The sequence below is a fragment of the Catharus ustulatus genome, chromosome 24 (genome assembly GCF_009819885.2).
Source record: "Catharus ustulatus isolate bCatUst1 chromosome 24, bCatUst1.pri.v2, whole genome shotgun sequence".
Classification (NCBI taxonomy): domain Eukaryota; kingdom Metazoa; phylum Chordata; class Aves; order Passeriformes; family Turdidae; genus Catharus; species Catharus ustulatus.
In genome coordinates this window covers 2,877,262-3,160,892 of record NC_046244.1, presented here as the reverse complement: position 1 = coordinate 3,160,892, position 283,631 = coordinate 2,877,262, and the positions used below count along the sequence as shown (strand labels likewise).

Genomic DNA, 283,631 nt, shown 5'->3' with positions numbered 1-283,631 from the left:
CAGCATATAGAAAGACAGTGTGAAATCACAGAACCACTGGGACACATTTCAAATGGAAAATGTGAACACAAGGGAAGAAGGAAATCAAGAAGCGCAAAAATTCATCCAGATCTGACAGCAGTACTTCACCTAACAAAAACCAGATCAGCTTGGCAAGAGGTTTTCCTATTTTAAAGGAGGTTTCAGTTTTATTCTGTGATTGTGATAGATTGTCTATGATCAAGAACCCTGCACTGATGTAAAAGATGGTATTGACACCACAGTCACACAGCCTTTCCATTGTGGAACTGCTCCTCTGTGTTCCCAGGCTGGTACTGTGTATATCTGAGGGGAGTCTTTAAGTTAAAAACACAGCACTGTGAGTCCACATGGCTTTCAGACGCGCCTCAAGCACAGCTTTAATTTCCAGCTCATTTTTCTTTCAAAAGTTCTTGCAGTTTAGCAACCTCATTTGTACAAACAGCCTTCCAGGGCTGGTGGGAACTTGGCTGCAAAGGCTCTATGAACACAATCCTGCCTATAAACACAGGTGTAACAGGAGCTGTGAGCATTCAGACACTGCCTGAGCCTCTCCAGTTAGTGATCCAGGTAACATGGTTCTGCAAAGATGGAGCTTTGTCATGTAAGTGATGTGTATAGAGAGTGTGTCAACTTGTCCTGGAGGGAAATGTGCTTTTCACTGCTGGTTTTTCCTTCAAGCCACCACCAGTCAGAAAAAATTTGGTTTCTATGACTCTTATTGAGAATAGGAGTAAATCTACACAAAGTACAGTCCAAAAGCAAGTACAAACCCAGACATCTAAACCAACAAATGGAAGTCAAAACTGGCTGAGTTACCACTGAAATACATTCCACAGAATCATAAAAAGTCCTAAGCTAGAACACATCCTTAAGGATCATCCAAGCCCAACTCCTGGCCCTGCACAGGACCACCTGAAGAATCCCACTGTGGACCAGACAGCCTGACTGCCTTCTTGCTCTCATAAACTGGAATAAAACACAGTTAAAAGTGTCATGAAAATGGATTTAAAAAAGTTGTTGTGTTAGTTGGTTTTTTCAGTTTACAGTTTGTTGTGTCTGTGTAGGAAACAACTGCCAAAAATGCAAAATTAATTCTGAAGATGATGCAATTTCACAGAATTAACAGGGCTGATTATGGAATGTTTCAGGGTGCTGATTTAGGACTTCTGAGGGGAAACATGGCCAGGATTCACTTTGGGACAACTTCAGACTGATAATTAGAGAGAACTGCTGGGATGTGACAAATCCTTGTCACCCTCACAAAGGTATGAACTGAGTGTCCTTTGGTACCTGCAGCATTTCAAACACTTTGGATAATCAGCCCTGTATGAAAGTGTAGTTTAGGGAGTCTTAATAACAGAGATGGACTTTGTAAATAAAAGTTCATGTTGGTTTTGTAAAGGTAACACTTTGGGAAAAGACCTCTTGCCAAGAAAGAGTGCAGTGGTTGGTGTAAAACAATCAGATGAAATTCTGGAATATTCCTTGGTTTTTTCCTTTTCAGAGTAGAACTGCAATTAAAAGGGACAATACCTCTAAAGTTCTAATTCTCTCACACATAGTATGTGTTGTATTTAAAGCTATTTGACTTTCTGGTTGAATTAGTGAATTTTAAAATAACTTGCATATAGTTTTAATTTACTATGTGCAAGATGCACTAACTACAGTTTTACTATAAATCTACTTTTACTTTTCGTTTTTGTAGGTTTGTACAATGCAGCATCTACTAGTTTCCACTGCTTCAAGGTAAATCTAAAGCAGTAAACAAGTAAAATAGTTCATACTTTAATGAAGAGTAGGTTAGGAAAATGTTATATATTTAGAACTGTCTTTTAACTCCCAATCCAAATTTAGTAGCAACTCTGTACATAGGTCAAAATCATAATTAATAAAAAAATGATCACTTCAAACACTTCCATTCAAGCTGGAAATAGATACATGAAATAAATGTTCACAAGATTATTCTGTTCCCCCGGCTTCAAAGGACCTGCAAATGTTTTACATTAATCATGAATTTTCTTTTTAATCTAAACAAGTTAACTGTGTAATACTGATGAGTTTTCTACTTTAAATGTCTGTGGTGCTTTAAGCATAAAGAGACTGAACTCAGGAATCAGAAAACCAAATATACTTTGATGGAGTTCATATCCTTTCATTTTCAACACTGTTCCTTGTTTCCATACCAGAAAGTTGTTATATTTGTTCCCAGTCCAGACACTGAGTCATTCCTGTTTAAGCCAGACACTGGGTTTTCTGGGTAATTTCTCTCTCCCCTCCAGAGCTGCTGGACTGAGAGGAAAATTGTAATGCCAGGTGCCTCCCCAAGCTGCATTTCTAGAGGTATTACTGTAAAAACACACCAAGGTGCTAAACACTGCCAGCAGGCCATGGAAATGCTCTGGTTGTTTCAGACAAAGGTCAGTTAGGGAGCACTCACTGATTCTGACAGTATGTACAGACAGCTCCCAGTCAGGATGCTTCATCTTCTCTTCAAAACCCTCTCTCCTGACACTTTGTGATTATGCAGTGACAGTCATATGGCTTATTTCATATGAGGTAACTTAGCAGTTAAGGGTAAAGACTGTGCAAGTTTCTCCTCTCAATTTTATTTCCTTCTTTTTTTACTTAAAACTTCTGTGGAACTTTTAACAGAGCTGAAATTCAAGCATTTAGGTATTTTTCATATTTTTTATTTAAAAACCCTAGGTGTGATATAGCTGTTGAAATGGGGGCACCAGGAACTCAGCTCCCTTCTTTTGGCCAACAAAAAAACCCTGAACACTCTGTTACCACATGGCCACTTTGAATGCCTGCTTTCAAAAATACCTGTTTGATTCCAGAGAAGAAAAGTGAGTTCATTTTTTAAAGGGATTCAGCATGCAAACTCACCTCTCTCACATATGGGTGCTTAGATTCAAAGGTCCATTGAGGTGGTGTTTTAGTAACTAGAGATGTGAAGAAGTCTGAGAATGTTTTTAAGTGCAATTGTCCCTTAATTCCAGTGCCTACCTCTAGATGGCTTCCCAGGATAGTGCATCTGGCTCCAGACCCGAGTGAACCTGAGGACTGGATTCATTTTGGTGAATCCTAGTGATACCTGCAGCTATAAACCCCAATTTCTTTCCAGCCCAGCTGTGAAGACAACACTTTGAGGTGTGATATTCTTGAGATCTTTTGGTATCTTCAAAGCTTTGCATTTTAGGTTATTTCTGATTGCTGCCACAGCTCCTGGCTGGGCATGGATGTGCAGTTACAGCCTCCTCAGAAAAGCTTAATCTGTGCAACTGAAATCACAATTTATCTGTCTAATGCTTGACAGTGCACACAGCCAGGGACCTGGGGATCCTGCTGTAATACACTCTGCCCTTCCCCCTATTACAACAGAGTCTGAAATCCTTTGGAGACCTTCTGGGTATGCCCTTACCACTGGACAAAAAAGTCTTGGAAAAAAACACCCTTTTTTGAAGAGTGAGTCTCCCTGTGTCATTCAGAGCCTGCCTTTTTCACTGCCCATGCTAAACCCCCAGATTTCAGTAATGCAAGCATCTTCCAGCATGGAAAATCCATGAGGTGTTATGCTATGCAGAAGAACACTGGTAACAGATATTGATGACTATCAGCCTAGGCTGGGTTCAGCTGGCAATCCAGGGCTGCAAGCAGCATTGCCCTCCACACACCAGCTGATGTTGGGCAAGCAGCTCCCTGCCAAAGCTCTGTGTGGCAGAGATGGCTCCCTTGAGCTCAGCCTTAGCCCTGACTCCTCCTGGCCCTGCTTTTCCCCGGACTCAGGTCAGACCAGGGCACCTCTCTGGTGCATGCAGGTGAGACAGGAGGCAGGGGATGCCTGGCTTGGTGACAGAGCACTTGGCTTCTGCAGTGAGCCCAGAGTGGCACCAGCCCAGCACAGCATGCACTGAGCCCAAGGCAGCATAAGAAAGCCCAGGGCAACATGGAGCTAGCCCAGCATGGCACAAAGCTAGCCCAGCATACCACAGCTCCTACCCACATGGCAGGAGCCCATGCAACAAGTCCAGCATGGCAGGAGCCCAGCATACCCACGGCAAGCCCAGGGTGCCCACCGTTTGCCCCCCATGCCTGCAGGTGGCCCAGGGTACCGGCAGGATGCCCACAGCATGCCCACAGTCCCCCCAAGGTGCCCACAGCAAGCCCAGGGTCTCTGCAGCTGGCCCAGGGTGCCCCCAGGTGGCCCAAGGTCTCTGCAGCTGGCCCAGGCTCTCTGTAGCTGGCCCAGGCTCTGTGCAGCTGGCCCAGGGTGCCCACAGCAAGTCCAGGGTGCCTGCAGGTGGCCCAGGCTCCCCACAGCTGGGCCAGGCCCTCTGTAGCTGGTCCAGGGTCACTCTCTGCAGCCTGCCCAGGCTCTGTGCAGCTGGCCCGGGGTGCCCATAGGTGGCCCAAGGTCTCTGTAGCTGGCCCAGGCTCTCTGTCTGTAGCTGGCCCAGGCTCCCTGCAGCTGGCCCGGGGTGCCCGCAGGTGGCCCAGGGTCGGTCTCTGCAGCTGGCCCGGGCTCTCTGTAGCTGGCCCAGGGTCTCTCTCTGCAGATAGCCCAGGCTCCATGCAGCTGGCCCGGGGTGCCCGCAGGTGGCCCAGGCTGTCTGTAGCTAGCCCAGGCTCTCTGTAGCTAGCCCAGATGCCCGCAGGTGGCCCAGGCTGTCTGTAGCTAGCCCGAGCTCTCTGTAGCTAGCCCAGGTGCCCGCAGGTGGCCCAGGCTCTGTCTCTGTAGCTGACCCAGGGTCTCTCTCTGCAGCTAGCCCAGATGCCCGCAGGTGGCCCAGGCTGTCTGCAGCTAGCCCAGGCTCTCTGTAGCTAGCTCGGGTACCTGCAGGTGGCCCAGGCTCTCTGTAGCTGGGCCAGAGTCTCTCTCTGTAGCTAGCCCGGGCTCTCTGTAGCTAGCCCGGGTACCTGCAGGTGGCCCAGGCTCTGTCTCTGTAGCTGACCCAGGGTCTCTCTCTGCAGCTAGCCCAGGTGCCCGCAGGTGGCCCGGGGTCTCTGTAGCTGGCCCAGACTCTCTCTCTGTAGCTGGCCCAGGGTCTCTCTCTGTAGCTAGCCCGGGGTGCCCGCAGGTGGCCCAGGCTCTCTGTGGCTAGCCCAGGCTCCGTGCAGCTGGCCCGGGGTGCCCGCAGGTGGCCCAGGCTGTCTGTAGCTAGCCCGAGCTCTCTGCAGCTAGCCCAGGGTACCCGCAGGTGGCCCGGGGTCTCTGTAGCTAGCCCGGGGTCTCTGTAGCTAGCCCGAGCTCTCTGTAGCTAGCCCGGGTGCCCGCAGGTGGCCCAGGCTGTCTGTAGCTGGCCCAGACTCTCTCTCTGTAGCTAGCCCAGGGTCTCTCTCTGTAGCTAGCCCGAGCTCTCTGTAGCTAGCCCAGGTGCCCGCAGGTGGCCCAGGCTGTCTGTAGCTGGCCCAGGCTCTCTGTAGCTAGCCCGGGTACCCGCAGGTGGCCCAGGCTCTCTGTAGCTAGCCCGAGCTCTCTGTAGCTAGCCCAGGTGCCCGCAGGTGGCCCAGGCTGTCTGTAGCTGGCCCAGGCTCTCTGTAGCTAGCCCGGGTACCCGCAGGTGGCCCAGGCTCTCTGTAGCTGGCCCAGGGTCTCTCTCTGTAGCTAGCCCGGGTACCCGCAGGTGGCCCTGTGGCCGCGCTCCCCGCCCAGCCCAGCCCGGCCCGGCCCGGCCCGGCCCAGCCGCAGTCGGTGTCTCGGTGGCGCGGCGGGGCCGGCGGGGGAGGGCAGAGCCGCAGCCACTCCCAGGAACAGTAGTGAAATCGCCCCGACACTTGAACTGTCAATCAGGATTAATGGGGTATAAAACCTCCCCAGCGCCGCGGCCCTGAGCGGCAGAGACGGCAATAGGCAGGAGTGAGTGCGAGCCGGAGCTGGAGCAGTGCACGGCGTAATTCCTGCTCTGTGATCACACACTCCAAGTGAAAAAACCGGGAGAGGGGGCACAGAGAGGCAGTGACCGGCTCAACCTCTGCAAGCGGCTCGGGACAGAACGTCTATAGATATTTATAGATACTAAAACAAAAACAACCTCACCCTGAATTGAGCCTTTCTTAAAAAGAAGGTCCTGGCAATTCTGTCTTATTTAAGCAATTTCCTGAGTCTAAGAATAGAAATGAGCTGCCTGGAAGGCACTGCAGGCTGAAATTTGGAGGCATAGGCTGCTTTATTTTATTTTTCTAAATGTGAAAGCCTTTCGTTTGGATACTGGATTTTTATGTGGGTCTTTGCAGCGGAGGGATGTATGGTTACTTTTAATTCTACTTTTTTTTTTTCTGCTAATTAAAAAAAAAAAGCCTTCCAGTTAAAAAGCAAGGAAGCTGATTTACCTGCGTGTGAGAATCCCAGAGGACACCGATCAAGAAGCAGGGGAGTGACTTGGTCTTCTGCACTACTTTACTCCTACCCCCATTTTTTTTTTAGGGGGAGAGAAGGATTTTTCCAGTCCAAGAACCTCGTGCCCCCAAGTTTTGGAAGGGGGCTGAAGACTTGTCACCCATCTGGGGGTGCATGAAGGGCGTTGTTTTCCTTTCTCTGTCACCTTGGTTCGGTGGAGGTTTGGAAGAGAAGTTTCGGTGGGAGAAGAGGATGGTGTGGAAGTGGCTGGGCGCCCTGCTGCTGTTCCCGGTGCAGATGCTGTACCTGGTGGTGAAAGCCGCCGTGTGCCTGGTGCTGCCGCCCCGAATGCGGGACCTGTCCCGGGACAGCGTGCTGGTGACCGGCGGGGGCCGCGGCATCGGCCGCCACCTGGCCCGGGAGTTCGCCAGGAGAGGAGCCAGGAAGGTGAGCGGGGAGGGGAGGGGAGCGCCCACCTGCTGCTCTGCCCTGTTCCCCAGCTCCGGTGGGACTGGGGCATCCCTTGGAGAAGGTGAGAGGGGCTCTCCTTTTGCAGAGCTGAGCCATTGCATCAATTACATTTCACGAGTTCCTCCTTCCCTGCATCCTGCCTTTGCCCGTCCCACCCGTGAAAGCGCGATTGTGTAAATTCCCCCTCGTGAATCCCCCTGTGCTGACAAAGGAGAGGTTCCCACCTCAGCCCAGGTTTCCTGAGGCAGGAGAAGGAGACCTGAACAATTGCTATGCATGGAGCCAGTGCTCACTGCCATTGCTGTGTCCTGGGCTGCTTCCTGGCATTGCTGGGCACGGGGATCATGTACAGTGAGCCCCATCTATCAGGTGACATCCAGGTGTGTCACCCCAGAGGAGAGGGACAGGTGGCTCTGGGACAGGAGAAGTGTTCCCTTTCACCCTGCTGGGTTTCCACTCGCAGAATTAATTTCTTGTGCTTCCTGAAGTCTCTTGTATTTTATTTTTGGACAGCCCAGAGCTGTTCAAAGGGAAGATGAATGAGAACCTGGCTAGAAGAGCACAGTTTGAGTGGAAGCTGTAGGGTTATTTTCACATTTCCTTTAGGAGAGGGGCTGAGAGTGGCACAGCAGCCCAGAAGTGCCAGTGTAGCTGCTGGGTCCATTCTCTTGCTCAGGAACTGGTGGTTTACCTTGAAACCTTGTGGTTTTGTAAGTGCAGGTATGTCCCTGTGTGTGAATCAGTCAGGGATACAGAAACACACATCCCTGAAATGAGTCTTGGGATGGAAAGTTTCATCTCTCCTTTTATTGGTAATTAAGGGGGGACTGGTGAAATTAGACAGCTGCGCAAATACCTCTGTGTCAGAGGATGAATGAAAGTAAATAGAGAAGAAAGAAGAGGAAAAATACAGAATGAGAGGCTATTTAAAGAAAAAAAAATTGGATTTAGTTCAGGATAGTGTTCTGTCACTTCCTTACACATGCATTACAGTTTTCTCTGTGTGGTACAGAGCTATTCTGGCATGTAACTCCGAGGTGTAAAATATGTCAGCATTGAACTTTAATGTTTGTCTGTGTTTGTGTTTAAACATCATGTTGAGATTTACACATTCTGGGAGTCAGAGCAAACAAGTTGACTGACCTTTGGACCCAAGAAATTTGCTGAAAGTGTATTTATATTATCTGTTGGAATACCACGCCTCATTATTTATTTATTTAGAGTGGCTGGTTGCTATGCTGAGCTCTGGCATTAAAGTGCTACCATTTCTAGAGCACATTTAAGAGCTGTTTTGCTGCAGTTGAGCTGGGAGCTGAACAATGGCCCTGGGGAAGCAGGGGACAGGGGCCAAAAGGAGACAGGGCTGTTGGAGAGAGAGCTGAAGATGGAATTACTGTAAACAGACACACACTGTATTCTATCTGTATGTCCTATCTACAAAATCTCTGTGTATTGTACAAGGAAAAATACATGAGAATAATTACTGGGAACCTTTGTCTCCTATGATGTTCTGAAATGCTCTGTGCTGCTAGTTATTGGTTAGAACTTTGGGATGTTTTGGCTTTGGGGATGTTTCCATGTGTCATCAAGGTAGTTAAGCCTTTGCATTGATTCAATTTTAATTAGGTTTCCTTTTCAATTGTATCATGGTGTCCAGTCAGTCATATATGGCACTCAGCAAGTTCTGATCCCCTGGCAGTGGCGCTGCCTGTCAGCCTGTGGTGAGAACACCAAAGTTGGCTTATTCTCCTTAGCAGTTTTAATGCCAATTTTACCTACATGTGGCAGTTTCCATTCTCTTTGCTATGAGATTTCATTTCTTTCCTGCTTCTGTGTTCAAACATAAATTTGTAGATTTTATGCAGTCCACAACCTTCTGCTTGGCACTCCTCTTCAATTTTACGCTTTGCCTTTGACAATCAAATAGAAATGAAAAAGGCTTGCAGTATCTAGCAAGTCATCTTTTGATAAGGCTTGTGAAAATTGACTGGTTTTCTCTTTTTACACAGTTAACTGTCTTATATTAATATGCAAAGCTTATGCAAAGATCTGCTGGAGGGTGTGCAGTGTGTCCTGGGCAGGGTTTAGTTCTGCAGGAGGGTGTGCAGTGTGTCCTGAGCAGGGTTTAGGTTCTGCAGGAGGGTGTGCAGTGTGTCCTGACCATGTTCAGGTTCTGCAGGAGAGTGTGCAGTGTGTCCTGAGCAGGTTCAAGTTCTACAGGAGGGTGTGCAGTGTGTCCTGAGCAGGCTCAGGTTCTGCAGGAGGGTGTGCAGTGTGTCCTGAGCAGGTTCAAGTTCTACAGGAGGGTGTGCAGTGTGTCCTGAGCAGTTTCAGGTTTTACAGGAGGGTGTGCAGTGTGTCCTGAGCAGGCTCAGGTTCTGCAGGAGGGTGTGCAGTGTGTCCTGAGCAGGGTTTAGTTCTGCAGGAGGGTGTGCAGTGTGTCCTGAGCAGGCTCAGGTTCTGCAGGAGGGTGTGCAGTGTGTCCTGAGCAGGGTTTAGGTTCTGCAGGAGGGTGTGCAGTGTGTCCTGAGCAGGTTCAGGTTTTACAGGAGGGTGTGCAGTGTGTCCTGAGCAGGCTCAGGTTCTGCAGGAGGGTGTGCAGTGTGTCCTGAGCAGGGTTTAGTTCTGCAGGAGGGTGTGCAGTGTGTCCTGACCATGTTCAGGTTCTGCAGGAGGGTGTGCAGTGTGTCCTGAGCAGGCTCAGGTTTTACAGGAGGGTGTGCAGTGTGTCCTGAGCAGGCTCAGGTTTTACAGGAGGGTGTGCAGTGTGTCCTGAGCAGGTTCAGGATGTGCAGGAGGGTGTGCAGTGTGTCCTGAGCAGGTTCAGGTTTTACAGGAGGGTGTGCAGTGTGTCCTGAGCAGGGTGTAGATTTTACAGGAGGGTGTGCAGTGTGTCCTGGGCAGGTTCAGGTTTTACAGGAGGGTGTGCAGTGTGTCCTGAGCAGGTTCAGGTTTTGCAGGAGGGTGTGCAGTGTGTCCTGAGCAGGGTGTAGATTTTACAGAAGGGTGTGCAGTGTGTCCTGGGCAGGTTCAGGTTCTGCAGGAGGGTGTGCAGTGTGTCCTGAGCAGGTTCTGCTGGAGGGTGTGCAGCGTGTCCTGAGCAGGCTCAGGTTCTGCAGGAGGGTGTGCAGTGTGTCCTGAGCAGGGTTTAGTTCTGCTGGAGGGTGTGCAGTGTGTCCTGAGCAGGTTCAGGTTTTACAGGAGGGTGTGCAGTGTGTCCTGAGCAGGTTCAGGTTCTGCAGGAGGGTGTGCAGTGTGTCCTGAGCAGGTTCAGGTTCTGCAGGAGGGTGTGCAGTGTGTCCTGAGCGGGTTCAGGTTTTGCAGGAGGGTGTGCAGTGTGTCCTGGGCAGGGTGTAGATTTTACAGGAGGATATGCAGTGTGTCCTGAGCAGTTTCAGGTTTTACAGGAGGGTGTGCAGTGTGTCCTGAGCAGGTTCAGGTTCTGCAGGAGGGTGTGCAGTGTGTCCTGAGCAGGGGCTCCCAGCGCTTGCTCACGCAGACATAGTGGCGGGCTTTTGGAGGTAGGCGGCGATATATAACCATATTTTTGAGATTAGAATCTTCAGAAAGATAAGTTAGTTGGGACTGTGAGGATATGAAACTCCTCTGGTAATTAACTGGATGGGATTTCATCTTGCACTCACTTTCAGAGACTGGTTTTGTTGCTCACAAGTGAGATGTATCAGAGCCGTTCTCAAGCAGGGTAGCAAATGTATTTCACAAGATTATGCATTGTCACATCTGCAAGTCTTCTACTGTAAAATTTCATCTTGAATTTAAAGCTATGAAGATGGCAAGAAATAAATTCCAAAAGGGTTTATGCAAATGGAAATGTCTTGTGCTTGATTGATGAGCATGGAGACTAAAATTCTCAATCTAATGGAATGGAAGTCACTTGGGCCTGATTTGTAAATCCATCCTGATTCCCATTCTTTACTGCCATTGTGCCTCAAATGTGACTCAGATGAATGTCTAGGAGACATTTCCTTCTCAAGTGGTGTTTCTTTTCTCACAGTTGTTCATTGGCCTCTCCAAAGAAGTGGTCAATAAGGGCACAAAGCAGTGCCAGTTCTATCTGCAGTTTCACAAGTCTATGTTCTGTTTCTTTTCAATTAAGACTGCCAGCAGTTTTTAGGCAATGAGAGACTTCACTCATCAGATCATTCCTGTTCAGGTGTACACTGAGAGGTCCATACTCCATTTGTAATTTCAAGTAGTTGTCAAGAACTACTTGGTCCTGGGAGGCCCTGTGTATTGAAATGCTTCCTGGAGCACTTCTGGAAAAGCCAAGAGCATGTAAATGAGCTGTGTGCAGGGATGAAGTGGTTACAGATGATCCAGGACATGTTAGTGTTATTATGAGGGATGAACAGCACTGACTTTTCTCCGGAAGTGCTCAAGTGTTGTAATCCAACTTCCCAGAGATGTGTCCAGATTCATAAGTGCTGCCTGAGAAGCTACTTTGCTGTGGCTGAATTGCTGGAGAAATTAACTTTCTGCTTTCAGTCCTTTCTTGGCTGCTGGCAAAATTCAAAATCCTCACTGTTGCTTGCTTTAACTCTTGGGAATTTGACTGTACCTTAAAAGTACTTGGTCAGTGGAGCATCACCTCTGCCTCAGTCTCACATGCTGGTAGTTCTGTCAAGGCTTGTAGCTGTTGGTACTTTGGTGAGCCAAAATGGCAGAGAATGTCTGTGTTAATGAAATGAGAGAAGGAGAGACTTTTATGAGTTTATGATTTAATGCCTATGAAATAAAAATCCACTTCCAAAGCCTAATAGTGTTTTGCAAAGACTGTACTGTACAATCCAGTTAATATTGGGAGGACTGGCCCCTTTGAACAGTATTTCTTGTGTTGGAGAGCAGCCCTCTGCAGATGTGAGCAGTCAGGGAGCAGAGGGGCTGAATGGGTTCATTCACTGCTCAGTAGAGTGGGAAACTGTGCCTGTTTTCCTCAAAGCCATTTGCTTTTCCTACAGAAGTTTCATTATAGTGCCTTTGCCAGAAAGTTGTCAGCCCTGGTTTTGATGGTCTCTAGTGAAGAAGTTTTGATTCCTATGTCTTTTGTATGTCTTGCTCTTTGTTAGATTATTTTTAGAAAACATTTATCTCTAAAAATTTTTCATTTTAATTTATTTGTTCACAGATTATCTAATTTGAGGTGTGATTGAACAGGAAAGGGATGCTTGGTTCTTAGGCATTCTGTGTTGTTAAATGTCAACAAAACCTAATAAAAGTAACTGAAAAGGATGTTAATGATAGGACAGGAACAGATTCCCCAACTCTAGTATTTAATTTAGTATTCTTGTTTATCTGGCAATGACTTTGGTAGAGTTTCTTGGGTCTTTCCAAAAAACCTCAACAACCCTGAAACCTCAACTGTTCTTTCCATCAGTGTTTTCACAGCATTTTTCTAAGTCAGATTTCAGAAATCTGCATTTTGGAAGATTTCTTGTTGTTTGGTTGTGCTGTCCTCTTTCAGTTCAGTTGGGATGAGAGGAAGTAGCACCAAGGGAGGGATGGATGAGAGCTGTGCGAGCCCACACTGCTGCTGGAACCTGGAGTTTCCCTCAGTGCTTCACTTTCTCCAACAGAACTGAAAACCTCAGAAGAATTACAAGTGCTTGAGAACCTTGTATAACTGGAGGGGTTTAGCTGCATGAGATTTGAGGTTATTTTGTGTTGAGGCTGAGAGTGCTGGAAAGAGGTTATGTAAAAAAATGGTGTCAGGTCTTAGAATTTAGCCTTGTATTCCCAGTAAGGGGAAATTTGGCAAGTTTTGAGATGAGTTTATCAATGGCACGCTCCTCCCACACAAAGTGAATATTTCACTTTGGTCTACATGAGTCACATTGACATATTATTTCGCAGATTTCACTGAACTCTCTAAGTTGGAAGGGACCCCATAAGGATCATCAAGTCCAACTCTTAAGTGAATGGCCTATATATTATTGTCCTGCTTTGTATGAATTAGTATGTGTGAACCTTCTAAAAGCTTCTTTGTAACCACACCAATGCCATATGATAAAGGAGTAACTGCACTGTGACTGGAGCTGGATATTAAATTAATACCAATCCCCTGAAGTGAGGGCAAAAGACAGCCACTGCTGCTGTTTCAGAGCTGTGACACTTTTTTGAAATGCAGGACAAAAGCTGTGAGTGTCTCCCTTGGACTCAGTAAGAGTTCTTATTCCAAAATGTCCTAAAACATCGGTCACTCTCAAACATTCATCTCTGGTTGCACTTTCAGAGCCTGTAGAAGTGTCTTGCTGAGCTGCATTGGGGATTATCTCCTGCCTGGCATCAAATTCCTGGTGCTTGGCAATGGGAATATGCCCCAGATGTGCTGTGGCATTCCTAACCTGAAACCTTTCTTTTGGAATGTACCGAGGTGTATCATCCCTGACCCTGTGCTGGGGGAGTGGGGAAGGGAAGGCATGAGAGCCCTGCAGCAGCCCCAGCAAACCCTGCTTCTGTTAGCTTGAAAATCCACTGTGCTGGGCCAGTTGTCAAGGAGACACTTTTGTTCTGCAAGTAATAACTGATTTCTGACACATCCATTCCTCGTCAGTTCAGAACATGACTAGACCTGATCTGGCCACCCCAGAGAACATTAGTCCTGATGGAAGGGAAAGAGCTGGTTTTAAATGACACACTTTCAGAGCTGAGAGGACCCAGTTTTCCTCAGAATCTGATTAATCACATGTACTTCTTTTTAACAGGAATCATGACCTAACATAATGAAATCAGAAAGCCTTTAAAATTAGGTTTATAAAAGAAATGGACACAGTTCTGATGTAGATTGCCCAGTGCAATATCCCAGTGTGGTGCACATTTAAGGTTGCCTCGTTTTAAGAGTCAGTGTGAAATATATATACATACATATTTAGATTTCAGTGCTAAGAAACTGTTGCCAGGTGAGCATCTGTCCCCAGTCAATGCTTTTCCTGCCCTGTGGTGGTACCACAATGGCATACAGCCCATGTGTCTAATGGATTTCTGTGCAGTCATTTTGAAATGCAAAGAAGCAAGTGACCATTTGGAAAAGGCAATCTGGCATTGTGTGGAAAGGACAAGGTAATCTGAAAGGAAAATGCACATTTTCTATGCTGCAGATATTTTAGTGTAAAGAGAATATTTACCTGTAGTGCAAATACAAGGTTGTAGGTGATTAATCTCTGTTGTGTGTGTGGTTGGAAAAAAACCACCATAGGAATGCAGCAGCTTCAGGGATATGTTAAATGATGGTTACTTTAATCTTCCTTAATTTTAAGCACTTAATCTTACAGTGAACTATTAGAGCATGTCACAACTTATCAGCAACCAGAAGTACATGAGAAGAGCTGGGGAGTGAATGTTTTTCTGTGTCATGCAAAATAATACATTAATTTGAAACACTTGGTAAACTATGAGAGCATAGATCTGATTGGGTGGCTTTATGGTCTCCAGAAAGGCTTTATTTCTCCAAAGATTGCATCCTGACAGCAGCTTTATTTAATGGCTTCCTGTTGGCAGCTCCCTACTTTGTTGATTGGATTTGAGGATGGGCAGAAGAGCCCTTGTTTGGAGTCCCAGGCTGTGATGGCATGAAGCCTGTGCTGGGTGCTGGTGCCAAGGGCAGCAGTTGGAATAACATGCTGAATAAGTGTCTTTGCCTGGCAGGCACCACCAGAATTTATCAGCTCTCAGATCTTTGGTGTCTGTGAAGCAGCTTGGGCTGGAGCTGTTTAAACTTATAATTTGGAACATACCTGTCTTTTGTTGCTGGGTATGTTGTAAGGAGAATAAATAATGTTAACAAGAAGTGGAACTTGCAGAGTTACAGTCTTGTCATCTGCCATCAAGATACAGTGATGTCATGAGAAAATATTGTCCCAGTGAGACCATGCTGTGTTGGCACACCAAGATCCAGCACTTTTTAACATGCTGAAGGTCTGGCATCAGGGCAGTTAAATGAGGCTTCCCACTAAACACAAGGACTGTGCCAATGCTGTAAAAAAATCTTTAGGTTTTAAAGATGAGATTCTATATTAATGTCATTGCAGTGCCTCAAAACTGACTTCACACCAAAAACTGCATAGCATAAAGATGTTGAATGTGCTCTGTAAGAACAACAGCAAAAGATGATGCTGGCCTCAGGGTTGGCAGGGATAAAATAAATAAATGTGACAGTGGAGATAAAAACCAAAAGGTGACAATGAGTACTAACACAGAACTCTGCTGATTAAAGCCAGAGACTGCAGCACCACTCCTTGAGCCAGTTTAAAGTTTTGGGGGAGGCATCACAGCAATGGAAGCCTTGAAAAGCAGCAGTAAAGAGTTTTGAAGAACTCTTAGAGAGGTTCAAGAAGTGTGGTAGAAAACTGGTTGTTTTAAAAATTAATGCTGGGAGGTAAAGGGAGGTAATGCTGCAGTAGAAGACCTGATGCTAAATGAAAGTGATGGGAGTATGGGTAAAGTGAGAGTGAATACCTTAAAAGTGAAAACAGAGGCTCAGCTCTGGCAGGCTGGAGGAGGCAGTGGAATTCCAAATGAGCTGACCTGGTCCAAGCAGTAGATGAGGTGTTTGATCTCGAGCAGGGGGTTGGACCAGAGGACATCCAGAGGTCCAGAGCCTCAACCATAGTCTGATTCCATGATTCTCAGTGTTATTTGTACCACAGGAAGGAAAAAGGTGGATTTTGTGAACTTCAGGGCTGACAGGAAGGTTTTGGGCTATGATGTTTCATGCCACTTAACTGAAGTGATTCATCCCTATTTTATTTGCATCGTTTCCTCACCTACAGTGACTTGTAAAAGTGCTGCTGTGTATTTATGTTGCATTTATGTCATGGCTCTGGCACAGGCTAGGAGAGTCTCAGATTTGTAGAACTGTTTCCATCTGAAGTACTGTAGGTAGTTTCTACTGCATTATAAAAGAATCAAACATGCTGTTGAGCTAATGCCTAATTTAATTAGCCAGGCACAGCAATTTGCTTTAAGAGTGACCATAATCTGTGCACACAGTCCTAAGCATTTGACTGAAACATTTTAAAGGAATCAAAGATTTTATTATTCTTAAGGCTGCTGTGGAAATCTGCTTCATTAGAGTGATGCTATGCAGTGGATAGTGAAATTACGAAGGAGGAACTTAGAAAACTCTGAATAGACTCTGAATTCCATTTCTCAAAGAGATCAGCAACATTCAAAGTTGGCATATCAAGAACTATCTGGTTCTGCATCTGGTTTTGCATCAAACTGCCAGAGCAAAGACCAGGAACTTGGCCTGACAGTAACCTGAGAGGAATGAAAGTATTAAGACAATTAAAAAAAAAAAAGACAAATAGATGATAATGATGAAGTTCACAGAAGCAGCCAATTAATTCTACAAGAGTGATGGGGAGAAGAAAGAAAGGTAACAGTTCTCTTGATTTCCTTCCCATAAAAGTGGACAAGGTTCTGGAAACTCAATATCTTTCCTTCTGGGCAGTTTGAAAATGCCAGCTAATGATTACTGAGTATTTGAGTTTCAGTTCTAACTTCGAGCATTTGTTTTAAAATCCACTAACAAATGCTAGTTAGTGTTTAGTGTTCACTTTCACTTTGATCCCTGTCCCAAACTGAAGGTACAAATCTGACACAACTGCTGCTTCAAGGTTTCCTGCAGGAACTGAAAAGAAAATCTGTCCAAGGCAGAGAACAAGAGCCTCAGAGCTGACCACCGGGAGAGAACAAGCTCTGGCGTTTTTAAACCCTTATCAGGAATATAAAACAGAAATTATTAGATTTTTTTTTTTTTTAGCTGGGCCCAGACTCTGTTCTTCAAAGCATCCTGTCAACATCCTGAAGAGTCAAACAAGTCAGACCCAGGCACTGCCAGATCCATTGGCTGATAACACTGACGCCAGCAGAAAAGGGTCAAATACATGTTGTTTGACCTTTATCCCAGTGGGGATTAAATTGATTCTAATTAATAGACTTGGGAATAGATGGGTACCTTGGCAGAGTTTGTAATTAATTTAAATTGTTCATCCCATTAGCTTAGCCATAAACTATGCATAATTACAATGGGATTTTGTGGACAGCCACCCTTATGTTGCCACCTTCTTAATTACAATTTATTGACTGCAGTGCTGCAGAGCTTATTTGTTTTGGTTAACATAGGGATTTCTGTTGTCTACACTGCCTGAGCAAATGTGTCAGTGCTCCATTTATGGCAGTAAAATCATGTTTGAAAGCACAAATGCAGCTCTGCTGGATCAATTGTGCTTTAGGTGTGTGCCTGGGAGGTAAACCTGGAGTACACTTAACTAACATAAAATTACAGATATTTTGAGGTGGTATAAAAACCATGCCTGGAAAGACTCTGTGATTATCCTGTAGCATGACACAGTTTTAGCTGCAGATTAGAAAGAGTCTGTAGAAAGTCTGTGGCAGTTGGTGTGACCTGGTTTATAATATATTTCTTCCCTTATCTCAGTGAAAGAGCCATTTAAAATAAGTGCAGATGGAGCTCAAACTTGACTTCTCCTTGAGTCACCTTCCCTTCTCTTGGGCAGCACAGGTATTTCCATGGGTGCTCTGTCATTTTGGTAGGTCCTCTTTCCCACTAAGTCCTGGGCTAGAATCCTGCTGTTGAAACTTCTGTGAGTGCTGGCCTGTATCAGAAAGTCAAACTTCAGGCACTGGAGATCTTATTTCAGTGTTTCTTAGAGGCTTCACTAAGGAGCAAATATCTCCTTGATGACCAGTCCTATATTTAGGAGTGGAGTCACCACTCCAACAACCCTGATCTTTTCTGTGCTTATAATTTGGGTTTGTTCTATTTGCCCTTTGAATCACCAGCTACCCCTAAGATTTTCTCTGTGCCTGAGGAGCTGACAAATTTGCACTATTTTACCTGGAAACAGAAATTCTTAGATAATCTTTTTACTGGACTGCAAGAAAAAAACTCCAATATACCAGGCCTAAATTATGGGAGTGAGGAGTGGGGCTGTAAGGACACTGAGCAGTTCATTTTTCCATGCTCTCCAACAGAATGGATCAGCAGTAGCAGTGGGCAGTCAGGTGCTTTCTGCATGAACATTGAATTAGTGTTTGTCTGTCTTGGAGCTGTCATTTCAGTCTCCTTGCTGGCAGCAAACACAGACAGCTTGTCTCTGATCAGCACTTCCCTGGGCAAAGCTTGGTGGAGAGGGAATGGAAAATCCTGACCTCCCCTTTCTGCAACCTCAAATTCCCTGTACCCAGCTCCTAAAAAACCTTCCCAGTGAGGACAAGCTCAGCCTTAAGGTCATGCTTCCAAGTGGGATATTAAAGACATCCAGCTGGTACAAGTGCTTCTTTCCCAAATGGTAATAGTTCAGGGCTGGCTCTGGCCACGCTGAGCTGTCAAGAATTATGTCAGAATATTTCCAAGGCCCATGGGAAATGCAGGAGTTCTGCCTCACTGAATCAAGCTGTTTGATTTGGGGTTTGGGATGTGCTGGTTGTGCAATGTTTCTGCTGCTTGTTACTGGCTTGTAATCCAGCCCCTTGGAGACCACTGTGTTTGTATTTGATGTGCTTGTGGAAGTAGGTTTGTCTCTTCAAAAGCAGAGTCTCCAGCCATCAAAAGGGCTTCCAGGGTTTATTTCCCTGGATGATGATGTGCAAGTGTGGCAGATTGTTGTGTGACACCTTTTCTGATGGAAGAGGGGGATGTGTGTGTGCACATGTGTGGGAAAGGATCTGGAGCTGTGCGTGTCCTTCAGAGCAGGGTTCAGCAGTGGGTCAGCCAGCTCCTCCTGACATCACTGCACTTGTTTACAGCTCTCAGCTCTCCTGGTGCCTTTGACCACTCACACTGTCTCATCTGAGTCCAGCATTTGTGCAAAACCAGAAATTTAGAAGAGCATCGTACATCTATAAAGGGATTTTAGTTTCTCTTCCTCACTGACTTGAAAGGCACAGTAAGAGACAGAAAATTCTAAACCACTGAAAAGAAATTGTTAATAAAATTAATTATATAAAATTATAAACTACACATTTTCAGGTTGAAATTGTAAATGCCCTAAATAATCAGAATGCTGGTTATAAACTGAAAAGGGATCCATCTCAGAGGGAGCTGATGTATTTGGGATGGAGTTAGAATGGTTTCTTTAGCCACTGGAATCAATAAAAACATTAAAACACTTTTGGTTTGCATTTGAGTCTCAGATTTAGGCCGAGTGGTGTTACTTGTTTCAGGATCCAGGTTTCCAAGTGCAGTTCCAGCTGCCAGTCCATCCCAGCTCTCCCAGTGCTGCAGGTGGGCATTGCTGTCCTTCAGGCCATTACTTCAGTTGGGTTTGTCACTTCGATTTCAGTGGCAGCAAAAAGTGAATATGAGTCAACCAAAAATAGGCCTGTTTTTTCAGGGCTAAATTTCACACACTTTCTTGGAGCAGTTTCCAGATCCCCAATGCTCTGAAGCTACTGGCAAGGAGGGAACCCTTCAGTCACAGAACACACTGAGAATTACTGTGCCTCAATATTCTGTTCCTGCCCCTCAGCTGAATCTCAGTGACTGACCAGATTGCTTTATATAGTTCATTTTATTGGAAAGTCAGGTTTTTCTCCTGTTCTATAATAATGGATTTTATGTTCACATAAAAGTGAATTAACTTCATTTTGCATTGCAGTGGCCTGAGAAGCATGCAGTCACATCCAAAGGATAGTAACTCCAGGCTGTAGGTTGGGAGTGTGCTAAAGCTGGGTTTGTGAGTGCCTGACCAGCCCCTCTTGTTTAAATAACTGCCATCGTGGCAGGATCTGAATTTGAATTGCTTTGATCATTTCTGGGTAAAAGTAATGAACATGTATATAAACTTTTGTTTCTACATTTAGATATCATTTTATTTAACCAGAGCTGTGCTGTTTTTCACATTTTTTGAAAGCAGGGTAGCTACTTTATCTTAACAGTGTATTGAAAAAAAATTGTATAATCAATGAAAGAGCCTTTTTAAACCATGCAGTACCCCTGGGTGGGGGGTTGTGCTCTGGGAGCTTACAGTCCTGATTTCCATCCTCCTTCTTTGACTTAATAGACTGAGAGAGTTAAATATGTCCTGAAAACTGCCATTTGTACAACTCATGAATAGATTTTAGAGATTCTGCCCTGTTGCATAGCAACAGCCACCATTAAAAAATAACATTTTGGAGAGCACATGAAAAGATAGGCAACCAGTTAAGCATTTCAATATTGAAGCTTTCTTCTAAGCAGTGCTCTTTATTTCTTCAACTAAAATTCTTACAAGAAAGGCACCGTTTGACAGCTTTTATATGGCTGGAAAATGGTAGCAGTTCTCTTTTTCTGGAGGCAGAGAAAGGGGAGCTTGTCTGGAGCAGTTGCTGGTGTTCAGTTTATACACAAATTTAAGGCAGGCTATTTTAAATCCAATACTTCTGCAGTAGCCTCACGGGAGAAGTTATTTTTTCAGTCAAGAGTTGCATCCTATTATGCACATGGATGATCTGGAGCATATTGTAGCCCTTTCTGGAGGGCAGTTCGTAATGACAGCACTGGGAACATTATTCACCCTTAGATTTCCATGGCTGTTTTTCTTGTAAACCTCCCAGCTTAACATATTTAAACCCTTCCCTAGTTTTTCTTTCCAATGATGTTTTGAGTGTAGCATATAATTGATAAATCCATATTTTTCATTTTTGTAGAGCTTGTGGAAATATTTTTTTTTATTCCCCAAAATAAGTGAAGTGCTGGTGAATTGCTCATCCTGATTTAGCTTAGAGCAAAACTGAAGGTGTTCTGAATTAAAGCTGACAATTCTTTAAGCTGGTGATGCAGCATAACTAATGCTTTTATAATCCATGCAGGGTCTAGCCTAGGAGTCAGTGCTGTCCTGGGGGGATGCAGTGGCCAGCCCTCTCCACTGGAAGTTAAAACCACCCAGCATTTCAAGGTTATGCTGCTCTGCTACAGAATTCATCTCAGAAATAGAAAAGCAAACTCTGCAGAAGAATCCACTTCAACTGGCACCCAGTTTGTAGCTCTTTAATTCTTCTTTTACATAGATACATATTGTCAGGTTTTTCTGTTTTGTTAGTTGAGAAGTAGCAGACTTTTCAGTTAATTGTGGATGAAGAGGCAATTTGTGGGCAGTGTTGCCCAGTCAGGTGAAATAATATTGTATTGGAGCCACTTTTTAATTCCACATTCCAGTCCTTTTCTCTTAACATTATCTTGTAATCTAACTTTTGGATTTTTTTTAGCTTTCCAAGAACAGTTAGTTCAGATATAACTTTGCATTCTAGTAAATATTTAACTCTCTTACATGAACACTTAACCTACCACAGGCACTTTACCTGCAGAGTTAGGTGCAAAAATAATAATGCAGCATTTTGGAAGGAAAATGTGCACACAATAACCTTCAGTGATGCTGAAATGTCCTGTTGGACCATTGTAGTAATTTCTTTTTCCCCTTTGAAATGCTATTTACTGACTTTTTATCCCTTCATCTGCTCTGCTGGGCTTGCAGGACAAAAGGCTTTCTGCACCTGCATATTTCCCCTCCCCACAATTTCCTGAGATCTCTGTGGACATTTTTATAGGAATCTGGATTATAGGGATGCCATGCCAAGCAAACGGAGGCGGCAGCAGCACACTAGTTATTTTTGCAGGGTGGAGCATTATATTTCTATTGGTGGATGTCTCCAAAGCCTTACCTCAAATACAGAACTTTCCTAAGCCCTCCCCACCCCCAGGATTTTAGTTTCTTTGTGTGCTTTGGATCCCCGGAGCAGGGCTGCTTCTCACACATGGTGTGGCAAGACATTCACCATTAAAAATCTCCTTTTTATTTTTTTTTTTTCCCCCCCCCACAGATGCTTCCAGGGACCTTCCAGGGTGACAGCTTGTGGCCACTTGGTGCTTTGTGTTGGAACGTGCACTCGGTTTGACCCTGTCCCAGCGTTAATGGGATTGTAAAGGCTGACTCCTGCCTGACCTCTCCTTGCAAACAACCCTCACCCTTGCCCTTCCTCCTCTGCTCCCAGCAGAGCTGGAAGAGTTGCTCCCAAGGCAGTCTGGAGTCGCAGTTCGTGCTGCAGACGAAAGCAATTGGAAAAAAAAAAAATCCCTGGAAAAAAAAAAAACCTAAAAGTCATCAGGGGGCCACCTGTCCTTACATAGTCCTGAGTGTGAGAACAGTGGGCATTTGTTCCCTTCTTTAGGGGAGCTGCTCTTAAATGCCTGTGTGCACACAGAAAATCACACATTTTCTTTCCAAGCAAGGCCTCTGTTGAGCAGCAGGCAGGTGTTGACATACTCCTCTGTGATTTTTTTTTTTAGGTGCTGTTGGGTTTCTTTCAGAGGGAAAAAAAGGATGACTGGGATACAACTGGAACTGACTGTTGTTTAGGTGAATAAGGTTAATCCCACTGAGTGCTAAGCCAACATATAGATTTATAAAAGTTCTGACTCTAGACTAAAAGGATTGGAATTCACTTCTATTCTCCTTCTGAAGTCCCTTTAGCCCTAACTTTTAATCTCATTACTATATGTTACTCCTGGACTTAAACCAGTTTATAATAAAGTCTGTGGTTTGTGTTTACTAGGGTGGCAGGATTAAATTTAAATTCAATTCTTACAGGCTTTACAACTGCTAAATAGTAATCTAGAAAAGCTTGTGTGTAAAATAGATACATAGGCTGCAAGTAAGCCTTTCTGAGACCTGTCCCTTGCAGCTGTGGGAACTGAGAGAAATTTGCCACTGGCCTGTTTTGTTTGCTTACCTTTATAGAAGTGTCACTAAGGGGCTGGGTTAAGTATTTTGACCTACTTCAGGCATCACAAGGTTCTTTTTTTTCTCCTTTCTAAAGCCAAGATTGGCTTTTCACACTGCAGGGCCACACCTTTCCCTCTTGCAGAAATCAGCCTTTAGCTGCCTCTCCCATGAAGAGCTCCTGAAAGAACTTGTCTGCCTCTGCCTGGGGCCAAGAAAGGGGAAGGGGTGGAGAACCCTCCTGCCATTGACAGGCAAAAGATGTGGAGGGTTTGGGCTGTGGGGTTTAGCTTCCCTTTCTCACGGTATGCAAAACTCTGCCAGGATTATGGGACACACTGGAATGCGTTTTTTCGGAGGACAGGCTGTGAGTTAGTACTACCAGGCTTTGTAAATATAGGGGGATAAGACTGGCATACTTCAGTGGATTATCTACACTTTGTACTTCCTAAAAGTATGCAGGAGCTCTGAGTGTTGGGAGCAGAAAGGCTTTCTGTGTTTGAACAAAGGTCTGTGCAATTACAGATACCAGCTCACACAGAGCAACTTTTGTTCCACTGGGCTAGGAAGGAGGTTGAAAGGGGGAATGAAATGTGTTGAGCTACCAACTACTTCCTATCTGCCCTGATCTGGGGCTGGGAGCTGTGTTTGGTTTGTGGAGGCAGCAATAATGAGATCAGGCAGGAAGGGCATTGGTGTCTCTCTGCAGCACTTGAATCTTTCAGTGTCTTCAGATTGTATCAGAGAATTGCTTCATGAATCGTAAAATGGAGAAGCTTTCAGGATGGAAGGTGTATCTGCTAATCACAGCCCAGCTTGTCTCTAAAGACCAAGAGTGAACATTTCTTTACTCAAATACAACCCAGATAACCCAAGGGAGTGTCTGGAAGTAGCAGATGTTTGGTCTCAAAAGGGCAGTGGAGGCAGGACACCTCTCCAGTACTGCTCCAGCTCACTGGAGGCACAAATTCTAGCACAGCGGGTTTGCTGAAGATACAGTGCCAAAATCATTGACAGTGCAAAAGGACAACATGCCTTTGCTGCTGTCCTTGAATTGTGCTAGCAATAAAATTGGACTGAACAAGTTAAGTAGCCTTGTAAAGGATGCAAACTTAGCTCTTTGTGTCCTGCAGCAGTAATATCCCTCAGTCTCTGGAGGCATTGATCACATGTTTGTATTGTGGTTGATAGCAGCTTCAGCCCAGACCAGTTTAGACAGATTAGTGCCTTTATCTGATTTTGTGGTGGTCAGAAGCATAACTTTTCTTGTGTTATGGTTAAAGTCAGGCTCTGGCCCTGCAGTCAGGGTTGGGGCTCTTGGCACAGAGCCAGTGTAAGTCCCTGTTAGACAGCCTTGCCTTGGTCCAACAGCAGCAAAACCCTTCCCTCTGCTGCCCTCCGACCCTGGGGCAGGCTCATTAGCAGATTAAATTCAGAGTTAAACGAGCCCTCTGGGAGCAGAGGATGCAGTGCCTGCCCCTCCAGCTGAAAGGATTTTCCAGAGGTCAGATAAGGAGTTCTGTGACTCCAGATCGACAGATAAGGTTTGTTTTGCAAAAAAATCCATGAATAAATCCTGGGAAAATCTTCACCAAGCGTGATGTCACAGCCCTTGCCTACTTTGAAGTTCATCAAGGGGAGGAGGGCACACAGAGTTCCTCCATCACCATAAATCTCCTTTTCCCTGTGTCCAGGGGTGGGATCCTGCCCCTGGCAGCCTGCAGTGTCAGGGATGGCTTTCCCATTCCACCTGCCTGCAGCCAGCCCGGGGTCACACCGAGGTAAGGTGGGCAGGATTATTGGGGGGATTATCCACCTCCCCCAGCCCCTGCCCTCTGCAATTTTCTGGTCAGCAGCTCTGTGAGAGGAGAGTGTGTCTGGTGCAGCAGGGACAGGCAGGCAGAGAAGGACTGCAGGAGATGAAGCAGGGGAAGAAATAAGGGCTGGATTCTATCCAGGATGGAAAACTGTCTGTCCAAGAATTTATCCAAAATGCGAATTAAATATTCCTCTGTCCACCACTAAGTTATGGTGAATGGGTGGCTGTGCAGCATCCTGACAGGCTGGGAAATGATGAACACGGTGCCTCTCCTTATTCCTTCTCTCTCTGTCCAGACAGGAACTTCTGTGTCTGTTGGAATCATTCTCAGCTTCCATTTGGGACACACTTACTGCCAATTTAGACTATACACTTAGAAAGGAAAGAGGAGACAGACCAGACTCTGAGCCCCATGTCTGCATTTGAAAAATCATGCTTCCTAATAAAATTTCTGAAACTGCAGGTCTGGACTCCTCATGAGTGCAGAGCCCTGGAATCCCAGCTGGAGCAGGATGAAGTGATGCCTTTCTTGATGTTTACTGAGCAGAGAATAATCTTCCTGTATCCCAAGGGAAGTGAAGAGCCGAGTGTTTGGGTAACTGGGGCTCACAGGGCAGCAGCAAACAGCCCCAGGCCCACATCAGGTCAGCAGGGAGCAGAAGGGTTTGTTCAGGAGCACTGAGAAATGGATGGTCATCCCCACTGGCACATTGTGCAGGAGGGCAGGGAGCTGAGGAGTTTGTACAAAATCTCAGGAGGCAGCAGGAGAGTAAGGACCCAGAAAAACATCAGAAAAGTGCTGTGTTACCTCTACAGAAAGGCTGAACCAACCCCCTGAAGATGTTCAGGAGCAACAGAAGCCTCGACTGTGAGACAAACGCAGCAACTCCAGCCTTGTCTGCTGTAAGATCTGATGTCCTGGGAGGCTGGGGGGAGCCTGTGCCAATTCAGTCTGGCCAGATGTAAGAGAGAAATTGAAAGTCTCATATGATCTCATAGGAGCAGTCAAGCTTGAATTTGGACCAAGAGCACATTGTATTGAGTTCTGAGTTTTATCCATCTGTAAAAAGTAGCAGAAATGACGGCAGGAGCCCTCACTTCCCACTGGGTCATCAGGGACCTCTCACAAAAGAATGGTCTTTTATTTACTGCCTTTCTCTTGCACAGGCTGAAGCCTTCACCTGAGTGTGGACAGTATCAAAGACACAAAAGCTTCTTATGGAAAGAAGTCAGTGCTGAAATTAATGTTGTCACAGGATAAGCAGCAAATTCTGTCTTCCCCAGCTGGCCCCAGTGGGGTCACCTTGCAAGACCTGCCTCTGTAGGATATTAAAGATCCCAACAAAACTGTTGGGGCATAAAAAAATATTCAATCCAAGAGTTGCATCACAGACAGATGTTCCTTTGACAGGTCATCCTTTGCTTAACTGTTGTTCCATGAATATTTCCTGACGTTCAGTGCACCAGTGGCAGCTCCTGGGAATAGGAGCTGTGTGGATGTTTGAAACAGATTGAAGTGAAGAGTGAGGGATCTACTTTTATTTAGCAATAGCAGTGTGAAGCACTGGAGTATTAGATATGTGAGGGCAGTTTCCTGCCTTACACTCTCCTTGTCTGACACCTTATTTCTCTTTCTCTCCTCTTCCTGTCCTACCTTCCACTGCTCTTCAACAAGTCACTTAATTTTCTAGTGTGTGCATTGACTCATCCGACCCTGCAAAAAGGGTGAAGTTCACCCGGATGCAAAACTCTGTGGGCATCAAACTCGATGTTTGCAGTTGACATTTGGTGGTGGTTTTTTCCTCCCCTTTCCATGTGGGTTGTGAAAGGGAGAGCAAGTGTGCATGTGCTCACAGCTGAACAGTATTTTGTAAATACTTCCTGAGAGCTTGTGAAATTTCTCACATGTTCTTGATTTCCCTTCAGTTCTGCAGTGTACACATGAAAAATAATCTTTGGTCTAGCCCTGGGATCAGAAGTGAGTAAATAGCCATCAGTTTTGCAGGCTTTGAGGAGATGCCAAGCCCTGATGGCCAAGGGTGATACGCTGAGACTTTGCAAGCCAGACCAGTGCACAAGCTGCAATTTCAGCCATATGCTTCCCTACAGTTTTTAAGTGTGATCACAGCTTTTTCCTTGAAAATTACTTCCCCTGAGATAAGATTTCCCATGAAATGGCTCTGGCATATTTATACATGCTCTGAAGTTTCTGGTTAACCAGATTCATTAGTGCTCTGGAGAATTTGAGGATATAAATCTTATCAGTCTGGGTGTGTTTGTGTTCACAGATGTGCCAATGACATGGAAATGGGATTAATTGTAAATGTAACTCGTTTAGGAAATGGTTGGGGATTTGGGTACTTCTGCATTTTAGCCTTGCTCTGGCACACTGAAGAGCTCTTTGACCCTGCCAGAGATTAGTTTTAGTACCAGTTATGAGATAAGCTTAGCTAGTCCTTAAAAATAATCATGTTAAAGCTCCCTGCCAGAGATTTGTTGTGGGGAAGAATAATGCACACCTATTTTTTTTCCTGTTTCTCTTGCTGTTATTAAGTTAGTTGCAGGGATTGAGCTATAAGCAGTGATGCAATTCAGATCTTTTTCTTTCTGTTCTTTCAACTTCCAGAAAACTCAAAGATTCTTTAATCTTTGAAGTTTAAATACCGGTCAGATTCTTACAAACTCAATACACAGTGTGAGAAGGAACTATAATCCTGGATCACATGTGCTTGGAAATAGCACCATAATTTTGCATTTTCAATGTAGCAACTATTTCTTCTTTCTCTTGTGGATCTTGCTCTTAGAGTCACAGAGCAGTCAGCTGATTGCAGTAACATGCTCCATTCAGTAATTTATTTTTTGCAGAACGACAGTGACTCACCATTTATAACATGATGAGTGCTGAAAAGACTTAGTTGAAGAGCAAAAGCAATAGATCAATTCATTCATAGATGTCTTAGGTAACAGAGATGAAATTATATTCCTTCCAGTAGCCTTAAAAGAAAGAGAAAATCAGGTTGTGTACTCAGAAGAAATATTGTGGTTAAATCTGTTTAGCTGCAGATTAATGTTTGAAGAAGAGTGCTGGAAGCCCCATCTCAAACTTGATGTTTTTGCCTCACTAGAAAGAATTGTGCTGGACAAAGCCCCATGATGAAAGTTAATGAACCTGCTAACTTTTCAAGTTATTTCTATTTCTGACCTCACTGATGGTGTAGAAATGCAGCTAGGGCTGGCTGGTTATATCTCATTGTAAATCCAATCCATGCTCCATTATTTGAATGTTTGTTTCATGAATATTCAGAAATTTCTTTGTACAATAAGCAGTGTTTAATTTTTACCATGTTAAAAGGGACTGGCAAGCGAAATCATGCAGATAGGAGCTGCAAAATAAATTAATGCTTGGAATTTCTCACTTCAGAAGTCTGGAGTAGGATGAACTCTTTTTTGAAATGCACCTGAGACACCAACCTGCAAATCAGCATTGCAAGTAATTACTAGGCTGAAAAAAATACATTTTACTGCAGAGCAGGTTTTATCTTCAAATGTAAAACAAGTAGAGAACACACCAGGTACTCAGGAAGGTCTGTGATTTTAGGATTAATCTGTCATTCTGTACATGTGTATAGCAGAAACAGGGAGAGATCTGAAATGACAACATTCCATTTACCGGTCACGTTAGGCTTAAGATCTGATTTTTTTGTTTTAGCTTGTGTTGCTTGTAAAGAATCTGTAAACAGAGGATCAGCAGTGGGACACAGCATCCCACAGGATACTCCCCATGTAACAGAAAGTGACTGCTTGTCTTAAAGGAAGCAAAACAACAGCCCTGGCAATGAAAACACACCAGAGATTCCCATCACGCTGTCGAAGGCAGGAGCATGTTTTAATTATCCCAGATATGAAACAGAAGCAGTTCCACTCTAACAAAAGTTTCTTGCTGCAGATCATCCTGTGGGGTCGGACTGAGAAGTGCCTGAAGGAGACCACGGAGGAGATCAGGATGATGGGGACAGAGTGCCACTACTTCATCTGCGACGTGGGCAACCGCGAGGAGGTGTACCGGCAAGCCAAGGCCGTGCGCGAAAAGGTCGGGAGAACTCGTGGAGGGGTGAAGGAGCTGGGGGCTCCCTCTGCACGAGGGGCTCAGGAGGGACCTGCTGGCTCTGCACCCTGACTGGAGGGAGCAGCCAGCAGGGTCAGGCTCTGCTCCCAGGGAACAGGAGGAGGAGAGGGAACAGCCTCAAACTGCTCCAGGGGAGGTTCAGATTGGATATTGGTGACAACATTTTCATCACAACAGGCTGTACATGGCACATGGCACTACACATCCCTGTAAGTGCTCAGAAACCACGTGGATGTGACACCTGGGGCCATGGGTTAGGGCTGAACACACACCTGGGCTGATGGTTAACTTGATGATCTCAAGGGTCTTTCGCAACATTAACGATTCTGTGATTCTGTGAATCAGTATTAGATGAGAAAAAAAATATATTGGGAAAAAAAAGGTTACCATGCAGATAAGATTGTACAAAGTCCAGCTACCTCTGTGAGGTGATCCAGAGGATTACAAGGCCCACAGACAAGAATGTCAAAAACTATGAAAATAATAATTATTTGGGCAACAATTGGCTATTCGGCTCTAATAGAAATGACCAATTTGTGAGGAGAGATACCTTTTGTCACAAGTAATTTGCTTTTTTGTGCAGGTGGGTGACATCACCATCCTGGTGAACAATGCTGCTGTGGTGCATGGGAAGAGCCTGATGGACAGCGACGACGATGCCCTGCTCAAATCCCAGCACATAAACACCCTGGGACAGTTCTGGGTGAGATAAGCTCTTGTGTCCCATGGAGTTACTTGGGAAGGAGAGTGACAGGTTACAGCCAGTAGCTCTTTCTAAGGGATGCTTGGTAAAACCAGTCTGTTTTGAAAACAAGAGAGAAAAAACAATGTGAGGGGCAAAGACCAAAGAGGAAAGAGGTCAAAAATAAACTTAATTTTTTCAGTAGTACTCAGTATGTGATGCTCTTTATTCCCATTCTGTGATTTCCAGTAAAACATTTGATGTCTTTGTCAAAGCCTGAGCCACAGAGGAGTTTCCTGTGTGGTGATGTGAAGGGAACATCAGAGGAGCGTGGGACTATAGGGAAGGGAACTGTGGAACTCAGTCCATTTTGAATCAGACAATAGTAATAGAAAAGAGCTTCTTGTAATTTCATCACTTATTGAAGACTTTATCCCATAAAAGTTCTTAAGCATAGAAGGCACTCTGTTCATGGCCTTTATCTGGGAATACTGCTTATATATGTTTTAGGAAGGAGTTTTGTTGTGTTTCCACACAAACTTTGCCCACTTAGAACCTCAGAAAATGGCAAACCAACAAGGTCCTCTGCTACTCCTTTCCTGACATAATGAACTGGACACTTGGGCTTGTTGTGTCTGTATCACCTTATTTTTTTCAGTCAGTGCTGTTTTTGTTATATGACTGCTGAGCAAATTCTTTTTTTTCTTTTCTTAACTCTCTTATTCTTCAGACCACCAAAGCATTCCTGCCAAGGATGCTGGAGCTGCAGAATGGGCACATTGTTTGCCTGAACTCTGTCCTGGCCCTGTCAGCCATCCCTGGTGCCATTGACTACTGCACCTCCAAAGCCTCATCCTTTGCTTTCATGGAGAGCCTGACCCTGGGGCTGCTGGACTGTCCTGGAGTGAATGCCACCACAGTCCTGCCCTTCCACACCAGCACAGAGATGTTCCAGGGCATGAGAATCAGGTCAGTCCAGGGGAACTAGAATAAAGCATCTCATTTTAAATGAATCATCAGAATACACTCCTAATTAATGCTTCATTTAGTTAAGAGAATTTGATGTCTCATTTGGCGGCCTGGGAACAGAGGGTCACTTTAGGCCACCTGGGACTCATCAGGCTGGTTCCCTCAGTGTGCTGGGATATTCCTGCAGCCTGTGCTGGGGGACACACTGCTGCAGAGAGAACTGGAAGCTGTTTTCCCCTGCATGTGTTCAAGCCATACCAGAGAGGGAGGGGAAGCAATCTACAGTTGAGGTCATGCAGAAGGACCAACCTACAAATTACTTGAGAATTAACAGTACAAGTTCCTTCTTTATTCACTGGAATCCTTTCCCACTGAAAGGGATGACAGCCACTTACTGAAGTGAGACTATCAGCACCTTCCTTTTACCCCTGTCCAAGAGAACAAGTAATGACTGTCCAAATTAATCTTTTACAATGGGTAAAATAACCTGTTCATACAGATTGTGCTCTCTTGGTCAAGAAAATCTGCAGTGTCAAGCTATTGTAGGAGCTGGGAAGAGCCTTATGTTTGGAATGGAAAGCAGTGGAGGAAAATATTTGTCTTTCTCCTGTCAAGGATTTGAATCAGAGGAACAGAAAGTAAAAGGAAAAAACATCACTGAAAAGACAGCATTTGGTATTGGTTTGCATTCAAATTAAGAGAAGCCCTGAATCAGGGCTCTGATTACTCTCTGCCACTTCTTCCTGAGGGCACCAGCATGTATATTCTTAACTGTTTAGCTAACCCAGTAGTGCTGGTTGGAACTGGGATTCTGCTTTTGGGCTTTTTGGCTGGAACTGGAATTTTCTGCCTCTTAGAGACATAGCTGGTCTTGGACATGTTTGAAGGGCAGCAATAACTCAGAGTAACAGGACTGGACAGTGACACCTTACAGAAGGAGCTTGGTTCATATGTAATTATTTTATTTTTTAATTTCTTTCTTCAGGTTCCCTAGTCTTTTTCCTCCTCTCAAGCCAGAGACAGTGGCAAGGAGGACAGTAGAAGCTGTTCAGATGAATCAAGCCTTCCTGCTCCTTCCATGGACAATGCATGTTCTTGTTATCCTAAAAAGGTGAGTGTTCCTTGCCCAGCAGCAGCCTGGCCATGTAGGGAAGGTTGGCTCTGTGTCTGTTCCCTGAGGCCAAGCTCAGGCTGGCTGGAACTGCTTATTCCCTTCCCTTCAAAGACAGTCATGGAAGCAAAAGGGAGGAACTTTGAGATTCCCTTTGGAGATGTTTTCTGCTTGTATAACCCCCTATGAAACCAGTTTCCTTCCCAAAATTTGGGTTCCTGAGGTGTAAACTGGACTTTTGTCTATGGAATTTCATAATAATTAACTTACACAGGTAGCTGATGGGGATTTATTAAGTCAGTTGTTGGACTCCAGGCTTTTTATTGTGCAGGATTTCAGAACCATAAGGCTTGGACATCCCACCTGCATTTAGAAAGCATTGCTGTTTTACATCAGTGGAACTGTTAAATCAATATTTCTGTGTATGATCAGGATTGAAATTTTAAGGTCCCTAAGGAAAAAAATCATAACTTCATATCCTGGAACAGGCACAGGGAAAGGACATTCACTGTTGTGTTTCCATGATAGTCTGCACTAAAGCCTGTGGAAAAGCTGCTGCAGTCAGGAACTGAAACAAGGCAATGAGACTTCTGTGGAAAATAATTTTAGTATTGCATTTCAAACAAGCAAAAATAAATCACAATAAATGCTTTGCTCTGAATGTAAAATTTGGGGTAGAAGTTCCCACAAATTCTCTTGGCAAGAAAAAGGGCTGTTCTGTTTTATTGTAAGGATCCATAGGTTGTTTTCCATTACAGTAGCTGTCAGGAGATCAGGTCTCTATCCATACCTTAGGATAAGGAGGCCCCATGCACAACCAGATGGGAGATCAACCAGAGAATTCAGGTTAAATTTCTGTATATCAGAGTACAGTATTAAGAAGGAATAAATCATGACTGTATCTTTCAAGTTACAGCTTTTACAGACTGTTTTGGATAAATATTTCTGTAGAGAAAGGGTGGATGGAGCTTTCTCCCTGTAGCCTCCTCACAGCAGGAAATTGATGCCAGTTTTATCTGTGTCTCTCACTAGCTGATTTTTGAACATTTGTATATTTATGTACATAAATGCATATTTATATATCTCTCATTAGAACAGGGGTTTGTCTCATCTGCTCATTTTCTTTCTGCTTCTACACCAGCATTCTCCCCCAGGCAGCACTTGAAGAAATCCACAAATTTTCTGGGAGCTACACCTGCATGAACACTTTCAAAGGACGAACATAGACCTGATGGCACAAGGACTGTTCTGCAGTGAACCCAGCACAAGCAGGAAAATCCTCCAGGACTGAATCAGCAAGTCTTGGCTTTCAGCCTGTTCATGTGACTTGTGCTGCTCTGAGGCAACACATTTCTTGCAGGTCATATCCATAGTAACATGATCTTTGCACAGGATTGACTGAGTGGACTGTGGACCCTTGGAAAGAAAACCAGAAAGTGTGAAATGTTTCTATGGTGTTTAATTCTTTAGAGTTCAATTGTTAAATCTACTCATAGTTTTAAGAGATGATTTTTGTTTCTGAAGTGTCTGTGGGCTGTTGCAGTGGAGAGGCAGCACATCCCACCCCAAACACACTTTGTGCCCTCTCTGCAGAGGACCTGCCATTGGTTTCATTTCAGCTTTTTGAATGGGGAACTTCAAAATTACTTTGAAGAACTAAAAGATGTGGACATTTTATGGATGCTTCCTTCTCTTTCTTCACTTCTCATCCCATGATGAAGCTGTTCCCAGCACACACTGGGGAAGGAGAAAACCACTAATGTTTTCTTTGCTAAAGGCCACCCAGGACTTCTCCTTCTGGGCCCAAAAAATCTGTTGTACTTCCCCTGTGGAGGCTGGACAGGAGGGCTCAGGCAGCAGTGCTGAGAGTAAATAGTGGAAGATTCTTTCTGTCACTGAACTCATGTGTGAAATTGTCATTCTGATTTTTTTTTTTTTTTGTTCATTTATGATAAAATATAAATATATTTTTAGCGTTAATCCCAGATTGCCACACATGTAGGCAGCAGCACATTGGGGATGAACTAAATCTAGAACTAAAACTAGAGCCTGCTTGTACAAACATACATTCATAATCCATGCAGAGGAAAATCCATTGTATCAATCTGCACAGTGAAGTGGAATAAGCTCTAAGAGACAGCGCTGTCATGCTCATGAGATGTGAAATTTGGGAGCACATTTAGCAAAGACCTGATTTAATGCATTTCAAATCCATCTGGGAATAAATCCATTGTGCTTTAGGGACATTGAGTTAGGCACTGTTCAGCCAAAAGTGATAAATATGCTTGTACTGAGGTGCCAGAAGCAGCTAGACATTATTTATTTTTGTAATGAAATATTCTCTTTGACAGCCTAGGAAGGGCAACACTGCATTCCTGTACAAAATGCAGTGAGCAGCACATTGGAGCACCACTAACAGAGGAATTAATGGAATTGCAATGCAGGAAGTAGCAAGTCTAACTGGAGACACCTGAATGAAGTGCCTCAAGGATGGATGTGTGATTAAAGGAAGGAATTTAGGGCTCTTGACTCAAATTTTGAGCTTTTGCATAGATGTCCTGTGTGGCTTGGGGCAAAATGCATCATCTGAAGAGCACCCTGATGTGCAAAGCAAATATTTCCAGTGTTCCCCTACCTCAGAATTGCAAGTCTGACTACCTAAATGTCTGTCAAGAGGTCACAAATTCAAATGCAGCATGTTCTAGAAAGGAAAAGCAGCATTCATTCATAGACCAAGAGGTTCTATACAAAAATTTAGATAAGGAGAAAACCCACAAGTCAGAATACATAATGTCCTAAAAGACATCTGAGGTACAGCAGAAAATTTGAGAGCTGTGTTTAAAACACACCTTTGGTTCTGCCATGCAGAGGTGCAAGGTGTGAATGTTAAAGCCAGGTCTGACATTACTGCAAATGCAGTAAGTGATTTCATGGATTACATGGCAAGTAAATGTGAGGGATTTCTCCCCTCTGGAGCTCTCCAAGAAGGAGATGCTGCCAGAGGTGCCACTGTTGAAGTCCCTGTGCCTGGGTGAGTGTTTGGAGTCTCTGCCTGAGTCAGTGCAGAGCTGTAACCTGGAGCACTGTGACACCTCTGAATGTGTTCCCTAAAATGCTGTTTTCCTTGGATTTCCTGGGTGTCTGGGGTTCTCTGGAGAGGATGAAAAGAAACTTCAATCTCTCTGATTTTGACACCTACCCTAATAGATGCTTCCAGCTTTATTTTTGTCAGTTTTTTTGAGAAGCCCATCTCAGTGAAAAGTCAGGTGCCATGAGGGGAGAACCATTCCAGGATCTGCCTGGAATGCTGAAGGTACCAGGTGTATCAGGAGAGGTTTGGGAGAGGAAGGTATGGTGATAGCAGCTTCCCTGTGTGCTCTCTGATCCATTCCAGTTCCTCACTAATCCCAGCTGGGTGTGCCAGGCTTGTAGCTGCAGGAGCAAACAACCGTGGTGAAAGAGCAGTGTTGCCTTAAATTAAACCTCTGTGCTGGGATTCTGTTTATTGGTAACTTCCTAGTGCAGATGTGAGGAAATAACACACTCTGGAATCGCCATTCATCCCCAAATCCTGTCCCTTAAATAGCTCTGCTCTTTCCCTGCACCACACAAAAGATGTTCCCTATCTCCAGAGCTGTCTTACACACTAAGTGCTGTTGATTCCTTTCTGATGAATATAAACAAGTCAGAGCGTGGCTGAGACTCATCACCTCTCTCCTCCTGCACACACAGAGCTCCTTCCCTCTTTCCCCAGGCCCAGAGTGGACAGCAGGTCAAATAGCAGTCACAGTGGGGGAGAGGCTTGCAGCAAAAGAAAATAATGAGGAAAGCATTGACTTTGCTTTTCAGATAGCCAGGAAGATTTGGGTGAGAGTTTCTTCCCTAGTGAGTGTTGTGAGACAATGTGGTCTCCATCCAGCAGGCAACTGCAAACGTGGATGGAGACACTGAAGACTTTTTTTAATAGAAAGGCTCCTCTGGAATCCTGCTGAGGTCTGCTGGGACCTTCCCACAGAAGGGGAGTGTTGGGTAATCCTGAAGTGCTGCAAATGTGGACAAGCTTTGCTGAAGCCCAAGGCCTTCTCTGAGGAATTTCCGCCCTTTGACTTATTTTAATTTTGATTTTCCCTGCTCTCTTTGCTGCCTCCTGCTCTCCACTGCACATTTTTTTTCCCTTCTGTTTTCCTGTGTCATCACTGCACTTTTCTGTGCCACCATCTTGAAGCCAGATGTCATCCAAGAGTCTGGAGTGAATTGAGATGAGATTGGGGTATCCATTTATTATCCTGCTGCAGGAATCCAGGAGCAGGTCACAGGAGTTTTACTTGCTCCAAACTCTGAAGAAGTAAAAGACTCCTCACTATCACTCTTATACAGGAGATTGCTGCTGGTTTAAAATTTGAATGATAGAGAAACATGAGCTGGTTTGGGACATGTTCCCCTGACAAAAGGCCAGATTTAAATGGGAGGATTTTTCAGTTCAAGCTGGCTCCAAGGGCTGCTGTTTATATGAAGTGATTTCCAGAATTAGCAAGGACAGGGAGAGGAGGAGCCTCTTGTATCTGATCCCTCATGTTCAATATTTCATTTTGCAGTTTTTGATGAGAAAAAATTGCACCCTCAGGTACCCTTGGTGAACTTTAAAAAGGTTCTTCCAGCCATGTCCCTGCCAATTTTCATATTTTCAGCTGCATGACAAAAAGGAGTGGGCCCTGAAAGTGGGAGCTGTACCCTCCCCACTCACCCATTGTTCTGTTGAGGTTAAAAAGCAATAGAGTCTGTCCCTCAAGTTCTTCTAGAACTGCACAGAAAGTGCCTGGGCAAGTGTTTCTGATGTTTGCAGAGAAACTTGTTGTACTTTTATGTAATGTGTTAATTAGTGTGGGTGGGTATGATCAGATCTAGTCTTGCAAGCCTTTCCGACAACTCCCTGAACACTCCCACCTTCAGATATTAACAGATAGCGCTTGCAAAAGCTCCTGAAAAGCCAGGAGCAGACTTGGTGCAGGCAGAGCATAAGTGGGTGCATGTGTTCAAAGAGAACACATCTGCTTGTGGCAGACATGAACGTGGCCTAGTGCCTTCCTCGAGCTCAAATGCAACTGTTGGGAAAAGAATAAGGGTGATCTTTGGATCATCTCTTTTGTTTTTATTTCTTCACATGGCTTTAATAAATTTAATCTAGGTGACAGCCACATTTTTGACAGCACTGGTTCCTAAGTTTGGGGTAAGGCAGGATTATATCAAATGCTGTATTTTAAATTTTTTTACCAACCATGAGCCCTGAGAATGAGAATATTCTGCACTGTTTGCAGCTCTCACCTCCCCAGCACTGAGATCCTGGTATGTTTGGAGTCTGAGCAAACCTGTCAGTCACCAGCAGCAGTTCCATTCTCTGGGGAGCAGAATCCTCTTTGACCTAATGCTTTTCTGAAGGAGATGCTGAGCCATGAGTAGTGGCAGCCACAGGTTCAGGGACTTAGAGAAAGACAAAAGGAAAACAGAAACTTCACCTGCTCCCTGCAGCTCATTCCCTTCTATCCTGTGTTTCCTGTGGGAAGTTGGCAATTCAGACACTTCTTTCCCCTTTTCCACCTCAGCACCTTCCTTCAGTACCTTGAGGGAGCTGAAGCTGCAGCACAAACTCCCTGTGTGTGCTCCAGGGAGCTGCATCAAAGGTAAGGAGGGGGAGCAGCCAGGGCTGTGCTGGGGGCTGAGCTGCCCCAGCTGCAGGCACAGCTGGAGGACACAGCACACCCCTGCTTGTCCCCTGCACCATGGAAGGCAGCCAGTCCCTGCCCTTTCCTGTCATCTTTGCTTTCAGCACACCCTCTTTGTTCCTGTAACAGATCTGTGAGCAGACACACACACTGACACAGCCTGCCTGGACTAAAGGCACAAACCTCTGAGACAATTTATATCTGCACACCTTCCCAAAGAGTCCTTACTAGTTCCTTATGCTCACCTTTGCTATGGGTGTTATCACATATTAGCACAGAAAAAAAAAAAGGCAAATGTGTGATGGTTTTTTTATGCAGCAAATAATGACTTTTTTTTCTGGGTAAAACTAGAATAATTCCTCCTTAAATGAGGGAAGAAAACACTGTAATTGGAGAGTGACTGAAAACTATATGAGAATACAAAATAGAAGATAAGATGCAATCTTAGGGGGAGTGTGATGGCCCTAAACAGACAGAGGCAAGATGCCACCTTACATCCCTGAAGTTATATAATAACAGAGGCGTGTGATTTCCAGCCAAATGCAAAGTCTATAAAAGAAGCCCGTTGTTGCTCCTGCTCATTCCAGTGGGTCACCATGCCCTAAAAAGCAGGCAATTCATTTTGTAGCTTGCTGGCTTGGAAACTCCAATGTGCTGGTAACTAACAGCTGACTCTTGTTGGTTTTTGTTTGGCTTTTTTTGGGGGGGTTTTTTTGTTGTTGTTTTTTGGGTTTGTTTTTTTTTTTTTTTTTGAGGGAGGAAAAGCAGCCCAAACATGCAAAAACAAGGGGCAGTTTGACTCCCTACTCACTTTTTCCAGCTGCAAGGGCCATCCATCATGCCAGGTATTACAAGGACAAGTGGTTCTCTGGCTTGTGTCAGTATTCATCCTGACCTGGTGCTACTAGGTAGATGTGGTTCTATTTCCTATTTTTTTTCTTAAGCAAAAGCATTTTTTAAACACAATTTTCTTTATCTTAGTTGCCTCTATTGTACAGGCTGTTCACAGACGGGCATCCTAGACATGAAGTTTCCCTATCTATGTTAATCAAATGGTGATGAAAAGAATACAGAAGTGAAGAGTTCCCATTGGGAATCTTCCTTCCCCAAGCCATGTGGAGCCAAGGAGAGGAGCACTGTTGGGAGATCAATGCCTTCAATCAACCCATCTCACAAGCCTGCTGGCTAAAATGGCCCTAAAATGTCTAAAAAATGGCCCTGGCTTCCAAAATTGTCTTCCTGCATGTCCCTGGGGTATTTGGCACTGAGTTTGGTTTCCTGAGCAGGTGACTGTCACAGTGCACTACTACAGAAAGGCTGCACATACAAACTCTGGTTCCACAGGACAATCTTGAAAAATCCAGATTAAAGCAGGAGGTGACAGCAGGTAAGCAGGACAAACCCAGCACGGAGGGAGGGCTCTGCTTGTCCATAGGTACCAGGGAGCTTCAGGGCACAGCTCCCACCTCCTGCCCCAGATCTGCCCTGACTGGACCCTTGCACCCCCATGTGCAAACCCTGTACATGAACTGGGACCTCCTTAATTTTCTAGCATCAGACACTGTGGGGTGCAGCCACCAGCTGCCCTTGGGCATCACTGCTGATCTGATCAGAGTTCCCAAACCCTGGGCTGGCACATGGCAGCGTTAACTTCAGCCACAAGATAAGGAGACAATTCCCTGCTATCTCTTCCAGAAGGACTGAAGTAAGTGCAGAGTGAGAGGGTTTCTGGGGTGTTTTGGCAGTGTCAGTACTGCTGTCATGTGGAATAAGGAAAAAGGGCTCATGTCAGAGGAATGTTAACAGAAGATAGGAATGGCAATAATGGAAAACAAGTGATATCCAAACATGTAATTGCTGTTCCCAGAGCCTGCTGATTCCCTGTAGTCACAGGAAGTCAGTTCACTGCAGTCTTGCACCTCCTTCAACTCTGCCTACCACAAGTAGCAGCAGAGGTGACAAGCTCATGATCTCTGCTCTCTTCAACTGTTAATTCTAGCAAAATAGATGCTAAAAAAAATAATTCTATCCATCAGAGAACAAAGCAATTCTTTGGGTCAGCCATAAAGAATGGAGGAGTCTCTCAGGTACCAGAAAAAGGAGCCACAGCAGCTCCTGCCTGATTCCCTGAGGTCTTGGGCCACATCTCCCCTTGTTAATGTAATAAATGGGGAGGAATATGTTTGACTCAATTCAGCCATGGCATTAAACAGAAATCACAGATTAAACAGATCAGCCTGGCTGATCTTCCCAGCAATAAAATACCTTGTGTTCTTCCCTGAAGTCCCATCAGAGCTGCAAATTCATGGAGAGCACTTGTGGAGCCAGGCAATCTTTTACTCCTGTTCTAAGGACTGTGCAAAAGCCAGTGGAGAGAGACACGAGCAAGCACTACCATGTGTGCGTTGGTGGCTCAATAGCCTGGAACTTTCAATATTCTGATATTTTTGACTATTCACTAGAAGCAATCTGACATGTTTCTCAACTCTCTGCTATAGCCAAAAAGCCTTCTTCACCCACATCAACTCTTACAGTATTTTTGAACCTTAAACCACATTCAGTTTCTCTGTTGTCTTGTTGTTTTAGCTGAGGTTTAACAAACATGTTAATCAAATTATCAAATACAGCCTTGAATTTCTTTAGAAGTGATTTGATGCTGATGTAGAAAAATAATTCAAAAACCCCAGTGCTGATGTCCTGTAGCAAAAGGTTCTACATATGTTAAAAAGCACATAAATAATTCACAAACAACTCAATTTAATTGTGCAATAGAATGCTGTGCTTCTGCCATCCCAAGGATACAGCATTGAGCCTCCTGACCTCATTCTGTTTTACACATGCAGAGTCAAAGAATCTTTATTCCAGTTTTAAAAATAAATTACAGAATTATAAATTTTCTTATGTAAAAATTACTTCTTGGCTTTGAATTCAGACAAGTACACACAGCTCTGATCCCACATCAATTATGAAAATAATGTTAATTCTTTCAAGTTCTGAAGCCCAGGATTTAGGAGCAGTTGTACTTTCTGGCTGGAGATGTCACATTTCCTGTGATGCAATGTAGGAGGTAGAGTTGCAATCTTCAGTATTTCCTTTTCAAATCCTCTTCCCATTGCCAGTCAGAGTTGCCAGAGGCTCCTAAAGGCACAGAGCAGAGGAAGTTCTATTCCATCTTTCCCTGACCTGAGTTCACTGGAGAAGAGCTGCTTTTGAATGAGCCACAGGAGCCATGCTGAGTTTATTTTAGCTGGGTTTATATTAGGTCTGATTTCTGCTGATCCCTTCATTTTTCATCATTTCATGTCTCTTCCAGTTGTTCCCATTAGAGAGGGCTGTGTCTGGAGAGTTCCTGAGCCAGAATGCTGTGCCTGCAATTGTTCATCTCTGCTCCAGCCCCTCACCTGAGCCTTGTGCACACCTTCTCAGACATTAACTCTGCAAACCTCCCTGAATATCTTCAGATTTGTTCCTTTGAAGCAGGAAGTGTAGCTAAACCCCAGAGAGCTGTTAGTTCTGTTCATAACTGCACATTCTGTTGAACACCTACACGATCCGAATTTGAACTGGGAAGGACTGGGAGGGAGTGGGTGGCCAGAACCTCCCTTCATGGTTGAGGGGGAATCATAAGGTAAAAATCATCTCTTGAAAAATAGAAACACAGTGCAAGCCCTAATACCCAGCACTGCTGTTTGATTCCTTCTGATAATTTACCACACACAAATAATAAAATAGATTATTTTGGTGATTGAAATAAAATAATAAAATAGATTATTTTGGTGATTAAAAATAAAATAAAAGACAAAATAAAAGATAAAAAGATAAAATAAAAGACACTTCAGGGTGTCTTTTTGCAGTCTGACATACACATCCTTTAAGGCTGGGTGAGCAACTTGTGCTCCAGTTATCTTTATTAGAGCCAGCAGCACTGCTTTACATGGGCTGTAAAATCAGCCTGTTTGCTTTCAATAGATCGTTTTTACATCGATTTCTTTCAGATTTTCATTTATCAAATATTTTATGCACATGATGGTTCTTGGCCAGTGATTTCCTTGCAAGCTCTTCACCGTAACTCCCGCTTTGAGCGCTTGCCATTCATTAATGCACAGTTTTCCTGTGGAACTGGCCATCCCAATCACATGGTGGCTTTGCTTTCTCCTGGCTGGATGCCTTCCAATCCCACAGAAAGCTTTCTAGGGGCTCCAGGATGTCTGGTGATGACTGTGAGATGGCTTCTGGCAGCAGTGTTAATGCGAATGCATATTTGAGTGTGTTCTCATGACATATTTCCAATCCTGTGATCAAAAACGTGCCTATAGACATTTTCAAGGGAAAAAACCCAAACTTGGGATACTGTCAAAAGTGCATTTGCCTTTACTTGCAGCAGAAAATTTGGTTTTGTTTCTTTCACTGGATTTGCCTCTCAGCCTCAGATCATCAGGGGGAAAATAATCACACTGGAAATCCTGCAAAGAGTTCATTAAAATAAGAGTGACCTCCCAACATCAGGGCATGGCATATTCCCACATGAGGGCAATGGCATGATGGTGTTTTGGGATTTGTGTTGCTGCATAGTCACCCTTGGTTCATTTAACAAAATAAAGTGGACTAGAGCTGAGCTGCAACCGGGGTTTGGGAAGTAAGGAAATGCAGGACAAGCACTGCACGTTGTTTGAGTCTCACCTGGGCCAGCTTGGCCCTGCCAGAGCATTTCCATTTGTTACAGACATTGGAAAATGGCACAGCCTCACCTGGTGCCTCACAATGAGATAATTGATGATTGTACTGCTGGCACAACCCTTAGGGTCACCCAAAGACCCTCTGGGGACAGCAGGAGTTTCTGACCTGGCTGGGGCTGCCAAAATCCGGGTCAGAAGTTCTAACAAAATGCAGTATTTGTTCATGATCTGTTGCTTAATTATTTCACTCTGTATAGACAAACCCCAGTGGCAAATCTCTAATTGGATTTTCACACTTGCCCTTGAATCATTGGATTAGATTGCTGCTTCCTCTTAATGCCATAATTACAACATTTCCATGCCTTAAACCAAAACAAGGCTTGGAAAGCAAGCCCTGTGGCTGCTGCAGCCCAGGGATGTTCTGGGAGAAGGGGGAAGGTATCTGCTGTGCTGAATTGGCCTAAAAATCACACGGAGGCTCTGAGGGTTTAATCACAGAAATGTTTGCTCAGTGGCACTCACAATGGGTTTTTTTCTTGGAACTTTGAGCAAACGTAGCCTTTGTTTGCATTTTTCTGTGGGATTTGTTTACTGTTCATTTGTGCTGCACATGCTGTGAGAAATTAAGCCATTATGTCCTTTTTTTCCTTTCTCCTGCTTTCATTCCTCTCTCCCCCCCCCTTCAAAATCCTTACAATTCCTTTCATTACTTGGTGTTAACAGGACAAAAGAAATAAATACTTGAAAGAAGATACAAGCTGTGTTTCTGTTTGACTTTGGAGCTGCTGTGGTAACCAAATACCAGTCTGCAAGGTCAGAAAAAGAAAGGAAGGAATAAGAAAACTGCCCAAAAGCTCAGACCATGGGGCTCATTGGCTTTTGACCAGCAATTTCCAGCCACATGCCCCGAGAGCTGAGCAGTCACTCTGTAAATCTCTGAGTGTTTCATATAGTTTCCTTGTCATGTGGCCATTAAGTTTTATAACCTTTATATTTCAAGGGAAACAATGAACGTGAATTCCTTCGAAATGCCCTAATAGATCCCACATGTGAGCAATCCTTCATATTTTGGTTGCCCTGTAGGTGCTGAAGCCACCCGTGGATGGTTGGTGTTGGCCCTGGGCCGTGGATGTGCCTGGCCAAGGGATCCCTCCTGCTGCTGGGTGCTGTCCTCTCACCAGTGCTGAGGTCACTGTCCAGCCACACCAGCACCAGGGTCCAGCTGGGAGAGCCCTGGGGGCTGCTCAGAGCCTGCAGGACATCCCTGGGGGAAAGGAAATAATGGGGAAAGGAAAATAGAAAGGAAAGGAGAAAGGAAAAGAAAGACGGAAAGGTCACCAGTCCTGGATCCAGCATTGATCAATCTACTGGGATGTCATTCTTGGTTTCAGCATGGACCCAGCTGCATCAGTCCAGCTGATGGGATGTCCAGGATGCTGGGGGCACTGCCCAGACTCTGGGGGTGCTTTTTTATGGACAGGGTTTCCCACTGTCAGGATTGTTGTCTCAGTTTCTATGCAGATCAAGTGTCACAGGTGTTCTTCCAGACCTTTCTGGGAATGGGTTGGAGGCTTTGTGGGTCTCTGCTGATCTTGATCCCCCTTATAGTCCCTGCCCACTCCCAGCCTCATTCCTGCCCTTGTGCTGTGCTTGTCTCCAGGAGTATGAACAAGGATGTTTGTCCCAGGAAAGTGCTGCCTTACATCCTCATGGGCCCTTCTCAGCCACGTTTTGTTCTTTCTCACAGCGTGTTATCAACAACAATCCCTGTTTGTTATTTCCAGCAGCCCTTGGTTGGCTCTGCAGCCACCCTGCTCTCACTGTTTGACACACACACACACATTTATCTCCTGGGATTCTGCAGCCCAGCGTGGGTGGGGCTCCAGTGGAATCTTTCACAGCTGTGGGAAGGGATGGGACATGCAGAAACCTCAGAACCCCAAGCACTCCTTACCAGCTCATCAAAGGCTCTCAGGGTCACAGCTTTCCCTGTCCTTGGCTTTAATTTGGAATCATTTAGACGATTCTGGATTGGAAGGGACCCCCCAGGGGGTCCAGCTCTGGAATGGGCTGTACAGGGCTTGAAGCCACAACTTTGGTGTTATCAGCACCAAGCTCAGCCAACTGGGCTGAGCACATTTCACTCCTTTGTTTGAAGCATCATTCCTGGATCTCCCAGTGTTGACTCTGACCCTGGAGTCCGGGGCTGTGTCTGAGCTGAGCCTGTTCCCCAGCAGGCACTGAACTGTGCCCCGAGCCTGGAGGGGAGCTTTGTGTCTGTGAGGGGCTGGCCGCAGTCATGGGGGGCAAAAATCTTCCCCAGGAGCCAGCTAGAGCTGAAGGATCTGCCTGAGAGGCTGAAGGGGGAATTTCTGATTGTTGCCCTCTTACATTTTCATGATGTGGGATGGTTTTTAGGAGCAGGGGATGGAGGTATTGGAGTTTGCACGTTTGTGGTGCTTTTTGTCTTGGTTTTGTCTGAGTTTTTTTTCCCACAAACAGAAGCCTCTAAGTTGGATACATGGAGAAGAGGACATAGATTTCCTTTGAAGCTTGACCTGTTAATTGCTCTCCTGTATTTTTAAAGTGGAAGTTTTCTCTCTCAGTGTTTTCACAAGCTCTTTTCTGTTATGAACAAACTCTGGGGTTTGGGGCTGAATTATTAAAATGGCTGCATCAACTATGTGCAGTCTGTTTTTTTAATTAGGTGATTGTTAAGCTGCACCTGTAAACAATTTGAGCTTCACTGCATTCAGCTTACCTTTAATTATGCAGGTATGGCATCTTTTGAAGTACTTTTGCTTTTCTGTGCAGTGCCTGGAAGGAGCAAACAGGGATCTGTGGCACTGAGCTCTGTGATTGACTTTCTCTCTCACCAGTTGAAACAATCCTGTTCCTTTTTACCCAGCCATGACTAATTCCACCACTTTTGAAGAGGCATTGAAATCCATAACAAAGTTTGCACAAAGGATTCCTTGTATGGAAATTAAATGTTGTTAGTTATTTTATAGATTAATTATTTGAAGCTGTGGTGAGTACCTGTGCTGGCCCTACTGTTGAGGAATACAGGTACCACGAGAATTATGAGTTATGCCACGTGGGCTGAGGGGTTTTTGTGTATCCTCAGTTTATTTATGTAGCAGTTTGAAATTTCATGTCCTCCTGACAACCTTACTTGGCTCTTCTCAGCAATTTTCATGCCTTGAAAAAATGGAGCATTAGATGGGGAGGGTGGTGCTGGATCATGTGCTTTGGCAGGGCCTGGGGGTTTTTATTTCAAAGTACTCTTTGTAAACTGGTATTTTGCTACTTTGGTGTGGGAGTGGTGAAGTTTGGAATGGATGGTGTCACTAAATTAGTGACCACATCAGAACTAGGCCAGTGTTCACTGCTTCCAGAAAAACGAAGCCATGTGTCAAAGGCGAGGTCATCTGCTGACCCTGAGAAACAAATTTAATATTGTTCTTAGACCACAAGGAATTTCCACTTATTATAAAGCTGTCAGACTGTTTCTGCCCTCCCTGTCAGTGGGACAGGAACTCTGTGTGTGCAGGCACACTGTAATGGAGCTTTGGGCACTCTGATGATACAAATTGTGAAAATAAAAAATTGTCTGTGAGAGTCTCTGCTGGACCTGAGGCAGCTCAGGTGTGTCAAAGCCATGGCACAGTTTGAGGTTCTTTGTCAGGTCAAAAATGATGAAGTTAAGATTTACAGGATACATTAACTGGATTGGATTCTGCTCCATTCTCAGAATGTTGTGCACACCCTAAGTCACCTCTCAGGGGCAGGGGGTGAGAGCAGGGTGCCAGCAGGTGGGAATGGAAGTGTGGATTCTGGGCAGGTTCAACACCCAAGGGAGCAGCAGCTGCTCGGTGCAGCAGGGACAGCTCAGCAGGTTTGGTTTGTGCCCTGCTCTGAAGCTGTGCCCAGTTCATTGAGAAGCCCATCAAACACACTTTGTGCTGTGTGAAGAGTGTTGGGAACAGTCCTGAGCACAGCAGGAAAACAAGGAGAGCCTGCCAGAAACGCGTGTTCCAGGCAGCTTTTGTGCAGTTTGCATCACCAGCACCGAGCTCTGACGTGAGGAACCCAGAGGTGCTGGGAGAGTGTTCCCAGAGCAGTGCCCTGCACAGCAGGGGCAGTCTCAGGGGTTCTTGTCACCCATTTTTTGGGCACAGGGGCAGGATGGGCAGGGAGCTGTAGATTACCAGGGGAAGGGAAACTGCTCAGCAGCTTCTGAGCAAGCCTTGGCTGTGTTCTGCAGGGTGAGCAGCTTATGGATGTATAAAGGTCTGTGGATCAGGGAATCCTGTTCTCAAAGAGCAGCAATAGTGCATCTTGATACCCTCTAGCTTTTCCTTCACTGAATTTATGGGATTTGGGGTGAGAAAAGCTCTTTAGGCTCTCCCTGCTCATGTTCTGTGTCACTGCAGCTACTGCTCTCTGCTTTGAAAAACTTAAATTTGTCTGTCAGGTTCCTTTTGAGGCTCTTGAGCTGCAGAAATGAGGTGATGGACACGCTGGGTTAACTGGTATTCCAGAGGCTATGGATGTGGGAACTGTGTCCAGTCCTCTGGCAGGGGCTGCTGGGGAGATCAGGGATCCATCATGAGCTGCTTTAGGAAGTGCTGCATCCTCAGAAGGGTGAGAGGGTGCAGAGGGGGGGATGTGCAGGAGGGGGGTGTATAGAGGGGGGGTGTGCAGCAGTGGGAGTGCCATCCAGCCTTGGGAAGGCTGATAAACTGGAACACCGTGTCAGGCAATGTTGCTGACTCCAGGGCTTTTGTGTTTGCTCTTGTTGAAGTTTAGAGCATAAATAATGATTATCTGTGCAGTGCTCGGGCTCTGCTCTGTGCTTGGCCCTGTGTCCCAGCCCCCGCTCCCCTCGGCAGGGTCAGGAGAAGGGAATTAGAGGCGGTGTCTTTGGCTGACATGAACCCACTGGGGAGGGATGAGAGGAAGGGGGTCTTGGGGGCTGGGTTCAGAGCAAGGTTAGCCAAATATCGGATAAATTAAGCAAGAGAAACAGACAGCTCAGCTTGCAGTGAACTTTTCACCCAGCTAACCTGTTCCTCACCCTGCCTTGCACAGGTGGAGTGCGACTGGAGCACAACCCTTGCTCTCCCTGCCTCCCTTCTTGCTGTGGCAAGGCATGGCCAAGGGGAGAGCAGGAACTGTTCTGCATCCAAGAAATATCATAGCTCTAATTTCTGTTATAAGAAGCCTGAAGTGAACACCACTAATTGCAGAGGGGTTAGTCCAGATTTGCTGCAGGGTGAATGAGGACTGATAATTACTGGTCATAGAGGATTGGGAAGAAATTGCATGCTGGAGAGGGCAAGGAACAAATGTGAGTGTCTAAACAGTGATGATTAGAGATTCTTTGTGGGAAAACACAAGACTGGTGGGAATTCTGGTGTTTATTTCTCTGACTTTTCTTCTGCATTTGCAATGCAAGTAAATACAAATAATTGCTGACAGATGTTGTAAAAACATAGCATTATGCTAACCATTAAGGTTAATTTTTTTAGGTTAATAATAGATACTGATAACTCAACATGGTGTACTTGGCTCAGACTCACATTACCTTGTTGAAATGGGCTGTGCTCCAGATGCACGTGCTGGACTTCTTCTCTTGACCCTTCCCTAAATCCCCAGGGTCTCCACTCCCTCCTCCCCAGAAAGCTCCTAAGAAAATGAAGTTCCTGGGTTGCTCCATCATAATCAGGGCATTGGTGAGGCCTGAAGTTTTTGATCTTCTCTCTTAGACCATATCTCTGGTTTGTGGTGTGACAGGTCTGTTGGAGAGCCATACCTTGGATTGCTTCAATCCTGTGTTGAAAACCACTGTGCTGAAATTGTGACTGTAGGGTTCTCTAACCTTCCCTTTCCCTTTTCTCTCATCATAGGTAAGGAAGGTCTGGAACCAATAGCAGCTCTCTCATGGACAGTATTTCCAGGAGCCAAGTCCTATATTTTTCTCTGTGTGCCTGAATTCCATAGAAGTCCAAAAAGTAAAAAAAAAAACCAAAACTGTTGTAGAACCCTCTTAAGAAACTCTTACTGGCACTGCACTTCTGGATGCTAGATGCTGGGAGCTGTCTGTCTAAAAAGGGAAGAGCAACCTGGAGATAATCCCTGATTTCAGGAAGCTGAGAGCCTTCCTGGAGCAGTGAATCATTTCAGCTTTGCCTCCTGCTCTGCTCCACACACAGGGATGGTTTCCACCCCCATTTTGGATCGAGGAAGTTCTTGGAACTCCCTGTAAATGCCTGTTCACACCCAGCTCCTCAGCCACTGCCAGGTTTAGGTGACTGGCTGCAAAGGAGCACTGACAGCATCCAGTTTTGCCCACAGGTGAGAAGCAAACATGGACTGGGTGATGAAGGTGTTTTATGTTGGCAGAAAATAGCCATGGTTCTGCAGTTTGGGCAAAGGGAGTGTGTTATGGGGAAGGTGTGGAGAAAGGGATGAGGACTGTGAGGTGGTTACTGTTGAGTTCCTGAGCCTGCTGATGCTACTGGTTGTTGATCAAAGAGTTTTTCTTCTCCTGCTGTTGTTTAAGAGGATTAAAAGAGCTGAGGTGTGCACAAGGCAGCACCAGCTCTGCTGCCCCTTACCCTGCAAGGATGGGAGATCTTGGGTGGGTTTGGTGAATGAACCCAAGAACAGATTCTGTTCAAACTCACTCTGCTGTTTGCCTGGTTTGGGCTGTGGTGTTGTTGTTCTGGTTTGGTTTTGTTCCCTCAGGGTGGTTCTGGCTGGCTGACTTTACAACCTGTTGCTTCAAATACAAATTCTACCCTCGGGGAGAGGGTAGGGACAAGGTCAGTGGTCATCAGATAAGTGAGACTACTCCTTCTCCAGCAGTTCAGGCAGATTCATCAGAGCTCTAAGTGACATCATCATCTTGCCAAAGACAAATTTGTCTGTCTGATCTTGTCAGAGTGGATAATCTCCACAAACTTGCTTTCTTTTTGATGCATTGATGAAATTTCCACAAACTTGCTCTCTTTTTGATGCATTGATGAAATTTCCCAGACTTGTTTGGCCAATCATACTGTGGCTCCAAACCCCTGCCACGGCAAGTTGGTGCCTTCTACTGTATTTTTTACTGCCCCTTGAGTGACATCATTGAAATGACGAGTCTCTGAGATGATTCATACCAAAAAAGATCTAATAATTGTTACCAGTTATTCAGATCAGTGTTACTGATTTCCCGCATCCTCCCACTGGTCCCTTGAGCTCCCCCACCCACTCTTTTCTCCTAATATTTCCCAGCCTTTCTGGCTGCAGGCTCAGTATGCCCTCTTCTGTGGTGAGGTGTAAGTGTCTGGCTCTCCCCAGAGGAACATGTGGGGCTTGGTGCTGCAGTTTGCATGGGCAGGTCCGAGCTGGGGTGGAACTGGGAGGTAGAGGCAGCACTGGCAGCTCCAGGGAAGCTCCCCAGGGTGTTTGTGGCACACCCCTGGTCCCTGTGCTGTGCTGGCAGGCTCTGGGGTGCCCAGTTCTGAGTGCTGGATCTGCAGGGTTGGGGTCAGCACCGAGCTGGGATCTCTGGAGCAGTTTGCACAGCACCAACTCCACACTCTGCCAACCTCCCACCAGGAGCAGCCTCCTGTGCTGCCACTGCTGTAACAGCTGCGGGCTGGGGTTGTCTCTTCTCTCACAAATTAAGTTCCTCAACTCATGAGGCTCATTTCTGCGACACTGAGAGTTGAAATCTGCATCCTGCAGTGATTTGTGTGGTCCATACAAACAGCTGCCATTGAGAGTAGTGAATTTCTCAAGCAGCTCCTCAGTCTGATCTCTTTTCTTCATCATTTTTGGATCATGGTGCATTTTTCCTTGATTTTCGAGTCTCTTCAACAACTGTATTCTCATTTTCTTACCTTCTTTGCTCAGTCTTTCTCTAGTGATTTCTTCTATTGGCAGGAACACATTTACTTCTGCCCAGAGTGAGATGGAGCTAGAGCCCAGGGATGGAAAAGGGTTCTAGGTACCCACAACGAAATATTTGATGACACATTGATATTATGGCAGCTGAACTGCTAAAGTTGATTTTGGATATTTTTTTGATTGTGTTACTGTTTTGTGCAAGGCCTTAAAGAAACTGTGGAAATACAGATCTACAGAACTGTCCTAAGCCTTTCTTTCTTACTAGCCCCAGGGTTAATTTGGTTTGATTGTTGGTTATTGGGGTGTAGGAGACTCATTAGTTTGAAGTTTGTGCTGTCAAAAATTCTTATACAGGAAGTAAAGAGCCCCTTGTGTTGTGGATCTCATTTGTTCACTCTGGCTGGGAGGGGCTGGGATGACAAGAACCAAAATTTAGTGTTCTCCCCAGTATTTGAGGGAAGTTCTTTACTTTGTAGATAGTGACAAGGAAAAGGAAGGGATATTGAGGAAACAGGACACAGAGATGAGGTCTCAGTTAATAGAGGACCTAGACTCCAGTATTTTAATGGAAAAAAACCCTTTGTTTGAGATTTTCCTATAGAGGAGATATGAGGATATTGAATGTTTAGAATATTAAAGGAGGGTATCTATAATATAATCCAGGTTTCACACAGGATTCTTGGATATTCCAGTGAATTTATGGGCTATATTGGTACAAATAAGTAAAATACTGACAAGGCCTGTGGCTTGTTGGTCTGTGAAGTTCAGGGAGTTTTCTTCAGGAGGGACCCTGGGCTGTTCAGGGAGAGGAGCCCTGTGCCCCAAGTGCTGGCTCAGCACAAGGAGCTCCCCCAAAGAGCAGCACAGAGCCCTTGCTGCTGTCGGGGTGGATTTGGTGGATTTGATGGATTTATAGATTTATGGATTTCTGGATTTCTGGCTGTTCCTGTGCCTTGGCACCGCAGCCCCTCCTGCGGCAGCACAGGCCGGGCAGGGCAAGCAAAGCTCGGCCTAACCTTTGCTGTGTTATTTATTATCACTTCACAGCCCCCTGCAAAATGAACTTTGGGAACTCGTGGGCCGATGGTGAGGGCGAGCACTGGGAAAAGGCCGGGAATCAGCAAATCCATTGTGTTGCGCTGACAGAAAGATAGTGTTACAACACACTTCAGCTGCCAGCTTGCTGCAGTCACTCAATCCATCACGGTGGGCCGGGGGATCACAAGCCAGTGAAACTCAGCCTGGCGTGTTATTTTAGTCTTACAAGGACTGTGAGATAAACGGGGCATGAACCGGCCCCCTGGCAGGGGGTCGACCCCCGGCGCCCTCATTAAAGTGCCAATCAAAAAGAGTAATGGGAGGGGGAATGGAAAACTGGCTCCTCGGGCCGGCAACTCGCGCAGGCCAAGGGAAATATTTCTGTTCTGAACAGGAGCCAGGCCAACAGAAATGCTCCTGCTCCTCTTGGAGCTGCAGGGCTGTGTGCTGGGAACCTGCGGGATCAGGGGGAAAGGTGTGGGGTGGGTGTGTGTGGGTGTGTTTTGGTGGGTGTTTGTGTGTGTTTGTGTGGGTGTGGGTGCTCAGGGCCTGGGATGGGGCCTGTGCTCCCTCAGTGATGATTTCTGTCAGAAATGGTGCCTGGTTCAGGGTTTATGTGGGAAAGGGGCACTGGAACTGCTCAGAGCCTCAGGAGCTGGGTCTGCCAGGGGGTGAGTGCAGTCCTGTGGGGTTACTGAGGTGTGGATGTGCAGTCCTGTGGGATTATTGAGGTGTGGATATGCAGTCCTGTGCCCTGTGGGGTTACTGAGGTCAGTGTGCAGTCCTGTAGGGTTATTGAGATGTGCGTGTGCAGTCCTGTGCCCTGTGGGGTTATTTCCACTGGAACCCACAGCAAATGGACACTGGATAATCTTGCAGTGAATACACACATAAGGCTGAGGCACACAGCAGTGCTGGGCTGTCACTGATGCTGCTGCTCAGACTCCTGACAATGGTGCTGGTTTTTGAGACTGGGAGAGCTTCCTGCACTGCTCTGGGAATTCCTGGATGGGCTGAGATGTGTTCTGGGTGATGTATAAATAAATACATCTTCTTCTGCATGCTGATTTCCCTCTCAAAGGAGAGGGAAAAAGGTGTCTGTGGAAAGAAAGGTCAGTGAAGTTGTACATGTAATGTGGATTTTTATTGTTAGAAATCAGGAAGCTGAAAGTGGGGGAGTTGCCTCTTAAACCTGCTTATAAATGTCAGCTCTGGTGTGATCTCACTGTGGTTATGACCTTGGCAGCTGTTTATTTTTGCTCACAAGGTTTTATCAGCAGCACAGAATTTCTCCAGGTAGATGCTGCTCTGGTTTAAAATATATATTTTTTTTATGGACAGGATCAGCAACTGGGATTAGAGTTTGTGAAGCAAAATGTATGGATAGTAACATCAAGGAATGACAACTGCCACAAAACAAGGAGGTCCCAGGTGAAGGTGGCATTGTCTGCTGAGGCTGGTACAGATTAGAGGCACCCACTGGAGGGAGGGAGGAAGGAAATGTATCCAGGTGTGGAGCCCCAGCACAGGACAGACCTGGAGCAGGTCCAGAGGAGGCCACAGAGATGCTCCAAAGGCTGGAGCTCCTCTGGAGCCAGGCTGGAAGAGCTGGAGGTTGCCAGCCTGGAGTGGAGAAGGCTCCAGGGACACCTTAGAGCCCCCTCCACTATTTCAAGGGGCCTTACTAGAAAGATGGGGACAAACTTCTTAGCAGGGCCTGCAGCTGCAGAAAAGAAAGTGGTCTGATAGTGAAGGAGAGGAGACTCAGACCAGATATAAGGAATAAAATTTTCCAGTGAAGGTGAAGCACAGACTCAGGATAGATGTCCCATGCATGGAAACATCCAAGCCAAATAATTCCATGACTATAAATAGCATGATTGGAGTCAGCTTTGTACTGAGCCAGGTCAGAAATAATGATTACACCCATTTAAACACAAAATTCTGGAACATTTGCCTGTCTGAACTGGGGGCACAAGGATGCTGTCTCTGGATAATCCTGTGAAGGATTGTGCAAGCACTTTTATACCACAAATAAAGATGTGTTCTGGCATAGAAGGTAGCACTGAATGGAATCTTCAGATTTCTGGGATGTTTACCTCAAATATTGTTTCCTCAATACTTTGAGATTCAAAGAAATCCAGAAGAAGGATGAATGGAAGAATTGCCCCTTGGCAGAGGGGAGACAGCAGTGGTGATGCTCCTGCTGTGGAGGGGAGGTCTGGCCATGCAAATACTGGGTTACTTGTAAAAATGATTTTATTTTTTCCCTCCAGTTAACCCTGCAGGCAGGCACAGGTTTTTGCTCCATCATTATTTTGATAGCTGCTGGTTTGTAGGGCTGGATGTCAGTTGTTTGCCAAAGGCCTTGGAGCAGCAGTCCTTGGGAATGGTGACTCACCCTCCTGGGGCACAGCAAATGTTTGCTTTTGTGGTTTCTGGAGGGCTGAGGGGTAGCTGGTATGATGGATTTCTCCTTTATTTATTAGAATTCCTCTACAGCTGCAGCATGCAGGGGACTTTTCTGCTGGCATTTTCAGAACCCATTGTTTTGCAGCTCCCATCCACAGCCCTTGTCCTCTGGGTGACCCAGCCATTTATCCAAAATGGAAATGCACATGGAAGCTGTTTACTTGGCCCATGGCCTTTCAGTGCTTTGAGTCAGCCCAGAGCAGGCTGAGGGTTCCTCCTGCCCACATTTTGTGCTGGGCACAGGGTCAGGCAGTGCAGAGTCAGCTACAGAGAAGAAAACCCAAAAATCCAAAGTAGCCAAGCCTGTGTGACACTGGGTTGTGTATAAATTGTTATGTATAAATTAAATATTACTGGCACAGGTGGGAGGCCCTGGCACAGGCTGCCCACAGAAGCTGTGGCTGCCTCATCCTTGGAAATGTCCAAGGCCAGGCTGGACACGGCTTGGAGCAGCCTGGGACAGTGGAAGGTGTCCCTGCCATGGCAGGGGGAGGACTGGATGTTTTTAAAGTCCCTTCCACACAAACCAGTCTGGGATTCTGGGACTCTCTGTTCATCATGAGTGTCCCCAGGCCTTGAGCACAGCTGACCCTTCTGAGGGAACTACAGTTTGCATCCACAGCATTTGTATTGCTGGCCAAAAATGTGCTGTGGTTCCACTGAGCAAAACAATATGACTGTTTTTTCCCCAGTGTTTGTCAGTGGTTAATGAGTAACCTTTTCTTTCTGGCAGGAATCCTTGTCAGATTCTGCCCTCTCCTGCACCCGAGGCAAGAGCAGGGCTGGTCACAGACCCAGCTGGGGCTGAGCTTGTCTCACATTCCTCCACTCCACAGAATCTGCTGCTGGAGACCCTGAAAACTCCATGATTGGGTCAAACTGCTCCCAGTCCTGTTAACAAAACATTTTCTGGGCCAGGGATGGTTCTTGCAGAGGAAGGCAGATGGGTTTGTGCTGCCCTGAGCCCTCTGTCAGAGCTGTCAGACCATTTGGGAGGGCACCAGCAGCTGTAAGAAATGGGCTGCAAGAAAGTCAAACCTGTAATGCAAGGGGAGTTTGGAAGTGCTTTGTCCCAGTCCTGCATTTGATAAAATTAAGCAACATAATGTGGAGTAAGAGTGTGTTGTCAAGCTGGAATGCTGCAGCAATCCAGACCAGAGTCTGAAGCTCTGGGCACATTTTATTATGTTATTATCTGATTTTATTTTTATTATTTTATTTTTGTAATTTTTTTTAAACTTTATTTAATTTCAGAAAAATAAGGTTTTTCTTTCTTTGCAACAAGCCTGCCTTTAGGAGGGTGGAATAGAGGAGTTTGGAACACAGCCTTTGCTTTTCAAGAGAATTTTGAAGTATATGTACATTTGGGGGTGGGTGCATATATTAAAAGAAGTAGTACAGAAGCATACACATGCACAGTGTGACTGTCAGAAGAAAACTTGTGTAAGTGGATTTTGAGCAGCTCTTGACTTAATTAAAATGTGTTTTGATTTTGCTTTGTTGTTGTTTGGTTTTTTTAATATTTGTGCAACAACCTGTAATGTAAAGAGAGTATATTCACTGAAAGCTGCTTTTTCAGCATGAGGTGCCAGAGGGGAAGTCACTGTGAGCAGGAAATCAAGGCAGGTTCCTCTGAGGAGGAAAACACTGCAAGGGTTAAGAGGATTTGTCAGCCCAGTGGGTTGTGCACTGGAGGAAGCAGGTTCCTACTGAACAGTGCTTTAGAGAGAAAAAGAAGTTTAAAATATATATATATGGTTGGGCTAAGATGTTACCAAGTATTTTACTGAAGAGAAAATAGATAAATGCTGAAAAGCATCATGCAGTCTAGGAAATGAGATAGTGAAGAGATCAAAAGGTCCCTGTCACTGGGAAATGTCTGGTTAGAGCTCTGGTTTGAGATGGGGCCCATTTAGCCACTTAGCTTCTCCCCACAAAAATGTAAACACTGCACTGCTTTGGAGAGCAGCCTTTGGGACTGGGCTGCTCAGATGGATCATCCCAGGGAGTTTCTGGGACTGTCAGGAGCAGAGGGAGGGGAGGGTGCTCTTCATGTTTGCCCCATGCTCCCATCACAGTGTGGGAGCTGCTGGGAGCAGCATCATTCATGATCCAGCAATGGGGGCAAGGAAAAGGGATTTCCACTGTGAAATGCCACAGATGCACAGGGACACACAGAACCTCCCACCTGCTTTCAGAGTCTGAAAGTTTCTTTTTTCCAGTTAGAAAGTGAGGACATTTCCTGTCTCAGGAGTGGGCAGACAAGTGATGCCTCTGTCCTGGAGTCAGCCTTGGGGACAGGGGCAGTTTGGGGGGTGCTCCCAGCAGGGACAGTGTGGACACAGCCCCTGGGTTTATTCACTTTTGCAGGAGCACTGGAGTGAAACCATGGGCCAGGGAGGAGAGGACAGGAGGAGAGTGCAGGACAATAAAGGGGAGGGCAGGGAAAGGGGGAGAAGGAAAGGTGGAAAGGATGGGAAAAGGGAGGACAGGAAAGATGTGACAAGTTGTGCCAAGGGCATGAGAGGACTGGGAAAACAGGCAAGGAAAGGGGAGGAGAGCAGAGAAGGACATGGAAAGGTGTCATTTCCATGTGTCATTTCCATGCTGTGTGGGGTCTCTTCACCAGTTAGAGACAATTCTTCCTGCCTGAGGTGTTGTTTCATCTACTCTTTAACACACCCTGAAGCTGGACAGGTTTTTTCACACAGTTCAGGGCACTCCAAGGGTGTTCAATGACTGCTCTGGTGTTTGTACATCCTCTCCTCATGGATGGTTACAGGTACTCCATCCACCCCCTGCAAATGCTCAACACAGCAGTGAACTACTCCTTGTTTTCCCTCCCCACCTTTCATTCTAACCTGCAGCACCAAAATATTCTCATGTGTCTTCATGAAAGGACTTTACCTTCAAATTACCTTTTAAAGCTCTACTTACACTGAATCAAAAGGTTTCTAAAGCCAGGTTACTCAGCAGTTACAGGAGAGCTGTGTCTTCATTCCCAAAGCTGGCACCTCCAGGGAGTAAATGTGACACTGAGGGTTCCAGTTCCTGTGGGTTAAGGTGTTCAAGAGCACTCCTTCCTCCCTCTTCTGTGGGTTACAGTTAATGAGACAAATACTCAAGTGGTATACAACATCAGGGGAAAAAAATAAACTTGTTATTTTTATTATTTAGAAGTTTACTTCTAAAGTCCAACCAGCTGACCTCCTCTCCCCCTGCCCTTCCTCCACCTGAGGGAAGGAAAAATCTGAAGTTCAAGGTTCAATTTCCAAGGCTGCTCACTTCAACTACTTCAAAACCAAGTCAGAAAAGGGGCCCTGAGATGTAGACTGTGAATGTCAAACTGAACCCTCCCTGTATTATTTACCAAAATGCAATTTTTTTGTTCAAAAGGAGGCTGACATTTCAGTGCAAGACTGGGTCTCCTGTATTTACCTGAGTTAAGAAAAAACCAACAAAAATCCCAACCAATGCCCCTTAATCACAGCATTAATGCACCCTATTCATGGTGTTAAAGCTCCAAACCACAGAACACTTGTGCTCCAACAGCTGAAATTAATTCTTAATTTTATTTTTAAAGGTTTATCTACATTCCTGCACTGTGAAAATCAGTTTTTTCAAGGGAAAAAAAAGATAGAGAGAGAGAAGGGCTTGTGTCAGGTAGTGCAGTACGACTCAGTAGAGCTCCTTTAATTTCTTTACACAGTAAACAGACTCATATTTATACCCAACCCACTGCCTGTCATATTTACATGGACACTTGTACATATATACATGTTAGCAAAATACAGGGCTTCTCCCAGCCCCAAAGCTGTGTCAGCTACACCTCTGTTATACAATTAGTGCTTAAAAAAGAAAAGCCACCTCTTTTTTTTTTCTCTAAATACTAAAATTATATTTTTTTCCTTCTCTAGTCACACAATTCTGGCTCCAGCCTGGTACTTGCAGCTCTTTTCTGGCAGTGAGGAAGTGGATTTTCAAGAGTCCAGCTCGAGTTGCTCTTGATTTTCACTAAGTCTCAGCATCAGCTGCTGCTCATAATAAAGGCTCTTTGCATAGTTGATTTCTTGGGCCAGCTTTACTGCCAGAGCTTCTGATTTCACTTTCACCTGCAGAAATAAAGGGGATTTTTCTTAATGTGCTAGCTAAAACATAATAGATTTTAGATGTGAGGTAAGGGACAGAAAGGTTTCAGTGGGGTTTCCTGCTCAGGACTGAGGCTGGAGCAAGGAAGAAGCACCAGGCACACACAGATATTCAAGGGTGAGAGCAGGAACCCTGTGCCATATCTGAGCTTATTTCCTTTGCCTTCCCTTCCACCTTTTACCTGGCTGGTCTGTTTGGAATGTGAACTGGCTGGGTCTGGGCTGAGCTTGTAACTAGGCCTGTAGAACAGCCCCTGAGCAACTTCTGTAATGGCACAAAATAGAAACACTGCTTCCAGTGTTAGAGACCTCACAGTAAAAAAACACTCCATGTAGGAGAAGATGAGACAGACAGCAAAGTACACAAGTTCCATTCATGTGGTAAAGTTAAAAGCCTTTCACAGGTAAATACATGTTTCTTTCTGTTACTTTTCTGCCTGCAAGAATATTTCAGGGTTTTCCTTTCTTCAGCTTTCTCAGGAGTTTAAGGAGCCACTTCTCCAGTCCCTGTAAAACCTGGGCAGTGGCTGTTTTCAGTGCTGACAGAACAGAGCCTGTGACTAAAACCCTTTGGTGACAAGGGGAGCACAAGGTGCAAGGGGAGCCAAAGCCTGGGACTAAAACACTTGGTGATCAGGGGAGCACAGGGTGCAAGGGGAGCCAAATCTGTGACTAAAACCCTTTGGTGATGATGGGAGCACAAGGTGCAAGGGGAGCCAAATCTGTGACTAAAACCTTTGGTGAGAAGGGGAGCACAAGGGGCAAGGGGAGCCAAAATAACCCTTTGGTGATGAGGGGAGCACAAGGTGCAAAGGGAGCCAAAGCAACCATTTGGTGATCAGGGGAGTACAGGGTGCAAGGGGAGCCAAATCTGGGACTAAAACCCTTTGGTGATTGGGGGAGCACAAGGTGCAAGGGGAGCCAAATCTGTGACTAAAACCCTTTGGTGACAAGGGGAGCACAGGGTGCAAGGGGAGCCAAATCTGTGACTAAAACCCTTTGGTGACAAGGGGAGCACAGGATGCAAGGGGAGCCAAATCTGTGACTAAAACCCTTTGGTGACAAGGGGAGCCAAATCTGTGACTAAAACCCTTTGGTGATGATGGGAGCACAAGGTGCAAGGGGAGCCAAATCTGTGACTAAAACTCTTTGGTGACAAGGGGAGCACAGGGTGCAAGGGGAGCCAAAGCCCAAAGCCTGTCACTAAAACCCTTGGTGATGAGGGGAGTACAGGGTGCAAGAGGAGCCAAATTTGTACTAAAACCCTTTGGTGATTGGGGGAGCACAGGGTGCAAAGGGAGCCAAAGCAACCCTTTGGTGACAAGGGGAGCACAGGGTGCAAGCGGAGCCAGCTCCTCACCATGGGCCGCTGCTGGGACGGGCCTGGCATGGCCACACCACTGCTGGTGTTCACAGCCTTCTTGGTGAGCTGGATGTACATGTTCCCGTGGTCCTTGGACACCAGGCAGTGGTACAGGTCATCATACCTGACCTCCAGGAATATGGAATCCCTGTCCATGCAGTCCCCACTCTTGAGGAAATACACAGCCTTGGAGGAGATGAGCACACAGTACCTGTCGATGTTCTCCACGGCGATGAAACTGCAACAAAGGAGAAAATGTTATTGGCTTAAAGCTAAAACCAGCAAATTAACCAGTGTCTTCACCTGCCCTTTAGAGTCCATCAGAAAATGTAGTAGTGCAGCATGTACAATTCATCTGTATTTAATTTAAACTGTTTAGAAATGGAGCTGATGAAGGACACTCTTACCTAGTTATAAAAAGGTCATGCTGTAAATCAAATATTAGTGCTGCCTGCCTGGCCACCAGCTTTTTTACAGGGACACATAAAAATGTCCTTTGACAAGGACTTAGGAACAGTAATTTCCTTGCTCTGGAGCACTGCAAGTCCTAATGCTGAAGCTTAATTGCTACTAACTTCAGTTGCAGAGCTGGTACATGAAAGGTTTGCAGACATTTATGACAAGAACTATCCTGTAACCCTCCTGTGCTTCCCTGCTCCCCACACCTCCCTGCCTTCCAAACCAAAAACAAGTTGAACCTGCTGCCAGGATCAGTAGCAGAAAAGAGAAATTAGCTGTTTAACAAGGGGTGAGAGGTTAAGCAGCAAGCAGGTTTCCCCAGGGAGATTAGGCTGAGTGATGAATAGGAAGAGGGAGAGAAGAGTGAGTTAGGAATATTGAGAGTTATGATGGCTGGAAAGGCTGGTGTGTAAAAGAATAACTGTAAGGTGCAAAAGTGAAATGGAAGCTGAACACACAAATGCTTCTCTCCCACTTCTGATTTACTACTGAAATGAACCTCATTATGGGGCTTTTTAAATGCTGAAAAATTCAGCAACTTGAATGTGGAATTATAGCTGAGTAAAGTAATAACAGTAGTGCTAAATAGAGTAAAAAAGCTCTGCCAACAGTCCCCAGGGCTGACAAGCATCTGTAAAGGAGGATTCTGCTGCTTCAGGCAGGTTCCCAATTGCTGCCCTCTGAGCCTCTGCTCACACAAACCTGCCTGCTGCCCTCACACCCTGCAGAATCCTCCACTGGCTTAGAAATCAGTGACCTGTGTCACTAACTCGTGTTTCTGGTAAACAGAAAAGTTCCCCATCTCCAAATGCATCCTTGGCTCTATCAGTTAAACATCACTGTGCACAAGCTGCTCTGATCTGCAGCCAAATAAACCCAGAGCTATAAAAGGTATGTTAATAGCCAAAAATATGGCAAGAGGTCAGGCCATGGTTTCTTTTTGTGGTATAAAAGGATAACTCCAGTAATTCTGTATTCCCAGTCCTCTCAAGGATTCTGCTCTGCACTGAACTTGCCTTTCCCTCTGTGCTGTGTCCCTGCCCTTGCTCCCCTCACACTGGCAAAGGTGCACACACCAACTCCAACCCCCACTGCCATGTCAGTGCTGAACAGGGCACAACCAGCCTCACTGAAAAGGGCCTGGAACAAGCTTTGCCCAGCTCTGACCTTGGATGAAGCTCCAGGAAGGAATGAAAAAACTGTTCCATTAAATAAAACAAACTGGATTTCAGCTTAGGGGAACCCAGGTGAAAGACAACATTAACAGAGTTCTGGAAATCAGCAGCTGCCCTGCAGTTTTCCACTGGAGTTCAAACACTTCAGGGTAAGGTTCTGCCTTTGAAATTAGTTAACTAGGATGGAAAGGACATTTTTTATGAAGTGTCACAGAAAACTTAATTTAAACGCAGAGCAGCAGTACAGCTGCAGAAGAACAGCCTGGTGCCCTGGACAGGCACATCAAACAGCAATGTTTGAGGGAGGCCCCAGACCCAGCAGGGCCAGGATGCCACCAAGGGCACCAGGACATCCAGGGGCACTGAGAGCTGCTCTCAGCTTCAGGGGAAGCACCTGGGCAATGACCAAGGGTTGCATTTGCTCTGTAAGAACAACCATGATGCATGAACTTCTCCTTACAGGACTTTCACTGGTGGCATGTATATATTCTGAGCAATGGAAGCAGAGGTCAGTGAGTTAATGGAGAAGCCCAGAAACATTAGCTAATTTGTAGTTCAGGCTCTACATTTTGTTCTAAGTTTGAGTCATGCATCATTACCTTTGCTCTTGCCAACTGTTATTTTCTTCTCAGTGTCTAGTTCTTAAAATGGGTATTTTTAACCTTTTCAGACACTACTGCAAGACGCAACTTTTTTTTTTAAACCCATACATCCACACTATTAAAAATATCTCAAATTAATAACATGAAAAATTAAATGAAACATGATCCAGTAGAACAAAGTAGAAGCAACCAGATCTCTGGAGAATTTGTGGGGTTTTTAACAACATCAGGAAGTAATTACACAATATTTTCCAGAAGTGAAACAGCGAGCCTAACTGGAAAAAAATGTGGAAACATTTAGTTAGAACAGTAGAGCAAGGTATTAAATCCCCTTTTATGGATTTAACTCTGAAGGAAAATATGCAAATAATCAGGTCTTCAAATGTGTTTCTGATTATGATACTAGGATAAAAGTCAGAGGCATAATTTTGTACTTATTTTCCATGACAAGAAACACTGTGTTCCTGCTGAATGATGTTCCTGATGGTGAGAGTCACAGTGAATGAACACCATGGCTCGATGACAAAGGCCACTGCTCTGCTATGGGCTACACTGCTGATTTTCTTTGGTCACAAATTGCTCTTTCCAGTCTCCCTGCCTAAGAGCCATCCTGAATAGGCACAAAGATCCTGAAAGGAGAAGGAAACAGGATACCCCAAATGTGAACTCCCAGGGCCACAAGTGGCAGATTGCAATCTCCCCCTCAGGCAGAACCTGCAGTGGCACATGGAGCCTGCCCAGTGGCACTGGTGACACCAAGTGACCCTGCTGAACCTGCACCTCCCTCTGCCAGCTCCACCAGCAGCAGTTCTGACCCTGCCTTGGCTGATGCTCTGGTGGGTGACAGACACAGCATCTGTCACACCCTCCCCTGACACAGCTGATCAGTAACTGTGGTGGAGATGGAGCACGTGATGAATTCTGTCCTTAGACCCCAACCCAGCAAACTGATATTCCCCCTGGAGAATCACAGAATTATTTGGGTTGGAAAAGCGCTCTGAGATCATCAAATCCAATGATTTGGCACTGCCCAGGCCAACACTAATCCATGTCCCCAAGTGCCACATCCACATGGCTTTTCAATCCCTCCACAGATGGTGACTGCACCACTGTCCTGGGAAGCTATGCTAGGGCTTTTGTGACTCTGCATGAATGAATTTACCCCAATATCCAACCTGAACCTCCCCTGGTGCAACTTCAGGCCATTTCCTCTCATCCTGTCCCTAGTTCCTGTCCCCTGTTCTGTGGGAGCAGAGCCTGACTGGCTGCACCCTCCTGTCAGGGAGCTGTGGAGAGCCACAAGGTTGCTCATGAGCCTCCTTTCCTCCAGGCTGATCTCCCCCAGCTCTCTCAGACACTCCTGGTGCTCCAGTCCCTCCCCAGCTCTGTTCCCTTCCCTGGACACACTGCAGCCCCTCAAAGGGCCCAGGACTGAACACGTGTCTGTGTGTGAAGCAGTTTTAGACATGAAGACATGATGGCAGCAAGCAGAGCAGAAGCAGCCAGAGTAGCTGTGTACTCACAACTCATCCTGGATGTTGTCAGTGAGTTTGAAGAGCTGCTCCTGGCCCTCTGCTTGGCTCTCCAGGTAGCGGGGCAGGAGCCCCTGGGGTCCCCTGCAGCACCGGGGCTTCCGCACGCGCTGTGCCTGGGTCCTGCAGCAGAGAACACAGAGATCACCTGGGGCAGCCTCCCTCCCCCTGGCACCTCTCTGCACACACAGCTCCAGCCATTCTGGAGTATAAAGCCTTCCAAAATCCCAGGTCTTCACAAACACAGCCTGGAGATCCTGGAAGACTTGGATCTGGAAGATGTGGTGTCTACTCACACATTTCTATGAGACACAGAACCATTTTGTCTAAAACGAAGAGGCAATTAGCTCAATTAGTAGGAAGAATTGACCTAAGCAGCATATACTCTCTGAACATTCAGGGATGTATGTATCAGCAGTTTGACTGATTTGACCATTTCTTCTCACTGCTCTAAAGAAAATAAGAGTACAAAAACCTAGAGAGGGCTCTCACCAATGGACAGTGCCAGGAGACTGCAAATTCCATGGTTATGGAAATAGGAATATGCAGTTAAATTAAGACAGAAGAAAACTCCTCATTAATTAGAGTCCCCACAGCAGGGTTTAACATACTTTACCTTTCTGTGTGTGTATTAAAAATGACAATAAGAAGGACACACACTTGTGGGCTGACAGCCATCAGAGGTTGATATTGGCCACAGAACTGCAGGCTTGGTTCCTCCCTTAGCAGAATTTTGTTAAAAAATAATACTCTGAATTCCTTCAAGTTCCTGGAACGCCCTGCCCCTGAAGAATTGTGTTACAGGCTGCTGAGCCCTGCTTCACTGCCTGTCCCTTCCCAGCAGCATCACTCTGGGGCTGCTCTGTGGTATTTCACAGCTCTTCCAGGCTACTGCTGTTACAAATTTCCCAGCCAAATGCACCATTTTGGATTAGTGCTCTCCCTTCCCATCCTGACTCTTTGTAAAACCCTGCACAAGGAGCTCCAGCCTTTCTGATCCAGGGATAGGAGGAAGGTCCCAAGGAGTGCTACCTTTGCTTTTGTAGCTTCCCACCACCAGGAGAGAGCACTCACCTTCTGGGGTCCATGATCTGCAGATGTTTTCTCTGGAGCCTCATTCCCTTGTGACCTTTCCCCCTGTCCCATACCTAAAGCCTGGGCACCCTTTAAAGATTTGTTTTCCTTCAAGTTTTTGACCACCCTTAATGCAGTGGTTAGAGCTGTGCTATTAAAGTACTGCAGCTCTGGAGCAAGTCACCTCTCCTGCCCCTTAATTCCTTAGATAGAAGCAGGATTCACCTGCACCAGGTACAGCATTCTTGTCTTTCTAAACCTACAAATGGATGAACAACACATGCCTGTTTTTACCTACTAGAATCTTACAAAGCAGTAAACAAAAGTGTTTGCCTCCATGAATGCAAAACGTTGAGACAAAAGTTCCAAAGAAATTAAAGAATTCCAACCAGTATAATTCACATCTTGCTGCTTGCCCTACTTAGTAACTTCTGAAAGAGAAAAATGGCAAAAGATCACTAATCAAAGAAGCCCCTGTTGGCTTTTAAATCTCTCTATGGCACCTACTGACAAGTTCAAAGAGTGGCTGTCTGCAGCCTTAGGTGGGTTTTAATTAACAGTGGCCAAGCAATAATGTTCTGCTGAGACATTTCCCATCCTGCATTCAGGGAGGGTGGATAATTGGGACTGTGCTTCACTGTGCAGTGGGTTTTACATGAACCATCCTTCAGACACACATCCCCTGTGCCAGCCTGTCTCATATGCTGTAGTTCCTGGAGAAGAGGGGTCTGAAGCACTACAAGCAAGACTACACTACTCTAATGGGGTAGAACTTTTAATCCCACAGCCACTGGAACTACAGGGAACACTGGTTTCTAATGTTTGGCTCAAAACAGGCCAGAGGAAAAGTACCAGTGCTCCAAAGGCACTGAGCACCACAATGGATTTCTGAAGGTTTGGTGAGTTCTGAGCCAAGGTTTTACGTTTTGGTTTTGTTTTTAAATGGAAGAAGCATTTCAGAGTACAAGAGCATTGCTCACAGTGCCCTCCAAGCTCAGATACTGATCCTGGTGGTAACAGATCATTCCCTTCTTGGTGACAAGGCCAGCAGTTCTCCAACCCAGAGCTGCTGCTGCTGGGCCTGAACTGCATAGATTCAGTCCATCACCCCCTTGGCAAACTGCTCTGTTTGGTCTGCACAGCTAATAACATTCCACACCACTTGATTTTTTTAATCTAAAAATTTGTTCTACTGTCTCAAGTTACGTTCTGTAAATAATAAGCAACGCTGGTGAAATCCCAAAAGCTGCAGATTTGTCAAGCAGAGCGGGCGGCAGTGCCCACATCTGGCTTCCATTAGCCAGGCACTCAGCAGATCTGCTGATTCCTTTTTAATAAGCACACAAAAGCAATACAAGGCAGGAATGCCCTCACGTCTGCCCAGCACAGCAGGGAATGGTGCTGCTGGATAGAGGCACAAAGGGCTGGGAGAGGGTGTTGGGAGGTTGAGATGAGCACTGCAGCCCTGCCCTGCTCCCAGCTGGGAACTGCAGCTCCCACTGGAACCAGGGCACTGCCTTTACTGGGTGGCATTTGCTGAGCAGTTCACAGAACCCTTGGGATTCAGCTGGCCATTTTTAATCTTTGTAATCAAAGACATCACCAGCTTGATGAAGGAAGTGGTCAGGTATTAGTGGGGATAATTATTGACCAACTCAGGTTGAGAAAACTCTCCAAGAGACACCACATGTTTTCCAGAATCACCTGTCCTTGTTCCTTCACTCCATGTTCACACCCATCAGGTACCACCCCACCAGATTCCCACCATCAGCTCTGGAGATGTCATTCCTGCAGTGGTTTTGAGAACAACAACTGCTACTTATCTTGATAGTCTCTTGGACCTCAAAAATTTCCCTGGAGTGTACCCTGAAAACATTTTAAAAATGTAAAAAAAATAATCCAGAAGGCCTCAAACTTTGCATATCAAAAGATGTTGGTCTGCTAAAACAAACCATCCCTATTCTAAAATGATTTAGAAATTTTTTACAAATTTACATCTTTCAGTTTCCTCAGTATCACACCCAGAATAATTATTCATCATGATACAACTTTAGGAAATGTAGCAACTTCTGAGAAAAACCAACAAGGACAAAACTCCATGACCAACAGTAACCACTGGATTTAATTTAAAATGTGTATCTGGGGGATTTCTCATCTGGGTAAGAGAACAGCACTGACAAGCACAGAATCAAAAACCCAGCCTGAGCATGCACACCCCAAATCCTGCACAAACAACAGCTCCAAGTGCAAGGAGATGGAATTCTGGCACCTGGGACCAATACAGAACCAGGCTCCAGTATGGACCAGGCTTCTCACAAACTGGACCTGCCCCACCTGCCTGCCAGCCAAGCCCATGGCCACACCCTGGGCTGCTCCTGGCCATGGGCTCCCTCCCCAGGGATCCCCCAAAACTCTTTAGGAATCATTTCCTTTAGCCAGACCCAGCTCTTGCTGCCAAAACTTCAACTGTCACCAGTCTCACCAGCTCATTATCCCAGCCCAGTTAAGCAGTAACTTGCTGGCTCTGGTACAGCTAAATTTCAGGGTTTCCATTGTAAAGTTGGGGTTTTTTTCAGGTTTGCATAAAATTTAGTGACAAAAGCCTGCTCTGGGCTGTAGCTTGGCATACTGACTTTCAGCCTGGCAATAATTTTTATCCCCTTGAAATAATTGTAAAACAATATTATTTCAAACCTAGGAAAATGGCAGGTAATGTAAAACACAATTCAAAAGTTGCTAGTGTTTTCAAGAAATAATAAAATCAAACTATTACTGGCTCTGGAAAAAGTCTGCTTCCTAAATACAAGGGAGTGCTTTGTCTGAGGAGGCTTCAGTGCATTTCAGACATTTAAAGTGACATGATCTGATAAGTTAAGGGAGGAATAACCTTTATTTTCTAGCATAAAATACACAACTAAAATACCTGGTCCACTTGCTCGAGTTCCAGACCTACTTGGGACCTGCAGCCTCCCATGAGGATCACCATCCCACACACATGATTTCATGAAATGCAGAATGAGGATGGTGGACACTGAGCAAAGCACACTTGGGAGTGCCAGAACCAATGAAATGCTGAACAATGTATGCCTCACAAATTGAGCTGAAAACAGCCATAGCTTGGGAACACACGGATAACAAATGAAAACAAATGTGTGCCACTTGTAATGGGGTCTGTAGTGCACATCACACCTCTGCACAGCACTAACAATCCACTATTTCCATGATTCTTTCCTCACTGATGCACTTAACTTTGTTTTATCTGCTGAACCCATGTGAGGAGCAGGAATATTCCCTGAATTTAAGCAGAAGAGGAGAGACAGCAGGATTTTGATGTGCCAGTTCTCAGTGCCTGGGAATATTTAATGCCTTGGGGCTAATTTCAGGAAACATGTGGCAATTTAGATTCCCTGTTCAAGGGCTCAGTGCAGTTGCCTCCCACCCTGTGCTGGACTTTGGGGTGCAGGTCACTGATCCCAGAGATCCAGCAAAGCTCTGCCATGGGATTCGTTTGCTGGCTCCAACACAGATGCTGTTAAGGTGTGTTAAAATGCACACATGGTACAGTCAGTTGAGTGCTGGATTTGGCATCAGAATGTCTCAGTTAGATGCAAGAATGTGTAAAATCACGAGCCAGACAGCTCCCTGCTGACTGCAGATCTGAGGAAGCTCATATGCGCCGTTTATCCCAGCAAATGCATGGAATATATTGTGCTTGTTAAACATGTTCCCAAAATGCTAGTTTCAGGCAGAAACATGCAAATAAATGGTGCCTAGGGTTAAAACCTCCCACTTACAGTCAAGTCCCTCCTCTTTGGAGGGATCTCCCAGCTCAGATGCTGCAGACCTTTAGCTGACCCGACGTGCCTTTAGGAGAGTACAGCATGCTCAAGGAGCAACTGTTTATCGTGGAACTTGTTCCTGCCAGTTTCCTGGAGATAGAGCTTTTCTCCCCCTTCCCTTTCCTTTTGTACAACAGATCAAAATAAAATTTAGAGTTATTCCCTGGGTTTGCAATTTTACATAACCTCATCAGGTTCCAAGTTCAAAAGGAATTGAGAAGAGATTAATTAAGACACAACTTAATTATGACATGCATATTACAAATCCAGCAGCAAATCTGGACAAGGTGTATGAGCTTGCACTGCAGACAGAGCACTGACCCCAGCTGCAATCAGGGCATCAACTTCTGGCACTTGCCCCACTCCTGCCTGTAACAGCTGTGCAGCAAAACTCACACTTTCTCAAGCACTTTGGTAACATCAAGCTTAAGAAGTTGACAAAACATAACACTGCCATCCCAGCTTCCAATTCCCCCCAGACTCTTCCTATACTGATTACAGGGATGAATGCAGCTGTCACCTTAAAGAGTTTCTTGTTGAACCAATGTGTTGAAAAATGCTCCCATTCCCCTTCTGAGTGGATGTAAAAGATGGTTCTCAGCAGGGATTTCCTGCAAACACCTGTCTGAGAACAGGAGCTGAACATGCCTTAGTGAAACTAAAGTGCCCAGAACTGTAACACTGCTCAGCCTCAGGGCACTGTGTGAGGGTTTGAAATATTAAATACTGCTGCTGCCAGCAGGGCCTGTAGCAGATGGAGCCTTGCTCTTATGTCTGTGCCCATGGAATCCCAGACTGGTCTGGGCTGGAAGGGCCCTGAAAGCTCATCCTGTTCCACCCCCTGCCATGGGCAGGGACCTTCCCAGGCTGCTCCAAGTGCAGTCCAAGCTGGCCTTGGACACTGCCAAGGATGGGGAGTCACGTTTATAATGGTCCTGTCAGTGCTGGGCAAGCAATATCCAGTTGTAGCAAATGCAAAAAAGGTCCCTTCAAGTGTAAAATACTTCAATCTAACAGAAATGCTTCCACATTGTATTCCTGCCCTTCTGGGAAAGCAAATCTACTTGGGGAAACAAAAAACAAAACAAAACAGGGGCCTGCCCAGCACTGGGGTAGTGACTCTGGCTGTGCATGAGGGACTGTGTCAATCAACTTTAATGACTGCAAGCTTCTTCTCTTTCTGACCCTCTTTTTATATTTTTCAGTTACTACAACTAAGGCTGCAGCAGGCACAGCAAAGTGCTCTAGCACAAACCTCACCCAACAAAAAGCTACTCACGAGGTTTGTTTTGATTTTTAAAGTTTGCAGTTGCAAGAACAGTTCAGATCAACTGGCTGTACTTACAAAACTGATAAAGAGCATTCCACATGTTAACAGCAACATTAGGTGAAAAAATTATCTATAAAAATACCAGCCACATGCTAAATGAGGTGACATCAAGGCAATAAATAGCTCCATCTGTATGAAAGAGTTTGCAGAACAACCCAGAAGATGTCTCTGAACAAAAAAGTAACTATGGATGTGAAGTAGTGCTGAAATAAAAGTGGGCTGGTTTTTTTTTTTTTCAGTTAAAAAAAAAAAGATCAGTTTTACATATTTTTCCACGATCACTTTATAAATCTGCTGCACATTAGAAATCAGACACACATGTACGTTTTCCAAGTACAGAAAGTCGAAGGTTTACATTTTAATAGCAAAGTGCCTATTTGTGAATGGCAGCAGTGTATATTACAGGCAGTGTGAGAGGGTTAAACAGGACAGCCTCGACTCTTTATAAACTTTTGCCCTCTGGATATGTACTCATTGGCTGCTGTACAAGACTCGAGCTGTATTACACGCCTTAACGATATGGTTCAACTGTCGGTCAGGCTCGGGGCTGGCGCTGCGCCAGACCGCAATCAATGGGACACAAACCTCCCCCTTTCAGATCATCACGAAGGCTCATATTATCTCCTTTTTGTCGTGCTGGTTAAATTTATGGAGCAGAACCCCGAAGCTGCATTCCTTGGCCTGGGCCGGCCCACGCGGGCCTCCCTTTGTTTGGTACTGTAAGGAGCGTGCTTTGGAGGATTGCGGGGTTGTTAGTTCAGGCACTGACTGTTTGCTCATGACTGAAATGAAAAGAGTTCAGGGGAAGGGCAAAAGGACAGCACAAGTGTAAAACCCCATCCCAGCAGGCCCTGGGCTCCCATCTATCGTTCTGGGCTGGGACTGAACACAAAATCTCCCGTTAGTGACAAAGGGGAAAGTCAGTGCACTCACAGGTAAACAGCCTGGCTGCACCTGAGCAGCACCTCCAGCTCTCCTGCTTGCAGGCAAGCCTGTAATTGCTACATAAATCTGAACCTTGACTAAGCTGTCTTAAAACACTGCTTAAAAGTGGTATTAATTGTAAAGAAATGCTGGATCTCTTTGTTTGAAAATAAAACCTGTCAGTGCAAACGGCCACACAGTTTAGTATTTCCACCATTTTAAACACAGAGTAACCTCAGAGAACCTGATATTTATGATGTAGCAAGAAATTCTATTAGGACAAAATTACTGGACATACAGTAGGGAGAGAAGATTTTTATTTTGTCTAAAATGGGCATTTTCTACATCTTTATACTTAGCCTGAGGATGAAAAAAAACCTTCTCTGGGTATGCACAGACACTCTCTTCTCAAAGCTTTATTCCTGTTGTAAATAAAGGGCACTTCTTGATCCCACTCCTCACACCATTCTCATTCCAAATATAAAACAGAGCACTGTAATTGCTACCAAGAAAAAAATAACTCTATCCTAGCTGAAACCAGGACAAGGTCACAAACTAAGGATGTAAGAAACCCCTAATGTGCTCTCAAGGCAAAAGCACCAGGAGTGAAAGCAAATGGAAACACTATTCCAAACCTGCACAAGAGAATACATGCATGGAAAACCCCAAGGACTCCCAGTGGTTGTTCAGGAAATAGAAGGTGCCTGTGGATTCATTCTTCAGCACACAAAATATCCAGACTTCATCCCTGTGGCACCAGCACAGCCATCTCAGACCAGCAGCCACCACACTGCTGAGCAGCTCCTGCCACTGTGCCTTAGAAATAAATAAGTACAAAAACAAACCCTACACTCCTATTGCACTACACCAGTTTCATCTTTCCTGCTATTTTAATGGAGTGAAAATCCTGGAAAAAGGGGCAGAAGAGATGATGCAAACTCACAGAATGTGTATGAGACGTTTCTCAGTGACACTGGCCACAGCCTGTCCCGGTGCATTCCAGCAGGCAGGGCTGGCCTGAATAAAGCCTTTGTTCCTTCCTGGTGGGCAGACGCTCCCAACTCATCCCACCTCCATCTGAGCAGGCAGATTTGTGAATTGGAGCTGCAAATACTTTATGGCCCAATCTTCCATTACTTTTTAGTTGGTTCTGCTGATGGTAATGCATGAATACAATTTTTTTTTCTTTTCTATTCTAGGAGGCACCAATGCAGACTAATTAAATCTGCAGCTATCTGGAATTGTTTCCACCCAAGGCAAGTGTTACACAGAATACACCAAGACAGTGATAGACTTGAGCAGAGATGATGTGATCTAAAAAATCACACTAATGCCAGGAAACGTTCAAAACACTAAGAAGTGTTCCTTTTACTTTTCAGCCTTTGTGTCCTAATAGAAGATGTTTAGAACATGCAAGCTCTAGAAATACAAGTATTTCCAGAAGACATAAAACTTTCTCCCTGTCTAGCTGCATTCCTTTGAGTTAACAGCTAAATACTGTGAAGTGGGCACACAGAATAAATTCCACTTTGTGAAGCAAATATTTCATGTGACACAAAGTTTAAGTAGTAGAATAAATCTGAGGCAAATACAACAAAGGATTTGTCTGCTCTTTGCAGAAGGAAGTTCATAATTGCTTCTATTTCTGATGGACTACGTCAGGCCAACATTATAGTGTCTTGGATTTAACTGGTTTGGAATACAACACATGTCTGTGTACCCCAAGAAACTTTCCCATGGCCTCCAGAAATGTTGCACTGAAAACAGAGCAGTTCTGTACCCATGATGTCCATTTTCAGCCAGCTCTCCTTTCATACCTGACCAGAACAATACCACACAATGCATTTCCCTCATTAACTCACCCCTTTTCCACACCAGTTACTGCACACAGTAACATCAAGCTGTATCTGAACCTAGATTTCTGCACTGAACCCAGCCCAGGCAGCAGTTTAGCAGGAGCTGGGCATGGCTCACTGGATGCAGCACTTTCACCAGGGACGGAAATGTACCTCCCTTACTTGTAACATCATGGCACTGGTAAATACCTGGGGGTTGTGGAGGCCACCACACTGGGAACTCTGCATTCACTCATCCTTTTGAAATTGCATTAATTTCACGATTATAAGCTGCATGTCTGGGTGTCAGCAACTGTCTTGGGTTACAATACAGGATATGATCAAAAGGTATCTGTTCTATCACCATCTGTTGAGGGTGGGGGCAGTGATCCTGATCTCCCTGGGAGATATTCTGCTAATGGGCATCCATTGAAACCAGGCAGGGCATTGTTCTTTATCTTTTCACAACCCATCCTTCCTCCAGCCAGTCATTTTCTGCTCATGGCCATTGAGTCCCACTGTGGCACTGATAAAATTACTGCATCCCATTGGGAGTTGCTCCAGCCAGGGGGAAGAGCCCAACATTTCTTACCAAGATAAAAACAGAGGTTTTGGGACACTAAGGGAGCCCCTTTCTCCACTGGACTCCAGAGGAAAACCGGATTTCTGCACATCACCACTGGAGCTCCGGAGGGAAACTGCACCTTGTACAGGAGCACTGCTCCAACTGAGCCACATCTGTCACTGCAGGAGGATGCAGCCACCATGGGATGGGACTGCTGCCAACACCCTGCCTGATGGGGTGTCAGGCTGTACTCTGACTGTGTCAGGGTTTGGGGTTTGTTCTTTGTAGTGCTGTATTTCTATTTTAATTTCCCTAGTAAAGAACTGTTATTCCTAATTCCCATATCTTTGCCTGAGAGCCCCTTGATTTCAAAATTATAATAATTTGGAGGGAGGGGGTTTCCATTCTCCATTTCAAAGAGAAGCTCCTGCCTTTCTCAGCAGACACCTGTCCTCCAAACTAAAACAGCAACTTTTCATTCTTTGTCCATATATAAACCACACCTGATTATAAGCCGCACTTTGGGTTCGGACCAAAATTTTAGTCAAAATGGTGCGGCTTATAATCGTAAAATTACTGTACTTATTGCTACTAATGAATGGACACCCAAAGAAAAAGACAATTTCACATTTTATGCTCAGGTAACTCCTCAGCATTGCTCATTGCAATGTTTTCCATTTTCACTGTCCATCCTCCCCTTACAACACTCCTTTCCAGTGCCTCTGTCCCTTGACCAGAGTCTAAAAGGATCCAGGGTACCTTTCTGCCCTCAAATGTCAAGTTAAACACTAATGTTTTAGTGGGAAATCCTTGTTACTCACAGAACAGATGCTGGGATTTAGAGTGACAGCCAATCCCCCACAAAGGCTCCCTGTTTCATGCCAACAGACATGTCACCACTGGAGAACCCAGTGCCTGAGCCATTTTCTTAAGCCAGGTTTTTGTTCCCTTTAATACATTCTGTCATGGCAAAGCAAAAAGGCTTAAACACAAAAGGTTGCACATGTCTTAACTAAAGCTTTAGCCCTCCTTGTTGGAATTTAAACCTTCTACAGCTTCTTCCTTAAATGCAGGGTGCATAAAACCCCAGAAGGACAATATCAGGGAGCAGAACAGCCTCAGCAACTTAAACCCTTGGGCTTGAAAAAATGTCTTTTTACAAACAGGTAAGGGGGTTGGTTCTTTTGGGGGTTTCCTGTCTCAGACCCTGCTACTCCAAGTTTAGCTCATAAGCCCCAGAGACTAATCAAGGTAGCATATGTAAAATGTAAGACCTGTATGATTAAACACTGCCTAATGCAAGCCCATAATTGCTTCTTTTTTCCAAAAAAACTCTTATTATATAAAAATATTCCTATAGGCAGATGTGAAAGGAATCACATCTATATAATATTAATGTAGGATTCTGTTGCTTCTCTAGGTCCAAACACCATGGGTTTTACTCCATTCCTTCCAAATAGTTAAACTGAGTTAAGTTCACAAAAGGGTACAATGACAACCAACTGCAGACAACTGAGTATTCTAAACATAAATGGTATTTAGCAGCACTGATCCTAGGAGCAGCCTCCTGGAAACATTATTCAGACACACAGTGGGTATTTGCAGTAATGAACAAAAATGTGTTAGGAGTTTAAACACCAATCCCACTCAACCCTCTAAAAAGGAAAGGGAGATGTGTCAGTGCATTTTGGATTCTCCAGATCATCTCGACTTTTGCTGGGCACAAACAGTGGACAATGTATTGTTCTAGAAACTGTGACATGAGACTCTAGGGTTATTGAGTCTATAATAAAATGTGGTTAAACAAAATCAATGTTTTAAAGCTTCATCTTGTTTTTACTGCATCCTGTGGGTTACAAAAGAAACCCAATGAAAACTAACTACATGCATCATTTCTCCAGTCATGCATAGCAAATCCTTCTTTATTGTGAAGAACAGAGCCTGTAGTTCCAAGAAATTGTCCTTCAGCTCTTTGTTCCAGGGGGGAGTACAAAGGGAACAAACTGTGAGATGCCCAGCCTGTCAATGCTGGAGGAGGGTACAAAAAAAAAAAAAAAAGAAGGAAGAAAATCTGCCCCCCTGTATTTCATTCTCACACAGAGGAGGTACTCACGCTTGACTTCACTTTATTTCTAAAATTGTATCACTTTGAAAATTAAATTTTATTTTTCTTTCTTGAAATACTAAGTTTTATTAGCCACTGTATGAGTATATTGAGCTCCAGAAGTGCAGAAATGTGGGGTGGCATCACAGCCCATCCTCAGCTCTCCTGACTCTGGGTACTCCAAACAGGCACCACAAACCTCAGCTGCTTGAATTCCTTCTAGACAGCTTTAAGGGGAAGTTGACTTTCCCCTTAGGAAGAGTGAACATGAAAAGCAATCTTGGCAGATTCCACTCCCAGGCAAACATAATCAGTACTTGACTGACAAAAAACGCTACCAGTTTATTGATGCACAGCAAGGGACTTCTGCAAAATAAAATCTGAGTAGAAACAAGAAGAAAACCTAACACATGGTTCCAAGAGAGCTGTAGAAAAGAGAACCAACTAGAAGCCAGAGTGTCTCATGAAGAAAGAAGCACTCCTTGAATTGAAAAAGGAACAGAGAACCACTTTCTGTTTGTTCTAAAAGGCAACTTCACTTACTTAGAAATCATTTTAGGTCTTAGATGGTGGATTATTGTATCCTTCTAGTTAAGAAACTAAATTAGCTGAGGTGCATTTTTAGAAAGAAATTAAGGTTTTGAAATTAAATCATCCACACTGAAGAGAAACAAGGCTGCATTTTGGGAACTGCTTCTCCCACAAGGAAATCCACATTTACTTCTGCAACAAGCAACAGTAGACACTTCAAGAACAGTGCCAGGATCTCCTAATGAACTACAGAAAGCTACCAGTGATAAAATAAATCCTAACAGAAGAATCAAGAAGAACCAAGCAGGTGAGACTGGTCACAGAAAATGAAGCATCTACTGAGGTGCTGCAAAATGTACAGACACAAACACAGGTTTGCTTAACTACAAGGATCTAGTGATGTAAAACTGTGGAGTAAAAAACAAAACTAAAAATTAAGAGGCATTTAAAACCCCAGTGAAGTACTGAAGGACCTGAAGAGGTCAGAAATAGGACAGGAAATGAAATGGGATTTAACCTATAACATTGCATTTCTGGGGAAAAATAATCCAGAATGCAAACGTGAAATGACAAGGAGATACCTGCAAAGCAGTAAAATCAAACAAAACCTCTTGGGGCAAAAGAGCAAGAAGAAAAATGGGCAGTTTGCAGTGGGATATGGCAGTAAAACCAACCAAGGTAACTCTGGGTGGCTTGCAGAGCACAGCTTGTCCAGTGCAGGGGGATGACAGGTCCTTTTCACTCCACAGAGATGGGGACCTGCTGGTGGGGGATTCCAAAGCACCTCCACAAAAGCAGGGAAACAATCTGGACATCAGACAGAAGAATGTAAACCATAAATCCAGTTGGACAGTGACTGAGCATGGGAGGTTGGGCTGACAATGAGGAAAAGCCCATGGCTACAGCTGTGCAACAGGGAGAGGAAGGAACAAATCTGCTCAAAGAAAACAGATTATTGTGAAGACCTGTTATCCCACTGGGAAAAAGAAGAAAGGATATGAAGGAAATTACACTGCTCAAGTAATTTATTGATAAGACTGATAAATACATTTTCTCTCTGGCTTATAGGGCTTACCAGGAGAGTAACAACATCCCCTTGACCAGAAGGGCCCATACATGACTGACATTATTGTAAAGACTTGTGAAGTCAGATCTAGATCAAGTCCAAAGTCAGGACCAAGTCTGGGGCATATACAGAAGTGTAAATGTTCAAGCAATACTCATCTGTTAAACCTAGGAACCTCTTGGCAGTGTGTTGAGCTGTCTCCATACAATCAGGTAAATATTTCCTATTTCTGCTCAGTGTCCCTGATACTCATGCTCTCAACCACACTGCCTTTGACTTCACAATGTAAATCTCATCTCATCAGATGGATGCACAAAGGCAAAAACTTTAAATTATAATCATCTGCTTTTGATATTCCATCAAACTTTTCAACCTCATTGCACAACTCCAAGTGATGAGCAAAGGAACAACTAGCATGGTTTGCTGCTTTCCACATGAAGTGCATTTAAAATAATCAAATATTTATATAACACTTTCCTGTGACTGTTAATGGCTTTCCACACTCAAACTATTCTTTACTAGTAACAGTCTAGTTCATGGACAGAATTCATCAGAGCTGAGGAGGTCACAAAGTTATCTACTTCTAATTTTCACATTGTGACTCAGAAAAGAACACAAACCCTTGCAGCAACAGTCCAAGAATAATCTTAAACTTGCACTGACCTGGCAGAAGCCTGAGAGAAAACCATAAATGCAGTTTCCTACACTACTTGTTAGGTTAGACACATATCTAAATATAAATGTTCTTTACTTGTGCTGCACCAGGATGTAAAACTCGTTTCTAGGCAAGAGCTCTCCAAGCATATCCAGAGACAGAACAGCTTTCCTGTTTTGAACTGGGCTTTAAAACTTTTGGCAGTATATGAAAAATATGGAAATAATCAGAACTGTTGTATGTGACACTGGATTACTTGGAACACATAAAACCCTCTCAATAAAGGTATCAAATAATAGGCATTAACTGTTTATAAATTAGATGTATGCTGCACTTTCACCAACTGCTTTATGGTCTCTTCTGCATTAAATTTAGAAGTAGTAGGGCATCTTTGTGATTAGGTAGTGAGTTTATTAGATTAGCCTTGAAAAGTCCAGCCTTAAAGTCAAATTTAAAAAATATTTTCTTGTCCTTTAAACCAATTACCTTTGAAACTACCCCCTTAAAGTCTAAAGCCATCACCAGTGCTGGTCTGGCTCCATGCTCCCAATACATGGTGTGTGCCAGCTGCAGGAGTTCCAACACAAATCAACACATTTCAAGACAAAAAAGACTCATGTCCATGTAGCCTGCTCACAGGAACACATGCTGCAGACTGTTCCATTCCATTCAAGAACTTTGCTGGAATTAGACTCCATCTTTCAGGAAAGCAAACAACCTCAATTAAAATTCTTCATCCCACTCAAACCTGATCCAATGGTTAAAGTCAAGCAGCTGAAATTCAGAGCTTTTTTTAATATTCAACCATGTAATTAGAGAATTGCAAGGGGCCTATAATTTACAGTTACATATCCTGCCATTTAAATGCAACTGCAATTAACTGGCTGAGTCAGCTCTGCAGCAGCACCAGGAACGTGCACAGGCTAAGGTCAAACAGCTCCTGTCACACTCATGAACTGAATCTTCAGGTGTTCAAACCTCACTGGAGATCAACTCCTGCCATGCATTTCCAGTCCCATCCATCAGGGAAGGTTGCTCTGGTGTGCTGAGCTTGGAGGAGCCTACAGGGCCCAGCAATCTCCAGGCAGAGCCAGCAGCTCAGGCTTGGAACGTTGCTGTGCTCCCATTCCAAACCACACATACTTGAGCAGTTACAAATGCGGCAGGGGAATAGCGGGACACGGCAGCCCAAAAACAGACAAACCCTTTGTGGTGTGGGGCTCTCTAAACCCCCAAAAGAGCCATTTGGCTCCTTCATTACATAAGCATGTAAAACCCACACACCAAACAAAACATGAATGCAAGGTTGCTTACAGATGGAGGTGGCATTTTGGTTCCACCCCTTCTCCCCCCTACAATATCTACATATTTTCAAGTACATTTGTTTAGCTAAAAAAAGTTTTGATCAGACTTTTGTGGACTGGAGAACTGTAGTAACTGAGTAACCTGAGAAAGGTTGGAACTTTTTTCCCATTTTTCTTTTCTTTCCTCTTGTAAAAGGTTGTTGGGACAGAAACCAGACAGACTGTGTGTAGACACTAAAATAATTTCACAGTGCTCATCCACGACAACAGGATTCCAAAATCCAGAGAAAGCAAAAACGTGGTTCAGCTCATCTGTCTTAACCTCTTCTCTTAACTGACAATTAACAAGGCAAAGAGAAATATTTCTCAAAGGAAGCCCAAGATCAGGTTGGCTGGAGATCTTCTTGCCCTTTCTCTCCCAGCTCCTGTCCAGTTTGGCAACTGTTGGTAACATCTACAGTGTACATGCTGTATCTCACAGAAGCACGTCAATACATGAATTTTAAGAATATGTGTTTCTTGAAACAAATTACAGTAGACACACAGCTCAACCAGAAATCCAGCTAACAGCACAGACAGGTGTGCTTCTCCCCACCTTTCCATAAATCAGTCAACCTGTAGAGTCACAAAATTAACACATGCACAAGTGAAACACTGAATTTTGTCAGGGATGCACTTAGGAGTTCTCAATTTTGTGCATGCAAATATACTTACTAAATTTCAAGCCTTGACCTCTTGGTTTTACAAATCAGGGTAAGGCCCAAATATGTAAGACACACAGGTACAAAGTTCCATTTTCAGAATAAAGCCCACCTAGGGTCATTCCTCAGGCTTCCTGCACCTCACTCACACTTCATCAAACTTACTGTTCACTGAAACCCTGATGTAGACCCTTCAGAATTCCAAGAGTGGCATAATAAAACAGGAAATGGAAAAGCCAAATAGGAAGACAAAGCAAGTAGAAAACCCAACATTTTTCAAACATTTTTCTCCAAGTTTTCTGACAAGAAAACCTCCTTACGGTGTTTTTTCACTTCTTCAGCACACAGGTCTCATGTACATCTTGGCATAGTAATACAAAGGAAATTCTTGGCCACAAAGAGCATAGACTCTTCTGTTTCAGAACTTGGTCCTTTCCTTCTGCCACACTCACAGTCCCTCTGTCACACCACAGTTTGAAACTGAGGTTTCAAGCATTAAGTGCTAATGAACACTTATTTATTTTAAGCAAAACCATCATTACTTTGCTGAACCCACACTACACCAGTCACTGACCACAGGAAGAAGCCAAAGCATCTGTCCTGATGTTCTGACACCTCCCAGGCACAGGAGGATGAGCACACACATGTAAGGGCACACAGCCACTACCTTTCATAACTGAGAGCTTGGCACAAAATAAAAATTAAAACACAGTAACACTATTTTGATGACAGAACTCTTCAAATCTTTTAAGAGCTGTTTTTCTACAATGAAGTGGAAGCTGAAGGTAGAGCAGGGAGAACTCCTTCATTTCAACTGTGTGAGTGGTAGAAGTTTAATCTTGCTACATATAGCCTTTCTAAAAATGATGTTTCATCTAATGGTGTAAATTAATCATTCCTATTTTATGCTACAGCTTTTCCAGGCAAATTTCCCTCTTGTCAGAGTATCAACAAATGCCATCTATTAAACAAAAAGCAAATGGAACGAAATGGGCTGCTAACAGCTCATGTTAACTTTGATTTGCCTGAGGAAAGAGAATCAGTTCAGAAGTTGCAGCAGGCATTAATGGACAGTTTTGCAGTAATATTGATTAGGAACACCAAGTGGTGGCTGACCTGGGGCTGCTCAGGGTCGCTGTGTCCCTCACTGCCTGCGCGGTTTCCGACGCGAAATCCAGCGCTCCCGCCACGGGTTTGGTGACAGTGCCCACCAGCCCCTTGCCCAGGCCAGAGATGAAACCACTGACCCCTCCTTCCGTCTTCACACCTTCCACTGTCGACGTTATGACACTTGTCAACCCTCCAATGATACCTGGCAAAGACAAGAGCAGCAGAAAAGTCCAAAATTACTGGCTCTAGAACTCACAGAATCTCACCCACCTGATGTTACTGCTCTAGAACTTACAGAACCTACAGAACCCACCTGATGCTCTCTGCCTACATGGTTTATTGTGTATTTAATTTAATATGTAAACTTTCAAACTTAATTACATTAACAAATAATTATACTTTGGATATGCAGTCTACATTAAATATGTGTATATAAATGTATTTCTATACAGGTTCATTTCCAGCTGCACTTACTCCAGGAGTCCTCATCTATTGCACAGGTTAAGTGCTTACTTAGGATGTGACAAAATTTGATCACCATAAAAGCTGGTATAATTTAAGACAAAAACCAACAGAGTGCATTTCTCCACTGGACAAAGTCAATTATTTTAAACTGGCACTTTAAGTGTCTTTGAAGTAGTTTAAGTGACTTTAACTGTGGTGCTGCCCACAGATTTTTGTGCACATTTCCCTTCCTGAGAACCTCAGTGCTCTGAAAAATCAAGCACCTACTGAGGTTTCAAAAGACTTGGAACAGTTCACATTGGAGATTTCACATATCCATGATTAAAACATCAGTTTCTAGTGCCCTGGCTCCAGCACTCACCTGCCCAGCTTCCACCAGCCAAGGGCTCCTCTGAGGTCTGTAACTCAAGCACAGACCAGGCAGATCTAAACTGCTAAACTCAAGAAGTATCCAGTATTTAAATCTCTCCTCTTGAGCAACTATAGTTTATGATTAAATCCTGTCTGTTGAAATGTAGTAATTAGCAGTTCCTTTATTTTTTCAAAAAATTGAATGGGAAGCATTTAAAAATGCCACAGACTTAGGACTAAAACAGTCACACTAATTAATAGTACAACACAGTGAAGTGCTTTTACAATGGACTTTTCAGCAAAGATTCACATATTTTGGACTTCCTGTGCTTCTACCAATTTATGGCAGACTGTTCAGCACACTGGTGTGAGAGGAACCTTCCATGATTCATTTCACACCTACAGTGTCTCTGTATGACCAAAGCAAAAAGACTTTTCTCAGCACAGAAAAGATCTTCTTTTAGTGAAAGCCAAATCAGCTTTGCACAGGCTGCAACAGTTACACTGTGAGAATAACATTTAAACAAACTGAGCCAAGATGATGCAAAATATAAATATTTGATTTAAACTTGGCTTGTATTGATTTAACCTTCTTCAACAGATAAATCATGAACTAAATCGATGTGAAGCTCTGGCCAAATTAAAACTATTCCACTACCCTTTACACAAATAAATGTCTCTAGTTCTTAGTACACTGAAAAAAACCCACAAAATAACCCAACTGGTAAAATGTAACTTTAAACTGATGCACTGATTCCAAGAAACTCAGGTTTCTGGAACTAAAAGCAAACATAAGAAAGCTACAACCCAGCCATACTAATTTTTTTTTTATGTCTAGCCCTCAAAAAAACTGTTTGTGTGGGTATTTCATGCGTCTACAAAGACATTGATGTTTTGGATGAACTTTCCTTGTCATTTTCATTTTAGTTTGCAAAAAAAGCTTTTACTTACAGTTACATGTGAAAAAGCCTGATTATTAAATGTAGTTTCTATTGACTTGAAAACCAAGCAATGCCCCTACCCTGACCTGCCAGCACTGAAATTGAAGCATAAAGCCTCTGACAGCTCCACTGCCCAGGCTTCCAGCAAACACCCAGCACTAACACCCACTGCTCTGTGCACTGTGCTCATCCCTCTGGAGAGAGAAATGAGTTAAAATTACAGCTAAGGGTTACCATGTGCAAGTCCCTGGATTCCAGCCACAAGGTGCTCTCCACTGGTTGCAGCGTGGTACTGGATGTACTCCCGCTCTGACTGGTGCCTGTGATCCATGGTCTTCCCCAAACCATCCGACAAAGTCCCAGCAAACTGCAAGAGAAGACCTCTTCTGTTATTGGAAGAACAAATTGTTTCTTCTAAGTAGATTCACTGCAGAAAATTCCTAGATTCTACTAGTGAAATGCACATTTATACAACTCATTTTGATACATAATAGAATCTGTCCAATCCTTCTGCCATGGAGAAAGCACAGAACTACACTAACACATGCACCTGGAATCCTCAGGTGACAAGGAGGTGCCTCAACTACTGTGGCCAAGCCAAAACAAATCAAGTCTGCAAAAAACGTACCAAAAGCAATGCCCATGATCCAACTGCAACCCCTTAAAAGCTAAAAGGAATGTTATTTGGATATAAAGCTTTTCCTCTGCAAAGATTTGTGCAAAGCTTTGAGGCAAATAAAGTCATTAAACTACGTTTTTAAGAGCTAATTAAATTCTTTTCAATAATTCAGGGTAGAAGTGGATGCGTTGTAGAAGGAGTGAGAGTCAGCACAATGTGGGGAGATCCCTGACAGGATCCACAGCTGGGCTGGGAAGTATTGCCCTGGTTTAAAGGACAGGTGTCTGTCAAGGAAGACAGGAATCTCCTCGGAATGGAAAATGTAAACCCCTTCCCTCCAAATTATTACAACTTCAAAATAATGGAAAATATATGGGATTTTACTAGTATTTCCATGTCTCAGAAGACAAACAAACAGCAATGAGAGCAGAGCCCCAAGCCCAGCCCTGGCTGGGACCTTCCCCTCGCTGCAGTTCCGGGCACAGCCAGCAGGGGCGCTGCTGGCTCCCGGCCGGGCAGGGCAGGGCGATGATTCCCCCGCGCCTGCAGGGGGCGCTGTGGCGCGGGCTCGGCCGCCGCTGCACACGGCAATGGCGGCTGGGCCTGGAGAGAGAGAGAGAGACGGGGATTTCCTTCACAAACTCGAGCCCCTGCTCACGGCAATGGAGAGAGAGAGAGACGGGGATTTCCTTCACAAACTCGAGCCCCTACACACAGCAATGGAGAGAGAGAGAGACGGGGATTTCCTTCACAAACTCGAGCCCCTGCTCACGGCAATGGAAAGAGAGAGAGACGGGGATTTCCTTCACAAACTCGAGTCTCTGCTCACGGCAACGGAGAGAGAGAGAGAGACGGGGATTTCCTTCACAAACCCGAGCCTCTGCACACGGCAATGGCGGCGCAGCTGACGGGACAGAGAGAAAAGGGGCTCCTGCTGCAAACTCACGGGGGCAGCTGGGCCTGGTGCCCCTCTGGATGGCAAAATGGACTGCAGCAGGAACCTCGGAGCAGCAGCTGGAACGGCAGGGGCAGGCACACTGCAGGTGGCAAACACAGTGTAGCAGAAACCCCATAGCAGGCACTGCAGAGGTTGGGCAGACACAGGATGTCGAGTTAAAGTATAACGAGAAACCCAAAGCAGCAGCAGAAAACCAGCACGGCTGGGCAGTGGCAGCTGGCCTCCCACAACCAGCCCCTCCCTCAGAGGGGCTCGGGGTCCCAGGCTCTTCCCCTGAGACACCTGAGCAGATGGTGAGAGCCTTTTCCAGTGGGCTCGGGTGTTGATGAGGTTCCAGTTCAATGGCTGCTCCTACAAGCAAAGCTTCACCCACAGCAGGAGAAGAAGTAAAAGACACAACTCCATGGTGGTGGTGAATTCTCCCTGCAGCAACCACAGCCCAGCCAGCTCCCCTCTGATCCAAGAGCGAGTGAGGAGCTGAGCCCAGCTCAGCCAAAATCTCATGGGATCTCTGCCCTTCCCAAGAGGAAGCCCCCTCAGCTAAGAGGGCAGCCAGCTGCACCCTTCTCCCTCCACCTCATCCCAGCACATCTTCTGTCTCTCTAATATCATCATTATCATCATTAACAAATGCGAGAAAATTCCCTGAGAGAAATAAAAGAAAAGAAAAAATCCTAACCTCCAGCAAATATCCACAGGTACCAAACCAAAAGCTCAGGGGGAACCCTGAGTGTGGAGCAATGTGAGTCCATACCTTGGAAAGTGTGGGGGAGGACTGGAAACATGCTCATGGATGAAAGGGAACATTATATCCAAACAGGATTTGTTCTGAGAAATCTGACCATTGATGTGTGTGAGTCAATGAAAAAGCACCAAATAAAAATGATCTATTGTGATCTGCTGACCTTTAGCCTGATGTAATCAGATAGAAACCAGAAGCTTGATGGAAGGAGGGAGGCAAGAAAAGGAGACAGAAAACCTGAAAGCTTGCCTTGTATTCTTGTATTATTAGAGAAAAGGACTCCTAGAAGGAATTTTCCTGAAATACTTTCCAAAAACGATCTGATTTTTTATTGTGGGCAGTTGGACACCTCCTGTACCACCCTTAACTACTATCAGCATTCGTATCTCCTTTCAAGAAATGAACAAACTTCATCCCCTCTCCACCCTTGTGGAGCAAAAGATCATTTAAAGCTTTGACATGTCTTTGACTGGGGCAGGGGAATGTACCAGGTGTCACAGGAACGTCAGAGACACTCAGGGTGCTGAAGTTCCCAGTGTCCTGCATGACCACAGCTCTTCCAGTACCAGGACTTCATTGTGTAAGGACCAGCCTATGTCTCATGGATCATCTCCTCTGCACCCACAGCAGCTACAGTAAAACCCCTCCATGGCTCAGGTGTGCACAAGAGGACAACTGAGACCTGCTGTGAAACCTGGATACACTGAAGATTAAAAAAGAATTGGACAAACAGTTCACTTATGGGCCCAGGACCATGATGAAGTTCCTCTCCTTTTTCTGCCATTTCTTCCAAGGCTGTGTTTCTTTTTCACTAATGACACAATGTCCTGCTTTGAAACACTCCTTTTCAGCTTACAGACAAACCAGTCCAGTGGCTCCAATTATCTAAACAAGGAGATTTTAACAACAGGGATGAAAATGAAATCCCATGACCTTTCTTGTGACTTGATCATATGGAGACTAAACAGAGCATAGGGATCATGGACTGAGTTACTTCTGACCTTGTTGTGAACTTAATGTAGACGTTATTTAAAAAAAAAAATAGCCTAGAAATACAAACCAACCTGAAGCTATCTATCAACCACATTAAAAGTTAGGGGTTTTTCTGGAAAAATACTTTGCTTATGAGCACTAGAGTAGTTGCTATAAAAACTGAAAGGCTCAACAGGTCTTCAAAATTCAAACCTCATTACAGAATCTCTCAAGACCTGAAAATGATTTTTCAATCACACATTTTGGAAGTTACAGCAGTCCATGACTGCACAATCAGCCAGAAGGAATAAACCAATTTATTGATGAGAACTGGTCATCTCTCTTTAAAGCTTTCCCCCCACCCTGCACCCACACCTTCCAGCTCCAATACCTCAGCTCTTCCTGGGAACACAATCCAGTTTTTCCTCAAATATCCCTTCCTCTGTGACACAAAATCTGACACCTAATTGTCAACAGCAATCCTGGTTTTGTGTAGACAGAATTTTAATGCAACAGTGTATTTTTCTTAATAAGAAGGAAAAAGAAAAAAATCCCATGCACATAGTTTAAAAGTCAAACTCCATTAGCTGTAAACCCAAAGTTAAACAGGGACATTTTTGTTTGTGTTATTTAGAAAATAGCACTGAATTACAGCCATAAGCAAAACAATTTAAGGATTTTAATGCACCAAACATACCATGAAATGTTTCCATTTTGCCCTGACTCTGGTGACAAAAGCTGAACTCAGCACAAGTTACATGAACTTCATGTTGAATTACTTTTTGAAGTGGTTCCTCTTCCCCCCTCCCCTGAGTTTCCCGGCCTCATTTAATAAAGACTGAAGCCAAACTTTTGTCACCATCTGCACCATTTGTACCCAAACCAAGGGGTTTGCTCAGTGAGCACAGTGAGTGGGTCCCTCCTGAGCCATTTCCAGCTGGGACCAGCCCCTCCTTGCTCTGCTGCAGAGTTTGCCAATTAGAGGTGAAATGGCAGGGAAGATAAAACAGGGGATGTTCCACAGGCATTAGCAAGTGATGGGAAGGGCTGCTGGGCAATGGGGCAGCTCACCCTTTCTGTGTGAGGTTTAGACTTGTATTTGAATAAAGATTCAGACTTTCTGTGTGAGGTTTAGATTCAAACTGTGGTGTCAGAGCTACCCTGATTCCTGAACCACACTACAGCCATCCTTATCACCCACTACAGACAGCACCACCTGAGTGAATTACCTGCTGGGGATCACAACTTGACACTTCTTTTTAACTTTTCTGTGCACCTCAGAAATACCCTGAAATGGTTTCTCAAGTCTGTTTCAGCTAATAGGATTGTATCCACTTATACACTAAGGAAATTAAACATTTCTAACATAAAAACCCCACAACTAGCCAAACACTTGCACAACACCTCCTGCCCAGTCTGTCTAGGTTATAATCATTGTATTGAAGTTCCTCAGCCATTACCTCAGGATCAAAAACCCAAGCAAGCATTAGAAATTTAAGCAGTTTAAGTCCAACTTAAACTCTGAAGGGAGATTGGAAGAAGCTGAAGCACAAAAGCAGACTTGCCTTTCCCCCCTAAGTGTCTGGCTTTTAGATGTCTCCTTTGGGGAGTGCAGAATCAGCTGCTGAGGCTGAGGTTTTGAGACTCGTGAAAGAGCAGAGATGGTGCCTTATTGAGCTGTTAACCCGGTCACACAGCAAATAGGCTCCAGATAAACAAAGGTGACACCAAAAGTGCGACCCACCCTTGTCTTCCTCAGCTTTTGTTAATAAGGTGTGACCTGATAACTTCAAAGCCTACTCAAGACCATGTAAATGCCAACATAACTAAACACAACAGTCTGTGGGACAAACATGAAACTAATCAAGGGACTTGTAAAAAACAGCTCCCTTTTTTCTACCCTAATTTTCATAATGAGTTCTTTGTCTACTTGCTGATGAAATAAAGAAATCAGTCACTTGGTCTTTTATCTCTGCGTTTTTCCCATTTCAGACATCCTTTGCCCTGAAACAGAACTGCAACACAATACATTAGTTTCAGCTAAGGGAGTTACCTGCTTCCAGACCAAAAGGCTCTGGATGAAACCAGTCTGCACAATGCTCATGCAGAAATGAGTATTTTACTTGTCAACCTGGCCTCTCCAAACAGAGGGCAATAGGAGCCTTCCAGTCTACTGATTAAAAGCTCTGTCATTTCAGGTACTTAAAATATTTCAACTTATCATCAGTATTGTTTAATGCTTTGCCATATCCATTTTGCCAGGACAGAAAGAGAACCCCTCCAAAAAGCCCCAGGCAGCTGAGCATTCGTCCAGCTTCATTCACAAGACACCCTCTGCCTCCTCTCAACCTAGATGGTTGTTCCTGCATCTTCCTTCTACAGAAGGACACAGATCTTTTCTTCCAGGCCTACACTCTAATGACACTTGGATCGCTGGTTTTGGTCCACATCAGTTCGTGTATGATATGAAGCTACTGCCTGGTAATGTACTGCAAACAGAAAACATCCCCACTGCACCCCAGCCCACCTGATGTAACATCAACTCATCCTCCTGAAATATGACATTTCCCTCCAAATCCCAGGAGGAAATTATGCTAATTATGGAAATTATTGCACACTATCTTTGAACAACATGCTAACCACCCTCACCCCTGCACAATCATTGAAGATGTCACTGCACTTCTGCCAGCCCAGGGCATGCTGGGCTCAGCCTTCTCCTCCTCCTCAAGTAAATCAATGATTCATCATTTCTTGTCTTACATTTACCCAGTGTCAACAATCAATACTAGTTATTCACCAAATCTGCAAAAGCAGATGAAATACTATCTGTACAAGAAACTGATCTATTCATGTTTTGGGTTATTTTGTCTTTTGTTTTTCTTTTTAAAGGCATAATAATTAAGGAAGTTTTACCACAAAAGCCTCTTACCACTGACTACATATCCCTTGCTGTTTCAAGCAATAAAAGAAAAACAAAAACACCCATATACAGTGTTTGTGAACCAAAGCTGGTGCCAAACAATTCAGGCTTATGGGGCACAAAAAGAATTCAAAGCAAATGAAAATTCAACTTTGGACTGCTTGTTCCCTCTAAGCCAGATGCATGAAGCACACAGCATGGAAATAAGGTTTAAGTAATCTTTTAAAGTCTTTTTAAGCTCTTGGCACTGCTTGGTTCTCTAAGGACATCCCAAAAGGATAAATACACAATTATGATCTGAGTCCAAACATTCCATTGTAATTCTAGCACCGGAGAATGGTACATCTACAAATATTTTTGACTGAGCAAAGCAGAACATTCCAAGACGGAATGTTAAGGGAGAAAGTGATGAAATTAAATATAGATCACTTAAAACTTCTGTGCAAACCTCAGAGTGAACTGTGCTTAAATCAGAAATCAGGGTTTATTTGGTTCTCATCTTTGCTTTGCAGAACTCAGAAAGGAGTTCAGTCCTTCATGGTCAATTGCATTGCAGCAGCAGCATTAAAAATCACCTTTATTTTCTATAACTCTACAACCTGATAAAGGTATTTTAGAGGAAGCCAATTTTTATGCTGATGTCCGTCAGTAAATTACAGCAGTTACAAATCAAGCATTTGCCTATGGAGGCAAAAATCCTCAGAGTGTACATAACCCAGGCTAAGGAGACATATATACATGCTGTTAGGATTTGTGGATCCTCAAATCTTGTTGCTATCCTTTGGAAAGTGCAAAAATCAAAAAGCCCTGTCAGAGTCTTAGATATACACAAGGACTGGGTGCAGTGGGACAGATAAAGTTGCTCAGTAAATTCTGCAGCCTAAGTCTCCCCACTTTTATTGCCATGTCTCAGGATTGATATGTAATGTAATTCTGTGACTTACCATAAAAATAACTTTTAGAGCAGTTTCATTGCTCACCAGTACACACATTGTTATAGTGTGAAAGCAGTATATATTTAATTTTACAAACTGGCCATCAGCAGGCACAGACAACAAACACAGCTTCCTTCCTATCTCTGTGGTCATGGTGTGCATACTGGGACTAAAAAGTGAAATGCTTTTATTTGGAAACATAACAGGTGTTTGTTTGTCAGCTTTCAAAGGCCTACTGGTCTGAAGCTCAAAATACTTTTTACTTTTTTTCCCCAAAATACTTTTACCATGTCTTTGGTCAGTCTCTCAAGAATTACCTGGGGCATTTTAGCAGGCAAGACTGTGAATTCAGTTAAATTCATATACTCCAGACTTTTACACTTTCCTTTACACATCAAGACAGATCAAGTCAACTCTCTGATCCAGTCCTAACCAGAAAAGACAGTTCAGGCTGAGCCCCCAAGGCATTTCTAACCCAGCCAAGCTGCGCAGAGAGAAACGAGCCCTGGCACTCTGAACAGCACCGACACACTCTTAATTTAGAAAATACCAAATCAGCAAAAAGCGATAATCAGCTTCTCATTTTCAGAGCAACATCAACTTTGACCCTGCCCAAATTTCCGACAGCCAGGAGGAGCCGGCTTTTCCCACCGAACAAACGCGTTCCTCGAGATTCCCCGCAGCACTCCCCCAGCCCTATTTATGTCATATGCCCCAAGTAAAGGAGCTTTAATTAGCTCACATCCCATCGTTAGCCCAGCTTCCTAATGCATGCTGACAAGGGCTGGCGGCCGCGGGGAGCCCTGGTGAGAGCTGGAGCAGCCTGATTAGCCGGGTGTCCCGGGGGATGCCGTGGCCCAGCAGCGGGGTCGCTTCCCCCGGGAGCGCCCGCGGAGCCGCAGCAGCAGGTGCCCGCTGGCAGCAGTTTGGTGTTCCAGGGCTCAATGAGTGAGTGATCCCGGCAGGAACCGCCGGCTGTTTGCACAGACACACAAGGCAGTCAAAAGTCCACAGCGTGAACTTGGAATGACCCCAATTGCGGAGTCACTGGCGGGTTCATCTGGAGGACAACTGGGCTTTATTAAACAACTAATACTCTTAACAGATAATTCCCCTCCCCCCAGCCTTAACTCTTACCAAGCCTGAAGGTCTTCATGTTTGTTTATTTTTTTGGGGAATGGAATTATTTGCACTCCTCTACCCCCCTCCTTAAAGCCCTCAATATACTGAAAAACAGAGAAAAAGCCTGAAGAAATCCAGTACTTTGAGTTAATAGGTAACAACAGAGTATTCAGAGAGGCCACATTAGGTTTGGTTTTAACATGATCTTTACCAGCTCTCTTGATTTTGATTTCCAAAAGCATTTCCATCTGTACTAACTTGCAGCACTTAGGCTCTTTCCAGACAATTTCTTTCTCTGCCATGACCACCTGCGACCACACCTGGGATCTGAAAGAACCTCCTGTTTAAAAACTAACAGGCTTTCCATGTTCTGTTAGGTATTCTGAAGGAAAGCCCATTCAAGCACATTAATTGGACCTGCCATCATGTGTGTGTGTAAACAGTGAACAACTCTGAGCTGTTTGGATCTCCTGGTACAGCTTGGCCTTCTCCCCTGGACATACAAACATATTTTCACTCCTCAGGGATGCACAGCTAAGGAACTTCCAAGGTTAAGTCTGTACTATTTAACATTTTCTACTCAACTCTACAACTTTAAATACAGTAGGGAGGTGCAGTCAGCCATTTATCAAGAATGGAAGGATGAATTTCAAACCCATTTTTTCTCCTTCAGATGCCAATGGGGATATATGGGATAGATGTGCCTGTCCACCTGACATGTAACCACTTAAAAACTGCAGGTTAAAAATAAATTCCATTTAATCAATGATAAATGCTTATTTCCAGTGTCACAGATTATGACTTGGCAACTCTTTGCATACCTCATTTTAAATTCTCCTTTGCTCACTGGATTCTCCAATGAGTCAGCAAAACAGGAACAATGTGTTTTATTTTACAGGAAAATCAGCTGGTAAACCCCTTCAAAATGAAGCTCTAGAGCAGGTGTAAAACTTAAAGCTCTCTAAATCTTTTTTTTTCAATTGTCAAATGGTCACCTGTACATTCCTCTACCAGCTGTGCATCTCCATGTGTGCAGTTGCTGCATTGTCACAGGATTCTCATTGTCAGCTGAGCAATTTCTCCTGGGTAAGGCTCATTCAAAGCTGCCACCCATGTGTCACTCTGCTTTTGAATGGGGTACATTCAGGACATTACGTTACATCAAACCAGTTCTTCCCACAGAATATATCTGGGTATGGGTAGATTGACCATTTCTGTTCCATCTACCCATACCCAATTCTCCACATAAAAATACACTGGAGTAAAGTGTGTTCACTTTGTGCAAGAAGCTTTGTAAAAGAAAGGCTGAATTTAAACCAAATTGAGAAGAAAACTTTTAACCTAGATGCTGGCCACACACGTTTTATCCCATGGTACAAATGAAAACCAGGAAGAATAAAATAATACTTCAAACTGCTCAAAGATGATATTTTATCCCAAAACCTCTTTCAAAGATACTAATTACAGATACCAGATGTTCTGCACATTAAAACTAACACTTTCCATGGCTTCTGATTGCCACTAATTGGTCATAAAACTTGCTGTCTTTTCAAACCAGCAGGAAATGGGGAAATGGCCTCATCTGTAATGTTCCTCCAGTACTCAACATTTCTGCCTGGGAATTTCAATTCCTTTCCACCTCATAATCTGCACATTTTGATACAGATTCTCACTGCTCTTGTGAACCTGCACAAGCTGTGGATATCTGTGGATGAAATGCAAATTAAACAAAGGTAATCTGCAGTGTCACCTGGACAGGCTGCAGGAGCCTCTACACTACACTGGGAAAGAGAAAGATTACACTGAAGAAAACACAGAAAAAGCTGCATTTGATCCAAACTGTATGTATCACTTTTGGAATAGAAAGAATTATGGTAAAAGCTGCTAAATTACAGTACTTCAGTACCTCAACTACCCTTTATAAGGGATGACTGCCAGCTTTCCTGAAGGAAAACCTGAATTCTAACCTGTAAGGCTGCCCAGAAAGATGATGTATTCCAGCCTTCCTCACCTTTATCCTGTGAGACTGACAGAAACACATTCTGCTCCTAGGAGTTACGGAGAAGAGCCAGGAATCAAACAAACATCATGAAAATATAGAGTGGCAGGAACACTCAGCAAACTTAGAACCCAAACACCACCATGACCTTTCTACAGCATCATTTGATGATTCTATTTAAGATTCTTCTGAGGAAAACACCACCACGTATTTATTTCTCAGGCTTAACATAGAAAGGTTTTTGTGAGAAGTTCCCTGACACCAAGATATGATTTTATGTTCTGCTACTTCCTTGGCATTTTGAGCTAATGTTGCCAGAGCTGAACTGCAGTTATTCCAAAGATGGGAGAATGGCAGTTGTTCTTGCTTCAGGTTGGTACCAAAGAGGAGTGGTTGGTTAAATGAAGTAAGAAACTTCAAACAAAAGGGAACCATCAGCTTTGTTTTAGAAACCTTTCTGTCCATTTTTGGGTAGAGCCTGCTCAAACTGTATCTTCCTTCTGTGCTCTGCTACAGCCACTTTTCATTGTATTTACTGCCAGCTTTGTTAAAGTTAACATTCATGCAATTAAACATTTGTTCAAGATTTGTTTTTAAATAATCCCGTTATTACTTCCTCTTTATTTTCCATTCAGTTATCTTTATCTTCCTGTCATTGCCAACCACTTGAGATTCTGCTTTGATTTATCTTACAAGGAGGGTTAAAACTCCCCTCTCCCTTTGTGTTGCTTTCATGCTCCTTTTCTACAAATGCCTCTAGGCCAAACACTCACCTGGAGCATCCTTACTAGTCCTGAAGTTTTCTTACCTGGTTCTAACACCTCAACTCTTTTCCTCTCTCTGTTAAGTACCAAGCACCTCTGCCATCAGCCTGAACTCAGTTGAAATAAATAGATGGAGTGAAAGTCCAGGGCAGAAAGGTTCATTAGCTATAAAAGAAAGCAGACACTCAAAGACAGTTTGCTGCAACTCCACTCTAGGGAAGTTTTGGTGTCTCAGGTGCCTGCTTCTGGAAGGAAGCCTGTCTCCCTGTGTGATTCCCAAAAACCTAACAGGGAAATGCAGCTGTGACTAATGGTTTACCTTTCCTTAAGAAGCCTAATTAAACTGGAAACTTCAAGGTTCAATATGAAAACTAAGCTCTTTCATGAAGTTCATTAAATTGTTTTTCTCAAGAGGAAGGGAAGTACAGACCAATTATTTCCATCCTTTATCCTAACCTCAGTCATAACAGCTACACCACTATGTGCTCATAATTCCTAAAAGATAAGAGAACTCATGGTAGAGGTAGAAAGAAATCAGACACATTAAATACAGTATTGACTAGCTGTGAATCTTTTCAATCCTATGTCAGCACAACACCTATTTGCCAGCAATAGATACAACCACACTTTTCAATTTGGGGAACACAAGCTACAGAACAGTTTTGTTCAGCTGCTAATTCAGTGTTCAATATTAATTTCTAATTGAAACATCTGAAACAGGAACAATTTAGGGTTTAGTTCTATCATGCCTAACAGGGGAAATAAAAAAAGTATGGATGCAAAGAATGTGAGACATTTCTACGCATATGGCAACTATAGAAGGCTCCATTCAGAGGGAATGAAATTCCCTCTGGTGTCTATATTTAGGATCAAAGAACTTTTTAAAATACAGAACTTGGAATCTCTAAGGGATAAAAACTACAAAACTGTCTGTAGTGAACTTTATTTAACCTAAGGGTTTGTGCCAATTTAAATACACTGCAGCTCTGCACTTGAAAGAAGGCATTACCCACTGCGTGCTCTGAAATGCATGGAAAAGCCATTACAGGGATAATCAGCACAACTATAAAATAGAAAAGCAATAAAATGACAAAACCAGATACAACTCCTATAGCTTACTTCTCGATTCAGTTGAACAGTGTTACTTTTAAAGCCATGATTACAGTATTACTCTTTGTTTATCTATCTACTCACACCTTAATAGCTAACTCATCTTAAAATCTAGGACAGATTTTTATTTTAAGACACTTCATAAGTCAGGTAGTCAAACAACAAAATGGAGATTTTTCCCAGCCCTCAGTGCCTGTGCAGGTCACAGGCTCCTCTAGTTTTGGCTGCTTTAGTTACCAGATCCACAGACTAAGCTGCAAAGACAAGAGCCCTCTGTGGCACAGCTGAATCAGGGGAAAATTTATGCAGTGAAAATATACTTTAAAATACCTTCCCAGAGCACCAACAGCAAGATGAAAGTGACCTATTGTTTCAGTTTTGTTTCTCTTGACTAACTCAAATTGTTTTTTCTCTCCACATAATTTTCTTTACTAATACTTCACATATCCTAGACACACTCATAAGACAAACACAGGGTAGTACAGAAAGTAAAAGACAGATTTCTGTGTTTACCATGAACATAACACATCCCCAACTATACTTGAAATGCCAATTTTTTAATTTGATGGACATTCCTGGCTTTGTTTTTGAGCAGATTTAAATGCCTGAAAGCAATGTAACACACAAGGAAGAATTCAACCTGACTATTTCAGCCTTTTTTATCATTTTATCATTGTTTTCTATGGAGCAGAATTAAGATTCAACCTTTGGAAGGAGGATTCATCAAGGAGCTCCACAGTGTACTACTAAACCTTTTAAATTATGGATTTCTCTCCTTGTTCCAAAAGGACAAATACATAAACCATATAAAAAGCTTTGAAAAGGGAACTGTGTGGGACTTGCATCACAGAGACATTTCTGATAATATCAAGCAGAAAGAAAAAAAATATCTAGGAAGACTAATAAATAGTACATGGGGTGATTTTCAAAGGTATAAATGGGAAGCAGGCCCTCAGCTCCTGTTGAATTTTGAAAAGAGTTCAGCATCCAACTGCCCTTCTGCCTTTGAAAATCTTCCTTCACACACCCCTTGGTTACAAATGACTCCAAAGTTCAAAGAATGACCTTGCCCTTGTGGGAAACAGAGGAAGGCTCGTGCCTTTTAAAGGAAGATTTATGAGACTGTTGGTGCAGATGTGACTGAGATGAGGAAACAACACTTTATAGAAAGGAAGCTCTAAAGAAACATACTCTATTGGGTGGAGTGGATGGGTCACCAGAGACTACAACCACGAGGACAAAACATGGACACAAGTACTCATTTGCACACAGATACAGCTGCCTCCCAGGAGCTCAGCAAGTCTTCTACCAGACTGCTGGAATTTGAAGTGCTGAGAATTAGAGCATCATCTACTTGGAGATTCATGCAGGAATATCAACATCAATATATCAATATCAATATATCAATACCAGTGTTTTGTTTGAATTTCTTGAAACTCTGCAAAATAGGCTAATGCTAAAAACCCAGTCTCTGGGTCAGATCCAGCTCTGCATTTGGTGATGGATTAGATTTGATGATGTTAGTCTTGAGCTCTCTGTAATTACACAGACTCAGCATTTCACATCTCCTGAATTACCTTTTTTCACTAAGGAGGGGAAAAAGCAGATTTCCATGTATACAAATTGTTCAAGGATGAACCTTGACAATACACATACACAAAGTTACAGATTAGGAAAATGGTAATAATACAAAGTAAAGAATTTCACAAAACCAAACTTACCAACACATCCTTGTGTAAAAAAAAGCATTACTGCAGTTGTACCCATGAAGGGGTTCATGCTGACACACCATGTATGTAATAAAACATTTCAGGAACATATGTTTGCTAAGTATCAAGTACAGCATCAACCATGATCCAAACTGCTTCCTATTTCTGACTCCTGCCTCAGATCATCCCTCTCTTGGGTTCTAAACACAGTTATTTTCACTATAACTGAATTCCATCAGCTGTTATCAGGAAGGACAAAAGAATGTTCACCATGCAGAGACTCTGGAATTAAACTACAGATAAATACAAAGCAATTTGGAAATTCCTTAGTTTGCTGCTATGTGGCACAAACCCCCCCAAACCTCAAGTGTCAGCTATTTACATTAGCTTAATCACTTCTCAAAAATAACAGCTAACAACTCCTGTTATACTAAATAACCCCTTCAATACTCCACCTTTCTCTAGTGCTCTCTCCATGCAGATCATGTATACATAATCTAGGTATACATAATTTAACACAGCTTTGTTCATGTAAGAGCAAATTATTTCCCACTTTGGTTAGCTGTTAATTCAAGTTGCAAGTATCTACAGCAATAAGAGGGCTTTGAGTGGTCCATTGACTCCTGTTTCTGGCATCCCTGGGATGTACAGAAAGGATTTAAGAAAAACAAAATCTACACTTCAAATACCATTTTTACAAAACAAACAGGACATAAAGCAATTTAAGCATGGTTAATAGTTCTGTTTGACTTCTTGCCTATTTTTTGCTTATAGTTATAGCAAACTTGAATATCACAATTTTTACCTTTGCAGCAGAGTTTGATACTCCATGAGTGACATTTCTGATGAGACCACCCACATTGCCATACTTTATAAGTCCACTAACACCTTCTGAAACATCATTCAGTAGACCCATAGGGTTGCCAAGGAAATCCACAGAACCTAGAATCCTTGCTGCCTGACTCAGCAGCTCCTGTAAAATCAAGAGGAAGAATGAAGTATTGATCACATTAACATCAGCAAGGCTGATGGGAAAGAAAAAAAAAACATCCCATCCACAACAAAAGTTTATGCCAACCCAGGTAGGTTTACTAGAGAAACCAACACACAAATACCAGTAAAATTAATAAGAGTTTCATCTTAAAATGCAGTGTATTCTTAGAATTCTTCCAGGATGCTACTTCTCCATACACCAAAGAAGTAACACAGCACTAACACTTCACAGTCAGGAAGGAGTTCCCACATCCTCAGTGGAGAACTCAACCAAGAGAAGTTCAACCTTTGCCACAACACCATCTCCATCACACTGACCTCCTGGAAGTGTTTCAGAATGTCATTAATGATGAACTCCTGAGTTTCATACGGATGGACCCGAGTGAAAGGATCCAGATTGATCACAGCATCTTCAAACCGGATCAGAGGGAAGCCCAGCGTGCTTTTCAACGCCTGAGGAAATCAAAGATATTGCCATTGTAATTCTTCTCTCTGCTTCTCCTTCACAGCATCCTTTAAATGGTAACAAACCAACATTCTCTGAAGCTGCTGGAGTTCCCTACCACTGCAGTGTGGACACTTTGGTAACAGAGAGCAGTCACCCACAAACCCTCTAATCCTAAGCATTGATAATTTCTTAGCACTGCATTTCTTCAGTAACTCAGGAGTCACTAAGTTCCCAGTGCAATTTGTTTCCCACACTTGATAGGAATATTTCAAACCAAAATGTGTCTAAGATTCCATATACAACTCTGCTATATTGTTCTAATGTTCAATTAAACTCTAACCCTAAATGAATTTCCTTGACAAAACTGGCTATTTTCCACCCTGCTGAACTTCTGTGAAGGGATTAAGTGTCAGGATGAGCTAGAATAACATACATAATTTCCTGTAAGCCTGAGGCTCATTTATGTGGTCTAAAGAAATTCTTTAAACTAGCTTTTCCCATTATTTTTCAAGGAAGAAAACAAAGACTGTAATTAGCTCATAGGCCATCTGTACTTTGTACAATTTATACATTAAAAAACACATTTAAGGTGGACAAGCTATACATCTAAATACAGATAGCTGTAAAGAAAATAATTTTGAAAAAAATATAAGAAAACTAATTTTTTAAGACAGAAAGAGGTTCCTTCTTCTTCAGGTCTTGATAATAGCATCTGCACTCTCACCAACATCAACTCTGAAGAAGGCAAGAAGCTTCACACTGATGTTTTATCTTTACACATTAATCACCAAAGTTGCCTGGTATAAAGAACACGAGTTTTTGTGCCATCTGCAGGCAATTATGGCAAGTTACAGGTCTGAGTTAAGTTTGCAAGTAAGAAAAGAGCTATTTATTTTTTCAGTAAATGGATGACCAACCAGAGTAGTCCTCATTATTCACTTGGGTAGGAAGTAATTTCCTGTTTAACTATCAGATATTATATGAGGCAACTTTGTTAATACTGGTACCTAATAAAAATAATCTGTCTACACCAAATTACCAGACAGCCATGTCCAAGCCAGAAACATTAGAGGTAGTTAGAAAAACTTCCACAAAGGCTCTACTGTGATTATTCTCTCCCTCCTACCCTGAACTCTCCTGTGCTACAGAACTGAATTGAACTCTTTCTGTGAAAGTCAATATACAGAATATGCAGGGACTGTTAACATTATGGGGAAAAATGTATATGCCAAGTTTTCTCTTGGGAACACTGCTGGCAGCTGCTAAGATGGATCCATGTGCAATCCCATCCCAAGGGTGGTAGGAAATCCAAACAGAACAGTGCACAGTGCTGGGTTCTTAAAGGCACTCACCACTAGCTCTGCTCCCTCAGTCTGCATTTCAGCTAATGGAATTACAAGGGTTCTCATGTTGAAGCTGAAGTGCAACTGCATACTCAGGACACTGCTGCCATTACTTAGCAGTAAGGAATATCACAGCTAAGGGATATTGTAGCTAGGAATATCACAGCCAAGGAATATCCCAACTAGCTACTGAACTGCCCTTGGCACAGTAAAAAGAATACAATAATGTAGGACTGGGGATCTTCTGGATCATTTTGGTAAGACTCCATGACAGACATTCATTACACAACACTAAACTTCTTTAGAAGCTTGCTCATCATGATGTCCTTCACATCAAGGACAAAAAAGCCCAGTTGGTGTCTCAGTTTTGGTTTTTTGAAAAGGCAGCAGCTCAGTTCCTCCACAATGGGGAGGGCTTTTTATGGTTTGGTTGATTGGTTTTGTTTCAACTCTCCCACCTTAGAGGGGAGTAATTGCACTAACTCAGAGAGAAGTGAAGGATTTCTGACTGAAATGTTAAATTAATCATTTTTGAAGTGGCTGATTTGATTGCTGCCACTTTATTGCATCAGGAAGGTCCTAACACATGATTTGGGAACACTGGATGAGATTATGTTTTGGCCATAATCTGGAATCCCTGGTTCTCTTACCAGCTGTGCCAGATTTATGACCATATGAAAACCACCAGACTTCCCACCTATTTTAAGTTCATACCCAATCTCAGTTCACTTTAATTTTTTACTACATTGCACAGTGCTCATGCAAATTCTCCAGTTCCAATGAAATAACATTTTTGGGATGAAAACACTCAGAGTTGTCCTTCATTTCTGTTCTCTAAGTTGAATAACTTCTTATTTTATGATAGTAATTTCCTTTAAGCTCTTTACACTTCCATTATTGTAACTAAGGTCCTTTGTAGAACAGTGAGTCATTAGGTCCAGCTGGCTGTGCTTCTAGTGAAATTACAAAAATGAAGGACTGTTACAGAAGAGACTGGAAATTATGCTAATTAAATGTACCTTGAGATCCAAAGGGAGCTTCTTGGAAGTGAAGACACTCAACTTGATTTGAGGCACACTGATTTTCAGATTTTCAAAGTAGTATCGCTTTTGTCCTCCGCCTTGTTCAACAACATTCTCATGGAGGTTTTCATCATATGTTTCAACCTCTGCATCCAGACAAAACACAGGAATCAGAAGCAATTAAAGATAAATAAATATGGGGTTAGGAATGCACACTCTGTTAAGAGTTAACAATCCTCTGCACAAATAAAAAGTATGTGTGACCGCTGGTGTAGCCAGCACAATTACTCATGCCTTGTGACACGGAGTTGACCTCTGAGGCTCAAGAATTTTTGTCAGATCTCTCTGCATCTCTAAAAGCTGTTATTTGAGCTTTTAATCTCACTTCTAATTTCTCTTTATCAGCACACAGAAACAAGGAGACAACACATGACTATGCAATTTTCCTACTGTGCACTCATGCTCTTACAGAGTGTTTTCCTCCCTCTACTTTCTCTACAATTCCTTACACACTTAACTAGGAATATAATGTACAAAGCAAGCTTTCAAATATTCCCTACACAATGGACAGCATGCCTACATGGAAGACATCCAATAAATCAATTTACATGGAGAGTGACTCAAATTGGGCCGACATTAACAGGCTCATGTTATTTGTAAGAGCACCTGGGTGGTGTGAGGCAGCAGGGCAAAGACAAAATATGATCACATCTTATGAACAATAGAAAATGCTAAGTGTAAATGAGAAGATTATTTGTGTCTGAATCTAGGATGACATCAGCAGATAAACTACAAATAATGTACATTAAGTAAGGGGGAAAAAAGAGCAAAAGGAACAGGGTAAATCAGAACAAAGGGGAGATTAGTTGAAAGGCTAAGAGCAAAACTCAAAATTTTTACTTCTTCATCACCAGAGATCTAAGTTTGTAAGTCCTCTGTGAAATGCAGTACTGTTATTTTTCCAGAGACAATTCAGAGGATAGTGTGGATTAGCAAGCCAGAACTCTGGAGCATCACTTGTAGGCTTGGCCCCATTTGGAATCATGCCACCAAGAGTTCTTTTCCTGTGACAGTTATTATGTAACAGTACACAGGCTACTGCATAATAGAAGTGACTTTTTCAATTGCCACTCCAAAACAAACATTTCAGAAAGTTTCCAAAGCACAGATAAACACTAAAATAGGAGGATTAGAATAGCATCTATGAGATCAGAAGATTGAAAAGGTCTGTCTTGCCTCAGTGAATGAACAAAAACTTACATTACAATTAAAACCAGGGGTATGGATGCCACAACAAAGGTCAGACAAAATTTCCTTGCAGTGAAGCAAGAGGAAGTGCCCAAGGAACAAATTAACACAGATCCCACTTCTAGCCCTGGGTTAAATAAACAAACTAAACAAATCACTAAACAAAGTGGCTTGCTAAATGAATGACACAATTTCTTTCATCTCAGTTCAGATGAATACTGAACTCCTTCCAGAGACAGCCTGTACTTGGGCCATCACCTGAGCTCTGCAACAGGCACAACACCCATCAACAGCTGCACAGGGGCCACTGAGCCATTTCCAGCTCTGCTCCCACACAGCCAACAGTGTGCTGGTATTTTCTACTTATTTTATATCCAAAGATCACAATAGTTGTGTACTGGAAAACTGGGCTGTGCAATTTTATACCACACCTGATTCCGACTGGCCGTAGCCAAAGAAACTCAATAGCTTCAGAAGCAGCTTCTCCTCAATTTGAACTGTGAACTTTCGGGCAGTGATCATCAGATGCTACAGAGATAAACAAGTCTCAGTTTACAGCATTAACACCAGAAATATAATCCATGTCAGCTATTTAAAAGGACAACGTGTTCTATTTCAATGGAATATTTTCACTTTCATGGATTTGTAGCAAGACTCCCACCTTCAAAATGTCTTGGGTAGCTTTCTTCACTTCAAGTTATCTACAACTAGTGATGATGATTTCAGTTTTATGGAAGGCATTGTGCTTTATTACCTAATCCTAACACTTCAAAAATCTTAGCTGCATTTCCAACACTAAAATCAGCTGCTTTTCTACACAGAGTCAAAATACATGTGTGAAGATTCCAAGTGAGAAAGTAAATCTTGACAACCAACTCAGTTTTGCCCTCACAGTACATACCACAGTTGGTGGATAAATTTACAACCAACATTTCCAAACGGCTGCAGTGCACAGAACTGGGTTTATGCAGCAAGGTAACAGCTTATCAGAGAGAATTTATAACCTTGTACTCAACTCCTGAAGAGCAAAGCATAAATATTCTGGTTCACTGCACTACAGTTCTCAGGAGAGAATAACTGCCTGAAAAGTAAGGTCACAGACATGGACAGACAGGGGTCTGAACTGATTTGTCACATTTTTAAACACACTTACTACCCTGCTCATCACTGTGCTGTAGCTTTAAACACCATGAACATGAGAAAGTGGACACTGTGTCCTTTAAGCTTCAGAACTGATGCAACAAAGTGCATTTCACAAACCACCAAATTCAGATTACAAGTGAAAACTGAGAACAGGAAGGCTCATTTAAGCAAAGTAATATCTATGTTACACAAACAAAACATTGTGGTTTACCTTGTATATATCAGTCAGTGCATTTTTACTGGGAAATTTCATGGCATTGACTTGCACAGCAGGTCCAAGGTCCAGGGGCTCATTCTCACTTATCTTGGGTGTCAGGAAGAGCACAAAAGGCCGTGTGGTGCCAATAAGCTGGTTGTCCACCTACACAATGGACAGAAAACAGAATTGAAACTCCAGTGGTATTTAAGAATCAAAATCTCAGTCATAGCTATAAACATCTTTCAAAGCTACTATACTCAAAAAACTGAAGAAGACCCGTTAATAAATGAATTTCAAAAATGGCAAATACCTCTATATCTTGCACACTGAGCTCTAGCACCTGACTGGTTGAGAGCTGAGTGTAGTGGACATGAATTCTGGTGAGGCTTGCAAACACAAGCTCTTCAGGGACTTTGTTGACCAAAGACAATCCTATTCCACCTTCCAGTTTCACAAGCACCTGAGAAAAGAAGGGGAAAAAACCCACCAATAACAAACCAACACTGGAAAAACCTCTGATATCAAACACACATTTTTGCAAAGAAATTATTTTTTTAGCATTATTTCCAGAGAGACTGAGTAGCTCACTGACAATTAGTCCTAGAACCAAGAGGGTTAAGGCATATTAACCCAAATTCTAAGAATGAGAAGTTGTAGCAGGAAAATCGAAAGTTCATAACATAAGGTCATCATCAGGAGAGGTTACTGACAATCATTCCCCTCCTGAAATCTGGAAAGAAAAATAAAATAGAAAAGCCAAGTCCTAGTTGTCATGTCTTACTTCTAATTCCTGCTCTGTGTCTGGATTTTTGAACTTGCGCAGATCTTGCTCTGTAACTGGAAGTTCTTCTCCTTCACTGAATGAACGATCGTTTCTACGTTGGTTAAAATCAGTTATCTGAAAAAAAATATTGGAATGATCCCTTTCCTATATATAAATAACAGCTATGTTGTCCCACCTTAGCAAATTATCTTTTAAAAAAATTAAGGACAAGGAAAACTTTAGTAGTAACTACTCCTGGCTTATGATATTCCCATCCACTTCATGTCATTATAAAGGAAAATTTTCATAAGGATTAAAAGATGTAATACAGAAAAATAGTATTTCCAATAAAAGCACAGACTGGAACTAGACTCTGGTTAATGAAGGACTGCCACCTGCAGCACTCTAGTTGGCCCATCTCGGACGACTTTCACAGCCAGCACTCCTGAGCCAGGCCTCATCTTCTGGTTTGTGAACTGCTGTTCAGGTGGAACTGGCCCCAAAAGTTCAAGTGAGTTATCAGGACCTAGAACAACTTCAGCTCCATCGTGAAGACCCTGTATTCCTCCCTTTGCCTGGAGAAAGAAAAAAAGAGTAAGGAAAGAAAATTAAGTAATTACGTGACAGGTAAATATTTCAGCTAACTATTTACATATATTAATTTTAAAATGGTGTTTTACTTTCCTCTCCTTATTTGTCAGAACTAAAAGAAGAGGAATTCAGCAGCATTTTACTTGATATTACTGAAGTTTCTGCTAACTCATGTTTAATCAGTTGGCAGATAAATGAAACAGCCAAGATTGATAATTAAGTAATTGATAATTAGGTGGGTAATCGATAATTAAGTGGGAATTAAGTATTCCCACTGCACATTTAAAACTGAAGCTATCACATCATCAAGGGACATTGAAAAGTCCTTCCTGAAAAGTCTTCTAAAGTAATAGGAAGCTTTTTAAAAGATGAACCCTGGGCCTGTAGATGAGAATGTAAATCCTTACTGAGCCGACACCTAAAGACAGCCACAGAACCCTTTTGGTTGCTTCAAGTAGTAACTAAATAACAGAATGATCAATGCAATATCACAGTACTAACTAAAATACTCTTTATTTGAAATTATTTGAAATTAATAACGTTCAAACATAAACTTAAAACACAAGCTGCTTGCACAAGTTTGCCTTGCTCTGTATTCTGAACTTGCCTCAAAGCTTTCAGTTCACTTCAATACTAAACCCAAATGACTCTGTCATCCACACCAGCAACAAACAGAACAGGATCAACAGATGATCAGTACTGACCTGGACAACAAGGCCATGGATGCCACAGGTCAGCTTGCCATCCCTGAAGCTCCAGGTCTGGGTTGTGCTGCGCCGCTGGTCCGGCCGTCTCAGCATCAGGGGCTCGTACCTGCAGGGAACCCGAGCTCAGGGGCTGCACCTCACAACTTTTAATCTGCACTTGTGTTAATGCTGAACATTTATTTTGCCCTCAGTTCATTTTCCTAATCTCTCTTCTGAAGTGCTCTGTCAACATTCACCTGCTGCAAAGGCATCAGCCATGCTTTTACAAGTATTTCCAAGTCACACAGGTGATCGTGAGATGTTTTTTGTAAAACTAGATAAAATCCAGCTCTTTCACATGCCTTCAGAACAATGATTTCCATATTCAGAGAGTATCATATGAAGTATGTTTTGAAAGACCTTGTTAGAAACTCCCATCAGTGTCCTGAGGAACTGCATTTCAGTACCTGTTATCTGTGACAGCTGCCAGGCCTGCAATATCTAAAATCATACTGGAGTCCTCGGAGCGAGGGGAGGCTTTGTGGGGGTTATGAGGAACTGAAGAACCTTCATGGCAAAGCATTCCTGATTCTGTCATCCTCCAGAGCTGGGATCGCTTGCCTGGCTCCTGTTACACAAAAATTCAACATGTAAATACAGTACAGAGCAAGTGGTTTTGTTCTGTTTTGCTATCAGACTTTGAATTATAATTCCTGGAATGACTTGTATATATTTAACTTCACAATCCTGAATGAGAATTAGGAACTAGTTTGGATAAAGGCTTCTGATTGAACTCTGATATTCAATGAATACACAACAGCAGCTGGATGCAGAGTTGCATTTAAAAGCTGTTTATTAATTTCAGCAATCTTTAAACACAGTTTCTATTTCTTAAGAGCTCCAGAAACAGATGACTTGGCTTACAATGCTCACAAAAAGGAAGCATGTCCTACCTTGTAACTTCATGAGAATATCCAACACACAACCACCACATTCTGTAGTCTTGGAGGCATTTACAACCTTCCTTGTTACTTTATTTCAATTCCTTTTTCTGTCACCTTCACCCCTATAAATGTCTTATACAGAACCACCACCACAATTCAAAATACCCTCCCACTTTGCAGTCTTTCCCTACCCTTTAAAAGTTAAGACCATTTTTTTTAATGTTGTCCTACTTTCAGCATTTGATTTTACTTCAGCACATAGCAACAGTATTATAAAAAAAAAGTCAAATGTGTACCTTCTTTTTCAGCAAAACTCGTTGAGTCTTTGGAGAAACATCAAGGACAAGCTCTGCATTTGCAGCATCCTTGTTTGAAGTAACTGGTCTTACACTTGGCTCCTGTAACCTGGAACACCATGAACACAACATCATGTTTATTCAGAGTAGTAAGCTTCTTTTGTAGCATGAATTAGATCTGCACCAAAATTCAAATTGGAAGTTTACACTTCCAATAGAGCCTGTCAGACTAACATCTATACTGGGGGGTTTTCCCCTCTTCTTAGGAATTACCAGGGTAACCTGGTAACTTGAGTACATTCTTCAAAGGGCTTTGATTTCTCACTGGAACTAGAACTTCACAGGCAAAACAGATTAATTAAAAGACAGTTTGTAACCTCGTATTGAGGAAAGTAACAAAGCCCTGTATAAACCTCCCAGAGCTGTTTTCAGCAGCATATAAAACTAGTGCAAGCTTAAACCTCACAGGCATGATGTAAATAGGTGTGATTTGTGGTAAAGTGTCCTTTATACAGCAAAAGACATCAAGTCCTCCCAGAGGAGGACCCCAAACATTCTGACTCTTCTGAGACCACATAATGGGGTCACAGCAGATGCCACATGCTAAAATCCTTCTCACTGTGTGACAGAATAAACAGTGTCAAACTGCACCTCTAAAGCAAAGGTGCTGTGTCCAAATGAGGTAAAATACACAAATTATTGACAGCCAGACAACTTCTGAATTTGGCATTTCTTCTGCTAGCCACAAGATAGACAAAAGTTTAACTCCAGATGAAAAACTTCTAAATGCTAACCATTAAGAGAATACTTAATTTGATATTAATTAATTAAAAATTAATGTGAATGTAAAAAATATTCCCATCAAAGATATAAAGAATTACCCTGAGAAAGTATATGTAGCAGCAATATAGATGAAGTTTTCATAGTAAAGTTGTTTGCTGTCTTGGAAGTCATTCATGCAGCAGACAACTTCTGAGGAGCCTGCTCCTTTCACTGTCAGTGTGATGAAAGGAGGCAGGACTGGTTCATCCCAGGCATAATCCAGAGAGGTCATGGGCTTCACATCTGTGGACAGCCTGGGCTCCACCACCCCGTGCTGCTTGAACACAACTGGGACCTGGAACAGTCAGGCAGGAGGAGTTGGTTCATACAGGAATTGTCCACCAGACAGACTGTTTACTATCATCTGCTCATTTACCAGGAGTTGATGACTGAAACATGTTCAAATCACTTTTTTTCCCCTCCTCAATCATTTCCATATGCATATTCTTCCATTCAGGTCTCAAGTAAAAAGAGTCTTAAAGGGATGAGAAACATCATCTTTGCTTTTATCTGTCATCTGTTGTTCAAAATGACTGCAGGCCCATGGAGCATCTCAAACCCTGCTAATCTAAATTATGAGACTAGAACAGATTAAATATCATCCCTATCATTGGTAATACTTCTCTTCCTTGTGAGACTTTTTCAGCACTCATGAAAGCCACATTGTTACCACTATTATTTGAAAAAGATGATGTAGCTGTGCGCTACCAATTTTTACTAGAATTTCAGAAAACTACAATCATTACAAATACACAGACTTTCATTTTATTTCATTACACAAATCAGTCAGTTCCCACTTTAACAAATACAGGAGAACTACTTTTTTACTAAAAAAAAAGGAAAAAATGTGGAGTTTGGTTCTTTTACCTTGGAGAAGTTGTCAATGCGGAAAGGCGGCGGTAACTGGTCGGTGTCGCTGAACGCAATCCGGTACGTGGCTCCTCGCAGGGTAATTTCCACTCTCAAGAAGTAACATTTTCCCAGGGTGTCCCTGAACAAGAACAGTAAAAGACAGGTAAAATTCTGATCTGCAGTGTTACACAGCAGCTGCAGAAGATTTACAGGTCACAGCTACCTCATGTTAATGTGGAATGAATTGTTCTTGTTGATCTCAAAGCCCCCAGACCAAATGCAGTTTTGGACATCCATCAGCCTCACACACAACAGCTGATCATAATCATTCCGTGGCCAGTGGAACACCACACTGGAACCAGGGAGGGTGGAGATGTAGCCATCAGGATTGTATGCTCCCTAGGAACAGGAATTGGTAAATAACTGGTAAATAATCCCAGCACTGAATAAACCACTATTAACCTAAACACCTCTAAAATACAAACACAGCCACTCTTCTGCCAGGTGGATGCTGCTGTTGGAATAATGAGAAAGATCCTCATAACCATCCAACAACACTGTCAAGAACAATGTCTGCTCTTCTTGGCATGCAGCTGCTGTGACTAAGTACAGCATTGCACTAAAAAGTCACCACCAGGAAGCTTCTTACCCGGCCTCTGGCAAATTCCCGCTGAACAAAGGCCAGTTTATGCCTTGATTTATTGTCCAACAGGTACTGGGGAGCAAAGGTGACCATGCAGGTGTCAATGTAACGGCCTCTGCCTTTTTTAACATCAATACCTGGTAATAAAAACAAGGGGAAAATATAGCCATTATTTACAAAAGAAAAAGACAGCTGCCATAATATATTTCAGAGAACACAAGTTCTTTCTTGAGTTCCTGAGATGAAGTCTTTGTGCCATACCACTGCCTTGCACTGGAACATTATCTTGAACATTAAATGTTACCTTATGCCATCTGTTATTCTCTATTTCTCAAGTACAACTCAAATACTGAAGATGACCGAAGATAAAAAACCCCAAAACAATTCCCAATCAAAAGTATATCAATGCAAGTAATTATTTCACTTTTAAACATATAAAAAAATTCCTTGACAATCATGGTGGAGTAACTTCCAGACTCTCATTTAATTCAAAACTAAACTCTGCTTGTACTTTGTGTACAGCAGGAGCACAAGGAATCCAGAAGCTGCACTCCTGCACATCAGCCTAGGCAGGCACCACCAGCCAAAACCCACAGAAGCAGCACATGGCTGAACAGTTACAGTACACAGAGACTCAAAATAACCAGAGCAATGTCATGGGATTTAGAATGTACTTGCAATTAACTTACAGGGGGAATAAAAACACAGAAGCAGACAGAACAGTTTGACAATGTAGTTATTAATGCTCAGTGATGAAATGCAAAATTAAAAATAATTGAGAACTGATTTTTAGGCTAATAAAGCTCAAAACAGAAGATCTAAAAATACTTAGAATACTATATTTTGCTTAATGGTTTCATCTGGAGCCTGAAAGGCATTTAAGAAGGTGTATTTCTCTGTTGCAATTGTTGTGTTTCTGGTGTCACTGACATTGTAAATCACCAAGAGTTGCACAGGGTGTTCCAGTGCTCCCAGCACCACCTACCAATGTTATAGATGAGGCCTGGCCGGTTCCCATGCTGGATCACCTTCAGGGCTCTGACACCACTGCCACCATCCAGAGAGAAAGCCTGGCACCAGCCAGGCATCCCTTCAGGATGGATTCCTCTTCCAACCCGCATTGTGCAGCTAAGGGTAAGAAGAAAACACAAAGGTTTAGTCATTTAAATGAAGGATGAGACAGCAACATGATGCTGGTCATCAAACAATGCCCAGATAGAAAAAGAACATCTGTGTCTTGATATAGAAGCATTTGAAGCCAGCCTAAATCTCTTACTGAGTGACTCACTCTGCATTTTTGCCATAAGCCCTTTAACACATTGGTAAGGAGTCAATGGCCATGTCCTGTAAATATCTTGGCAATTTCCAGACTGATTAATCATGAGAGCATTTGTGTGTCTTTAATTTTTGAAATAAAACTAAAAAAAATAAATTTGGAATAAATTGAGACATAACAGAATTGGCCAACCAAGGAGCTTTCAGTTGGAAATGTCTAAGAATTCAACATGCTCAACTTAGTAATTTCACAGGTCATCTTAGTTCTTTCATCTTTGTAAAGTTCCTCCTGACTGCCCTTCTTACTTACAAGTTTGGCTGCTCTTTATCAGCATAACAGAACAGCAGTGGGCTGAGGCTTCTAGCAAGCTCATGCTCTTCAAACTGACCAGCTGCATCTGTTTTTGCATTATCTTGTCTGAAGATCAGTGGCAAACCTTTAAGTAAACACAGAAGAAAAGAATGTTAAACTACACATCACCTTTGTACAAATTAAAATGAGAACAGTAAAAATTTCCAATTAAGGAACCCAAGAGATTTTTGTTGTAGTATTTTAGCCACTACTGTGCATGAGTTCTCCTTCTAGCTCTTCAACTAATCTTCTCAAAACAGCTGTTCACAGCTGCAGGTCCATGCAGAACTGAGAGTGCCAGTGGAAGTTCACACAGACTCACTGCAATTCAGACCTGTTACCTTCTCAAGGCATCTCAGTCTTTGAAAACCACAAATTTTAACAGTGATCTTATATTGATTTACTGAGAGGTACAACAGCTCATGTTTGAAAATCTATAATACAGCAACCCAATGTTTAAGTTATCTGCAGTAATGAAACAGCACCTGCTGGCACTAATAAAAATTTAAATTCTTATAACCTTGATTCCTCTTAAGTAGCATTTAAAAGAAATTGGTTAGAAAGCAAATCAAAACACTACAGGAAATCCTTATTTCCCACTCTGTGATTACAACAGCACTTGCCTGTTTTGTTGATTAACCAGTATGGAGCTGAGATGAGTATTTTGAGAGAGCCTTCAGCACGACACACAATCCGTATGGTCAGGTTCAGTAGCCGCTTGCTGACGTCGTACAGCCGCATCCGCACCATGTAGTTCTGAGTCCCTGGAGGAATCAACAGCTCTTTGCAGATTGGGAAGTTTTCCAGCAATACCCCTATGAAACAAAACAAAGCAGAGCAAAATAAAACATCACCACACAAACACAAGTTTTTGATAAGCACTTAAGTTGGTGTTTCATTTCATAGAGGTCATCCTGACCAACTTTTAAATCTGCCCATTATAGTAAACTCTGACCTCATGAAAAAATGCCTCCATTGAAGTCACAAACAGCAAAACAAGTTCTGCAGGGGACCCTACTCAGGGCTAATTATTGCTTTAGGCATTACAGAGCTAGCCAGTGTTAAATAACTCCACATATACTCTCAACACAATTTATTTCTATCAAAAAGTAAAGAGCAAAACCACTCATAATATTAGGAGATTATTTGATTTATTCCCCTCTTTACCACTGTTCTCTTCGGTTCCCACTGTCAGGAAAACAGCAGCCAAACAAAGAACACTCTAAGTGCCAGCTGACAGACTTGGAGCAGTGATGGCAATACTGGGTTGGTTTTTTTTTTCATTTCATTATTAAAAATAAGAAGCCCTGCAACCCAATGAAACCATCATTTAAATGTTTTCTATTTCTCTATTTTTCCATTCTGTGACGTAGTTCTTTGCAGAAACAAGTTTCCTGGAGGCACAGGGAGGAGCAGCAAATGGTCCCTGAGCAGGAGCCTTACCAAGCTCGATGTTCTGGGCTGTGTCAGCCGTGTTCAGAGCAACCTCTTTGCCAGGCTTCAGTGTCCCACTGATGGGCAAACCCTTCACATAGAACTCCAGCTCACAGGGCAGCAGATTGCAGATGACCACTGTTGGCAGCAGATAAATGGTATGGCCAGGCTGCCTGAAAATCTGCTTAGCACTGTCAGAGAAGATGCTGGAAGGCATGTAATCTGGGTAATTCTCCTTCTTTATAGCCACACAAAACCTGAGAATGCAAAGAGGTGAGATGTCAATGAATTTGATAGAACAATTAAACTCTGTCTTTCTGTATTGCACTAAGTCCTCAAAGATGCTCTAACTTCAGGATTGGAAAGCAAAATGGCATTTGGAGTTGTTCTCCACATAATCACTTTGTAGATTATTACAAGGTATTTTGTATTCATGTCTGACATTAAGACAACATGAGTCTTCTGATTTTAATCAGACTAAAGTTAGTTCCCCAAAAACTGGTCTATTCAGAGACCTAACAGAAAACAGCTACTAGAGATTACCACCTTTAAAACCAGCTTTCAGAAACTAGCAAAAGCATGTTCTTAACTGCTACTAAAAGAGATTTTTAACTACTAAAGTAAACAAGAATCATGTTCTTAAACATAAATGCTGAATGTGTCCTTCTTCCCAGTAGATGTATCCTTGCTCTGATCACTTGACATTCCAGTTTTTCATTAGTTAAGGCGAAAAATTGAGTTGGTAAACCTTCATTTTTAAATTTGTTTCTTTTGCTCCCTGTGACACATTCCAAAACACAGTATTAGGGAATGAACTATGCAACTGAGCAGTAAGTACACAGCAGGCAAAGGTCATTTCCTGATACAATTTCCATAATCCCTATCCTAGTATTTCCTAAATTCAGAGCAACCCTAAATCAATCACATCAGAAAACTACAAAATTCCATTAAGCCCTCACTGCACAGAGACATTTCTGGCCTCTGAACTGAGCAGAGGACATTGAGGACAAAGAATGAGTATTTGTGAACATCTTTTGGAAAACCATCACTATCCTCAGTGAGACAGAGCAGTTACTTAATGTAAGTTCACATTATATTCTCTAACAACTTCCTTTTTTTACATTAAATATTCATAGTGTGCTTTGTATTGCCAGAGGTTTAACAGGCACTGTCAGAGGGGATTCAAGGAGCCCTGCAGAACCAGAGCAGCTACACTTCACTGCTTTCTCACTATTCCAGAGACCAAATAAAACATCCCACTAAACTGCAGCAGCTTTCATCTCTAAGCATCTTCCTTCCTGTTCTTTACTTTAACAGGATTTCATTCATCAGAGCTTACAGAATTACCTGAAGAACCTGCTGTTTTCAGAGTCCATGGAGTGACACTCCCTCTTGCTGCTGCACACCTCTGCTGCCTTCTGGACATCAGTCCAGTGAATTGGAGCCTTACAGAAGAACACTCCCATTCCTTTGGGCCTGGCTTGCAGACGCCAGGATGTGAGATGTAATGGAATAGCAAAGGAATCTCCTGGCATAACTGCTGGAAGGACTACAGGCTCTGCAACCAGAGAAGAAAACACACATATCAAAAGGCACCTTTACTGAAAACCATACAATTTTTGTAGCAGTAAGTCTCAAGTTTTTAAGGCAATACATTTAATTTTAATGCAAATCACTTCCTGCTTTATGCATGTTTCAAAAACCAACCTATTATTTCCAGCTGCAGCAGACTAATTTTCAGTGTGTAAAACTGAAACAGCCTAAAAACTTGCTGGTACTCAAATCCTTTAGTGAAAATGCTTGTTCCCAAAACTTCATTCTTCAAACCTTTTGGGTACATTATCAGTGTATCATTACATTTCTACACTAAAATTTTACATGCACCTCTGCACTGAAAAAATACATACTTATCCTTGTAATTTATTTTGTTGTTTACAGAGAGTTCTGCGCTTCATGTTGGCAAGCCAGGCAGGAGAAAGTCTGTTTGACTGTGGTAAAACCACCAAAACCCTCTAGACTGCTGAAGAGACAACTCTGCTACATAAATAAGATTCAGTCTTTACAGAGTGTCAGCTTTCCCTGTTTATCTGAACAACAACCAAAAATCCTCTCTAGTCTCTTGCTGTTTTCTCCTTAACATGACCCATGTCCTGTCCCGGGAGGACTATTCTGGTGTGAAGCATTACAGACAGAGGTGAATCTCCTTGGGGGAGAAAGCTGAACTCCCCACATTATACAGGGAATGCTGGAGGAATGTGGGTCCCAGGAGTGTGCAGCACTCACTGTCAGGGGCAGAGGGACTGTCCAGGCGCAGCTCCATGGGAATTTCCAGCTTGTTCCTCACCATCAGGGCAGAGCGCACTGTCACCACCTTCCGCGCGCTCCCCTCCATGGTCACTTCAAACACCACACGAACTGGAGGCAATGAAGAAAACTGGAAGATATTTCAAAGCATTAAAAAGCTCAGGTAATGAGTATATCTAGAAGAGGGACACCTCCATTATGAAGCACTAACTGCTGAAGAAAACCTTGCCAACTGAGTCCAACCATGTGCAACTCATGAGGTCTGTAAATAGTTTCATGGTGGTTTATAATCCTGTACCTCCTCCTCAAAGCACAGTAAAATTATGAAAAAGCAATTCCACACACCACTAACTCCATTATCTTTCTCAAAATGATGTAAATTGAAATAAGAGCAATACAGATCCTAAAAGAAGAACTTTATTCATCACCTCACTACTACATTATTTAATAAACCCTGGAGTTTGAAGCCTAAGCCTCATATAATTACCAGTCATACATCAGTCCTATCTGTCAAAACTGAAAACATAAGGTGGAGCTTTCTTAAAATATTCATATTTTGTTCACTCACAGCTGCTCTTCTGCTGTAGTGTTTTACCTTTTACATTACACAAAGTCATTGCCACTTTGATCCTGAAAACAACATTCAGTACGTATTTACATGCTAGAATTCATACATTGGAACTTAAGACCCATCTTTCAAACGTTTATACTGGTGAGGAATGATATATCATAAATATTTGTTCTGATTAGAAAGCTCATCTTGTTTGCTTAAATTTTTTTTTCATTCCATGGGAAAGGTTCTAGAAGGATGGAAAAGCCAGTTAATGTGTAGAGTTTCCCTACTCTTACTTAAGTAGCCCTCAAAAAAATGAAAATATATACTCACATAGACTTGTGGATGTATTATATTTGTTCTATTTATTGGGCTTCCAAGCTGGGAGGAAAGTAAACAAGAAGGTTAAAGAAGTTCAACTTTTAAGATACTGCTCTCAGCTTTAACACAGACTTTTACTACAGAAGAAAAAACTTTCATCACTTTGTGTTTCTGATGTTCAGTACAGCTTGGAATCATGTCAGAGCTAGATTAGCAAAACCTGTTTGTAATACTGCTTTGCAAAAAAATGAAGCTTGAGGAGGGTGTGTTGAAAAGAAAAATTCTACATGAGATGTTGCTGAACAGCAGTTCTCACTAATTTACCATAATCTCATAATTTGCATCCTTTTCCTTCAATATTCAAATTACAGAGAGATGATCCTTTTTATGCTTCAATATTAAAGCATCAGAAAATTCATATAATAATAATAAGAAACCACTGGCTCTTGTCAGCAGTATCAAATCATATTTAATTCTGTTTTATATCAAAAAGATCTCAACCTCCTATTTGTCCAGTAGCTAGTCTCAAACCTTGGTTAGTCTTGAAATGCACAAGATCATTTTTATCACTGAGCCTCCACCAAATGCCAGCCTGTTGATTATTACAACTACATTTTCCCTTCATGACAAGTATATTTTGTCTACAGAGCCACATACTTCAAAAACAATCCCTAGGCTCACAGGAAATTGCCAGTGTTGTTTATTTTAAGCAAATTAAATACATGAAAAGCATTCCTGCAATAAAAGAAATAAAAGTAGCTGCTGAAATGCTGGGCTGATTTAAAGCTCAGTCTCCACCAGTGCATGGGCTGTCACTAATACATTTGTTCTGTCACTGGGAGCTTTGCCTGCCAAGCACAGAGGAACTGCTGACTGCTCTGGCTGTGCTCTGGTTACACAGTCAGAAACCCAACATCTCCAGCTCTCCCAGTCCAGGCTAACTGGAAAGGGGACAATCTCATACAGCAGATGCTTTTAGATCAAAATCTTGCAGACATCATTATTACTAATTTACACATTCTTTTAAAACACCCAAAATCAGAACTTACAGTTTGAGAGGAGGGATTCTTATCTGGTGCAGCATATCGGAAAAATGTTCCAACTTTGTCCACAGACACTGGACTCACTTCCTCCCAGCCATTCACTCTCACTTGCAGCTGATGAATCCTTAGATCATGTGTGTGCCTACCAGGGCAGGTCAGGTTAAATTACTATTAAGCATTATTATACAGACTAAATACCAAACAGTTCAAACCACAAACATCCTCTGGATTCTCTTAAAAAGCATCAAAAAAATCTCAAGGTTTTTCATTTCATGGATAGATGGACCTGATTTTATATCTAATTACTCCACCTTTCCTAAGGAATACACAGACACATAACTATGTGGCAAAAATAAGAGTGCTACATATTTGTTAACAAGCTCTGTTTCTTACCTCTGATAACAGTCAACACTGCCCCAACAGTCCTTTAAAATAAAGGACAATTATTTGTAACCAAGGCCCCCAAGTCCTTCTAAAAGCTTGTAATGATCCAACTCACATACAGGAATAGCTGCCACCAACAGCAATAGCTGCTGCTTTACCAGAGAAATTATAATTTCATCAAAGAAATTATGATTTATAAATTATAATTTCAGTACAAGAGTATTAAAAATAGAAACTAAACATTAACAGTAGATTTAAAAGCAATTAATTTTTACTGTAACACCTGCCAGTGCCCTCACAACTGTGTTCCATATATGAGACTGTCAGAACATCTCATGGCCTGGTCCCTTCACCTGTGTCTGAGTTTCCCTCTGGTTTCAAACTCAAATGGAACCTCTTCCCCCGTGATAACCTCTTGCCATTCACTGACATTATGGGCATCACCCAGCAATGTCCCATTTTCCTCAGGAACAACACCTGGACTCCCACTGTGAGACAGCGCAGCCCTGTGGAGAGAATCACAGCATTTTACAATGTGGTTACTTCAAGTTACAAGTGCTTTTTAGTCTGACTCAGTCCTGCAGTGAACACATTCACACCATGAATGTGCTTCACTGGTTTCCACATTCTGCTAGGTATCTTGAAAAAAAAATATTTTTTGTTTAATAATAAAACTATCTCTGTGTCAAAGAAGAGGCTCTTAAGTGAGTAAAACTGGGAGTTGCCTACATGTGAAACACTAATCTTAAAGAAATTAGGATTTTAGTTAAAAGTTAGAAGAAACTTGGCTTGAGATAGTTACCTGAAACTTAAATAATTGATTGCCTGTCAATTTATGTTTGCTTAGCTGTGCTTGCAATGGGAAAGGATGAAACTGGTAGGTAGGTCCAAAGAACACAAACAATTGCAACCAGAAACTCATTCTTTGCAAAACTGGAGTTGCCCCAAAAGCCATTTGTATTGTCATTGATAGAAAAGGTGAGGGTGAGGAAGACTCACCTTAGTTTCTCCTTTTAAGACCCCTCCCCACAAAAACGACCCCAGACTTAATTCAAGAAGCCAACCACGCTGCTTAACAGCCATTCCAGCTAATTACCATGGAAGCAGGGATGGGAGGGGCTGGTATTATGAATATGTATTTGTTTGAACCTTTGTCAATAAACAGACTCTGATCACCTGTGATTTTGCAGTGTGTATTAGAGGATTACCTCACTGCTGCCCAGTGCTGAATAAACACACACTTTGTAACTTTAAATTGTTAGAGAGTCTTTTGTCCTCACAGTTGAGTATGGGTATTAGAGCAATACTCATATTTTGGTAAATCACCTGTCTCTGCAGTACTGAAAACAGCAGGGTTTGGCTGGCATGGAAGAGGAGCCAGACAAGTGTGTGTGGAGTGATCCCCCACGAGCTCCTTACCGGGTTGGGGTCGTGGTCAGGGTGGCAAACCACAGAGTGCAGCCAGTGTGATTCCTCAGAGCAAAGGGGACAAAGGGCTGCCGGCGCTTTGGGGTCTTCATTTCAGCTACAAAACAGAACAGACTGGTGTGAATGGCCCTGAGAAACACCCAGCAGATGTAAATGTGGGATCAGATACAAGGGCTGGAGAGGCACAGCCTGCACTAACTGAAGAAAAAGAAACAGGACATCAGATTACAGACAAAGTCGTTACAATTAGTAACTATTACAGAAACGGTACAAAATAAACAGATATTCTTCCCCTACACCAACCCCATTGGAACTGAGCTTAATCTACATGTTCTTTTGTTTCTTTATATCAAGTCTTATATCAGTTACACATAACATGTAGAAAATCTAATTAAAAATCCAAGCATAATCAGAAACCTTTTATGTTCACCCAAATGTTCACAACATTTTAAACACAAATTCACTTATAATTAAGATTTATGCTATTGTTAATGTGACAAACAACAGGGATAGCCAGTATCTCCTTTAAAGGGACTTTTATTCTCAAAGCCTGAACTAGTACAAATATTTTCCTATACAGGAAAAAGCCCACTGAAATATGGAAAATAATTTGAGAGCAACTAAAGTCAATCTGGTTTTGTTACACTGCTGGGACAGCAAAACTCCAGAAGATATTTCTCTCATGTTTGACTTTTTCCAAGAACAAATTTCTAACAGGCACACAAGTGTTACTCTCATCTTCCACACAGCAGTGCATGAAATCTGTGAAAATACTTACTGAGTTTGGACAGTAAATTACTGCCAAAGTCCAGTAATTTACTTAAAAGGAAGGTAAATGGCTGCTACCTCAATACACACATGGGGAGGGCAGGAAAGTTTTGGAAGGAGTTACTGATCATGACAGATGACTTTCTGTCAGATCAACAAATCCCCATGTACCATCACATTGTCCATGGAGATTTAAATCTGATCTAAAGCTTACAGAGAAAGTTATTTCCAATTAAACAGCAAGAAGTTTAAAACCTTGAAAATCAAAATTCTGATTTTTGCCAAAAGCAAATAAATGTTTTTAGTGTTGAGTTTCACTTTATATAATTTTTTGGCTAGCCCAGGTTCTACAAAATTAGAATAGAAGCCAAATGAACTTTTACTCTGGTGTTTAATCTATTGCCAATTTATCTTTGGAGACTTCTAAAAAAGAATTTTTGTGACTATGGCCTGATTTTCAAAAGAAATGTAAAAGTTGCATTTTGAGACTACTGCTTGAAAAAAACAAGACTATCATTACCAGAAGGATTTTTTCATAATTAATTTAGTAATTTAGCTGCAACACCTACTAAAAGCCAAGCAATTAATATTAGATGTTTTGCTGCCTGTTTGATTTTTGGGAAAAAAACCCAGAAAAAATATTTCAGGAAAATAAATTTTCCATTTTGTTGTTTTTCAAAACTCAGAGAAAATATTTCCAATGGCACTCAAACAGGAAACAGATGTAGATTTCTAGAAAGTTTTCTGTCCTCCCATCCATTAACTTTTCTACAGGGCTATATATTTATGAAGTGTGCTGTTTGTCTTCTGCATGGTTTTGCCCAAAACCTGTCCTGTCAAATAGAACCCAAGCAAATTAACAAATTATTTATTAGGAATGCTTTGCTTCTTAAGGCTTACTGAGAACAGCCTGTGCTTCTGAAGGCATCTGAAAGTTTTATATACCTAAATATGCTAAATTTGGCATAAATATGTATATTGAACATCTGGTGGATATCTTTAGAATATAAATTAAATATTGTGATATTATTACACTATTTTTAACCCCACTGTACTGTCCCTCTAGAAGGGGGACACTGAATAGTCAACAATTCACATAACCTTCCTCACAAAGGGAATTTTCCTATGTGTGGTTAAATTTCTCCATTCTTCCTGAAGGCCCCAGAGAATGACAGGATGAAATACAAAATTTAGCAAACTAAAAGAAAAGTAACTGTTACATTATTTGGCTCGAGGGTATTTTGGGGTTTAATTATTTCTAAATATAAAGCCCAATCCACCAGCAGGTTCTACATACAGCACAGTATTTATTATGCAAGAGCCTTCCAAAGAAGAAAACCACCTTTTGGTGTCTGTGTGCTGTACAGTACCTCTAGCATAGATCTGATGCTCTAGGTTAGTCAAACTGGCTGTACTCCTAGTTCTAAGGTAGACAAGAGGGAGGCCTGGCAGACAGGAAAGACAAAGTTAGCAGGTAAGAAAATGCACACAAATACAGGTAAATCTTCCCCTGCATGCAGAAGAGAAGATCCTCATCATGCAATTACAAATCTCTACTCCTTTTCTTACACTAAGCTGGTATTTGAATTGATAAAATTCCTTCCAGAAGGAACTCTGGCAGAAAATAAGCTGAAAAGTCCTGCCACATATCAAGAACTATTACTCAGGTGTGATTATTTCACCAAGAGAACAGTATTTTTATCCAGAAACTCAGTTATTTTGGTCTTTGGGATACAGAAAGAAAAAGATCACTGATTTAGTCCTTGACATGAGTGGCAGACAGAAAGGAAGCAGAACCAGCAGTGCAAAGCTCTTCCTCGAAGTTAAGCAGCCAGAAAGCTTTTTGTTTTAAAAGAATTGAACATAATTGAACAGAAAACAGCTTTTTTGTCTTTTTTTTTTTTTTTTTGCCAAACATCTCTAACAAATCATTGTATTCTGTGAAGCCAAAATACTTATGTTTGGAATACATTAGACAGATGACCATGTGTGTCAGGACTGTTTCAAATAAAGTGTGATTAATGACCAACATACTCTGCCCAAAACATGGGGGATCCACTGAAGAATCCATCCAGTCTTCTGAGCTGATTACATTCACTTCTTTGTCCTGTTTACAGTAATCTTCCATCCAGGACTGCTTGGTACATGTGAATTGCTCTAGAGGAATGTAAGCACAGACAGTCAATGTCTCCAAGGTGGCAGTAAACAAAGTCATTGAAAAGTGTGTTAAATTCATCACACTCAAGTTACTCCACTTTAACAGCAGAAGTTTCACTTCACTGCTTTTTCTGTGAGTCACATAAGCTGAAGACAAACAACAGCTCATAAAATCACAGCAATATCTTAAAAAAATATATATCCCTCAGATTTTATTTTTTAAAAAAACTTTCAGTGGAATTTCATGTTCTTAAGACACTCCTATGTCAATCTAAGAGTTCTCCCTGCCAAGGTAATTAACCTTAAATATTTTCATGTTGGAAGTACTTCCTAGGAGTTTGGGGGTTTGCTTTTTTTAAAGAAGCACATGCACACTCCTGCATAAATATCAAGACACCAACTGAGTCCTCTGGCACAATATTAATCACAAACCAACCTCAGTACTTATTATCACTGCTTTTAAAAAGCATAATGCTGGGAATCATTGATTTGCTTCTTCTCCTGCCACCTTGGCTCCCCCTCTTTCTGCCAAGCCCCTGGGCTCTTCATGGGGGAGAAAGGACAAAGGAATATTTTTCATTTACATCTACAAGCTCAGCTGTTGGTTTCTTTTTTTTATTGTGCCCACCAAGTAATTCTGAATGAGCAACAATATTCCTGGGAAAGGCACACAATCAGAGCTTCACAATGCAGAAGCTCACATGCACTGGAGTTAATGATGAATAAAATATTTTGATTTCCAGAGGTGGGAATTGACAGCTCAAGTGCTCAGAGAGCAAAGAACTGAAATGAGTACTACATTACACCTATCTATGTAGTACTACATTACCCACTACACCTATCAATGAACTGAAAAATGATGAGTTGATCAAAATCATTTTAAGCCCTGTGAAGTACAGATATCTTCAGATGAAAGCCTGTTTTTGATAAAAAATAAATTTCAAATAACATACAAATTTGATAGAATTCATATGACCAGAGAAAGAATTCCTACTAACCTCTAACATATGCAGCTCATGTCCTTACACTTCCACAACATCTGACAGAACAGAGGCTGCCTAAACTCACACCTGGTACAGCATGGAGGGACTTGGGCCAGCCCTGCTCCCTCCACCAGCACTTTGATTAGAGATGTGTGTCATTTCCAGCAGTGAAAAGCAGAGTGTAGAGTGCAGCTCTCAGGGGACAGCCCCACATACCTATGAGAACAGAGGTGATGTTGATATCCAGGCGTGGTCTGGCGCTCAGCTCCAGCTTCAGGCGGGAAGGGTGCAGGCGGCTCGAGGCTTGCTGCTGCCAGGCCACTGAACATGGCCAGGGCTCAATAAAGGGCTCCCAACCTGAGAGAAACACAAACCATCACCTCTGCCACACATGTGGAGGCCACACTGCAATGCTCTTTACATATTTAATAATGAAACTTGCACAATTAGATTCTTTATTTTTAATCCGTGTTCAAGATGAAGTTGCAAGCCTAAGGATTGAATTTAATACCTGATACAAATTTGGTCCAGTTCCTCCATGTATGGAGGGTCTTGCAGAAGTATCTTAGCTCCAATTAAAGCACTAGAAGACAACTACAGCTCTATATTTAAGCTATCTGGAATTAAGCCCTCTCAAATAGCTTTGACAATGATTTTCACACAATTGTAAGTTGGTTGTTACTCAGCATCTCAAATGATAAAGGTCTAGAAGTTATTAAAAAAAGCATTCTACATATTTTTAAAAACAAAGTATTTTTTAAAACAAAAAAAATACTTTGTTATTGACAGGTCATTCCTGAGTGCTTGTCACCAGTAATGTAACAGAGAATTCAGTTTCTAAGTCAAAAAAACCCACACAACTAGACTGCTTCTTTTGTCAGTATCTGGCCTGCACTGAGGCCTAATTTGCTTTTTTGTATCAAAAACATAAATTGTGATGGTCTTCTTAGGTTAATCCTTTAGCCTAATCACCTGTCCTCACATGCTTTTCCTTCCTGAAATATGTAACAAACTGATTGTACTAAACAATTAAAGAGAAGAGAGAAGAGAATGTAGAGACAGCTTGTTATAAAACTGTTATTGTGCTGGATAACCTTTTTATGCAATTCCATTGGAAAAATTTGAGTGCCACTTTCATATCACCAAAATCTCCACTTTCCAGCTGATCTCAAATCAGGATATCTTGTCTAGGATGACAATGTCTAAAACACACAGTCTCAAAAGTCAACCTTTCCTTATTCCCTTAGAGGCATTTCACAGTGGGTGAACTTCAGGCTCCTGTAATAGAAAAGGCTGTTTCCTAAACTTAAATAAGAAAACAACAACCCCCTAGGTATTTCACCTGAAAGCTCACGGTTGTAGTAATCTCCAGAGAGGGTAAAATGAGCATAGCCTTCAGGGCTGGTTCTCAAATGCTGGAGAAAATTCAAACCTGTAGGAAAAAAAAAAAAACAACAAAGAAATTCAAACTAATGAAAAACAATCAAGCTTCCTGATCTTGTGAACTGTCAAGTAATCAATGGAATGTTTTGCCTTGTTTTCTGAACTGAAATGGTACAAAAAGCCTATCATAATATTCTTCAAATAACACTTGCAGTGTAAAGCCTCCCTTGGATTCTGCTCAGGACAGACTGCGTTTGTTACGTGATGTAAAACGGGGAAACCAGAATCTTAACCCTACAAAGACCATAATCCTCTTAAAATCAAAACTGAAATCAAACAGAAATAAAGAAAAAGGAAGCCCCAGTATCCCCCACAACCACCACCAAGACACTCAGTTGAAATGTGCCAAGCCCTGCCAAACAAGAGCAGGATGCTGAGAACTGACAATCATCTTCTGCCAAGGCAGGCCCAGATACTCACGTGAAAAGGTCAGTTCTGCCAGGGGAACATCACAGTCCATGCAGTCATCTATAAAGCAGATGCAGACACTTTCTGCCTTTATTTGCACTCCAGAGATGAACTGCAAAGGCACAATCCCCTGGCTATCTCGACCAGAAGAGGTCTGGGAAACTGATTTCAGAGGTTCAGCATTCTTGAACAACCAACTTGCTGCTTTTTTCAAGTCACCTTAGATGCAAAGACATGTATTTAATAAAAATCATATAGAAGCAAACTAATTCCTCTCCTCTTAAGAAAATATTCTCAGTAGTACCTCAAATATGCTCTATATTGTAACATAAATATGAGAAGATTATAAAGACATTGATATATCCCAAGAGTAAGAAATGTGTTCTGAAGTTTCACAAATGTAATAAAAATCTGTAACATTATGCAAGCCTATAGATGAGGTGGGAAGCATGATAATGCTAAAGGAACAAAGAATGACTTGTGTTAAAGCTTTGTCTTCTCTTCATGTACTGCATGTAGAACTAGAGAAATATGATTTTAAAAGGGAGAGATGAAAACACATGCTCTCAAGAGGAAGAGATGTGTAATAGAAAGAAATTGGTGCACCAAAAAAAATTATCAACCTGAACACAACTAAAACTGCCAAACAAAAATACACTCAAGCACCCCACACATGACATCCCAAGGGGCAGAAAGAATCCTTGGGGGGTGGATTGGACACAGTAACAGAACAGGAGGAATGTTTAAGACTACAGGCCAGCACAGAGCTAAAGATGTTCTAAAGAAGGAAACAGTGCCTGTGCATCACCACCTGAGAGCAAAGGCTTTACTTAACTGCAATTAAGGTAATATGAACAATGTGCAAACCCCTGCTAAGAATATCTGATGTTACCTTGGCAGGCCAGAAGAGCTTTACGACAATCTTCCATACTGAACCCCAGCTCCTGGAGGCGAGCCAGCTGGACTTCTGCAATAACAGTTAACCAAGCATCAACCCCTGACAGTCAGCTACTTGTTTTCATTTCTAAAATCAAGACACATCTGTATAAGAAACGGGGGTTTGTTTAAGATTGCAATTGTAGAAAAAGCAAACACTCAGCCTATTTTTGTTTTTTATAGTATCATCAGGACAATTATTAGGTTCTAACCAACAGAGGGTCTTACACCATGAAGATACAAACATCTTTTGTGTTAAGCATACAGATTAGCTTCACCTTGTAGAAATCTCCTTTAGATATAAAAAATGGCTTCATTTAAACAGTGAAAAACATACCAAGAACAGGATCTAGCACACGTTTGGATCCATCTCTGGTTTCATGTGCCAAGGAGCTCTCACTCCCCAGTGCTGCACTGGAGGCATCAGCAGCATTCCCAGCACTTGAGGCAGCTGAGTCAGGGAGAGCTGCACTTGTCTGCTGGGGAATTGATTTTGCAATTGCCAAGAAGAGCTGAACATCATTGTAGGACAGTCTGATATCCAATGCTTGCAGATGAATCTAAATGAAAAATCAGAATATAAGATTCACTTGCATTTTCTACACACGTTTCTTAAGTACTTCAGATATTAAAAAAGCTTTTCCCAAAAGAAGACAAAATCTAGTGTTACAGTCAATCATCATGCTGTTTTAAAGATCCAGGAATAAAATAATCAAACTTGTTATTATTTACCAACAAGCAAAACATCACATCTCAGGGAAAAGAAGTTTTAATTTGGTAAAAAAGTCTTTAAATATAATTCCCTTCTAATAACTGTCCTAACAGTTAGAAACAGAAAATACAGAAAAAAATTTTTTACTTTCGGGTATTAGCAACTATCTAACACCATCAGCCTACATAATCAGCCCATTTCTTTCCCCCGATATTAATCTCTGTAACATACCCCATAAATCACTCTTTCATTACTAAGAACATTTTCTGCATGTTTCTTTCTTTTCCATTTCAGGAAAAAATTACCTGAGAGTCTTCTATTGAATCCTTGGACACAAAAATACCTCTGCTAGTATTCTCTACTGAATACAATTTTATTCAGACCTTTATTATTACCTCTAGAATAGGAGGAAAATCTTCACTATTGAAAGCATCCAGTAGTCCTGAACCTCTTGGGTAAGAAGAATTCCCAATAAGTTCCATATGAATCTGTACTGGATCAATAATTGACAGTGCAGTCTCTTGCTCATTTCCTAACCGGCATGAAAACACCTAAAAATTGCAAATTATTTGTAAAAATTATGAACTGAGACAACAGGCCTGGCAAGAATTAACAATATTTTGAGACTACAGTCAAGTCTTACAATGTTCTAACAGAACAAATGTAAAATGAGACCATTTGATGAGAAATCAAAAAACTTCAAAAAACATCTGTGGACTATTCCTTTTGTACATACAGTAAAGTATCTTCACAAAACTCCTCTAATGTTAGATGTTATACAGAAGCAAATTTCTTTTTCTCACCTCAATGTCAGACAGACTGCCAGAAAAAGGACGATCTAACAACTTGGGCTTGTAAGTGAGAACAGTTGTTCCCTTCAGAATAATTGCGCTGGTATCGAAGCAGGACATGTCTTCAACAACCACAAATTCAGTTCCTTAACCAAAAATAAAAGGACAAATAACCAACAGGACTTGGCAATATAAGGTATTTAAGGATTTGCAGTAGATTTCCTGATTTCCTTTAATGGTTTTACACCAGCACACAGCTTTTAATGAGAAAAACTGCTAAACAAGCACCAGAGCAGAGTACGTTTACAGTAATTTCACGATTATAAGCCGCACCATTTGGACTAAAATTTTGGTCTGAACCCGAAGTGCGGCTTATAATCAGGTGTAGCTTATATATGGACAAAGAATGAAAAGTTGCTGTTTTAGTTTGGAGGAGAAGTGTATGCTGAGAAAGGCAGGAACTTCTCTTTGAAATGGAGAATGTAAACCCCTTCCCTCCAAATTATTATAATTTTGAAATCAAGGGGATCCCAGGCAAAGATATGGGAATTAGGAATAACAGTTCTTTACTAGGGAAATTAAAATAGAAATACAGTACTACAAAGAAACAAACCCCAAACCCTGACAAAGCCCTGTCAGGCAGGATGTTGGCAGCAGTCCCATTCCATGGTGGCTGCATCCTCCTGCAGTGACAGATGTGGCTCAGTTGGAGCAGTGCTCCTGTACAAGGTGCAGTTTCCCTCCGGAGCTCCAGTGGTGATGTGGAGAAATCCGGTTTCCCTCTGGAGTCCAGTGGAGAAAGGGGCTCCCTTAGTGTCCCAAACCCTCTGTTTTTATCTTGGTAAGAAATGTTGGGCTCTTCCCCCTGGCTGGAGCAACTCCCAATGGGATGCAGTAATTTTATCAGTGCCACAGTGGGACTCAATGGCCATGAGCAGAAAATGACTGGCTGGAGGAAGGATGGGTTGTGAAAAGATAAAGAACAATGCCCTGCCTGGTTTCAATGGATGGCCCATTAGCAGAATATCTCCCATGGAGATCAGGATCACTGCCCCCACCCTCAACAGATGGTGATAGAACAGATACCTGTTATCACACTCTGTATTGTAATGTGCGTCTTATAATCAGGTGTGGTTTATAATCATGAAATTACCGTACCTGTCACATTAATCTTGACTTCCAGCTGCTTTTCTGCTGTCACAGGGAGTGAGGAACGTTTGGTGACTACTCCACTTTTCACAGCTTTGGGAACAACAGCTGTGTCACTGATGCAGGGTCGCAGCCGGGACGAATGGGGATTTTCCCTCTTTTTGGTGTCTCCAGGAGTGGATAAAAAGTCATGAACCAGCAACAACCAGTCAAATATCAGGAACACACGAAGATTGTTCAGAACAACTGTGAAACTGGAGGAATCCTTAGTAGACCTTTTAAGAGGAGAGAAGCACACAGGTGAGCTTTCCAACCTGCAGATATTTAATATCATGCTGAAAACTATCAGTACCTAGCAAGAAGTATATGGCATTTTATAGGGATACACTTAGTTTACACAGTCAGGCCTTTAAAATACATACATACATACATAAATACATTATATATATATATTTAAGCAGATTGAAATTCAACGATTTGCTATACCCACAGAACCCAAACAGATCTTAACTGCACAAATTCTAAGCCATAATTGCACAGGAGATGAATTGAAAAACTACTTGACAGGAAATTTATAAAAGCTCCTTTAACACACATTATCAATATTAATTTTCAAAATCAGAAGTTTTTAAACCTTTTCTTATTATCATTTTATGGCTGTGGGGTATCAAACCTAACATTCTGCATATGAAACTCAGACCTGGATCTGAGATAAGAGGTACAATATTAATTTCTCTCACACCATGACAGCATTTTGCAGCACAGGAAGTTGCTTTGTCATTCAGAAAAAATGTCAGCCTGCCTGAGCTCCCAGCACCCCATCCTGAAGATCTGGCTAGGACAGATAAAGTGTTTGGCTTCATGATCTGGAATACCACTTACATTTGATCATGCTAACTGGAAAATCATCTAAGTGCTTAAATACCATGAAACCATTTTCAATCCAGCACACAGTGAACTATAAAATCTCCAAAGAACTGTGATGCCTTAGTGGGGAGCAGGTTCTGCCTGTGCTGCTTCCAACAGCAAAGCCCATAACCCTCCCTGGCTCTCCAGGATATTTCCAGAGGCACCAGCCAGTACAACACTATCACTGAGCTCTGCCAGCCCTTACATCTACTGCCAAGGATGCTCTCACCACTAAAAACAGACCACATGCTGCCGTGGCTGAAATTTAAAATTACAACAGTTGGGAAGAAGATTCCTGAAACTCTCACTCATAAACCAGATTAGGCTGTACTGTGCAAACTCACTAACTGTGTCTAATCTGGCCGCCTACTGACTCAACAGTTCTGTGAAAACCATCTGGGGTTTTTTTAGGGGGTATTTTTTAGTAAATCCCATTTTAGTTTTATTCAAATTGAAATGTTGACTTCTTTCTGAACGCATTTTTTAGGCACCTAAAACCATAATGCAGCATCCAAATCTTAAAAAAATAAAAAATCTCTATTGACAAGTTTCTTTAGCTGGTTTTTATGAACAAATGTCTCCAAAACTTTCTACTGGACTAAAATAATCTACTTTTTTTTTCTTCTACATTACTTCTGCAACTGTTTCAGAAGGCATCATGCTTCTATGAGAGTGAGAAAGCTGAGCTTGGTCAGCAAATCTGATCAGAAGTGAAAGCAACATCTCCAGTCATCTCACTTCACCCTCTTTTTTGGTAGTTAAAATTCCTCAAAAAAACACCATGGTGATACAGGTAAATACTGACATTATACTTCATATTTCCAATTTCAATACTAAATTAGATAAAAGTAGGTAAGAAAAAGCAAACAGGGTAAGACAGAAGAGAATACAGAGATTGTTTTTGCAAGAGGCCATTGCTGTCTGTATTTGATGCTCTCAGAAAACCACGTGTGACACCTGCTGGGAAACAGCTTTTGTGCATCTTATAGTAAAAATTCTAAAAACTGGTTTTATGCACACATACAAGTGATAGGCCAGAGTTACCAAGCTTTAAGCACTACTGATTGTAATAGGTCAAACCTTCATCTGATCCATTACACATTCAAACCTGAATTTCATTGCAACAAGAGAAAAAGAAAAAAAAATCCAGCAACTTCCAGGGAATTAATAACTGCAGATTTCAATCTATCAAGTACCACTGATCACCCCAAAAATGTAACCAGATTGAAATACAATGTGCCCAAGGTTATCTACAATAATAACAGGTGTATTAAAATCAGGACAATACTGATCATGTCATTGTTAAAAACAAACAAATCCCAGAATTACCAACCTGAAATGCAATTCAATCTGGATTGCTCCAGGGCTACTGTTGTTTTTTGATGACTGAAAGATGCAGTTGAAGACATTTGGGGGGCCTGTAGCATATTTCTGTCCAGCATAACGAGTGTCAAAGGCCATCATGGAATGAGAGACCAGATTTACAGATTTTGTTCCATTTGAAGAGCTTTCAAAAAGTAACTTGGATTTCTTAAAATCAAACCTGAGAGAACAAAAAGCAAAACAACACACCAAAGAGACTTACAGGTTATTTATTCCTTGGAGTCACTCATTTTACAAGTATGGCACACTGCTGAAATCTTTCATTTAAAAACTACAATCATGTCCCATGTGATAGAAATAGAAAATAGATTTGTATTAAAAGTGGTAATATTTTCTACTGATCAAAAACATTCTGGATTAAAAAAAAACCCAACAAGCCACCATAACAGCAATCTGCTTTTTTAACCCTCCCTCATATCGCTTTCTTAATTAAAATACTATTTCTCTTGGGCAAGTAAACTGATTATTAGAGTTATTTCAAGGACAACTGGAAAGGCAGACTGCATCTTCTGAACAGTGTCATTCCCTTTCATCTTTTAGAGAAGCTCAAACTCTCAGTTTAGACTCTTAAGAAATTCCATTTCACTGCATTATTAAACTGTAATTCCACATATTATTTCAATTCTTGTCCTGTATCTTTCACATGAGCATAGCATTTAGGATAAGGTATTCAATATAGAATATTCATACCTGGCTAAAGAGCTGCATCCATCTTTTGCCTTTGGATCCATCAGTTCCAGGCTCACATTTACCATGTCAATGAGGAATGACATGGAAGTATACACCTCTCCACTCAAAACTGTCTGAAAGTGGAAAACACCAACATTCTTTTTCAGAGCATGTTTAACTCTCATGTCTGAATTAAACTGTATTTCAGAAAAATGTAAACTGCTTTTGTGTGGTGTCTTTCCTCTCCAAAGAGTTTCATTAACCATTACTGGGGAAATGTTACAATCACAACACTGTGACCTTCAACTTGAAAATGACCCTTAATCCATTTTCACAGTACTGATCTAGAGTTTCTTTGTCCTTAAAATATTGTTGCCATCAGCAAAATCAGCAAACCTCCCCCAAGACATTTCAAGAGAATTTCAGCTGCACACAGATGCTCTTACAAGAATTCTTGGATCCTGCAAGTCGTAAGGGCGCATGAACTCCTCGATGGGCTCGCCAAGGTTGTTCTCCAGCAGCCCACGGATCAGTTTGTACTTGTTCAGATCCAGAGAGCAGTGCACTGAGGACAAGTTGCCATGGATTGAAATGTCTGCAACAGCATGACTCAGCTCCCTGCAACAAAGAGGAAACCTCAGAATTTCCAGGAGCTCCAACACAGCAAGACCTTTAGGATGCAACAAAAGGCATCTAAAGCACTCCTGTAGGTGACAGCATGAAGTGACCCTGTTTAAACTCACTTGTCCAAGTTTCTCTCTACTTTTAACTTCAGTCTGAAGGGCTCTGTCAGCAGGCTCCCTCCTGTCTGCCTCACCAAGTAGGATGGAAAGCTTAAATCTGCACTGGTATCTTCCACTTTGGAAGCTTTGGAATAATCTCTTTGGTATCTTTCAGCAGCAAAGATATCCATGTCCTGCAGATCAACCACAATGCAGTCCAAGAGGCAGATGTGATCCTCTGCAAGCACACAGGAGATAACACATTAGGAAGAGAAACAGAATCCAACCTACTTTTAAAAACAAATTTAGTTTACTTTTGATTTTATTCCACTTTTTTTTTATTATTCATGTTCATCAATATCTGTACCTACCAGATACCAAGCTCATTCTCAGGTAAATGTAAATTCCCCATTAGCAGTCCAAGCACACCCCTTTGATATGTGCAATCTGCATCTCAAAACACACCCAATTTGTGGGACTGCTCTTCCAGAAGAAACTGAACTACAACTCCCTAATCCTTTAAACTGCAAAAACCAGTCTTAAAACTCAGAAGTCCTTTCTTCTCCAATCTCCATACCCAGAGTCTCCCACTTATTCAGTGTCACATAAGATAGAACCAATATGGCACTGTCATTTCACAAGGCCAAGGTAGCTCCATGGGGCTCCTGTTGCTTTCACATACCTGGGCTCTCAGGGTTGGGGACCACAGGCAGCTTTGATGGCTGCCCTTGCTGCTTGCTGGATGTGCTCACTGCAGACTCACTCTTCAGCCTGGAAATGTTTGATCCTGATGATTTTTTCATGACCAATCCTTCCATTGTTGATTTGGACTCATCAGCACTTGTTTTCTTCGCACTATGTTTTGGGGTTCCCGTAGGAGGGGAAAACTGAACTGAATCCTGCTAATGAAAGAGATTTTGTAATTAACATCAGATTTTAAACTTAAATTCTAAGGAACCAACGCACCAAGGTCAAGCTGTAATAAATTATTAGAATGCCAGTATCTTCTGCTGTACAAAAATGGAAAAACTTTTCTCCTATAGCCTTAACAGCTAATGAAAACATTTTTTTGTAAAAAAAGTTTATTTCAGCAACATTCCTCAAAAAGCTGTGCAATCTTTTCCATGAGAAACTAATTCAAAAGCAGAGGGATTTTCATGTAAATGAAATTAATACCAAAATGTAGGGGTAAGACCAACACAATAAATATTTCTGCAGAATAAAGACTGTTAAATATTTAAAGCTGTTTCTCAGGTGATGAAAAAACCATATGCTATTATTTCTGCAAGATCATGTCAGCAAATTCCTGTTTTATTACAATATGTGAACCAACATACACATTCACATTTTATGCATTTAAATAATTCAGCTGTCACACCAAAATGTGTCCCAAAATTCTCCTGCAGTTTAAGGTTGGACAAATCCCTACACTTAGTGGTAAATTCCTCACAGGTAAAAAAAAGAAAAGTTTATTTCCATTGATGTAAAATATTTTAGACATCTCCTCACTACCATATATCCAGTAGAAATCCATGAGTTGTCTCCCATTAAAAACCTGCAAATTTCACTACAAAAAGAGTCACATCAACATCAGAAATTTCTTTTCCCAAAAATCCTGCTTGACCAATCTGACAGCCTCCTCTGATGGAATGACCCCAGCCACTGATCTGTCTGGTGGAAAAGGTTTACACACCACCTTTATACTCCAAAGCCGATTTTGGGATTTCAATTAATTAATTTCAATCAATTAACCTCATGTCCCATGCAGGTAGCAATCATCTTTAGTGATCTACTCAGCCCTTACTCCAAGATTGCTCACTTTGCCCCTGACTCCTGTATTGTCACTGTAATTTCCCACCTTCATTCTGTATCCTGATCCTGATGTTACATCAATCCCTACCATAAACTTCCCTTTCTGGTTTTAATTGTTAATATTTTCTTGCTTTCCATGGTTTTTAAATACTAGAAAAAAAACTGGAAAAAATTAATTGTGAACACAGTCAAGGATTTAAAGAAAAAAAAAATGAGGACATTAAGATTTAACTTCATACTGTAAAGAAAAGAATGAAAAGTACATGCAAAGGAAAATCATCACATCATCTATAAATCTATGAATTTATGCAATTAAATCCAAATTAGCAGCTCCTCAGACATGCATAAAGAGCACACCACAAAAACTTTGCACTCAATTCTTCTAGAATTCAGCAAAACATTTAGAACAGAAACATCATCTTTAACAAATGAAGTAGTTTTTTAAAGTGCTAAATTCCAGAAGAATACTTCCTTTTTTACAGAATGAATGAGGAGCACCTGAACACTGCTACAAAGATGTGAAATACCTCAAATAAAACAGGATCCTTGTATGCATTGCCTTGTAAAATCCGATCCTCAAAAATAAACACAGGACAGAGGAAAAATGAAAACAAAACCAACAAAAAAAATGCCAAACCCCACCTAATCCCATTTCAAACACCTGCATTACCACAGTGCTACATAACACAATATTTTTAGGCCGAAATAAAATTATTGTGCACACTTTCTTTAACTTATAATGTTGATTTAGGAGTCTGTTGCTCACAAACCTGTACTTGTATCAACAACCTGTACCTGTATGAACACACTACAGTAGGAAACAATCCAACACCACAATCTGCTGTTTCCTGACAGCAAAGACACAGGCAGATACCAATCAGATGAAGGCAACACACACACCACTAATCCACTGCAGCAATTTAGTCCATCTAACTTCTAACCCTTTCAAAATAGAATTAGGGGAGTCCCAGACAACTCCCTGCTTTGTAGAATGGGTTAGATATAGAAAGCCATCCAAGATGGATCTTCCTTACCCCAAATTTTGTGGCTGCATCTTTCAAGAGCAGCACCAGCTACTCCTGTCCTGTGTTTTGCCACCTGTACAGCCACTGGAAACCTTTCCCAAGGTTTCACCTCATCAAAGCAACTACACACACTCAGTTTCACTGAGAGGAGTTAAAAAAATTAATCCAATTCTGTTCTCCAGTGTGTTAGAGCAAGTCTCAGCCAACACAGAGCCCTGTTTGCTGCTGTTCACACTGTGGAAATTTTGGGTGGTGAAATTTTGAGCTGGAGTAACCAAGCAGGGTGAGCTGAAAGCCCATCCTGGTCCCAGGTGTGCACCCAGTTGGGTCCTGCTTCCTCACCAGAGCAGCTGCAGTGAGTTCAGCCTCCTTTACTCTCTCTGTTCTCTCAAAACACTCAGCTGAGTCTCTCCTCTGCCCCAATGCCTCACACAGTAAGCTCAAGGCAGGAAGGGCAGCACAGCACAATCAGCAGCAAGGCAAATCTGTAAGATTTGCCAGTACACTGGCACAGACTCTCATTACTAGAACTGCAAAGTCAATATAAAAAGTAAAATGTAAGAATCAATTACAATTTTGATTTAGAAATAAAACACACAAGAATTAGCAAAACCAGGAGCTGCTAAATTAAGACTTAACGTTCCTACCTTGTTCTTCAATGAAAAGGTACCAGGCATTCCTGCAAACAGGAACCTGTTCTTCACTCTCAGTTTTCCCAGATTAGCTACAATAAGACTGTTAGACTTGGAGCTCTCAGGTATAAGCAGAACAGGAGCCCCAGCCTCAATATCAAGAAGAACTCGGGAAGCTCGCTGGGCTTTATCTCTCACCTGAGAAGAGCAAAGATTCATTTAAAAAATAATTACAAAAATTGCAGGAAGCACTGATTAGTACTGAACTCAGAATCATTATCCCTTGATATACAAAATTAAGATATGGTTAAAAATTATACCAAATAAAAAATAACAACAAAACAACCAACAAAAAAACCTCAAACTCTTGTTTCAGGCAGAGAATAAAGGCTCATTAAAAAAAATATTATGACACAAACAGGAAAATCCTGTGCAAGAGGTGCAGCAGTGAAGAGTGACATACCCTTTCACCCCTGAGGTAAGAGGCAGAACAGACACTACTCAGCTCACTGCACAAAAAATTACTTAAGAAAAATTATTTGCAAAAAGCAAAACCCCATCATTTAGAATGTTTCACAGATTCCAACTTCCCACCTGATGGACAATGAAGCATTTTAATGTATTCACTGTTTTGCTTTCAATTAAGAGAAGCTTCTATTAAAAGAAGACTATTGACTGTATTAATTACTGCCACATTAGGTGATGTGGTCTATGGCTGTCCTGATTACTGAAATGCTCTGTCATGCCCTACATGCTCTGTATTGACATAATCTATCTTGCTCTACAACCTCTATATTCATACACCCTACCATGCAGAAGTTCTGATTTTCTCATCCCATCAGCCATCAAACCAAATCAGAGACATACACCTGAGCGGAACAGAACTTCTCACTTGGCTCTGCTAATTCAGGTATTATTACTTGGTGAACACTGGAGAATGAGACAAGTGAACACCTTGACCCTTTCTGTCCAGTGCATCCTGCAGAAGCCAGGTGCTGAAGTTTTAAGGAATGTGCAAATTTAGTATTCTTCACTTTCAAACAGCAGCAGGATGGTCCTAATTAAGGTCTCCTGACTACAAGATGAGCCTGAGCAATCTCTACCAACACCAAAACTCTAAAACCTCCCACCATTTCAACTCACTTGAATCGATGCATTAACATAAATCATATATTGCATTTCAACTGCAAAAAACAGGCTGGGAAAGAACAAAATAAAGGCCCAGACTTACTGTTTGTCCTTCAATGGCTGCTCTCTGCCTCCCTAAGACATCTTGGAGCTGAGTGAAGTGCTGGATGAAGGACACCACCTCGGCCTGGAAGCGCTGGGTGTGCACGTACTGCACAGAGGCCATGCGCAGGCTGACGCGCACGTCGCACTCCCGCTGCAGCAGAGGGTCCGGCCTCCCATACCTGGCACAAGGGTACCAAGGCAAATTTACCAACCTCAGCTACATTTTAGAAGCAGCACTAGACAGTTTACTCCATTCAAAATAGTAATAGAGAGGATTTAACTGATGCTCACAGGGTGTAATTAGAGTAATTTCACTATTATAAGCCGCACCTGATTATAAGCCGCACGTTACAATACAGAGTGTGATCAAAGGTATCTGTTCTATCACCATCTGTTGAGGGTGGGGGCAGTGATCCTGATCTCTGTGGGAGATATTCTGCTAATGGGCCATCCATTGAAACCAGGCAGGGCATTGTTCTTTATCTTTTCACAGCCCATCCTTCCTCCAGCCAGTCATTTTCTGCTCATGGCCATTGAGTCCCACTGTGGGACTGATAAAATTACTGCATCCCATTGGGAGTTGCTCCAGCCAGGGGGAAGAGCCCAACATTTCTCACCAACATAAAAACAGAGGTTTTGGGACACTAAGGGAGCCCCTTTCTCCACTGGACTCCAGAGGCAAACCGGATTTCTCCACATCACCACTGGAGCTCCGGAGGGAAACTGCACCTTGTACAGGAGCACTGCTCCAACTGAGCCACATCTGTCACTGCAGGAGGATGCAGCCACCATGGGATGGGACTGCTGCCAACACCCTGCCTGACGGGTGTCAGGTTGTACTCTGACTGTGTCAGGGTTTGGGGTTTGTTTCTTTGTAGTGCTGTATTTCTATTTTAATTTCCCTAGTAAAGAACTGTTATTCCTAATTTCCATATCTTTGCCTGAAAGTCCCTTGATTTCAAAACTATAATAATTTTGAGGGAGGGGGTTTACATTCTCCATTTCAAAGAGAAGTTCCTGCCTTTCTCAGCAGACACCTGTCCTCCAAACTAAAACAGTAACTTTTCATTCTTTGTCCATATATAAGCCGCACCTGACTATAAGCTGCACTTCGGGTTTGGACCAAAATTTTAGTCCAAATGGTGCGGCTTATAATGGTGAAATTACTGTAACACTATTTCAGTTGCAGACATCAAAAATCAGTTTTGTGTTAATTACTTCTAAATTTTGTACATTTAAATGCTGCTGTGTTTTATTAAGCAAATAGGAAAATTCTGCATTTGGAATGTACCTTTAATCTCTGCATTACACCTTTGTTGCTTTTATATCAGCAGTAATCAGATGTGATCAAAGCTACACTTTGATTGATTTTATATTAGAACAGTGGGTTTTAAGGTAACTACTCCACTGCAGGATAATGTGTGTGTTCAATTCTGAATCAGTGTGCTGTTGTATTTGAAATTAATTCCATAACATTACTTGGATAATTTCTAACCTGATTAATTGGAAAAGCAGAAGACATCACAAGGTAAGATCTATTTCTTAAAACATAACAAAGAAATTCAAATTTACATTATGACAAAAGCAAACCCCTTATTCCAAAATCAAGGAGCAATGGAAAATCTATTTCACCAGTTGAAAACCTCTTCCAACTTTAAAAAAAAAAGCTGTTTTAGCTAGGAACAAACTATCATGTAAATACCTTCAAAACCAGCTTTAGAGCGAAATAAAAAACTACTTTTCTTTTTCCATTTCTTTGTATATTACAAGACAAAGTTAAAAATCTTAAATTTACAACTGAAAATATTTTAAATCCCATTTAAATCCCAAGAGACCTAAGTGGAATCATGCAGCCCTGACAGGTGTGGGGTTGGGTTTTCTGCATTTGTTTGACTTTTGGAGTTTTTTTTTGGGGGGGAGGGGTGTTGGAAGTTAATGGAGTAACAATCTAATATTGAGTAATAAAATGTTGAAATTCATACTTAAAGATTTGAAAAATGAGTGCCTCTTCTCCACTCGTAGTGAAACGTTCTCTGTAAAATTCTCCATGAGATGTAAGATCACTTAAGGACAGACTTCCAATACTTCCCTGCAAGGCTAAATCTCCCTCTGCAAAACAAAGGACAGACAATCAGGACCACCAAACACAGTTCAGTTACAAAACCCCAGAAGTTTCTATTAGTGGGATAGCCTCATTACAAGTAATTAAATAAGTCAATTCAATTAAACATTAAACCTCATGTTCCAAGAAAATCATGTGTTTCTGCTACCCACACATTACTCTAGGCTTTACACACTCCATGTGATCACACCACTTTGATTTGTGAAATTTAGATACAACTCCTTTTTTCCCTCCAGAATAGTAACAAGAATTATTTTTCTGCTCTGTAAAAGTGAAGCATTAAAATCACAGCCAATTGCAACTAAAGTGATTTAAGGTTTGACAACTGGGAGGGATTTAAGCCACGATTTCAAATAAACCCTAAAAAAGCAAAGAAGAAGCAGTGGGAGGAGAATGTACATTTTGCCCAGAAAAAACACAAAAAACCCAATGAGCACCAAAATAAAAATATTTTAAATCATAATTCCAGTGCACACCTCATTTTATTTTAAGCTGTAAACAACCTGAGCCCTTCAATCTACTCACCAATCACTTCCAAGTGAGCTGCAAGTTTTGCCACACTGGCTTTAGCAAGCTCACTGGTTGTCTTATTCAGGACTAAGGACAAAGAGTGGACCTGGTCAAACAAAACAGGAACAAATTGGTATGGGAAACATGACTTCAGAGCTTGAACATCTTGTTTAGCTTTTTTCCAAGACAATTGCACTGTAACACATGAATGGCAAACAATTATCTGATTGGGAGACACTGAAGGAGAGTAACATTTTTACTGCCTTGTTTGCACATTAATGGATCTCCCAAGCAATTCAGAATGATCAAAGAACATTGATCATTCAATGAAAGTCAATCATCAATGGCCAAGAACAAATCCCAACACTGTTACCTTCACCTTCTCATCTTTCAAGATGTGCCACATGTAAATTAGATTGCAGAGCCTCTGGGCAAAGACTGTATTACATACACATACATCATGTGTTTTTCAAAAAATATGTTTATACAGATATGTATAAACATATATGGATATATATTTATAGAATGTAGACTTTTTGCATAAATAAACTCCACAGTATCTAGAACAGCATGGTGCCAATTGCTGCATGTTAGGTCTTTTATACTGAATCAACCTTTTCATTAGAGAGGGTCACAGAGCAAGGGAGCCAAGCATTTTGCAAATGTTCTGCTTTTCTATAACTCCATTTTTTAAACTACATCTTCACATTTTAAATGTTTCTGCATTTATGTACATTCCCCACTAGAATATAAAACACATGATGTAAATGTCACCTTAGGTTTCTATAAACCAGATGTTTTATGACAGACAATCCAATTACTGTTTTGCATCTCAAGTATACCTTTAGATCCAGCTTAGTGTTTACAGGTTCTTGGGCTTGAGAAGCTGACAAGGAATTTATTTCTGCTTTGATTGTCTGCTGAGTATCTTCAGGCTGTGGCTTCATAGCATGGTTATCAGCAGTGGATCCAATCCCAAAGAAATCCAGTATGACTACCCAAGTTTGCAAAGTTATTAACACATCTAGACAATTAAAATCAACATCTACACTACGGTTAATTTTGTTATAGCGAGAAGAAAATTCAGGATGTTTCCTATCCACTAGAAATATATTGATATGAACTAATGAATCATCAAAGTTACTTTTTCCACAGGGCAACTTGGATCTGTCTGCTGATGGAGAAGGAGGTGGAGTCAGAGGATACTCAGCATCACCATCTTCTTTTTGCTTCTTACGGGAGGCACAAACTGGTCTTTGGTACAGCTGAAAGACATTGGGTGCTTCTTCCATGTGGGAAGGGAGGGAACGTGGCATATCTGGGTATTCTGCATTGGAAACTGAGGGACAGGACTGTGAAAGATACTCCTTATGTGCTAAACTGGATGGTTTGGGTGCTCCACGGGACACCATGAGGTTCTTGTACTTAGAGTCTGGTTTCTTTTCCAGGAGATCTTCCATCAGCAGGGAGCGCAAGGCAATCTGGATGGACAAGGTCTGAGGGTGATCTTTGGCAAACTCAACATCAAAATCCTGAAACTTAAGGCTGACAAGACCTTGTGCCCCAAGGGTGAGATCACCACTTAACTGAACCTGGAGCTCTGAGATGTGAAAGTTTGCTTGAATTTGAGTAAAGGATTTTGTTTCCCTGATAGCTAAAGGCTTGTTTGGAACAGAATTAAAACTAGAGTGGCTGAATAAGCCATTTTCCTTCCGTTCACTCAAGAATTCTGTGCCTGTACTATGAAGTGATGAAGTAGGTTCTCTGATGTTGAAGTAGCTCTCTGAAGGAGAACTAAGACCAGTTGGAGACACAGAAGTGGTTGAAAATCTGTTCAAGTCTTCACTGTAAATTAAATTATCCAGAGTCTGAAGGACTTGTTCATATACATGTTTTGCTAACACCACCTACAATGTAGAAAAAAGAAACAATCATCACATAGGAGCTCTCTATATTAATATATCCTAAAATTCTTAAGTGGAATTCCAAACCACACAAATTTTAAGTTCATCCAAGAAAAAAATAATCCAAAACAAGGTACAATGCAAAACTGAAGCAAAACACTTCTGTATTAGCTCTGCAAGATGACACCCCCCAGAAACAGATGGGATACCTTGCATTCCTGGGCAAAAACCATCCACACAGAGTTAGTTAAAAATAATTCATCACCTGTGCTTACACAGTAATATATGAAATAAACATTCTACTTAGCCATCATGCTTTGTTCCCAAGTGTTAGAAGTTTCAGTTTTCTCTATTTAAAACCTCTGCTCTTGCCCAGGTTTCTTCAAGGTAATGGTATTTTAATTCTTAGTTTTAATTCTAAAATTGCAAATAAACTTATTTGGACAGTGACACATGTACTTTTCCTTCTGTGTTCAAGCAAAAGTCATACTAATTAATAAAGGCATCTAAAATGTCCCCAAATCAAGATTAAATATTGGTCATGACTTAAGACTGTCTCTTCTAACCATGTGTGTAAGGATCTAATTTCTAAATTACTAATGTGTTAAACCTGAAGATACTGGCCTGAAAACTACTTATCTTCTATGTAGAGAAATATTTTTATATTGATAGTGGAAATACTACATTTCTGTACCTGAAGAGGGTTCACAAATTTCCCTTCAATCTTCATAACGCTTGATATTTCAAAGTCTTCATTACACAGAGGAAAAGTTAAATCCAAATCTTTCTCTAGTGGTATCTTTTCCAATTTAAACTGGATGGTGGTGTTATTCAGAATGTGGAAAGCTTTAAGAGAAAGTGAAATTAGAACAACACTAGAGCAATTGAACTGATTAGCCCATAAATACTTATGGAAGAGATAACACAGCAGCTATTGAACTTGCTCAGAATCTGAGCAATGCTGGACTAAGATTGTATGGTTATGTTTTGCTCAATTTCTGCCTAAAAGGCACCATTCTGCTTTTGCTCAGGAGGTAAAAAATGGATACAAGTACAATAATTAGCCCATTGTCATTAAAACAGACCAATGTGTCTCAGTAGGATGGGTAAAGCAGAATATACAACCAGACCTATGGTCAATACACATTTTAAACACATATTCTACTCACATTATAACAATTAAGACTCCTCTGATTAACATACCATGGCCTTTATGTAACGATTCAAAGAAGTAATGACGACTAAAATGAGATTCTTCCTGGCTGTTAATGCTGGCAGGACCTGATGAAGAATGTGGCCCATGGGGTATCTCACTTGCAGGCTCCTTCTTGTTTGTAAATTGATTATTTTGACTATTTAATGAATACATCTTAATATCTTTAATTTCAACTTGCAGCCTATCACTTGTAGACTCATCCTCTCCAGGTACAAAATTCTGAATAGATATTTGTCCTAGATGACCTACAAGCAGTTCAGAGCTACCAGGCTTTCGAGGTATGGAGACAATTGGGGATTCAATGTTTATATTTAATATAAGCTTGATAGTATCAGCTTTGAGGGACTGGGATCCAAATGCATCGCCTTCATTATCTTCTGCACTGGCAACATCTCTTGATCGTGGTATGGTATCAAACAAAGAAACCATTTCACTGTATTCAGCAGTTTTAGTTGCCAAGACTGTTGTAACTTTTGAAGCTGCACTTTTCAACATGCTGCGGAAATTCTCTTCCAGCTCATCCATGGACAAAGTCAGTTCTTTCAAAAATTTGGCTGAGTGGTTGTAGTGCAAGGAGGCCATTTTGAGGTTGAGAGAACACTCCTCTTCTGACTTTTCTGTAAAAGTGAAACTTAAAGCATCTGGAAGGCTATTTCCATCATTAAGCCTAAAGAATAAAGATTCCAAGCAATTTCCATTGCCAATGAGATTTTCATACCTCCATGTGTTCCCTATGCTCACCACGTACTGGTTCTTTACATTGTCTTGGGTCAGATCCATGAGGTGAAGGCACCCAAGAGAACCATTCACATCCAGTTTGCTACACATGGAGACATGGACTTTGGTGCCACCAATACTGGCTGTTGCAATTTTTCTGCCATATTTTTCTCCATTTGTCATGCCAACTGTCCTGAGGAGAAGTACATTTAACCAGTGAATGTCAACTGCTACCTCTGTGTTTTGTGCATAAGTAGACTGGAATGTTTCCTGTTCCCTCCAACTTCTCTCCAAGTCAGCTGTTAAAGGCTGAGGACTAGAATCTTCCTTCTCCTTGGGGAAAGATTTCTGGAGAAACCCAATCAGTTCAACGATGGTCTCTGGGTTAAGGATGATATCCAGGTTGTTCACCTGTACAGAGATCACCTGCAGACTGCTATCCAAGTTCATTGACGGGCATTCTGCTCTCACAAACTGATACTCCAACTTTATCAAGGACTCTTGATCCTTTCCATTGTTACCAGGTGAGGTGTGGGAGGCTGTAGTGCATCGCTCTGCCAAACCAGCAACACTAATGGGACGTGCATCTTGTGGCCCAGAAACTGGGGACTGAGCCCTGCTGTCTCGAAGGCTTCCTGTTGGCACATCAAAGCTCAGGTTCTTATGAGAAGCCATCAAAAGATCAAAATCTGCTCCATATGTTTGCATAGTATCAACCAGTAAGAGGCCATGGACGGTCAGGGACACCTCTGCATCATAAGGCCTTTTCACAAAATGGGCATTGGTGCCAAAAACCTTGAGCACAGAGATGTATCGTCCATTACTCTCAACACCCAGCTGCATACAGTTCACTTTGAACTCAGCCAAAAGCAGCTGGGACTCAACAAGAACCTCGCGGGTGTGCTGCTCCAGCATGACAACACTCTGTGTCAGATTCATGACAGAATCGTGCAAACTGCCAAACTGGTCTACCTCTGCAAAAATCTTATCCCTCCCTAAATGCAGGGCATCTGAAGACTTAGTTTCAGATGTACTCAGCTGTGTCAAACAGTTCTTCAGAGCCAGGATTTTGTCTTCATTGATGTGAATTTTCAAGTCTGGCAAGTTTCCAGACAAGACAGCTCCTGGGTATTTTGGGTCAGATGTGTAGATCAGTCTGCGCTCCAGCTGCAGGTGAATATTGAATTTTTCTACCACATGAGTTGGACCCACATCACTATCCTGAACGTGCTTCCAGTTGTCTTTCACTCGGCCCACCATGATCTGAAGGTCCATAAAAGAAAGTGTGTATCTCTCATACATTTTTTTACTCATTAAATGTGCCTGTAGCTGCTCTTCACTGATTTCTACTCCAGTAAATTCAGACATCTTGATGCCACTGCTGGTGTTGGATTCTGGGGGTGGGGTATTGGGAGGAGTTGCAAGTGGTGTTTTATATTCCTCATCACTCAATTCATTGTCTTCTGGAGAAATGGTACCTGTACTCCTCTTACAGTCTTCTGTGGATTAAAAAAACAGCAAACAAACAAATAAACAAAAGTATTCTCCTCAGATGTTTCCTATGATTATCTGATCATCCTGTCTGAAGTCTATTTTTTTTTAACACAAGAAAATGTCCTTGCCTCCTTCCAGTGTCACTTCCTTTTTCCTCAACAAGAAACCTACTATACTTCTACATTCACAGAGGTGTCAGTCACAACTGACAGTAGTACAGAAGCTAAAAAAAGGCACTATTGTCTTATTTTTAACCCACTTACTGCAAGATTGACTTTTGACCAAGTTGTCAAAAAAAGAACAAAGAACCTATTACTCTGCCCACACAATTCTTCTGATCCTCAAAACCAACTGAAAAGTAAGAGCTACTTGACTACAGTATTTTTATCATCAGAAGGTTTTGTCCAACTAGTTTTATTGCCTAATATTAACTTTCATTTTATTATATTAAGAAAAGGATTTTTTCTACTTTGCAAAGCAGGAACACCCCCAAAACTTCCCTGTACATTTTAACCCTTTTTTTTTTAAGCTCTCACTTTCTGAAAGAAGATAGAAAGAAAAGGAAAGCTGCAATAATTCTAGATCATACCTTGAGAATTCGTGAGCAATATTCTTCCCAGATCTACAACAACTAACACAGGATCCGCAAATTTGAAATCATCAGGAAAGATCACCTGAGGGGCAGAGATATCAAGGCACACAGTCCAGCTCTTGCTGTTTTCCTGAAAGTTAGGAAGAAAGATATAAGCCCACAAGATAACAAACCAAAAAAAGCCATGTGAAACATCTAATTGGCCACTGTTTCTCCTGCTGAGCTGACTGTCACAAACTCCAGCCACATTCAGGTCTGGTACCTCGTTAAACCACAGACTCTCATTGTAGTCAAGCCTGGAGTGACTGACAGCAACAAAAGGAATCTACAACACTTCCTGGAAAACTCCCCTCCTGCTCACAAAGAACATCACACAAACAACAACAAACCTGACTCCTTAGAGCTCCAAGTCCTAAACCAAAAGGCTAAAAGTCTACATAAACATTTGGGGGTAAAAACTTACAATGAAGTCTCCAACTAATAACCGATCGATCGTTTGTCTGATTTCAGCTTTCGTCTGCATTTTCAGTTTGTTGTACTGTCTTCTGGCAGCTTCAGCCACTCTTGCCTCTAATTCAGACTGATAACCAAAACCTGCACAAGAGAGGGAAAACTGACTAGGTATAACTTTGTTCAATCTTTATTGAATCAGAAGAAAAAATGGAAGAAAAAAAGATAAAATATTTATTTTAAATTTTAGTAGTAAAATACAGAACAGGAAAACACAACGGGTGAAAGTCACTCTCTGTGCCTATTCACTAGGCTGCTGCACAGTGAAAAGGAAGTATTTAAGCACAAAACAAATAATTCCACTTAAGAAAAATTTCCCAATCCATTTTATGGTCTTTATCTCACAGACCTTCACCCTGAGTAATTAAATTCAAGTAAGACAGAAAGGGTGCTAAGTATGGCCAGAGAGGAAATTCTGACTAAACATTAAGATGTGCACGTGTAGACAGTGGTTTTTAGTTTGCTTGGCTGGTCTGTTTGTTTTAAACTTGAATATTTATGGAATATTCTCACCTTGTGAGAAAAGGTGTCACACACACCTTTATACCAGGTAATTTGAATCTTTCAGTATTTACCATAATCAGCAGAAAAACAGCTGGTATTTCAAGAACATGTTCATGTTCCTAATGTTACTTATTGTCACTCTCATCTCCTCAGAAGCTGAACAACCAAAACTGCAAAGGTGGACACTTTATAGTGTTACAGGCTTAGGTACTGCAACCCTAAATCTTATTCACTTAGGAATTTAAAGAACCAGTATGTTCAAATCTAAAAATCAAGGTATCTTAAGAAGCTGTTACAAAAGGCAGCCTTAATCTCACCAACAAAAAAAATACACCAGGAATTAGAATACTATTTCCTGTGTATCATTACTACAGAAATATTCTTTTAACTGCCTTCTCAAAAAAACTCCATCTATTTCCAGAACAGGAATTCTGTAATCTCTCTAAACCCTCTCCTTATTTATGTATTTTAATTTAGGGGATATGAACATTCACCATGGGGCATAACAGTAACTTGCAATTTTAAAGTAGAAGTGGCAGGAGTCAGTCAAGCAAAACCCCTGATTCAATTAAACAAAAAACAAAACAAACAAAGGAACCAAAACCCTCCAGACAAGACTCAGAGTAGCACAAAATTTGAACTCAAAGTAAAGATTCTTTGATTAGTGCTTTGTATTTCTAAGAATGAAAATAAAAATCAAAGACAAGAAAAGATGTAATTCCATCACCAAAACCCAACCCCACCAAAAAAACATTAAAGGTTAACCTGAGGCATGAACCCTTCCCTTGTAGAAGAAGTCAGCTACTTTCTTAATGGCTTGTGGATTGTAAATAATATTTAGAGGTCTGGTACTGACTTCCAGGCGCCTCTCAAAAGTGCTGTGAATTGGATTTCTTTCATAAAGCATCTGAAATACTGGGGCATCAGGATCTGCAAGTGAATAAAAAACAACTTACAAAATGCAGCAGTAAAAATCCCCAAAACAAACAAACAAGACAAAAACAAAGAACAACTCCCAAAGAACTTAACAACTGATCTTTAACTGGTACTACTGGGAAAGTACAAGTGTCTAAGAATTCTTCAGTAACAGAAAAAGAAGTAATATGATCAACTTTTACAATCAACACAGTTCAACAAGTTTACAGACACAAAAATATTTGTATAATTGAGGTTCTAAAGTTGAACTCCTATCAATTTCCTTTTAAACCAAAACAAAGAGTAAGTACAAAACCTATTGTCTTGAAATACATTTCCTCCTTTCTTTAAAGTCAGCCTGCATGCATCCTTACATCTTGAACAAAATTTCTATGATTTTATCTTTACCACCTGCAAAAAGCATTTGCATTAATTCAAACTCTAGGCACTAAGTTTTGAATTTTCTGGTTTGTAGGAATTATCACATCAAACATAAAATGAAATCTTTACCAGAGTTCTGATTAGTCCTTTCTGAGGACAAACTTTGGAGTCCAAGGGAAGACATGCAGCCAACCTCTTTTTGCTAATAAGAATTTAAAAGAAAAAAGATTGTTTAGATAAAATCAATCAAGCCACCTGATATAAGCATAAAGTCTTTTCTGTTGAACTATATGTACAGTCTGAGATTATTTTAAGCATTTTTTCCCTGACTGACATGGTCAAACAAAAGAAGGCAATATGACTAAGAGCAAACACTCTCCACTCCTGCAGGCTGAGCTCTGAAGTGCAAATTGCAGTCAGTACAAACACAAAATACATGGGAAATCCTCACGGCTTTAGATTCAAATTATGTTCACTCAGAAGAGAACTTTGAAATCTTTTCTAGAATTTAATTCTGCATTTAGTGTCCCAGTACACAGGTGAAACAGAACCATTACTTGGGCTACAGAGCTGTATGGAAAAGAACAATCACTGATTAAGCAGCAATGCTGATTGTTCCAAAAATCAAATGTTGTTCAACAAATTATCTTCTTCTCTACAAATACAAATGAAAGACTGAAGTTACAAGCATATAGAGTAAAAAATGAAGAGTTCTATAAATTGTATTTGGAGAGGGAAAAAGTAAATTCAACAAGTGGAAATCTTCCTCAAGACTTTTGTTTTCCCTTTCTGGGATAAGAAATGTTTGGAGTTTTGGAGTATAACTATTTTCATACACAATTATGCATCCCACATAGTAACTTATAGGAGTTTTTTCACCTACAGGATTTGGGAAAACAAGAACAGGAAATATGGTCCCTTTTGTTGCCAAATCCCTCAGGAAAAGACTACCAAGCTGAACTTTGAGCAGGGAAGACTTTCTGCGAGGAAGGGATTCCGCCAAGATCTTTACACCTGGAATATAAATACATAAAATTATTTTGTTTCTTTTAGTAGTGCATACATTTTATTTAAATTTTACAAATAAAAAGTACTGCCCAAGAAACAAATATTTTTGAAGTCTTATCTACTATAAAATTTAACACAGAAATTTGTTATACAGTACAATGATTGTGAGGCAGCTCTCATTTTTGTAAGAAAGAACAGAAATGGGCTAAATACCTGAAAACTCCAGCTGCATAAAAGCAGTTTCTTCAGTACACAATACCTTTTTCTTCCCATGCAACAGAGTGAAAGAGCCACCCTGCAGCTGTAGATTTAATTTAGCAAAAACATGATCTCTCTTGGTAAAGGTATTCATGCTGGAAGCATCTGCAGCAGGATCAAAAAATTCATCCGTACCTAATAAAAAACAAAATTAACACATTAAATAAATTAAGTTTCTGAAGAGCTACTGAAGAACAAGAAAGTTCCTATGAATATGAAAATAAAGATTTCTCCAGTTCTCAGGGAGAAAATCAGAAACAAAAAATAGAGCAGATATACCTTTTCCCTTTAAAAAACTGAATATTCCATAGAATTCCTCCATTTCAATCAAGGTAACATAAGCCTGAATTTACAAAGACCCCAACAACCCAGGACTATTCCTGTTAGACCCAGACACATGACCCCACACACACTTGAACAGAAGACATCCCAAAGCTCTTTGCCATAAATGACAGTAAGAGTGGAAGTAAATGCACTCCCTGCATGGTTTTGGAAACAAGCAGGTACCCAGGTACCCCCACACTGCCCAGGCTGTTCAGCTTCAGGCAGGCTGAGAATCAGCTGGCAGAGAATCCTGTAACAGGACAGGCCCAGAGCTCTTTCTGCACACCTGGACCACGTACCAAACCATGGGAGCAAACCCTGTGTTTCCATACCCAGTATATCTTCAGGATTCCACTGCTCCTTTGGGTCTGGCAGCAGCCCTTCAAAGGGTTCACCTTCATATGTCTGCTGAGGATATCCATACCAACCTCCCCAGCCAGGGAACCATGACTGCAGGTACTGCAGCATCCCAGAGCTGCTGCCATGGGAATCTCCAGCTGCTGCTGAAGGGGAACCTCCAATGGAAGCAGGCAAGGGCTCTTTAATACTCTGTTTGAACAGTCAAGACATACACATTACTGCTGCTGAGTGAGAGCATCACCAGTGTACAAAAAACACAATAAAAACACAATTTCATCTCCAGCAGTGATATTCTCAACCAATACTCAGCCTAGAGGAGAGCAGCAGCAGCAAAGAAGTAACAAACACATCATCACTTAACTGTTGCATGTTCACATGAATACATAAACATACATGTGATTATGCACATATGAAGCCATATGTCACCCTTTAAATCTTGGTCTAGAAACACTAAACCAAAAAAATAATTTGACACCATAAAGCACAGCTCTACATTTTAGCATTTGTCTTTGCAAGAAATGACATTGTGTTGTTATGGAGATGAGTCCATATTTAATGAAGTGTGTTTCCCAAGCTATTTTCATGAGGCTCACTTCTGCCCACATGTTTATTTAGGAAAATATTCATTACAGGCCTTCATTTCCACTCTCTGTTTTTAAGATGGAGAGTACCTGACCTAGGAACTCTGGCAAGGATCCTGCTGGGGAATATCATCATATGGCAAGACAAAGATTTCACTGTGCAAGTGACACAACAGTAAGAACTGCAGGAACTGAGCATTTCTGCAATTTTAGCATTAATGCCACACTTTTAAACCAATGAAAATACGTGCTAAGGTTCTCCAGCAGAACAATACCTCAGATCACCACTCAAAGATTCCAAATACTACCCTGTATGGAGAATGTTCTCACCTCAGCTAAGTCATGAAACTTATTATGAACTATCTCATACAGAATCTTCAACTCTTCATAAGTCTGCTCATCCTCAATACGTTGCATTTCTGCCTGGAAAGACAAAAAAGGTAAAGTACCTGCATTAAAGGAGTACAGAATCTTATTCACAAACATGTCAAGTATCTCTACACTGAGTTGCAGACGTGGAAAAAAAATAAGATGGCATTAATGATCATATGCAAGTGCCTCAGCACACAAAAATTAATTAAAGTCATGTAGGCAATTGTAACACTGACATTTTCCTGAATTATAAATAAAGCTGAGTTGCATTGTAGAATACACTATTTTAGCACTGTAAAAAAATTCCCAACTATATCCTCCTATTACAAATAAGAAGGAATATTTGCAGCACAAAAATTAAACCAGGGAAAATAACTGATTTAACAGAATTCCTTGCTTAGCCAGGAGCTGAAAAAGCTTCTGTCTTGAGTAAAGAAGGTGGCAGAAATGAAGTGGGTAAATTAGGACAATGTAGTATTTATAGACAGTTACTCAGACATGTCATCTTTGTATTGATTAACAAGTTTGAGAGAATTGATGATTCACACAAGCATAAAAAAATCTATCATGAAACAACAAAGCAAAAGACATTTTTCTAGTCCACTGCCATTACCCTTGTTACATTTCACAGCTCTGCTCAACACATTGCAAGCTCTATGAGACCTGGCTTTGTCAGGTACTATAAAATTTTCTGTACGTGACCTACTCCTACAGTTCATATCCAAATAACAAAAATAAAGATTACATACAACTCAAAAGTAGCAATAGAATTGCACCTTTAATTAATACAGGTACATGGTGCATGATGCCCTGAACTGATTTGAAGAAAAAGTCCCTATGTACCTAAAGATAAAAAGCAGCTAATCATAGTTCATAGGTCATTCTTTTCTGAAGTAGATCACAGTAGATTATTACAGGCACTAAATTCTTCATCCTCAAATAAATTTGGAAAAACAAAACACAACCAACACAACCCCCCCCAAAACCCATTGTCAAGTAGCCACAATTTTTCCAATTATCCACCTAAGCATATGGGCAGACACATTTCTGGTATTTAAATACCTTTTGGATCTACAGACAACATGAGTTAAAAAGCATGTTACCAACTGTCACAGGCATTTGGGAGAAGTTAATGCTATTTTTGATGAACACTGGCTACAGCTCTAAAACCAGACAGATTTTTGCAGTGCAAAACAAAAACACATGAACCCTGCAGCTCACACACCTCCCACAAGCTCAGGTCTCATCATTAAAATCTCAGCAGACAGTCAGTTCAGTGAAGACGGCATGCAGTAAAACTAAAGACATTTCTTAACTTGTCCATGTTTCAAACATGAAAAGATGACACAAACCAAACATAAGATGATTAGCCATCACTGTAGAAGAAACTCAAGTCTGAATACCTGGTCTGCAGCAGACAGTGGCTCCCCCTTGAGCTTGCTGTAGTACAGGTCTGTGTAGAACACGGCATCGCGGGCCCGGCGCAGCGCAAACGCCCAGGTGGAACGCTGTCTCTGCTCCCTGATCTCTGACAGGTTTGCATTCAGGGCAAAGATCCACCATCCCCGGCAGCTGAAAACAATTTTCCATTACTGCATTACCAGTATTTCATTAAAAAAACCTAAGGCAAGTGCATGTCCGACCGGTGAAAGGTCCAGGAGACTGAGTGAAAAGTAGTGGGCCAGTGGCCAGGAAAAGCAGCAGCCCTGGAGCCAGCACAGATGGGTTGGTCCTACAGACTGTGGAGGACAGTGTTCCCCAAGGTCCCACCACCCCACTGGGATTCAGTCCAGCTGCCACATGTCAGGCACAGAAAACAAAATTTAGAGTTACAGAGACTGGACTGAAAGCCTCAGGTAAGGATAATTTTACATTTGAATTACATCTGAATATTTAAAACTGATTTCTGAGGTAGGGGAACAAAACATGAAAACTGAATCTCTAACATATGATTATTACGTAGGTTTCTGTATTTTTCTCATTCTATTTTTCTAAGATAGCTGACAAAACCACATCTGGAGATGTACTTACTTCTCTGTTACTGTAACTTTTGGTCTCCACTTCCTGAATTTCAGCTGTCGTTCCTTTCTAGCCAATTCCTTTAAGAATCCCATGATCTGCTGATACTGCACCTTTTAATGGAACAACACACAGATCAGTGAGGTGATACTGAAGTGTTTTCCAGGAAAAGAGGAGAGGAAAAAACCCAGCAAAAACCCAACCACAGGTTTGATTTACTGGCATCAATGGCCTGCACATAGTGCAGAATGAAGATTAATGTTAATCATAATTCACAATTCTTTTCCCAAGTGTGACATATCTTCTCCAAGCCACTAGCAGTTCATGCATGACATTCCATTTATGGTTTCATTTACAAATACAAAGGATGAAATCTTCCATATCAGGTTATCAACATAACATCAGCTGCTATTGTGCATTGTACAGACCAAGCCCCCCATCCCACACATGCACCCTTCCTATTACTACAATAAACAAGCAACAATTTAATTCTTTTTGCAGTAATCACTTTCAGTAATAATAAGCAAGTAATTCTGAATGCTTAACTTTAAAACAATTTATTCAATATATCTCTTTGAGCTATCTCTCATACAAAATCTTTCAGAGTATTAATTTTATGCTACAATAACAGCATTTTAGCTGTCACAAACACTGCCACAGTTTTGTGATATCTGTTCAGTTACTGGCAGGTCAATGGTTGGTATTTACCTGGGAAAGCTTCAGGGGTATGGTCTCAAGCTGAATGTCACATTCCAGCCGTGGAGTGTGCCGGGATCTTAAAGGCTCCTTAGAACAATTCCTCTTGAGAAGAGCAGAGGTGCAGACAGGCTCCATGATGTAATTGTGATCACGACTTTCCATACTCCTATCCATTGCTTCCTGGGGGTTACAAGCAAATTACTCTCTAAGAAGTGAGTGCATAATTAGGATGCTCTGCTTCCATATACTAGAATGTATTTCAGTAGCAGGCCAGCCCATTGGAAAAAACTTCTTGAACATGTTCTCTCTTCAAAAGTAAAACAAGCTATTTCACAATACAGCCTTTGTAGGCTGCACATGTACCCTACCAGTAAAGCATGAAACCATAGACTTCTGTTGCTCTTGAAAGACCAGATCAAATAAATTCTACATCAGTATAGAAAGGAGACTAACAACAACCTCTCTTTCATATGCAAAACCTCTCTCATGTACCTGGAGTTGACCAGGAGGCAGGTCACCCAATAAAGTGCAACTGGTATCCCAATAAACACTGAAATCAGCAACATCCATCCGCTTTTTCCGCATCAGTTTCTCCACCTGGAGCAGAAGAAGTGGAGTAAAGTTAAGATCACACACCACATGCTATGTAGTTTTTAGTTCTACACACCCAAGAAAAAACATGAAATGCCCAGAGTCAATTTAATACAACAACCAGAAGGTTTCTAAAATGCTGTATTTTTTGTGAATATTTACTAGCACCCATAAAAAGCAGCATCCCATCTGAGCTGCTCTTGTACACACAAGCTGCACTTACCGGTTCAAACACTGCATTCTGCATTGAGACATTTTTGATGCAGATGCCAAATGCAAATGGCTGTGAAGGATTTGTGACACCATCTTCAAACCTCAAATGCACATCCTGGATTTTTAACTGGACAGAAAAAAAAACATTACTAGAGAAATACTATCTACATCATTATAGCAGTATATAGCAAACTTTTCATTAATGCTGGAACAATTTAATATTCAATATTTAATTTCTGAAATTTACCAACTAATTTCTAGTAGATATTTTAACTAACAGAAACTATTCCTCATTTCTGGTTTTGTACTCCCTGGTTCTACCTTCTCCTCAGACACCAGCAGTCCCCACCCTTCTCCCCAAAAATGACACAACTGTACTTTTTTTTGCTATCATACAATTATTTTCCATTTTAAAGGCAAATGTGTAACTGCCAAAAGCAAAGACTTACTTCGATGTTTTCTACAATTCTTGTGACTACAGATGCAGTAACTGAGTACCAGTAAGACTCCCCTTTCTGTTGTTGTTCTTTCTGAAAGAGGAAATGTTGATAAGCATTACTAACCATGGTAAGAGCTGGTGAGATGATATATTTTGTTACACTGAAATCACTGTCAACAGGGAGAAAGAAAAACTAAACAAGTTCACTTAAGATATTTAGGTATTTCTGACATATGTGGGACATACAACATAATGGTGAGGAGTGGTGGGACAGAAATTTAATTTGTCAGCATGTACAAATTAAATTCTTGTGCATTTGTTCTGTCTCATGTTAGGAGACTTAAATACAATCCATGCATCATAGAGATTTCTTCACCATGAAACACAAGCATGACTCACCTTCCATTTTTCTTCAAGTGCCAGCAGAAGGGCTTTCTTGTGTTCTCTTTCTTGCAACTTTTCCCTTTCCTCATCAAACTCTTCTCTTTTTTCTGGCGCACCAATTAAGTGCAGTTTTGAGACAGATATCACCCATGGATCCACATGTGGACGATAAAAAGGGATCTGTAGTGTTATTTTGCCAATGAAACCTGAATAAACAAAACAGACACACACTGTCAGATTCCTGTGAAAACATACTTATCACCCCTGAAAATCCTCACAGAAAATGTGGTGTAAGAAACAAACAAGCTAAACCAGAAATAACCTAAGAATCAGGCTACATGATTTGTCTGAGCCTCTGACTCACAGGTCCTCTAAAACATGCAATAATTATATTTAGAAAATATCTGTCCTGCACACACAAGCAAAATACAAACCTGCCTTTACTTCAAATGGTAATTCCAGCTCCTTTAAAGCATCTTTTTTCAGTGGCAAGTTTTCCAATTCAACAGCACCTATACAAAGCACAAGAAAAAGACAAGTCTGAACAGAACTATCCTAAAGAAAACCAACCTGAACACTGTAAACCTAAAATGACAGGCATTGCTTTTTTTAAAAAAAATAAATGGAATTTAATGAGAACAGCCTAACTACCACTTCAGGTTGTGTTACAATCACAATGGTTACTTAATACACTTGTTAATTTTCCAATGTCACGTGCTCAGACTATTTCATGAGGTCATCCAGAAGCAATCTTCTGTGAGGTTTTAGCTCTGAGGTTTTAGCTCTGAACTTCATTGCAGCCACAGACAAAACCTCTCCTTATTATCTTTTCGAAAGATTTAGTATTGTGAAAAGCACACACAGAAAAGCCTTGGAGTATTACAAAACCTTGTCACCAGAAGCAGCAAATAACAGCAGCAAAGGGTGAACAGAAAGCATTGATTTGAGGACCTGTACAAAGTACAAAACTCGTGGATGGAGCATGACACAAACCAGATTACAGGGGAGTAACTACGTGTACTAAAAGGTAAGAGAGGGTACAGGACACTTCCTGCCATGGTCCCTCAACAGGAAAGTCACTGAACAGCATCATAAATGCATGATACATAAATCATAAAGTGTATGACATAAATTCAATATGCTAAGATAGCCAAGCAAACTTTTGAAAATTTTATGTAAATTGGTCTAAGAGCATTGATAAAGAGCAACAAAGAACATAAGATCATTTACTGTTCATTGTAAAGTTCTAGCACTAAACTCTGTATTAAAAGGGTTTATATAGACATTAAATGCAATATTGAGTGATTATTTCTATTCCACCTTGCAGTTATTACAAAAAAATAACATTTTCCTAAATCACAATAAGAAAACAGTAGAGAAAATATCACAAAGCTTCCCTCACCCTTTAGAAGTGCCACTGAAAGCTGGTCTGTGTTCAGGTTATTGACATATTTGCCCAAGTAGGTGTTGAGGACCCAGGCTACCAATCCTTCCAACATGACTGTCCTAGAAGAGGAAAACTAATGCTTTTCTGTCATTTTCTGGATTTCTCTTCCATAATTAGTCTGAGTCTGAAAGAAAAAACAAGAAAATTATTGTCTGAAATATATACTCTCTGCAGAGCTGACATCACTGTCACTTCAATTCTTACTATCTGAAGAGAAATAAAAGTACTAAGGTTGATTTGTACTTAAAAAAAGCTTTATCCTATGGCTTTTAAGTGTCAAATCAGCTTCAAAGAGATGGTGACCACACACCACTCCCATTTGCACACAAAGTTCATCATTCCATCCTTTTTGTAACCAAAACATTACATTCTGTTGCAATAATCAACAAGGTGAATCTACAGTCCTCCTCCAGAAAAGGAAAACCAAAATTCCAAGTGGATCTGAAGTTTGCACTGGCCTCCTGGACCTGTGCTGCCGATATTTTCACCCTGCTGGGTTTGGCAGCCTGGTCTGAAGCAAGAGCCTGAAGCCTGCTGTGTTTTTGTAGAATTCTTACATGACATCTGTGAAGCAACTCGCCCTACTCAAACCCCTTTTTGGGAGAGAGGGTGTGTGGGAAGTAATCAGATACAAGCCCCCAAAAATAGCTCATCAACAGTTACTGCAATAGGTTTTCAAAGTGGCAGCAGAGATTATTGCATTGAAGAGGGAAAAAGCTGCAATAGAGAAGCACCACTGGTCACACTCCTGGACATTTCCTTCACTCTTCTCCAGCCACTTCTGTCTCAACTTCTGTGGTAATCAGGGCATTAAAACCCCAAAGCCCCTGTTCAACTTTTTAACCACTGAATTGCAAAACTACTCATAGCTCCTGCAAGGGCAGGGTGAAGCCTGGTACAGTAAGGAAAAAAGCATGCAGGCCATTTCTTGAGGTTAGAATGGAATAAATATATTAATTTTGTGTCTAAAAAAGCTCCCCCAGTCTCATACACCTGCCTAAACCATTGAATTCTACAAAGTAGAAAAGCAAGATCCATCCTGTATTTACAGCTGACAATAGAAGAAAATGACAGCTTTAAGAGCCACATGTTAAATTTCACATTAAGATGTAGAGTTTTCTCATTATGAGGTTTGCTTGATTTTAGGCAGCCCCATTTAAACTTTTATATCTTTTTTTAAAAGGCAGTGAAAATATTTAACTAATAGTTAAATTAAATAACCACAATTAAGCAAGCAATGAAAGGCTTTTTCTGAAGGCTGAAAATGAAACTGTGCTGTCCTGAAGAATGAAACAGAAAACAGCAGAGGCAAGTTTGATTCAACTCAGTCACATGAGTTCTCAGAAAACGTGTTTTATCAGTTTTGCCTTTGAAAAAATTTCTCAACAATTGTCAAAATCAATACTATTATTCCACATAATAAAGACTAAGCATTCGTGCTCTTGGGCCACCAGCTTATATCACAGGTTTTTATTCTAATAAAAGTGACAAGAAACTCAAGATCAAACCAAAGCATATACAGTCATCTTTGTTACAAAGTCACCAAATAAATAAATAAATAAATAAATAAAGGAATCTACAGGTGTTTGGAACCAAAGCAAAGGAAAGACCTTGAAAAAAACATTTAAGCACAGCAGAGATCAACATCCCAGTGACCAAAACCCTCTGGTGCATGAACCAAGCCTGAAGTGACCCCAAGAACTGTAAAACATGACATTCTTAACCTAAACTCGTGGGATATAATTAACATTTCAAATATTTTAAGGCTTTTATATTTTTAACTCTCTAGTGCACTGCTGTGCCCTGGGAAGCAAAACAAGGCGTTTATTCGCTATGACAGTGTTTTAATTTCCTTAACACGCACAGCACAGGAACTGTCAGGGTGAGGAGCCCCAAGCAGGCCCTGTGTCACAGCGATAAAAAGATGCGATTCCGCACGGGGGGAGGCACAGCAGGGCCTGGGGCGGCGGGGCCGGGCAGCGCTCCGAGCACCGGGGGCTCTCCCAGCGCCCCGAAACCTCGGGAAGGAGCCTGGGGCAGCGCCGGGGACACGGACACGGGCAGCACAGAGCTGTGGGCTCGCACCGCGTGCCGGGGAGAAGCGAAAGGTCACCTTGCCCGGCGGAGCGGGACGGACCCCGGGGAGCCCCGGGCAGTGCGAGGCGGCGAACGGCCCGCGGCGGGCGGGAGGCCCGGAGGGACCCCCAGGCCCCACGGCGGGGCTCAGACCCCCTCGGCAGGGCAGCGCCGCGCTCCGAGCCCCGCGGGGGGCGCAGGCACCGGGACCCACCGCGGCCGCCCCTCGCCCACCCACCCCGGGGCGGGGCGCCGCGAGGGGCGTGCGGCAGGGAGGGGCCCCTCAGGCCGGACCCGCGGAGCGGGAAGGGCGGCTGACGCAGGAGGGAAAGGCAGCGGGGCCGGGGGTGCCCCGAGCCCGCCCACCCCGAGCGTTGTTGGGGCCACCTCGGGAGCGCCCCGGGACCCCCGGACTCACCTGCGCTGCGAGCGGGGGGCGGCGGGCGCGCGCCGGGCGGTCGCGGGGGCGCGCCCGAGTGCGGGAGCGCCGAGTGATCGATGGGACGGCGGCACCGCCCCCTGCGGGCGGGGCCCGGTAACGCCCCTGGGGCGGGCCCGAACCGCGGCCCCGCGCCGCCCTCACGGAAATGGGCACGGACCGGGCGGGTTTGGGGTTGGAGTGCACGGGGTCCTCATGGAAATGGGCACGGACACGGCTGGTTTGGGTCGGAACGTGTGGGGTCCTCATGGAAATGGGCACGGACCCGGCGGGCTTGGAGTTTGAACGCTGCAGGCCCTCACGGAAATGGGCACAGACCGGGTGGGTTTGGAGTCGGAATGCGCGGGGCCCTCATGAAAATGGGCTCAGACCCAGCGGGTTTGGGTCGGAACGCTTCAGGCCCTCACGGAAAAGGGCTTAGACTCGGCGGGTTTGGGTCGGAACGCTGCAGGCCCTCATGGAAATGGGCACAAACCGGACGGGTTTGGGTCGGAACGCTGCAGGCCCCGCGGGTTTGGAATTTGAGCACTGCAGGCCCTCACGGAAAAGGACACAAACCCGGCGGGTTTGGAGTTTGAACGCCCTCACAGAAATGGGTACAGACCGGGCGGGTTTGGGGTCGGAACGCGCGAGGCCCTCACGGAAAAGGGCTCAGACCCCGCGGGTTTGGAGTTTGAGCACTGCAGGCCCTCACAGAAATGGGTACAGACCCCGCGGGTTTGTTGTTTGAACGCTGCAGGCCCCGCGGGTTCCGGGCCGGCCCGGCTGAAGGGAAGGAAGCAGCGGCAGAGCTCCCGCTCGGTGCTTGGCACTGCAGGGGCAGGAACAGCCTCACAGAGAGGAACCTGTGCAGTGACAGCCACACCGGAAATCCCGAATTTGTCTAATAAAGAGCTAAGGAAACTTGAGAATACATGTATTTATAAAAAGGTATGGGGTTTTTTTTTTGGGGGGGGGGGGGGTTTGGTTTTTGTTTTTTTACTTTTTATAAACAAACGCAAGCTCATTTTTCCTACTTCAGCATAAAACTTGGATTTTCCCTCTGTGATTTCCCTCAGCAAATTAACTACTGTAACAGGATCCTCCATTGTAATGTTTTAAACTTCAAAAATCAAAAAATCTGATGGGACCTGATGGAGAAAAAAACTGGCTGACAGAAATATTACAGTGCAAGAGGTTCAAAGAGCTGTGAAAAATGAGATTCTTGCCTAAATCCTTCAGTTCTGTAGTAGTTTCAGTGTGCCCATTTTCGAACTCTTTCCTAAAAATTACCTTCAAGTGTAACTTTACTACAGACCTGTTTGTCAGCTCTCAGTTCCAGAAATAATAACAGCTCACATAATATCATACCTTTTGTGGAAGTTTAAAATTTGTGTTGTCAGAATCTGAATACTCTTTTGTACCAACAGAATAAATGTTATTCCAAAAGATCCTTTTGCATTTCAGGGTGCAGAAATAACCACTGTGTCTATCTTGAGATAGATTAGGACAGTTCAGTGGGAAGTACAGTGATCACATAGTCCAGCAGTGGTTTTTATGGCATAAGACAAGGGTTATGGGTCACTGTATGACTTCACTCCCATGGGATTCAGACTCTGGATTGCAGATTCCAGTTGAACACAGCCACCACAATTGACAGGTAAGTCACAGATGTAAAATATAATTATAGGAAGTGGGTTCCTAAATACTGGCTTCCAAACCATTTCATTCAAAGAGAATCTCCACTAATTTTCTGTAAGAGGTGGTTGGAGCTCATCAAGCAGTGAAGGAGAGCAGGATTTTCAGGTTCTGAGGTTTGAGTAAATTCCATTTGTTACAGATGATGCTCTGCCTGAGGGCAGTGAGCTATCTGGTAAAGATAATCACAGGGATCTGCTCTAATACTCACTGAACACAGGGAAAATATTTTGGATTTATGCTTTACCTCAAAAATGAAGTCAGGATCAATTGGGGAAACGTTACATCAGCCAGGACACAAAGGTGACAACAAAAGGAACTTACTTCCTACTCCAAGATAACAACAGTTCAATCCAGGTTTTACTTCTAAAACAAAGTTCAAAAAACATTTCCTTTTCAAGTCTCATAAAGGTCCTTTTAGGGTATCACAGAAGAAAGGAAGGAGTTGCCATTCAATTTTAAAAAGTTTGCTTTTTCTTTTTTTTTTTCTTTTAAACTGCAAAGCAACAGAAGACTAAAAACCTTAAAAGCATCAGTGTCTATATTAATGTGAAATTTCAAATGTGTAAGAAAGCTACATTTACCATAATCTTGTTTTATAAGATAAGACATTGTTCAGTGAATTTCATCAGTCAATCAGGATATGATCTGTAATTTCCTTTAACTGGTTTTCATCCCAGCATCTTCAATACCCAGAGGAACCTTCTTTTCTTCTGGAAGTAAGTCTTGAAGTAAATTATCCTCATTTTCCACTGCAATGCGAATTTCAGTTTCTTTTTTCAAGGTATTTTCTTCTTTTGAAAGGAGGGTTTCTTCCTCTGTTGGGGAATAACAGGGAGTGTGTCCATAATCCCTGCCAGGTGAACCAGTGTGCTCAGGGCACTGGGAGCTGCAGTCTGGGTTACAAAATTTAACTATGCACATCACATTCATCTGTGTTCCTCCGTTACCAGAATGTTCTGTCAAACAAACACAAAACAGAAGAATGAAACAGGAGCAGGGCAGTTGGATTCTTTATCCAGCTCTTTGACTTACTGTTAAAATATTTTAACTAAGTATTTTTTTGCTTTACTTCATTTAGTCAAGCTGGTTGAGTTGGTTCTGTAACATTTTGGTACCATAAAATTGACATATCATCCCAGACATGAAAAGGCTACAAAAATTAATGCAGAGACCTGGATTGCAAACAACTCCTTGCTCATCTGTTGTCATTTCAAATGCTTTTGACAATGTTCTTTAGTTACTGCTCCCTTTGGCTTCTACTCCCAGGTAAGTGCCAACCACCTGATCCCCTAGCCCCTAAATACCTGTTTTTCCACTGAGAAAACTCTCCTTACTGTCTCAGGATGGCAACTTAAAACAATTACTATTTCTTTTCAAAAGTCACTAAATTTCCTCTCAGCTAAACAGGACTCGGATGTTTTATCCACCATTTAAACTTCTAAAAAGACTCATAGTTGATAATCAAATTTCAAGAGTCATTCAGAATCATTACTACCTGAACTCAGAGAGCTGTGTCTGTCTCCAGCCTGAAGTTTAGAACCTTCTGGAGGTGAATGTTGCTGCTGAAATCCTCCTGAGTTTTTCTTCTCATGATTGTTTTTATTTAATGCACTGATGCTTGCAGATTCAGTTGGATTATTCAGGATGCTACTGCTGGACCCAGAAGCTTCCAAGAGATGCTGTTGCTCCTGTTCAGAACTCCTGGAGTTCTGCAATTCTGTGTCTCTCACTTTTTTGTCACACTGTTTTTCTGGAGGCAGAAAAGGCTGGAAAATTTGCAGAGAAATACAAAATGTTAATCTTTAAAAAAACCAAACAACCCACTAACAAAGAACTGATCAGTATTTTGGGTATTTTGGCAGCTAAAGAAACCACTGATGATTGGAACTAGAGGATCTTTAAGGTCCCTTCCAGCCCAAGCCATTCTATAATTATTTTCATTTGCATAGTGATGAGTGCAAGTAAAATTCATACCAGCTCATTAGGAGTTCAACAAAATGAACCCTGAGGGCACCCACAGTACTACTCTGATTACTTAGGGACCAAAGGCTTTCACATTTGGTTTTCCAAACCCCACCTGGGTTTTACAGCTGGTTTTAGCCTCACATAAAGTGGGGGTGGGACATTATATAGGCTATATAAGGTACATTTTACACCTTGGCTTGGGGACCACACCACCCCATTCTCACTCCAGTTTTCTTTCTGCTGTGCAGTTTTCTTCTTCTTGTAATTAGGTGAGAGTTTATGATTTCTGTATAACTTTTAAAGAAATGGAAGAGATTGGAAGAGAGGACACTCACCAAATCTGCTTCTGTTGCTGGTGCAGAGTACCCAAGGGCTGTCAGTGAGCAAAGACAATTTATTAGCACCAAACCTGTCCCATTTGCAACAGCTGCACCCTAAACTAGGCTGAGTGATGCCCTGCTCCTGGAATAAACTACAAATGTACATTTATTACACACAGTTTGAACATTGACAGCTGTATTGTATTAATTTTGTGACAAATTTAGCCAGAAAACAAAGAGAGGCCTCTGCATTAATTCATAACTTTTCTTGTATAGTGTCAGTGAGAAAAGATATTGATGACAATAAACCACAGTCATTATAACACCTGAAATTGTCTAACATTTAAATGATGAAGTACTGAATAATTAACAAACTTCAGCAGAAGCACAACTGTTGCACAGTTGTCCAACTCCAAAGCTGTTGTGTGTTTGGACAATTACCTAAAATCTGAGGAACAAGACACATCTGAAGAAAGCTGGTATCTTCTAAGACACTGATTTCAGTCAGCCACCAGGCTCAGGTTAATGGGAAATAGGGTGACACTTCCCAGTTTTTACAGATTTGCTTGTTTCCACTTCACAAATCTTACCTTTCTTTTTTGAGACTAAGCAATACCCCAAAACAGCAATTATCAGGACCAATAACAATGGCCCTGCTACTGCTCCTGAAAATAAATAAAAAGAAGCAATTATTTAGCAGGTTGATCTAACAAAGGATTGAATTAGAAAATGGTAGTTTTGTAGTTTCTGTCCATGGCTACAGAAGCTAAATTTACAATAATATACTGTAATAATAATTCTATGTCTGACATTCACATTTGCTGCCTCTGTTGTCAGATACCAAGGTCTCATTTCAGTCACCACCACTTCATAAAATTGAATTCTCTTCTCCTGAAAAGTGAGGACAGACTTTTGGCCTTGGTCACAAAAGGTGTTTCTCTGGGCAAGCATTTGTCACATACAAGGAAATGCTGCTGAACATCTCTGCCTTCTGGCTGGGCTGTGAACAGGACAGAACTGGGAATGCCCACCTGGGCATGCTGCCCACACCTGGCAATGCTGCCAGGACCTTCAGTCTCAGGAAAGGCTGACAGAAGACTCCAAAGACCTCCAAACCAGGTCAGGTTTGCCTCAGTCCAGAATCAATAACCTTTCCTACCAGCTAGAGCAGCAACTCTCAGAAAATGCCTTGTATAATCTAGTTTGGGGTTTTTTTAGAAACATTTCCAGATTTACAAGGACCATAGAATGCACTGGGGTGGTGCAGATGCACAGGTAAAAATGCAGCTCACTACACAGTGTCACATTGAATTAACTGAGCTCTTCTGAGGTTCTGTTTGGGCACAGGTGACTGGTCTTGGAAAGAACTGAGAACTAAATATAAACTTGGTTCCTGGGCAGACAAAAGTGACTTTAAATGAGTTAAACTCACCAGTGATGTGGGACAGGTCAGGTACAGAGTTTAATACAGCAGGTCGAGTTATTATTTCAGGTTTGTGGGAATCTGAGCTTTGGGTCAGGAGTAGGGTCAGAATGGTGTGAGACAGATCTGTGGCTGTTCCTGAGTCACTGCAAACAGTGTCATTCCTGCTGTTGCCAGGAACAGCCACTGATTTACAACTGCAAGAGACAAGAAGAGAGGTCAGAAAGACAGAAAGCCCTGCACAGCTCAGGCTGCTGTTAGAACACTGGCTCACACGGTGTGGGGTATGCAGCTGGTGTTGTAGGATTCCTCAGGGGAGAACGTGCCAGGAGGACAAGGTTTGCATTCTGTGTCTGTGCTGGCTGTCCCTGTAAACAAAGAGAAAAACTCCACTTACTTATCTGGTGAGAAACAAGAATGAATAATCAGGGTCTGCCAGCAGTATTCTGCTATATCCTGGCAGTGATGCAGTGCAAAAATACAGCCCATAACTGTCACAGAAAACATTCCCTTGAAGCACCCAACCCAAAGAGAAGATTAACCAGCTCTAAGTTTGGTTCCAGTAAAGGTTCAAATGTGGTGCTGCAGAAAAAACTGAGCTTTTCACTTGAATGACTACCATACTATTGAGTTCTGCATCTTCTCAAATGATTCCTTTTTTTTAAATGTTCTGTGTTTCTAATATTTGAAAATTATTTATCATTTTGAGACAGATGTATTATCAGGGTGGTGGATTCCATCAACTGAAAACCAGATCAATTCTTCAGGACAGCACAGAGTCACCATTATTTACTGTACCCAAAATTCCACCATGTTTCAAGGATTTAAGAAGTGATTAAGTGGTCTTGGTTCTCAGACACTCATACAGAATAAATCACACAGCAGAGCAAAACAAAGATTAAGTTAGATTGGGAACTTTACAATGTATGACAGTAAGAAACTGAAACATGTCCCTTTGGATATACCTCTGGACAATACTGTTACTCTGGTTACTGCCTACTTGCTAAGAATGTAAAAATAAACCCTGAAAAGAATGCACAACTGTAGGGAATTCAGCCAGAGTTAAGTGTTCAGTAAGCAGAGGGTTCAAAGTTGAATTACCTCTCCTGGAAACCCGGTAACCTTTGCCACATTTTCTGTGTGCTCTACAGACCTCGCAGTACTCGTCTAGCTTGGAAACGCAGTACTTGTGGGGTGGGCAGCTACAGATCCTGTCCTGGGACCTCGTGCACGTTTGATTCTGTACAAGCCCTGGATTTAAAACAGAAATAAAGCAAGATGTCATTGGCAACATTTAAAATCATAGCCTGCAGTGTTTCAAGTGAACATGAGGTGATGTTCACATACAAGTTTTGGGCTTGTATAGCACTATAAATCAAATGTATTATATGCCCAATGTCTACATTTTCAGAAGAGTTTTCTCTCTATAGGCAAGGAGAAATTTGCACCTGTAGAGTGCATACTTAAAAGTCTGTACCTGCAGCAGTGTTGTATTTTGTCACAACCCCAAACATGGCCATTTGTGTCCACCACTGCCATACCTGGAGGCCACACTGAGATTTTCAGTCTGTGCAGGCCATGTCACTGCATTTAAAGTGTTTGAAGATTTTACTACAGACATTTCCATATTGTAATTAACCAACTTTGTAAGATTATCTATTTGGATGAGACCAAAGGTCCTTTCAACTTAGACTGTATCCTTAAAATTTACTTCTCAGTGACTCAAGTATATAATGTTCTACACCAATTTCCATTAGAAATGATGGAGAACAGCATGACTGGGTTCATTAATGCTCATTAATGTCTGTTAGCCCAAAGTACAGGAGTTACAATGGTTCACCTTATGTACTGTTAAGCTGCTTCAGTGAACAGAACCAGTGTTCTCTCACTGACTGCTGCTTTGCAAAATAAATAAAATTAAAAGAAGAATATCACAAGCCATGTTTGCTGTTGTCACTTCAGCAGACAAAATGAGAAGTGACAGGATGCTGGAAATGTCATTCTCCATTTACCTGTGTCCAAGTCAGGTCTTAAGGTCTCTTGATGAGACATTATAAGCAGGAACTTATTCTACTGATGGCATTTGGAATATTTTAGTGATGTAATGCTTTAGTTTTTAATAATATAAGATTGGTGTTCCATTTTTAGGACTTAAAAAGAAAAAGGGCCAGGGCTCCCTGCACGACTTTTCCTTGATTCTTACCCCTAAATCTTATGCATTCCAAAAGCACAAGAACTATACAAGTGATTGACAAAATCTCCTGGTTTTCTTAGCAGAAAAGACAAGGTTAAACCAAGCCCAGTCTTTGAGGAAGCCTCTTTGCTAACCCAAGCCTACCTTTCCTGCAGGGTGGTGAGCAGGCAAAGCACTGTGGAGAATGATTCCAGATCGCTGTGTACGTCTTAGGTCTGCAGGGGCTGCACTTGGTGTCCACAGTGTGACTGCAGCTCCCTGTCCTGTACTGACCTATGAAAAGAAAAATAACCCAAACCAAAACAGAGAAAGCATCTCACTGGAAAAGATCACTAGGAATTAAGGCTCATTCTGAGCTGCAGAACCCCTTCCCTTCACTGGCATTATCGGGTTGGTGTCACATACCAAGCAAGTGTTGATACAGAGGATTGCATGTCTCTACAGGGAATGTCTGATTTTTGTCCACCCATGTTTGACCCCTTTTCCTACATTCAGTTTAGTGAATTCCAGCCATATTCAAAACAAGGCAGCCTCAATTCTGAACAAAACCTCTCAGCACATACTTAGTTCAGCTCCCACAATACAAAACCAAGTATTTCACCTTGGCAGAACTGTTCTGTGGTGAACACGTGGAGGTGTTTCACACCCAAAGTCAGGCTCAGGCCAGAATGATGTGCCTGGGTGGGACCCCTACTGCTGTTACAGGCAGTGAAAGAAGAGGGCAACATCAAGTAACATCACAAACAGACCTGAATTAAAACTTCACCACTTGTCACTATGAAAGTGAAACGAGCCCACTGTCTCTGTCACATCTCCAGCCAGCCCTAACAGCCAAGCAGGGAGTTTCTGAAACTACTGGCATTCCAGACAAAGCCAAATGCTACCAAAGGTAGCTTCTCCAAAGCTTTCCACCAACAGAGTTCAGTACAGTGGTGAAGCATGTAAATATTAGTTCCAACATACTTGTTTTGGAGAAAGGAAACACCTCAGTTGCCATTTCCCTTTCATGTGAAAGGAGAAAGAAGATAAAAGTCATTGTCTCATATCCTTTAAAAATATATCCAGGAAAACATACTCAGAAAGCAGGAATAACACTGAAAAAAAAATTTAGAGCTGCTTGGAAAATCTGTTTTTTAAAAGAAGAGGCCCTGGAGGTGAGCCAAATGAATATTTCCAAATACTTTGTTTTTCCTTGTACTTAATTGAAGCTTTTCATTCTGCATCCTACATCCTGCTAATGATTTAGGCTGATTTAGTACTGAACACTACATAACAGAAAAGTTTTACCTGTGAATTATCATCTTTCATCTGTCATGAACAAAGGAAGTCTGACAGATCTATCTACACAATTTCAGTTAATTCAAGAAACTGCAACTGTTTCAGTAAATACTGATTTCCTGTTTAAACTTCCGTATTTGACAGACACTCAGCATTTATGGAGACAAATTTTCTTTGCTCAGCATGCAATGAGGAAAAAAAAAAAAGGCAGGCTTTTTGCTGCAAAAATTCTATTACCAAAATCTCCAAAGAGCATTACTATCCCCCCCCAGAAAAACAAGCCTAAAACTCACAGACAATGACTTTGGCTAACTACAGGTCACTTATAATCCCCCCTGGAGTGTAAGACATGAGAGCTCAGAGCAGACAGTGTCTGCAGTCCTGTCCCCAGTGTGACAGAGTTCTGCAGTGTCTGATTTACAGTGAAAGACAACAGAACTCTCTTAATGAGCAATGAGAGATTGACCTGTCCAATGGAAAGCCCTTTAGATAAGTGATATTACCATAGTACAAAACCTAAGCTTTACTTCATGCTCTGTTTTACAATATATATTTTTATTACTGGGCTTGGGTCTGTGTTGCCTAATTTTTATAGTTCCCTTAGTGAGCTGTTGCTTCCCCTCCAACGTTGACTAAAATTACTTTAATTACACTAATGAAAACCTCATGCAGAGCTGTGCTCACACAAGCTCAGAACCTCCCTCCTGGTAAGCCCCAGCCAGGTTAACCTTATAGGAGAATTCCAGTTCTGATGGACAATGTGTCTTTTGCAGGTGTTTTGCAGTTACAGTGTTTTGTTGTCTTTGAGGAAGAATGCATTACAACAGCAAAAATCTGATGCACTGTAGATGAATAAGTAATCAAAATATACTATGATCATCTGAAAATTGAGGGAATTTGGCTGTGTAAAGTATTAGTTTGAATTATAACCTACCTGGAGGGCACTGGCTGCAACATTTATTAAGTTCCTCATCATAGAATTCAGTCCTGGGATTGTTGCATTGTGCAAAGTGTGGTGTATAAGGCAATGAATATTCCTAGGAGAAATCAAGGGGAAGTCATGAGTCACAAGTCCATTCTGATCCTGATTAGAGACCAAAAGATACAAATACCTAAAGACCAGTGCAATTACAAGCACCTTCCTTTCCAAGGCACCCCAGTGAAACAAAACACAGCAGATGCCAGGAGGCTGCAGGGCAATGAACAGCAAATGAGCTGCATGTGACTGTTCTGAGGTTCCTTTGTTTCCCAAAGATCCACCACCGGGAACAAAGTGATTTCTCCAGGTTTTAGGTTCAAAAGAGTGCAGTGGAGCTATGGGATTAGCATCCCACCCAAACCAAAGGGCTGAGGGCCTTATCCTCAGCTGCCATGGCTCAAACAACATCTGACAAAACACCAGAGAAACCTGAATTCCTACCTGTGGGTTTGTGGGAGAAACATTTACTGCAAAGTGGCTCAAAAACGTCAGTCAATCTTTCCAAAGAAAGAGGGAAAAGGCTTTTATCTTTCCAGACACTATGTGATTCCTTCCTGAGCAAGAAGGGTCTAGATGTTTTGAAAATGATGTCTCCAAAAACTGCACTGCTGTTTCTGAGAAGCAGCACCTTTGCAGAAGGTGCAGACAAATATGCAGGTTAAAAGCATTAGAGACAACCATTAAATACAGGATGCCTAATTTCAGCTCACAGCTGATCAGCACAGCTCAATGACTTCAATGAACAAGTGTCAAATTATTTGATGATTTTCTATTTTCAACGGGGAAAATACTCACTTTAAGAAGGCTCCTGTTAGATAGGACAAGCGTAGGAGTTTCCTGCTAGACCAAAAAGGCACTGTTTAAAAAGGATGTGACACTGCTCAGCTCTCTGCAGTCTGAAGAGATTGCTCCATGCATAATCTACACACATTTAGAGGAATCATTACTAAAATGAGAATTCAAAACAGGAACAAGCTCTTGAGAGGCTGGTAAAGAAAACATCCTTCTGCCTTACTGAAAAACATGTTGAATATCTATTGTGTCTTCACACTGCTGACAAAGGAGATTAATATTTCCCACTCTCAGCAATTGCTTAAAGGGAATTCAGCATTATGCAGCTCATGAAATAGTGTAGCTCTTATTTAGCTGAGACCAGAAACAGGATTTTGTCAACCTACTCTATGGCTGAAAAAACCCTTTTCTGAGAACATGAAGGCACAGAAAAGTCATCTTGAGTTTAGATATCATAGGATGGACGATGGTAAATCATCCTGTTTGCAAACTTGAGCTGAACTAAAATCTGATGAAGGAGAAAAGGGCTCTGCTCTCATCAAAAGTATTTTTCATTTCAGTGACTTTTTTATTAGAAGAGGAAAGATCAAGTCTTGTCATCCCTTTTTGTAGTCACTATCATCAACTTCATTAAAACAAGCAGTCAAGAGCCTTTTCAAAACAAAACTTCACTGCAAGAGCAGACATGAGGGAAATAAAGGAAAAATACAATAAACCACATCACAAATTACCCTGCTGGTGAGGCTTCCTGGCAAAAAAAGAGTTCTTATCTCATACTTACATACTTCTTATCTCATACTGTTCACTGTCTGTTGTAAATCCTGCCCTGTGAGCTCCAGACACACAAAAACCTGTCGGTTGCTGGGTTCACACCTGTTTCTCTGAAGTTGTGCTTGGAAGGATCTCTCCACTGTCTGATGCAATCTCCCTGAAATGTCATCTGATGAGCTGTGGCTCTCAGTGACTTACAATTGGCAATTTCTTCCCAAATGTCCTCCAAGAACATTATGGGAAACTAAAAGGGAGTTGTGACTGGCTTAGATACAATTTACACACACATCAGCTTGGTTTGCCCTGGAAGGATTCAATTCTTTCAGTAGCTACTCTCTGCATGAACTAGTTTAATCAAAGCTGTCAAATCTGTCAGAGAAAGTGTAGGCTTTTTACTAGCTTTCAAACTCTTTGGGATTTCTGTCTGCATCCAGATCCATTGGCCACTCTTGGCTGAAAGACTGAGGAGTAGAGGCCAGATTCTATTTCACAACCTTTGCATTTTTTTGTATCACTCACAAGTCCTTATTTTATCCTGGTTTTACTGTGATTCAGTGTTCTACAGGCAGATTGTGTGAAGGGAAACTAACCTGATGCTGCACATTTTGTATTATAGCCTCAGAGCTTCTTAGTTCAGGCAGCAAGGTCTAATGGCAGCTGATTTAAAAGAAATTTATATGGATAAAATTGAGACTTTGGTAGGCTTCATTTAATTTGACAAGGTTAAGGTACAAGAAGAAATAAAATGCCTCATCTGTCTATCAGTAGAGGCACAAACATTCTTAAACATGAAATTAGTCTAGCTCTATGCACATCAAATTAAGCAATACATTTTGGCACAGAAATGAGTAAACTATGCTTGCCTTTGGCTTCATAAGTCACTAAGGAGATTTTTGCAATGCCTCTGCATTAAGCAATCACTAAGAAGTTACAAAGTCAGTAACTCCTGACTCTCTGGAGATCCTGCACTGTTTGGATCATTGTCCTGTACAGAGATCACTATACAGGTGACCTAACTGGTCCCTGGAGAGGAGTGGGCAAACAGCAATCTCCACACCAACTGAAAGGACTTTATGTGTAATTAAATTCAAATATCTTAAATAATAATAGTGAAACATTTTAGTATAATGGATGAATCTATATAAACCCATTCATATAACATTCATTTTCATTCAAGGCCATTTAAACAAAGATATTTAAGCATGTATTTTAATCCTAACTAACAGGTCTACATTTCTATTTGTCTCCTTTTCATACATTAGCCTTCAAACTTCAGCTGTCACTCAGAGCAGACCGAAGAGGAACTGCATCTGTGCAATGTGAAACCACAATGAAGTCACTGAGGTCTCTGATGTAAAATCTGTCTCAATGGAAAGCACTTGAGGTACAGAGAGTCTTTTTGCTGAGCTACCAGATCTGCTGGAAGCAGGAAAAAACAGAATTCTGTCTAAAATATTTAATTTCTCATTTAAAATAAAATTCTGTTGAAGTTTAGTTACCAGGTAACAGCATCTCCCAAATCAGCTGGACATGTATCAGGCTGTACCAACTTCATTCAAACTACAAAGTTTCTTTCAAAGCTGCTGTCCTGCACATCTCTCTCAAAGATTATGGTCCATTATGTGAATTATTCTCCCATCCTATATTGCACTTTACTTCTGTAGAGCAGGAGTCCTTGCATGGCCACACCCCAACAGATTTACAGTTTGACATCCCCCCTCCCTGAGAAAACTGTGTCTCTTTGCTTACTGCCAGGAATTCTCCTTAATTGCCACTCACCAGAAAAACATGAAACATCTTCCCAGAATGAGAAAGCACAGAACATGGAAGCTGTTCCATATATAAAAATATAGAAGTCCAAGTTTGTAGGAAGACAAGGTATATTTTATTATATACGTATTTGGGAAAACATACACATTTCACCACCTCTTCTGTTTGTAAACTTCAGACTATTTCTGATAACCCTGGTCACTCAATTGTACAAAATTGCAAAAACAATATTCATTTCTTGTGTCTAACACAGGGACTGAGGCTGGGAACTTGCAGAGACTTCCAGATGAATGAGAGAAAACCCAAGAAGTGACACTTAAGAACTACTGCTTTGCCAGTTTGTGTCCCTCAAAAATAAAGTAAGTTCACTTTAACAAATCACTGGCAAAAATTGATATAACAGGCATGGTTTTTTTCCAGCTCTCTGGCAGATGTGGTATTTCTGAAACTACTGTGTTTGTTCTTCTAACTTTATATATAGGCTTCTTCTTATTTTGTCACAGTGCAAAAAGTGATGCTGAAAGTTTCTGTCATTATTTCCATCATTATGTTTCAGTCATGTTTAGAGTGAGAGGAGAGCTAATTCCTTTTGAACCAAAGCCCCTGGTTCAGCACAAATCATGACAAATTCTGGTGATAACTTCTGCTACAATTCTGAGACCCCCTTCTCTATCTGCTTTATCCTATCCACTGCAAAGTGTCCAGTAAATCAGGCTCAAAACACTCTCACTTTAAAACCAGAGCTGAATTAAAAATTAGTGACAGTTAAAATAATTATTTTAATATATTATCAGCTCACAGTAGCACCCAGTACTCCTTAAAAGACCATTGTGTAATTCCAGATTCAATACACATTCTGACCTGATTTCACTGAACCTCTGTCTGATCCAGCCTGAATTCCTATGTTTAAATAAACGTGAAAATAACATAAATATCCCTGGACATCTCAGCATCATTTCCATATTTATCTTCACAATCCTGCACATTTTAAAATCAGAGAAGTGCTATCAATACACCAGTACAGAAAACACAGAGTGGAAGGCAAACAGATCCCATGGAGCAATTTTGGCTGACAGTGTCACAAACCCTCATTGCAAGCAGTGATACAGCTGGATAGGGAATAGAGAGTCACTGCTGCAATAAGGGGAGCAGTAACAGCTGCAGCACATCAGATCTTCACTGTAAATTAAAGCCTTTTCTATGTAAATAGAGAAGAGTTCTAGGGAACCAACGGAGCACAACAAGCTCTTCTGTGTAAACAGTGCAATACAGATAGGGTTACACTCTGCACTTGCCAGGACACTCACCACGATTTTTACACAAATATTCAAACAAGCCTGCAAAATCAGCCATTTCCGATCAAAATCCAGGAAACACGATTAGTCATTCCTTTGGAAAGCCAAGAACTAACAACAACAACAGAAGCAAAGGCTGAGCTTTGAACATTTAAGCGTGGGACTGGAAGGTTGCTGTAGAGATCACGGTGAATCCAGCACAAGCCCAGGGGCACAGAGGTGATAAGGGACGGACAGGTGACAAGGGGCAGGAGACAAGGGAAAAGTGACGAGGGACAGACAGGTGACAAGGGGCTGACAGGTGACAAGTGGACCGCACTCACAGAGTGTGCACACCTCCAGAGCGGCATCACCCAGCGGTGCCTGCCCGCGTTTTCCCCGCTGCGCTCCCGCTCTGCAGCGCTCCCAGCGCCCCTGGAGCAGCATCCCTGGAGCAGCATCCCTGTCCCTGCCCCTGCCCTTGCCCTAGTCCCTGTATCAGTCCTTGTCTCTGTCCGGCCCCTGTTCCTGCCCTGCCTCATCCCCAGCCCTATCCCGTCCCTGCCTCTGTCCCTGTCCTAGTCCCTGTCCCAGTCCTTGTCTCTGTCCGGCCCCTGTCCCTGTTCCTGTCCCTGCCCCAGGCCCTGTCCCGTCCCTGCCTTTGCCCCTCCCTCTGCCCCTGTCCCTGTCCCCATCCCTGTCCCAGCTTTTGCTCCTGCCCCTGCCCCGCTCACCCGCCCGGCCGCGGCGTCGGTCAGCGCTGGCATCAGAACAGGGATCAGAGCCGGGACCACAGCCGGGATCAGAGCCGGGATCCCAGCCGGGATGAGAACAGACATCCCAGCCAGGACCAGCGCCCAGCGCGCTCCCATCGCCGCCGAGTGCGGCCGGGGCGGGGCGGGCGCGGCTCCGGGACAGCGGCACCGCCCCGGGCCGGCCCCATCGCCGAACGCGGAGCTGCTCGGGGGCTGTGTGTGTGTGGGGAGGGGCCCTTCAGCCCCGTTCGTACTACACCGAGTTGGGGCATGGAAGTGCAGCTCCTTCACCCCAGAGCACGAAGTTACTCCAATATTCATTAATACTCACCATGCCAGTCACTCTGTGTCACACCCAGCCCCGATGGTACTGACAGACTTTATCAATTCAGCCCTGCTCCTGGAGAAAAACTCTAATCCACTAAGAGCTCCGTGAGCTTCAAATGGCTTTCTTGCAAAAATATTTCTTCTGAAACTCATATAGGTACTGACATTATCAACAATTAAACGTTTACATATCAAACAGAGAAGTGTGGCCATGGCTTAAAATCCATGTAATTTTTAATTCAGAGATTACCAGCGTTATTAAACCAACTGTAACACATCCAGCAGGTTCCAATGCATATGGTTCTTTTAGAAAGCTGTTCCAGTAAAAAAGATTAATTAACATACAGAGTGAAAATACACAATTACAGTCATTGCAGAACAGCCCCAAACAATCCCAGCCAGGTGAATGTGGTTATTCAGTTTGTGGATTCCCAAATCGGTGTTCTCTAAAATGATTTATGTAGTGAAGTTAAAGTAGATGTGGAAAAGGTTAACTAAAGTGACCAAGGCAGTTGAGCATCAAACTTACTTGAGTAATATGAAAAGATAGAAACTCATCATGGAGGCTTAGTTCAATCAAAGCTAAGATACAATCAATCACAAAAGCAACTTGGTTGTAAAAGAAAAAATAAAAAGCAACTCACAGACTTTTGTAAGACAAGAGCTAGTGACATTCACTGAAATAAAGAGGCTGGTTTAAAAGTGTTAAAAGTCCCTTACATGGTGATATCTGTAATCTTTTGCCACAGGTGCTTATAGAAGCAGATTATACTTGGAAATTCAAAAGAGAGAAGAAAAATTGATGGTGATATGAGAGAATAACAAGGGCTGAGTCAAACTCTTTGACATCCTCAATCCAATGCCAGCAGCAACTGCAGAACTGTGATGAATGCAAACAGCAGGAAAGGTGTTCCTAACTCACCCCTTCCTGCCACTGGCACAGATGGAATGTGCTCAAACTCCAGTCTGGCCCAAGAAAGTGATTTTATGTCCTTGTGTGTGCTCTAAGACAGAAGTTGCTGCAGCTGCAGCACTGTTATTACAGTGCTCTGATCAGGACAAAACTACAAAGCAAGTAATGGCTTTTGTGGTTCCTTGTTTTTTATTGTTAAGACGCAATTTGTCATATTGCTCATTTTCCATTGTCCTGTGCTAAAGTACAGTCAGCACTATTACATTTACAGTTACTAAACAAGCAGCACAAAAGATTTAAAAATAGCATAACACATGCCAGCTGGCCACCAAACAGGTTTGTTTTTAAAGGATATGTAAATCAGTGTCACCCTGATGACTATGAACAATTCTAAACCAAGTAGATATTAATGTTATAAGAAATAACTGCTGTGCCTCTTTTTCAGTAGAAAAATCATTTCTTCATTTCTCTTTTTACTGGCTCCACATTTGGCTTCACCCATAGTTCATCCAATAGCCAAATGTTCAGCTTTGGCTTACATCAGAAGAGGTATTTTGTACACTTACTAATGATTTGACATAGTCTGAAAAATATGAATTTGACTTCAAAACCTAGAAAGAATGACCTAAAGTACAATGGACATCAATTAGTTTTATTTGCCTTCTATTTTCAGAGTCTGTATGACACCTTTTGATTCTAATTCCTCAAGAAACATGAAGTCCACAAACCTGAGAGTTATGTTTATGCTAAGGATAACTGAGATTATTATGATTTTCAATCAAAAGTTGATGCCTTGAGAAAATACCAGATGTTGCAAAATACATGACAAAATTGGAAGTATTGGAACAGAAACAACATAAGAAACATGGCTGAGTCTCAAGCTTGACTCAGAATCCTGCCCAGATTTTTCCCAGCTAATAGAAGTAATCAGACATAGATCTCAATCCCTTACTTCACAGTGAGAGCAAGCTGTGAAACTTCAGCTGACATCCAGATGTCCTCTAAATTTCATAGCTTTGATTCAAATTTGTTTTCAGTATGATACTGGGAGACAGGGAAACAGAAATCTTTGATGTCAGCTATGAAGACAAACAGTTTGGATGATCCTCTCATTTGTTAGATGAAAATGAAATAGATTCTAGCTCTCCTTGTTTGAATGTGTTTCAGCGTTTTCCAGAAGCTTCCCAATAATCTAAGGCACAGTGTGTTTACCTCTCTTGTCATAAATTCAGCCTTAGTGTCACATTATCCCTGTGGGCTGTCACTTCTCAGTGGCAGTGGTAGGATGGTGAAATTCCTTCCCCTCCTCTTCCACAGGAACCATTACATCATTCCCTGGAAAAGACTCTGTTTCCTGCTCTGGGTAGTGCATTTCCAGCTCCTCTTCCAAGCTTTCCTGGGCATCAAGATTGCTTTCACATCCTCTAACAGCACAGTTCTTGCCACTGGGCACTTCTGAGACAGACCCCACGATAACAGTGTCGGCCTTCATGATGTAGAGTTTTTCTGAGGAAGGAAAAAAGAAGTGCTGAGCATGGTGAGCAGTCACTGCTGCCCCAGAGATGGATCTTTGCCATGCAACATTTTCATTAGGACTCTGGGCATTTCAGATCAAGTAGATTGAGCTTCCACAGGATTTAGCCACTGAGCTAGAGGTGGGACTACAGGAGAAAGACAAAGTGGAAAAAGCAGAAGATATTCACAAGAATCTGTTAGGAGAAGCAACTAATTGGGATCTAGGTATATAGAATCCAAGGTTTATGCTCCTGCTGTTTCAAGAAACAACACCAAGTAAAAGAAACCTTTGGGTAAAGATCAGCACTGTACAGAAGTTCTGGGAACTTAGAACCTGCAAAGAATTTAGTTTCTTCCTAGCTGAGAATAAACTATAAAATTTTCTGAATCTTGGCTCCAACTTGTTGTCCTGCATTGCCTTTTCAATGGCTTGCACCACTGCACTTAATTCAGAGGATGCTGCACATCAGACACTGTAGGTTAATTGCTTGGAGCTGTTTGGATATGATAAATCAAATAATCCCATTCATCCCAGTCCATCACTCACAGTAAAAACAGAGAGGGTATTGAGTAAGGAAAGGTCAGGTTTTGTAATATGAAAAACAACACCTTCAAATAACCTCTAATTGGCTTTGGGAGCACTGCCAGTGTCTCCTGCAGATGGTAACAATTCTCCCCCTGTGAAGGAGCTCCTTGCCTGACTTCATCTCCTGTGCCATGGTCAGGGACTTTATGGGAACACATGGGAGACATTTCAAGCCATTATTATGAAACCAGAGAAGAAAATGATAGCTAAGTACAATTCTCATTCAGTATTACAGCATCATCTTCCAGCTCACATATTCAAATTTCTTCTGTAAAATTTACATCTTCTAGAATGAAAAGAAGGAAGAAGGGAATTTTCTGTCAAATTCATAGTGACTAAAACATAAAAAAAGAAAGCACTATGTTCAAATGAATAGGTATTTTTGTGTTAAAGATCTGGAGATTCAGCACAATCTTTGTTAGGAGATTTAGACATTTTAAAGTTTACTAGTAATCTTGAAATTACATTATGTGCCATGTTTGAAAATTTGAAAAAAGATGACAAAAGGGGAAAAAAAAAAAAAGCAAGACTCACCAATTCTGTTATTTGTGTGGTCTCTGACTCGAGAATCCACAGAGCAATCTGGGGCATTCCCACTGCTTGGTGTCACATCAGTCACACCCCAATGGGCACTCTGTGCTTTTTCTGTGCTGGAAACCAAGTTATTGTTGGTTTCCAAAGGAAGGGCTCTGTCAATTAAATCCTCCTCTTCTAGCCCAGTGTCAGGGGTCAGTATGATCTTCTGCCAATACAACCAGGAGAACAGAAGTGGGGTGAGTGTAAAAACACTTTGGACATTGCAGTAGGTCCACAGAGTCCTCCTGTGGCAGTCAGGATAGCAGAATGTACTCCCTACTCAGAATGTACTCCCTGGCACTGGCACTGGCAGTGAAATGTTCCAAAGCACCTACAGGTATGGAACTTCCAACTAGGCTCCTGCATCTCTTAGGACTCTATTTCAAAATAGTGTTTCCAAGCTGAATTCACAGATTTCTGATGTCATTTCCACTGAAGAAAATATGTTTTAGCTACCTCTTAGAGTTTGCAAACACCTATCATGCTCCTGTGGAAGAGCAGAACAAGCCAGGGGCCAAACTGACTTCAAAATGTAATTGCCTCAGCAAAATGTCAGAAGAAACAAGCTCAGGCTGCCTAACACATGAAGAATTAATTACAAGCAGCTCTTTAAAAGAGGAACCAAAATCCGAGAGAGGCTAAAGGTCCTGCATCACAATTTTCTGGTTGTTCTGATATGCTTCTGTTTCCACAAGGTTGGGAAAGAAAAAAATATTTTGAAATGTGCACTTTACAGCCCTTGCTCATGTTGTACTCTCTATAGAGGCAAGAATTGAAGCTCCTCACAATTCAGGAATTATCAATTACACATTGAAATTATGACATGGAAGTATCACATCACATCTCATCCCACCTAAATGATCACATATTACAGAGGGAAGTCCAAACTAAAAGGCTGGCACTTTTTGGACTGGACATTTGAAAATAACATTATTTACTTTGGCATGGAACATGATCTGTTTTGGAATATTGTTCACACTTACTGCACATTTGTTCATGAGATCTGAACCTGCAATGGAAAGTGAAAACATCATCAGCAGAAAGCTCACACAATCACAAGAATATTAATATTTACTCTGAAAGATCACCTAGCAATATATTTCTTACACCACTGCACTGCCCACCCCAATGCAGGATGGTTTTCTTAGAACTCAGGGCACACTGAAATGACACTTTTGAGGTGAGCCAGCCACAGGCTGCTGTGAGATCTTGCAGTCCCCAAAGCCTTTTGCATCACTCCACACCACACCTGGTATTTATCTTATCAAAAAATGAACTAATGAAACTGTCTAGATAAGCACAAGACGAGCTTATTAAAAAGAAAAAAAAGTAAAAAAAAAAAAAAAGTTAATAACTTTCTACTGGATTAGCAAGTTAGGTCAGTTCATCATATGGTCAGATGATTATTAAGGGGCTAGAATTTTATGCACAGTTCCATTAATGATCCCAGGGAACACTGGGCCAAGAAGAGAGGTGAGAAGGAGGGAGTGTACAAAATTCTGCAGCATGAAGGTAGATGGGCTCAGACCTACTGTCAAATTTCACCCTGATGTGCAGTCACCTTTATTTTCAGAACATCAGCCCTGTAATGCTACACAGCCACAGTTTCTATTGTGCAAGGCAAGTGAGGGAGAAAACAATTCAATTTTGAGAAAATAAAGTTGCACATAACAGGTTTTAAATTGTATTCCTGAATGAATTAATATAAAAAGCCCTGCTGTGTGGTGATTAGAATCTGACACAACAGAGAATAGATCTGTCAGTGCTGAGGGGGGTCAGCTAAATGGGTAAAATGTTTGCACTTTATGGGTTTTTTTCTGAGCACGTCTCCCGTATTTGACAGTCCCGAAATGAATGGAGCGTTTCAGCTGTGACACATCACCAACCCGTCCGTGGGAGCCAAGTGCCACCTGGTGGCACCTGCCCACATCCAGCGTGTCCCTGCCTGCCCAGGAGCAGGACTGGCCTCCTGCAGGGACACGCTTGTGACATGAGAAACTCCCCCTTTTAAAACTAAAATTCTCTAGAATAAAATCCCACCATTCCTCGGCCATAAGGATGGCGCTGCTGTCACTCACCTTGGGATCTGAGCACGTATTTGTGTGCGATGACCGAATGCAGGTGTGCTGATAAGAGAAATCTTTCATTTAGCCAAACTCACCAGGGAGCCTGAAGGCTCCAACAGCTTCACCACACCCAACCTACAACATGCACATCTATAAAAGAGGGAATGTGGTTTTGCAGGCACACCCCATGTGTAAATCTAGGCAACGCTCTGGGGTGTCAGTGTCAGTAAAAATCACCCTTCCTCTCATGCTCAAAGCTCAGTCCTGTTCCCAGAACCAAAAACTACTCCCACAACACTTCAGGCATCATTTAATACCTGTCTGCACTGAGAGAAGAAACAGCTGGTTACCCTTTCCCCACTTGCAGGTCACCACCCACTTCCCTCCATGAATCCCCAGCTGCTTCCATCTTCCACGTTCTCCAACATCCTGCATGAGCAGCTTGCCTTAAACCCTTATCTGGCCTATGGAGAACATTCTCTTCCCCAATGACCTCCACAAATATCCCCATCTTTGATTTCCCACCTGCTGTTTGGCAGATCAAACAGCACATCTTGTGTTACAGACTGAAAAACTCACGCTTCCTTCTGAGGACGAGGATCCGCTTCTTGCAAACCTTCCATTTCCAAAATATCAGCGTGCCCCCAAGAAGCACTGTCACAGAGAGAACCACTGCCCAAAGCACTACACCTACAGCACAGACAGGGAGAAGAGGCAGAGGGGAAGCCCTGAGTAGATCCATGTGTTTGAACATAGCACCACAGACATCATTTCACAAGTCAAAGGGGATTTGCAGGAAGGTCCCACATAAAAATGGTGTTTACCAAAGATATTCCAAATAAAAAGTGCTAGGGAGGATAAATGCTGGTCTGTGTTACCTCCTGTTGTCATCTCACCCTTGGCTGAGGTAGAAGCATTCACTGTAGGAGTTATAGTGGGATTTTCAGCTGTTGTGACACTTAGAAGGTCACCACTAGCAGAGGTCACCAGGCTCTCCTTAATCACCCTCTGCTCAGATTTATTTTTTTCCGTGCTGACTCTCACAGACAAAGTGCTTGGGGTGAGGTAAGTGGGCAACTGGTCCAGGCAAACTTGATCATGTGTGGCATTTCCTTTCCTTAGCATTACTTTGTTCAGCTTGGCACAGCTGGGAATGAAAAAGAGCAGGTGTCATTGCCTGGTACAAGTATTTTCCATGTGTCAAACATCCCCTTGGTCACTTTTGTACCAACTGCAATTACTGCTTTCAGTGTAAAAGTCATTAATTCTTGGCCTGGATGCAAAGCTGCTACTCACACAAGTGTGCAATTCCACTGTCCTTAGTAAACTAAAGCTGAGGCAAGCAGGATTCCTTCCTGCCCTTGTTCCTCCAGCCCAGAGCAGGTGCAAAGAGAGGCTTCTTACTCTCCACGTGAGCCCAAAGTGATTCCCTTGCCTCTAAGATCAATTTGCACCAGAAGTGATAATACCCCATTTCATCCTTTATTCATTTCAATTATTCAGTCAGTCCCATTAAAGAAGCACAGACTTACTTGGTGTGGGGTTTGCAGGTGTCTGTGCTGGAGCTTTGATCAGAGAAGGTCCCAGGAGGACACTGCTCACAAGTGACATCATTTGTTGGGGTGCCTGAACAGAAATAATGACTGAGGGCTGACCAGATAAAATGCATCAGGAAAGGTAAAATGGACCAGGAAAGGTAGAGGTGAGATGACAGGTAGGAATTCCTACCCCTGGTTTTGACTCCAAAGCCAGGCCTGCAGGCAGAGTGGGGCTGGCAGCGAGTGCAGGAGTTCCGGACAGAGAGGCGGCAGAAGAGCCCCGGGCGGCACTCGCACACGCGCCCGGCGTGCAGGGAGCAGGGCTGCTTCTCCACAAGGTCCAGCTCTGGGACAGAAACACAGGCAGTCACAAAGCAGCACCTTGCAAGGGAAATGGAGAGTGGGGCCAAAGCTGAGCAACACCAGTGCTAAGGTTCAGGAAGCAGAAAAAGGTGCTGTCCATATCACAGACTGGTTTGGTTGAAGATGAGTTTAACACTGATCCCATCCCACCCCTGCCATGGCAGGGACACTCCCACTGTCCCAGCTGCTCCCAGCCCTGTCCAACCTGGCCTTGGGCACTGCCAGGGATAAGGGGCAGCCACAGCTGCTCTGGGCACCCTGTACCAGGACCTCCCCACCCTGCCAGGGGAAGGATTTCTTCCTATTATCTAATCTGCACCTGCCAGCTTTCAGTTTAAAGCCACATGGTGGCAATTTAAGTCATGAGTAATTAGAGAAGCCTGTAGATAATAGCTTATAATATAAGACAGAAAGCAGAAACCAGACTGGGATAGCGTTGGAAGGGAAAATTTTTAGGTATTCCCAGGAGGTAAAATGGATTATGTGCAAGGTAGTATTCTGCTGTCTAACTCAGTAACCAAGGGTGGACAATTTTGCTGTGGAAATTCTAAATGAATAAAATATATAGAGAGAGAGAATGTAACTGTGAGGATGTGTGAGGAAAAGCAAACCTTTTGGGCATGGCACACAGGCATCACATTGTGGCTTTGGGAATTTATTGCTCAAGTATTGATTAGGTCCACATGTCATGCAGTCTTCAGCTGGATCCTGAGGACATGCTTTCTTTTTAGCATAGCCTGGGGAGAAAAAGGAAAAATATCCAAGATACCTGTCCAAAATGGGCAGAAAAGCACCCTGAAATATTTTTGTCTGCTTGTTTGCCTGTTAGACACATTACCACAGTCTTCTCTTAGTCATCTAGTTTCTCTAGGATGTTTTCCTAGAGAAAATTATTTTAATATAATTTATTGCATGAAAAATACATTTAAATTTATTATATATTATTTTCATACAATGCCTTTCTCATTCAAGCATTAAGGTACAGGGCCAGGACATAATCCCACTGGAGTGGACTGCTGTGGAATGAGCAGATGACAAGTCATTTGCTGAATGAAAAGAACCAAGTCTCCATGAGGGCCATTACTAAGCTCCCAGGGAATTGGGTTTTGTGTTTCCTTCTTTCCTTCCTCTGAGCAAAAGAACTTTTTGAAAAGCTCCTTTTTCTTCACAGTGAGTAGCTGAGTTAGCAGCAGATATGAGCAGGTTATTGCTTGAAGGAGTAGTGGACAAGTAAGATGGAAAAGGATTCTTAGTAAGTTTTATTGTGGAGGAGTCCAGGACTGATGTGGGGATGCAGCAAAGATGACCTGGTGGGCACTGGTGGCTCATGACAGCCTGCTGTAAATCACATCTCTGCTGCTCACCCAGCCTCACTGTGACACCCCCTACGACAGGAGCTTTAGCAAAGTGTGGCTTGGAAGAAGAAAATAACTTTTCTTGGCACTGTCAAAGTCACATCCCCACCCATTTTTTTCTTTTATTGGACCATTGTCTCCATCCCTTGCTCTGTTTTACACACACAACTCCTGCAGGACTCCAGTGGTGTGGCCAGTGGGAATCCTGATAGAACTGGATGCAAATGTTGGCAGTCAAACACTAAAGCCCTCTAAAGTATCATCAGAACACAAATACAGGTCAGAAATTTCCTTTAAGAAAAATGAAAGAAAAAAGACTTCAGCAAGAAGATAGAGATGGTGGTGAAGCACCACGAAATCCCCACCCAGTGAGGGGGTTTTGGCCAGTGGGGCAGTTCCAGACCTTGACAGAACTCTTGTGTCCCCAAGGCTTTCCTGGTGCTGACCTCATGTGCCTGAGTCACACCCAGCTTCTAGCACAGCTTAAAGTGTCCCCTGCCAAGGGCCTGTTCCCTCCCTCATGTGAGACACTTTCTAAACTGTTGTGACTGGAGAATAACATCAGATTTTCCATACCTTCATTTGGTATTTTCTTATCTCTCAGAAGAAACTCATTTAACCTAATTTCACTGTGCTAATTCACACCCAGGGGCAAGTTTGAAATGAATTCTTTGACCTGGCTACTTGAGTGTCAGGTGAAGTGATAAAATTATAACTTTTATAAATTCTATCATATTACCTGGTTTGCATGCAGACTACACAGGAGCAGGACAGTGGAGAAGAGATTCACATCTGGAGCCACATGAGACAGTGATTATGAAACTTCCCTTTTCTTCAGGGACAAAATACAACTCTGCAGACACACAGGGCTCCCACTGCCTCTGTGAGAAGGGCTCCAGTGTAAATTGGACTGAATTATAAACATACCTGAGGGACACTGGTAACAGCACTTTTGGGAAGTTTCATCATAGAACCAATCCTCTAGTGCATGACAGGAATGAGGTGCAGTTAATGATGTCTAGAAATTGAAAGAGATAAAAGATACAATTAGAAAACAATTAATTCTATACTAGAGCAGATCCCAATGCCTGTCTCAAGTTGCAGATTGGTAAGGAAAAGCCCACAGTTTTTTGAAAATTCAAGTATCTCCAAAACAACTAAATTATTGTCTGCACTTCCTTTAGAAACATTGCATCAGTTAGCAAATTTGAACAAAAAAAAAAAAAGGATAAAAAATTACTATCCTAAAATGATTTCATGTTAATTGGAGCTATTTTTAGGGAAAGGAACAACATCCCTAACATCTGTAACAGATCTCCAGCTCTGTGAGGACTGGAGTAAGAGGTGATACCAGATTCAGCATCATCTAAATCTACACAGATCTGGTGTAATCCACAGAGGTCATTCCTGTTTGCAGCACACAACTTTTCTGTTTCTTATGCAGTCATACTGTTTGAATTTAGTAACCTAAATGTCTATTATAAACCAATCAATTATTTTACTTTTCATTTAGGGACAAATCCTACAAGAGCATCTTGCCTTGAAAAGAAATCTGCAAATACTCCCACGATGAAGCCCTTTTTCAAATAACTGATCCCACTTCTGTTTTGAGTGAAGGTTTTCTGAAATACCCTTTCATCACTACATAACCAATATTTATTTAGTTAAAAAAAAAAAACAACATAAAATAGTTTTGATCTTAGCATATAAAATGAGACCCAGCTACAACTAGTAACAAGAAGATTTAGTAATCAGATTTAGTTTTTGCACATCTGGGCCTCTACATGCTCTGGGAAATTACAGTGCTATAAGTGTTCTGATGAGAATATCTGATTTTTGAATTTGGTATTGCCCTTAAGAATCCCCTAAAATGTTTTTATCTGAATTTCATTTTCAGTATTTACTAGTAGGCATTAACAGTGATTTTTTTTTTTAACTTTTTTTTTTGGCAAAGAATTGATAAGCAGATTGCCCAGAGTTTTTCCCACACAATACTGGTAGAGCAGTTCAATATTTCAGAAACTCTGCATCTCACTTTCTGCTGATGAATTTCCCACTGGTTTTGAAATAATACTTGCTGTCACCTGCTGCCTTTGTGCACTGTGCAGTCTCACTAACTCATTTCACAGCCTGTTTAATATACACAAAACACAAAAATTATTTAACTTCCTTCAGAAAACAGGAACTTGACAGAAGAACAAGAAATAGAAACACATAAAAACCATCAAATCTCATTGAGCTCCAGTAACAGAACTGAGAGCTCTGCCACATCTCTGCTCTATAACCCCACAAGCACATTTTGTGGCTGCCTGCAGAGGCAGGAGGAGGTGTTTGCCTGCTCAGCCTGCCTCAAATCACGTTCACAAAGGTGCACTTGGTGTTGTCCTGCTCTGAGGAGGAAGCCCCAGACTGGAGGAGAAGGAAGTGGGACCTGCTCACATCTGTGCAGGGTGCCCAGGTCAGGCACTCCCAGCCCAGATGGAGCAGCAGGAAATGACCAGTCACACACAAAAGGTCAGCTGTGACTTAGTGAATTAACTCCTTCTATTAAAAAAATTTAAGAAGCAATAGCATCTTGGCTGTAGCTGTCAGCTTGGAGTAGTTTCTCTGCAAGAGCTGTGGGAAGTCACCTCAAATACCTGAATTCTTCCTCCTGGCTCTCCTGGGCATCCAACTCTGGCTGCAAATGAAGCTGGATTTTAAACAACTTGATTTACTGAATTACTCATGCAGCCCATAATCTTACAGCTTATTTAATTGTCTGCTTTGGGCTTTAAATAAAGAAATAGTGTCTGTGTAAAAATGTGAGAGAACAGCTTTTAAAAAAGTTACGTTCCCAAGAATAGGAAAATCAGGAGTTTAGTATTGGATTCTGCTCCTGGTTCCAGCAGTGCCCATTCTGATTATGAATGTGACCTGATGGCAGTGCAGGGATAAATCACTGCATGAACTAGGCCTGCATACTAAACAAATTCTGCAGAAACTCATGTGAGAGAGTACTCAGCCTCATTTCCCCCTTTCCACAGGAGGGCAGCTCTGCACTGCAGGCACCAACACCACACAGCTCATCCCTGGCTCCTCAGCAAACGCTGCTGTCAAGTGTCCAGATACAAGCAGAGCTTTGTAGCCACCTGTGCTGTGACTGAGCCAAAGCCAAGGTGCTCTGCTGTGAAAGGAATTCATTTTAACAAATCTCAGCAGAATGTCTGTGACTGAGAAACACCTTCTGAAATCACCTTCTCTAATCCATAAGCAAAATGCCTGTAAGTCACCAGCAGAGGTGTCTCATGAGTATAAAGATTAGTGTAGATCCTCTCAGTGATAAATAACATTCATGTCAATGCTCAGCATCAGTCACCATGCCCCCACTCTTGTCATTTTTTCCCCTCCAAATTCTGAAGTTTGACTCCTAATGTGACCTGTAACAGCAACACAATGATGCAAAGTTCTGCTCTTAACTCAGCAGGAAGGCCCCCAGCATTCTCTAAGGGATCAGTGAAGAAGTACCAGTTTTATGGCAATAACATCTGCTATTGGCACTAGAACTGAGACTTCTGTTTGTTAATGTGTATTATAAAAAACCCCTTTAACATTCAAGGAAGATCACATACCTATTGGAGTAAAGCATGTGGCTGTGGTGAACAGCAGCTCTTTGTCCTTCTCTCTGACTTTCCCTTCAAATAAAGGGTTTTTATTTATGTATTATGCATTTTGTATTATGTAAGATGTATTTAGCAGGAGCTGGAATACACCTTGTGAAAGGAAAGATGGCAATTCCTGTCATGCTTGGACTGCTCTGTGACAGCATGCACAGGGATGCACTGGTTCAGAGCTTTCAGTGACCCAGCAAGTCAACTATTTCTGTTCTTTTCTGAATACACTGCAGATCAAGGACTAATTCAACAAAGCAAACACATAAATCAGAAGTATTTGGGTTTTTCAACACCTGCTTGGGAGAACTTGTTTTAGAAAATAGGCTTTTTATAGCTTTTCTCACTTTCCTTATTTATACAAAAATGTTTGCCATTCCAATTTAAATAATGGCAGTTGTAAAGGTGGTGCTGAATTCAGTGGGCTACTCTGCAATTCAGTCAGGACAAGGTTTGACTCATTTATTTATGGCTTTTTGAACTCATAGAGAAAAAGTGATTGTGAGGCAGAGTAAGAAATCAGCTAGCTACAAATGAGCTGTAAGTCAGAAAGAAAGCATAGTGCTGTAAAAAAAAAAAAAATTACCAGCAGGGGATATTCTAGAACTGACTAATACTGCAGCAAAACAGTTAACTGTCTGTCAAACTTCTATCCAAATTCTGACAGTACAGAAAAAGCTGATAATCTACAGCTTCAAGTAGTCAAGCTTCATTTGCTTGATAATAAAGACATTATCAACAAGTGAGAGTTCTCTGAATATAAAAAGAAACAAAACCCAAACTGACTGTGGACTGAGGTAAGATGGAGCATGGTTTTAAAATATGACCATTAGACAGGATGTCTAATGTACTTGTACTCCACTAGCAGCAAGAGCAAATATTGCTGTGAGAGGCAATGCAGGACTCTGTACATCCAGCTTTTATCCCAGCAATGTCTATGTATTTATTCCAGGTAACTGATAATTTTACAGTGAGTCTGAATATTGGCAATGAATACCAGAAAACCAAATTTTCTCTCTGCCCCATTCATTTTGTGAACAAACCACCAAGAGTGATGTCAAAGAGAAAATTTGTCATCTTTTTGCCTCTATTGGCTTTCCTCCTACAGCAGTCTGCATTCAGCACACTGGATGAGCTTATCTGAATGCCCTCCCAAACATTCCTGTGGTGAGCAAGGATTGCAGACTCCAATCCCACAGAAAATAGAATCCCTCTGGATTTCATGAAGGAGACAGTGGCAGGACAGATAACCTAGGAAAGTAAAGCAAAGCAATGTGGGAGGGGAATTTACAGCTAAAGACACAAGAGCAAACTCCTACTCTTACCAAAAGCACCAGGAGGATATTTTTTCAAATGTCTAATACAGAACTTGGTTATTTTCAAAGATTTAACTGGAGTCAGTGTCTTGCTTGCTTGTGTTTGCACTGTAAGGGAATATGGCTCATTTCCCATCCAACACTCCATGCAAATGCTCACCTACTTGACTTTACCTGTGCAATCTCTCTGTGCCTGACCTTTTCATTTTTTTTAAGTGTATTTTTAAGTGTCAGCCAGGGAAATCACCTGGATTTATGCCAGGTGCTGAGGGTTCATTGCCATGTGATCCACAGGAGGAGGGGGTAAGTGGCAGAGTGGGGTGGAAGCAAATCCATGAGAACTGATAGGATCAGAACAGGGAGCTGGTGTGCATCTCCAGCATCAGCTGAATGCAGCTAGTGGGCTGTGTCTATGTAAAGTGATTTTTGATTCAGAAATAGTAGTGGATTCATGAAAAAGTCAATGCCAGTAGGGTGGGAGGTGTAAAGAGAGAGGTCTATTATTGTTTAGCCTCCACACCTTTCAATTTGCCCCTCCTGACTTGCATCAGCAGAGTGGGCAGAAGCCTCTGAACCCAGCTGTGCAAGGAACATTCCTGTGACTGAGCATGCAGGCAGAAATAAAAGCCCCCCACCCCATCAAAGCTTTCCTGACTGCCTAGATGTGATGTGCCTGGAGCTGCAGCAGCTCTAGCAGTGCCAACAGTGTGCAGATCATAGCTCATATCCCACATTTCTGCCTGTAAAAATCCCAGAGAAGGCAAACTCTCCTGGCTGCTCTGCTTTGTGCCTTTATCTCCCAAGAGCCCTGCTCACCACCTTTATCCCCCTGTGCTGCATAAACCCTGCATGTGTGGACACCCAGCCCAAGCCCAGCTGCAGGGCAGGAGGGCTCTGCAGCCCCAGGTGCCCCCAGACCCCAGCAGGCTCCTGAGTCCTGAGGAGCTGCAGGATCCTGGTGTCCCCCTGCCTTACCTGGGGGGTTGTCTGCACGTCCTGGAGAAGCAGCAGAAGGCACAGTCCCAGAGGCAGGCTGCAGGCAGCCATCTGAGGTGGTGTTAAATGTCCCTGGCTCCCAGCATTGCAGGTGGGACAGATGGGTTGCTCCTTCTGGAGGATGAGACCCTTCCAGGGTCCCACCAAGTCATGCTCCTTGCCTGCTCATTCAGCCCAGAGCCATTCCAGCTGCCCAAGACAAGCAGGAGACAGGGTTTGAGACTCAACTGAGTTGAGAAAACAATTTAGAAGGGAGGGGGAGGGGGGCTGCCCCAAAAGAGAAAAGTAAAAATAGAACAAAACAGAACTGCCTCAATGTGAGTTTCTGCGAGTGGTGAGAATCAAGGTTGTCACCTCAGGCACACGCTGGCTGAGCACAGGCTCCTGACTCATCTGGGCTGCCCTCACACAGCCCTTCACCACCACAAGTCCAAGCCCTGCCCCATCCAGCTGTCACTTTTTCAAGAGTTGCAACCAAGCCCCAAGGAAGTTCCCAGTAAGAAACACCAATTCTTTCAGCACAGTCATTTTACTCCGGTTCAGATGAGTGGGTGAAGAATCACAATCAACCACGGTGACTCCTCTCAGATTTAGGCTGTACATATTGCCACTTAAAACACCAACATACTACAGACCTTCCCCTTGAGAAACCTTCCCTCTCCTCCAATCCCAAGAGAAACTAATTCCTGTTGATGACAATCATCTTTAGGACTGCTACTCGTCATTTCACTCACTTTCATTTGTTACTCTGGATGGTTTTTGTTCTGATGCCTGGAAATACTTCAGTGGGTTGAAGATCTCATGGAGCCTCCTTATCTGCCCTAGAAGTGTTGTCAAAAGTGAAGGTTAGCCACTTCAAAAAGGCAAAGTGCCTTGAAAACCCTCTGAGGTACACAGGAAAACGATTTGAATTCTCACACCTCTGGGTTGTTTTTTCTTTGCTTCTCAGCCTTATCAACAACAACAAAAGAAATGAGAAAATATTGAAAGCCAGATAAACAATTATTTTGCTAAAGATCCACAGCTACCTCACTGCCATCACAGCAAGCACAAAGATGAGCATCCCACAGGACTCTGTGTAAATACCTTCAGCTCACAGCTGCAGCAATTTAAACTCTTTATTTGAACCTCTCTTTATTTCTCCAGAATGCCATCATATAAAGCCCAGGTATTCCCAGCACACTCACAGTGTGTGTGACACACAGTGAATCTCCTCTCTGTCCTGCCAGGGTCCTGCTTAGTTTCTGAGCTCTCTTTCCTACAGAAGCTCTCAGGGTGGGTTTGCCTTATAGGTCTAGACACAACTAAGAATTTCAATGCCAGATTATTCCATTCTTGATTTTCCTCATTAAGTAATGGGCTAGAACACACCTTAATCTTCTGTAGTAATATGCCATTAGGCAATTCTCCCAATTTATTAATGCAGTTTCAAATGACACAGTACTCAGGACAACTGATGAGATCTGTTTGTATTTTTCCCTCCCATCTGTGTTTTTTTTTCTCTTATCAGGTCCTATCCAAGCTTTTCTAGCAAAAGTGCAGGCACCAACTTCACAGAGAGCCTGGAAGGTTTAAGTTACACTGCTGAAGTATCTGATGCAACAATTTTTTATGTGAGTACAAAAATCTGTGCAAAAGACTTTCCCAGAACTGGCACCAGGGAAAGTTTTCTGGCCTGTTTTCCAGAGGAAGTAAGACTGAAACGAGCACACTGAGCACTTTTTATATATATGTATATTAGTTCCTTTTTCATGAATGTTATCAGTAAATTTTTAACCCACTGGATAACTTCATTCAAATTTATCTGAGATGGCAATGCCATTAGGTTTTACAAAAGTTCATGGAACCAGGTGACTTGGATAAAATCAGTCACTCACTGAGGGAAAGGCTCCTCAGAAGAAAGATTCCACTTACACATCCAAAGTGAAACCAGGCTTCCCAGCTGCCATTCTTCCTTGAACTTCTAAATTCTTAAGTTCCTTCTTGATTGAGCCAAATACTTAAAAGGATAGGAAGTGGAAAGTGCTTATTGTCGCTGCTGGCTTTTCAGAACGGCTCTTAAATGACAAAATGTTATTACAAGGACGTACTAAAAGCTGCATCATTAAAGAGGGTGAAGAGGTTGCTCCACAGGAACACTACAGCCTGAATGCATTTCCAAGTGAAAGGCTGTTCTCAGACTTTGTGTGTTTTGATTTCAAATACAACAAAAGGGGCTTTCCAAACGAAGCCCTATCAGTAACCGGAAGGAGCACCTCCATTTTATAACAAACCCACGCTGCTCATGTACATGGTGCCTCTATTTCCTAGAAAATTATCTCCTATGTAAATATGAAAAAGCCCCACAAAACAAATAGAAGCACATAACCAACGCCTGATTGTCTGGTGTTCCACTGAAGGAGAGTCTGTCAGGAAGAAGGGGAAGCTCCTGTGAGCGTGCTGTTATTGTTTATAATGTTTATTTGATTGTACAGATCTGTCTCTGACACCTGGATCACTTTTTGCTTTAGGTGTTAAAGGTAGTGATGCCCTCAGGCAAGCTTTCTTGGCATTTCCTATTTCACTTAATTCAGAAAACATCCTGTAAGTCAGGGGTTGACAAATTCCACTTGATACCTGGGCAAGAGAATGCAGAGACCCAACCAAGCCATGAGGGAAAGTCTCCACATGCCCAAACCATCCCTTCAGCAATGTCTGCTCACTGTGCTCCAGCAGGGAGATCCAGTAAAGAGAGCAGCAGGGGGATTCTCCACAGGGAGCATTGGTACACACATGCTCAAGGAAAAGTACTCAGGACTTTTTCTAATTTTGAAGCAGCTGATTTTAGTCTCCTGTTGTACTGTTACCATGGTTTCTCCTGCTTTACATGTGTATGTTCAGTTCATACATATCTAGCTGTATAAGAGGGAAAACAAACCTCCAAGAGAAGTATCATCTCTAAATTTCTGTCAGACAGATAAAAGAGATCATGAAATTTAAAAGGAAACATATTAAAATGCCTTGGCTAAAATCTCTATTTCAGTGCCTTTAGTGTTACTATTCAGAGTGATGCCAAACTGATTTTTGCCCTTTTTACCTTTATACATTCTCTATATTCTTTACATATATATTTATAGCCTTGTAGCCTATTATTGTGTTCATAATCAGCATTTTACCCACGATATTAGACAGACAAAATTAATTCCCTAGTGGCCCCAAGCCCTGGGACCAAGGCTAGGCTCTCTGGGAGCCAAGGTTGAAACCAGTTCTCTGAGACACATTTTCATAAACAAAATTTAGTTCCTATCTAAGAGGGTGGGAGGGTTTCATAAAGGGTTCAACCAGGGAGGAGTTACCTCATCACCTATGCCTCTGACTGGGGATTCTGGTCAGTTATGCTGATTTATTAAACAAATAAAAATTGTATCTGCTTTGTGCTACATGCACACCTTCGGCACTTTCCACCTAGCATTTTGTGCTCTATAAAGATCCTTACAAAGGTAACCCCTATTATCACCTAACTGTGTCTGGTTTGTGGTTTTAGGACCAGTGAAACAGCATCAAGAGCATTTTGTCAGCAGCATGCTGACAAAACAATCACCACATTCTTGCTCCTTAGCCAGATGAAACAATGCCAGAGCTTGGAACTTCCTAAGGAGCCCCAGGAGTCCCAAAGGCAGGGCAGGCTGAGATACATTCTACATAGCTTGGGGGTACAAATTAAAATAGAGAAGAGAAATTAAGGCATTTCCTGCAATGAAAAGTGCAGAGAATCTCATGTTTAAAAGAATGAAAGCAAGAAATGAAGAGAGGAAGAAAGCCAAGAATTACTTTCTTGCTTCCCTTTCTGGATCTATTTAGACATTTTAGCCATTGGAGAGCTCTGTTCTGGGTGTCCTGGACAATAACACACAGGATCCTGATTTTAGGCATTGTAAGAAAAGCCAAGATACTGAACTTCCCAGTAAATGTTTCCACAGCCCAAAGAGGACAGACACAGATACAGCACACAGTCATTGGGGTTTCAAGTGGCTGCAGCTGACACAGTACTGGAAATCACACGTGGAAGAAGAAATACAACCTTATTTGTGCCACAGACTGGGAAAATTCTGTCCCTCTCTGCCACTCTGGTACTGATATTTATTTGCTGGCACACACACTCCTTATTCTTAAATATTTGTCAATCCATTTAATTGTCACTTTAATGGACTAAATACACTGCAGGTGCTCTTGAGAACATGATCTGAGAGCTGTTTTCATTCAATTTACCTTGGTATATTTGCCCACTGTGATCAACAATGAAGATGATTTAAAGCTCTTCTGGCACACTCATTAAAATGCAACAATGGCTTAAAAAGGGGTTACCATTGGGAAAAAAGGTTACTATGTTAATAATAAAGATAACATCTTAATTTCCACGTACACTTCTTTACATGTCATTTAGACAGATTTCAGGTGGATAAAAATATCTTATACCTTTGTTTTCACTATCTCAACTAATAGTACTGCCTTACATAAGGAGATAAAACAACTAATGTAACAAAAAAAGTATAAAATGTCTTTTACTGCCCCATAGTAGCCTCAAAACCAAAGTACATTTTGAGTCAAACTGAAAAATGAGAAGAGCTGACAGAGGACTCAGTTCTCTCAAGAAAGACGTGGCTTCCATGAAAGAAACCAAAACCACATCACAGAATTACTATGCCCAGAGGCTGGGACAGACAGAGAGGGAGGGAGAGAGAAATGACCTTAGATGAGACATCACACCATGTCTGTACTTTCAGTAATTACTGTCTGTAATTGTGACTGCAGCTTCTGGAAAGGTGGTAGAGTTACACATGGTCGTTTTCCATAGAAAATCTGAAGAATGGAAATGCACCAAGAGCTCCAATTCCATACATTTTAATCCCAAATAGAAAAGATTGGAGAAGACTGGCCAGGTGGCTAAAACACAGGAGTGGGACTCATCAGTTTCCACAGTGTCACAGAGCTTTTGGGTAGCTCACATCCTTTCTTCATACTCTGGTTCTCCTCATCTAAAAGCTGAGTTTAAAGCTTAAATAACAGAACCCAGATGAACTTTCCTTTGCAGACATGAACAAAAGAAACTTGAGGTATATTAAATAGTTTGATTTGCAGGATGTAGTTTTTCCAAAGGCTGTAAAAACTTATTTTCTTTGACTAATTGAGTGTCTCAACCCTAAAAATTTAGGGTGTTGTTTTCCTTTTCCTGGCAGTTTTGCTCTGCAGAAACCAATGGAAGGGAGAAAACCAAATCCTTTGTTTTGGTCAGCCATTATCCAGGGAGCTGGTGAAATTGAGGGGATTGATTCCAAAGAGAAGGGGCAGAATTTCTCTTGTGTTTTGAAATTTGAGACACTCCAAAAAAACAAATTATTACGGGGTTTGAAAACAAAAGTTCCAAAGAAACGAAAGCCCCAAGAATCAAAGTTTGCAAATGATTCAAAAAGCAAGTTCAAGGCACATGCAGTTGTTCTACCTGGGAGTTCTGGGGAGTCATAATCACACCTTCAACACTTTCACAAGTGTGAAAGACTCAGTGTATTCCCAACTATCAAGAGACATTTTGAATTCAACATTGGTTCCAACCTGCATCCACCAGAGAGATCTAACCAAGGTTACTGAATCTCCAGCATTACCTCTCCTCTGTTAACAGTGTGCAACAGGCTGTAATTCATTTCAGGATAAATTAAGGAAAGGTTTATGATATCTTATGTTTTGAGTTTGAAGGCAAGGTAGCAAAAATGTTGAATTTGCCCTGTTTGGTATAAAATTTGGCATCTAGTGTTCTACAGTCACAGGATTAGTTTATTTTTAAATCAGTGTTTCCAATAATGGAAATTCTGTGACCAATTCCATTCACTTTACCCTACAGATATATAACCCAAAATTAAAGTCAGGCTAAAAGCCATGCTTTTCATTTCTCATTCCAAGTCTTATATCAAGATTTCATAAACCTGCAATATTCCTCTCCTTGTTTAAAAAAGTTTATTCATGCATTTGGTTTAATAAATATTTGATATAAAAGTAAGTGAATGCCAAGAAGCTGCACAAACCAAATTCATTCTCCCAAGTCAGCTCCCCAAAACACGTTTGAGGAAGGAATTTCTGTTTCAGAAAATTCAAAGCAAAATAAAACATCAGTTTTATTGTTTTCACACAAGCAAGGTAAAATTGGCCTATAAAGTTCCAACAAATCACACTTTGTGTAGTAGTTTGGTTTGGTACAGTTTAAAAATTCTAAAATCCTTTTTGGGCTTATCTCCAGAAAACTTGCAAATTTTGTTTTCTTCTACTTTTCCAAACATTTTAAGGCATTTTCTAGCTCCTTGATGAATAAATCTCATTTTACTTGAACATTTTTTTCATGTTCAGTTACTCTGATGTAATACACTCAACAGCTGCACACTAAAAATAACCTGGATTTTTAGAATTTTTACAAATTATTGAGGAACTCAAGTTTAAGGCACTAAAAATTTTTGTGTCATGTTTCAAAATATTTGGAAATAAACAAATCTTTGTCACTCCACTGACCCAGGCCCTTCACAGGCCAATTCCTCACCCTGGCATTCACAGTTAATGCTGGTTACTCAGCTGAGGTGGCAGATGCTGATCCTGCACACATGACTTTATCCAGCCCTAGCTGGCACAGCTCATGCAGCTGCTCAGAAGTGGCTGCAAAAGGCAAAAAAAGCAAAGTGAGCACAGTGGACTGCACAAACTCAGATCTGTGTGGCTGCTCACATACAGGCATGACTGTGAGGCTGGGGAAAATCTGTCCAAAGATTTATTTTTATCCAAACTGCTTTGTTTCTGAGTTGTTTCCATGTGCTGTGCCCATCTCTTCCCCAGGGCAATCAAGTCAGTGGTGCAGAGTGTTGAGGGAGGGGGGTCTGAACTGAGAGCTGCTGTCTGCTGTCCTGGTTTGCTCTGCTAAACCTCAGCTGTGCCAAGTGAGGCAGGTGTAGAAACTTGTCAGTTTTGGCTTCTCCTGACTCTCTGAACACTGAGTCCTGGAATCCAAATAAAGAGCATGTTAATCAAAGAATGCCAAAGTGACTTTTCCCATTTTGATGTAGATGGTGAGCTGAACAGCTTTTGCCTGTTACTCAGCTCCATTTGCTTTTTCATCTCTGCGCGCACCAGTCAGCAGAAGGAAAACATTTCCCAGTACTGATCAGAGATAATCTTCCCGGCATTTTTGTTTGCTCAGCCCTCAATAATCATCACACCCTTTAGAGATTTCCCTCTGAGCAATTCTCAGCATCTCCTGGGGCTCTGGAGGCTGTGCTTACCAGGCCAGGAGAGGGAGAAGGCTTCTCCTCCAGGGAGGCTCGCAGATCCAAGCTGCTGAGCAGGGCCTGGCTGCAAGGGACCACGTTTTCCCAGCCAGCCAGGCAATGCTGTGAAAAAAATGGGAATGATTAACATTTCTTTGTTTATTGTGGCCTGTTATTATTTAGCTCTAACTTCTGCACAAGGAGGTTTAAGTGAGTAATGAATCTGTTATTTTTTCAGGAGGTTTATATGGCTAACAGGAAATAAATCTCAGATAAAGGAGAACTACGCGGTTTTCACCTTCTCCACCTTTCTACACTGATCTCCCAACTTCATGAACTCAAGGACCCAACCCCTCTGAACCTTTCTCAGCTGACTCATCCAGTTCCCTAAACCTCCAGCCTAAGCTTCCTCCCACCTCTTCCCTAGAAATCTCTAGGCCTGAGCTAGGTTAGATTAGCAATAGTGCCTGCAGCACTGACTGCTGGCTGGAATACAGCACCAGCAATCCAACAGCAGCTTTACACCCACCCTTGCCACTACTGACTTTGTGAATACTTCATAAACACTTGTCTTTCACACTCCTCAACATCTGTGGAAACAAACACAGGCAATGCCTGAAGCAGGTCAGCCAAATCTGCCCCAAAAGGACACAGCTCCCCATGGCATTTTCTTTTGTGCAGTGTAAAGCATTGGAAATGTGTCACACACTTTATGTTCCTCACACAAAGGCATGAACTCAGAACACACCAAAGGATGTTCTGGCTATCTCACACATACCAAAATCTTAGTGGAAACTTTGTAAAGGGAATGAGTCCCAGATTCTCTTTCGTTCTTGCTATGAAGCAAGGACCAGCTGGGGCTGTGCCATTAACAGAAGAGCGTAACTCACCGAAGGCAGTGCGAGATCATCTGCAGCCTCAAAGCTCCTCCTGCGATGGGCTCTGTGCTTGTAGGCTGGCAGAAGGGCAGACCTGGGAATGCTGACCCTGGAACCACACAAGGGAAGTTACTGCCTGCACCTCTGCCAAGGCACAGGGAATCTGCACACCTTCCCACTCAGAATCCAAGAGTCTGACCCCAAAGTGAACCAAGTGAAGCATTGTGATTAGGAGAGTAGACACTTTACATGTACATTCAGATTCTGGTCCAAGTTCAGACAAAACAGGCACTTCTCATTCATTTCAGGACTGTTTGTGCTTATAGAAAAGATCAGTAGGACCTTTTAGAAGATCTCTGCCTTGAAAACAGGAACCTTCTACAGAACTGTTGTGACGGTGTTTTATCCTTTACCTGATCAGCTTTTTCCCCCCTGTTGTTTCCTTGAGCTGTGCACTTTACAAAGCAGGAATTCTTATTTACCTGACATAGGCTGGGTCTTCCAGTGTCCCTGGGATCTTACACACAGGGCAGGCAGGTTCTGAACCCACAGGGACGGTGAAGAGGCGCCGGTTCAGTCGATAGGAGTAAACACCTGCACAGAGCAACAAACCTTCCTTGCAGCTCTTGTTTGTCACATGGGCCCTGAACCCAGCCAAAAAAGCTGTGTTCTACCACAATGCCACACCTGCTTTCTATAAAAAGAACTGCTTTTCCTGAAATATCTTACACATTTCCTGTCCCCAAGTAAGTTCCTAAAAAGCAAAACCAAAACTTCAACATCTTCAATTTAATAACAGAAGATTAGCCAATTACAAGAAACTCTGACAAATTAAAATGACACAGAGAGGATCCCTAGAAGACTCAATTATCTTTGGAGTGGGAAGTTGAATCTGGTTGAAAAGCTGCAGCTGAAAATAACACATTATTGCTGGTCTTCCCTCAGGACGACAGATAAAAACTGCTGAGTTGTTTATTCACAGAAATTGCATTAGAAAGAAATATGATCTTACACTTATGAGAGCCACTCATCAAATCCAATTCTTGTGGATCCAGAGCCTTGGGCCTAAAGAAACACATGAAAAGATCAGTTAGTGACAGAGGGGCTGACAGTGAACAGCACTGCCTTTTCCAAGCTCACATGACTGGGAGGTAAATAAAGACTCTCAAAGCCATGCTTGCAGTGTCCTGCCCCAGTCAGACTATGGCTCTCATTACTACAGGGATTATTAAGGGATTGAACATTGCTGCTTCAGCCCTTCCCCACTCCCACTCACTCCTGGTGCTGCTGATGAATGCAGGCGTCTCTGTTGGACTCTCGGAACTCCTGCAGCTCAGCAAAGTATTGCTCAGGTTTCTCTGTTACTGGAGACTTTGTATCAAGGAGTCCTGAGAACACAAAGGAAACAGAAAAGCTCAGTGATTTACAAAATTTGGGAAAGTACCAAAGCAAGATACAGTCAAAACAAAATTGATAATGAGAAGGGCAGATCATCATGGCAAGGCAGAGACTCACTGTGTGCTTTGGATCCCTTTTTGCATTCATTCATTCCAGGAATTTGGTATCCCTTCCCTTCTGACCCCACCTGGCTTTGCCATCTGCTGTCTGGATTCCCACACCACTGCCACTTCACCACTCCAGGTAAGCACAGGCCACCTCTAGTCTGGAGAGGGGCCTCAAACAAAGCTGCAGCCCCTTTGCTGGGCCCTCAAAGGGGTCATAAACTGTTTTAATAACAGCACTTCACTCTGAAAATTTTGGTTCAGAGTTAGGATTCACCTGCAATCCAGTCATAGCCCAGGAAAGGAAGGGCAGACCAGTTGGTGACAGGTATGGTATCTTCTTCAGGTTCAAGCTGAAAAGTCACATGAGAAGCTTCCTTCTGAAAGAAAACAATCCATAAAGACTTCCTAATTATCTGTCAGGACATTTAAAGGTACAGCTAAGGAGACAGCTGGCAGCTGCTCAGATAGGACAGCTGTGCTTGGTTTGAGACTGGAATCTATCTATGTATCTACCAGTAATTTTCTCACCACCCCTTTGTCTTGTCAAGAAATAAAACAGAAAGAGGAGGCAGGGACTTACCCAAGTATTTACCCAAGGATTTTTCAGAGCTTTAAACAAAATGCTGAGCTGCACTGCACATCCCCAAAGACCTGGCAACCTGTATTGCCTTGGAGGATGATCACAGCAGGGCCTGCCCTTCCTGCCTAAGGAGACAACTGTGGAACAGCAGCACTGCACCTGCCTGTTCCCCCTCAGCTTGTGGCTGACATATGCAAAAGACAAGGAACCTCACAGTGAAGTGTTATGGATTTCTGCTCTTTCAGTTCATGGCCTAAGGAAAGCAGGGCCTGAACAAACTGACAACAGCCCCTGACTGAGAACAGTTCTGACCCCAACTTGCCATTTACACATTGGGAACAGGGCAGGTAACATTCTCCTGGCCCTTCCTCCCCATCATTCTGTTCATTTAGGAAAATGAGAAAAGCATTGGTTTAACATTTACCTTCAGCTCTTTGGACTGAGATGTCAGCAGGACTGATTTAGGGATGTGGGGCTCTCTGGTGACCACAAGCTCCTCACTGGGTTCCTTATTTTGTCCTCTGCTCAGTGATGGCCCTGGATGACTTTTCTCATGGGAACTGTGCTGTAGAGCAGACTGTTTTCTCATCTCTCCATGTCCCAGGAGGGAGAATTCTTTCTCTGGACTTCCTTGAGCATGGCCATCCCCATCCACTCTGGAGTCTTCTCTGCCACACACAGCTGCAGACACTGGTGTAACATCTTTCCCAGGACAGCTGGAATCAAAACTTGCTCCTTGCTCTGTCTTTGCTTGCTGGTGCTGTACCCCTCTGTCACTGCTGCTGTGTTTAACAGATGAACTTGGGGCTGGGCCAGCTCTGGGTTCCATCATTCCAGGGTCAGCTGTAGACTTTACTGCATCCACCTGATTTTCCTTCTGTGAGGACAGAGACTCTCTTAACACACAGCATCAGTCAGACCACAAATTCCTTTTGTAAGAACATTTAACTTGTTAAATTAATGTCTCATTCTAGTCTGTTCACTCCTTTAAATTACTGCAGAGGAAAAAGAAAAACCCTTATATTCTGGGAAGTGTAAGAAAGAGATCCACTTCCAGCTAAATGCAGCTTTTCCCAATTTGAGGAACCACTGAACTTTCAGCTTAGAAGAAATTTTGTTCTACAATGTTCATTCCTATCTTAGAAGAAGAAACTTGCCTTTCTTAGGCAGGAACTGATCTCCAAACCTTATGCCAGGAGAACAGATTGAGACTACAGAATAAACAATAACCAAAGGGCAGCTACTTTTCTAACAGACTCCATATTCCACATACCCCTTTCTAAGGGCTCTTTCATGTCCATATGTCTCCTTGAGCACACCACACCACAGGCAGAGCTGCTGTCTGTCACAAAGGCCCATTTGCTTCCCTGAATTTCTAGCACAGACACCACACATACCACTATCCTGGGTGAGGGAACACATCTCTCAGCAGCTGTACTGCTATGAAGAGATGTTGGAAGGAGTTGCTTGCTGAAAAGTTCCTTTCTGATCTCTTCCTGCTTCATTCTCAGCCTTTGCAGAAGGTCCTGGTTGGCCTGGCGCAGCCTGTTCAGGAGCTCTAAGTCCATCCTACAAAAACATTTTAATGTGAAGCCAGAGGAAGAGTGAACTACATAAATTCACTACATTAAGTGAAGAAGCAGACACAGGTGAAACCACTTTCAGGGGACTTCTCCTAAAAAATACTTACAGCTGTTGAAATGTTGATTTTTGCTGGTGAGAAATCAGCCAGTCTCCAAACTCCCTCTGCTCAGAACCAGCACCACTAGATGCTTCTCTCCCCTTGGGTATACTGTCAAATATTTTGCTCTCATAAACTGGGAGCTGACTTAGAGACAAGAAACTCTGACAGAGGAAACAGTAAACATGAAAAATTCACATTGAAAAAAGACACATTTACTTTAGAAGCTGTTATTCAGGACATACTTATGCAATTCTGCTCAGAAGGATGTTCATAAGTTCAAATCATAAATATGAATGTATCTGCTACATCTAAAAGAAATAGAGTCAAAGCTGTCTTCCATATTCCCCAGGCAGAAAGGCTCCAAAAGGATCAACTGTGCCTCAGGATTACAGTTCAGGCAATTCCCAACCCACAAATTAATTAAATTAAATCCCACAAAGGGATGCCCTTTTATTAGAAAAGGGAGATTAAAAGGAGTTAATAAACAGTTAAATAAATAAAGCCTAGTTTGACTGAAAGGCTGTCAAACTGTTCAATAGCCTCACAACACCACAAGCTCCTCTAAATTTGCAGAAAGTAGATTTTTAAATAAAACAGTTGCTAACTCTAAACCCAAACTCCCACATTGCTTTTGACTAGACTGATAAATTATGTTCTCAAGAAAATTATGTGTTTCTGGAATCTTTTGTTCCAAAGGGTCCCCAAAACTTTCTGCAAAACTCATCTGATTTGTTTTCGTGTCTGCTACCTTGGCAACTGGACACGAGGAATCAAATGCACATGTGGTACAGCAGCAGGGGGAGGAATCAAGAGCAGCGCTAACAATCGACAAACTACAACATTTCTTTGTTACAAAAACATAAAATAGAAATACTTATTTTGAGGCACTAAATTTGAGACAATTTGAAAAAAACAGTAGTTCTTATAGCCTTCACAGGACAAAGCTAATAGCTTTGATGAGCATCTTTTCATTATTGCTTATCAGAAAGCGAATACTCTGAAAATAACATCAGCCAAGGGACTTTCTGGAAGGGTTTTACCAGATGAGGTCCACTCTTGGCATAACCTACAAGTCCTTCATGCTCAGCGCCGGGGACTCAGCTTTGTGAAACCGCACAAATTTGAAACCTTTGTGAAAGGAGCGTGGCCTCCCGCAGTTAGAGATAAACAACGGCTGTGCCGAGAGCTGAGAACTGCGGGCGAATCGTTCAGTACCTCACACTGCTGCTGCACTGAGGCGCCGCTTCGGCCCTCCCAAGGCCCGAGCACTGCAAAACTCCGCTTTCCTCTGCAAGAGGGGCCGGCAGAGAAAAGCGAGCCCTCCGGTCCTTCCCCGGCAGCGCGGGCAGCCCGCGAGTCCCGCCGGGCCCTGCGCTGCTTCCGTGCCCTGCGCTTTTTCCGTGCCCTGCGCTTCTTGCGTGCTCTGCGCTGCTTCCGTGCTCGGCGCTTCCGGGGCTGCGCCGCGCGGTGCCCGCGTTCCGCGACCCTGCACCGCCCCCGCTCCGGGGATTCCTGCCGTGCCCTGCCCTGCCCGCTCCGGGAGCCGGGGATGCCCTGCCCGCTCCGGAGCAGGGGATGCCCTGCCCTGCCCGCTCCGGAGCAGGGGATGCCCTGCCCTGCCCGCTCCTGGAGCCGGGGATGCCCTGCCCTGCCCGCTCCGGAGCCGGGGATGCCCTGCCCTGCCCGGGAACAGGGGATGCCCTGCCCTGCCCGGGAACAGGGGATGCCCTGCCCTGCCCGCTCCGGAGCCGGGGATGCCCTGCCCTGCCCGCTCCTGGAGCCGGGGATGCCCTGCCCTGCCCGCTCTAGAGCAGGGGATGCCCTGCCCTGCCCTGCCCGCTCTAGAGCAGGGGATGCCCTGCCCTGCCCTGCCCGCTCTAGAGCAGGGGATGCCCTGCCCTGCCCGCTCCGGAGCCGGGGATGCCCTGCCCTGCCCGGGAACAGGGGATGCCCTGCCCTGCCCGCTCCGGAGCCGGGGATGCCCTGCCCTGCCCGCTCCTGGAGCCGGGGATGCCCTGCCCTGCCCGCTCCTGGAGCCGGGGATGCCCTGCCCTGCCCGGGAACAGGGGATGCCCTGCCCTGCCCGCTCCTGGAGCCGGGGATGCCCTGCCCTGCCCGCTCCGGAGCAGGGGATGCCCTGCCCTACCCTGCCCTGCCCGCTCCGGAGCAGGGGATGCCCGCTCGCAGCCGGGATTCCCCCGGCCGGCCCCGCTCCGCCGCTCGAGGGCCGGTGCCGCCCGCAGCTCCCGGCCCGGGGGAGCCGCTGGGACACAGCCCCGGCTGCAGCCGCCCCCAGCGGGAGGGACACGGACCCCAGCATGCCCAGAGCACAAAGGGAGTTGTTTTGAAAGCTCGTTAAGGGAAATATGTCCTTTTTTAACCCACCCGATGTAACTTATCAGCTATCCTCAGCTCTAACTGGTAACTGACCCACGCCACCATCTCAGCAGTGACTCACTATTACTTTCCACAATATTCTCAAGAAATTATTGATTCAATATTGACAGTTTTAGTGCAACTAAAACTTTCTATCAGACAATTCAGTACCATTGCTCTCCTTGTTAATTTTCAAACTAACAACCCAGGAAAAGGTCACTAGTGTCAAACATGCAATTCAGTACCACAAAGCAGCAAAGATATAAATACATATGTGAGTTTATATAGTTATACTGGAAGACTGTATCACAACATGCAGGACACATCAGGATAAATGCTTTTCCAATTCATTTTTATTTTGGTTTCCATTGTTTACAGCACTGTTACAGGACTAACTCATGCAAATTTATCACCTTAAATACAGCAGAGAGAAAACTCACTGATAAGAGTATTTCAAAGAGCTCCATCAACATAATGCAACAGGAAAAGTAAGTAGCAGCAATAAGATAAAAGTGCATTTAGCTGACCTTCTTTAAAGGGAGTTTGGGGAAGACTGTTTTTGGAATTACTTGTTTTAAGGAATAGTTCAGCATTCTTTAGGAAAATCAGAAGAGAACAAACTCCTCGTGATAGTGTTCACTCCTCCACCACCCTCAGTTAAAGAAGTACAGCTGTCATTTGTTTCAGAGGAATCCAGCTTATAGGCCTGTCTGTTAAAAGTTTGATTCTCAATCACTTGGGCTTCCAGGACAAGGGTTACACCCACACATGTCAGCAGCTTTGCTTCTGACAAAGTTCAAGTGGCTCTTTCCCCCATTCTGTAGGTCAGGCTTCAGCTCTGCATGGAGAGTGCCGAGAGCAGCCGGGCCCGAGCACGTCAGACACACACACAGCACCAAGACACTGGCTTCTAAGAACCCATCAACCTCTTTTCCCCTCACAGATAAGACACTGGCTTAAAGATCAGCTCATTTATCAGATTTCCACTAAAGGTCTGCTGAAAAGATGCTAACACTAGCTCTTCAAAAGCAAGGTCAGCACTTCAAGGAGTGGTGAGCTGCTGAGCAATGGTAAATCATCCTCTGCCTTGAGCTGGAATTGACAATATCCATGTGTATGAGGGATGTGTTTAATATTTTAACGCAAAACAACAGAACACAGCTTATTATAACTGTGTGTGTATGTGACAGCTTGAGTGACTAAAGATTCAAATTTATTCATTCAAATTTATTCAACCAAGACCTGCAGCAGAGTAAGACAAGATGATTCCACTTATTCCAATACACTTCACCACAAGCTCAGAGTACACACTTCCAGAAGCAAGGACTCTAATTTCTTTCTTGCTCATTCTCAGATTTGATCAAATTTATATTCCCATCCTGGTGGATGCCTGAGGAACCCAGTCAAGGTTAAAAAAACCTTCTGATAGAAACAGTTTTTCAGTTTAAGTGGGAGTCAAAGCCTTCTACTGGAAGGGAAAGGTTTGTTTCCTTTCTGCATTCTGGGGATGTAAGAATCTCACCACCAGTTCCTACAAAAATCAAGACACTTAAAGTTTTTCTGCAAATCTCAGAACAGCCTTACCTAAGAAGTACTTAATGACATTTCACTATTTTTACTCCTTCAAGTATCAGGCAGCTTCTTTCTGGAACTTCCATGATATGGAAAATACGGGACTTATCCCAGCATACAACATATATTCACACCCAAGCACGAATGAGAAATCCATTTTCAAGAGAAAAGTCTCTTTGTCAACATGAAAATCACCCCACTACTCAATAGTTCTGAATTCAGCTGGGTCCTGCTCAAAGACAGCCCATATTCTGTGTGTGTGATGCTGAAGAGATTTAGGTTGTCACTAACCTCAGAACTAAGGATCTGATTCTGGATTCCTCAAACACTTTGTAGGCAACAGAAAGATTATAACCCACACATGGCAAAATACTGACCCACAAAGAGGAAAAGAAGCTTACAATAGGGGAACTTCACTTTAGGAGCCAACTCCAGCTCCTTCAATCAGTGAGAATTTCTTCTCTATCAATTCCAACAGTAAGAAACTCAAGTCCTTACAATTCCCAAATATATTCCAAATGCATCAGGACAAAACTCAACAATTAATTCCATGTATCTGCAAATAAAGAATGTATTGAAAAAAAATCTAAGTTGCTTGAAGCCATTCTTGCCCTGGCCACAACTCCCCTCAGCCCAGAGAAGCTGTACCTGCCAGCATCTTCTGATACTTTTAACAGAAGGAAAACATCAAATCTTATTGCTGCCCAGACTGTAACATCCTGTGGGAACTCTACATGAAGCAACATCTCTTTCAGTGTGTAACCCACATGCTGTTCTTGTGGTCAAATAGTGGTAATGGAATTCCACAGGCCTGCTTCCAGAAACACAGCTGTGCTTTTCCAAAGAAAACCTACATTCATCAGTGCTCATAATGCAGTGTTTTACATTGTGTCAACTGGCTTCTCTGTCCTAGTTTTCTTCCTCGACAAGCTGCCAAATTACAGCACTATCTCCTTCACAGGAACTAGTTCTGTATTTGCAAAATATTTGTCCATATCAGGAAATGGGCCAGACTGTGTTATTAAATAGCTCTTAAGAGGAAGAAAATAACTCCAAATTTACTAAGCTTACCAAAGCAAAATCATAGTCCCTCTTGCTCCAGAAGAGAACTGGGTTTTGTTCACAGGTTTAAGCATCCTAAGAGCAATAAACCTTTCTATGAAGGGACACTGTGATTTTCTGTTATGTTCTAGAATAAAGGAATATTAACCTCAGAGACAAGCCTGTGTGAGCTATAAATGCTTTGTGAAACCACCATCACATCTCTGTGTGTGGGATTGTGTTTAGTCAAACAGCTGCTTGTCACACACATCAACCTGGGGCTTGGAAGTCAAAAGTTCTGTCTTTATGAAGTAAAACAAATGACTCCATAAAGATGTGTCAGAACAACTTTTAACCTGATAAACATTTGCTTGATTGCTTTAAATTTGTTTAAAGCAATATGCACACACTCCTCCTGAAGTAGCCTGGTCTCACAAGGAAAAAGAAGAGTTATTAACAGCTAGTGTTTAGAGGTGGGACACAGAACAGGGAAGCAGAATCCTACTGTTCACACAGCAACTGGAAACACAGCAATATGCTCCTGCTCACTCCCTTTAGGGAATTCCATCACCCACCAAGTTCTCTGCAGTAATTAAGAGAGCACTGAAGGGCAACTGTTGGTTTTCTCTTCTCACACTATCTGCTTTGCTGCAGGTACTGATGTGTGAACATGTTGAGCTCACTGTCAAGCCAACCTGCTTTGTTCCTGCAAGGATAGAAAGTTTTGTTAGGTGAATGAAACAGCTCTTCTCAAGACAGTGCAACAAAAACAAGTGAACAGCCAGGCATGGAGTGCCAGAGGTTCATTCCAAAAGGCTGCTGCCATTCCTTGCAGATCAGGAATGCTTGCCTGCTGTCAGTCCCTAAGCTCTGAGGTTCAAACACAGATCTTGGACACAACTTCACATTGGTCTTACTGTGTAGGTAAGGAATGTTTGAAAAAGTCTTCCCAACAGCCTCTGCAGGGTGAAGAGAGCAGCAGACAACTGGGTACAAAGGTGAAGGCAAGACTTTTTGTATAATTTTATAAGGGCCTGAAGGAATTTGTAGGAGTGGAAGATTGTATGTTTTCATAAATGGGAAAGAACTGTAATTCCAAACAAATAAAAACAAGAAAGAAAAAGATGTTTGATGAGACAGAAGCTTTAAATGACTGTCAACAGTCCATAGGAAAGTACCTAGTGAAAGGGAACACGACTTGGTAGGGAGAAGTGCTGACACCTGCACATCAAGTTATGATGAAGACAGAATGAACTCTAAGCTACAGCTCATACCAACACCCTGGGGCAATCACATGAAAAACAACTGTATGGAATAATCAAAACTCACCTGAGCAGTTTTGCTTTGCTCTGCAGTGAATCCAAAACTTCAATTTTTTTATTCATGGCAGAAATTTCTTGCTCAAGATTCTCCCGTGTGACATCCACTTGCTGACACAAATGAGCAAACGTTCCAGCAAGCTCTCTATGAAACAAGAGGAGTTGAAAATGATGGAAAGTAAGATTGAGCAGCACATTCAAGGAATAATGATGGTATCATGACTCAGACACTCGTATTTCCACTTCTGCACAAGAATATATCTGAGCATTTTGACTTATGGAAGTACATTCAGACTAATGCTAACAGTGCCCAAACACTAGAGTTAAAATAAAAGTAATATTGTTTTAAAATATGTGTCATTACATTTTAAAAAATCTGGAATTCAGCATGAAGTTATCTTTTTTTAACGAGGAATAGCATTTAAAAAAACCAAAACCCAAACAACAGTTTCCATAAATTGTTAGCTGAATATAGGGAACTCACTGCTGGACTTGGTGGCTGCAGTTTGAGCCCGTGTAGCTGACGATGAGCTGCAGTTTCTCCCCAGCATACTCCACAAACTGCCTCTTGAAAGCTCTCTCCTTGGCTTTGGTGGTCCAGGTGAGGCGCTCATACACATAGAGCAGCCCATAAAGGCCGAAAGAGAGAGCAATCAGTCTCCAACCCACAGCCTTCCACACCTAAAGAAGCACAAGGAAAAACAAATTACAAAATCATCATCTCAGACTGATGCTCGCTCCCAACAGTGGTGCACAGAGCACTGCAAAATCAGTTCACTAAACCCAAATGGAAGATCAAAGGAGAAAATAGGTCATTATCTATGAATAGCAAATATCAACAGGATTTGGCAGTGCAAGTGCTTTTTACATCAGTGCTCCAACTTATAAAATTGCTGCCTAGAATGCACACATACCACACCACCAACCACGATGATGCCCATGGAAGTTCGGGAAGTTAAAGAGGCCAGTCCAGTCACCATGGACACCATGAGCTCTTCCTGGGTCATAGAGCCCTGAGGCAAAGGAGGCAGACTGGGATTTGCTGGCGTTAAAGGGCGCTGAACCTAATTAGAAAAGCAGAGACAAAACAAAATCAAAGGAGTGAATAAAAGCAGGCAAACCACTGCTCTTCCCACCAAAGGAACTTCAGCAGCCATTGAAATAATGAATATCTACCCCAACCACTCAAGGAGATTATCTACCTGGTCATTGTAGCCCATCAAGGCCCGACGACCATTCTTTGGTCCCAAAAATCTGTTCACCAGCATTGTCCACCCAAGAGAGAAATGGAATTCTATGTCCTCCTGGAAGTCAGCACAAAGCTTGTCACAGTTCAGGTCGTAGCTGAGCATGAAGCACTGCCGTGGAATTAACATGTCTATCTGACCCCGCATGGAGACTGGCAGGAGGGGTTTTAAACCATCTACAGACAGAAAACAAAACCAAAACAAAAACATGCAAAAAACAGCTGTTGAGTACACAAGAATTAACTGGTCTTGTATTTCACTATCAGAGTGCTTAAGGCTTGATTCATCCTCCACAGTTATTTCCTTAGTATGTTAAATTCATGTTGCAAAGTAAGAGATACATCATCAATTATTATTCAATTCTTAGTTCTTCAGACCAACACAGAAGGAAATCTTTCCAGACCCTCCAAAATCCTTATGGGTAGCTGGTGAAGTTTACACATTAGCAAGACCTTGGAAAAGAAAATCCAAAACCCAGTTCTAGAAGTCTTTAGGCACCACAGTCCAATATTCAGACAGGCACCCAGCTACAAGTCATTTGTATTTCATGAGGATTTGGTGTGAGAATCTCCCAAATTTCCAAAGCCACAGTTCCTCTCTGTCATGATGATTACACTGTGACTGTACATATTCATTAGGAAATCACTGCACAAGTTCAGACACGCATACAGAATGTTGCATTACTCATCAAGATGGTGCCAGCTGTACATCAGCCATTGGATGAATGAGAAATCCAGGACATCTACCCAGTTATTTTGCATTGCAATTCAAGGGGAGAGAAAGGACAATACTGCCTGTGGAACTGACCTATCATTTCTTGTTGCATTGTCTGCAGGGAAGTTGTGATAGCACTGGAGCAACGATCTGACATGTTACGGCCCAGGCCTTCCTCAATGTGTTTATGCAGCTCCTGACAAACAAAGAAAGGGTTATCAAGATTAATATAAACATGGCTAAGATGCAGGCTGAAAATGCTAGAGCTTGCTAGTTAAAAACACCTCCCAGAAAAAGAGCACACAATCTGCTTGTTCAGTGTTCTAACATTAATTTCATACCTCCCCCCATTTTTCAGTAAAGGGGATAAAAAGGTGAATCAAAAAAATCACATATGGACTCTTTAGTTCAGGAAAAGTTCTGTTCAATCTATATAATGTGATATACAACAGGCATCAATTTATTACTGAGATTATTAAATAACTAAAGCTTTAGCTCATATCCTAGTTGGAAGAGACTGGAAGATATTATAAGATGTTGGTTAAACATCTCAATGAGCTGGCTCATTGCTATAAATGACTCAGAGCTATAAAGGGTCTCTTAAATTGCTGAAGCAAACATCACTCACACTCTTGTACACTTTAAGAACGACTTGAGATGGATGGAAGTCTGCTTGGTATTCATCTACCAACACTGAGAGCCGTCTGATTTCTTCTGCCATTGCATTTGACACCTAGAGAAACAGCACAGGAGAGAAAATAGAACTTCAGAAAGCTTTTCTCCTCCTCCCATCTGTAACTCCCACATTTCTAGCACTTCAAATCTTGGTCAGTACTGTGCAATTTCCCCACCACACTGGCAGCTATTTCAGACAATCCAGTTTTCCACAGACGCTCCTCCTTACCTGCCTCTCCACCTCTTCAGTGATTTGTTTGATTTTCCGCTTGTAGTCTTGAGTAAGGAGCTCCAGCTGTTTGTCAATAAAACCCAGGCGATCCTGCCGTTCCTCTCGTGTTTCCAGACAGTAAACTCTGGTGAAAGAAATCCCAGCCCATCAAAATGCCAGATAAATGCATTTTTGATATATAAATATACTTGAACTCCAGAAATAAGACAGATTTTCCTAGTAACAAAACATGCAAGAGGCCAATACATGTCATTCCTGCTCTCAAACACGCTGTGTTCTGCTTTGCATTTCAAATGCTCATGTTCCCTTACATCTCTCCCAGAATATAAACTTATTATTTATGCAACAAATAATACAAACTTAATAGTTATGCAAGCACCAAGCATCAGCTCTCACCGCTGTTCCTGGGCAGCAACATGCACAGAGTCCATGATGAGACGAACATCTTCCGCAATTTGCTTCGCTCTCACTGTATGCTGCTCAAATTTTGTTTTTACTGCTGACTGGGAGATACATTCCTGTAGACAAAAGGCAGCCCAAGATTAGCAGCAGGCAGGACCATACTAATACAACTTCTCAATCCTGCAGGAGTAAAATCTAACCAAAAGGTCAGCACACATAATGCTCACCTCAAACCTTCTCTCGAAGCTTTGAAATTCAAGCATTCTTACTTGAAATCCATCTGCCAACGCTCCACCTGAGAGAAGGAATGCATAAAACAATCACTTAAATTTTGACAAAGCAATCAGATGTTGGACATCAGGAAATGCTTTTGCTTTACACTGAAGCCAATGCAAAAGTGCTACTAAATCACCCCTTCTGTTGTGATTGCCTTACTAACAATTCGGCCTTTTTGAAACGAGATGCTCTCCATTTTCTTTTCTATAAGTCAATGAAAAGTTTCTGCTAGCTTTCCTCACCTCCTTCTGGCATCCCTTGAGCCCTCTGAATCCTGGCATTCAGCACTTCTTTTGCAGACACAAAGAAAATTCGATCCCCTGCCTGGGCTCGGTCCACCACACCCAGCTCATCCACCAGGAAACTGGAACAGCGCTCCATGTGCTGCCGGCGCACCTGAGGGATAGCAATCATAAACCACACATGCAGTTAAATCCACATCATCCAGATCTTAAAGGTCAGACCAGGCACCCAAATGCCCTCTGCTGGTCTAAGCTACCAAAATAAGCATGAAAAAAAAAAAATGCTATTTTATGGAATTTTCCAGAGGTTTTCTAACTTCAAAAGGTCCCTGTGAGACTCTTGATTTTGTGCTCAGACATTTCATGACTCATGTCCTCATCACTAGCCTATGTTCCCTCTATTCTCCACACCAAGGTGATAAAAATCCAACTGTAAAACAATCACACACAGCACTGATTGTACCCTCAAGGACCACAGTCAAAACAGACTCTATAATATCTATGCAAAGAGAAGTAGTTTAAACTCATCACAAACCTCCTCCATGTATTCTGGTTCTGAGGCAGACGCATCCCAACGGTTATTTAAAATAAATATATTGGGTCGAGACAGACGTTCATTCACCTTGTGAAAGAACTGCTTCTCCTAAGGAAAATGAAACAAGACCTCTTTAGATTAATATGTCAAATCACTTTAATCTTTAGCTAAATTAATTGAACAAGTGGATTTGCACATACAGTTTGCATCAATGTTGATTCAGAATTTGCCACCAGGACAAATACATCAGCATCAAGACAGAATTTGTCAATCCAGCTGTCCAGCTCTGTGGTTACATCAATGCCAGGGCTAGCAGTAAAGAGAAATGAGACAGAAAAAACAGAATTTAAAAAGTTAATAAGAGCTTTTCAGAGCATTAATTTCCCATGTCTTAGCTGCACTGCCCTGACATGACAGAGTACAGACTGAAAGGAAGCAATGTCCAAGAAAATTGCATTGTTAATTATAGCAAGGGACTTTGGTCACTGTCTTAGATTAGAACAGGGTCAATTCCCTTGAGGTTTATTAAATATATATCTGAAAACATATCTGTAATTAGTCTGTGATAAGCAGGAAAGGAAAGAAAGCTATTTCTCACCTGTCCATCAGCACCAAGTCATCCTTTAAGAGAGAACATTTGGAATTGGGCCACATTACACTGACTAGGCTGCCAGCATTCAAATGTTCATCCTGATGAAGGGCATGAGCCAGCTGGTTTACTGTCTGTGAAAAGATGGAAATAACATTTCCTGTATGCCAAGACCCACTAACACAATTATCCTCCCTTCAAGGCTGTTCATGGACAATTTGAGATAAAGCCCAAATTCAAATTATTTTCTCTCTGGAAGTTTTTCCACACAAAACCTTCTTGAGTGTCCTAGTAAAAAGGCAACTAGTGAGAGTTTATGAGAGATTTTTCCTGTCTACTAAGAAAAGCTACTGAGGAATTATCAGGAACTCTGTGATTCCATCAGCCATACAAAGCTCAGAATTTCCTGAGTCATTGTTCCCTGCTATCACTAACAAGTACAACATAGCATCTCCTTCATAAAATGAACAAGTCCCCATCCTGCAACTTGCTTCATTCCTTACTTCCTACATCTAACAAAGACTCATTCTTCATCTCCACTTCTTTAATGATTAAAGTACTGAACTGTGAAATTTATTTTTTTTTCTTCCTTTTTCTGACATTTCTGAAGAGTTCTTAACCTTATACTAAAGGAAATTGTACCTTAACACTCTTCTTTTCCTCTGAGCCTTCAGTCAGCAGGAAAGCCTCGTGTCCATCAGTCCCTTCTACACGCAAGAAGCAATTTGTGGTGTGTCCAATTCCTGAAGGAAGAACTTTGTCCCACAGCATGGCATTTATCACAGTGCTCTTCCCATTGCTTGTCCTGCAGTCACATTAAGGACAGTGTTTCAGGCTTCCAAGAGCCTCATTTCAATACTACAAAAGCAAGCTCTCTAAAGTCAAGCTGTATCAGAGCCATTAACAATTTAGTTGCTGGAGGCAACCTGCAAAAAGACTTTTCCCTATTTTAAGAACTCTTCAAATTGAAGAATTACATGATATAATACTTGTTTCCAATTTACCTGTATCATAGACATGACATTATAAGCAAAAGCTAAAGCACTAGTGTTCATATAAGTACCTTTTACTGACTGCAATACTCAAATGCTTTACTGAATGGGGAGCACAGGCAATACAAGCACGTGACTCACCTCCCAAAAAAAGCAACTTTCATGTGTCGTCTTGCCAGCACTTCACTGATACCCCTGACTTTTGACAGGTAGCTTTTGACTTCCAGTACCTGCTCTTCTGTGGTGACAGGATCAAGCTCTGCATTTTTGTGTGTTTCTAAAATCAAAACAGATCACATCTCTGAGTGCCAGAGCCATCTGGGTCAGTCCTGGGTGAAACCCCTCCCTGTGATGGTAACACTGAACATTTATCTGTGCCCCACAGCTCGTGTGGGTGATCTTGACATCACACCCTGAAGCAATTCTACAGTAGCACTTCTCAATTTGCCTCATAACTGTTTCCATTCTTGGGACTGCTTTGAACAGAACAGCCAACACTGCAGACAGTCCAGCACCCTCAGAGATAAAATCTGTCTGTGCCTTAAGCTGTTTAAGCCAATTACTGGCATATGTTACATGTCAGTAGCAATGATGTGTTCAGGTAAGAATATTGAAGGATCATAGGCAAAAAAAACCTCCTACAGAGGTTGTGTAATTAATTAAAAATCTCCCAAACATAAAAACCAAGCATAGCTCCCTAACTAGCTCAGTTTCTTAATATGCATTAACTTCTCATATCCAAAATATGAACCTGAACTCCACCCAAATCCAACAAAATAATTTTCAGTTTTTCTTACAAACATGAATGCATAAACAGACACACATATATAAATCAGTCATTTAACTGACTGAAGGGGTTTGGTGTGTATTTTGGGGGAAATCATCCCTGGGCACAGCACTGTTACACATTCACAGCTCAGGAACTCAGCTCACCTTCGAGGAATGAGGAGCTCTCGTTGATGTATGCAGCCAGCTGTTCAAAGATACCATTGATTTTCTTCTTTGCAGTGACAAAATGTTTAAGTGGAGAAGCATTTACCTCAGCCATGTGTCTTTTATCCTTCTTCACTGCAACTATTGAGTTGGAACGAGTAAACAACAGGGACATTGCGCTACAGGGAAAAATCCAGCAAAGACCAGTGTCACCAAGTGTCAACAGCCATCCAAGGGTGCAGTGACAGGACAAGGGGGAGAGGCTTTCCACTTACAGAGGGCAGGGTTAGATGGGATATTGGAAAGAAATTCTTCCCTGTGAGAGGGAGGAGACCCTGGCACAGATTTCACTGAGAAGCTGTGGTGCCCCCACCCCTGGAAGTGCTCAAGGCCAGGCTGGACAGGACTTGATCCACCTGGTCTGGCAGAATGTGCCCCTGTCCATAGCAGGGGGTGGAACTGGATAATCTTTAAGGTCCCTTCCAACCCAAACCATTCCATGATTCTGTGATCCAACCAGGCATCTTTACAAGAACTAAATAGATGTGCATTTTAAGAACTATTTTCTTTCTTTCACAAAGAAATTGTCCTGTTTAATACAACACACGTATTTTTTCTGATAAACTCTTTCTCCCTTTCAATAAGCAGGCTCGCAGTGATCACTCCTTCCCATCCTGCACTTACTTTCAGGATCAGTTACGTTTTCACAAGTCAGGCATGGCAAGCTTGAGGCCCTCTCGAAGGCAATGGCAGCAGTTTTCCCTGCCTTCTACCTCGCCCCTGCAACACTCCGGTCCTGCAGCTCCTTCAGATACACCGAGTCCAGCCAGTCTCCACCCCTGTGGCAGAGTGACCGCAGGTGAGGGACACGGAGAGATGAGGGACACGGAGAGATGAGGGACACGGAGAGATGAGGGACACGGAGAGATGGGGGACACGGAGAGATGGGGGACACGGAGAGATGAGGGACACGGAGAGATGGGGGACACGGAGAGATGGGGGACACGGAGAGATGAGGGACACGGAGAGATGGGGGACACAGCTACCGAGCTCCCCCGTCGCGGAGTCTGCTCCCCCGCCATCCCGGTGTGCTCAGGGGATGTCCCCGACTCTGCTCCCCCGCCATCCTGGTGTGCCCGGGGAATGCTCTGGGTTCTGCTCCCCCGCCATCCCGGTACCGGGGAATGCGCTGCGTTGACGCTCCCAACGGCCGCCACCTCGCCCTCAGCCGTCTGGGGCGGGAGAAAAGGGCGGGAAACGCCCTGCTCGTGCCCCCTCAGGACCCCGCCACAGAGAGTGCGACACTCACCCGTCCCTGCCCTTCTCTCTGTCCCTATCCCTGCTTCTCCGCAGACGATCCTCAGAGACACTGGCCCGTCCTGGAAAAGCTGCCAGATCCCCTCGGCTCTGCCCAGCCCGGCCCTGCCCCGCCCGGGGCTCACCTTCACCGCCGCTCCCAAACGGCCGCCATGTCACCCCGCGGCGCCGTCGCCCAGGAGGCGCGGCGGTGCTGCGTCATCGCGGCGCGCCGCGCGCGGGGCACCTTGGGAGTTGTAGTCCCAGGGCCTCATGGCGGGCGGCGGCCCGGGCCCGCCTCAGGAACGAGCGCACGGAGCGTGTCACGGGAAAGGTTTAATGCGAGTTCCCCACGCTCGAACCGTACAGCGCGATAACGCCCGCCACCGAGCCGGCCCGAGGAAACACACAACAAAATAATAAAAAACCCCAACCAACCAAAAAAACCCACCAAGACCAAAACGAACACAAAAACCCCTGCTGCTGAATAAATACGTAATAAACATTTTGGACATCTCGACGACTGGCTGATCAATCCCTTCGTTTGGTAACAGACAGTTCTGGATTTCACATAACAGGCCTTAGAACAGTTTTACTTGTCAGATGATTGCCCCTGCCTGGATTTTTCTCTCCTGAGCACGAGTTTGTGGCATGGAGATAAACCCAAAAAGCCGAAGGGAAGCAGTGGAGGAGCTGCACGTCCCCTCCTCAGCACACTGTAATTGTGCACTCAGGTGTGCAGGTGAGCTCCTGCCACAACTCACAGCTCTAAAGCCATTCTGCCCCATCAGAGTGACCCTTCCCAGAGGAAGGGCTCTGCCCTGACAGTCAGGCAGCACAAGCTGGAGACAGACAAATAAAAGGCAGGGTTGGGTTGTTTTGGTTTTTTTTTCTCTCAAGGACAATCATGACAAATCATCTATGAATTTATTGCTTGTGAAACACACTAGTCTGACATAATGGTGTCTGATAAGCAGAGCTGGTATGTCACAGGCAGGAAAGGTTTTTGCCCCTTCCCTCTCTAACCCACAGGTCTTGTCTAGACATATTTTTACACCTACTCGTTCACCACAATCTCTCAGCACCTCCTAACCACTCATTTCTATCAGCCTTGACCCCACTGGAGAAATTTCTGCAATGGAGTGTTTTGGTTTACAATCTCAAATAATAGAAATACTGAATAATTATTTCTTCTAAGAGCCAGAGAACAGTTCTTCCCATCTAATATGAATGGACCACCAAAGAAAATTATTAAAACAATCTCTGATTAATGGAATGAGGTCACCAAAGACCACTGGGAACTCTGGGTTGTTGTCCAAAGACTGATCAGACCTTTTGACTATCATTATATAGCATAGAACGGACAGTGAAGCCCTCCTGACTGATGTAGCTGTTCCCAGCCTTCCCTTTCTTAGTTTTAATCTACATATTGACATGGCCTGAATTTGTGTGGGTATGTCTGCTGCTCTTAGCTGGAGAAACAGAAGGTGGGGGGTCTTTTATCTCTTCAGTCTAATCCCAGAGGTAAAGCATCATCAGAGGACCTTCCTTTAGCACCTATGTTGCCACTGCTGCTGCTTTGAACTTTGTGATTTGCTTGCAAGGACAGCAAACAGGTAAGGAATCAGCTGATCTTCAGGCTCTTCCAACTCAGTTTCATTTGGTGTGACACTTAACTGTTATGACTCCTGGAGTCAGCTCCTTGATTGGTTTACATTTGGAATAATGTCCAGCAATTATTGTCTAACATCCAGTCTCATACATGCTGTGGATGAAAACAGGCTTCCAACTTGTAACTTGCCTCCAAAAAGCTGGATTTCTGGTCAAAAAAGCACTTCTTAAAGCCAAACAATCACTGATGGAAGTTCAAGTAAACAGTGCTTTCAAGAAACAGTGGATGAGGAGAAGAATCAAAAACGAAGGCACAAAATCTCCTTTGAATTTCTACAGCAATATTCCTAGATATTACCTGCAGTATCAGAGAGGGAGATCTTCCAGTAGTGGAGTCTTAGAATATAATTAAAAATCATATTAAAAATCATATAAAAATCGAATCCAAGTAGCTTTGAACAATGCCTTAGAAACTCTCTCAGCAGCATTCCCTGTTTCTGCTCAAAGTCAGCAGTGAGCAGGGCCAGGGGAAGGTCCTTCCTGGGAAGCAGAACTCTAGGGGTCAAGAAAGGACACTGCAATGTAGCGGGTTCCTTTGGTGGTGGGAAGACCTTCGTGGTAGTGGGTCAGGCGTCCTGGATGCATCAGGGTCCAGCCTTTCCGTGGGGCTCGAATGGAGCAGTTGTAGCGCAGGAAGCGACAGCCTCCTCCCTGGTGGGAGCACAAGAGACACATCAGCTTGGAAAAAGCACCTCAGGGAAGGGTTACAGCACCTCTGAAAATGTGACAAGGTGCTTGGGGAACCTCCTGTGTTCTGATGCATTCAAAGATCTCTTTCCTAGTCACTACAGTAATTTCACGATTATAAGCCGCACCATCTTGACAAAAATTTTGGTCTGAACCCAAAGTGCAGCTTATAATCAGGTGCAGCTTATATATGGACAAAGAATGAAAAGTTGCTGTTTTATTTTGGAGGACAGGTGTCTGCTGAGAAAGGCAAATGGAGAATGTAAACCCCCTCCCTCCAAATTATTATAATTTTGAAATCAAGGGGCTTTCAGGCAAAAATATGGGAATTAGGAATAACAGTTCTTTACTAGGGAAATTAAAATAGAAATACAGCACTACAAAGAACAAACCCCAAACCCTGACAAAGTCAGAGTACAACCTGACACCCGTCAGGCAGGGTGTTGGCAGCAGTCCCATTCCATGGTGGCTGCATCCTCCTGCAGTGACAGATGTGGCTCAGTTGGAGCAGTGCTCCTGTACAAGGTGCAGTTTCCCTCCGGAGCTCCAGTGGTGATGTGGAGAAATCCGGTTTTCCTCTGGAGTCCAGTGGAGAAAGGGGCTCCCTTAGTGTCCCAAACCCTCTGTTTTTATCTTGGTAAGAAATGTTGGGCTCTTCCCCCTGGCTGGAGCAACTCCCAATGGGATGCAGTAATTTTATCAGTCCCACAGTGGGACTCAATGGCCATGAGCAGAAAATGACTGGCTGGAGGAAGGATGGGTTATGAAAAGATAAAGAACACTGCCCTGCCTGGTTTCAATGGATGGCCCATTAGCAGAATATCTCCCATGGAGATAAGGATCACTGCCCCCACCCTCAACAGATGGTGATAGAACAGATACCTTTTATCACACTCTGTATTGTAATTTGCGGCTTATAATCGGGTGCAGCTTATGTATGGACAAAGAACGAAAAGTTGCTGACACCCAGAAGTGCAGCTTATAATCAAGAAATTACTGTAATTGTAATCCTTAGTGTGAAGGAGTGGATCAGGGGAGGGTTTTAGCTGCTCCAGGGCTGTGCTGCACTCCTGACCCCTGGCAGACACTCACCTCATAGTCGATGCCAACTCTGTTCAAGGCAATGTTGATGGTGAAGGTGGAGGCGTCGTGGTGGGGCATTAGGGATGGCTGCTCATCAGGTTTGTAGCGAACCACAAAGGCCAGTTCAAACTGGGTCTGAGACAGAAGAACAAAGAGCACTCTGTTAGAGGGCTAGAGTGGTCTGTGGCTTCTGAGTTGAAATTGCATTGCACTGCTAAAGCAGAAAGGCAACAATCACGCAGAAGAATGTCACTGAGAAATTGCATATCTCCTAATGCACATACTTATGTCTCACTGCAGGGTCAGCTCCTCTGTACTGGGAAATAGTGTGTGTATTGAAGGATTCTGACAGCCTTGTCACAAAGCTGCAGCTGGAGAAAGTGCTAAGCTGACCATGAGTTTTGCTGTTAAGGTGGACATACCTTGGTGTAGTATCCTGGGTACAGTTTCTCTGTGATGGGTGCAATATAGTCCAGAAGAAACTTATACCATTCTCTTTCAAAGCCAATTTGGTTCATGTGTATGTCAATCGTTGGGACATTCTCATATCCTCCCTGTATTCTGCTGTCCTGAAATGGAATCAACAGCAATACCATAAGAATGGGAACCTTGGAGTTCAGGAATGAAAAGTACTTGTTCTTGGTAACTACAAATAAATATTATGTTTGTTTATCAGAATTTGCAGGATGGAAAGCTCATTTCAAACCATAATTAAACCCTAAGGGAAACACTATTATCATCAGAGAGTCTGAACTTCTGAACTTCAGAGGACACTAAAGAGGACTCAGGGAAAAATCAGAATTAATCAGGAGCAAAATTAAAGCATTGTCTCTACTTTTCTGGTTTAATTCAGGATCTAATGCCTTCCCACAGGAGACACTGCTATCACCAGATACACACAGGAAATTGTATAGCCCAGAACTCAAAAGAGCTCCTGTTTTCACTTACCGTGTTGTCACCTGTGGACCACTGGCCATAATGTTCCATTTCTTCCACCAGCTCATCACAGGCAGTGTCAGTGAATATGGGGAACCAGTACACATCTGGGCAGGGCTGCAGATAGCAGACAGGTGAGAACAGCAGAAACAAGGACAGGGCTTGAGATAATGTTTTATCCTTTAGTATAAAGGATAATCTTTTAATCTTTTAGCCTTTAGTAAGGCTAAACTGAGTGTAGACTGAGTAAGTGGAAGGAAACTAAAATATTGAGGATAGAAATTTGTCTTCTGATTTATGTGCCTCACTTCCACTTAAGAGAGCTGGAGGTGTACTTTTAGGAGAATGATTTGGCTCTAAAAGCACTTTCCAGGTGAACTGCTTATTCCTGAGAATTACAATAATTATGATAAAGCATTGTCCTAAAGCTCATCTCCCATTCTGATGGATAAGAGTTGTGTTTTCTTACCATTTCTACCAATTTCCCTTTCAGAGCTGCTGTGTAGTTTTCATGGATGTACTTTTCTCTCCAATCCTGCAATTAGAAATGAGCAAACCAGTAATTTCTGTGGGGCCCCTGCTTAAAGAGGTAATAAAAGGCCAGGCACTTGTGCAAGCAGTATTTCACAGGCTTTGAAGATCCATATGTTGTGATCCCAAAAACATGTTCTCTTCAAATTGTGTGCCTGTGCTCCTCATCCCACCTGAGAGACACCATTATTACAAAGCCTGGACTTTAGTGGTGAAGCTAATATCAGGTCTTCCCATATAGTTGTGCCTTCTGAGTATGCGAGTTATCTCACCTCAGGATTGCTGAATATTTGCCAGAGGTCATTGTGGAGGTGACTTGTCTGGTAATTCTCCAGGGACAGTATGTGCCCAAACTGATGCTGGTTTGTCAGGTACATAAAGACTCCCTGCAGGACAGAGAGAAATAAAAAACATATTTCTGAGAGCCACCATGAAACCAAGCACTGGACAGTTTGTTTACTCATTCTTGTGGGCTTTCAGTTTAATTTCCACCCTGGATATGAGAAACTCTGAAATGTTACAGGCAGAGACAGTAATTCTGTGTCCTGTCAGCCAGGGCTGGAAGCAGAGGAGAGCAGCAGCTGTGAGATTAGGGTCTTCCTTCTTACCCTGTCAATCCCACTTAGAGCAGTGCTGAAAAGGCCCAAGAAATGTTATCCATGTTTAGTGGTCCATGGTTTCCCAGCAAGACAGAAATCCCATGCTGTTCCAAAGTCTGCACTGTACTGACCAGTACCAGTTCACCCTATCCCTGCCCTGGCTGAGATGAATGCCTTGAAACTACTTAATCCTGTAGCCTTTACCCTGGCACACAGCTCTCCCCTGGCAGCCTCTTTCCTTGACTGACCTGACTGCGAACGTTGTGGCAGAAAGCCATGTCAGCATCCAGCTTGCCACTGTGGAACAGATCCCCCTGGTGCAGCTCGGAGCGCAGAGCCTTGGCTCTAACCAAGTAAACACTGCTGATGTAGGGAACATTCCAAAGCCCACTGAAACACAGCAGAAGAAAAGTGAGATTTGAAATACCACTAAGGCAGATACTGCTGGAGTTTACAGGATGACAGGCAGCACTGCAGCACCAGCCAGGCTTGCCTGAATGAGTCAACTCAGGACAGTAGGGAGAAACCATACCAACAGAGATTGGCATTCCAGAAAAAATCACTTATATTACCCACAGCTCTTAAGCTGCACAAATGCTAGTCCACTGTGAAAGCAATTACAGTAATTTCACGACTATAAGGCGCACCGGACTATAAGGCGCACCTCCCCGGATTCGGCAAAATTTGCAACTTTGTAGATCAGATAAGGCGCACCGGTCTATAAGGCGCACTTTTTTTTTGCAGCGAGGCCCCGCCCCCAGCTCACCCCGTGTGGTTGCTGGCCGAGGCCCCGCCTCAACCCGGTAGCCATTGGCCCCCGGGCCCGCCTCCACCCGGTAGGGGCAGTGCCGCGAGCCACCAGGCCACCCTGGACCCGGCAGCCATGGGCGCCCGGGACTGCCTGGACCCAGGAGTGGGGGTGCCGTCAGCCCCCTAGCCCGCATTCACGCGGCAGCCATGGGCGCCCGGGACTGCCTGGACCCAGGAGTGGGGGTGCCGTCGGCCCCCTAGCCCGCATTCACGCGGCAGCCATGGCTCCCCGGGACTGCCTGGACCCAGGAGCGGGGTTGCTGCCGGCCCCCTAGCCTGCCTTCATCTGGCAGCCGTGGGCTCCCGGGACTGCTTCCACCCGGGAAGGGGGGTGCCGCGGGGCCCCTAGCCCACATTCACGCAGCAGCCATGGGCTCCCAGGACTGCCTGGACCCGGGAAGGCGGGTGCTGCGGTCCCCCTTGCCCACATTCACCCGGCAGCCATGGGTCCCCAGGACTGCCTGGACCGGAGAGGGGCGGTGCCTCGGGCCCCCTGGCCTGCCTCCACCCGGCAGGGGCAGTGCCGTGGGCCTCCGGGCCCGCCCCCAGCCGGCTGCTGTGGCACTTCCGGCTCCCCCCACGGCTCTCAGCTCTCACTTCCGGTTTGGCAAATTTCGCTGCTTTGTACATCAGATAAGGCGCACCGGACTATAAGGCGCACTTCCGGGTTCGAGGGAAAATTTTAGTCAAAAGGGTGCGCCTTATAGTCGTGAAATTACTGTAATTGCTACTATGTGTTTTTGCTAGGGACGTAATTAATGGCTTGAATCTCTTCCCAGAGAGATCAACATATTTTTTCCAGTGATTTAAAGAAACTGAACCAGCCAAAAGTGCATAAGCTGATTTCCAGCTTTTACTGCACATAGAGTGGCCTATAAAAAAGAGGGTTCCTCAAGAATATGAATGAATCAACAATCCTGTTTTGTGAATCTTCCATTCAAGGATCACCAGGTATTTTCTGAAGATTTATCTGACAGAGATGAAACAGCACTTTACAGGATTTTAAGGATCACACTAACTATAATCCCCAGGTGGGAAAACATGACATGAGTAAGATGAGATGATTTCAGCAGTCAGCACTCTCAAACCCTTACTCTGCTCATAAGAAAGTCTGCCTCAAATATGTTACTGTCTCTGCTCAGGGGAGAACATAAAGCAGCTTCCAAATGGGAGCAGAGACTTCTTTTCCTTTCAAGTACACAAAGACATTTGTGCTCTGTGGTTCTTTGCCATTAGTTTGATGATAATGTGCTGCAGCAAGCTTTACATTTGAGGGATTATCTCAGTGAAAAGCTCTGTTTGCATACTCACACTCTGCGCCTTTGCACAATATCCACATAATCTTCTGAGCGGGCATAGTATCCATCAGGGCTCAGTGCTCCCCAGAAATTGGACCACAGCTTCTCGTGCCGGCTTACCAGGGGGGCAATCACCAGCCTGGAAGCATGAAACAAAAAGGAATTGCAGGACAGGATGTTACCACAGGAAGAAAAGGAAAATATTTACAAACCACAGTACTGTAAGAGTGATTTCCTCCCTCACTCACAGAGTTGGTGTTTTGTTAACTCTGTTGGAATGAAATGCCACATAAGAAAGGGTAAATATGGTCCCAATCTCCTGTCCAACTGCACCCTACACCAGGTTTGGTAGAATCTGATTTTTTCTAGTGGCTATATAAAAATAAAATTAAGGATGATTTACATCCCCTGCCTAAAATACAGGAATTATGACTACAGTGAAAAAAAAACCACCTAAGAGGTGTTTGGCTAACATCCCATTTCTGGCACAGCTCTCCCAGTTTCCTACACATCTCAGGGATGTGCACTGAATTCCTCATGTGAGATGACCAGTAAGCATTGCTCAGACCAAAGAACTCACTTGTTCTGTTCAATCAGAAGCCTCAGAGTCTCTGTGTTCTTCAGAACTACCTCAGCATCCAGGCTGAAGTAATAGTCACAGTCAGGATCCTTCCTGCACAAATCCCTACAGCCAGAGAAAAGAAAAGTCACATCCTAAACCAGAGGAAGACAAAGGACAGAGCACCAAGAATTCCTCAACTTGTAGTCTAAAGGTCTTCTGGGTGCTCAGATAAGTTTGGTTTAATGTAACAGCTCACAGGGCCAGCACAGTACAAGCACATCAGATTCAGCATCCAATAGCAGATACTGAGACACAGCCAAAATCACATTTACCAAACTGTTTCCTCAGCTCAAAGTGAAGAGGATCCCATTTACAGCTGGCCCAAATCCACACCTGAGCTCAAACATCGTGATCACAGAGAGGAAGATACTCTCCCAGTAGTTCTTAGTTTTGCTACAACACTCCTCTTCAGACAGGTGCATATCCTTTGTACTCTGTGGCTGAGTATATAGATGAGGGCAGGAGATACTGAACAAAGGACCAGTGAGAACTTCACTTATGAAACTGGACAAAGTGAGCTGGTACGGAAGCTGATTTTTTCCCAATATATAAAGACATCCGACTTAATGCTAGAAAAACTGAAAGGGTGACTGAAAAAACAAGAGCAATCACTTGACAGGGATGATCCTCAGAAAAAACAAATATCTTAGTTTGGACATGGGCTGTCTCTGCTGGCTATCATGTATGGCCTCTTCACTTACATGCCCAAGTTATGTGCCTCAGCATTCTCCACCTCATCATCTGGTCCAATCACTTTGACAGCAAGGTATTCTTTGCCATGCTCTTCTACAAAAGAGTCCACTTCCATTAAGTGATGCTCCTCCTAGTCCAAAAGAAAGGAAAAACCGGTAAGATGGGCTCATCCAGGCCACTCAGCCTCCTGTTCTTGAAAATGAGTAGCTGGGCAACAGCTCTTAAGCCAGCTTCCACACATTTACAGCTGGATGAGTGTCACTGCAGGCACGTGTGGGATCTTATGGGTGCCATTGAAGATAAGCACTGTTGATTACACAGCCTGGAAGTCTAGCCCAAGGTTGCAAAAGTACCTAGAGTAGAGGAGGTGTACATTTTGCCCACATTTGCTACGACCATCACAAGCCAGCTTCACTTACATGGTTGTGAATGAAGAGCTGGATTCGTTGCTTTGGGTAATGAAGGTTACGAAGCCGCAAGAAAAACTGGGAGAGGAATGGGGTGGGCTGCTCGATGAAAATGCCAATCAGAATCATTGGCAATGCTTCATCCTACATTCAGGGACAAGAGGAGAGAAGTGATGAGTTATGTTTCACATCAGAAATGTAACAACTGTAAGACTTGAGAGCCTTGAGCAGACACAGCAGCCTTACCTTAAACCCCACGAGGCTTCGCAGACCTTCATCACACACCGTGCAGCCAGTCTCAAATGTCCATATTTGAGGAATGTAGTTTCCCAGGTAGTTCAGCTGCAGCTGCAAAAGGCAATTTGCCAGATTATGCATTACAGGGCAGGGGGAGTTTCTTTGTATGCATCCCCACTGGGAGATCACATTTCAACTTTGTTTACCTTTTCTGTGAGCTAAAGAATCTGAAAAGCATGACAGCCTGAGGGTCCAACTATGTGTGGGTCTTTGAACCAGATCCATCTTGCTGCTATGGGCCTGGACTGCTTAATGTTTTCTCAAATATAAATGCACACAGAAAAACTTAATATATGTGGAGGCAGCAAACTGATCCATTGAGCCTAAAGGGTCACTTTGCAACTAACACAGACCAAACCTTTCTCAGGACAGTCCACTTACCTTGGTGGGTCCATTTCCATGGATCACCACAGGCAGAGTGTCATATAACAAGTTTCTTGCTCTTACTCTTGAGTTTTCAAACTTCAGAACTATCTCATCTGGAAATGACAATGTCATCATGTTAAGGTTTTTATTTTTGCCTCATTTATACAGAAAAACTGCTGAAGGATGAAAATGTGGACAATGGGTAACCATGCACAAGTAGTTTAAGGGCTAGAGACCAGATCTTTAAAGGAGAAAAACATATTCAGAATGATCCTGTGAAATAACAGGAGGATGGCTGGGGAGCTGGACAATGACTGGGAACTAGCAGAGGCCATACTGAAAGATTCTTTCAAAACTGGCACTGACAAACTGTACAGTGAGGAACAGCTACTGATGACAGGGACAGCTATTGATGGGAGGACTCAGGCCCTTCTCACCTAAGTGTTCTATGCACCTGATGTCTCTCTTTGTCACCCCTCACAAGAGTCCATCCTCCTGGGAGAGATCATCCAGGATGTTGCCTCAACACAACCATGCAAAATCCTTTGGAAAAAAGACTAGCACAGATACAAGCTGCAGTCTATAACTGATATAATGAGCAAAGGAGCCAAGAACCACCATTATCACTTTTTACTATCAATTTTCACCAGAATAAAGAGAATGGAATGGTGCAAGACTGAAAACTTTAGGCAGCACTGACAGGAGAGTAAGTGAATCCCTCTTGCCAGGACTAGCAGAATCAGTCAGCAGGTCAGGTCAGAAGCCTGGTACAATCAGTGAGGGATCACAGGCATATCCAGCTGTTTCTCACCTCCCATGGCATTCCAGCACTGTTCTGAAGCAGAAAGACAGGCAAGCCCTAGGCAGGGCTGTGTGTCATTACTTGCACTGGAAGTCCCTCCCAGTCCCCAAGGCTAATGCAATCTGACATGCCTGGAGATCAAAGAGGCAAGGAGGTGTAAGATGAAAAACCTGACCTGCATTCCCTGAAGTGGAGAAGGAATTGCAAGAGAACATAGCTGGTCACAGTGGAATTGCAAACAAATCCCAGAACTCTGGCAGAGACTTTTAATAAAGCTTTTTCTGTGGGGACAGCCATTTCTGAAATACAATCCCTTCAGCCACAACTTTATTTCTGGTGTCAACATGCAAATTGCATTCCAAGGAGAAATGAGCTTCCTGTTTCCATCTCACCTAATGCTCCATTTAGGTTTTGGAAGATCCGGTTTCTGTGGTCTAGACTGATGTTGATACTTTCCTTTAAAAGAATTAGATAAATAACCTTAATTAGAACACAAAAGGCATGCATTCTTTACATACAACAGCCCCCATGCTCAGTGAAGATATATCCTATTCCTATAGTCATTTGCAAACTTTGCAAACTCTGAAGCCTAAAACTCTCCCAGATAATCATTATTTTCATTCAAATCTGGGACAATTCACCATTTTCAAGAACAAGTTAAATATATTCTTGTCCCGGTTTAAAGGGACAGTATTACCAGGAAAAGGGAATTCAGGAACTCGCAGGCACAAAAAAGGTATAGGTTGGGAATAACAGTTCTTTACTGAAATATTTATAAGACAAACAAAAACAGCATCAGCTATACGAAAGAAAAAAAACAGTGACAGAACAGAACGGAATTCAGTCCCAGTCCCTTTGTCAGTCACCGATGGCTCTCCGATGGACCAGGGCGGGCGGCTTCTTAGTCGCGGCTGCTGCAGGGGCAGGGGAGGGGGCGAGGTAGCTTCACCACCCCAGGTGGAAGAAAAGGGTGAGGAAGAAGCTCTGCTCACCGTGAGCGTCCTAGTTCCCAGTTGTTCAGAGGAAACAGGAAGCTTTAGCAGTCCAAATCCAAGAAGCCTGATCCCAACAGGAGAAACGGAACCTCTCTCCTCGAGTTCGGCCGGCGAGCTGTGTAGTTCTCCTACCCCCAGTGTCCTCTTACTTGCGGAACACAAAAGCAGGACTCCACCTTTCCCTAATGGGCCATCATTGCTTCAGCAGTCCTTTATCTCCAGCTCTTAACGGCTAATAGGAGAGCCATCCCGGCTAGCTTAACATAATAATGGGAAAAATTTCTAAACCTCGCCAACCCACAACATTATCCACCCCAAATTTTTTCCATGCTAACATACTACATTAAATTAGAACCTTTAAATTACATACATACATGCAGTTACATACACAGTATCATAGGTAGTTCACCCCAGGACAAGGTCTCCTTGGGGTATGCATCGGGTTTCTCCATCCTTTTGCATCACCCACCAGGTACAACCTGGTCCTTGAGCAAAAACCACCCCACGGACAGGATTGTCTTTGCTGGAGGCAGAGTTCACCCAAACAGTTTTCCCTAGCATACCTCTCATGTGTACCACTGGAACCTTATCTCCATCTGGTGTTCCCAAGAGCTCAGATTGGGCAGGGCCTGCTCGGTTAGTGGAACCTCGGGTATTCACTAACCATGTGGCCTTTGGTAGATTACTTTCCCAGTTCTTGAAAGTCCCCCCACCCAGTGCCTTCAAGGTGGTTTTAAGCAGGCCATTGCACCGTTCGACCTTCCCAGCTGCAGGTGCATGGTAGGGAATATGGTACACCCACTCAATGCCGTGTTCCCTAGCCCAGCTGTTTATGAGGCTGTTCTTGAAATGAGTCCCGTTGTCTGACTCAATTCTCTCAGGGGTGCCATGTCTCCAAAGGACCTGTTTCTCAAGGCCCAGGATGGTGTTCCGAGCAGTGGCATGAGGCACAGGGTAGGTCTCCAACCATCCGGTGGTGGCTTCCACCATGGTCAGCACGTAGCGCTTGCCTTGGCGGGTCTGAGGCAGTGTGATGTAGTCAATCTGCCAGGCCTCCCCATACTTGTATTTGGACCAACGCCCACCATACCAGAGGGGCTTCACTCGCTTGGCCTGTTTGATGGCAGCGCACGTCTCACAGTCATGGATGACTTGAGAGATACTGTCCATAGTTAGATCCACCCCTCGGTCTCGTGCCCACTTATACGTGGCATCTCTGCCCTGATGACCTGAGGCGTCATGGGCCCATTGAGCCAGGAACAATTCTCCCTTGTGTTGCCAATCCAGGTCTATTTGTGACACCTCTATCTTTGAGGCCTGATCAACCTGCTCGTTGTGTTGGTGTTCCTCATTAGCCCGACTCTTGGGGACATGGGCATCCACGTGACGAACTTTCACAGGTAGCTTCTCTACCCGGGTGGCAATGTCTTTCCACTCGTCGGCAGCCCAGATTGGTTTTCCCCTACGTTGCCAGTTTGCCTTTTTCCACCTTTCCAGCCAACCCCACAGAGCATTGGCTACCATCCACGAGTCAGTATAAAGGTAGAGCTTGGGCCACTTCTCTCTTTCAGCAATGTCCAGGGCCAGCTGAACAGCTTTGAGTTCAGCAAATTGACTTGATCCACCTTCTCCTTCAGTAGCTTGTGCAACTTGTCGTGTGGGGCTCCATACAGCTGCTTTCCACTTCCGGTTCATTCCCACGACGCGGCAGGAGCCGTCGGTGAAAAGAGCGTAGCATGTTTCATCTGCTGGCAGTTGGTTATACGGTGGGGCTTCCTCAGCGCGGCTCACTTGTTCTTGCTCCTCATCATCGGCGAGACCAAAATTTTCACCTTCTGGCCAGTTCGTAATTATCTCCAAAATCCCAGGGCGATTTGGGTTTCCGATGCGGGCGCGTTGCGTGATGAGGGCAATCCACTTGCTCCATGTGGCATCGGTGGCGTGGTGGGTAGAGGGAACCTTTCCTTTGAACATCCACCCCAGCACTGGTAGTCGGGGTGCCAGGAGGAGTTGTGCTTCCGTCCCAATCACCTCTGAGGCAGCTTGGACTCCTTCATAGGCAGCCAAGATCTCCTTCTCTGTGGGAGTGTAGTTGGCTTCAGACCCTCTGTAGCTCCGGCTCCAGAATCCCAGAGGTCGCCCTCGAGTCTCCCCAGGCACCTTCTGCCAAAGGCTCCAGGACAAGCCATGGTTCCCGGCTGCAGAATAAAGCACATTCTTTACCTCTGGTCCCGTCCTGACTGGGCCAAGGGCCACTGCATGAGCGATCTCCTGCTTGATCTGGGCAAAGGCTTGCTGTTGCTCAGCACCCCAGTGGAAATCGTTCTTCTTACGGGTGACCAGGTAGAGAGGGCTCACAATCTGGCTGTACTCAGGAATGTGCATTCTCCAAAAGCCTATGGCACCTAGGAAAGCTTGTGTTTCCTTCTTGCTGGTTGGTGGAGACATTGCGGTGATCTTATTGATGACCTCAGTGGGGATCTGGCGCCGTCCGTCTTGCCACTTTACTCCCAGGAACTGGATCTCTCGGGCAGGTCCTTTGACTTTGCTCTTTTTAATGGCAAAGCCGGCTCTCAGCAGAATCTGTATGATCTTTTCTCCTTTCTCAAATACCTCCACTGCCGTGTTCCCCCACACAATGATGTCATCGATGTATTGCAAGTGTTCTGGAGCCTCACCCTTTTCCAGTGCAGCCTGGATCAGTCCATGACAGATGGTGGGGCTGTGTTTCCACCCCTGGGGCAGACGATTCCAGGTGTACTGCACGCCCCTCCATGTAAAGGCAAACTGAGGCCTGCACTCTGCTGCCAGAGGAATGGAGAAAAATGCATTAGCAATGTCAATGGTGGCATACCACCTTGCTGCCTTGGACTCCAGCTCGTACTGGAGTTCCAGCATGTCCGGCACGGCAGCGCTCAGTGGTGGAGTCACTTCGTTCAACGCACGATAGTCCACAGTCAATCTCCATTCTCCATCAGACTTGCGCACGGGCCAGATGGGGCTGTTGAAGGGTGAGTGGGTTTTGCTGAGCACCCCTTGGCTCTCCAGCTCACGGATCATCTTGTGGATGGGGATCACAGCATCTCGATTTGTCCGGTACTGCCGGCGGTGCACTGTTGAGGTGGCAATTGGCACTCGCTGCTCTTCCACCTTCAGGAGTCCCACTGCAGATGGGTTTTCTGACAGTCCAGGCAAGGTGTTCAACTGCTTAATGCCCTCTGTCTCTACAGCAGCTATTCCAAAAGCCCATCTGTATCCCTTTGGGTCTTTGTAGTAGCCACTCCTAAGAAAATCTATGCCTAGAATGGGCGGTGCCTCTGGGCCAGTTACAATCGGATGTTTCTGCCACCCCTCCCCTGTCAGGCTCACCTCAGCTTCCAGCAAAGACAATTCCTGTGATCCCCCCGTCACCCCAACAATGGAAACACGCTCTTCCCCCACATGTTCTGATGGTATTAGAGTGCATTGTGAACCAGTATCAACTAATACCCTGTATTCTTGTGGTTCTGATGTGCCAGGCCATCGGACCCACACCATCCAATAGACTCTGTTATCCCGTGCCTCTCCCTGGCTAGAGGCAGGGCCCCTCTAGCCCTGGCTATTACTCCTTTCCTGAACATACATAGTGGAGGTTCCTTCAAGTGGGTCTGACAGATCATCCTCCCTTCTGTAATGCCCAGCACCTTGGTCATGGGAGGTTGAGGCTACCTTCACTTTAGTGTAGCTCCCTCGGTTAGCATTTCCCTCCCTCAGTTGACGCACCCGTGCTGCCAAGACAGAAGTGGGTTTCCCATCCCATTTTCCCATGTCTTCCCCATGGTCACGCAGGAAAAACCATAGGTCAGCTCGTGGGGTGTACCCTCTTCCACTAGCTGGGGAGCGTTGGGCTGTAACCTTGGGGTATGAGGCTCGCACTGGTGCTGCCTTGATCTTCCTGATCTCCTCCCTCATCTCACTTATGTCACCTCTCATCCCCCTCACCTCCCTGATCTCCTCCCTCATCCCCCTCATCTCTTGGACCACGGAAGAAACCTGGGCCTGCACTACGCCATTCATCATACTGTGAAAATCCCTAAGCTTGTTAGCAACAGAGCTCACTGTTTCTCGGTGCTCATCAGCATTAATCATTGCAATGAAGGTGGTGTATTGAGATGGCCCTCGGTTTGCCAGGTTCCACAGCATGTGACCTGTGCACCTGACCTTGTCAGGGTCATTGTCATGCTGTCCATCCCTCCCAAAGAGTACCTCCAGTACCGCCACCTCTCTCAACTGTTGAATCCCTTCCTCAACGGTTTTCCAATGCATTCTATTATGGTACTCCTGCATTCTTTCTTTGTTGACAAACCTCTCTCTTACACTCATTAAAAGCCGCTCCCAGAGGGGAAGTGGGCCTGGCTCCCTTACGAATATTTGGTCCACACCTGAGTCCTGGGACAAGGATCCCAAATTCCTTGCCTCTGTACCATCCAGGTGCACACCTGTACCCATAAGGTCCCAGACCCGAAGTAACCAAGTTGTCAAAGCCTCCCGGCCCCGTCGTGCAATATCTTTCCGCAGATTGCGGAGATTTTCATACGACAGGGACTCAGTGATGATTTCAACCTCTGGCTCCCCTGCTGGTTGTGAGGGCCCTCCTCTCTGGTCCTCTTTGTCTAGGTGCCTTGCTTTCATTTTAGACTTCCTAGTTTCTACAGGGGCGACTGCTGCTGGCTGTGAGCGCCCTTGCAATTCACCTGGACCCTGGGCAGATGTAACACCTATGGGTTCCACTACAGCATCACTGGATTCTCCCCCTTTATGGCAGGGCTTCTCACCAGCTGGGGAGAGGTACTCCTTCATCATCTGGCCCATCTCACTCATCTGCTTCACTAGAAGCCCCACCCACTCCGGGTGGTTTCTTTCTGAGATGGGCTGTGGGGCAGGGTCAGGCTCTGGGGCAGGGTCAGGCTCTGTGGCAGCATCCCTAGTCTCTGGGGCAGGGTCAGGTTCTGTGGCAGCATCCCTAGTCTCTGGGGCAGGGTCAGGCTCTGTGGCAGCATCCCTAGTCTCTGGGGCAGGGTCAGTCTCTGTGGCCGCATCCCTAGTCTCTGGGGCAGGGTCAGGCTCTGTGGCAGCACCCCTATTTCCTGGAGTAGGTATCAGAGTTGTTATCCAGCTCAATCCCCCGTTATCTCTTAATGTTAAATAGGACAAGCCTATCATTAACACCAGCCACTGTACGATATCATTAGCATTCAGAGGAAATCTGAACCCTTCAAAAACTGGTGGGGTAGACCCAAAAACTTGGGTGAGGGGTTGGGAGAAAATTTCCCCTGGTGTTATTCCCTCACAGTAGGTGCCATTATTAAAGTAATCCCAAAAACATGCATTTAGTGTGTGGTATCCCTGAATCCATGTACCCGCCGTCCAAAGGAAGTTAAAAATCCATGAATTCCTCACCTTATCAACCCATAAAGCAAGTTCGATAACAGTCACCGTAGCCTTAGTTACAGGGCCCATGCTTATGTAAGGGTTTGCAAATGGGAGATATACATGTATGAACACGTGCAGCCCAAACCAGATTAAACTGGACCACATGTTGCTAGCACACACAAAAAAAAAAACAATCTCAGGCAACTGAAGAACTGTTATTCCTTAACCTCGTGCCACACGTTCGGGCGCCAAGATCTGTCCCGGTTTAAAGGGACAGTATTACCAGGAAAAGGGAATTCAGGAACTCGCAGGCACAAAAAAGGTATAGGTTGGGAATAACAGTTCTTTACTGAAATATTTATAAGACAAACAAAAACAGCATCAGCTATACGAAAGAAAAAAAACAGTGACAGAACAGAACGGAATTCAGTCCCAGTCCCTTTGTCAGTCACCGATGGCTCTCCGATGGACCAGGGCGGGCGGCTTCTTAGTCGCGGCTGCTGCAGGGGCAGGGGAGGGGGCGAGGTAGCTTCACCACCCCAGGTGGAAGAAAAGGGTGAGGAAGAAGCTCTGCTCACCGTGAGCGTCCTAGTTCCCAGTTGTTCAGAGGAAACAGGAAGCTTTAGCAGTCCAAATCCAAGAAGCCTGATCCCAACAGGAGAAACGGAACCTCTCTCCTCGAGTTCGGCCGGCGAGCTGTGTAGTTCTCCTACCCCCAGTGTCCTCTTACTTGCGGAACACAAAAGCAGGACTCCACCTTTCCCTAATGGGCCATCATTGCTTCAGCAGTCCTTTATCTCCAGCTCTTAACGGCTAATAGGAGAGCCATCCCGGCTAGCTTAACATAATAATGGGAAAAATTTCTAAACCTCGCCAACCCACAACAATTCTATTAGGCAAAACTATGCAAAACCCCTCTCCCACCCTTTAAAGCTGCTGTGAGTGTGTCAATAAATCTTCATCACATGAATGAAGCAGACTTACACACAGCCACATAAACCCCACAATACATATAACACACAGGAAGGCCAGATAGCAAAACCATCTGCTGTGAAAAGTTTCTTGCCTTCTATCCACAAGGCAAGTGTGACCCCAAGCATTGCCCCAGGTACCAGTGTCAAACCAGAGGACAGTAAGGTGCAAGGCCAGCTTGTGCAATCTTTGTTTTTATCCCCTGCTGCAAGTCACACTCTGAATGAGTCTGACTAAAATGCAGCTCTGACATAACAGAATTCTGTGTCCCTGCAGGCATCTATTAAGACTGATTACTGGAAAGGACAGCAGGGTGCTAACATCCACTGTCTGAGTGCCAAGTCAGGGGAATTACTCAGCCCTTGCATGGCACAGGGCCAGAACTGCAGATGAGAACATTAAAGGGGCTGTTCATGTTAAAGTATCACAGGCCACACTCAGATTAAAAAAGTCCAGCTACTCTAAATTTTGTACCAGCCTTGCTGATAAAATATTGCAAGTCTCTAATCAATCTGATAACAGTTCCCTATTTCAAATGCTTCCTCTTGATTTGTAAATTGCTGTTACAGTTTGAGTTCTCCATGCATTTGGTCTGTGCCCAGGGACAGACTGGGCCCTGTAATGCACAACTGGGCAGGGACAGCAGAACCAGAATGACCTGTGAGCTGGATGGTCTGGCCAGGACACCACACAGTGCTGGAATTGCAGTGCTGCTTCCAGGGTCCATTCCAGGCTTCTGTAGGATGTTACATGGCACTTTCCTAAAATGCACTTCAGTGCTAGGCTGGATATCTCTAAGTCAGCACTTTCACATCCCCTGGGAGGAGGCTGCTTAGTTCCTCCACACTCAATGGTTTTAAACACCTACAGATACTGGTATGAGCCTTCAGTAAAATTTGTTTTCAGACATCTCTTCCCATTCATATTTTATGCTTAAATATAAAAACCGCTAATAACAGAAAATAGGGGTACTGGCTAGAATGTAAATGTGCAGAAACCCAGAATCTAGATACACCTACTCTTTTTTCTGGATCCAAGAAGATATTTGTATAGAAGAGCTGGTCACTGTCATCATCCTGTCCTTTCCACTCCTCCACAAGCTTCTTCAGGTTTGGAGCATAACCTATAAAGCCTGTGGGAATAATGAGGAGGTGCTTCAAGCCAGATGACCAAAAAATGGAAGTACTCCTGTATACATGTCCTTTCACTTCCCACAGGAAATCTCACTACACCCTGTGTTTCAGTGGTGCTTTGCCACTTCTACAGGTCAAACAGGAGGAGAAAGATGAAAGCAAGCTCTGTCTCACCTCCAGAACCCAGGAAGCGCTTTCCATCTCGCACCTGAGGATACTTGGCTTCTAACTTTCTGTCAGGATAGATGTAACTCTCTGCTGAGAAAACCACCTTGCTCTTGGCTTGTTTGAATTTCTTCAGCAGTTCTGTGGGGCCCGAAGCAAAGAGCACATCATAGCTAGAGAAGGAGACAGAAAAAAAGGACAAAAGGAATGGAGTCAGAAAAACATGTCAGAGAGAAAAGTTTCTAGAAACAGCGAATTCTTTGGGAATCCCTTTCTTTTATTTCTGTTTAACAATATTACATTTTTTGCAATGCAACTAATTAAAGGGCAGTCTTAATCATATGCTCGGCATATGAAAAGAGTCTGAGATTCCAACCCACCCTTTTCTCTCTTCACCTCTCTGGCAGACTAATTCTTGGCTCTCAGGATGTGCTGCAGCCTACTTCACCTTATAAAACAAATAACTTTGGTAAAAAAGGCCTCCCTAGTTCCACAGGAATTGTCTGCTCATTCTCTGCAGATAGAGGCAGCCAAATTCCACCGTGGCAGAATCAGGCACAACACTATCAACTTCATGCTGGAATTGGCATCAGCCTATTCTGATCAGACCTTCCAAACTGCCACAGAAGCAGCTCTGAGTGATTCCCAGTAAAGTACAGAGCATTCAGGGAAAAAAAAAAAAACAGAGATCTGGACACACTTTTCAAAAGCAATTGATTTCACAGTTTGCTTCTTCTCAGTGAGAACCTGTCCAAACAGCCATAAGATTCAGTTCATGGCAAATTTTTTGCAACCATTACCTTTCTACAAAAAGGATGATCAAGTCCTTCTTATCCTCATACTGCTTCAGCGCTGACTTCAGGAGACGGACCTTCTGCCCTCCTCCAGCTGGCTGCTGCTCATCTCCACCCTGCCACTCCTCATCCAGCCCCAGCACCTGCACAGCAACAGGCACAGGGTCACCTCAACAGGGCACTTTCCCAGCAAGGCTCCCAGCAAAGAACCAGAACCCACAAACTTACTGGTGCTGATAAGTCCCAGTGTAAATCACAGCAAAAAAAAACAGCCCCAGGACAACTGGACTAGGCAGCCTTTGATCCAGTCTCTGGACTGGACAGTCAGAGTCACAACACAGCACAGTGACAAAGCACTCCTAGCCACAGGGACAGGAGCACACTCCATACTGTGTGTCTTGGCAGTGCAATGGAAAAGTGCCATGAGAGTCCCTTCAGCAGGGTTATGGATCTCACCCCTTGGGCAGGAGTTATGGATCTCATCCCTAGAGTAGCAGTTATGGATCTCACCCCTTGGCCAGGAGTTATGGATCTCACCCCTTGGGCAGGAGTTATGGATCTCACCCCTGAGCAGGAGTTATGGATCTCACCCTTACAGCAGGAGTTATGGATCTCATCCCTGAGCAGGAGTTATGGATCTCATCCCTAGACAGGAGTTATGGATCTCACCCCTAGAGCAGGAGTTATGGATCTCACCCCTAGAGCAGGAGTTATGGATCTCATCCCTTGGGCAGGAGTTATGGATCTCACCCCTGAGCAGCAGTTATGGATCTCATCCTTTGGGCAGGAGTTATGGATCTCACCCCTAGAGCAGGAGTTATGGATCTCACCCCTTGGGCAGGAGTTATGGATCTCACCCCTTCAGCAGGAGTTATGGATCTCACCCCTTGGGCAGGAGTTATGGATCTCATCCCTAGAGTAGCAGTTATGGATCTCACCCCTTGGCCAGGAGTTATGGATCTCACCCCTTGGGCAGGAGTTATGGATCTCACCCCTGAGCAGGAGTTATGGATCTCACCCTTACAGCAGGAGTTATGGATCTCATCCCTGAGCAGGAGTTATGGATCTCATCCCTGAGCACGAGTTATGGATCTCACCCCTGAGCAGGAGTTATGGATCTCACCCCCTGGGCAGGAGTTATGGATCTCACCCCCTGGGCAGGAGTTATGGATCTCATCCCTAGAGCAGGAGTTATGGATCTCACCCCAAACCAACACTCAGGACACTGCAGAAGTGACCCAGCCATGGTCCTTTTCAGCCAGTTGAGCAGGTGTGTGTCCTCTCCTGAGCTTTTATTTAATCACTGTGGGGCCAAGTCTGATCCATTCCACAGTTTGACATTCCCTTTGACCAACCACCATGGAAGCTGCTCAACATCACCTGGATTTTGTAGTTGAAGAATTGGGCTGATCTTCTGAACCTCTGGAATCCTTCAGTCTGCTTGGTGGCAACAGTCAGAACCAGCAGCTTTTCTGCACACAGGGGAAAGCACAAGAGATACTCAACTTGTGTTGTTTCCACAACCTGCTCTTCCACACCTAATTTGATTGTGGGTATAAAATGAGAGATTATGTAAAGATACAATTTCATTGCCTGAGTTTTGAGCTAATAAAAGAAAATAACATGGATTAAGTGGGTTTTTTGCCCTGCTAGTGAAAGCTACAATTCTCTTCTCTCACACAGAGTACAAAGGAAATTAAACTTGAAGATAAAAAATAGAACTACTACAAAATTCCCATTTGGAAGTCATCCATGTAAGGTAGTTTTGACTTTCTGTTCCCCACAGAACTGCTTTTTTGTCACTCAGTGTTGACTGGATGTAGGGAAAACCAAAATTAGACTAAATGTTATTATTCCCTCTCCATGGCTGCTCCAATTTTCTACTGCATTCCTGAGGCATTTTCCAGCTTTTCATACATATTCAATGTGAATTTATTTGTGCTATAGTTTTCATTTACATTCTCCTCCCAAGCTTGTTTTTCATTTCCAGTCCCTTAGAAATAAAACTAAATAAAACTAAATCCTGAAGCTCTCTTTCAGAAGTTTCTCTGTGTTCCCTGGAATGTGATTTTTACGTGGAAGTTCTGGTTTCCTCATTGCAATGATGAAATACTATACTTCACCTTAATGGTTTTGCTGAAGTAGGAAATTTTATAGGTTCTGGCAACAGTGCTTAAATGCAAATCCTGGCCATCCGATTTAAACATCAAAAAATACCAGGAAAAACTGAAAGTACATTTTCTTGGCCTCAGCAGGCTTTTGTTGGAACAATGGGTTTTTTTCAATGGGTGTACCAGATGCATCTCCCTCATATACCCAAAGTGATATTCTGCCTGGTCTTAGAGAGGAAGGATATAGAAGCTGGAGTTTTAGATGGACCTGACAAAGGCAGAGAAAATAAAAAATAAGTGTAAGCTTGCAAGTCAGGAAGAAAGAAGATATTCCCAAAGAAATTCCTCAAATCCTTTACCTGTATCAGAATAAAAAAAAGAAGAGATATTGAGAATAATCAATAGGTCAGGTCTAATTGTATTTATTAGACATGTGCACAAAGTGATAAATAAAAGAATATTAATCCCATATAGGTGCAGATTTAAAGGAAGATTTTTAGACACATGAAGTGTCAGCATTCCTGATCTAGCACCTCCAGCACACTCCAGTGCCTTGTGTCCAGCCCAGGCAGAGGGAGCAAATAAATGAGCAAAATACATGTGTCCTTGGGGAATATGTTAAGCCATTAAAGTTTCTAGCCATATGATGAGACACAGAAAGCCACAGCAGCTTTATGAGAGAGCTCTGAGCTCATGGGTTCTGAGAAGGAAGAGAGGGGGACAAACATGGGTTTGCCAGAGAAGAATGTAAACAACCCTCCAATTCTAGTACATGAGGGGAGAAAGCATATGGAAATGATAAGAGAATGAATGAAGAAAAGAAAGAAAGGATCCTGACTATTAGGCAATTATTTCAGCCTAAAATCTCAGGCATCTCACATAAAATAAATCACTAATTCATTTTCATGCTGCCACCCCAAGAAAGCCACATGCTGTTTATGACTTGACTGCCAAAAGTTTGCTGGACAGGACGAGTGCTAAAGGCTCACACAGAACAGGAAGCAGAGCCCTGTTCCTGAGACAGAAAAGTTCTCCCCATGCAGTTTGTGAACTCAGATGAAAAACCAGCACAAAGACCACTCTCATCCCCAGCAGAATTCCAAGTTACAGATTCCCTGTGGGGTAGGACACTAAGCTCAGTTTCTGTTCTAAGAACTCTGTGCAGTAGCTTTCTATCCCAAGAGACATTCCTTCAGCCCAGCACTGGAAGTTTGTGCTGAGCTATTCCTCCACTCCTCCTGCTTTAACCCTTTCTTCTCTTTCTCAAAGATTTTGCTGAACACTGATGCAGCTGATAGGTACTTTCAGGGACAGAGCAGTAAACCCTTTTACTGAAAGCAGTAAACTTTCCCTATCACATGCAAGCTTTTCAAAACATCCTAAACAGATTGATGCTTCCCTGTTTCCCATGTCACAGTCAATTTTCATATTTAGAAATGCAGCCTGTTCTGCTAAGCTGGGCCTCCTGGGCCCAAAGGCTCCCTGGGTCACACTGACAATTAGGAATTCTATAAATACATTTAATAATGGCATGGCTGCAAAATACAAACACGGGATGGTTAACAAAGCAAGCACTGAACTCAGAACCAGGGGAGCTGAACTGTACTGCTGGTTCTGCTATGCAACAAGGAACCAATCCTGCTATCCCTGTTTTTCCATCTGTAGAATGATAAAAGAGGACATTTACCACTTCTGTGAAGGTTTCAGAGCTCTAGAGATGAAAAAGATTCTGTAAGAGCAAAGCACTGGAACAGGAATCCTGATACCAAGATAGCAAGGAATGATTCAGTAAACTCTTGAGTTTTTAGAAAGAATAAAACTCAGAGACCAGATGAGTTCAGTAACAAAAAAATTAAAATTATTTACTTCTGCCCTAAGTCTACAGGGAAAGCACAGCTGCAGCTGCATTTTAGGACAAGGAATGGATTTATCCCTAGACTGTGATTTGGGAAATCTTACTCTGCCACTTCCTGTTAAGATAGTGTCTAAGAAAATACCATTAATGTGGGGATCAAATAGAAAAAAAACCAAACCAGTACATAATTTAACAGTGGATAATATAATCTTTGTATTACATTTACAGAAGATTTTTTCAAAATTCTGTCAGCTACAAAGAACTATGCTGAGAGCTTTTGCACAGATCTAGAAGAACATCCAAGAGAGAAGACAGGTATCATTACTCTCACATTACTGAGGGGAAGCTGAGGCACAGGAAAGATGAGGCATTTGCTCTTTGAGCCATGCCAAAAGTGATGGGTTCAGACAACAGCTAATTCCAAACCCCTCTTCCTAACCAACTCAACTCATTCTCTTTCCCAGCCCTCAGTTTTATATCTCTAGTGCACTCTAAAACCTTACTAAAACCATGGAAGATTTGGGATATGCAAGGAAGGCAGGATGGCACAGAGATTCTTTGTTCTAATTATGCCACTATAGCCAAAGAACTCCCAACACCCCCACAGACACACACTGTATTAAGTAATGTACATATATAATAAAAGTAATTATACCAGAATCACACTGTGAAGGGAAATATTCTACATAACAAGATTAAACCTCCTCCTAATTGCCACTTCTCTAATGAAGACAGAGATAATTATCCAAACCTCTTGGCAGAGTGACAGTGTATGAACCACTTTGTCAGTGCTGCTGACATTCTGAGCTGCCCTAATCCTCTGCTCTTCTACCAACTACTCCAGAGCTTCTGACAACTGTTTACGGAGGGGACAGACCGATGCTATTTTAGGAGCATCCCTGATCTTGAGCCAGTGTGGCCAGTCTGGGATCAAACACTCCCCCCTTACCTAATTCTTGAACCTCTTAAGTTCCAAAGCAGGGAGGGGCTGCCCCAGGTGGGATGGAACCCACGGGACCCAGAGGATGAAATGATGGAATGATGTCTCACGACACTCCGAGCTGCCCGAGGCTCCAGGTGCCGCCCAGGGGCTCCCGCTGAGCCGTGGGCTCGGCTCGGGCAATGCCTGGCAGCCACACCAGGACACAGAGAAGCAGCAGTGTCACTGGGGAGCTGTGCCCGTCCCTCCGCCTGCCCCCCCCCGTGCCCCGAGCAGCCCCCCTTACCTTCCTGCTGCGAGGCACGGCCACCCCCCGCCCCGAGCAGCGCCAGCACCGCCCCGAGCAGCAGCACCGCCGGAGGCACCATGGAAGCGATTTGTCCCCAGTCCGGGAGCTGCCACCAGCGGGAGCGGAGCCTGCGGGAGCTGCCACCAACGGGAGCGGTGCCTGAGGGCGGCCCGGGCGCTCCGGGGCTGCCGGAGCTGTGCCACGCACCAGCCCCGCCCGGCGGAGGAAGCGGGAGGGATGGCTCCTCCTCCCGGCCCCGCCGCTGGGGCAGGACGGATGGGGAGCGAGGGAACACCGGGATCAGAGTTTGGGGGTTTGGGCAGCGGGCAGTGCGTGTGCACAGGGGCAAACGGCGGTGTAGAAACAGAGGAGTCACTCTCTGCCAGCTTCAGGGCTGCAGCTGCTGACACGCGTGGGATATTTATGTATAAAAAGCTGAGAGGAATGCTGGATTTGTCTTTACAAACAAGCTGGGGGGCTGCTGGTAGATAAGGCTAGCACTGAGAGAAGAAACAATGGGATTGATTGCACTGATTGATGAATGGAAAACAAACTGTAAAAATGAAACTGGGTAATAGAAGATGAAAGAAACAATGTGGGAAAACGATGAATTCTGTAAGAATTAAAAATTAAAAGGGAGGGTTATACATTAGAGGGGAATCTCAGGTATCAGGTATTTGGGAAGTCTGTGCCTCTCAAGTACCTCAGCAATGGGGAAACAGAGAGGGAAATGCGGCCGGGAAAACAGGATAAAAGGAGGCTGCGTCCTCCAAAAATCTGAGAGACCCCAGGGGATGCCCCATGGCCTCTCCCTTTATTGGAATAAAGCACAAGGGACTCCTCTGTCTCCTTTTTGGACATAAACCTCTGGTGTTTGTGGATTAATTTTCCTAACAAAGCAAACCAGAAATGGTTTATAATGTTATATATGACTCTAGAAACTGGAAGCCTTATTAAATATTTTCTTCCTACCTTTTTCCTACCTGTCACCTCCTATATTTCCTTGGTGAACACAAAATCTGCAATGGTTTTGTTTCCTGTAATAACTGGGCTTTTTTTTCCTGGCCCTATATACATCTTTAAGTCTTACATTAATCTCTGTGGCCTTGTGCTGGGTTTTCTTGCTGTAGCCCTGATCATTTATCCTCTTTTTCTACTTCATTCTGCCCTCAAGAGCAAGCAACATAATCCTGTCTTAGAAAGTTATGCTTCTTAAAATTAACATTTGCTTTTTGGTCAGTTCTACACTGCAGTGAATGTAAGGTTGAGGTGCAGGGAAACCCTTTTGAGCCTGTGGGACACCAGATGAGGAGCTACCACTGACACAAATCCTATCTGAGACCTGTCAGTAAATCATCTCTTTAAATTAACAGAAATCACAGATATAATAGGGTTCAGGTTTTAAAAAAAGCCCAACAAAACAAACAAACAAACAAAACCAAAAACCAAACAACTGAAACCCCATGAAGGCAAGAGGAGAAAAAAAAAATCAAGCACTTTAAAAGGAACACACTGTAGCTAACTGGTATTCTCCATGACCCATAACAGCATCATCCCAAAGAATTCCCATTACTGTTTGTTCACTGAGAATATTCTTGAGTTGCTCAAAGCACTTTTCTTTCCGTTCCTTCTCCCCAATGCAGGAATTCTGTCATGATTAACAGGCAAACAGAACAATCCTCATACTCAAGCAATGAGCATTCCAGGCAACAACCCAAGGAAATACTAAAAATGGTGATTTCAGAAAACTTCCTTTTGCAAAGCTGCCAGTTTCCCTAAATTAAAAAAAGAAAGAGAATGTACTTTCACTTTAGATTTCTTCAGTACTTTGCAGGCCTGGACAAAGCCTGTGATAAATCTGTAGCAGCTTTAACAGTTTAAGGAGCAAAGGTGTTCAGTCCTTCACCTTCAGACCTCAGACTTAGAGTTGCAACTCAACGTGGGTTTTTAAAATTGCAAGTTTCTCATTTTAATGAAGTTAAATCTCTCCAGTCTAAAATGAAAGCGGTTTTGCACACTCAAAATCATGAATGCCTCATTGTTTATGCTACTGTACCCAGGCTGTCTCTGTTCGACAGCTTTGTATTCTGCAGCTATGCCAACCCAGCAAGCACATTTCCCCCTCTTTGTGTGTCTGCACTGCTCTGTGCACCGGCTGCAGCCGGCTGCCTGTCTTTTTAAACAGAGCCAGCTGCCAGTGCAGATGTTCAGTGAGTACGTGCAACACGTGCTCCAGGCGGAGCAGCAACTTCCTAAAAACTGGAGGGGTCAGAGCTCTGCTCCTACAGCAGCCGCAAAGCTGGGAAACCACCAACCCCGTTAAACCTGCACGGAATGGGGTCTCACCACCCTTTTGGGATCCCAGTGCCCACCCCAACCAAACAGCTCATTTGCCGAATAAATTAAGAACGTGTGTCCTTTGTTTCTCCTCTTCTGGTTCATTGCCTCAACATAGCCGAGAATTTCACCTTTCACTTTAGCTCAGTGTTTCTGCCTGACTTGCTTGAAAGTGTTTCTCCTTCTGTCTTTCGAGCTCTGCTCTGGATACAAAGCTTTCCCGTGCACAGCTAAGACACGTGAGAAAGTTTGTTCCTCTCTTTACGACACAGAGGGATACAGTTTGACAGAAAGAACTTCCTTCCCCGCATAGTCTCTGTTGTGGCAACCCAGTAAACTTCCCCGGGAATTACGGGAAACCCCTCCAGGCCTTTTCCATCGGTGCAGTGACCCGGGCAGGAGACACAGAACCTCAGCCCTGGGCTGGAGCTGCCCGAGGACAGCGCGGATACAGCAGCGGGAGCGGGGCAGGGCTGGGGCGGTGGAGGCCGGGGTGCCCCGGAGCCGGCGGGGTTGGAAGCTGCGGATCCCGGAGCTAAGGAGGGCGCAGCTGGAAGCCGCGGGTCCCGGAGCTGAGGAGGCTCGGAGCCGAGAGGGGTCCCGGTAACGGGAGGAGCCCCGAGCAAGGGGGGATTGGAAGCCGTGGTGGGGGGGATTGGAAGCCGGGGGTCCCGGCGGTTCCGGGGGTCCGAGCGGGCCGGGCCGCGCCTCCCCGCCGAGCCCCCCTCAGGGGCGGAGAGCGCGGCTGTCGCAAAGTGCCGCAAAGCGCCGCCAATCGCGGCGGAGCTGCCGCAGGGCGCGGCGGCGATGGCGGCTTAGGGCCGGTGCGGCGCGGCGGGGCCGGGACCGGGAAGGGCCGGGCCGGGGCTCCCCCGCCGCCGCCCATGTGGCTGCAGCAGCGGCTGAAGGGGCTGCCGGGGCTGCTATCCAGCAGCTGGGCACGGCGCCTGCTGCTGCTGCTGGTGCTGTTGCTCGTCGCCTACTGGTACCTGGGCGCGGCGAGGGTGCGGGGCGTGGGGCGCGGGGCCGAGCCCCGGGGACCCGCCGCCCTCTGCGTTCAGGCGGCCGCGAGCGCCTGGCGGGCGCAGACCCAGCGCGGCGATGCCCTTCCGCTGCCTGAGGAGGCGGCCGGGGCCGGCGAGGCCCCGGGGCTGGCGGTGGCGGGCAACGGGTTCCTGCTGCTGGACGTGTCCGCCGGGCGGCTCTGGGTGCGGCCCCTGGGGGCCGCCGGGGGCCCGGCGCTCGCCACCGAGTACCCGGCGCTGGTGCGGCTGAGGGCGCTGGGCGGGCGCGGCGAGGCGCGGGCGGCGCTGGCGGCGCTGCGGGACGGGGCCGTGCGGAGGGTGCGGTGCGTCCAGACGGGGCCCGGGGCCAGCGCCGGGGACTGTGTGACGGTGCGGGAGGAGGTGGTGGCCCACCGGAGCCGGCCACATCTCTATATGCAGCGCATCCGCATCGCCAACCCCACCGAGCGGGTGGCCGCCTTCGAGGCCTCGGCCCCCACCGCGTCTGCGCTGGGCGGGCGCTTCGCCTCCAGCCTGGAGAAGGTGGAGGAGCGGCAGTTCCTGCTCTCCTCCGGCCGCCTGCCGCTGGCCGGCAGCCCCAAGACGGTGCTGGTGGTGGTGGCTGCCAAGAAACTCGTGAGCCGGGTGCAGGTCGCGCCCAAGTCGCACTTTGATGAGACTGTGCTGTCCGTGGTGTACACCTCGGAGCCCATCGAGGTCTCCAGGCTGGAGGAGACCTTCAGCAAGCTGAGGGAGGCAGCCAAGAAAGAGATGCTGGAGGTGATGCAGATGGGGGTGGAAGATCTTTTCCAGGAGCACCAGCAGACCTGGGCTGACTTGTTCATTTCAGGTAAGGAAGGTGATGCCCAACTTCCATGGAGTTATTTTAGAGGGTGGCTGAAAGCTCAGTGTCCTGCTTGCTGGAAGGTCTCCATAAGCTCTGGTCTTCCTGATGGGTTGTGGAGTAGTAAAACAGAGTTCCTGGTGTGGAGCCCAGCTTGCCTTACAAAGAGGAGTACACTGACTACAAATAGGAAGTGATAGAAGATTTACAATCATTATTCTGTTAGTGCTGATTTTTCTGGCTTCAGGAAATTTACTGATTTGCCCTGCATGTCAGTTGGAAATAAAGTTGATCTTTAGTGATAGCATAAAAGATTCTGCATGGAAGTTAAGGGCCGTTCTACAAAGATGCTTTTTCTTAAGATTTTAACGTCTTACATAAAAAGGCAGATGACAAAGTAATGTAGAACTTGCTGTTTTATGTTCTTTTGACAGATCATTCTTGTAGAGTTACGATGTAAGGCATCTGTGTATTAAATTAGCTTTGTCTTCAGTGAGAGCTTGGTTTTCAAACTCAAATAGCAGAGAGAGTATTTTCTTAGACAAACACAAGGAAACATTTCACTTTGGTGTTTTATGGACAAAGGTTTCTTAGATGTTATAAAGAACATCAATGTCCATGTTTGATCTTCTTTTCCTCTGAGTTAGTTTCTGACTATTGGCTGTTTTCTTTTGCTACAGGGATTGAAATGAGAAAGATCACAGATGCACATACCCCATCCAGTGAGACTGTCAACATGACCCTCTACTACGTGCTGTCAACTGTGCCAGCCCCCCTGCTAGACCCCCTCATTGGTGGTGAGGACAGGGAGAAGATTGAATCCAGCCTGAACTACGCTGACCACTGCTTCAGCGGCCACGCCACCATGCACGCCCAGAACCTGTGGCCACCAAAGCTGACCAGTGTCACCCAGATCCTGCAGCTCTCAGACCTATGGAAGCTGACTCTCCAGAAACGGGGATGCAAGGGTCTTGTGACAGCTGGGGTCCATGGACTCATGCAGGGAATGGTGCTTAGTTTTGGGGGTCTGCAGTTCACAGAAAACCATCTTCAGTTTCAGGCTGATCCTGACGTGCTTCATAACAGCTATTCCTTACGTGGGATCCATTACAATAAGGACTTGATCAATTTAGCTGTCCTCCTGGATGCTGAAGGAAAGCCCTTCTTGCATGTGTCTGTGAAATTCCAGGACAAGCCTGTCAGGCTGTATGCTTGTGAGGCAGGCTGTATGAACGAGCCCGTGGAGCTGACCTCAGAGGCACGAGGTCACACCTTCCCTGTCATGGTGACTCAACCCATCACACCACTGCTTTATATATCAACAGATCTGGTCCACTTGCAGGACCTAAGACACACACTCCACCTAAAAGCTATTCTGGCTCATGAGGAACACATGGCCAAGCAATACCCAGGCTTACCCTTCCTGTTCTGGTTCAGTGTGGCCTCCTTAATTACTTTGTTTCACTTGTTTCTGTTCAAACTCATCTACAACGAATACTGTGGGCCAGGAGCCAAGCCACTCTTCAGGAGTAAGGTATAAGGGTGCTGCTTTTGGCTGCTGTCCATTGAGTGTTGTCAGCCTGATGGGTCAGCTGTGCATGGGCAGGCTCTGTCTTGGACTGTGATGATTTTCAGTCTTGAAACAAGTGATCTGTGACCTCTTCTTGCAAGAAGGAGGATTAGGGCAGGGATTGGAGCAGCAGGGCTCACAACTGTTAGAAGAGATAAACTCATAGTCTGTCCTTAGACATGCAGGTAGAGGCAGACACAGCTTTCTGTCCTTTTTCCACACATCAGTGTAGGACATTGCTTGTTTCTAGGCCAGCAGTTGCAGTTGTAATGAGATGATTCTTGTTATTCAGTACCAGAAGGAATGTCAGAGAGCTGCTGTACTTGTCTGTACTGCTGTGTGGAGACCTGCACACCTGCCTGCCTGCTCTGAACATGTGACATGTCACACAGGAGCACCCAAAGGCAGGCTGGTGTTCTGAGGTGAAGCTGCTGACTTGCTGGGACTCGTGGTGCATGTTCCTGTTGTGGACACTGTGCAGTCCTCCATCAAACCACACTTACCACCATCATTTGGGGAAGATGCTGAATTGGTGTTTCTCCCAGTCAGACAAAACACAAAGCTGTGTTAGGGAAGTACTGAGTGCTTTTTACTGTGAGTTGAAGATTCTGGCTCCAAGCTCTCATACATCTTACCTGGGTGTAAACAATTTCAAGTTGTTTTGAGTTGCCTTGGAAAACTTACTTGCTGTAAAACTTAGCACAGAATAGACAGTAGATGGTGAGTTCTGCTCTTAGCACTGGGGCTTTCTGACTGTGTGTTGATATGAAGTGGGTATGCAAGATCAGACTGGATTTGCTGCGTGAGTTAGTGGTGCTATTCAGAGTCTTCCTCCTGAGGGCTGAACAGAGTTAAATGTAGGTTTTGTTTTAAAAAAAGGAGATGATAGTTAAACAGAGCTGTCAGAGGAAAAGTTCTAGCTATAGATTGTACTGTTATTCCAAATTATAAAAGCAAATTCGATTTTGGATAGCTAAGGCTGAACAGAAGATATTGAACTTGACAGCTGATATGTAAGGGGTGTTTAAAGTGAGTTGGAAATTTCCCAGTCAGCTCACTGGTTTTGTCATTTTGAGCACTGGAGATCAAGCCTCATCCCAAGCAGGTCTGAATACCTGTGATCCAATGAAAGATTGAGTGGGAGGTGCTTGTAGCCAGACAACCTAACCTAGGAAGAGGTAGGATAGAAATGTGTATCAGAGAACTGCAGTTACAAGCCTCTGATCATGATGAGAACCTCAGTGCAGAGGAAGGAAGGGCTTAGGAGGTGATGTCAGTTATTGTGTAACAGCTGTGCCCTGAAATGTGTCTTTGGAATTATGTAATTGTGTCCTTTCACTGTTGTCTATGCAGTTGCCTTTGTCATCTCCAAGACTTGCCTTCTGCCTTTTACCAAGTGACTTGTTAACCATTGCTGCAGGTGACTGTCCCTGACCCTGCCCTCTGAAGTGCCCAGAGGCTTCCCAGCCACAGCCCAGGGCTGCCCTGGCACCTCGTCCTCCTGGGCACTGCAGAGCAAACAGCTCTGCTGCCTTGTCTTAGTTGGACCTGCTTCAAATGAAGGTGATGCAGAACTTGATTCCAGAAACAGGGAAGAAGTGGAAGCCAGCTGAAGCTCAGAATCTGTAGCAGTAAGCAAGATAGATGAAATAACAGTAACTGAATGGGAACATCCCCACATCCAAGTGAACTTAGTCCTGCTTTCAGCCTCCATTTGCACAAGACACCTGGCAATTTTGCAGCTGAGAACAAGGAGCATTTGAAAGCAACAATCCTTTTGTGCCTTGCTATTACAGGAATCTGAGACTGGGAAGGTGTGGTGATTCAATAGTTAATCCCAGAAGCTTGTGTAACAGATGTTTCCTTTCCCTGTAAGCTGTTCAGTTCCCTAGGAGTAATCCATTTGGTGAAAATACTTGAAGATATACTAAGTCCTTTGATATTTTGATCTGCTTTTTTTTTTTTTTTAATTCTACAGAAAAATAAAGGATGATGATTCCCTGCTGAGAGTTAACTAGAAAACTTCAGTGTAATTTCCTTTCTGATATGCAGGTTTTAATTTATTGCTTGGGGGGAGGGGGAGTATGTTAATTTTTCCTCCACTTCAGTAACAGTCAATTGAACTAGATATCTAAGTTCTTGTAACAGGCTCTTCAGCCTTTATGACTGTGCAAAATCAATTTAATGAAATCATTTTCTGATATACACTTGGAAATGCTGATCTACAGTTTCCTATTCTAAGCCTGTTGAGACTTTGTGCATTGATTTGTTTTGGCTATGGGGGAAGACATCCCACTTTCTAGTGACTTACAGGTTGTTTGGTTTTAAAATACCAAAGCTGTTGTTTCTAAATAAATATCTTTCAGTCTAATCTGATTGCTGAGTGCAGTTGGTTTTATGTTGGTTTTGTCTCTGTTCTCTCCTGCCTTTGCTCCCCACCCAGTTTAGATAAGCAGAGCCTTATCTTACATCTCTGCCCAGTATTGACTGCAAATACAGTGTGAAAAGTAATATATAAATGGATGTAAGCTGCATATAAGACAATTTGGAAGGCACAACAAGTGACAAAAACACACAGGGTAAAGCTCATCTCCATTTCCTTGCTCAGTAAAACCTTATTCTATCCTGAGGAATGAAGGCCAAGCTTTACTTTGAAGAACACAGAAACGATCCCAGGGAACCATCAAGCAGCAGATTTAACAACCACAGCAAGTAATGAATTTGGCACAGTTGGTGGTCCTGAGGAAAAACAGGGTCAGGATTTAACTTTTAAATTTTCAGAGGGGTTACTGTCTGGTTTAAGATGAAAAACATCCCTCAGGAAAGCAGAGTTCAGTGTCTGTAACTTTTCTGTAGATAATTCCATTTACTAATTAGTATAGCAGAGTTATTGCCCTTCAAGGGCATAAAGACAGGGAAGCAACAGGGTCTGTTTTAATTTGTACACAGGTCCATTGTGCATTGAAGGAGATATTTACTGTTACACTTTAACAGAACATACCAGAAGCTCCTTCTGTTTCTCACCGAAGTTCCACAAGCTCCTGAAACATCTGGCATGAAGATGATAAGAGCTTCCAGGGGGCTGTTTCCAAGGCACCATGGTATCAGCTGGAGGCTGAGCCATTTGATGTTCCCTGGCAGAATTACCAGACACCCATGGAGTCCAAGGAAGACTCTTTAGGGCTGGAAAAGGTGGATAAGCTACCATCACATAAAACATGAATAGAAAAAAAAAAAAACAAAAAACGTGTTGAGACTGTTTTACATTAAATATATTAGGATTCCTATGAGCATTTCTTCCATAACAAAAGAACTGTTTCAGAATTCCTCCATGAAGAAGGGGAAAATGAAAGAGGGTTTCTCTATTTAGATATTTAAAAGAGCAGAAGGTTATATTTGTTAAATACAGAAATGCTTAAAGAACTAAATAAAATTCCACGTTTACAAGCACACAACAAAGTTTAAATAGTAACTGAGCATCTGAAATGTATACTTTTAGTTGGAATTCAGTGAAAATGATAGTGACATGGAAGTTAAACTGAGCAGCACAACATGTTTAGCTTGTAAATTCAGATACTAAGAAAAGTGCCAACAAATTAATGGAAAAAAAATTTAGAATGTCAATTCTGCACTGCTAATCCTGGTTTCTGCTTTTGTTAGATAATAAATACAAGATGCTGGAGCAGGGTTTGGTTGATCCAATTTGCAATTCAAAATGCAGCTTTCTGAAGTGCTATTGTCTGGGTTGGAAAATACATTCTTGAGAAGCAAACAAAACAGCAAAGCATTCTATATTTCTGCCTTGCACATGTGTGCTCCAGGCATCTTTCATCCAAAACAGCACCTACTGCTGAATGGAAGCTCTGGAAACCAGGGACTTTGCTGCTTTTTAATCCTGACATTAAACATCAGATTTATTTCAGCATTTTTCAACCCTTTGGTTGGTGTCTGTGTACAACACAGCTCTGGTTGCAAAACTGCCATTATGATACTTGTTTCCATTCTAGTAAGTTTGTTCCCTACGGGTGTCCTGGCTTAGGGGATAGAAGAATTTGTTTTTCAAATAACCAGCAACAGTTCTTCAAAACTGTTGGTGGATGGAAAGGTGTCAGAGGAAGGAAAATTCCTGTAGCAGAAGATCAAAAGTGAAAAAGAGACAGGGTAAGCACTGATGTCTAGTCACTGATCTCAAATGTCAGTGATGAATTAGGACCCTTCTTTTGTGGCAGCATCTCCAGAGGGGTGCAAATGCCTGCTGGGTCCTGGGAGTGGCAGAGCTTTGCTCTTTGTCATGAACCAGCTCACAGTGTGCTCCAGCACAGGTCAGCCCTGCTCTGGTGCACACAGGCTCATTTGCAGTGCTGCAGGAGCCTTGTTCTCTTCCAGGGCTGTGCTGCTGATCTGACCAAGGGAAGGAGGGAAGGAGTGGAGTCTGACTCACCACAACACACCAGGATTTCTGCTTCATCATGGACAGCTGGGGCTTTGTATGACTGAAGTCTGTTCCACTTCAAAGTGGTTGCAGTCTGGTTCATTGAAGAAGTCTGGCATGCTAAAACACGTGCAACTTGACCTGGGAAAGAAAATGCAGATTTTCAGTCAGTACAATGTGGTAGATTCAGTTACACACAAACAAAACAAAAGCAGATCCCAGACCAAAATAAAATCCCAAGCAGTTGTAGAATTGTACAATCATTAAGGTAAGGAGGGAACCTCTAAAAATCAACTAATCCAACCCCACCAACACATCTGAATCTATCACTGTCCAAATTTATCAGACACTGCTGACATACCACCAAGTGTTAGAATAATTAATTTAACATTTCCCTTCTGTGAACACCTTTGTGGTGAACTTTCAAGGCAATGGAAATGCAAGCAGCTGCTACAAATAATAAGTAACTAATGTGGAAGTTTTTTTAACCAAGTTGTTTATATAGCCTGGATCCAAGGTCCACATAAATGAGGATGTTTTAGCAACTTATGTATATAAAGAATTATCCCACAGTTACACAAGTTTTCCATTGGCATTGCCATAGCTTTGCATTTTAAGTCATATGTCCCAGAGATAAAGGACCATATAAAATGGTGTGGAGTTGAGCCTGCAGCACCCAGGAACTGGCACCATGCTTGGAATCCTCTTTGCTGTGTTGATTGTGGCACCTGCAGGTACGTGTCCAACTTCTGCTTTAGCTTTAAAAGAAAAAGTTAATTAAAATCTTAAAACATCTTTCCTTTTTTTCAGACAAATTGAACATTCTGCATCAAAGAAAAAAATACAGCATAGGATGGTCATTACAATGGTCTCTTGAAAGAGTAACTGGGTGCTGTACTATTTCATATCTCACAGATATTTTTTTAAACCCACTTTCAAAACACACATCCTATTTGTATGTCTTCCAGCATTTGGCTGTGGGGTTCCTGCCTACCCTCCTCTTGTGTCCAAAGTTGTTGGAGGGGAAAATGCAAGACCATACAGCTGGCCCTGGCAGGTTGGTCATTCTGTGTTTCCCTGGAACCACTGGGGCTGTGCTCTCTCTGCACAGCACAGCTGAACAAAACCCCTTCTTAAATTCCATTTGATGCACCTTGCCTGACATGTCTTAGGTTTTGACTCTGCTGTTTTGATCAATCCTTAAGTTTCCAGTATTTTAAAGAAGTGTTTTAAAGTAATGCAGGCTCTCATTTAAAGCCAAGTAGACTTGGGCTATTTAAACAAGATATATTTTAAAAATCAAGCTTTGGATGATGGGGAAGGAGGGAAAACCTTTCTGTTGGAAACTCCACCAACCATCAGCAAGTTGTGTTCTGGGTGCAAGCACAAGGATGAGAAATGAGTAAAAAAGACTGAGCCTTACTTGATTCTGGTTCCTTACTTGTTCCTTGATCCCAGGCCTCCCTTCAGTACAACTCCAATGGCAAGTGGCGTCACACCTGTGGGGGAACCCTCATTGCCACCAACTGGGTGCTGACAGCTGCCCACTGCATCAGGTAAGCAAGGCAGAGAAATCTGGCCCAGGAAGCAGCACCTGAGATGAATTAAAACTGTATCAGTGCCAGCTCTCCCTTTCTCAGCTGAAAGCTCTGAGTTTCATATCTTTTGATTAAAAGTCAGGAGAATGACATTGCTTTATTTTCTTAATGTAAAAGGGGAAAAAACCCCAATTACCTTAATTATATACTCTTCACTTTCCACAAACAAACTACAAACGTCCTTCTGTTTTCAACTTGCTATTAAATTCAGCTTTGTTGCCCTTTTTTGTAATATGTGTCATAAGATTCACAAATTAACTAATGAATCCACTCCCTGAAGAAAAAAATCATAAATATTTTGAATATACCAATCATTTTCAGTAAACTCTTCATATTATTTGGCAGTGTAACAACAAATTTCCAGGCACAGCAATGTTTTCACAAATACAATCCCATTTTGCTCTGGTAGCATATGGTTATTGTAACATTGAGTTGTAGCAAATATCATAACATGAAACTAGCTGCATGTTATTATTTTAAATCCTACATATTATATCTATCACACTGTTGTTTCTTATTGAAGCTACTTATGGCTGTCAAAAAAGTCCAAATTGTTACTGCATTGAGGAGTATGGGTGAATCCTGCAAAGATTGGAGGCACCTTGAGTTTGTTAATGAAACTTTGAGCAGGAGTTGAGAGTGCAGCGTAGACATGAAATGATTATGAAGTCTAAAACACAATCTTTGCCCTTAGCAAATGACTGGCTCAGCTGCAGACAAACCATGCCTGTGATGAGAGATTGCAGTGGAGGATGCTCTGCTTGAATCTCTCAGGAGCCAAGGATGCAGATAACTCAGATAACAAAATAACAGATAACATAACATAATGCAGATAACTCAGATAACATAATAAGATAACAGATAACATAACATAATGCAGATAACATAACTCAGTGTTCATCCTTTCCTTGCTCAGCTCCTCTCGGACATATCGAGTGTTTCTTGGAAAATACAACCTAGCAGCTGAGGAAGAAGGATCAATTGCACTTTCTCCAGAAAAGATCGTCGTTAATGAGAACTGGGATCCACAGGATCTTGCAAATGGGTAAGCTGGCAGCAGGGTAAAAACCAAACTGCCTGAATCCAACCCACCTGGAGTTATGGCAATTAAATTCATGTTCAGAGCCTCCTGTTACAGTGTCCAGTTTGTACCTTCCCCCTTAAGGGAATACAAAGCAATTAACAATAATTTCTTATTGATTAATAGTGTTCCCAGAAGCCATTTTGCATGTTCATGCTTGGGTTGGAAGCTGTTCCATGCAATGATATCTCTTGTACAATGAAAGGGAGTGAAGCATTTTATACAACCCTCTTTGAAGCCTCCTACCAGCAGCACAGACACAGAATTATTGATCATTAATATCCACGTGGCTGATTGACCCCTTTGTCCTGCTGCAGGCTAAGAGGAGTAACACAGAAATCTCAGTTCCAGCCCTTGGAGTGAGTCCTAACATATGCTTTGTTTTGGTGGAAAAAAACTATGAAAGAGAACTTTCTACCTTCAGAAAAACAGGCAGTTTTGCAGGGAGTAGCCTTCCAGTCCATGAATTTCCCCATTGCTTTAGGGTGCAGGAATTTTTGCTGCTTGTGCATTGGCCTTTGCTCCCTTCTCTTCTGAACAGTCCAAGTGCTGAGTAACTGCTGAGTACTGTGCCTTAATCCATTTTGCAAACTTTTTTACCCTCCTTTCCTTCTCTCCCCCTCTCTCCAACACGTGCATGCCACCACAGGTATGACATTGCTCTGATCAAACTCTCTGAGCACGTCACCCTGAGTGACCAGATTCAGCTGGCCTGCCTGCCCCCTGCCCAGAGCATCCTGTCCTCCAACACTGCCTGCTATGTCACTGGCTGGGGAAGGCTGCAGAGTGAGTACTTGGCTATTTGCAAAAGCATGGAATAAAAAAAAGAAACTTTTAGAAGTGCCTTCTCCTCTGAGATTGATGGCAAAGATTGTTGATGGTGCTCAGGATCCCCTCAAAACTCAGTGTAGGAGCTAGTTTGTTGTATTAGGCCCCACTTCACTCACATTATGATTTTTCCCTTTCAAGTTTATTTTCCTTTTAACAGAGCTGGTAATGCACCTGAGCATTTATTGAGCTTTTAGGAGCTATTGTAATGCAAATATGAACAGTGTGCAGACAGGTGCATTTGCTAATCCCAGCACACCTGCTGAATGTCTGAACACACACAGGGGAATAGATGTGAAGTGAAGAAAATCTGAGAGTTGAGCAGAGGTGTCAGCTTGGCTCAGGAGGCAATTCCTTGAGGGGTAAGTAAATTGCAAACTCCTGGAAAAAGACTAGCCATTTATTTCTCTAACAATGAAACATTTTTTAATGGAATGCAAATTAGGATTAGTTAGTTAGGATGCATATGAAAGAGTAGAACTAAGGGACATTCATACCTATAACAGCTTCTCCTTTGATACAGCCCCTATGGAGTGTTTTACCTGGAGAGATGGCACCCAGATCCCAAGAGAAATTTAGCAGAGTAGTTTTATTATTCCTTCAGTGCCAGCTGGTACCATGACTCTGAGTTTCTGCTCTCTCTCAGCAAATGGAGCTCTTCCTGATGACCTGCAGCAAGGCCTTCTGCTGGTGGTGGATTATGCAACCTGCTCCAAACCTTCCTGGTGGGGAAGCATAGTGAAAACCACCATGGTCTGTGCTGGTGGGGATGGAATCATCTCCAGCTGCAATGTGAGTCCACTCTCAGGGTTTAGACAAGCTGGTGGGAAGGACAGGTTAAAAACCCCCCAGAGGAGCTGCTCTCACTGTGCCTGTTCCCCTTTCTGCCAGGGGGACTCTGGGGGCCCACTGAACTGCCAGGGGGCTGATGGCAGGTGGGAAGTGCACGGCATCGTCAGCTTTGGCTCTTCTCTTGGCTGCAACTACTACCACAAACCCTCCGTGTTCACTCGAGTCTCTGCCTACAACAGCTGGATCGAGCAGGTGAGCCCTGCAGGAGCTGCTGACACCTGGGCTGCTCTGCTGGCATTTCTGCTCCTAAGGGAGCTGCATCACTCTGATTCAACCTTTACCAACTGAAAGTATCCTCCTCTGAAACAGATATCCAGTTTTGTTTTCACTTATTTAAATGTTTTGTTAAGGTGTCTTGGTTTGAAGCACAGGTGTGTGCTGAGAAAGGCAGGAGCTTCTCTTTGAAATGGAGAATGGAAACCCCCTCCCTCCAAATTATTAGAATTTTGAAATCAAGGGGCTCTCGGGCAAATATATGGGAATAGATATAACAGTTCTTTTCTAGGGAAATTAAAATAGAAATACAGCACTACAAAGAAACAAACCCCAAACCCTGACACAGTCAGAGTACAACCTGACACCCGTCAGGCAGGGTGTTGGTAGCAGTCCCATTAAATGGTGGCTGCATCCTCCTGCAGTGACAGATGTGGCTCAGCTGGAGCAGTGCTCCTGTACAAGGTGCAGTTTCCCTCCGGAGCTCCAGTGGTGATGTGGAGAAATCCGGTTTTCCTCTGGAATCCAGTGGAGAAAGGGGCTCCCTTAGTGTCCCAAAACCTCTGTTTTTATCTTGGTAAGAAATGTTGGGCTCTTCCCCCTGGCTGGAGCAACTCCCAATGGGATGCAGTAATTTTATCAGTGCCACAGTGGGACTCAATGGCCATGAGCAGAAAATGACTGGCTGGAGGAAGGATGGGCTGTGAAAAGATAAAGAACAATGCCCTGCCTGGTTTCAATGGATGCCCATTAGCAGAATATCTCCCGTGGAGATCAGGATCACTGCCCCCACCCTCAACAGATGGTGATAGAACAGACACCTTTTATCACACTCTGTATTGTAACCCAAGACATAATAGCAATGTGTTCTCCCTTTATCCTAGAGCTTCATTGTAGCCATAAAGATTTCCTGTATATTTCAGAGGTGATCACTCAAATTGCATTCATCCATACACTGATTGTTGCAATTGCATCCTAAAAGGCAGCTCATGCAGCTCAAGTCTGGAATGTCAAACATCTTTTAATTTAATATAAACTTTGAGAAGCAAAAATCTTATTTCAGTTATTTAAATCCTGTGGCTTGGACACAACACACACTGTTCACAAATTCCTGCAAATCTCATGATCTGGTTTTTCATTCGTTTTACATTTTTGCAGGTTATGGCAAACAACTAATCTAATAAGAACTGGATGAGAGAAGCCAAGAAGGAAAACAGTTTGAATAAAGTCATAATTGTGACACCTTTGATCACAAAGAACTGGGAAACTATGCTTTTAACAACACAAGAATTAAACCAAAAACTAGTGAAATAAACAATATTTTTTTGCAAAATGAAAACAAAATGTGTCTCTGTCACTTCTTCCTGACTGTTGGCAAGCCCCACAGCCTGTATTTGGGATAATGCTGGATATTTTCCCCTGTCCCTTGGGCTGGAGCTCGCCAGCCTGACCTGGGGGAAGGTGCTGTGTGGAGGGAGGGCAGTGGGAAGAGTCAGAGCAGCACCAAACACCTCGGGGGGCTGGGGAGGAGGGTCCAGAGAGGCACAGCAGGGCTGCAGCAGCTGCCAGGACCCAGCAATGCCTGGAGGGAAGGCGGCAGAGGAGCCAGCAGGTCCTTGCAGGTGAGTGCAGCAAAATGCTTTTACAGAGAGGTTTTAGCACCAGAGACCCCCGAGCCAGCGAGGGAAGGGCAAACCCAGCTCTGAGGACAGACCTGGCTCCTCCAGGGCTCTTTTTGAAGTCACTCAGAGCAGTCACTGTCAGCTGCCACGCTGGCACCAACGGGGATTTTTTGGCAAAGCAAAGCAGAATCACCACTTTCAGTTTGGTGCTCCATTAAAAACTCTCTTTATATTTCTTTCACTGTACTAGAAGATTGGCAGTGTAAAATCAAGGTGGTTCAGTACAAAATCAAGGCGGGTCAATATGAAATCAAGGTGGATTTTTGTTGTTTTTCTTCTCCCCTGGCACATATGAGATTTTATTTTCCAAAAGTAAAAGCAGTGATTATAAATGGAGGGTAAGTGACACCAAGGTAAGCGGTAAACAGAGGAAGGAAAAGGTTGGAAGTTCGTTGTGAGGACAGAAATGCTCAGAGATATATTTTCTAGACTTGCAGTTTCTTTCAGTTTGATATTTTGCAGATGTTAACCTTTGGACTTTGAAACCTTTGAAAATAAATATATTATTAAACAGAAATTGTATTAAATTAATGAGAGAAAGCATGGCTGTTTATAACTTTGGGGACAGTATTTTTGTCACTTTTCTTCTACTTTGCAACCATTGACCACTGCTCTTCCCAGCAAGAATTGGTTTTGCTTAATATCAGCCCCTGCTAAGAAATAATAGGCTTTATTGGGTTTTATTTGTCTGACTAAAAGTGTGATTTCCTATATCTGAAAGAACAGGGGATCTGAGGAGGGCTTTTTTCAATCAGCTCTACTATGCAGAACTTTATTCTTTATCAGTGGAAATAAAGATTACCCAGTTATTCAGGAGTCATCAGCTCCAGCATAACATCCTGAGTTTTTTCACGAGTATCATTAGTGTAAGATTGTAAATGATGGAATAATAGTTTTGAAAATTAAAATCATTAGAGGTCACTTTGCTGTACGGAGCATGGATGTCCATTATGTGCAGCATGAAAGAGAGATAGAAAGGTAATCATGAAGCTCAAACAATAAAAATTGGATGTGCAAATGCCCTGGTAAAAACTGAAACAAAATAGAAATGTGATTAATTTTTCTCCTGAAATACAGAGGCAATATTGTAAAAAACATCTGAGCTCATTTGAACATATGAACAGAAATTATTCATCATCTGGAAATGCCTTTTAAGAACAAATTCTCAACGTTTGATTTTAAAAAATCAACAGTTCCAGTATGTGATCACTGGAATCACTGGGGCAATAAGTAACTTATCTTTTCATGGCCTTCATTAAGATTTGGAGAGAAGTATCACAGAGAATAAAACCTACAGCAAATGCTTTTATTAGCTTTTTTCCCTCACAGAAAAACTGTATCATTCATCTGTTTTTGCAGATCAGAGTGTGTCAAGCAAGCAATCTCTTAAATACAGCTTTTCTTCTAAAATTCATGTCAGGTGGAACAAAATATAAAATAGATAATACATATTCCTTTTGCTTTGTTTCAGAATGCATGGAAATTGTTAAATATCACTGCTAGATCTGGCTGTGGTTTCAGGATCAGGCAATGCCACTGTTGGTTTTTTTTAATTCTTTTTTTAGGTGTTTTCCCTCCTCCAATGCTGGTGGTAGAAAAACAGTTCGAAGGATTTTGATGTCATGCCTGGTCTCCCTCTGCAGTCTCCTTGGGGCCATTTCTTTTGATTTGAGCAACAGCTTGGGAATGTGGAAAGACACAGGCAGAGCCCTTCAGGAACTTTCCTCCTGTGAAACCCTTTGGGCTGCTCACCTCATCTCTGTCCTGCAGGAAGAAAGGCACAGCTGGCTGTTCCCAGCAGCAGACACAAGGAATAGATCATTCCATTCTCACCTCCTGGGGAACTTAAACTCCACCTGTATGGCAAGTGAGGCAGAGCTGTACTGTGAGAATTGCCAGTGCAAGGAGGAGAAAATCTCCATTTGTAGATTTTACAGAACTGACTTGAGACACAAACAGAACATCTCAGGGGTTACTGAAGCCAGGCAGGTGCTGTCCAGAGCGATCTCTGAGCTGCTTGAGCGTTTCTGGAGCCCCCATGAGGACCTCAAAGCCATGAGACACAATCCTGACTGGGCAGACACAGTGGCTTTTAAACTTATCCTGCAAATCAGAGAAGCTGTGCTCAAAGCCCAGCCAGTGCCAGCACCTCTGAGCCTTCAAACCACACTGCACCAACATTTTGCCACTCTGAGCTATGCTCTCTTCTCCTCAGAGACTGCACATAAGTGCTGGACAGATAATGTCAATTTATCCCTTTATTTCACCCAGTATGAAGGAATCTCCTTCTTTACCCCATTCCTGGGCTTGGGTGACTTTGTGTCCCTGGAAGCCACAGTGAGGGGACTGCACTATGCACAGAGCTGTCTGCTGCAGGAGGGACAGGAAAAGTTGCACAAAAAATCCAAGGAAATCCTGTCTGCAATAAGCCTGAAGATCAGTCTGCTGGTGGTGGCCTGTCTCATTTACCCCATTGTGCTGCTGTCCTTCAAGCAAATGACAGATTGGATACACAGCTATGCCAGCAACCTCAAGGAAAAGACAGAGGACTTGAAAAGGGAGAGGCGCCTAGCTGAGGACCTCTTGCACCAGATGTTGCCAAAGTCTGTGGCCAAGCAGCTAAGGAAATGCCAAAAAGTTGAGGCAGAAAACTATGATCAGGTTAGCAAATGGAAAGGAAAAAAGTATTCCCCTAAAATAGCACCTACCTTGTCACAGTTTTGAGGATCCTGGGTTTGCACCAGAACTGAGTGGGGATGGAAATCCAAATATTCCCAAGGGGTTTTAGAAAGAGCTGTGCAGTGTGGAGAAGAAGAGCTGAGATTTCCAAATGCAAAGCTTTAGATGTCAAGCATCTTATATTGGAAAATTGTCTTTGTGTTTAAGAGCCTACCCACAACAGCCAGCCAGCACCATTCCTGAGTTCACAGGAGCAAGAAATGAGTCTCCTCCTTGTAAAACATGAAAAATAAAAGAATTGCTGCTGTCAGTGTTGAATTCAGCAGCTGTGCTGCATAGCCCTCAGCCCAAATCCTCATGCTACAGTAATTGCAGTTCTATTCTCTCTTTTTCCCTGGACACCCCCTTACTTTCAGCTGTGAAACACAGCACCAAATGTTTGCATTTAATCTCTAGGTGTCATTATCAAAACAACAACCTCTAATTGCTCAATTAATTATAATCCATGATAGTCATGACATCAAAAGTGCTGAACCAAGGCAGAGTGGAAAGGTGGCCCTTCCAGATGAATTGGTATCAGCAAGGACAATTTGAGTTTAAACACTGACACAATTCAGACAGCACAGAGAAGAAAATTCTTTGCCAACAGCTGCAACACACATTTCTCTTCTTCAATTCTATTCTTTCTTTTCTAAGTTTGATTTTTTTTTCTGTAAATTGACTTGATCATGACAAACATCATTTGAAGAGAAACAAAACCCAGTTAATATTTTCTAATTCAACAAGAACAGAGACAGCTGTTGAGATTTTATTTCACAGTTTTTTGGGGTGCCTAGTTTTATCACGATCACAGCTTAAATCACTTTTAAAGGAAAAAGACACCCTATTTCTATAAGAAGTCTCTTGATCACTGCTCACAAGATTCAAAGCATTTAACTTTCAGTCTCCCATTAGCATGAGGTATTCACAAAAGTGCAGGTGATAAACTTTGGAGATAAGAATAGTTTTATCTTTCAAAGTAGTAGAAAACAATTCAGAGCCAGAGTTTGTTAATTTAGGATTGTACCTATGAGCTGTGCAAGGCTGGCTCTTTGTGCAGCCTGTGCCTTAGGCTGTTGTGCTCAGGATTTCACAAATCCCCAAACCCTCCCCCTGTGTCTCCTGGAGACTTTGGCTCCATGCTCTCCTTCTCCCTCTAACAGGTCACAATCTTCTTCTCAGACATCGTGGGGTTCACAGGCATTGCTGCCTCCTGCACTCCCCTGCAAGTGGTTGAGATGCTCAACAATCTCTACGTCTGCTTTGACACCAGGATTGACTCTTATGATGTGTACAAGGTGAGTGTAAATCCACAGGAAAGGAATCTGCTGAAATCTTTCATGCTCTATTTTCTGGTGAATATCAAATACCCCAGGCCAGGAGGCCAAAATCTATGAAATACCAGACCCACCATCCTACAGGGACTACATCACATTTTGGCAAGTGCTGGACAGCTAAAATCCATTTTATTCTGATTTTCTTTCCAAAGGAAAGCTCAGTTCCTGCCTCTTAGTGACACGTGCCCCTTCCCATCAGGTGGAAACCATTGGGGATGCCTACATGGTGGTGAGTGGCCTGCCAGAGAGGAATGGCACCAAACACGCCCATGAGATTGCCAAAATGTCCCTGGACCTGGTGGCAGCAGTGCGGCAGGTGGTGATCCCTCACATGCCAAGGGACAGGCTGGAGCTGCGGGCTGGGATACACACAGGTACAGCAGGGACACACAGGGATACTCAGGGACACACAGGGGACAACAGGGACACAGAGGGATACACAGATACAACAGGAACAGACAGGGACACACAGGTACAGCAGGGACACAGAGGGACACACAGAGACACTCAGGGACACACAGGGACACACAGGGACACACAGGGACACACAGGGACACACAGGGACACTCAGGGACAGCAGGGACACACAGGGACAGCAGGGACACACAGGGACAGCAGGGACACACAGGGACACAGAGGGACACAAAAGGGACACACAGGGACACACAGAGACACAGAGGGACAATAGGTAGAGCAGGGACACACAGGTGCACCAGGGAGACACAGGGAGACACAGGGACACAGGGACAACAGGAACACACAGGTACAGCAGGGACACAGAGGGACAAGAGGTACACTAGGAATACACAGGTACAGCAGGGATACACAGGGACACACAGGGACAACAGGAACACACAGGGACACAGAGGGACAGCAGGGACACACAGATACAACAGGAACACACCGGGACACAGGCTGAGCTAAAGGCAGGAGAAAACAGAACAGGGCACAGTCCCTTTGTGTGAGGAGAAAGGAATTCTGCATTTCTGTGTGAGACACTGCCTCTCCCCACACCTCAGGATTAATATTCCCCCTGGTTCCAGCAGGGTGGCTGAAATGACTTTTGCCTGTATGAGCGTGGAAAGGTTTGGGAAGCAATTTAGCATTGGTGATATCACCACAAATTAACTACAACTAATCCATTTGTGACTTCTCTCACTAAGTAAATACTGTGCAGCCAGATGCAGAGTACTCCCTGTGGACACAGAGTGACTGCCAAAGGTGCTGGCATGTGATGCCGCCCTGCACGCACTTCTCACTGCTCTTACTCTCTTTGGAGTCTCTTTCCTTGTGTTTTCTCAGGCCCCTGTGTGGCTGGAGTTGTGGGGTACAAAATGCCTCGGTACTGCCTCTTTGGGGACACAGTGAACACGGCGTCCCGCATGGAATCCAGCAGCCTGCGTAAGTGCTGGGGCAGCACAGTGTCCAGCCAGAGCCACACCTGCACCCTGCACCTCTGCATTCTGCATCTCTTCACTCTGCACCTCTGCACCTCTGTACTGCACCTCTGCAGTCTGAACCTCTGCACCTCTACACCTCTGCACCCTGCACCTCTGCATTCTGCACCTCTGCACCCTGCACTCTGCACCTGTGTACTATACCTCTGCATCTTGCATTCTGCACCCTGCACCTCTGCACCCTGCACCTCTGCACCTCTTCACCTCTGCAATCTGCACCTCTGCAATCTGCACTCTGCACCTGTGCACTGTACCTCTGCATCCTGCACCTCTGCAACCTGCACCTCTGCACCCTGCACTCTGAACCCTGCACCTCTGCAATCTGCACCTCTGCACTCTGCACCTCTACACCTCTGCACCCTCTACCTCTGCACCCTGCACTCTGAACCCTGCACCTCTGCATTCTGCACCTCTGCACTTCTGCACCTCTGCACCTGTGCACTGTACCTCTGCATCCTGCATTCTGCACCCTGCACCTCTGCATCCAGCACCTCTGCACCTCTGCACCTCTGCACCTCTGCACCTCTTCACCTCTGCATTCTGCACCTCTGCAATCTGCACCTCTGCACCCTGCACCTGTGTGCTGTACCTCTGCATCCTGCACCTCTGCACCTCTGCACCCTGCACCTCTGCACCCTGCACCTCTGCACCCTGCACCTCTGTACTCTGCACCCCTGCCATCTTCACCTCTACATTCCTCTGCACCTCTGCACTCTGCACCTCTACATTCTGCACTCCACACCTCTGCACTCTGAACCTCTGCACCTCTGCATTCTGCAGTGCAATGCAAACCCCAACCCCTCACATCAGGCACAGCCAAGTGTGAAATCAGATCTCTAGCGGAGAGGGAGCATCCTCTGAGACCATGCCAGGTCAGAGAGCTCCTCATCACCTAAGATAACACTTCTTGTAATCCCCACTGTCCTGCACATGCACCAGTGACCAAACAGACAAGAGAAACTCTTGTGGATTTGCATGGGCATGTGGAGTCACATCCTTTATGCCAAAAGAGGAGGTGGAAACACTGCTCTGATAAATGCAGGAGGGCTGGTATGTGTCTCTGGGATTCAGGGGATCATTAATTCCTGCTCTGCTCTGGATCCTAGCACAGAAGATCCACATCAGTTCTGCTACATATGAAGCCCTTCTCACAGATGATGCATATGAAATCGAGCTGAGAGGGGAAATTGAAATCAAGGTAATAGTTTTTCTATAACTTCACAACAATAAAGGCATTTAATGGGGTAGGGAGGAGATGATAGATTTGGGATAGGAAGGAGATGACAGATTTGGCCATCGCTCTTCTGTGAAGAACAAGTCAACTTTTAACTGTGTCCCCAAGGTTCTTTTGCTAATTCAGTTGGATGTGGCTACACATTACTCCTCAAAGCTGACAAAAAAGTGTTCTGTGAGCTTTGAAACACGGCTGCTATGTCTGCACCTGCATGGAACCACCTGATATGGCCCAAAGTGTAAGGATTCAGTCAAAGACACACGGGTTTAAGGCTGGTTTTAAACCCTTAGCAACACTGCCAGTGACCAGTGACCTCTGAACAGAAAAGATTATTAGCACCCAAACTGCACATAAATTATAATTCTTTCCCTGATCAGCAGCCACTTATGAGAGAAGGAGAAATAAAAATGCAGGACAGGGAGCAGCTCTCACCATAGTGACTCCTGCTGAAAACAGATCTTTTCTGCTCTCTCCTTTTCTTGTCCAGGGCAAAGGGAAAATGAAAACCTACTGGCTTCTTGGAAACAAGAACTACAGTGTTCAGAATGACAGCCTGGTGTGCCACTGGAATCCAGCAATCTCCAAGAAGAAAAAGATGGAAAGTAGCCAGGGATCTGTCCAACAAGTAAGGAGGTGAACACCTGGCTGGGGGAGCCTTCCTAAATAACAAAGCACATTCACTACAGACTGGGATGTGGAAATTGCAGCTTTGCCCTGGAAGCAGAGGGCTCTGCTGTGTGCAAACAGCTCCAGTGTGTGCTTCTCTCTGTCTACAGGCACGGAGCCCTGCCTTGTCCTGGGATGAGCTGAGCCCCCACACTCAAAGGAGTTCCAGACCAGAGGGTGTCACCCATGGAGTGAGCCAAAAGCAGGGGAATGGCTTTCAGCACAGCTCCCAGCACAGCCTGCAGGAGAACCTCCCTTCTCTGGGCTCACGTACCAGTTTAGAACACAGCTCACATGGCACTAAAACACCATGGAAAAATGAGCTTCTTCCAGGTTGTGTAGATGAGATGTGACAGTGAAGTGACCCAGGCACACACAGCTCCTTTAAATAACATTCCCTTTTTTCTTCTAGCCACAACTGGCATTTTTAGCTGGTATGTTGATGTGGGAACCTGAAACACCCATAGAAATTTAGGAAGGTGTCTCAAAACAAGGAGAAGCTACAGAAGTGCAGATGGGAGCATGGCTGGTAGGTGAGAGATGTACAGCAGTGTGACTTTTATTTCACTAAAGCCATTCTAGATTTATGTCTGTAGGTGACACAGAATGCAAAGTCCAGAATGGTGAGGGTGCTTTGAGACCCTGACACATCACAACAAACTGTTTGTTTCAAGTTGGCCTTTACAGCTCCCCAGGGAACCATGGCTTGAAAAATGTGCAGCTTTAAACAGTGGGAGAGGGAGCTGCAAAATCCTGATGGAGAAGGAAATAACTCCTTTTGATTATTGTTTGGAGATACAAATAAAATGAGGACAACACTGAATTGCTTCAGTAAGTTTGTGTAGCACTTTGTCTTTCCAGCCCCTCTCCCCTGCAGTGGAATCTCCCCTCCATAAATGTATTTTTCCCATTATCAGTCTCCTGGGGGCTTGGTGGTGAGGCAAAGATGCAGTCCAGCTCTGTGGAAGATGTGAGAAAGACAAGCTACTTCTCCCATTAAACAAAAATTTGCTTTTCTTTCCTTGTTGGAGGAAGAGTCTCTGCAGTAAGTAAATTCCTCTTCTACTCAGAGAAATCAAAGCAAACTGAATTACTTCCTCATGTTGGCAATCAGTAACTCTGTGCAGAGTTCAATTCATTTGCAAGAGAGCTGCACATCCAATTAACCCCATCCTGCCTGCTGCCTTTTAGCAATTCCAGGAAGAGGGAACAGGAGCACAGGTGTGGGGGTAGGGTTTGCCTGTCCCTTCTCCCAGCTGGCAGGTTCATGTACAGCATAAGAGAGATGCAGCAGATAAAAGTTATTAAATTAGAAAGGAGGCAAGGCAGTGCTTCATGGTTGCAAAAGGCAACACAAATGAAGATGTGAATTTAAAAGGAAATGAAGCTTGGAAAAGTTGCAATTGATCTTGGTTTTCAATAATTTCTTGGGTTTTGTTTTTAATAATTTCTCTTTTCCTAAAATAAAGCAGCTTTATGAGTTTCAAAGGAAGCTGGTTGGAGCATCTTTTTGTCATTCCATTGACTATTACAAGAACAACTGAAAAAGCTTGTGTGAGCTGACTCCTTGCAGTCAAAGCCAAGAGCAGGTTCTTTAAGTCAGGTCAGAGAAAGTCACTGCAGGAGTGTGAGTGTGGCTCCAAGCTTAGCCTGAAGTAGGATCTCTGAAGGTCAGCTGAAGAACTGTTTGTTTTGTACATAAGTGAATAAAATTGGAGGCTGAAGTCCTCATTATAAATGTAACATGCATATTTTTACATGACAGAGATAACTCCAGTATTGGTGTTTTATGAATCAAGATCAGATGTTGTTCTAAAAATATGTTCACCAGTTCAAGCAAGAAATATTTCAGATAAATTCAATGGTTCAATTCATGCAGGATTTTACATCAATGGCCACAATGGTCACTCCAGGCTCACAGCTTAATAAAACAACCTAATAAGGGACTTTTCTAATCTCAAGCACAACTTTCTCTCCCACCTTCCCAAATCTCAGAACCTGTCTACATGGAATATTTGTGTGGCTGCAAATACAATTTCATTTCTGTTAAAAGGTATCTGCAAGAATGTGATTCAGATTTTTCCATTAAGGTAGCTTATATATATATAGCTTATAGCTCCAATACTTTCATACCAAAGTAAACAAAAGTAAATCACATTACAGCATGCTGCATGCTGGGAAGCCACTTCCAAAACAAACAAACAAACAAGCAAGCAAACCCCAAAATCCCTTTTTTTTAAAGCCAGTCTCTTGAATCCAGTGAGATGGTGGTGTGTTTTTAGGATGCCTGATGATGATATTACTGGAAATGTATGGAACCTGCACAGGTGTGCTCACACATTCTCAAACATATGTACTCAAACACACATAAAGGTTGATGTTCAATATTGAGACTGGAATCTTTTCATCTGGTTCCTGTCAGCACTCAGCAAGTGGGATCAAACGTGGAGGAAACAAAAACAAAACCAAGAAAAACACCAACCAAACAAAAAAAATTCCCCAAACAAACAAACACAAAACAGCAACAGAAAAGAAAAAAAAAAAAGCAAAAAGAAACAGGAAAAGGAGAGACAGAAATCAATGTGTTTCAAGAGCCAGGACTTTCAGCTCACTGAAGGAAAATGTCTCAGGTGCACATACCCCTTCAGAGGCAGGCATGAAAGGAGCCCCATGGGGAGAGGGACAGCTGGGCACTGTGGGCTGCTCAGAGACACAGCAGCCCCAAGCGGCCTCTGATTGTTATGAAAATCCTGGGTCGAGATCAGAAGCAAATTATTCGCATGGAAAATTGAGCCTGTTCTGATCTTTGTCTCTTCAGAGGTTTCAGTGTGGATTTTTAAATTAGAAAAAATGTGTGTGCTTGGTAGATGGCAATTAATGTTTATTAACAAAACCTATTTTGGTTCTACTCTGAGCAGTCCCTTTCCCTTCCTCAGGGAAGAAGGAAGCGATGTGTTCCTTGCTATGCATGTGGCTGGTGCTTTGATATGGTGGCTTTGTTCCCAAATATTTTTGTGTTGTTTATGCCTAACAATACAGCAAGGCTTGGACTGGATGAAGGTTAAGGCTGTACCAGGTTGGGACTGACTGGCAGCAGGAAACATTTTCTGGACTGAAAACCTTGCTCTGGATCACAGACTCAAAGTCTCAAGTTTATTATGGGGGTTTTCAATGCAGCCAAAGGCACAGAGATATTATTTCAACTAGAGAAATCCTGCAGGGATAGAAGTGTCCACTTCCAAATCGGACACACAAAGTTTTCCCACAGCAAAGGTTACACTTCATTTCCATAAAGATCAGACGGGATGTATTAGTCACCCTGCATCACTCATACTGCTGACACACATGAGATGCAAAGCGAACAAAGACACGAACTGCCCGGCTCCTCCCGCCAGATGTGGGAACGGCACAGCTGGATCCTGCCGGGCAGTGACCCGCGCTTCCCACCGCGGCCGCCAGGTGGCGCTGCGGGCCCGAGCACGGGAATGGGAATGGGGAATGGAGAATGGGGATGGGAAAAGGGGAATGGGGAATGGGGAATGGAATGGGGAACGGGGAATGGGGAATGGGAATTGAGAATTGGAGTGGGGATGGGAATGGGAAAAGGGAATGGGGAATGGGGATGGGGAATGGGGAAGGAGAATGGGGAATGGGAATTGGAAATGGGGAATGGGAAATGGGAACGGGGATGGGGAATGGGAACGGGGAACAGGGATGGGGAATGGGGAATGGGGAATGGGGGATAGGAATGGGAAATGGTAATGGGGAATGGGAAAAGGGAATGGGGAATGAGAATGGGGAATAGGAATGGGAAATGGGAATGGGAATAGGGAATGGGGATGGGAATGGGGAATGGGAATTGGGAAATGGGGATGGGAACGGGAACAGGAATGGGGAATGGGATGGGGAATGGGGAATGGGCAATGGGAATTGGGGAATGGGCAATGGGAACGGGAATGGGGAATGGGCTGGGGAATGGGGAATTGGAATGGAATGGGGAATGCGAATGGGGATGGGAAATGGGAATGGGGAATGGGAATTGGAATGGAAAGGGAAAAGGGACAGGGACAGGGCCAGGGAAAGGGCCCTGGCAGAGCTGGGACTGGGGGCACACACAGCCACAGCCAGGGAAAGGAGAAGGGAACATCACTGAGCCATTTTCATTTCTAGATGAAGGACAGAGAAGCTAAAAGGCAAAACAAGTCTTCATTGACAAGGCATAAATGGGAATGTGCCCTTGAAATGAGGGAGCAAGGGGAAAGAGAGGAAGATGGATATGATGAAATAGAAAACAGCATGTGTGTGTTCTGGAGTATTTGTCAGCTTCTAGCTGGTCCCTATTCCCAAAACCATTAATAAGTTACCCAGCCTGCAGGCTCTGCACTGCTTCTCAGGGCCTTAAGGAGTTGGCTAATAAAAATGTGTAAAAATGAGAGGAGGATGGGAAACTGGAAACAAAACTGGTTCGTTGAAATCAATCAGTTTGACAAAGTTCTTGCCAGTGACATTTCAAAGATCCTGTATGTTCCTGCTAGAGGAGAGAACAAATGCTCTGCCAGCCTGTCAAGAGCTGGGGTAATTCAGGTGCTCACCCAGAGTGGATAAGTGCTATCCTCAAATCCCTTCTGCCCTCCCACCACCGTGCTGGTGTGCTCCCAGCTCCTGCTGGGATGCTCAGCACATGAAACCCTACTGCCCTGTTTGTTCTCATCCATTGAAGCCCAGCTGGGGCCAGGGCTTTGACCTTCAGAGTATTTAACCACTTTTCATTCACCTGATCTGAGCCAGCACTGTTTTAGTCCCCAGCTGCCATGGCTAACAGCCTCCCACCCTGCAGGGCCTGGGCCAGCTCACAGATCCCAGTAAAGCCCTGGGGATCAGCCTTGGGGCTGCTGCTCTTTGCTTGAAGTTCTGCTCACAAAAGACCCCATGGACAAGCCAGGCTGGGATCCAGTGAGATCCCCAAGGACTTTTTCCCTTTTTCTATTTATCCTTTCAGACACAGTGCACTGGAGGCTGCAGGGAGTGCATTACCTGATCTACTGACCTGCAGCCACAAGGAGCTGCTTCATTACCAGGTCTAAAGGAACATAAGAGATGTCACTCCCAAGAGGGCAACAGAAAGACAGCAGCTGCCTGAAAACACATTTTCCTTTCCTGTTTAGAGGGGTCTTTAAGATGCGGTTTTTTTGCACTCTGCTAATTAAAACCAGCATTGATCATTTGATACAACAGCTCACATATTCATCACCATGGAAACTGCAAAAGGCAGGGGCATAAGTCCCCAGTGATTTTGTGGAGTTTGTGCCCCTTGTCCTCATCTCACAGTAATTCCTGTTTCTCCTGTGCTCATTACTTGTTCTCAAAGCAGGTCAGTGCTGCACGTGCCCTTCTAGGACAGCACAGCCAGAGAGGAACTGACATCACTGTGGGATCAGAACAAGTTTATTGCTCCTAGGCCTAGTTAGACCCCCAAAAAAGATAGGATTATGATTAAAGCAATTGTTTTAGGCACACCACAGAGGACACTAAGCCCATTTACTGCACTTTTCAATGGCGTATCTGGCTGCAGCCAGCCCAGAAAACAAGTTCTTTCTATTGCAACGTCCTTGAAACACAGAACAGCTCGTTCAGATTGGACCAGATCCACGCAGCTTTATGATGTGCATCACCTGAGTGTGTGTCTGTGGAACATTCCTATCCTCACAGCTCACTGTGGGTCCAACAGTGACAGCAGTTTCTGGCACAGGCTCCTGCTCCCTCCTGGGGCTCACAGGCCTTAGCTCTGGCCCTACAGATGAGGGATTTTGTTTTTAAACTCTCAAGTAGATGCACAAGGCAGGAGAGAGTGAGAACTTATTTCAGGAAGGTGTTTGTGGCAGGCAGGTTAAAATTAGACTGTCTGTTCCTAAAAAGACTGTGCAGAACGACAAGGACTTGGCAGGAGGCTCTCCAGTGGGGAATGTGACACAGGAAGCGCCTAGATGGCATTTGGCAGTGATGTCACCTGGCTGCTGCAGGGAAGGGTCCTGAGAAGCTCGGGGATGGAGCCCTGGAACTTGTTCAAGGCACTCAGTATCTGTGGGCAGCGAGAGCAGAGCAGGGCGAGAGGCAGAGGTGCGGACAGGACCCCCCGGCAGCGCCCCCGATAAGGGAACGCAGAGCCAGGACACACAACTGCTATTCCTGCACTTTGTGAGAGCCTCTCCAGCAAAGAATCAGCCTCCTCTTCCTGTCATCCCCCCTCCTGCTGCTGCTCCAGGAATTCCTGCCTTCTGAGCTTTCTGCCTTCCACACATGGCTCAGCAGCACTTGTGCTTCACAGCCTCGGGCTGCTGGGATAATTAGGGAACAAATTGGTGGGCACTGGGCCTAGAAGAGCTCAGCCTGCAGGGTCAGGATGGCTCCTCAGTGAAGGTGCTTGCTTTGAAGCTAAGCAAGGAGTAGCAGATGGAGCTCTCAGACCTGCACAAGCAGAGGTCTGTTCTGGGGTTTAAAGCACAGTACAGTGATGAGGAAAACCACACAGAGTTACAGTGGGGAAGTATGAAAGTTTTAAATGCAGACTCTCTCTTCCAGTAGAAACTTTTGGGGTCATGAGGCAATTACTGAGTACCTGAAAAGCTCTCATTCATTCTTGCCTTTGTGACTGTAAAAATGCACAGACAAGAACCTCACTTTGTGCCACAGGGGTGCATCACACACACACATCTCTGCAGGGGAAGAATACAAATTATTGCTTAGATTGCAGTCCAGATCATCAAAGTGCTGCACAGTTCCACATCTCAAAGCAATACTTCAATCCTTGGTCAATCCTTGGCATACAAATGTAATTGTATGCCCCCCATACAATTACAGAGTGAAAGACTTAAAGCAGTGAAATCCTAGTTTAAGTCATCCTGCTCTGAATACTTGAAAGATGAAGAGAGTGAAATGTGCTTTAGCAATTTAGAGAACAGAATACCTACAAAACCAGCAGCAAGAGAACATGAGGCCTATCTGGAAGTCAGGTCTGCTTGAACTTTAATGAAGGTTTCCTGGGCTATGGGCAAAATGAGTCCAAATGATGCAGCCCATTAACCCAAAGCTTCATCTTGGCTCTGATTTCAGTGATCAACCCATGGAACCTTGGACTGAGAAAAGCTCTCAGCTTTGTAACCCACTGAGTAAAACTTCACAGATAATTTTTTAAAATTACAGATAATTTTAAAAAATTGTTTTTTACCTGACTAATCTTCTGGTTTACATCCGGTTAAAAATAGTTAAAACTATTCAGTTTATGAACCGATATGTATAACGATTTATTTTTGCAAAACACCATTAAATTTTCTAGAAAATACAGTTTGCTGTTTTCTCCTTCTCTTTTACCCCCCCAAAAAGCCATAGCCATTAATACATGTGTCTTTTCTCACTGGCAGTTTTGATATATCTGGAGGGGAATTACTGTTCTAGCTGTGTTTGAAAGTTGGGACTCAGAATTCATTTTAAGCCTCCTGAATTTAAATAAAGGTCAGATTTGGAGCAGCCTGACTATCCAGGCCCATATTCCCTTTACTGCTCACTGTGTGAGAGCAGCTCTGCTTTATTAGCATGTTATCTAAAGGATTTGCACCCTGATTCACCTTTGCCTCTCCCAAACCCTCTCTGCTCTAAAATATCATTACGTGCTAAAGTGTGAAAGATCTCCTTGTCCTGTTAGACTTGTCAGGTGCATCTGACCTATCTAGGCTGAAGAATGTTCATTCTTCCCATGGCCAATATTTCAGGCCTTCTTGGTCATTTCCTGTTCTGCTCTGGCCTGAGATATGATGTCATGGCTCACAATGGTCTTCACACTTCAACACCACGCCAAAAATGTGCTGTTATCCTCAGGGAGGTGACAGGGTAAAACAAATCCTCTTGGTCAAACAACACAGAAGTTATGTGAAGAATTTCCAGTGGGAAGGGATACTAAAAACATTTTCTGCCTCTGAGGTTCTATGGCCTCCATCTGTGCAGCCCATACTGAGGTGTTGGTATTAACTAGACAATTAAGGCATTTAAAGTGTAGGCACTTTATAAAGCACTTTTTTCAAAGAAGGGTTTTGAGTGCTCAGATGAAGGCCCTTTGGAGGGTTCTCCCATGTTTCAGAAAGCACTGAAACACTATTTTCTACAAAAAGCAGATTGTATGGGTGTATTCTTACCCCACCTTTCCATTACTGCTTATTCTTGCATAGTTTTCCTATCCAACTTTAAAAGCAGAGCAGACAGAGCCCAGTCTTGGCAGACAGAGTAAATGGATGCACAGAATAAATTGCTGCCAGGATCAGGAAGTTCAGAGAGACACAGGTCAAACTTAGACTTGGACATTGTACCCTCTGCAGAGGGGCACAGCAGTGTTTCCTGGGGTGTTTAGTTCTGCCTTAAAGGGGGCATCTGGGCCCTCTTAACAGGCCAGGGAGGAAAATGAGCCCAACATTTCCTACAGCTTACCAGGCACACACAGACACTGCACAACCCTTCCCCTGGGCTGCTACTCAAGCCTGACTGCTCCACTGAGTACAAACAAACTAAAAATGCCACTTGCTGACTGGCACACATGGAGCTGGCAGTGCTCACTGCACCTGTAAGCAATGGTTTTATTGTGCAATGAGCCAAAGCCTTCCCTGCATCAATAGAGCTGTAACATCTACAACAGCAGAGATTTTCATCCCATGTAGGTTGAAAATCTTTCAAGGTTTAGACTGAAATACCTTGAGAGAGGCAGAGAAAACTGCAGCTGTACCTGTGCAGCAACAACAACCAGTTTCTTGGCTTCCCAATCTTAAGTGTGAACCTCAATTCTCCAACGACTTGGTGAACAGAGAACCTTGGTGAAAAATTCTGCTCATTTTCCCCATCCATATAGAAGTCCATTGGAAGTGTGGGAATGCCACACTTTGCCATGACAAAGGAGCACTTTTGTGAGCTGAAGCTGACTCCATAGGTGGAAGCCTTTGAACCTGCCCTCATCCTAAAGGACTGGTTTAAACCCTGGCTTTTGCAATGATTAATCTATTTTGATTACAGGAATGATTCTTTTGCCCATGGCACAGCTGCAAAGGTTTCTATTTTCTAGTGGCATTCAGTTGCTTAACAAAAGTGTCTTTCGTTTCCATAAATTAATTCAATGAATTTCTCTAATTCCAGAAAACTCTGCCAGCCCATGGGCACTAAAGAATTGACTCCAAATTAACTTTTACAGAGTGAGACCGTAAGTAACCTGGGAGAAATCATTCCACAGGAAGATTTGACTGCCTGCTGGTGATTTCTGCTGTTTCAGAGAATGCATTTGGTGTTTGCATCCCTGGAGAAGCAGCCATGGCACTGCAGGTAGTGTTGTACATCCCACAGCTCACACCTGGCACACACTGCTCCACCCACTCCTCTTTTATCCAGACAGTGCCTCCCAAGGGAAAGGGAATGAGTCCAAATTTGTGGGTGACAATCTTTGGTGACCAATCTCTTCCACCCCACAGCATTCCCTCCAAGCAGCTCAATGTCAGCACAAGGGCACTCGGAGCTGTGCAGCCCCTGGGACCCCCCAGTGCTGAGGCTTTGCAGCAAGGCTGGTGGGAATGGCAGCACCAAGGCAGCCTGGTGTGACAGGGGAGGTGTCAGTGTGGTGCTGACAGTGGACTTTATCTCAAGCATGAGCACAGCCTCCAGCCCTGTAGCCTGAGCACCTTATCACAGCTCCAGGAGTGTTGCTTTTTGAAAGGCTGCTCGCCAATCACGCTGTGCTGAGAAGCAACAGCTAAAATATCCTGCTCCTCTGGCCCACAGCCACGCCACCCTCCACCACAAAAGGCTTCAGCTATTTCCAGAAGCTTGGCAATCACAGTGAGTATTTTCTGGGAAAACAAAGAAGGGTTGTCAAGTCAAGAACAGTGGGTGATAAGAGCCACCACAGCCACACCGAGTTCCTGAGGGAGAGCAGCTCTGCTAAGCTCTGGATGGAGCTGCATCCTTCCCACTGCAGCCCCCCCACCCAAGGCAAGAAGGGGCTCTCTGTTCACATGCAGTCCAATGTGCATCCCCTGCAGAATTCCAGGATGGCCATCCTGGCACAACCAACTGCTTGCAGTGCTTGACATGAAGGATTTGCCTGCTAATCACAATAAGCAAGAGTGGGCACATGCAAGTGTGCAGTGTACCTGAGCTGATGAGAAGCACTGATGAAAAGGACCATAAATGTTAGCAGGAAGAAGAAGAATACATGCATGAATCTCAGACAAAAATCAGGGTAGTTTAATGTTCTTAAAACACAGACACTGACCTACACCACTTTTTAATCAGACACAGTCCAGAAATTGGAGATAGGTCAAAACTAATGGACAATTGGGATCCTGCTCCGGGATTACAAAATTGAGGTTATGTACAGTGCCACTCTCACAGGCTGAACAAAATCTGCTGAGGGTTTTGTGGAGGACAGGCTTTATGTAATGATCACATTTTTAGTTAGTTAGGTTATTTTTAGGTTCATCACCAGTCTGTTAGGGGAGGCAGAAGGGAAGTAAACAACCACTGCAACTTCTAGGACAGGTGCCATTTCATTCCTGTAGCTGTTTGGCCATTTCTAGAAATGGCTTCACCTTCTGCATGCCCCACACTGACAAATGGCATGCAGCAATAAATAGCACAATGGGATAGTGTGACCTCTTGCCCCTTGATTTGGCTGCTTGGCAAGAAAACCTTGTTCAGTGGGCACTGGTGACACTGTTCCAGTTATGCCAGGATGAGCTGAGTTGCAAAGAAAAACCTGGCAAGTGTTATCCCAGACAAAAAGCTTGAACATCCTCCCTTATATCTTTTCTTACATGAACTCACATTCTGAAAAATACATTATGAGAGTCCAGATCAGCATATCTGGTGTTGAACCAAACTCAAGCATCCATGTGGGATTCAAACTTTTAAATATCAGCACAACCATTCATGTGCCACACTCATACCAAGGGCCTTTCCAAGACATGACCACTCACACTCTTCCAGGGCTAAACCCCAAAAAGAGACACTCAGAACCTTCTTGTAGTGCATGCACCTTGTTTTTGATAATGAAGTAATCATTTTATCAAAACTTCTCAGTGTCTGGCTGATTTTCTCTGTTTTTAGAAGAAGTTGCTCTGGAACTTGAGGCACGTTCTGCACTCACCAGGAGAGGTCACCACACACCTCAAAAACCAAATGAAAAACCCCAGATGGGATCTCACAGAGGAGATCTGCTTGGGCTGGGGAAATTCCCGGCTCAAAACTGGGGATGTGTCATGTCCATGCTGCCCACAAAGTTCTCTTTCTGTCTGCTTATTAGGAGACATTATTCCTATTAGAAATTAGGAAGTGCAGAGTAACACCACAACTTTCCTGCAGCTGCTCCCACTTCAAGTCCAGCCTTTCTACAGAAGGCAATGAATGACATGTGGACAAATTGCACCTCAGTCCAAACACCAAAGCTGTCTCACAAAACACAGAGAATGAAAAACTTGGATTCTGAGCAAGCCTATGAATCTCTGAGACCCAGCTTGAAGATCATGGGGAAGCAAGAGTGGCTGCCACAGGGTTAAAAATACCTACATGGTTTAGAACCACAGCTAATCCATGTTCTGGCTGGAGTGTGAATATCTATTTGTCTATGTAGACATTCCCACCTTTCCAAAACAAGATGGGAATGCCTACATAGACAAATAGCTGCTGTTCATTTTGCTGGAGATGAATTGGAGTTTCAGGTGAGCATTTATGGAACCTGAATACTTCTTTAGGCCTCTGCCTCTCACCAGGCTCTATTGCCATTGCTCTGAATTCCTCAGCTTGTTTCCTGTTTGAGGATCCATATTAGGTTCTCCTGTCCATCACTGCAGCTTTCCTGATAGACTTCATTAGCATCAGAGGAATGTGATAAATGTGCCTAACAAACCTAAAATTAAAATTTTGAGATCAAAACCCAATGCCCCAGAACCACCAACAAACAACCTGCTACTGAACACCAGCCTGCTGCCCTCCTTGTCCTCAGGTGGCCTGGGTCCCTTGTTTTGCCAAAGGGCTGGAGAGGAAAACATTCCCTCTATGAATGAGGCACAGAACAGATCAAAGCAAAAACATCCTTGGGACTCCAGAGCAGAGCAGGGCCAGCACTGACTCTGCCCCTTCACTTCAGAGCCCCAAAGGAGGTGCTGCAGGGCAGGAGGGGCAGGACAGAGTGCAGTGACCCTAGGGGATGCCCACCCCACAAGGGAAGCTCCTTCTGAGCTCCCTGATGGTGGAAGTTTGGTTTATTCCCCATGGGGGGCTATCTCAGACACCAGGAGATCCCAGTTCCTCCCCTCAGGTAGGGACTGAGCTCTGCCCTGGATTGTGCTGGAGCAGGTGCAGCCAATTGTGGTGGTTTGTAAAGGTTTCCTGAAGTTTTTATGTGCTGAGACTTCTCCATAGACTGAAAAGTCTCCTCTCCCAAGTGAATTAGTGAAAGACTCTTTTTTAAAAAAACAGGTGGTAAACTGAGTTATTTTCTGTATGTTCTCAGTGTGAAAGAAAAGAAATGTGGGGGGGAGGGAAAATGGTCTGAAGTTTTATTCTAAGGGTGTTTTTTCTTCCTATAGTTTCTAGCAATAAAGTTTCTCTTTGTAACATTTAAAGTTGAGCTTGTTTTGCCCTCCTCCTAATCCCATCTCACAGCAGGGAAATTTGGTGAACCAAAACCATGGCAGCTGCTCCTGGGTGAGTGAGCTCAGTGTCTGTGCTCAGCCTGCTCAGGATGGAGAACTGCTGCTGATCCCCATCTGCTCTCAGCCCAACCCCAGAGCTGAGGGCAGGGAGGTGCCAGCAGAGCAAGGAGAGCTCCTGCAGAGAGAGCTGGGCACTGATGGCTCCTGGTGATGGTGAGCTGTGAGCTCACACGGGGCAGGGGACAGCAGGCAAACCCTTGGAGATTACAGCAAATGTTAAAGTCTCAGGGAGGGACCCTGGTGCCAGCTGCCCTCCCAGACTCAGCCATCCCACGGTGATGAAAGCACTGCAGAAATGTCACTGCCCTTTGAGCCAGCCAGGGAATGTTGGCCTGAGCAGCTGGGAAGGGGAGGGAAGCTGGAGGGGTCACTGAGCTGGGAAGGAGGAAGGTGAGTTACTGCAGCAGGGCTCTGGTGATACCTCACCTAAGCCTAGCTGATGTGCTACCAGCTTCAGAGCTCAGCTTCCTCTCAGGATGAGGCAGGTGGATACAGAGGAACTGTTTGCCCTAATCCTGCTCTTTAATCAGATTTCTGATGATGCAGGAGAAATGTCTCAGGAAACTGGGAAACAATTTGTTATTGGAGATGAGCAACACACATCAACCTGCTGCCTGCTTGATACTTCCACCCTCTGTGAAGGACTTGCCACACAAAGGAACACTTCAAAAAGGGACACCAAGCCATTTCCTACCTCCAGAATATTTTCCACTGTCCTCAGGGGTTCCTCCCTTCTTATAGGCTGAAGTCTCCATCTTGGCTGCACCACCTCAGTGATAAATCTCTGAATATTCAGACACTGAGTTTGATGCTCATCTGGGCCCTGAGAAGATCTGGAATGTAAAGCAGAGATATTTGCTGGATTGCTTTCTGATTCTAACTACTTACCACTGCACCAAATCTGGTGTGAGCACAGCTGAGGGTTACCTGAAGCTGCCCTTGCTGTCTGGGTTATGCAGCACTCTGAAATACAAGCCCATGGAATGCCATTGTCTGGGGAGGTGGAACATCCTTTTGAACATGGGAGAACCCTCCAAAGGAGCTTCATCTGAGCACTCAAAACCCTTCTTTGAAAAAAAGGGCTTTATAAAGTGCCTACACCTTAAATGCCTTAATTGTCTAGTTAAACTCCCCTGTCCCAGCTGCAATGCATTAGGATGAGAGGCAATGACACAAATGGCAACGGGAATAATTCCAAGTAGGTGTTAGTAAATCATTGTTTCTTGAAGGTTTTCAAAATTCCACTTGACAAGGCATTGAGAAATTTCATCTTAGCTGGCTCTGCTTTAGCACAAGATTGCACCACAGACCTCTGGAAGTTCTGTCCAGCCTTAATTATTCTTTTACCAGCACAGTCATAGATGAGAGCTGCACTGGTGTGTGAATGTCCAACAGTAACCAGGAACACAATTCAGAAGAACCCCAAAACAACTTCAGAGATCTTGAGGTTCAGAAGATGAATTATCCACATTATGCAGACCTGTGACAAACCAATCAAAGCAACAAAACAATCCTGGGCTTTTGCAGAGGAGAAAAGGTGAATCTGAAACTGCCTTGACCTTTCTCTGTGTTGCTACACCTCAAACCTCAGGGATGATCTTTTCATTCACTAATAAGATTAATATCAAATGTGACTTCCAGCAACATGAACAACAAAAAAACCCCAACAATATAATAACACCAGACTTCCTTTTCTATCACAGAGGGATGTTTTTAAGCTGTCTGCTTACAACACTCATTTCTAGAGAACTTAAAATTATGCCACAAACTGATTTCCACATGAAAAAAAAAACCACTGAAAACATTAAACCTGCTGGCACATCACAGAATTATTTTTTCCAAGCTTCTAGGGCTAACAAGTTGATAGAGAAAACTGGTTTGCCAGCTTTCAAATCAAATATCAGATGAAAAATGCCAGATGATCCTTAATTTCCATTTCCTCCCTGTAGATCCAGCTTGATGGCCTTTAACTGTGTGCAAAAATGCCATGAAAGGGCAAGAAGTATTATTGCATTTCAGTTTTTCTGTGAAGCCAAATTTCGAGCCTGTTCTTCCTTTCAGACTGATTGCAGATTTAATATATATTGTGTGCAATAGGCTGATAAAGATCACATAAAGGAATTGTTTTAAGCTGGATCCAGGGAAAGAAGAATTTCTTCTTCAACTTAAGCCTTGTAGAAACTGTGTATGAATGTCAGCCTGGCTTGGGCCACGCTCGCTGTCATTCAATAATCACTGCAAATTGTCATATTTTTTCCCTTCTTCTCCAAATCACATTCTTCCATCTCTTAACTCAATGATATCAGATTAATAAGTTATATTTTTATGTTGTGATATCATTATTATGGGATAACACTCAGTTCTTACACAACATTAATGAGTTTTCTTAGCCCATTCCTCAGGTATGGTGCTTCAGAGTGACAAAGGAGCCAGGGGGATGTGTCATGGACACCATTCACTTCCTTTCTCACTTTATAGTTCTCTCACAGTTGTTTTTCTTTGGATGAAAAAGCAAGGTTTAGCAGTCAGCCCAAGGAACACTGAGCTGTGCTCACTCCTGTACATCAGTGGCACCAAGGCAGCAGAATGATGCTAAGTGGAAAATGCTCCTTTAATTCACCACCAGAAAACAGAACTATTTCTTCCCTCCTCCTCCTCCTCTTCCTCCTCCTCCTCCTGGGTGGATGAAACCAGATCAAAACCTCAAACCAATCCTTGCACTAGCAGGAACTCAAAAGGTAGATCTGGGAGGGGTTGGAGGAAGATATAAATGCTGATAGCTGGAGACACAGGGCAACACTGAACTGGGGAGACTTAAGAGAAGAGGAATCAGAGACACCAAACATGAACCTGAAACTTCTTTTTTGCCCTGGATTTCTCCTTCTGCTTATTGTCAGTCAAAACCAGGCAGGGGCCAGATCCATTTCCAGCTCACAGGTAAGTGACTGGCTGCTCAATAGAGCTGAAAGAAGCTGATGCTTCTTTAGGAATTAGACACATCAGATGAGCTCTGTCTCTTCCAGCCCCATCTTAAAGAGACATCATGACAGCAGGAATGCTGAGACAGGCAGACACAGAGTTGTTAAACACAGGAAACTAAAGTCATTGATCACTGGATTTAAATTTCTAATCACATCAAGCAGTTGAAAGGAAAATGTTTGGGGTTGTTTTTCCTGTGAGTTCAGTTAGGCGATTGCACATTTAGGGTCATCCTGTGACTGAGTGTAGCAATAAGCTTTGGGAGTAAAAGAAATTATTCTGGAAGGACTGTGATCTAAAGCCCTAGAGCAGTTACCTGCATGCTCCTCCCTGAAGCCCCTGGTTTTAGCTGAAAAAGGAATTAAGGGGTTGTACCTGCAGGATCTCCTCCTCACCTCACTTGTGCAGCAATGCAGCCCCTGATTGTGACTACACAGGTGCAGGGTATAGGAAAAAGAGAAGGTGTGTATGTGCACCTATGTGTATTTGTTTGTGCAGGAATTCCAAGTTATTAAGAAAAAAACATTTCAGTTACTGCACTAGGTAGTAACATGAAGTAATCTCCCAGTGTGCAAAGAAATGTGTAACATAATCCTTCAGAACCAATTTCAGCAGGTCTCCTGCCATTGCATTAATTCTCTTAGATATCAACTTTTTTTTTCCTTGTTCCTTATTGACACTTTATCAGGCCTTTTTCAAATTTTTCATCATTTATCCCATATGCCCAGTTCCAGGAAAGACTTAACTGGCAGTCTGGCAGCTCAGAAATATATTCTCAATATATCCTCACATATATCCTTAGCACTGAGTGAGGCTTATATGGAAATAATGAGAGTTCCCAAAACCCTCCTTCTCCTCTCCTCCCTTCCCACCTTCTACTCTTCCCTTTTTCCAGAGTCTGTCCGAATTGTTAGATGAGGACCTGGAGCATCCCCTGGTCTCAGAAGAGGGGGACCACGAGCAAGATGAGCTGATCCCAGCAGGTGTCTTTGACACTGAGCTCCAGTGGCTCCAAAACCCCGGGGAGCAGCCCGAGAGCCTTTCCATGATCCGGAGATTCTTCAGCGACCTCCTGACCTTATCCCGCAGATACCAAGGCAGAAGGAAGAAGGGCCTCTCCAGGGGCTGTTTTGGTGTCAGACTAGACAGAATTGGCTCACTGAGTGGACTTGGATGCTGACCTGCTACGGTAAGAGAAAGCCAGGGGCTGCTGGTCTGTGTGTTCATGTGCAGCTTGCAGAAATTCACTGAAGAGCAGAGTTAATTCAGCTTCAAAGAGATGGTGCCTCAGAGTACATTTCACCCTCCTATCACAAGCACAGTTTATTGTTTTACCTTCATCAGACATAGACTTAAAACCTGTGAATGCCACACCTCTGCTGTGCCTGTTTCCCCTCCTTCCTCTGGGTCAGCTGTAAGAATTTCTTCTTGTCTCAGATCAGAGAGGTTTTTCACCAGCTCCCCAGGGATACTTATTTCAATCCAAACTGTAATCAGAACAGAGGAGCTAAATCTGCCATTAAAACAGTAAGAAAACTGTTAATTTCCATGTGTGAAATTCTGTACATCTCTCTTTCTATTACTTGTTCATCTTCTTTATTGACAGGTTTCAAAGCACCCCTTCCTACTGCATGATGTGCTGAGCAGATGCACCCACCTCTCCTCTGATATACTTGGCCAACAGAACGCACCTTGTACTGCCTGTTTGTATCAGAGTAGTTATTTGTGAACATCTATCTGAAAATTAATTACAGAAAACGACATTTGTATTGTTTGTTTACTGAATGTATAAATAAACAAGTCTCATTATGTCACAGGTAGTAAAGAGTTCTCCATAGTGTAATGAATTTTCTTCAGGGTTTGGTGTGATTTGTTCATGTTTTGTTCCTGAAATAGAGCCCTGGTTTGCAGTTAGACACTGGAATTCTGGGGTATTTCAGAGAGCTGCTGTCTGGTAAACAGGAACCAGGACACAAAGCCCCAAGTCTCTGACCCACAATTTGAACAGAGGGCAGCTCTCTGAACAAGCATCACTAAAAAGCAGTGACTGTGCATTTAGATCTGCCACTGACCAAGGAAAACAATTTTTTCTTAGTAGTATACCTCATCTTATTAAAAAAAAAACAGAAACAAAAACCCCCCAACCAAACAAAAAAGCCAACCCCAAAACAATATTACCCTTCTTTGAAGGAAATCCAAAGGCACCCTACTCTTCCATAGAATGATCCAGATATTTCAAAGCACTGAGAAGAAAATTGAAAAACATATCCTGAAGGCTTCTTTGTTGAACATTTTTGGTCAGGTCTTGTGTTGTTTGCTAGTTAATCTGTTTAACTTTATTAACAAAGCAGCAGCAGCTGTGAAAATGCACTGAACAAATATTTGTTTCCTAATACACAGACAGCCCTGAGTACAAGCTCTTCAATGATGGAGCAGTCCATAATGAAACAGACTGAAGTTTATTTGTAGAAAAATAAAAGAGGTCAGAGTAGGTTGAAGTCTGAGCTGTGAGCACTTGTGAACAGAATCCTACAGAAGATGAATAAGAAACAGATAAGAGCTGCAATTACAGAGGTCGAGCTGATAATGTGCCATCCCATCACCTGGCATTTTGTGGGAACATTTTTAAAAGGCACTTTTCTCAAAGCAAGAACGATTTATTTCACATAAAAGGCTCTGTAATTAGATCCCCAGGACTGAAGCCAGGTGTGTTTGTACTTCAGGTAATTTGCTGAGTTCTATTAACATTTAATCAAAGCTGAGCTTTGAAGTGAGGATGCCAGTCAGACGAGGGAAGCTCATCTCTAGCTGTGCCATTTCAATCTTTGCATGAATTCACAGACCAGAGTAACAGAAGTTGCTGAGGAGAAAAGCCTCCAATAAAAGCACTCCTACATGGAAAGAAACACACAGATATCTTTCTCAAATATGTGTGCTTTTGGTGTACCTGATTTTAAGAGATGTTAGGCAGCAGTTGAGATTTGGTCTCATCCAAGACTCACTCCTGGCTAGTTTATTAATAGAGGGCCAGTTGTATTTATTCCCCTTGATCATCACACAGATCCTGTTCACTCTCACTGCTTTATCCCTTTCCACTCCTGTCTTCAGCACACACAAAACTGAGGATAATGCACATCCTCACCCAAATCTGCTTTTATTCTCTGTCAGTAATACCCCTCTCAATAATACCTGACATAATCTTCCTTCAGTCAGGTACTGAGCTTTCCAAACACACATCTCCTTTCTCTGCCAGGTTCTTTGCTGTGTTGCTTTGAACAAACCCACGTGCCAGCTGCTAAAACAGCTGGATGCAAAAGTCACTGTCCCACACCAACTGATACTGCTGATTTGCTTCCATTCTAAGCAAATGAAGAGGGCAGAAGGCAGAGTGAAATTGCTTTAATATTACCCAGGAGGAGAATGAAAGGATCCTGTCTGCTGTTCTGCCTCTTACAGAGGGAAGAGTTACAAGGGTAAGGAAGGGTTTGGTGACAATGAAGGAAAATCTCCTAAACCCAAGTCTCAGGACATGGTCTACTCACATAGCACAGAAATTTCAGTACTGAGAAGAAAAAGCTGCTGTCCCAAGAGCTGCTGCAGACAGATGAGCCTTTACAATTCCTCTCACTTGTCTCCTGCACAGAGAAATGATCCATCCCTCAGCCTGTTGGAGGGGAAATCAACCCAGCTCTCAGCTCCTGTGTGTCTGAGCCAGAGTAAACAGGCTGAAAGTGCAAGGCTCTCTCACTGCATCAACTCTTTCCTGACAGTGATGGGGAGTGGAGGGAGAGGAAATCACTGGAAAAAAGGGTGCTGCCAGTAGGAGACATGACTGAGACCACCAATTCCCTTATGGAAGCCAGAGGGTACAGAGCAGCACTTCAGATCCTGCAGGGATCTGACAGGAGGCAGCTGAGCTCGGGAGATAAGGAGAGATATTAATGGGAAAGGGAAAGGGAAAGGGAAAGAGAAAGGGAAAGGGAAAGGGAAAAGGAAAGGGAAAGGGAAAGGGAAAGGGAAAAGGAAAGGGTGGGATAGGAATGGGGATGGGGAAGGGATAGGGATGGGGATGGGGATGGGGACAGGATAGGAAGCAGCTCCCGGCTCTCTGCTGCTGCTGCTTGTGCCGTGGGCAGGAGCGCCGTGCGGGCAGGAGCGCGGCCACCCGCACCCGTCCTGCCGGGCTGAAGTGACCGGAGCCGCGCTCTGTACCCCTCCTCTGTCCGCTCCAGGAGCTCCTGCAGTCCTGAGCAGCTCCGGGAACGGGAAGGGGAAGGGAGCCTGGCAGACGAGCCGGTGGCCGGGGCTGAGGACGGCGGCTCCCGGGGACGGAGAGCGGCCGGGAGGGGATTGCGGTCCTGGCTCGGAGCCCCCCAGCCACGGAGGGACAGAGGCAGCGGAGCAGCATGCTGTACACCCCCAGAACGAGACCCCTGTGCTGTTTGGGCCGGGGCCGGGGCTGGGCTGGGAGCGGAGCAGAGCAGGGGCAGCCCCGCAGCTGCCGCTGTCCCCGGCTGAAAGCCTCGCAGGGCTTCCCCCGCCGCTCTCGGCGCTCCTTGCACGGGTTCCTGCAGCAGATGGAGAAGCTGAGAGCGGGACCGGCTCCCAAGAGCTGCCTGCCTCTCCAGGGCGGCGTTCAGCAGCCACCAGGCTGCCCTCGGACCCGCCACGGCAGTGGGGTACGGGGCAATAAACTTTGTGCCAAGCCTACATTGCCTTTTTTGAGTGGTTTCAGCAAATGGTCAGAAGATACAGAAATCCCTCCAGAGCGCTCCGCTCCCTCTGCTCTCAGGCTCGGTCCTGACCCTGGCCGGAGCATCCGCCCCGTTCTGGAAAGCCTTTTGCCTGCTAGTGGCAGCAGCAGAGGATGGAGGCTGCATCCTTGCAGGACCGTGTCCGTGACCTGCACGCTGTACTGCACTGGTACTGCCAGCTCCGGCACCGCTGCAGCGGCACTGCCAGCTCCGGCACCGCTGCAGTGAGCCAGCGAGCCTTCGTCTTCACTGCTGCTGCCCGAGAATCCTCCCCGGCTGGGCGCTGCTCTAGGGGTTAACTCCAGGTAGTGTCCCACACACAGCCCTGTGCCATGGGCTGACAGCTGGCATCAGAGCCAGGCTTGGCACGGCACACGGGAATAGGGGGACTTCTAAGGACAGAGGGGCTCGATGGCTTTATAATCACAGCTGGCAGCGCTGCTGCTGCAGGGCACGGGCCGGGAGGGCTTCAGCACCCGGGACAGACGCCAATGGCCCCGCCGGGCCACCCCCGCCTGGCCAGGGCTACCTGCAGGCTCCTGCAGGGCAAGGGGCAGCCGCAACACACTGATAATGTATCACCATCACCGGGAGAAACAATCCGTGTTTAGGATAAAAAAAATTTTACTCCCTTGGAAAAAGTGAGGAACCACTTAATTGCAGGATGGCCACTCCAGTAATTTTTATATTTTCGTTTTGATTTTTGTCTGATGGCCTCATCTATTAATTTCCTTCTCGAGCTAAGTAACGTGCAGGGAAAGAGAGCCTGCGTGGGGTGTGGCATAATTCTGTCAAAGGTTTAGTTAAAGGTTTTGTTAAGGGTTTTGGATTCCTTTAATCTCTCAGCTGGAAGATGAAAGGAATCCAAACCCAGCCTCTTTCTCAGAACAGGAGGCTCTGTACAAACAGCTCACACTCTTCAGCACAGAACGGGCACCACTGTAAGGATGTGCAGCAGCTCAGGGCAGCACTGGGGCAGATCCATCCACCAGCAGATGGAACACACATGGAGCCAGCCCCCAGGTCACAGCCCTTACCCTCACAGGGCTGAAAAACAAGGACACAGAACCTTCGTGCTGGGGAAGGGAAAATGTCACCTCAGCTGAGCTCTGTCCATCCTCCTCACCACAGGATCCACAGCCAGGCTGCCAGCAGCACTCGT

At 43.5% G+C, this 283,631-nt stretch overlaps 11 protein-coding genes across 23 annotated transcripts; 5 read left to right on the top strand and 6 right to left on the bottom strand.

The window, feature by feature from the left end:
• The first annotated feature begins 5,837 nt into the window (after nt 1-5,837).
• Nucleotides 5,838-36,474, top strand: DHRS3 (dehydrogenase/reductase 3). Its single transcript, XM_033079653.2, has 6 exons — nt 5,838-6,808; nt 28,338-28,481; nt 29,101-29,220; nt 29,930-30,168; nt 31,154-31,279; nt 32,421-36,474. The coding sequence occupies exons 1-6, from the start codon at nt 6,536-6,538 to the stop codon at nt 32,503-32,505; spliced, it is 987 nt and encodes a 328-aa protein (XP_032935544.1). The 5' UTR covers nt 5,838-6,535; the 3' UTR covers nt 32,506-36,474.
• A 20,494-nt stretch (nt 36,475-56,968) lies between these two features.
• VPS13D (vacuolar protein sorting 13 homolog D) lies at nt 56,969-155,927 on the bottom strand. Of its 4 annotated transcripts, none has more exons than XM_033079338.1 (70): nt 155,885-155,927; nt 153,346-153,514; nt 152,378-152,455; nt 151,959-152,149; nt 151,570-151,650; nt 151,131-151,247; nt 150,809-150,913; nt 150,326-150,496; nt 149,630-149,730; nt 149,002-149,170; nt 147,557-147,649; nt 146,618-146,834; nt 145,917-146,096; nt 145,579-145,709; nt 144,825-144,897; nt 144,165-144,329; nt 142,849-142,979; nt 142,383-142,515; nt 139,570-141,798; nt 139,061-139,212; nt 137,305-138,369; nt 136,478-136,568; nt 135,813-135,939; nt 133,829-134,009; nt 132,613-132,795; nt 129,811-130,030; nt 129,150-129,366; nt 128,853-129,024; nt 128,428-128,540; nt 127,688-127,897; nt 125,455-125,720; nt 124,309-124,442; nt 123,901-124,056; nt 123,131-123,353; nt 122,750-122,824; nt 121,870-122,076; nt 121,349-121,438; nt 120,223-120,363; nt 118,901-119,023; nt 118,237-118,311; nt 116,090-116,195; nt 115,024-115,176; nt 114,293-114,428; nt 113,256-113,303; nt 112,349-112,499; nt 111,413-111,623; nt 110,075-110,322; nt 109,255-109,446; nt 108,590-108,716; nt 107,990-108,132; nt 107,011-107,141; nt 106,585-106,760; nt 106,377-106,500; nt 105,569-105,804; nt 104,688-104,796; nt 103,915-104,075; nt 103,466-103,574; nt 102,566-102,745; nt 102,189-102,305; nt 101,718-101,867; nt 101,420-101,569; nt 100,497-100,593; nt 98,815-98,963; nt 96,323-96,457; nt 95,817-95,984; nt 81,396-81,528; nt 79,411-79,606; nt 62,358-62,489; nt 58,596-58,836; nt 56,969-57,199 (listed from the first exon to the last, which is right to left on the bottom strand). In XM_033079338.1, the coding sequence occupies exons 2-70, from the start codon at nt 153,440-153,442 to the stop codon at nt 57,068-57,070; spliced, it is 13,224 nt and encodes a 4,407-aa protein (XP_032935229.1). In that variant the 5' UTR covers nt 153,443-153,514; nt 155,885-155,927; the 3' UTR covers nt 56,969-57,067. The 4 variants fall into 4 exon arrangements, with proteins under 4 accessions (XP_032935229.1, XP_032935230.1, XP_032935231.1 ...); XM_033079339.1 differs by having other exon boundaries at nt 129,811-130,027; XM_033079340.1 differs by lacking the exon at nt 118,237-118,311.
• Nucleotides 155,928-156,861: 934 nt separating this feature from the next.
• On the bottom strand, nt 156,862-171,223 carry TNFRSF1B (TNF receptor superfamily member 1B). The gene is made up of 10 exons (XM_033079312.1): nt 171,086-171,223; nt 165,700-165,802; nt 163,632-163,760; nt 162,395-162,544; nt 161,568-161,661; nt 161,303-161,490; nt 160,461-160,535; nt 159,886-159,923; nt 159,081-159,351; nt 156,862-158,541 (listed from the first exon to the last, which is right to left on the bottom strand). The coding sequence occupies exons 1-10, from the start codon at nt 171,221-171,223 to the stop codon at nt 158,243-158,245; spliced, it is 1,485 nt and encodes a 494-aa protein (XP_032935203.1). The 3' UTR covers nt 156,862-158,242.
• A 1,761-nt stretch (nt 171,224-172,984) lies between these two features.
• Nucleotides 172,985-192,983, bottom strand: TNFRSF8 (TNF receptor superfamily member 8). Of its 8 annotated transcripts, none has more exons than XM_033079633.1 (13): nt 192,898-192,983; nt 187,042-187,128; nt 186,287-186,496; nt 181,273-181,363; nt 179,602-179,727; nt 178,818-178,973; nt 178,622-178,715; nt 177,986-178,236; nt 177,669-177,779; nt 177,102-177,149; nt 175,962-176,032; nt 174,982-175,189; nt 172,985-173,852 (listed from the first exon to the last, which is right to left on the bottom strand). In XM_033079633.1, exons 3-13 carry the CDS (start codon nt 186,356-186,358, stop codon nt 173,608-173,610), a joined length of 1,473 nt encoding a protein of 490 aa, XP_032935524.1. In that variant the 5' UTR covers nt 186,359-186,496; nt 187,042-187,128; nt 192,898-192,983; the 3' UTR covers nt 172,985-173,607. The 8 variants fall into 8 exon arrangements, with proteins under 8 accessions (XP_032935524.1, XP_032935523.1, XP_032935520.1 ...); XM_033079632.1 differs by having other exon boundaries at nt 192,870-192,948; XM_033079629.2 differs by lacking the exon at nt 192,898-192,983 and adding an exon at nt 188,222-189,001.
• Nucleotides 192,984-193,163: 180 nt separating this feature from the next.
• LOC117006895 (migration and invasion inhibitory protein) lies at nt 193,164-199,604 on the bottom strand. The gene is made up of 11 exons (XM_033079639.2): nt 199,450-199,604; nt 198,241-198,395; nt 197,948-198,119; nt 196,975-197,427; nt 196,245-196,347; nt 195,742-195,853; nt 195,478-195,530; nt 194,948-195,059; nt 194,478-194,574; nt 193,603-193,710; nt 193,164-193,320 (listed from the first exon to the last, which is right to left on the bottom strand). The coding sequence occupies exons 3-11, from the start codon at nt 198,116-198,118 to the stop codon at nt 193,165-193,167; spliced, it is 1,365 nt and encodes a 454-aa protein (XP_032935530.1). The 5' UTR covers nt 198,119; nt 198,241-198,395; nt 199,450-199,604; the 3' UTR covers nt 193,164.
• Nucleotides 199,605-200,945: 1,341 nt separating this feature from the next.
• On the bottom strand, nt 200,946-212,882 carry MFN2 (mitofusin 2). 2 transcript variants are annotated; one of them, XM_033079642.2, is made up of 19 exons: nt 212,689-212,882; nt 212,064-212,218; nt 211,380-211,558; nt 210,588-210,723; nt 210,097-210,259; nt 209,464-209,588; nt 209,066-209,174; nt 208,866-208,973; nt 208,331-208,484; nt 208,040-208,107; nt 207,807-207,928; nt 207,408-207,534; nt 207,132-207,236; nt 206,597-206,699; nt 205,745-205,965; nt 205,457-205,606; nt 205,027-205,223; nt 204,553-204,687; nt 200,946-203,929 (listed from the first exon to the last, which is right to left on the bottom strand). In XM_033079642.2, the coding sequence occupies exons 3-19, from the start codon at nt 211,552-211,554 to the stop codon at nt 203,860-203,862; spliced, it is 2,268 nt and encodes a 755-aa protein (XP_032935533.1). In that variant the 5' UTR covers nt 211,555-211,558; nt 212,064-212,218; nt 212,689-212,882; the 3' UTR covers nt 200,946-203,859. The 2 variants fall into 2 exon arrangements, with proteins under 2 accessions (XP_032935533.1, XP_032935534.1); XM_033079643.2 differs by having other exon boundaries at nt 212,822-212,880.
• Nucleotides 212,883-212,996: 114 nt separating this feature from the next.
• On the bottom strand, nt 212,997-238,336 carry PLOD1 (procollagen-lysine,2-oxoglutarate 5-dioxygenase 1). Its single transcript, XM_033079736.1, has 19 exons — nt 238,141-238,336; nt 234,329-234,420; nt 232,955-233,091; nt 232,164-232,327; nt 231,876-231,988; nt 223,870-223,933; nt 222,691-222,788; nt 222,259-222,360; nt 222,025-222,156; nt 221,614-221,735; nt 220,871-220,975; nt 220,304-220,429; nt 218,431-218,572; nt 217,856-217,969; nt 217,522-217,587; nt 217,065-217,169; nt 216,539-216,685; nt 216,126-216,251; nt 212,997-214,997 (listed from the first exon to the last, which is right to left on the bottom strand). Exons 1-19 carry the CDS (start codon nt 238,220-238,222, stop codon nt 214,842-214,844), a joined length of 2,193 nt encoding a protein of 730 aa, XP_032935627.1. The 5' UTR covers nt 238,223-238,336; the 3' UTR covers nt 212,997-214,841.
• A 2,980-nt stretch (nt 238,337-241,316) lies between these two features.
• KIAA2013 (KIAA2013 ortholog) lies at nt 241,317-246,274 on the top strand. Of its 2 annotated transcripts, XR_004420050.2 has the most exons (3): nt 241,317-242,334; nt 243,009-243,925; nt 244,309-246,274. XR_004420050.2 is itself a non-coding variant. In XM_033079758.2 (2 exons), the coding sequence occupies exons 1-2, from the start codon at nt 241,365-241,367 to the stop codon at nt 243,866-243,868; spliced, it is 1,830 nt and encodes a 609-aa protein (XP_032935649.1). In that variant the 5' UTR covers nt 241,317-241,364; the 3' UTR covers nt 243,869-246,274. The 2 variants fall into 2 exon arrangements, 1 of the variants encoding a protein (XP_032935649.1); XM_033079758.2 differs by having other exon boundaries at nt 243,009-246,274.
• Nucleotides 246,275-248,447: 2,173 nt separating this feature from the next.
• On the top strand, nt 248,448-254,078 carry LOC117007032 (chymotrypsin-like elastase family member 2A). The gene is made up of 8 exons (XM_033079898.1): nt 248,448-248,510; nt 249,211-249,387; nt 249,789-249,886; nt 250,845-250,973; nt 251,659-251,795; nt 252,484-252,629; nt 252,729-252,881; nt 254,061-254,078. The coding sequence occupies exons 1-8, from the start codon at nt 248,448-248,450 to the stop codon at nt 254,076-254,078; spliced, it is 921 nt and encodes a 306-aa protein (XP_032935789.1).
• Nucleotides 254,079-254,444: 366 nt separating this feature from the next.
• Nucleotides 254,445-258,995, top strand: LOC117006746. Its single transcript, XM_033079309.1, has 4 exons — nt 254,445-254,524; nt 256,150-257,245; nt 258,466-258,600; nt 258,792-258,995. Exons 1-4 carry the CDS (start codon nt 254,481-254,483, stop codon nt 258,813-258,815), a joined length of 1,299 nt encoding a protein of 432 aa, XP_032935200.1. The 5' UTR covers nt 254,445-254,480; the 3' UTR covers nt 258,816-258,995.
• A 565-nt stretch (nt 258,996-259,560) lies between these two features.
• On the top strand, nt 259,561-262,935 carry LOC117006747 (guanylate cyclase soluble subunit beta-2-like). Its single transcript, XM_033079310.1, has 4 exons — nt 259,561-260,040; nt 261,203-261,294; nt 261,818-261,955; nt 262,107-262,935. The coding sequence occupies exons 1-4, from the start codon at nt 259,974-259,976 to the stop codon at nt 262,347-262,349; spliced, it is 540 nt and encodes a 179-aa protein (XP_032935201.1). The 5' UTR covers nt 259,561-259,973; the 3' UTR covers nt 262,350-262,935.
• The last annotated feature ends 20,696 nt before the right edge of the window (nt 262,936-283,631 follow it).

Excerpts from the sequence above, each read along its gene's own strand:
- DHRS3 (XM_033079653.2), top strand. The coding sequence starts at position 6,536 with ATGAAGGGCGTTGTTTTCCTTTCTCTGTCACCTTGGTTCGGTGGAGGT. Across the intron at positions 28,482-29,100 it reads CCAAGGCCGTGCGCGAAAAG|GTGGGTGACATCACCATCCT; the intron begins GTCGGGAGAACT and ends TTTTTTGTGCAG. Across the intron at positions 31,280-32,420 it reads GTTCTTGTTATCCTAAAAAG|CATTCTCCCCCAGGCAGCAC; the intron begins GTGAGTGTTCCT and ends CTTCTACACCAG.
- VPS13D (XM_033079338.1), bottom strand. The coding sequence starts at position 153,442 with ATGTTGGAAGGATTGGTAGCCTGGGTCCTCAACACCTACTTGGGCAAA. Across the intron at positions 145,710-145,916 it reads TATGCAGCTGGAGTTTTCAG|GTGTAAAGATCTTGGCGGAA; the intron begins GTATTTAGCCCA and ends TTTATATTCCAG. Across the intron at positions 118,312-118,900 it reads TCCCCCATGTTTTGGGCAGA|GCCTCCCTCTTGTCTACCTT; the intron begins GTATGTTGGTCA and ends CCTGTCTGCCAG.
- TNFRSF1B (XM_033079312.1), bottom strand. The coding sequence starts at position 171,223 with ATGGGAGCGCGCTGGGCGCTGGTCCTGGCTGGGATGTCTGTTCTCATC. Across the intron at positions 165,803-171,085 it reads CCGACGCCGCGGCCGGGCGG|GAATATTCATTGCCTTATAC; the intron begins GTGAGCGGGGCA and ends GATTTCTCCTAG. Across the intron at positions 158,542-159,080 it reads ACACAGCTCTCTGAGTTCAG|AACATTCTGGTAACGGAGGA; the intron begins GTAGTAATGATT and ends TTTGTTTGACAG.
- TNFRSF8 (XM_033079633.1), bottom strand. The coding sequence starts at position 186,358 with ATGGCTGCCTGCAGCCTGCCTCTGGGACTGTGCCTTCTGCTGCTTCTC. Across the intron at positions 179,728-181,272 it reads CTGTTACCAGTGTCCCTCAG|GCTATGCTAAAAAGAAAGCA; the intron begins GTATGTTTATAA and ends TTTTCTCCCCAG. Across the intron at positions 178,716-178,817 it reads CTTTGGAGTCAAAACCAGGG|GCACCCCAACAAATGATGTC; the intron begins GTAGGAATTCCT and ends ATTTCTGTTCAG.
- LOC117006895 (XM_033079639.2), bottom strand. The coding sequence starts at position 198,118 with ATGGACTTAGAGCTCCTGAACAGGCTGCGCCAGGCCAACCAGGACCTT. Across the intron at positions 195,854-196,244 it reads GGGCTATGACTGGATTGCAG|GACTCCTTGATACAAAGTCT; the intron begins GTGAATCCTAAC and ends TTGTGTTCTCAG. Across the intron at positions 193,321-193,602 it reads CTTCTCCCTCTCCTGGCCTG|GACTCAGTGTTCAGAGAGTC; the intron begins GTAAGCACAGCC and ends TTTGGATTCCAG.
- MFN2 (XM_033079642.2), bottom strand. The coding sequence starts at position 211,554 with ATGTCCCTGTTGTTTACTCGTTCCAACTCAATAGTTGCAGTGAAGAAG. Across the intron at positions 206,700-207,131 it reads TTCTTAAAGTGTACAAGAGT|GAGCTGCATAAACACATTGA; the intron begins GTGAGTGATGTT and ends TTTGTTTGTCAG. Across the intron at positions 205,607-205,744 it reads TGATGGGCTACAATGACCAG|GTTCAGCGCCCTTTAACGCC; the intron begins GTAGATAATCTC and ends TTTTCTAATTAG.
- PLOD1 (XM_033079736.1), bottom strand. The coding sequence starts at position 238,222 with ATGGTGCCTCCGGCGGTGCTGCTGCTCGGGGCGGTGCTGGCGCTGCTC. Across the intron at positions 222,157-222,258 it reads GAAGCCTCGTGGGGTTTAAG|GATGAAGCATTGCCAATGAT; the intron begins GTAAGGCTGCTG and ends CCCTGAATGTAG. Across the intron at positions 216,686-217,064 it reads GGTCCACAGGTGACAACACG|GACAGCAGAATACAGGGAGG; the intron begins GTAAGTGAAAAC and ends ATTCCATTTCAG.
- KIAA2013 (XM_033079758.2), top strand. The coding sequence starts at position 241,365 with ATGTGGCTGCAGCAGCGGCTGAAGGGGCTGCCGGGGCTGCTATCCAGC. Across the intron at positions 242,335-243,008 it reads GGCTGACTTGTTCATTTCAG|GGATTGAAATGAGAAAGATC; the intron begins GTAAGGAAGGTG and ends CTTTTGCTACAG.
- LOC117007032 (XM_033079898.1), top strand. The coding sequence starts at position 248,448 with ATGCTAAAACACGTGCAACTTGACCTGGGAAAGAAAATGCAGATTTTC. Across the intron at positions 249,388-249,788 it reads CATACAGCTGGCCCTGGCAG|GCCTCCCTTCAGTACAACTC; the intron begins GTTGGTCATTCT and ends CCTTGATCCCAG. Across the intron at positions 252,630-252,728 it reads GAATCATCTCCAGCTGCAAT|GGGGACTCTGGGGGCCCACT; the intron begins GTGAGTCCACTC and ends CCTTTCTGCCAG.
- LOC117006746 (XM_033079309.1), top strand. The coding sequence starts at position 254,481 with ATGCCTGGAGGGAAGGCGGCAGAGGAGCCAGCAGGTCCTTGCAG. Across the intron at positions 254,525-256,149 it reads GAGCCAGCAGGTCCTTGCAG|GTGTTTTCCCTCCTCCAATG; the intron begins GTGAGTGCAGCA and ends TTCTTTTTTTAG. Across the intron at positions 258,601-258,791 it reads ACTCTTATGATGTGTACAAG|GAAAGCTCAGTTCCTGCCTC; the intron begins GTGAGTGTAAAT and ends TTCTTTCCAAAG.
- LOC117006747 (XM_033079310.1), top strand. The coding sequence starts at position 259,974 with ATGCCTCGGTACTGCCTCTTTGGGGACACAGTGAACACGGCGTCCCGC. Across the intron at positions 260,041-261,202 it reads CATGGAATCCAGCAGCCTGC|CACAGAAGATCCACATCAGT; the intron begins GTAAGTGCTGGG and ends TCTGGATCCTAG. Across the intron at positions 261,956-262,106 it reads GCCAGGGATCTGTCCAACAA|GCACGGAGCCCTGCCTTGTC; the intron begins GTAAGGAGGTGA and ends CTCTGTCTACAG.